Source organism: Onychomys torridus, chromosome 8, assembly GCF_903995425.1.
Source record: "Onychomys torridus chromosome 8, mOncTor1.1, whole genome shotgun sequence".
NCBI lineage: Eukaryota > Metazoa > Chordata > Mammalia > Rodentia > Cricetidae > Onychomys > Onychomys torridus.
Genome location: NC_050450.1, coordinates 6,472,684 through 6,719,525, shown reverse-complemented (window position 1 = coordinate 6,719,525; position 246,842 = coordinate 6,472,684). Strand labels below are relative to the sequence as shown.

At 43.2% G+C, this 246,842-nt stretch overlaps 1 protein-coding gene and 1 non-coding gene across 4 annotated transcripts; one reads left to right on the top strand and one right to left on the bottom strand.

Annotated features, from left to right (window-relative positions):
• The first annotated feature begins 534 nt into the window (after positions 1-534).
• Positions 535-637, top strand: LOC118590453. The gene has a single exon (XR_004945755.1). It is a non-coding gene; the product is annotated as a U6 spliceosomal RNA (small nuclear RNA).
• Positions 638-64,130: 63,493 nt separating this feature from the next.
• Positions 64,131-236,039, bottom strand: Parn (poly(A)-specific ribonuclease). Of its 3 annotated transcripts, none has more exons than XM_036197933.1 (24): positions 235,885-236,039; positions 235,407-235,484; positions 233,923-234,002; positions 233,260-233,327; positions 232,926-233,007; positions 228,843-228,903; positions 226,943-227,087; positions 225,417-225,479; positions 224,515-224,553; positions 223,729-223,771; positions 222,002-222,079; positions 219,665-219,721; positions 214,901-214,978; positions 208,833-208,876; positions 207,335-207,377; positions 205,479-205,554; positions 203,256-203,366; positions 202,631-202,700; positions 181,503-181,558; positions 180,437-180,523; positions 174,383-174,457; positions 105,278-105,446; positions 71,328-71,521; positions 64,131-66,087 (listed from the first exon to the last, which is right to left on the bottom strand). In XM_036197933.1, exons 1-24 carry the CDS (start codon positions 235,901-235,903, stop codon positions 66,035-66,037), a joined length of 1,869 nt encoding a protein of 622 aa, XP_036053826.1. In that variant the 5' UTR covers positions 235,904-236,039; the 3' UTR covers positions 64,131-66,034. The 3 variants fall into 3 exon arrangements, with proteins under 3 accessions (XP_036053826.1, XP_036053827.1, XP_036053825.1); XM_036197932.1 differs by having other exon boundaries at positions 64,132-66,087; positions 222,002-222,082; XM_036197934.1 differs by lacking the exons at positions 232,926-233,007; positions 233,260-233,327 and having other exon boundaries at positions 222,002-222,082.
• Between the last annotated feature and the right edge of the window lie 10,803 nt (positions 236,040-246,842).

Genomic DNA, 246,842 nt, shown 5'->3' with positions numbered 1-246,842 from the left:
AGCTAAAAATATTTTTAAAATAATTTCAAAACATCCACAGCAGGCATTTTGCAAGGGCAGGCCTGTGGTGGTTTGAAATTTAACGGCCCCCAAAAGAAGTGGCACTATTACGAGGTGTGGCTTTCTTGGAGGAAGTGTGTCACTGTGGAGGTGGCCTTTGAGGTCTCTTATGCTCAAGTCATACCCAGTGTGGCACAGAATTGCTTCTTCTGCCTGCAGATAAAGATGTAGAGCTTTTGGCGGGGCAGTGGTGGTGCACACCTTTAATCCCAGCACTCAGGAGGCAGAGGCAGGTGGATCTCTGTGAGTTCGAGGCCAGCCTGGTCTACAGAGAGAGTTCCCAGACACCAGCACTACACACAGAGAAACCCTGTCTCAAAAAAAACAAAACAAAACAAAAAAAATGATGCTCCTCCAGCACCATGTCTGCCTGAATGTCACCATGCTCCCTGCTATGAAGATAATGGATAATGGACTAAACCTCTAAAACTGTAAGCCAACCCCTTTAAATATCTTCCTTTATAAGAGTTACCAATGCTCACTTCGGCAGCACATATACTAACATTGGAACGATACAGAGAAGATTAGCATGGCCCCTGTGCAAGGATGACAATAAAAAGAAAAGAAAAAGAGTTGCCATGGCCATGGTGGCTCTTCACAGCAATAGAAACCCTAACTAGACAGGGCCCTTTTGGGCACACAGCCAAGTACAGCTGCACAAGTTGCAAACCCATCAAATTGACCCTGAATCCCACCAAGATCAGCTGGATACAGCCATCTCTACTTAAAGGAAGAAGCAGAGCCATAGGGGCCTCAGAGAGTGCATGAGGATAACGTCATCCAGTCTAGGGTGAGGAACACTCCTGGAGGAGGGGTGTGCTTGTGACATTACTGGGTCCAGACGAGTGGGCACGGAGGAGAGGGGAAGACACTTCTGGAAGGAGTGTCTTTTTCTCCTATGAGCCTCTTTCTCCACTCCCTGTAGTAAGACTTGCAAAATTTTCCTGATCTGGCTTCCCACCTTCCTTCTCTGATGGTGATACCACCTTCTGGATGTGTCTCAGTCTTCTCCATTTTCCCATCAATGTTCTTGCTTCATTCTAAGAGCAACCCATCACTCCACCCCTTCCTGAACACCTGGGTTCTGCAGTGCTCTGGGCCCTGGCCCAGCATTTGACTTTTAACCACCAACCCTCACTGTCAGCTCATTCCCATCTTACGGATTTGGAGATTGAGGCTCAGAGATATTAAGTAACTATGATCATCAAGTACTGCTCCACAAATGTTGGCATCCTACGATGCTGGCCCCAAAGTCCCTCTACACCCGCTATCCAGACTTCAATCCCCACCACATCCCAGGGGCTCCTGACTGGAGTCATGTGGAAACCCATTTTCAGGTTCCTCGTGGCTTTACCCAGCAGATCTGCATAGAGAGGATGTGCAGGTGTCTGAGATGGTCTGTACTTGGCTGTGCTGGGGGGGCGGGGAGGAGGTCTTTTGCTCCACCCCTTGGCATCTCTATAAATACCCTGGGGCAGAGACAGTTGGGGCTCATTGGAATAGGTTCCAGGCCCTCTCGAGGCTCTCCTTTATTTTCTGTTTATCTCTGCACTATAAATCCTTCTAGCTAATATTTCCTGCTGCTCACACTCAAGGGGAACTGTGGGGTTGGTCGGTAAACGCCTGCAGTCAGTGTGACTTTCCTCCTGCATGCTTTCTCTGCAAACTGACTTCAACGAAAACCATGGTAATAATCACTGTTATTGCTGTTGGTGCTAATTTGGACAGGGTCTTGCTGTGTACAGGCTGGTCTTGAACTCTGTGTCCTCCTGTGTTGGTCGTCTCAGTACAGGGATGACAAGTATGTGACACTATGTCCGACCAACAAAATCTTCTGAATGGACTTTATTTTTTATTTATTTATTTACTTATTTATTTACTTGTATGTACGTATGTATGTATGTATGTATGTATGTATGTATGTATGTATGTATACAGCATGTATGACCAGAAGAGGGCACCAGATCTCATTACAGATGGTTGTGAGCCACCATGTGGTTGCTGGGAATTGAACTCAGGACCTCTGGAAGAGCAGCCAGTGCTCTTAACCTCTGAGCCATTTCTCCAGCCCCTGAATGGACTTCTTATAGAGGCCTTTTCTGTAACCATAGGAGAAAGTAATTGCAGGGACCAGGAAGATGAAATGATGTTACAGATTCCTACAGTGGTGTCTGCTGTCAATCCAGCACTTAGGAGACTGAGGCAGGAGGATTACAAGTTCAAGGAAACCTAGGTCATACAGTGGGTTCAAGGCTAACTAGCCTACACTACATAATACATACATCTATACATACATACATACATACATACATACATACATACATACATATATATGTTTTTAAAACCTTATCACAAAAATGACCCCTTAAAAAGCTGGGTGTAGTAGCATACACACATAATCCCAATATTTGAGAAGTGGAGACGGGGGTATGAGGAGTTTAGGGTCAGCCTTGACTATGTAAAGAGTTTGAGGCTAGCCTAGACTATATTTGACTCTGTCTCAAAACGAAAATAAAAATGAAAAGCGTGGAACAGAACACACCAGCAATGAAGGCGGTCCAATGACAGTTGCACTTGGAGAACTACTTAGACCCAGATGGAGTACCCAACAAAGTCACCTCCTTTGAGTCTGCTGGCTTGCAAAGAAGGCAGCACAGAGGTGGGGGGTATTGTCCAAGGTTTTATACAGGCTGAGAGTGAGACCACCACTCCAGTCTAGTCCCTGAACAAGAGGCCTTAGCACTGTGGGGCAGAGTAACTCAAGCCACTGAAGAACTTCTGACCTGAGGCATCTGGAGTAAGTTGTAGGCAAATCAACATAGGAAAATGTGTCTTCCCTCCAAAGGAAAATCAGGAGTGACATTTGACTTTCAAAAGCATTTGTGTAGCCAGGCTGGTGAAGTGACTACTGGATTTTCTCTTTGTTGCTCTGGCTCTTCCCTCTTTTTTGGCAGCAGGGGGGTGGGGGGGTGGTTCATGACAGGATTTCTCTGTGCTCTGGCTGTACTGGAACTTGTTCTACATGGTGAGACCCTGTCTCAAAAACATAAAGTCAGGCATGGTGTGATCCATGCCTGTAATCTCAGAATTGGGGAAGTAGAGGCAGGATAATCAGGAGTTCAAGGTCATCATCAGTTCATAACTCAGTGAGTTAGAGGCCAACCTGAGATACATAGAATTTGATCTCAAAAAATAAAAATAAAATAAAAGAGAGGGAGTTTTCAGGACAATAGATGATTATGGTTTGGATGAACTATCAATGTTACTTCTATTAGGGCCACTGTGCCAACTATCTTTTATGTTATAAATATTTGTATTTGCACAGTGCATGTTTCTGCCCATCCTTGGTTTGTCTTTTGTAACCACCATTCTGACAGGGGTCAGAGAAGTCCCACTGTGGCTTGATTGTGCATTTCCCTGATAAATGACATGGGACAGATTTTCATGAGTCTGGTCACTGTGTCTCTTTGTCTACTCTGCTGCCACTGTTATTATTGTTGTTAGCTGGTGTGATGTAGGAGTTACTGATATGTTTTTAATATTACCCTTTGGAGTAGTTACCTGTGACCATTAACTTGACGAAGCCTAGAGTCATTTGATGAGGGATTGCTCAGATTAGATTGACCTATGGCTTGTCTGTGGGGGTCATCTGTATTGTCATTTGATATAGGAGAGTCTATCCCACTATGGCCAGCACCATTCCCTAGACAGGAGGTCCTCGGCTGTATAAGAAAGCTAGCTAACCGTGATCTATCTGGCAAGGCAGCAAGCAGTGTTCCTTCATGGTTTCTGCCTCAAATTTCTGCTTGAGTTCCTGCTTTGACTGCCCTCAGTGATGGACTGTGACCCAAAGTGTAAGCCAAATAAACCCTTGCCTTCCTATGTTGCTTTTGGTTCCGGTGGTTTATCACACAACAGAAAAGGAAAGGAACAGCCTCTTATTAGACATGAGGTTTGTGATCATTTTCTCCCACTCTGGAGGTTGTTTTTTACTTTCAGCATTTCCTTTATTGTGTTTATTGGTAAATAAAGTTTTATTGGGACAGACCTGATTACCCATGCATGTCCAAGATCACTTCTGACCTATATCAGCTACTTTACTAGCACAGACATGGCGCAAACAGTCTGTCCCTCTGCTACACAGAAAGCTTACCAGCTCTAGCCATCCCCGCTGGGGCAGCAGGGAACTGAGGTCAGGCATTGCAGTTGGTGGCAGAAGCAACAGGGTAAAGGTGACACTGAGCCATGTATAGTGTTGCACATTTACATTCCTGATGCCCAGGAGGTTCGAGATCAGGAGTTTAAGACCAGCCTGGGCTATGGAGTGAGAACCCTGTTTCAAGACCCCATGAATGGGAAACAGCTCAGTGGTAGAGCACTCCCCAAACGTGAGGCCCTGGGTTCATCTACAGTACCACAAGAAGAAAGAAAATTATAGTGGTAGAAGAGGAGAAGGAAGGAGAGAAAGGGAGGGGATCTGTCCAACCATTAAGAGGGCCTCCACTGGCACCAGTGATGGTCCTGCCTGTGGGTTCCTGTCCTGTGGTAACCAGACTTCCATGGCACCAGGCCCTTGACATGACACACACCTGATAGAATCTAATGTCAGCACTAGAGTTCCTACACAGCTGAACCTGGGGCTGCATTCCCTTCTAGTCATGAGACCCATCAGAGGATCTGAAGTAGAAGCAGACACACACACACACCATAAGTCTGTTCCTCAGTCCCGGCTCCTCTCAGTGACTGTGAGCTGCATCTTGTCTGCAGGGAGAAAAGGCAACAGAGTTACTGCCCATGAGAGGGTACTGAGCAACTCCAAAGCCACAATGCATGGAAGCCTCTAGAAAAGGCCTCCTAGTCAAGAAGTAGGTCAGCCTCTGAGCCAAGAGCTATGACCTGGCACCCTCTTCATTTGCTGCCAAACCATGGACCTGGTGCTCTTTCAGCTGGAGTCCCGAAGGCTGGGTGGAGACAGGAGATAAGAGGTGGGTCAACAAGGGAATGGCCATTATGTAACCTCAGATATTACCACAGCAATATGAGTGATAGCTACGTGCTTTAACTAGAGTATTCAGGACTACCGAGTCTCAGGCTGGAGAGATGGCTCAGCAGTTAAGAGTGTTGGCTGCTCTTCCTGAGGTCCTGAGTTCAATTCCCAGCACCCACATGGTGACTCACAATCATCTATAATTATGGTCTCATGGGATCTGATGCCCTCTTCTGGTGTGCAGACATACATGTTGACAAACACTCATATACATATAAATAAATAAATCTTAAGAAAGAAAAAGACTACTGAGTCTCCTCATATTACTTGCATGGAGTCGGGAAACCTACCCCATCAGCTCCTTTTCATTGCCCACCTCCTGCACACAGGCACTGGATAGAGTTGATCTCCCTGGAGTGTGTGTGCAGCTCAAGGCTGGAATTGTTCTTACCTTCCTTCCCTCTCTGGAGGAATTGAAACAGAGAAGGAAGACTTATCTGCATTAACACAGCTAGCAGGGGCCTCAAGCACCATCCTGTATGATGCTCTGTTTAAAACAGGATTTCCTTTAGAAAAGAGCACATTTTTTTTATTGAATATAGATTCTTTTCAACATAGTCCTGGGTTTGGTTTCCCCTCCCTCTGCTCTTCTTATCCTCCCTCCTATCCAGACCAACTCTCTTTCTGTCTCTCATTAGAAAAGAACAGGCTTCTAAGAGATAATAAAATATAATAAAGTAAAACAAAGACTGTCACATTGAAGTTGGACAAGACAAACCAACAGAAGGAAAAGAGCCCAGAAGGATGGGCAAAATCACACTCACACTCAGGAGTGCCATGAAAGTACTAAACTGGAAGTCATGATATATACACAGAGGATCTGGTGCAGACCCGAGTCAGCTCTGTGCATGCTGTCTCAGTTTATGAGTGCATATGAGCTTTGCTCATGCTGATTTAGTGGGCCTTGCTCTCTTGGTGTCCTCTGTCCCCACTGGCTCTTACACTCCTTTTGCCTCCTTTTCCACAGGATTCCCTGACCTCTGAGGGGAGGAACTTGATGGAAATATCCCATTTAGAGCTGTGTGTTCCAAGGTCTGTCTGTCTGTCTCTCTCTCTCTCTCTCTCTCTCTCTCTCTCTCTCTCTCTCTCTCACACACACACACACACACACACACACACACACTCTCTCTCTCTCTTGTGTGTGTGTGTGTGTGTGTGTGTGTGTGTGTGAGAGAGAGAGAGAGAGAGAGAGAGAGAGAGAGAGAGTAATGTCTGACTGTGGGTCTCTGTATTTGTTCCCATCTGCTGCAGAAAGAAGCTTCTCTGATGATGGCTGAGCAAGGCATCCATGAGTATAACAGAATGTCATTAGGAATCATTTTAATGCTACATTCTTTCAGTAGAATAGTAGTATTTGGTTTTACTCTAGGTCTCTGGGCTGTGTAGTTTCAGGTTCTTAATCACCCAAGCAGTGTCAGGTATGGGTTCCATTTTCGTGGAGTGGGTCTTTAGTCAAATCCAGAATTGGTTGGTTACTCTCATAAGCACTATTTGTTACACCATTGCACTATTATATCCTGCAGGCAGGCCACCATTGAAGAGCAAAGCGTTTGTGGCTGGTTGGTGTTCATGCTTCTCCTTTGGTAGCATACAGAGTACCTTTCTGTACCAAGACACTAGAACATGGGGTGAAGGCTCTGTGTAGGCACCATCTTGACATCTCCATGTTCAGTGAGTTGTGTGGGTGTTGTCTTCAGCGATTGAGCTTGCAGTCAGTTTGTGGAGAACAACCTATTGTCTTAGCAACAGCCTGGGTGGTTTGGGGCTCCCATGATATCCCTCTGGCCAACAACTCAATTGGATGTAGCCCAATCCCAGTATTGGAAGCTTCATTTAGTGATAAGAGATGTCCACTTGGGGATCTGCTCCCCCACTATTTGGCAATTTCATTTGGATCACCATCATGTATCAAACCTCATAAAAACGTGTGTATATATATATATATACATACACACACACACACATACATATTTGGAAGTTTCTATTGTATAAGTTTCCATACTATCCCTCAAATTCTTCTTAATTTTAGCTATCTCTCCCCATATTCCCTACCTCAGCCTCCTCTCCTCAACCCCTCCCCACTTAACCCTTCCATTCCAGCCACTCCTCATCCATTCATAATTATCGATTCCACTTCCCCTTTAAAAAGGCATATTTTTTGAATTTGAAGGTTTGGAAAGCAGAAACTTTGCTTGTCCCTCCAAAGGCTATGAACAAATTTGTGTCCCTGTTGTAGGTTTCACCTCCACTTTCACAAGTGAAATGTAAATGTAGTCATTCAGTGGCCAGGCAATCCAGTCAAACGCATGCCAACGGGGAGATCTATTCACACCTCCTCGTTCTTCCATACAATGTGTGCTTCTGAGACATGCTTTTCTCGTCTAATGAAGCTCTGGGATTAGTCCTTGCTGTCTTTGCACCACTGTGTAGAGTTCCATTATATAAAGAACATGCCACTTATTGAAGCAACACGCTATCGAGGGGGTCTAGGTTATTCTCAGTCTTTTAGTTGCCGAGGGCTGGGGTGTAACTCAGATGAGAATGTTTGCCTTTCACCTGTAAGGTCCTGGCTTTCACTCCCGTCCCTTCACACTGATGCACAGAATAACACTGCACATAAATACTTGCAAGCTCCATTTGATTGACAGGGATCTAGGGCTGGGCAGCAGACCAGCTAGAACACAGTCTCGACATTTGTCATTTGGGCAAAAGAGACTGGGTACCCAGCCCAGCCCAGACCCCCAAACCCCACTTCCTGAAAGGACTGATCCAATGAATCCAGCCAGGAAAAAGAGACCCCACTCCTCTCTAGCTGTCTCTGGCCCCCAGCTGAATTATTGTGACAATCATTGTCTTAGGCACACATTGGGGGTGGGAGCTGGAGTTAAGAACATGAATTGCTCTTACTGAAGACCTAAGTTCAGTTCCCAGCATCCAGGTGGTTCATAACCTCCTGTAACTCCAGGTACAAGAGATGCAGCACATTCTTCTGACTTCATTGTGAACACCTGCACATACCCACATATATGCACATAAATAAAGATTTAAAACTTAAATACACACACACACACACACACACACACACACACACACACACACACACACACTGTGAAATAATTTGCATCCCAGAAAGGCAGGGAAAGACCTTGATTTGTTAAGGGGGCAAAATGGAAAAGCATGCCTGAGAAGGGAAGCCCTCAACCCCTGTCAGCCTCCAGGAATGATGATCAAACTAGGGAGGAGATCATTCTCAGGACACCCAACCCCTAAGCTGAGCCCCTGAAAGAAGATATGAGTTGCCCGTCTGCCTCCTTTCAGGGCACCTCATGAAGAGGGTCTTCCTCCCTCACACAGGATTTCATGTGCATAGTTCAGGTAAACTTTCCCAGCTGCCTATGAGGTCAGTATTATTCTTAACAACTATGTTGTCTAAGAGAGGACACAGGTGAGCTAATGCCCAGCTATGCCACATATGGGATGAGCAGAGCCACAGATCACCCATGGAGTATTTAAAAGGTACTGGTACTAAAAGTATTTGGAAAGAATTCTCAGGACAGCCAAGTTCCCAACAGATCTCCACCTCCTGTGGGAGACAGAAGAACCAGAAGCTTTTCCTCAGCATCTCATTTGTCATGTCGAAAAGTCTGTTATTCATTGACTTAATGCCCCTAACAGCAGACAAAATGAAACATTTGGAGGAGAAATTAATCCATAAACCCAGGACCCAGGAAGACACTGTAACGAGTCTGTCAGCTGCCAGACTGTGCCCGCCCGCACAGGTGTGTCTGCTTTCTCATCTGTTCACTGAGCCAGGATGGACACAAGAGTGCCCGGAAAGCCCATAGCTTGGAAGGTGCGGAGCCAGACACGTGATGAAAACGTGTGCACTTCTGATTCTTGTTTATATTTCTGTCAGTCACACGTGTGGAGGTGCCCACAAAAGCTGGAGGAGGGCATTGGATCCCCTGGAGCTGGAGTTACAGGGGATGTGAGCAGCCCAAAATGGATGCTGGGAACAGAACTTGGGTCCTCCTCACCTAGAGGTAGCACTCCATAAAAACCTGAAGGAAGGAGAGGAAGAAAGAGGAATATTCCAGGAGGGACTGGGATGGCTCCTAACCAGGAGGGTCCTAAGGCAAGGGGAGGTGACAGCTCTTCTGTTTGGTGGAGAGAGGCTGTCCTGCTTTAGACAGTCTCATGTCACCCAGGATGTCCCTAAACTTCTGATCCTCCTCCCTCTACTTCCCAAGTGCTGAGAAAAGAGGCATGTGCCATTATGCATGGTGTATGCAATGCTGGAGATCAAGTCCAGGCTAAAATCAAATACTTTAGCCACTGAGCTACATCACTAGCCAGAACTTTTTAATTAAAAAGGGGGAGTAGTATAGCCCAAGCTGGCCTCCACTTCAAGGCAATCTTTCTGCCTTAGCTTACAGAGAGGATTACAAGCCTGTGTCACCATGCCCAAGTATGACAGGGTTTCATTTTGATTTCTTATTTTTTAAAAATATGTGTATGTGGGGGTGGGGGATGTGCACACCAGAGAGGATGCTGGATCCCCTGAAGTTGGAACTGTAAACTGCCCAAGGTGGGTGCTGGGAAAGGAACTCCAGTTTTCTGGAAGAGGAACATGCTCTTAACTTCTGAGTGATCTCTCTAGCCCTATGTCAGGACTTTTAAATGATGGCTTGATCTTAGTAAAGTAGAAGTCACATCCTGCACACTAACAAACGGGCTAGATGACAACACAATTGTCCCAGGGTGCCATGAAGGCCAGATGGCTGCAGTGCAAAGGCTCCAGGCCTATGAAATCCTTCCATACACTTTCTATTTACCAATGCCATCAGCTGGATGATGAGCTATCATGACCAAGGCAACTTCAAGACAACATTTAATTGGGGGCTGGCTTACAGTTTCAGAGGGTGGGAGTCCATGACCATCATGACAGGGAGCGTGGCAGCAGCAGGCAGGCAGGAAACCGAAGCAGTGACTAAGAGCTTACACCAGATCCACAAGCATGAGGCAGGGCTAACGGGAATGGCATGGGCTTCAAGTTCAAAGCCCAACACTAGTGACACACCTCCTCCAAGAAGACCACACCCACTAATCTTTCCCAGACAAATCCACTTACTAGAGACCAACCATCCAAACATGAGCCTATGGGGCCATTTTTCACAGTTTTTGTTCAAACCACCATTTGTCTCGGGTCACAGACAGCTGCTCCTCTCTGAAGAGTCCCATTCAAGCCCCCTGGGGAAAGTGCTGAGGTCAAGGCCTTTGCAAGTGGCATTATCTTGGTTTGTTTTGAGACAGGGCTTTCCTATGTAGCCCCAGCTGTCCTGGAACCCACTGTATAGACAGTCTAGTTTCAAAACACCTACATCTGCGCCCCCCCCCCCCCCAGTGCTGGGAATGCACGCACACTTTGTCATGCTTGGCTCGTTACTTTTATTATTTTAAAATTTAAAGCAGGTTCATAATTTGAGCACTTGCTGGGTAGGAAATACAGGGTCAAAACATCCATTTGTTCATAATTGCTCCCAGTTTGGCCATGCCAACTCCTGATCCTCAGCCCACACCAGAGATATCTGCCCCACTAGAAAGGGGCAATCAGATCCTTAGGGCAAGCGGGGGCTTGGGATGGAGTCACATCTGAGCCAAGCTGGGAGCCCCAGACAAGTGGCCAAAGACTCTGACTTCCAGCACTCAAATAGTCCTGTTTAAGAGACCTCCAGGGCCTTCAGGCAGAGGGGCAGACTTCTGCAGCCAAGCTAAGCTGCAGAGCCCAGCTGCTCATCAACACACATTAAGGTTTAGTTTCCCTCTGTACAGTGTGGTTGGGCAGGCCCAACACCCAGGGGTCTGTGAGGAATGGCTTGTACTCCCAGGGCCTCACCTGTCCCTCTTCCCTGAAGCACTTTCCTCACAAAAAGGAAAAGACTTCCCTTACTAGAATGACAGGGAGGTGACGGAGGAAGAGCAGCAATTGTAAGTGGTGTCTCCTGCCAGCCTTCAGGTCAGGGAGGTCTGTGCTTGGGGTAGCCTCATATATGTTGTTGTGGGCCCCACCTTACTCAGCTCCTTCCTGTGCCTGCTCCACCCAGGGCTGGGCACATTCTGGGGTGGACATCATATCTTAGCCTTACACTGTGCACATGGGGTACCAAGTCACTGAGAGCCTTGATGGAGGGATCACGACTAAAGGAAACAGATTCAAGTAGGTGTGGGCAGGCAAGGAGGCTAATGTCCTGGAATGGAGCTCTTCCATCCCCCATACATCCAAGATGGAAGGTTCCAGAGCAGGAGTGTCCCAGGGTGGGGTGGGAGGCCTTTAATTACCACTGATGACAGCTTAAGCTGCTTTGATGGTACATTTTATTCAAAATCTCACTCCGACATGAAGAGGGTCCTTGAAAAGCAAAACATCGGTGCAGAGGGAACGGCAAAGGTCGAAGATGCTTAGGAAAAGGTAGCTCATCTGTAAGAGCTCATCACGGGAAATCCAGCAGGTGGGTGGGCATAGAAGCTATACATCCTTTCTTAGTCTTGTAGCCTCTGTGAAGGGTCAAGATGTTGACACTGCAGGCTTTGGTACACCTCTAAGTCCCTACCTCAGCCTAATGCTGCCTGTGTCCCTCTGATAGGACTCCTAGCAGGAAATGTAGAGTGCACACATCAACATGAGCCAGGCAAGCACTCTACAATCTCCAACCCACAGTGCAGCCCTTTAAAAGCAGCTTCATCACCGTCTGGCCAACTGCTCCAGACTGGATCCTGTGCAGTTTCCTGTAGCAGAATGGTTAGAAGTTCTTAATAAAATCAAACCCGAGGCCAGTTATTGGGGTGAACGCTGGGAGATCAGAGACACAGAACAAACCACAGCTTCCTCACCTCACCAGTTCCTCAGCTGGTCTTGTTTCCTCAGACTGCAAGCTTCTGAGTCCTCATCCAGAATGGATCTCCGCTGAACTGCTGCTCCAAAGCCTAAAAGCCTAACCAGCCAAAATGCTTAACTAACTCTGGTGCCTGTTTTTCATGCCTTATATATCTTTCTACTTTCTGTGTCACTCCCTGGGATTAAAGGCTGGATTTCTGGGATTAAAGGCTATGTCACCATGCCTAGTTGTTTCTAAAGTGGCCTTGAACGCAGAGATCCGGCTAGCTCTGCCTCCCAAGTGCTGGGATTAAAGGCGTGCACCACCACCGCCCAACTTCTGCTATGGCTTGCTCTGACCCATTTTCTAGCCACCATTTTTGGCTTTGTTCTAGTGGCTGTCTGTTCTCTGACCCCAGTTAAGTTTATTAGGGTACACAATATTGTGGGGAACACAATACCACCACAGTTTCCCTCAGGAATGGTCTGGTAATGAAAGGCACATAAAAGGGATCAGCTCGGTCTAGCATCTGTACAGCTAGACCCTAGTGTCAGCATCCAGGGGTGGGAACTTCTTTCCTGGACTTATGGAAGGAGCTACCATTCTGTTGGACTCCAAACATGGGAAGCACAGAGAAATGTGGTCCTGTCCTCTTCAGACCCCAAATGATGAGATTCCTTAAAGATAAAAGTGTGGGAGGTCATTATTGCCCAGCTGTTAAAAAAAGAGTGTGCCGGCGGTGGCGCACGCCTTTAGTCCCAGCACTTGGGAGGCAGAGCCAGGCAGATCTCTGTGAGTTCGAGGCCAGCCTGGGCTACCAAGTGAGTTCCAGGAAAGGCACAAAGCTACACAGAGAAACCCTGTCTTGAAAAACCCAAAAAAAAAAAAAAAAAAAAAAAGAAGAGTGTTTACTGGTCTTGCAGAGGACTAGAGTTCAGTTCTCAGCACTCATATCAGGTGGCTCACAACTGCCTGTAAGTCCAACTCCAGAGGATCCAACACTGTTTTCTGGCTTCTGGGATGAGGCAAGCATACCCATAAACCCCAGTGCTGTGGAGAGCAGAGACAGGAAGATCACTGGGGCTATGTCAGCCTAGGAAGCTCTGGCTCAGGGAAATAAGAGAGATAAAACAATATGTTTGACATCCTCCTCTAGCTTCACAACACACACACACACACACACACACACACACACACACACACAGGAAAAAAATAAAGAAAAGGGAAAGAACAAGATTAATGGGGTGCTGAGACTTCTGGGGAGACCCACAGTGACACAGGATGGGCAGCATACTAGGTCCCAGCAGCCCCCTGACTGTGAAGCAATTACTGCTAATGGCATCCAGCCACCCAAACTGGCTGCACCCCAGACTCTCCCTACCCCAGGACCCTTATACAGCCACTCCCTCCTCCTATAACACATTCCCTGCTTGTTACTGAATCAGTTCTCTGTGGACGTTTATTTTCCCAAACTTTCCAACTGCATAACAGTCCATAGCTTCCCTTCTCCCTGGCCAAATGAGCCCATCTGCACCCAGAGGCAGCTTTGTCAGTGACAGATACTATTTACCAGTGCACGTCTCTGCACCCTTTGGCCATGTTTCTGCCATGTAAAGGTGTCAAGGGTGTCTGTTACCAAGAAATGACAGAAGGGTGACAATTGTACTGGGTGACCTGACAGCAAACCACCTCTCATGCACACCAACCTCATGAGTCAGGTCACAGGAAGCCTCTCCCTCGTGCCCTATCCTTTTCTGGCTGTACCTGTCTCCTACAAGTGGCACTCTCCAGGGGGAAGCACTCCTGACCCCATGCTACAGCCAAGTTTCCTTTTAAGATACACTTAACCCAAATAGTCACATCCTTAGTTCTTGGACCATAGAGCCCTCGCTCTATGGCCCTGGCTTGGTACAAGCCAGAGTGAGGAAGGAGTAGAGGGTACAAGGATGCTTCACCTTTTTACCTGTTCGTGTCCTCTGTGGACAGCACCTGGCTCTTTTCACTCACCTGAAGCATGATACCCAAGGAAGCTGTCCATGAAAACAAGGAAGAGCAGCAGCTGGAGCGGAGTCTGAACCACCTGGGCGCTGCTCACACTGAGGAAGTGGCAGAGCTAGGCCCCCCTGCTTCTGGCCAACTGAGCCATGCTGAGGCCACTCAGTAGAGCTGAGGACAGAGCTCAGAGGAGAATCGGTGAAGACCTCCCTGAAGGTCTTGCATGGACAGAAGGAGCTGGCTTCATAGGGTGCTGGCCCAAAAGCCAAGTAGCCAACAGGGCAGGGATGGGGAGTGGTGCGCCCTGACCCCTGTGGAGGTCCCACCCACCCTGGAGACCATGGAAGCTGCTAGTTGTGGTAGGCATTGGGCCTGGTCAGCTGGAGGTCACCCTGATCTCTGAGACAGGCTGGCAGGAGTCATCATTTCCAACCCCCAGAGCAGGCTTGGCTGACATCTCTGCCAGGAGATTCATGTTGGAAGGGACTGTGTACTGCTGCTTCCAGCAGCTTCCATGGAAGCTACGTTTGCCAGGCTTCATCACTGTTCTACATCCAGTTTGGTGTGTTCCCATCGTCTCCACCCAGGCTTATACCAGAGCTCTATCAACAAGGCAGTCGGTATTTATACAAATGAAAACACTTATCATTACCTGGAGAGGTGTGTGTGTGTGTGTGTGTGTGTGTGTGTGTGTGTGTGTGTGTGTGGTGTGTGCACTCCTGTGTGTATATGTGAGTGTGTGTTTGTGTATGTGAGTATGCATATGTGTGCATGTATGTATGTGAGTGTGTGTGTGATTGAGGATTGTATCTAACATCTCACACATGTTAGGCTCTACTAGCCCTTTTTCTCAATACAAAGCTCTCTGTGAACTGCCTCTGTAGCCCGATCAATTCTTGAACTAGCAACCCTCCTGCCTCAGACTCCTGAGTAGCTAGGATTTTAGGCCTGTGCTGCCATGTCCAGTGAGATCATTATTTGGGGGCTACTCATTTCCTTCCTTCATGGCCATATGGCAATTAATTACCTAAGAAATAATGGCTCTCCTAAAACAACTGTGCACCTCACAAGGAGCCAAGTGTCCAAAGATCCAGAAGATCCTCTATACGGGTTTTAAAAGGAAGGTGAGGATGAGGGTGTGGCTCAGTGGGTAAAGTGCTTGCCTAGTTCAATCTACAGCACCACATAGTGGTGCATACCTCTAACCCCAGAAGGATCAGAAGTTCAAGGTCATTCTCAAGTCCATAGCAGGTTTGAGACCAACCTGGGCTACCTGAGATCCAGGCTTAAAAAGGTGGTGAAGGGGGACACAGCAAGATGGCTCAGTAGGTAAAGGAGCTTATTGCCAAGCTTGATAACCTGGGTTCAATTCTCAGATCCAACATGGTGGAAGGAAAGAACTCACTCGCACAAGCTGTGCTCTGACCTCCGCACAGTGCCATGGTGTATGCATATGTACACACACAAATAAAGACAAGAAAAGTTTTCAAGGAGAGTGTCACTATATACTCTTTCCACCCTGACCCTGAGTGGATCCAAACATCCTGCAAAGAGACCTGGTAATCTAAAATCAGCTGGCAGTAGGGAATTGAGGGGAATCTTGCTTGGGTGAGAAAGAAGCCAGAAGTCCTAGGCTGGACTGCAAACAAGCCTTGTTGCTAAGTCACCCAGTGGCTCTGAGATGGTCATATCCCCAGTGTGACCTAGTGTCAGTACTCACTGGGCCAACAAAAGACAACAACATCAAGTAGGATAGCAGGTGGTGTCAGCTTGACAGGGTCCAGAATCACCCAGCAGACAAACCTCTGAGGAAGTTTCTAGATCGAGTTAACATGGGCGGCCCCACTCCACAGGCTGGGCCAACTGAACATCGAAGGAAAGCAGGCTGAGCACCAGCGTGACTGTGGCCAGTGTGGTCAGGCACCCCACACTCCTGGAACCAGTCCCTCAAACTGAGCCAAAGCAAACCTTCCTGCTCAAGTCGCTGCTGTTGGGTATTTTGTTGCAGCTAAGGCCTCCTCACTCCCAAATGAAAGTGACAGGGTCCCTTCCCTCAGTTGCTGCCATTGTTGGGCTTGCTCAGGAGGAAGGGACACCTTCCTGCCACGGTCTCCCACCTGAGATGTGAGTGAGGCTCCTATCATTTAGGAACTGGATTACAGCTTACTATTGTGAGGGGCCAGGGTGACACAAGGGTCTGTCAGAATTCCCAAACATAAAGTCTGTCCAGTGAGCACTGAATTTTTCTTCCTCCTCCCTACCCCACACTCCATGGTGGTATGAACTGAACACAGGGCCTTGCCAATGCTAGACAAGTGTCCTACCCCAGCTTAACTCTGAATTTCAGATCAACAATTTGTGTGTATATGTGTATATATATATGTGTGTGTGTGTGTGTGTGTGTGTGTGTGTGTGTGTGTGTATTTACTTGTGTGTATTTAAGGATTTACATGTGTGTGTATGTGTGTGTGCCACATATGCTGGTGCCTGCTGAGGCTGGAAGAGGACATCAGGTCCTCCCTGGAGCTGAAGTAACTTGCAGTTAGGAGCTGCCCTTCTGTAGGTGTTGGGATCATACTTGGGTCCTCTGGAAGAGCAGCAAATGCTCTCAACCCCTGAGCCAGCACTCCAGTCCCAAGAAATCTGTTTTTTAACTGTGGCTCAAAGAGGCACAGCCAGGGCTAGGACACACACAACTCTTTCCCTTCTGAACTACACAGTATCATATAAGGCCATTTAATTGAAGTATACAACATTGAGCACGTCCCCTGTGGCCCATTGTGTCCCCATGTGTCCCCTCCCCCTTTCCCACTCCATCAATCCTCTTGTCTCCCTAGACATTTCCACTCCCTCTTTGGTGCCCACATTGCCCCTTTAGTTGCAACTTGGTGATAGAACCCCACTAGCAAGGAGGAAGCGAGGGCCACCAGTGCTGGGGTGGCTGGTGACAAGCAGGCTGGCAAGACAGGGGGAATATACAAAGGGCATTGACCAGCCTCACTGTGAGAAAATCCAAGAAGCCTGTGCTCAACGCTCTCGGCCAGGAGCCAGGCATGAGGCCTCTCCTGCCCACTCATGCTGAGTGACTCCCTCCTACCCCGAGCTGTTATCTCCAGCCACCTAAGACAAAATGAAATCTACCCCAAAGCTCAGTCTCTGAATCCTCCAACCCAGAAGTATCATGAGAAGAGAACTGCCTTGGCCATTCTATACATGCCCGCATCAAATGCTGGGACCTGGCCAGGCCAGGGCTGCCAAAATCAAGAGGCACATGTCCTCACCCCATCTAGAGGAGGTGAGTGTCCCAGATTTATATACAACACATAGAAAAGGGAGTCCTATAGAGACTAGTGGTGACCAGGGCAACAAAGGGGGGATGGGAATGCATGCACACCAAATTCCATCTAGAACAATACAAGTGTTGTGCAAGTGTCTTCTGCTCCTCCCAGTTCTGCCTTCAAAGGTTTCATATGACACCTGGTGACCCCAAAGTTGACCTATGCTTAGATCATGCATCCAAAAATATGAAATGGAAAATTCTAGAAACAACATAGAAATTTTTAGCTTTATGCTATGCTGTGTTCTGTGAGATCTTGTGCCTCCCACCTGACATTGGAATCTTCCTTGGTGTGGGGTATCCACATTGTATATGCCGCCCTTCCATTGCTCACTTGGAGAGGGGCAGTCATGAAAAGCAAGTGCTATGGTCAAATAACACTGTTGCAGCAAAGGGTGGCCCCAAGATATGGTCAGGTAACCCCAATTTCTAAGCCAATAATAGTCCCAAAGTTCAAGAGTCATGATACTGGAGGTTCAAAAGTGACAGAGAAGTCACAAGCCATAAAATTTTTCATTGAGTGAAGAGGTGGAAGTATGGTAAGTTGCTCTGACAGACAGAGAGGGACATCATTCACATAGTTACCACCCCTGTGTGTGTGCATTGCTTTGTATTGCTTGTATATGTTTGAAGGTGCATGTATGTGAGTCAGGATGCACATGCATGTGTGTGAAGGCCAGAGGACCATTCCTCAAGTGTCATCTACCTTGGCTTTTGAGGCAGGGTCTCTTACTGGCCTGGAGCTTGCCAAGTGGATAGGCCGACTGGCCAATGAGCCTGGGGATCCACTTGTCTCCTCCCTGAAGTGCTGGGGTGACAAGTTTGCACCATGTATCCAGCTTTGGGTGTGGAACTCAGGATCCAACTCATGAGTGTACAGCATGCACTCTACTACCTGAGCTATTTCCATAGTCCTCTATAATATATTTTGAGACAGGGTCTCACTATGTAGTTCTAGCTGTTCTCCAACACATAGCAATCCTCCTGCCTCAGTTTCTCAAGTTCAGGAATTGCAGGAGTGAGCCACTGTACCAGCTCTATTAAATGTATCACTATTAAATGTGACACTTTTACCATTAGTTACTGCTGTGTCTCTTACTCTACCTAACTTGTGAATGAAACATCATCATAGGCACACACTTACAGTAAAATATAGCATTCACATGACTCAGTACTACCCATGGTCTCAGGCTTCCAATGGGGTCTTGGGACATATCCCCATGGCACACTTGTAAAATATGAGTATGGTGAGAGTCATACTACTCTATACACTTACTAAGATTCAAACAAGTGCTTGGTGACTTTCGTGGTATGTATAGTGTATCTCATTAGAGCTGTTTAAAAGGCAGCTTCTTTTGGTGTTCAGAGAGGCAGCCGACAATGCCTGGGCACCCCAGCCTGAAATAACCATCCTAGCTATGAGATCTCCTAGGCCTCTTAGTGTTTAAGGCAACTTATGGTACCCTCCCTCTTGGGGAAGTCTGGAGTTGGACAGGCCCGACTGTCCTTCCCTTTGTAGAGGCCCTGTAGCCTGAGGACATGTCCCCAGGGGAGATGAGCTGAAGGTGCCAAGGAGGAAAAGGAGCCTTGTTTGGGTAATCTGCTCATTTTGTGGCAGCCTCTTGTGACAGCAGTTAATCAGCCAGATGACTTGGGCAGGGTGAACGGGTATCAGTGCCAACTGAGGTGAGGGACATGGGCTGAGAACTGGGCTCCTGGGTCATGCCCTTCCCATCACTCCACTCTTCTGGGGTCAGAAGTCTTTTGTCATTGCTATTGTCCTTGACCTGATGTTGTCCAGGAGAACAGGATCCTTCCATCCTTGAAGCACCAAAAGGCATGCTGGGCCACTCTCCCACTTGCTCAGAGACAAGAGGCATTGGCAGTAGTTGCTGGTGTTTATGGATATGACACTGCAGTCAGGACCTGGGTTCAAATCTCAGCAAGGTCAACTTTCATACTTTAAAAAATGGCCACCATAATGACAATGTCACTGGAAAGGACGATGCATGAAGCTGTGAGCATGGGACTGAAGACAAGATGGAGACTTCCAGAAAGTTCGAGCTGCCAGGAAACATGGAGTGTCTACCCAGAAAAGTAGACAGGAAGTGAGTAGAGCCACCCTGACAGAGGGGCTGTGTGGGCTGCTAACAGTGAGGCCTGCCTAAGCCCTATGGAATTCACATTTTGTAGTCACATGTCCCTGCTGGCTTTCAGACTTGCTATTGTCTCTTTCTCCCTTTCTGGGCTTCCATGGCCTACCATTTGGAACAGGAATGTTTACTGTTGGAAGTACATAACATGCTTTCTGAATTTATAGAGGTCCACAGAGTCTGTATGAGTCACAGAGATTGTGAACTTTGGTATGTAAATGGTGCTGGAGTGACTGCTAGGATGCTGGGGGCTCTGGAGAATGAACTAAATGCCTTTTGTGGAATGTCTGAGTTTAGCTATGTGCTGTCCTCCAAAAGGACTCAAGTGTGAAAGACTTGGTCTTCAGCTAGTATCAGTAATAGAAGAAGACTCCATGGAGGCTCAGACCTAATCAATGGACACAGCTGTTGATGGATCTGTGGTCAGGAGGAAAATTGGCAATAATTAAATACAGAGTGGAACATTTCTTTTCTATGGAAGAAACCTGTAAAATAAATATGTGTGTGTATCATATACATAACATCATATTATATATTATTTTATTTTATTTTATTTTATTTTATTTTATTTTATTTTATTTTATTTTATTTTATTTTATTTTATTTTATTTTATTTTTATTTTATTTTATTTTATTTTATTTTATTTTATTTTATTTTATTTTATTTTATTTTATTTTATTTTATTTTATTTTATTTTATTTTATTTTATTTTATTTTATTTTATTTTATTTTATTTTATTTATTTTATTTTATTTTATTTTATTTTATTTTATTTTATTTTATTTTATTTTATTTTATTTTATTTTATTTTATTTTATTTTATTTTATTTTATTTTATTTTATTTTATTTTATTTTATTATATATGGTAGGATGTAGTGGGTAGCCATTCCAGCCTTGGCCTGCAAGTTCCAATCCCCATTGAGGCTTTGATAATGGTCACGCCTATAAGGCGGGGCTCAGAGAGAATGCTGAAGACCCAGGATCAAGAGGAGAGGCTTCTCTTGGTTCCAGGACCCTAGATGCTGGAGGTAGACTGAGCAGAGTTCTCAAGAGAACACTGCTGAACTGCGCCATACCTTTCTCAGACCCTGCAACCTATCCCTTCATTTGTAAGTTACCCCACAAAATAAACCTCCCTTTTAACTACGTGGAGTGGCCTTAATAATTTCACCAATATCTGGCGCCCAATGTGGGGCAAATTCCAAAGGCCTGGGCGGCTCCCACCCTCAGCCTCCTCCCCAGCTGGCGGGTACCTAAACCTGCCTGCAAAGTTCCATTTAACCAAGGGATGCCTACACATTCCCGAAAAAGGAAGCAGTTAGTCCAGTTTCAGTTCCCTAGCTTAGCCCCCAGACCAGCGAAAACCACTGTGACTGAAGCGTTCCCACTCCTCCTTGAATGCCGGCTCCCCACCATCTTGGCTCCTGCCTTCAGCTGCAACCAGCCAAGGTCGCCAGCAGGCCCTGCTTTGGAGCTATACCAATGCCTCCTGCTGCCTGAAAAGTGCTACTGCACCCCCAAAAAACACGGAAAGGTAAGCTTCTTTTAAGTAAAAGTACTTGATAATTTTACACCTGGGCACCAGCCATCTCGGGAGGACCTGCTCAACTTGGCCCCAGTTTCCGGCCATTTGGCAGGCCCTGTGGGAAGGCTCCCCTTTTCCAAGACTGCAGGCAGACCCTGCAGTCTCCACACCCTGCCCCCACACCCATTTGCCCGAGACCCCAGCCACTTCCTGAGACTCAGAGACCAGCCCCCAGCTCCCATCTGCCCTGGAACTCCCATCTGGACCAGAGAGAGACCCTCTGGTGGACACTACAACCTCAACGCCTTGCCCCCACACCCATCTGCTGGAGACCCCAGCCACTTCTGGAGACTTAGAGACCAGTGTCCAGCATTCCATCCTCCCTGGAACTCCCATCTGGACCAGAGAGCCCCCAGCTCCCATCTGCCCCAGAACTCCCATCTGGACCAGAGCTTCCATCCTGTCCTGGAACTCCCATCTGGACAAGAGGAGCTCCCATCTGGACAAGATAAGGAGACCCCAGGGACTTCCTGAGACTCAGAGTCCAGCCCCCCAGCTCCTATCCGGCCAGCACTCTCATCTGGAGCAGCGCTCCCATCTGGCCCAGAGCTTCCATCTGGACCAGAGAGAGGCTCCCTAAATCTGTCAGCTCTGCCTGGACCAAGTACACTGATAAGACCTTAATGAATCCACAAGGAGATGGGCAGACGTCAAGGCAGAAGTACATACAACAAAATAAAGAGCAATGCAGCATCACCAGAACCTATCCCTTCTCCAACAGCTAGACCTGAACATCACGGAATGGAAGAAGAAGAAGAAAACAACCTTATAAGTAACATCATGAAGAGGCTAGAGCCTTATATAGAAGAAATCAAAAATAAAGTGGAGGAACAGACAAATAAAAAATGGGAAGAATGCTATAAAAAACTAGAGGAAAGGACAATTAAAGCAGAAGAAAACAATAAGTCCCTGAAAGAAAATCATGAAAAATCAAGGGAAACAGTCCAAGACATGAAGAGGGAAATAGAAAAAATGAAGACACTAGCAGAAGAAATCAAGACCAGATAAACAAATTACCCTGATTCCTAAACCAAACAAAGATGCAACAAAGAAAGAGAACTACAGACTGATCTCCCTCATGAACATTGATGCAAAAATACTCAATAAAATACTGGCAAACAGACTCCAAGAACACATCAAAACAATTATCCACCGTGATCAAGTAGGCTTCATCCCAGGGATGCAAGGGTGGTTCAACATACGAAAGTCCGTCAATGTAATACACCATATAAACAAACTCAAAGAAAAAAAACACATGATCATATCATTAGATGCAGAAAAGGCATTTGACAAAACCCAACACCCCTTCATGATAAAGGTCTTGGAGCGATCAGGAATACAGGGAACATACCTAAACATAATAAAGGCAATCTACAACAAGCCAACAGCCAACATCAAATTAAATGGAGAGAAACTCAAAGCAATACCACTAAAATCAGGAACAAGGCAAGGCTGTCCCCTCTCCCCATACTTATTCAATACAGTATTTGAAGTTCTAGCCAGAGCTATAAGACAACATAAGGAGATTAGGGGGATACAAATTGGAAAGGAAGAAGTTAAGTTTTCCCTATTTGCAGATGACATGATAGTATACATGAGTGACCCCAAAAATTCAACCAAGGAATTGATACAACTAATAAAAACCTTCAGCAACATATCAGGATACAAGATCAACTCAAAAAAATCAGTAGCCCTCCTATATACAATAGATAAACAGGCTGAGAAGGAAATCAGAGATACATCACCCTTTACAATAGCCACAAATGATATAAAATTCCCTGGGGTTACTCTAACTAAGCATGTGAAGGGCCTATATGACAAGAAATTTAAGTCCCTGAAAAAAGAAATTGAAGAAGATGTCAGAAAATGGAAAGACCTCCCATGCTCATGGATAGGCAGGATTAACATAGTAAAAATGGTGATCTTACCAAAAGCAATCTACAGATTCAATGCAATCCCCATCAAATTACCAACACAATTCTTCACAGATCTGGAAAGAATAATACTCAACTTCATATGGAAAAACAAAAAAACCCAGGATAGCCAAAAGAATCCTGTACAATAATACAACCTCTGGAGGTATCACAATCCCTGACCTCAAGCTCTACTATAGAGCTACCAAAATAAAAACAGCTTGGTACTGGCATAAAAACTTACATGTGGACCAATGGAATCGAATTGAAGACTCTGACATTAACCTGCACACCTATGAACATATAATTTTTGACAAAGGAGCCAAAAATGTACAATGGAAAAAAAGAAAGCATCTTCAACAAATGGTGCTGGCATAACTGGATGTCAATCTGTAAAAGGCTGCAAATAGATCCATATCTGTCACCGTGCACAAAGCTTAAGTCCAAGTGGATCAAAGACCTCAACATAAATCCAGTTACTCTGAACCTGATAGAAGAGAAAGTAGGAAGTACTCTTGAACGCATTGGCACCGGAGATCACTTTCTAAATATAACACCAGTAGCACAGACACTGAGAGAAACAATCAATCAATGGGACCTGCTGAAACTGAGAAGCTTTTGTAGAGCAAAGGACACAGTCAACAAGACAAAGCAACACCCTACAGAATGGGTAAAGGTCTTCACCAACCCCACATCTGACAGAGGGCTGATATCCAGAATATATAAAGAACTCAAGAAATTAGACATCAAAATGCCCAACAGTCCAATTAAGAAATGGGCTATAGAACTAAACAGAGAATTCTCCACAGAGGAAGTTCAAATGGCTGAAAGACATTTAAGGAATTGCTCAACATCCCTAATTATCCAGGAAATGTAAATCAAAATGACTCTGAGATACCACCTTACACCTGTCAGAGTGACTAAGATAAAAAACACAGAAGACAGCTTATGCTGGAGAGGATGTGGAGCAAGGGGAACTCTCCTCCACTGCTGGTGGGAATGCAAGCTTATACAGCCACTTTGGAAATCAATATGGCGCTTCTTTAGAAAATTGGGAATCCATCTCCCCCAAGACCCAGTTGTAGCACTCTTGGGCATATACCCAAGGAATGCTCAATCATACCACAAGGACATTTGCTCAGCTATGTTCATATCAGCATTGTTTATAATAGCCAGAACCTGGAAACAACGTAGATACCCTTCAACTGAAGAATGGATAAAGAAAATATGGTACATATACACAGTGGAGTACTACTCAGCAGAGAAAAACAATGACATCATGAGGTTTGCAGGCAAATGGATGGATCTAGAAAAAATCATCCTGAATGAGGTAACCCAGACTCAGAAGGACAAACATGGTATGTACTCATTCATAAGAGGATAGTAGATGTAAAACAAAGATGACTAGACTGCTACACAACTCCAGGGAGGCTACCTAGAAAACGGGACCCTAGGAAAGACCCAGGGATCACCCAATGACAGAGAAATGGATGAGATCTACATGAACAACCTGGACGACAGTGGGAGTAATGAAGGGCAAGGTTTGAAGGAAAGAAAGCTTAGAGGGAGCAGGAGATCCCAGCTGGATCAAGAACAGAAAGGGAGAACAAGGAATAACAGACCATAATAAATGAAGACCACATGAGAACAGGAATAGGCAGAGTGCTGGAGAGGTCCCCAGAAATCCACAATGATATATCCTCTGTAGACCGCTGGCAATGGTTGAGAGAAAGCCTGATCTGACATAGTCCGGTGATCAGATGGCCAAACACCCTAACAGTCGAGCTGGAACTCTCATCCAATAACTGATGGAAGTGGATGCAGAGATCCTCGGCCAGGCCCCAGGTGGAGCTCTAGGAGTCCAATTGTCAAGAAAGAGGAGGGACTGTAAGAGTGTGAATTGTTGAGCCCAAGATTGGAAAAAGCACAGGAAAAATATCCAAATGAATGGAAGCACACAAATTATGAACCAAAGGCTGTGGAGCCCCCAGCTGGATCAGGTCCTCTGGATAAGTGAGAAAATTGAATAGCTTGAACTGTTTGGGAGGCATCCAGGCTGTGGGACCGGGACCTGTCCTTAGTGCATGAGCTGGCTGTTTGGAACCTTGGGCTTACACAGGGACACATGCTCAGCCTGGAAGTAGGGGACAGGACCTGCCTGTACTGAATCCACCAGGTTTAAATAAATTCCCAGGGGAGTCTTGGCCCTGGAGGAGATGGGAATGGAGGGGAGGGGATAGGGGGAAGGTGGGGTGGGGTGGGAGGGGGAGGACAGGGGAACCCATGGCTGATGTGTAAAATTAAAACACAAATATAATAATAAAATAATAATAATAATAAACTGACTAACAAATTTTGAGTAATTATTATAATATGGCTGACAACATTACCTCACAAGAATTTTAAAACCTTTTTGCCTGTATGATAAATGACATTTTCCTGGAAATATACGACCTCCCTAAGGCATATCTGGCCTGTATCATTTTGGCATTCATCATAATAATTCACACAGTGTTCAAACACTGGTTTAATAGTAAGAACAAAGATGAGTCATTATTGGGACTGATACAGACTTTAAAAGATAGCAATGAAGGCTTACAGAAAAAGATTTTCTTTCTGGAATCTGCTAATCAGGATTTACAGGCTTTAAAAGATAGCAATGAAGGCTTACAGAAAAAGATTCTTTCTCTGGAATCTGCTGACCAGGACTTACATAAAAATATTCTCTCTCTGGAACCTGCTAACCAGAATTTACAAAACAGGCTTGTACCCAAAATTGATTTTATTGATAATAAATATGAATGTTTAATGGATAGAACACTAACTCTCCAGAGTGAAGTTGTAGCTACTCAGACACTATATAAGGAAGAAAAATTATCATTAATTGATAAGATAAGGTCCATGGAATTATGTGTTTCAGAAGAACATAAAAACTTCCATGATTCCATGAAAAATCTGGAATCCCTTACAAGAGAGGAGGTTTACTCCCTGGAACAGATCCTAGGTGCTCGTTTACAAGCCCTGGAGGAAACTCTCAATAAACATGACAAGGGACCTAATAAGCAGAAGAGCAAGACCATACAGGTTGTAACATCTCCAAATGGCTCTCATACAATGGCTTATCCTGTTATCATCCACGGGAAGCCAGCAGATGACACATACCCCAAGCCATATACGACATATATATTACAACCAATTTCAACAAGGGACTTTAAAAATACAAAGGAAGCAGTAGTTACATATGGGATACACACACTCCACATACGTAAAACAGATGTTAAAATCATGGTCTACCTCACATAGAATCATTCCAGATGACTGGCATCAGTTAATATCAGCTGTTCTAGAATATAGCCAGCAATTACAGTGGAAAAGCAGGTTGAGAGAAGAGGCAATAAATTTAGAACAAGGTAAACTCAGAGGTTTTGTGATCTCCCAAGATCAAATACTTGGTGAGGGATGTTTCACTGACAGGAATGTACAAGCCACTTATGATGAGCATACAATATCCCTATGCCGTAGAGCAGCTCTAAATGCTTGGGAAAAAAATTCCAGAACCTGGAAAAGCAACTGAGGTATACACAAAGATATTTCAGGGACCGCACAAACCCTTCACTGATTTTTTTTACAAAGGCTATATTTATATTGATATTGGTGAAATTATTAAGGCCACTCCACATAGTTAAAAGGGAGGTTTATTTTGTGGGGTAACTTACAAATGAAGGGATAGGTTGCAGGGTCTGGGAAAGGTATGGCGCAGTCCAGCAGTGTTCTCTTGAGAACTCTGCTCAGTCTACCTCCAGTGTCCAGGGTCCTGGAACCAAGAGAAGCCTCTCCTCTTGATCCTGGGTCTTCAGCATTCTCTCTGAGCCCCGCCTTATAGGCATGACCATTACCAAAGCCTCAGTGGGGGTTGGAACTTGCAGGCCAAGGCTGGAATGGCTACTCACTATAGTAGGAAGGGTGGAGCTAGAAAGGAAGAATTGGCATAACCAACTGGATCTGAATCTGGCAAGGTCATGACCAGAGCCAAGCATTGGGGTAAAGGTCATGAGGAACTACACCCCCAAGGATACTACAAAGAGGAGCAGCCTGATGATGAGGGCCACCAACATAGTCCCCACATCACATCCTAGTATCTTTCTGTGTCTCATCCAGGTCACAGCAAACACAAAGAGGAGAAGAATAGCAACCCATAAGCAAACAATTAGGTGATCACAGAACTTTATATTATTTCCTGAGACAAAAAAAAATCTAGATTCTTCTAAGGACAGTGTAGGTGGGTGAGGGTGTAAAAAAGATGACAGAGCAAAAATAAACCAAAAGATTGAAAAGATACAACCAAGTCAGGTGTGCGAGCACCTGCCACCATCCTACTCTCAGGAGCCTGGGGGCAGATCAGGGGTGAGAGGTCCCATTTCAAAAGCAAAAGAAAGCATATATTTGGTGACCTCATTTTGTGTGTATGTATGTGTGTGTGTTCATGTGTGTACACATGCATGTAGGGCCAGAGGTTGACACTGGCTACCTTCCTCTATCACTATTACCATATTTGCTGAGACAAGATCCTTCAATGGTTCAACTAGACTGTAGCAAATCCACAGAATCCCCCTGCCTCAGCCTTCACAGTTGCTTGGGTTTCAGGACCACACCACAACGTCTGGTTTTTACATGGGTGCTGGGAATGGAAGTCAGGTTTTCATGAGTGCACAAGCCATTTGCATCCTCTGGTGACTTTCCTTGTTGAAAAGCCACACCCACACCTTGCCTTGGGAATGTCCTACAGACTGCTGTCCTTTTTTAAATCCTCTCTGTCCTCTACTCACTTATGACTAAATTTAAGTACCTATTTTTTTTTTAAATGACCTACCCAAAAGTATGAAACCAAATGCAATGTGTGAACCACACCTGGTAGAGCCTGGTTGAAAAGGTAGCTATGAAATATATTTCAGTGCACCAGGAAAGCAGGACTCTTGACGGAGACAGGCATTCAAAGGGACAGAATTTAATTTTCTTAACTCTGTGTAGGGAGGGCATGCCCTAAAGTCCGAAAATTATCTCCGCTTCTTTTTCCCAGGGCCTCACATGTACTAAGCATGTTCTACAACTGAATTGCATCATGACCCCTTATATCTCAATACTGGTGGCTGCTGCTCTGAGCAGCAGGTGGTAGGTGCTCTCTGCACGACTGTTTAATGTTTTGTATGGATGAAACTGTTCATATAAATCAGAACATGACCTCTTTTGCAAATTTCAAATTTATCTTTATTTCATTTAACTTGATTTAATATAGAGGTGTTTAGGTCTGACATTTGTAGGGAAATGGATGGAACTGGAAATCATTAAGTTAAGCAAAATAGGCCAGACTCAGAATTACCAACACCATGGTTTCTCTCATATACAAATTTTGAACTCTCTCTCTCTCTCTCTCTCTCTCTCTCTCTCTCTCTCTCTCTCTCTCTCTCTCTCTGTCTGTGTGTGTGTGTGTGTGTGTGTGTGTGTGTGTGTGTGTGTGTTGTGGTCCTAGAAAGTGGATCATGAGAGGAGAAGAAGAGATCTTAGTGAAGGAAAAGGGGAATGGAGCACAAGCAAGCAGAAGGGGGACTATTTGGGGAAAGGAAAGAGCCAGCCAGAATGGGAGGGAAGGGGCATGGGACAAGGTGCTAGAGGAAAAATTAAAACAAACTCTCACATAGTGAAACCTCCACCATGTATGCTGACTTTGAAAGTTTAAGGCTGGTCAGATGGCTCTGGTGGATAAAGGTGCCTCACAAGCCGAGGGACCTGAGTTTGACCCCCCAGAACCCTTGTAAAAGGAAGGAGAGAGCAGGTGGTGGTGGCACACCCCTTTAATCCCAGCACTCAGGAGGCAGAGGCAGGCAGATCTTTTGAGTTCAAGGCTAGCCTGGTCTGCAGAGTTAGTTCCAGGACATCTAGGGATACAGAGAGGTCTTAAACAAACAAACAAACAAACAAATAAATAAATATAAAAAAGCAAAACAAAAGGAAAGAGAGAGCCAGCCCCACACAGCCACTCTCTGACCTCTACAGCATGTGTACCTCCTCACCCGCAAACAGTAAATGAAAATCTTTTGCCACGATTTGTGCTGGTCTCCCTCAGGCCCTGATTTAATCAGCCAGAGGCATAGACAGACTTTCATTTTTAAGCTCCGATGCAGTCAGAACCAGCATGCCTTACCAAGCTGAAACAATGGCTGCTTGACTGTGTTTGGGACGGAGAGATCTGCCTGAAGCTGAGACTCATCTTCTGGCTTCTGGCTTTACATGATTGCAAGCAGCTTCTTCTAACTGGACCAAGGCGTCCCCAGAAGGAGATATCAGAGATGAGGTGCTGAGGATACCACCTCAAAGTCTGTAAGATGTGAGACTTTCTCTAAAGTGGGGGAAAACTTGTTCTCTCATAAGCTGGGTCTCAACCTTGGGTGTTTCTGGATTATAATCCATTTCTGTCTCCCTCCTGATTAATTTTTGTCACCCTACAGTCTAGTGTACCATGTGATCAATGGACAGTTCTTGAACAGATGAGTTCAATATTAGGTAGACATGATATGCACACATTCCCAGCATTTGGAAGGCTGAAGCAGAAGGGTCCCATGTTCAAAGTAAACCTGGGCTATGTAGTGAGACCCTGTCTCAAGAAGGACACCAATGGGCTTTTAACTCAGGGCAATCTGGGAGGTCAGCTTAGCAGGACATTATGGTGGGGGTTGCTACACTGAAAGACTGAGGAGGTGGTATTGGGAGCCTGACCAACGTCCCTGCCCTCACCTGTGCAAACCAAGGCCACCTCCTCTGGACTCATTGGCAGACACCTTCCATCAGCTAATATTTAATGTTAGCAACTAAATGCAGCCTGGCGTGGCAGCACACACCTTTAATCCCAGCACTGGGGAGGCAGGCAGGTGGATATCTGTGAGTTCCAGGACAGCACAGCCAGGACACAGTAAAACAACACACACACACACACATACATACACACACACACACATACACACATACACACACACACACACACACACACACACACACACACACACACACCAACTATATGCATTCTAACCATGGACAGGAGGAAGAGGAGAAAGAAAATCCCACTATTCCCAGGCACTGAGCTGAGCATTTTACACACCTGCCATCTTGAAGATACAGTCTCTGTCAGGGACATTCTCTATCACACTCATGCCTGCCAGGATAGGACAGACATAAGCCAGTGTCTCTGGCTGAGCCAACACTCCCAGCCCCATCCTCACTCAGGAGAGACCCCTCTGGGACAAAGGGCAGCCTAAGATGGGAGGCAGACTGCTATGCTCTGAAGACAGAGGCTCCTCAGTTAGACTATGCCCGTCCTTTTTACATTAGACATGTACTTTATACATGCACAGATACAACATTAAATCAAATATAACTTGGATAGTGCCTAGAAAAACCACCAAGTGGTGATTACATACATCCTGCCAGAATACTTATTTACATGCATTTGGTTTTGCTTTTAGACAGTCTCACTATGTAGCTTGAGCTGGCTCGGAATTTGCTTTATAGTTGGGAATGTAGCTCAGTTTCTAGGATTCTTGTCTAGCATGCATGAGGCAATGGTTTCTAGCCCCAGTACTAGAGGAAGGGGAATAGAAAGTTGAATGTGTGATATAGCCTAGTTGGCCTCAAACTCACACCCCTGCTGTTTTAGCCCCTCAAATGCTGGGATTGCTGGCACACCAGCACACCTGGCAATGTATTCTTGGTTTTGATGTTCTTTATCCAGGAATCACAATGATGACAAGCTTGTGTGTGATCTTGTCTATTTCAGGCAGCAGGTTCCTGCTGAGCACTAACTACAAGCTAAACATTGCTTTAGCTCTTAAACGCCGTCACAATGAATTGACATTACAGTCCATGTTTCAGAAAAAGGACATGGGACATGGAACTGGTTTACCAGTGACACCAGTCTCTCACGAATGGTGGGGATGTAAGTCTCTTGTAAAGGAGCTCCCTGTCAGTGTAACTGATGGGGAGTTCAAGGAGGCAAAGGATGTGGAGTGGCTAAGGTTGGAGCCAAAATACACATGAGAGGACTCGCTTGCCAATCAGGGCATTAATTTGGTGGTAGCAATGGCCGCATGGTGACATGGGTGCAGAATCAGGTCCCAGCCATGCCAGGGCCTGGGCTTTAGGAGCAAGAGCAAATTCTGGATAGAGCCAAGTATGAAGGTGTGGTAGTTAGCTCTGACTTCTGGAGAAACGGCCTGCTCACCATGCCCAGGTCACAGAAAGTGGTCAGGGTCAGCACAGAGAGATCAGGTCTCAATGCCCCATACCCCTGCTCTTCCTGGCTGAGACCTCAAGCAGGTCACTCAGGGATCCAGGCTGTCTCTTGTCTAAGTAAGGCTAACCCTAGCCCTCTGCAGGGCCAAGAGACACATGGATGGTTCTTGAGTTCCAGAGACTCAGCTGGGTTTTTAATTCACTGGAGCATTTTTTAAACTTCTGAGAGAGATGCAGGTCTTTTCCCTACCTGTTTCACAAACGAGGGAGTAGGCATTCCATGCTGGGTGCCAGCTGGGGCTCCCACCAGAGCCAGTCCCATAGCCCTTCACCTCACCCCTAGACTTTCACAGAAACATGGCTGAGAGTAGGAAAGATCACGGGGAAGGCAGTCCTAGTCTGTTAACATTTTTTTTTCCAGTTTCTAACTAAAATAAAGATTGCATAGCCTGGAATGTTCACCCTGCAGCCACACATCCATCTACTGTGATGCCCTAACCCTGGACTAGACACAAAGCGATGGCTACATCCTGCTGTTGCAGAGTTAACACAGCCCAGGAAGAGCTAGCTCCCACACAGAGGGTTAGGGGTTTGTTTGTTTGTTTTTGTTTTGAGGGGGGGCAGATGGGGAAGGGTTTATGAGCCAACCTCAAAAACTAAGTCAGTGAAGGTGGAAGAATACCCAGGTGTTGTCCCCCTCTGTCACCAGTCAATGCCTGTTAACATGGGTTTCTGACATCCCTCAGTAGAGGACAGATGTGGAGACACAGTATGTGGGGAAAGGCATCTTCTAGAATGGGGCCAAGAAGTTAAAATCCATGGGTCAAAACTAGCCAGGCTCCTGTTGTTATAAATAAAGTTTTATTAGAATGCAGCCATTTCTCCTCATTTACAAGTTGCCCTTGGCTGCTTTCCTGTGGAATGGTTGCCATGGAGACTGTATGCACCACAAAGCTTGAAGCATTTACTCTCTGGCTCTTTATGGAGAAGGCTTGCAGCCACCTGTTCTAGAAGATCCATTGCACAGGATTGGGCTTCAGCAGTTTCCTCAGGAGTGTCAGCTTCCCTAACATCTAACACAACCCAGGACAGATGCATCACTTTCTAATCCTAGAGCTGTTTGCCAACGCGAGAAAGTGGGAGTTCCCTGTTTCCACCCCTCACATAATACAGAAGAAGCTGGTGGTCCTCTCTGTCCACTGGGGTCTTCTTGTCCCCTGTGTAATTGATCTCTTGCCTGCCCTTGGTGGCCTGGGGCTGCCCTATGAGCCTTGCCAGGCCTGTGAATCATCAGGCCTGACTCATGCCCTGTCTAAAAATATCAGTTGTCTCATACAGCCAGTGCAGCTTCGATGGCCGTTCACGTTCAGGTTCATCTCTTTCTGCAGAACTCTTTGTGGGCAAGGTACTGGAGCCACAGGACCAGGTCATGCCCACAGTTTTGAGCAGGAAAGAAATCTTAGAGGAGGAGGTTTGAAGTTCTGACCTGTAAGCTAATTTGCTGTGTGACTCTGAGCACCAGGCTTCTCAGCTTTCTGCTATGGATTATACAGGGTCCACCCAGCAGGGTAGATGCCAAAATGAAATCAAAGCAGGCAGCTGGAGTTGCTTATGCCCAGCATGCTGGTCCCCAGTGTTTAAGGTCCCTGGAGGCTCTGCTGATCACAAGTGTCCTTTTCATGCCTGTTTATAGGGGAGGGGCATAATGTGCCTACTGTGGCTGGGCTCTGCCAACAAAATCATCCAAAACCATCCAAGGAAACCTGGAACCTTACCCAGCAGGATCCTGAAGCCAGGCCTTAGGGGAGCTCACATTATAGAAAGCAAGTGGAAACCATAGGCCCAGGCTGAACTCCTAACTTGGGAGCAGCAGTAAGACACACAGCAGGCTCTGGGAAGGCCATCACCAAAGCAATCATCTATGTCCTGCAGAGCAAGGCCATGGAGTCCCACCTCCAGGGCTTCAAAGGAGCTGTTCAGAGGCCTATGAGTGGGCTTCAGGTTGGAGCAACTTCACTGAGGTGCTGTGTGACCTGTGGATTATTGCTTCCTGTCTCTGGGCTTCAGCTGCCATGTCTATAGCATGAGAACCTTCTTAGGGGACTCCTGACCACGCCTGGCCTCCAGAAAGTCACTCCACCTCAGGAACATTAAGATGTGGTGTGTGGATAAGAATTAGAGGCTGACTAGAGGTCAGCAGTGTCCCACCTTAAGTTTGATTTCTATTGCTGAGATAAAACTCTGACCAAAACCAGCATGGGAAAGAAAGAGTTGATTTTGGCTTACATCTCCCAGCCCATCATAAAAGTAAGTCATGGCAGGAACTCCAGGCAGAAACTGAAGCAGAGCCCTGGAGAACACTGCAGCCTAGACTGTCCAGGGAAGGCACTGCCCACAGTGGGCTGGGCCCTCCACATCAATTCTTAATCCAGAAATATCCTCACAGGCATGCGCACAGGGCCAATGATGGAGCATTTTCTCAAGTGAGGTTCTCTCTTCCTGGATGAATCTAGCTTGTGTTAAGTTGACAAAAATTAACCAACACCCTTCGTTATATATTTTTACAGAGCAGGAGTGTGAGGTGTGGAACAGCGTGGAGGAAGCCACACCTGCCCCTGCACTACCAAGGAAGGAATAAATAGCAAGCAGCTAACTATCAAACAACCCCAGGACAGAGAGTGAGAAATAGGAAGGGGCCCAGGAAGAGGGAAACAAGGAGCTTAGGCACTGAGGTGGGGGAGGCGGAGCTATGGAAATGAGGAGAAAATGGGGCCATGAGCCACTCAGGATGTCCACTGGCCTAGGAATGAAATGGGCTGGGGCCAGAGTGGTCAGCTCAGGATGGGAGACTTGAGCCACCTTTGGGATTCCCCCCAAAAGCAAGTCCATCCCACAGCTAAGGGGGGTAGAAAAGTTGCTTAAGGTGAACGACAGCTGAAGAGCTATCCTCACCCTTAAATTCATCCAGATTTGCTGAGCCCACAATGTGCCACACCCTATGATAAGCAGAGGGTGCAAGGCAGGTGAGGGGCAAGTCCTGGCACTTGTACTAAAGTTACCTACATTCCAGAGTCATTGACACATTGACAAACACCCACACCACACCCAGAACTGCCTACTCCCCAGATTCTCCACCTTTCAGCTATTTCCAATCACTTGCCCCACCCACTGTCCTACCCCCAGGTCTGCCAGTTGTTTGCAGCTTGAGCAAACTTCACCCAGATGCACAGGCTTTCCCCAGCTCTCCTGCCTTACCTTTGGGAATGAGGCTCAAAGGAAGGCCAGATGGAGGAGTGGGCTATGGGAGAAAATTATCATCCTTGGGCACAGGGACAGACGGCAGGATGGAGTCAGGCTGGGAGCTTCCAGGACCCACCCTACCGTATTTGCTTTCTCTGCCAGGGATGGCATTCAGCCAGTGAGAAGTCCTCACCACCCCAGCTATCTAGACAGTCTGATCTCAATTCACACACCATTGTCTCCTATGTAATACCATCTTGCACATGGAAGAGATCTCAAAAGGAGTTGCATTTAAGGTCCAAGGGGAGGTGGGAAGGCAGCAGAGTGATCACGGGCAGGTGTTCATTGTCTCCCACACTTCCATAAGTGTCTCCCTCAACTCTCAGTTGCTGGTCCTGCAATAGCCTAGAGGTAACGAGAGCCCTGGGCAGAAAAGCTCCCCTCAATGATATCAGCATGTACAGACACATCTGGGTCTGCTCCTCTTCCATTAGTGCAGAGGGGATCCCTTTCCCTGCTGCCTCTCTACCCTATGGTCTGAGTTCAGGGGCAGCAAGAGGTCCCAGGAGTAGACTAACCAGCCAGTCGGCTTGGGACTGGGGGATTTTTCTGGAGTGTGAGAATGTTTGTGCTAGAATAAGAGAGTCCTGGAAAAACTGAGCCTTCTGGTCAATCTAAAGCAGTTGAACCCAATAAGACAGATAGGAGTCTGTCTGGAAGGCTCTCAGTTTCCTGATTACCACCCATTGTCTGCCACAGGGGTCTCCTCAGCCACTACTTTCCCGTAGGGCAGGGTTCCGCACCCCTAACTCAAACCCTGACATGCAGCTCTGGTAGTAAGTCTTTTTCCCTCAGGGTACTGAGGCAGTGGAGCCTTCACGTTGCTGGCCCAGTACGCTGTGGCTGAGCTACACTCCCGCCTGTAGCATCTGTTTAATGTCTGCTAGTGCAGGTCTGGGTGCTATCATGCTTTTCATCAAGTAGGTGTTCAGGAAATGCTGCCACCTGTCTTCAGGACTCTAAGATCATGTATGTGACACCCAGGTCCTGGCCACCAGTACTTTCTGGAAACTGGGAGAGGCACCTCTAAGATGAATCCCCTGGGTGACAACACTGGGGACCTTTAGTGCCCTTGGTCATCATTCATGGGTCCAATATGCATATTCTGGGTTCCAGGCCTGTGCTGGGCACTAGAGGAGGTGAAGCGTTAAGCTGCCTTTCAGAGGCACCTTTTGAAGCCAGGGAACCCAGCCAGGACTCAGAGTAGCAAGGCCTGAAGAGCTGGGCCTGTGTGGGAGGCAGTGTCAATCAAAGGTCAGGCTCAGAAAGCTGGACACTCTCACAGAACACAGCAGGTATACCTCAAGCACAGTGAAAAGCCTACAGTTCTGAGGTCTGGCCAAGCTCAGAAGCCCCTTCCCTCCTGAGCCAGCATGAGCTCCTGGCCTTCTGAGTGCAGAAACCACTGGGGTCACCACACTCATATCTGGAGACAAAGAAGGGTTCAAGCGTTCACATCCGGGACAAACAGTAGTGTAAGGGTTAGGAACAATCTGAGCCCCTGCAAGCCTGCCAGTGCTGGGGTCTGGTATAGACACCTTAGAACACCTAGGAGGGCCTAGTGCCACTGGGACATCTCACTGGGATTTCCACATGGCCATAAGCACACCTGAATTTGTTAACAGGCCAGGCCTAGAATTAAGCTTGGAGCCTCACTTCAGCTTCATGGAAGTCTTTGGAGGTACTTCCGGTATGATCCTGCTTTACAAGTGGTAAAACTCAAGTTCAAAAGGTTCTGTAATTCATCCAAGGTCACACAGATCCAGCCTTTAGCTGCCACCTCCACCACCTCAACACGGGCACCAATGGGGTACCTAAGATTGGTTTTGTTTTAAGATAAGCCCAGGCTAGGCAGGAAGCCTCAGCCTCCCAAGCACTAGGATTACAGGTGCGTGCACCATGCCCAACTCTCAGGGCAGCTGACATTATGTGAAGCCACTTCACACATATCACACGGGAAGAAGTTATTACCTCATATTACTGAGCAGGAAAGTGAGGTAAAGACAGTCAGTAAGCTGCCTGAAGCATCTTCATGAGGATGTCAGAGCCAACACCCAACAGCAAAAACCACTAGAACAGATGGCAGCACATGGGCTTCTGGAGAAAGCAGACACACTGAACTTCCTGAGCAGCCTCAGGCATTGCCTGGAGCATGTAGTCCCACCTTACTTTTAAGCAACCAGAGGTCACCCACTGGATTCCCATCCCAAGCAGCCTGAGGCTCTGCCTCAGGATCAAGGGCTTCCCTAGCTCCTGCAGAGTTCTTGCGTCCAGGACCACCTCCCAAGCACTCACAGAGTGATGAAAGGCATCAGTAAATTCTGGGTTCTGTTTGCTGGGCATTGTAGATACCTCAGCCAGCCTGAGCAAACAAGCATAGGCTCCATGTCATGGGTGGAAGTTGGAGGTAAGGCTTCAAGAGCTTGGCAAGCAGAATCCCTTGGTGTGTGTGTGTGTTAACATCATTTGAACTGAGTGGAGCTGAAACCACAGACACCAAATTGCCCGCTCCTCCCTTTTCATGGCTTTTAAATGACCTTGGTGGACAAGACTCATCCAGAGACCCACGTGGTTTTAAGGCTTGACTTTACAAACTTTACAGAGGGACCCCAGGACCTCTGCCCATGCACGTGCATTGGGTGAGGGTGTAGGGTTATGTGAGGGATTTGTCTATCAATTAGTGATCTTCCTGTTTCAGCCACTTGAGTACTGAGATAACAGGCCTTTCAGCTTCATGTTGGACTTTGTAAACTCAGTGTTCCTAGGGACAGTTAGCCATGAGGATTTGTGTGGCTTCCCAACAGCCCAGCTGCCCTGCATTTAAAAACCCCTTCAACTTTACACTAAAAACTTCTAATATATTTTATTTTTACTCATTCATTCATTCATCCATTCACTCATAGACAGAGTCTCATGAAACCCAGGCTAGCTTCAAACTATGTAGCTGATGATGACCTTGAACTTTTGATCCTTCTGCCTCTACCTCCTGAGTGCTGGGATTACAGGCATGTGGCACAATATTGTGTTTATGTGGAGCTGGGAATCAAATCCAGCACGTCATGCACACCAGACAAACACTCTACAAAGCCCCTGAACGGCAGTTTTTAAAATATGCTAAAATATGTTAACACAGCATTGAATAAGCAAATAATATCTGGGACCCCTTTCTCCTGATATTTTCTGATTTTAGTGAAATTGCTGCTTTTACAAAGTTCAAATAACTGATGAAAGCTTAATGGTGCAGCTGAGATTTTTGTGAATTAAGTTCCCACATAGCCTCACTCATTAATATAGAACACAGAACATTTTGTCTTCCATATTTTAAAGATCAGTGGTTTAAAAAAACTGTTATTTATATGAGTGTTTTGCCTGCATGTATTGTGTGTACCATGTACAGGCCTGGTACCCTTGGAAGTCAGAAGATGCCATCAGATTCCTTGGATCTGGAGTTACAGACAGTGGTGAGCCACCATGTGGATGATGAAAATTGAACCAAGATCCTCTAAAAGAGTAGCCAGTGCTCGGGACCAGTGAACTGTCTCCATGGCCCCTTATCTTCTATATATCGTATGCATTTGTGTGTCTGAGAATGAACCCTAGGTCCCATGTGTGCTGAGCACATTGCCTGCTGAGCATGCCACCAAGATAACATCCTCCAACCTGTTCCTCCATTATTGAGAGCAATTAGAGGAAGAAGCCAATCTTAGGACTTAAATGTTCTCTCCTTAGAACATTTGTTTCCTCTGAAAGGCTTTGGTTTCCAGCTATTTTGAAAACCTGGGACTTCACTGTATGTAAGGTAACTCTAGATCCCACATCCTTCCAGGGAGAAGGTGAAAAACTGGACTCAACCTTGAAGTATATAGGCTGATTTAATTCTGTAGTTTTTTCTATTATCCAATGTCTCTCTACAGCTGTTGTTCCTTTCTCATTAGCATTGAGAAAATTCAAAGTTAATAGAGCATTGTGCAGTCTATTTCTGGGGGTTTTTGTTACCCCTTTCTGTTTATTTATCATGTCCTTTAGAGTTCTGTTGGATCTTTCTATAACTGCTTGGCCTGTAGGATTATGTGGTATACCTCTAATATGCTTTATAATAAGCAAAAAACTATTTCATTTTAACAGAGACATATGCTGGAGCATTGTCAGTTTTAATTTGTGCAGGTATATCCATGATGGCCATAACTTCTAGCAAATGAGTGATTACAGAATCAGCTTTTTCAGAACTCAAAGCAGTCACCCATTGAAATCCTGAATAAGTATCGATAGTATGGTGTACATATTTCAATTTTCCAAATACCGCAAAGTGAAACACGTCCATCTGCCAGATTTCATTCCTCTGAGTACCCTTTGGGTTACATCCTGCTGGTAAGGGCATCTGATTGAGAAGGAACAAGTAGGACATTTCTTTACAATTTCCTTGGCTTGTTGCCAGGTTATGGAAAAATCCTTTTTTAAACCTTTACTATTGACATGTTTCTTATGCAATTCTGAGGCCTCCAGCACATTTCCTATCAATAATTTATCAATCTCATCATTACCTTGTGCTAGAGGGCCTGGCAGACCAGTATGGGATCGGATGTGAGTTATATATAAAGGATGACTCCTTTCCCTGATTGTATCTTGTAATTGAATAAATAGTGAAGTTAATTCTGAAGCATCAGGGATAAATTCTGCAGTCTCAATATGTAATACCACTCTTTCAGCATACTGAGAGTCAGTAACTATGTTGAGAGGTTCTGAAAAATCCATTAATACCAACAGAATAGCATACAATTCTGATTTTTGAACTGAATTATAAAGACTTTGAACCACTTTACTTAAGTTTTCTGATTTGTAACCTGCCTTTCCTTGTTTGTTGGCATTGGTATAAAATGTCCAAACTCCAGATATGGGTTTTTCACGTACAATTTGAGGCAAGATCCAATCAGCTCTCTTTATAAGATCAATTCTATTGCTTTTGGGATATTTGCTGTTAATTTCTCCTAAAAAAATTACTGCAAGCTCTTTGCCAAGGTTCACTTTCTGCCCATAATTTCTCAATGTCCTCTTTAGTTAAAGGTACAACAATTTCTGCTGGGTTTATTCCTGCTAATTGATGAAGTCTCAATTTTACTTTCAAAATTAAGTCAGAGATTATTTTCCATATAAGTTTTAAATTTTTTATTTAGTTTATTTGGTAAAAATATCCGTTCCAATATAATATCTTCTCTCTGCATTAATATTCCTGTAGGAGAATGCCTAGAAGGTAAAATAACCAAAATGCAATCCAGCTTTGGATTAATACGATCTACATGTCCTTCATGTACTTTCTTTCCTACCAAGGCCAATTCTTTCTCAGCTTCAGGTGATAATTCTCTTGGACGATTTAAGTCCTTGTTTGTAGATGAGAAATGTCTCCAAATAACCTTTGAAAGTCATTAAGAGTCTGTAGTTAGGGGTTGGGGATTTAGCACAGTGGTAGAGTGCTTGCCTAGCAAGCACAAGGCCCTGGGTTCGATTTTCAGCTCCACACACACAAAAAAAGAGTCTGTAGTTGATCTCTCCTAATTTGCACCTTTTGAGGTCTAATTTTTTGTAGCTCTATTTTATATCCTAAATAATTAATAGAATCTCCTCTTTGTATCTTTTCAGGAGCAATTTGTAATCCCAAGCAAGGCAATATTTTCTTTACTTCTTCAAACATTCTTTCTAAAGTATCTGCATTTGAGTCAGCTAGTAAAATATCATCCATATAATGATAAATTATAGATTTAGGAAATTTTTTACGTATCACTTCCAAGGGCTGTTGTACAAAATATTGGCACAGGGTTGGACTATTCAACATTCCCTGTGGGAGGACTCTCCATTGAAATCTTTTAACCGGTTGGGAATTATTGTAAGTAGGCACCATGAAAGCAACTCTTTCTCTGTCTTTTTCTTGTAATGATATTGAAAAGAAACAATCTTTTAAATCGATAACTACGAGAGGCCATCCTTTAGGTAACAGAATAGGCAAAGGAATTCCAGACTGTAGAGAGCCCATTGGCTGAATTACTTTGTTAATTGCTCTAAGGTCTGTTACCATTCTCCATTTACCAGATTTCTTTTTAATAACAAATACAGGAGATCCATGGGCTAGTAGATTCTTCAATATGCCGAGCATTTAACTGTTCTTCTACCAGCTCTTCTAAAGCCTGGAGTTTCTCTGTTGTTAAAGGCCATTGCTGAACCCATACAGGCTTGTCTATTAACCATTTTAAAGGTAGAACTGTTGGTGTCTTTGGAAGATCATCAGTTTTTGTGCCCTGTTCTTGTATAATATGGATGGCTGGTGACCACTCATTACAATAATACCTTCTAATATTTCTCTCAGAAACATGTGCTAGTTTATGATTTATTTCTGAGGTTGGAGGGATGTTAATCTGAGTATTCCATTGTTGTAACAGGTCTCGACCCCACAGGTTCATGGCTATGTTAGCCACATATGGTTTTAATCTGCCTCTCTGTCCTTCTGGGCCTATACATTCAAGCCATCTTGCACTCTGTTTCACTTGAGATAATGTTCCAATTCCTAACAGTTGAACATTTACCTCCTGAAGAGGCCAAGATGGATGCCAAAATTCTGGTGCATTTATGGTCGCGTCAGCACCTGTGTCTACCAGACCAGACAACAAAACACCATTTATTTTTATTGTTAATTTTGGTCTTTGTTCATTTATAGAAGTTTGCCAAAAAATTTTCTTTACGGTTTCTCCTGAATTTTCTGTTCTCTCTGTCTCAGTTGTTCCATTACTCCAAGTAGCCTGGTTTATACCAATAGACATTTGGGTTATTTAACTGCTCTCAGTAGGGGTCTCCTCTATGATTGCAGGAAAGGGCCTGCCTGAGGCCCCTCTGGGAGTTTCCCAAAGAGTGAGGCAAAGTATTACCTTGTCTGTCCCTTGTTGATCTACATTCGTTGGTCCAGTGTCTTCCCTTACCACACCTTCTACGTACTCCAGAAGGAAGGGGCATTCTGTTGCCATTGTTCCTTGAAGAAACATTGTTTCTAGAAGTACCCTGTTTACAGTCCCTTTTCAAATTTCCTTACCTTCCACATCCAAAACATCTGACATTCCTCAAGCCCCTTGAAATTGCTTCTCCTACCCACATATTATCATGATCATGAGCCTCAACATTAACCGTGTCTCTAATCCAGTCTTCCAAGGGTGCAGATCTTGCCTTTAATGGCCTGATTATTCTCTTGCATGCTGCATTTGTGGTCTCAAAAGCCAAAGATTCAATTATTATCTGGCTAGCTTCTGAATTTGGGACCATTCTCTTTACTGCTGAAGTCAGTCTTTGTAAGAAATCTGTGAAAGATTCTTTTGGGCCCTGTATAACCTTTGTAAATGACTCAGTTTTCTTTCCTGGTTCCTCAGCTCTGTCCCATACATTCAAGGCTGCCATTCAACATTGAATTAGAGTTTGGATATCATATAAACATTGTGTTTGTGCTGCAGCATATTGGCCTTCTCCCACAAGCTGATCTTGGAAGACTTGTATACCTTTATCCCTACTTTGTTTTGCTATGTTTTTAGCTTCCTCTTGGAACCACATTTGCCACTGTAGCTGTTGTCCGGGTTCCAGAACAGCCTGTGCTAGCTCCCGCCAGTCCTGTGGTATAATCCTATTATAAGTTGACCAGGAGTTTAACATTTGCCTTACATATGGGGAATGCATGCCATAAGATACTATTGCCTCCTTAAACTTTCGTAAGTCTAACATTTCAACTGGAGTCCAAATATTTTGTGTATTCACTTGACCAGGTAGCTGTTGTATGGTTACTGGATAAATTAAGGGTGATTGTGTGAAAACAGGCTTTCTTTCTGTAACCTTATAATCCAATCCTGAAACAACTTCACTGTTAATTTCCTCTGTCTGAATCTGAGTTTCTCTATAATTCATTTTAACAGGTTTAACAAGTTTTTCTAAAATTTTTATCCTGGCACTTAAATTGACTATCTTTTTAAATTGTAAAATAAGGATAAGAATAATAATGTACATAATTTGATCAACATTAATCTTCTCATATAGTTGTTCCATTGTCAGACTGCCTAAAATTTCAAACAAAGCCCAATTTTCTTCCAATGTACACCTAAAATCCATTTTTTTTAAATGTGGGAAAAAATCTCTTTTAAATAGTTTCCTTTAAAATATCTGATATAATTGACTTACCAATTCTGCATAGAACAGTAGAAATCCAAGGGAAATTCAAAACAGCTACCTAGCATCCAAGGTGGGAATCCAGAGAGAGAGAGAGAGAGAGAGAGAGAGAGAGAGAGAAAGAGAGAGAGAGAGAGAAAGCGAAGCCATGTTCTGACTAAAAGCTTGAATTCAACCACTTGAGCTGAGCATTCCCACTTGAGCTGAGTCAAGCCTGGACTCTGGCTTCCTTAAGCTCCGACCGACCACGTGCGCTGGCGTTTCAGCCAAAAGCAGCCTATCTGCAGTTGCGTGTAGCTCCTGCAATTAGCGGTAGCTCCTGCAGGCCTGAGTTGTTCTTAGCACCGGCTTTTTAAGCAAGTAACTCCAGCTGTGGCAGTAACTGCTTGTAGCTAAGGTAGGTTGGACCTGAGTCCTAAGCTGAGCCAGGCCCGAGCTAGGCCTAAGCTAAGGAGCCGGGCCCGCCCAGGTGGGAAGCCAGACCCACTGCCAAGACAAGCGGTTTTTTAATTAATTCTTGCCACGTTGGGTGCCAAATGTAGATGTAACCGTCTTGTTAAATAAGAAACACAGCCAATTGCAGAATTAAAAGCCACAAGGTCAGAGCAAGAGCTGAAAACCTTACCCTTCACTGCTTCTGCTGTCTTTCCTCTCCACAAGAGACCTACTTCTGTGTGTCCTGTCTTTTATATAGATTTCCTGTTCTGCTTTCTCATTGGTTGTAACCCAGCCACATGACCTCCTCATCACTGCCTGTCTGTACAGACTTCCAGGTCTTCTATGGTTGGTATTGAGATTAAAGGCGTGTGTCACCATGCTGGCTGTGTCCTTGAACACACAGAGATCCACCTAGCTCTGCCTCCCAAGTGCTTGGATTAAAGGCGTGCACCACCACCACCACCACCACCACCACCACTGGCACCCAGCTTCTGCTATGGCTTGCTCTGACCCCAAGGCAACTTTATTAATGTACAAATAAAACCACATTTTACAAATACAGTATCACCACAGACTGCCAACAGCCAGAGGGGAAGGCTGAGGAGCTTCCTCATGCACTTAGCCTCGATTCCTAGCACGACATTCATTCATCTGAAACATGGTCTCACTAATACCCCAGCTGCTCTCATACTTTTGGGCTTAATTGACCCTCTTGCCTCAGTCTCCTAAAAAGCTGGGAATACAGTCACATTCACACACTGGGATCTCCCTCAGTCATATAAATGTGGGCAGGCCACAGAGCCACATTGTCTCCAAGCCAGTGCTTTGAGGCTTTGAAGCTGCCTGACCTGCAGCTGTTTCTGGTTCCTGTTTAAACATGGGCCAAGGGATCTAAGGGGCTGTCAACATGTCTCTCTGAGCATTCATATTCTGTGAACCTATCAGACAAACTTGGTGCATTATTCTTGTACTTGCACGGAGGACAGAGGGTCTGAACCTCTGTAAATTCAGGAAAATCACAGGAGACACAGCTCCACTGTGGCCCTGGCAGAACATGGCAGAATGGGACATCGATCCTCATCAAAAATCATTTCTCCCCAGGCACTTTCTGATATCAGATCCATTTCAGCAACATCTCACTTTATTTTCACCATAATCATATTAATAGATACATATGACAGCAGGTGTAGATCACTCTTCAATCACCCTCCCTTCCCTCTTAGAAACAGAAATCTGAAGTGGGTCTAGCTAGAAAATTGTACTAGTCAGCTAATGCCATGTGACAAATGAGCTCCAAATTTAGTAGCTCAAATAAACCAACAAAAATGTTTATTTTTCTCTAAATTTTGCAAGTTAGTTCCATGGGTTCCTCCAGCTTAGGTGTCTCTAGAGGCTGCAGTCACAAGGTCTACCAGGACACAGCCATCTGAAGGCTCACCTAGGGGAGGAACGTCCTCTGAGCTCACTCATGATGTTCTCAGGTGAGGCCTCTGGCTGTTCTGGCCTTGGCGCCTGCGTGAATCTCTCTGGAGAGCAGCTCAAATTATAGCAGCTGACTTTCCTCAGAGCAAAAGAAGGCACTCATCCAAGACAAATGCCACTGTCTCTCTGTAACCTACTCTCAACAGTGACATCCCACTGTGTTTGCTATACTCTACTGGTGAGAAGAAGGCTCATCATACTCAAGGGAAGGATGATACAAGGCAGTGAGAAGCAGGAGGCGAAGATTGTGGGGCCATCTTAGAGACTCCTAGTTGTTGTTGTTTTTCTTTATGTAGCCCTGGCTGTCCTGGAACTCACTCTGTAGACCAGGCTAGCCTTAAACTCCAGAGCTCTGCCTGCCTCTGCCTCCCATGTGCTGGGATTAAAGGTGTGAGCTACCACCACCCAGAGACTTCTGTGGAGATGGCTCAGGGGTACAGTGCTTGCTGGGGAATCAGGAAGAACTGAGTTCGAATCCCTAGCACCTATATAAATGCTGGGCATGGCCACTTACACCTGTAACCCCAGCACTAGGGGAGTAGAGAGGTAGATTCCAGGGGCTCGCTGGCCAGCCAGCCTAACTGAAACAGCAAGCGTCAGGTCCAGTGAGAGGCCTTGTCTCAAACAATAAAGTCTCCACACTGTGGTCCTCTGGCTTCCAAATGTGTGCTCACAGGTGCACACACCTGCACGCTCATGTGCACACATACAAATTTAAAAATAAGACGGAACAAGTGTTCTCTGCCTCTTCCTCTCCTGCCCTGTCACTCTTAATCCACTTTCTCTCTAAAGCCAGGGTGGCCTTGAACTAAGGAGCTTCCTGTCTCAGCCTCCTGACCATGAGGTAATGTGTGTAATGGAAGCCAGTGCCAGTAGATCGGCTGGATGTCATACTAGCTTTAGTCTACCTTAGTCTTGTGTGGTGTGTGTGTGTGCTGGTACATGTGTGTGCAAGTCCATGTTCTGTGGGCTCTTATACACAGGTGTATGTGTATATATGATGGCCAGAGGTCACCTCAGGTATTGTTCTTTGGGAGTCCACCTTTTTTTTGAGACAAGATGTCTCACTAACCTGGGACTCAAAGCAGACTGGCTGGTCAGTGAGCCCCAGGAATCTGTCTGTCTCTACCTTCCCAGGGCAGGGATTATAAGTGTGTGCACCAAGTCCAGCATTTTTGGCTTGGGTTCTGGACTCGAGTTCAAGTCCCCTGGCTTGCAGGGGGTCTCTTTATTGACTGTGCTGTCCCCTCAGCTTCTACATGAGTACCTTAAGCCAGTGTGTTCAGAGCTGTTCCTTATGAACCCAGCTGCATGCATGGCAGCATCAACATCCCTGTTTATAGAGAGGAAAACCAGGGTTCAACGGTTTGTAGGAGTCATCCAAAGTCAAGGGCAAGCTTGGGGCTGCCCTGACTCCTAATGTACCTTATTACAAACCATAGCGCCCCTTTCTTCTAGGGAGCGCTCTAGTGGGAGCTGGAACTTCTGTCCTATCTTTCCTTCTCTGCCAGTTGAGACCAAGTGACAGACCAAGTGTGGCAGTGGCAGAAACCACTGGTTTGTTTGCTCCATGCCACATGCCACATGCCATCAGTCCTGTGGGACACTCAGGGAGGAACACCGTGCAATTTCAGGGAGGAAATTGGTGGCTTGGGAAACATTCTCCGCTTTAAAATAAGTCATGGGGAAGACTGGTGTGAGCAGCAAAAAGAAAAAAATCTTGCCTAGTAGATGGCCCAGGAAAGAGCTGTGCTGTGTCAAAGGCAGGCAGGGCTCTCATGGCTGAAGACAGCTGGCCCAGACCAAGCCACCAGTGAGAATTTCCCAAAGGAGAGACTAGAAAGCCTCTAGAAATCTCCAAGGCACAGGGCCACCTCCTGGACAGGCTCCTGATCAGGTCCTTGTGAGAGACAAACCCTCCTCAGGGATTTCCAGTTCAGACTCCAGGATGTATCAGGTGATCTTGCTCCCATTAGTGGTGATGTAAGGTCCTCAGCTGAGCTTCTTAGCCTGATTCCCTCTAAATATGCCCTCCATCCACTTCCCTTACCTTGACAGTCCATGGCAGCAGAATAGGGCCCACTTGGCTAACAACCTACCAGGTAGATGGGGGAGGGGGCTTCTTATTCACTACTGTACGTGAAGCACACTTCAAGGGTCTGAAAAGACTCTGTGTAACTTGCCCTTCCTCCTTGCCTTTTTGCACCAGCCTCCCGAGGTCTGGAGTGCTGCATACATGGTACTTGCACTAGCAGGCTGCTCAAAGACCAAGGGCTTCCTATGTGGAGATGACGCCTGTAACATGCAGTGTCAGAATCACACTAGGATAAGCAAAGGGGGATGCTGTGCTGATTTACATAAACACAAATATGACTGCCATTCCTCTGTTCTTTCAAAATGGGGTACTCTCCTCACCTACTGCAAAGGAACCCCACTGATGTGACAGCATCCTGCCCAATTTTCAGCATTTCCAGATATTCTCAAACAGGGAAAGCCTTTATGGGCCATGTGCCCATCCTGGGTGAGGGCACACTGACTGGCTGGGCCTAGGCCATGTGTCCATCTCCCAGGGAAGGTAGAGAGTATGGAACTTCAGGCCCTAGCAGAATATCTTCACTGAAGAAGTTCAGCTCAGACAAATGGAGTGTTCCCTTCTAATACAATGGGACACAATGTGGCTGGTGGCTTCCCTCCTGGCCATCCTGAACCTTGGTGGAGACTCCTTACCTCCTCAAAGTCTCCCTGTTTTCCATGTTCCCAATGACCTCCTTCACCTTCCTACCTGTGTTACCTTGGATAATGTTTTTGTCTGTTTGTACTTTTGTTTTTGTGAGATGTTTTTGTTTGTTTGGTTGGTTGGTTTTGAGACAAGACTTCTCACTATGTAGCTCAGGCTACCTTCAAACTGATAGTACTTTTCCTCAGCCTCTGAGTGCTGGCAAGACAAACAGGTACCAAGATGCCTGGAGGACCTCAGCCACAGCAAATAAAAACCATGGGAATAGGCCCTTCCACTCACTCTGGTATGTATCCTACCAGGACAGGCTGGTTAGACGGGAGAGGGAGTCCCCTCACTGGTCCTTGCCAGAGCCTCTTACAGCTGCCCTGTGTGGCACCCTTCTGGTAGTCCAGCCTTCTTTCTCATCCAGGTGCCATAGGCCTTCCCACGCTGGCAGGCTGAATGACATCTGACTGTAAAGCTGCAGCTGGATGTAGACAGTTCTTGTCACCAAGAGGAAATGACATGAAGTGCAGACTTCATCCAACTTGAATGGGCAGAAAGGGCTGCTGGATCACCTGCTTGTCATTGCCCAGTTCCAGCTGAGACACACTTGGTACAGGCTCCTTGTTATTTGTTTAAATGTTTTCTCTCTTAGGTTGTTTCTTTATGATTATTATCTATTTGTGTGTGTGATATGTATGCCAAATGTATGTGATATGTGTATGTTTATGTGTGTGAGAGAGATGTGACATGTGGTGTGTGTGATGTGTATGTGTGTTATGTATTGATGTGAGTGTGTGTGTGCGTGCGCGCACGCACGTGTGCAGAGAACAACTGTGGGGAGTTGGTTCATTCACTTCACCTCTACAAGGATTCCAAGGATTAAACTCGGGTCCTTAGGCTCATACAGCAAGTGCGTTACCCACTGCACCATCTTGTAAGCCATATGATTTTTAAAACATGTATCTTATTCTTACTCAAAAAAAATCTTAGCCAGGCAGTGGTGGCACATGCCTTTAATCCCAGCACTGGGGAGGCAGAGGCAGGAGGATCTCTGTAAGTTCAAGGCCAGCCTGGTCTACAGAGGGAGTTCCAGGACAGCCAGGGCTACACAGAAAAACCCATCTCTAAAAACAACAACAACAAATCTGTGTGGGTATGATATGTGGATATGTGCCTGTATGTATATGATGTATGTATGTGTATATGTTTATGTGAGTACAGGTTACATTCAAGGCACATGTATGAAGGGCAGAGAACAATCTTGGGTTCAGTCTTCATCTTTCTCTGTGTTTGAAATAGAATCTCTTGTTCGTTCTGTGCGCCATGCTGGCTGGCCTGCATGGGCTCTGGAGGATTCTTCTGTCCCCACTGGCACTGCAGATGTATGCCACTCTACCAGGCTATATGTCGGTTCTGGGAATCCCGACTAGGTCCGAATGCTTGTGCAGCAGGAGCCTCACCCACTGAGCCACCTCCCCAGCCCTCTCACTTTTAACTGATGAGACTCCAGGTGACTTTTTTATGTTGGTGTATGTGTGAGTGCATGTGTGTTCATATGAGTGTGGAGGTCAGAGGATAACCTTGTGTGTCCTCCTTAGAAAAACTTTCTAGTTCCTTTAAGACCCGCCTTAAAGGGTCTCTTGTCGGTCTGGAGCTGACCCATTAGGCTAGGCTGGCTGGCCAGAGAGCTCCAAGCATCCTCTGCCATGTCTCTCCTGTGCTGGGTTTACAGGCTGGCATTTTCTCATGGGTTCTGGGGTGAACTTAGGTCTTGGTGCCTGTGAGGCAAGCACTTTCCTAGTATCCAGGGTGACATTTAAAACCTGTAAATAGTGTGTAATGACAAGAATGTCACCTCAACAGTAGCCATCCCTCTGTTAGGAGCCCTCTGAAGCCCCTTACTAGCTACTTTACAGGCACCTGCGGTCCACCGAGGTTTGCCCTTGTGTGGACACGGGGACTTGCCTGACTTCTTCAGCTGTTCTACGCCTGTGAACCATTTTTTTCTCCATACTTCCTCCTTGTGATTGCTTCCCCAGCCTGCTTGGGCTATAAAATAAAGACTCATCACAGGGATGGTGAGCCTGAAGATTGTGTGCACAGCGACCTTCAGGTGGCTGACAGCTGGGGTCAGGAGAGAGTGACGGAGTTGTTCAATGGCCACCCGGGGAATTTCCAGTCTGAGCCCCAGAGCGAAGCTATGAAGTTGATCAGTATTTCTGGCTGGGACCTGACACTCTCTGCTCAGGGCCCGGGCTCCACAGAGAGTGACTTTGTGTAAAGAGAAGAGCCCATTGAACCCCCTCAGCATCCAGACAGCATTACATCATGGTCCAGAATTGGGGTAGCCTCAGGATTTATTTTCTCTCATGGCTTTCCTCTACGGTAGTGTCACTGTTTATGAACCTGCTGCTCTAGAGGAGAGTCCCCAGACTGGCTCCCTAGGCCACTCTGCCTTTGATAACCTCGGAGTCAAGGTCATTGCTTTCTATATTGCCACATCGCTGCTGCTTCTGCTGCTGCACACTGGTCCCCTCCCATTGCCATCTCACCCTTGTAGAGGCCCAAAGGGACTGAACATCAGAGAGCAGAGCTGGTCCTCCACCATATCACCTCCGAGCTGGAGCAGGGTGGGCTGTGGGCCCCCAGGGTGTCCAGGCAGTGATCTGAAACCTTTATTTTGCTCAGTATTTCTTCCACTGACTGATTCTGATAGTAAAGTCATGACTATTCACAAGCTCCTGATTTTTCCTGAAAATGTTTATCTGGGGGCTGAGGAGCTGCCCCAGTGGGTAAAGAGTTTGCTATGAAAGCGTGAGGAGTTGGGTGTGATCCCAGCACTGACCCAGACAGAAGGATCCCTGAGGCTCACTGGCCAGCCAGCCTATCCAAGCTGTGGAGCTCCAGGTCTCAGTAGGAGACCCTGTCTCAAAACAAAACAAAACAAAACAAAAAACAAAAAGCCAAACAACAACAAAAACAAAACAAAACAAAACCCTAGATAGCACCTGAGGAAATTTACACCTAAGGTTGACTACATGCATGTGTGCCACCGCCCCCCCCCACACACACACACACTGCATACATGCAAATGTTTGTCCATCTTTCTGGCGAAAGTCCAGAAGGATCCAGAAGGGAGGAAGGGTCTCAGCCAAAGCTTTCTCCTGCACAGGGGCATTTGCTTCCAAATTGAGCTGTTTCCAGCACACTGGTCTATTTTTGCAGTAGAACCGGCTGTTGCATGCCAAGGTTTCTTACTGCAAATAGAAGTTCTGGAAGGGCCTTTGGTTTCCTCCAGGCTTCAGACACCTCTTCACATCTCATCTGGCTTACCCTCCCCATTTCCAAAAGGAAATATTTGTTTTTGTTCCTGCTAGGAGGCTTTCTCGCCCCAGGGTGGCCCTCTGGTGCAACTTCCACTACCCCAGGATGCTAACTAAGCCTAGCCACAGGGTAAGCAGTGTGCCAGACTAGATCCTAAACTGTAGGCCCAACCAAGAGTAAACAGAGTCCCAAAACCCAAACACCCCCAACCCCCACCCCTGCTCTCTCCCACTCCCTGTCTCTTCCAAATGCCTGATGTCACTTGTCCCTAGAGCCAGGGCTTGGGAGTTCTTCACACAAGTGTTTACAGGCAAGATGACATTCTACAAGGTGATGCCTGAAATCTGAATGTTCTAGAAACTATTCCTTAGAGTTGAATCAAAACAGGTGGAGGAAAAATAAAGACTAGTTCCCTGGTTAACTAGGGATTACCAGCCTCATAAGGACTTTATGTGGCCAAGACTGGCTTTAGTTTGTCAGAGTCCAAGGTCAGGGGATTCAGGGAGAAAGCCAGGCACTCAGACTGCTTTGGAAGCTTCCAGAAGAAAAACAAATGCAACCTTCTGCAAGACTCTGCCATTGAAAATTCAGTGTCTTTTCTCGGGTCACTCATAAGCTGGCAATGCATGATGCTTTGGACTGCTCTCAGCTTTCACATCCCTGGGGAACAGCGGTGATACCGATAATAATGTGCCTCTCATTGTGAATAACAAGTGCTTCTAAGGGTTGGACTCTTGTACATTTTCCACGTGGCCCAACTTGCTCAAACCAAGACACTATCCATTTCAGAACGCGGACTCCTAGTGTGAAGAAGTGGATGCAGATTTAGCCATGAACAGCTGTGGGGCTTGCAGTGGCTCCCAAACTCTGGTGGGCACCAGAATCCCCTGGAGGCTGTTGGCAGACTGCTGGGATGGCACTCTGATTCAGTCCTTCTGGATTGGGGCCCAAGAATGTGCCTTTCTGATTAGATCTCAGGTAACACTGACGTGTCTGGATCTGGGCCACATCCTGGGCACAAGGAGCTTGAAAGACAGCAAGCACCCTGGCTCCGCCTCCACCTCTTCCTCGGCAGTGGAGGTCTCAGTGAATTGTGTTATGCTGGTCTGTCCTGCCTGCTCCACAACTGTTTTTTTTTTTTTTTTTTAAAGATTTACTTATTTATTAAGTATACAGAAGAGGGTGCCAGATCTCATTACACATGGTTGTGAGCCACCATGTGGTTGCTGGGAATTGAACTCAGGACCTCTGGAAGAGCAGTCAGTGCTCTGAGCCATCTCTCCAGCCCTCCACAACTGTTCTTAACATCTTTAAATGATTTGGGACATGGAGGGGTATAGATGGGTGGAGGGGACTGTGTGTATGCTTGTGTGGACATATGCCCACCTGTGGAAGCCAGAGATCACTGTCAAGTGTCTTCCTCAGCTGGTCTTTTTGAGACAGAGTCTCACTGAACCAGAGTTTGCTGACTGCCTGACTTCCTAGTTGACCAGCTCTAGGATGCACCTGGACCTGCTTCCCAACACTGAGGGTGTTGGCTTCTGTGTGGATGCTGGGGACTGAACTCAAGTCCTCTTGCGTGTGTGGCAAGTACTTTAGTACTGAGCCATCTCCCCAGACTCTTGTTTTTCACACGAGTCCCACCATAGCCCAGGGTGCTGTTGTTCTCTTGCCTTCACCCTCCAGTGCTGAGATAACAAGCGTGTGCTTACACATCTGGTTGATGTTAATACAGTGTGATGATTCCTCCATGCAATTATACAGTGTCAACTCTGATAAAAGTTGGGTAAGGAGCAAAAGTGTCCATCATGACGGCTCTGGCTGCTTTCTCCTTATGTCTACAATAAATCTCCCCTTAACCACACCTTGGAGACGTCATGTCCTCATTTTCATTCATCTCATGCTTGAAACCCTGGAGAGGCACATGTGAGCCCCTTCCAAGGGACTCGGCCTCAGAACCAAGCTGCTGGTTTGACTCCTAATGTATGTGTGGATAATATGTTTCTTCTGGTTCTGTTACAACCAATTTGACTCCAAATTTCACCTCCTCAGCTGCTTCTCCCCTTCACCTGCTGTAACCGTTCGTTCCTCCTCGTCTACTTGGTGTCTCTCTGGCTTCTCCCTCTAGTGGAGCTCTTCCTTCCCCCTGCCTTCCCGTCAGCTGCTCTAACCACTCATCTGTCCTCCTTCACTGGGGAAGTGTCACCCGGAACTGGCTGCTTTGACTACTACAAAAGCCACACTGGTGTGCCAGAAAGTTCCTTCTGACCTCCGGGGCCCCATCTTGTGGAAAGTGACACTTCTCCTCTGTGACTTGGGACTTTTCTCTCTGGCAAGTCTCTCACTCCCTTAGGGTATAGTATTGTTGTATCCGCTCTTTTGATGGGCCCACTGCTCAGCTCCCAAATAATTCACACACGGAGGCTTATTCTTAATTATGAATGCCCAGCCTTAGCTTGGCTTGTTTCTAGTCAGCTTTTCTTAATTTAAATTAACCTGTCTGCCTTTTGCCTCTGGGCTTTTTCCTTTCTCTCACTTCTGTAAATCTCACTCTTACTCTGTTGTTAGCTGTGTAGCTGGGTGGCTGGCCCTTGATGTCCTCCTCCTTCTCTGGCTCCTTGTTTTTTCTCCCAGATTTCTCCTATTTATCCTCTCTGCCTGCCAGCCCCGGTCAGTTCATTTTCTATGTAAAATCTGGCCACACTTCTGTAGACCCACTAGATCTCCTGCTGAGAAAGGCAGACACAGACACAGTTCACTTACTGACTGACTTCACACTGAATGAGATAAACTCACAAAACAGGTTTTAATGTAACTTTTTAATATTTCTTTATCTCAGGAACTTAGTTTTTGATTATTGCTCTCAGTAATCAACATTTGTAAATAATGAAATGGATAAAGAAAAAGTTTAAAGTTTATGTAAGATGTGAGGGTCTAAGAAAGTAATTTAACTATGTAAATGCAAGTTGTAAAGGTCCAAGAGAGTGATTCAAGATGTGTAAAAGCAAGCTGTGATAATTGAAGGCTTGTCAGTGCTAGTTGTGAAGGTCTAAGGAAGTGGTTTAAAGTATATGAAAAATGAGAAATGTTTCAGATTTCTTTCCCTCTCCATACTATTGTTATATTAAGACTTCAAAAGTTCAGTCAACAGAGTTTGGATAAGCTATTCATCTAGCCCTGGCAAAGCACTGACTGCTAGTATCACAACTACAAGCTCAACTTAAAATTTCCTTCTAAGTATAGACTTAAAAGTGCTTCTCATTGTGCTGGAAACATCTGTCTTGTCTGTCTGTCTGTCTATTCTCTCTCTCCAACCCTATAGACAAAGGAAAGAGTGTTCATGGTTTTAACCCAAAACCACAGCTTTTGCTCTGACTGAAAGGCATGAGTCTACTCTGGCTGTTAGAGGCCTTTTCTACAGTGGTGATTTTCACTGACTACAGACAGTGGTAACGCTGATATAGCTAAAATTCATGTAAACTTCAGGGAGTCACTACTTGGATCCACCTGTCACAGGTCAAACAGACTCCAGACAAGTACTCCTGTCAATCAACAGCCTAAGTTTCCCCACCCCATCCTGAGAGTGGGATCTCTCTCTCTCTCTCTCTCCCTCTCCCCCTCCTCCCCCTCCCTCCCTCTCCTTGCCTTGGGACTACTTCTATACCTCCAACTAGGACCATGGGGGCCTGGAAGTTTCAAATATTCGCCCAAGATAATAATTTTCCCCTAAGCTCCTTCGCTTCACCTCCTGTCCTGGTTTATATCTGTCCCATCAGGTTTCCACTCAGTGGGAAAGTGTAAACTGCTCCAAAGCCGTCTGCAACTCTCCAGTCCCAGGTGGTCCAGCATCCCAGCCTGCTCCAAAGTGGCCTGCACTTCACCTGGACAGCAAATGGATGTCCCCAGCCTGACTCCTCTCTTCCCAGAGTTGAGTTCCAGCTTCCCTGCATCCTGACAATGACAAAATGATGCCCCAATTTCAACTAAGAAGCAGTTACAGAAGAGATTATGTCACCCCCATCAACAAAAGGCTGGAATGTCAGGTCCTGAGGCAACTCAGGACAAATGACTAACTGTGGCGCTTCTTTAACACACCAAAGCAAATGCTGGCCACCAGGCTCATGCGTACCTGTGGCTTCTCTCTGCTCTTCTCACCCCACCCCTCCCCTAAACCTCTCCATCCTAGGGGGTTCCCCTCCCTTCCCCATAGAACTCTGTCATTTCTATCATGCGCTCTTTTGGTTGGTTCTCTTGGTTCTTGGCTCTCTCTCGGTCCCTTCTATTTGTCCCTTCCCTCTTCTCTTCCTCTCTGGCCATGCCCCCCACCCCCACGGCCTGGTTCAGTCTACTGGTCATGTCTAGTCTGCCACTTCCTCTCCCTGCTCTGGACCCTTCCAGATGCCTCTGGCTGTTCTCTCCCTCATATCTACAATACCTTGGAATGGTCATGTCCTCATTTTCTTCATAACCCATTTTCAAAAAGCACATTTTAGCCGGGCAATGGTGGCGTACGCCTTTAATCCCAGCACTTGGGTGGCAGAGGCAGGTGGATCTCTGCGAGTTCAAGGCCAGGCTGGTTTACAAAGCGAGTTCCAGGAGAGGCGCAAAACTACACAGAGAAACCCTGTCTTGAAAAACCAAAAAAAAAAAAAAAAAAAAAAAAGCAAAGCACATTTTACATCCCAGAAGGTATGTTTAAAGCTAGAAAGCCAGGGCCATGTGTTTTCACATGAAATAAACCAAGGCAGGAACTGAGTGAAGGTATTGGGCAGCTTCCTGTTACCTTCTCAGTGAGGGGCTATGATGCTCCCACCACAGGACAGTCTCAGGTCACACAGCTGAGCAGGCCCTGAACTCAGGTGTGGGTATCCCAGCGTGCAACTGGCCAGCGAATGTGAATGAGCAAATGGAAAGGGAGACAAGCAGGGCTCCAAGGTTAGGAGGTGGGTACTCAAGACAGGAGGCTTGTGAAGACACCTTCTAGCCCTGCCATTTCCTCAGTTTAGACCCACCCCAAAGCAGGTGACTTCCCAGGTGTCACTGGGTAATCATCATTGATGAAGGGAATCTATAGCACTGAGATACTGAGCAATTTAAACAATTCATAAATGGGGTTAAACCTTCAGTTAGGAAGAGTCCTTATGCACATACAAAACCAGCTCTTAAACTGAAATTCTGGCTCTACGTTATCAGGTATAAGAGGATGCATGGAAGGGTGTGGGGAGGAGGCATGTCAATAGAGCATGGTTGGTGGGCTGCCCATTGTCCACTCAAGGCTCCAGTGATCAAGTAGCCACTGTTCCAGCTTTGGACATCTGCAGGGACACTCAGGGTGGTGGTGGGGACCTGGGTTCCCATCCTGCCTCTGAGAGATAAGTGCCAGAGGCAGTCACTGTTTCTGGCTGGTATTCGAAGCAGTAAAGTCCCACAGTCTTGACATCATTGGCTTCCTGGACATGGACACTGAGCAAGTCCACACTGGCAAATAGGCTGGCTTCTTTGGCTGAGCTTCATCTAGGACTTCCCTGGTCCTCACAAAAACCCAAAAACCAAAACAAAAATACCCATGAAGACCCACTCTTCTTTGTGTGTGTGTGTGTGTGTGTGTGTGTGTGTGTGTGTGTGTGTGTGTGTGTGTATGTTTGTCTTAGATGTCAATCCTTGCTTTCTACCTTCTTGAGTCAGGATCTCTGGATGTTAATCACCATGTATGCCAGGCTAGATAGCCTGTGAGCTTCCAGGGATCCTGTCTCCACCTCAAGTTACATACACATGCTGCCATATCCAGCTTTGTGTGGACCTGGGGATTGAACTCAGGCTCCCATGCTTACACAGCATGCGCTTTACCTACTGAACTACCTCCAGTTCAGTAGCCTCTGTTTTTATAAAACACAGCTTCAAAGTCCCCCCCCATCATTAACAAAGGGCCCTTTTTTGTTGCTTCCCTATTTTTTTGGACAAAAATTACCCTGACTAAAACATCCTCATTAGAAAAACTTACTAATATTTATTGTTATTATTATTTATATGTATGTACATCCATGCCATGGTGCACATGTGATGGTCTGAGGACAACTTTGTAAAGCTGGGTCACTTTTCCACTTTCATAAATTTCAAGGAACCAAACTTAGGTGGTCAGGGTTGCCTCTCATCAATTAATTAATTATTAATAAGAGGTAAGAGTCTCACTGTGTAGCCCTCAGCTTCTCCACATGTGGCACACATGTCCATTTAAAGGTCCCCTGCTAGTTGAATGCACAGTACTCACCAGACCTTGCCAGCCTCTAGTGTTTCTCAAGTTCATGTTTGCAGCTTGACAGATACAGACAAGTGGCTAACAAAAAGATGAGCTCTGGTAGTTGGAGAGATGGCTCAGAGGTTAAGAGCACCGACTGCTCTTCTAGAGGTCCTGAGTTCAATTCCCAGCACCCACATGGTGGCTCACAACCATCTGTCATGAGATCTGGTGCCCTCTTCTGGCCTGCAGGCATACATGCTGTATACATAATAAATAAATAAATCTTTAGAGAAAAAAAAAAAAAAAGCTGAGCTCCTGTTAGCAGACACCAGACAAGGTGGAGGGGAAGAGACTCCCACAGGAACAGGAAGCAGCTTTCTGCTCTTCTTCTATTCTTCATCCCCAACAAATTCCGACGCACCAATGCACTCTGAGTCACTAGAGAAAAGATGACCGTGAAATCACAGAAGTTTCAAAAAAGGTTCATTCAGTTGTGTTTTATGTTTATTGGTGTTTTGCTTGCACATATGTTTGAATACCATGAATGTACAGTACCCATGGAGGCCAGAAGATGGCATCAGAATTAGTTACAGACAGTCATGAACTGCCATTTGGATGCTGGGAATCAAACCTGGGTCCTCTGGGAGAGTAGGCAGTGCTCTTAACCTCTGACCCACCTCTCCAGCCTCATGAAATTTGTCATAAGATGAAAACCCAAGTCATCCACAAATATTAAACTGTTTCAAAGTCTCAGTGGTTCCCAGTTCAGGATAGATGTCTTATGGTGGCCTGAGTGACAGAGTGTTAGAGCCTCGTCTCCTCCAAGATCAAGGTAAGTGCAGAGGTTCTTTGCAGGTGTGAAGGGCATTCCATGGTGACCTGTTCAGCAATAAGATTGTAGATTCACACACACACACACTCAATATCCACAGATTCCCCATGAAGTACCAGAGCAGTAAGACAAGCTTCTGCAAATGGTGCTGGAATCACAAGACATCTATCTGTATAGAAGAAGGGAGCAGGATTACAGCCTCACTCTACACTGAAAAGTTACTTCAAGAATCATACACTTAAACACTATTGCATCCATGTTTCCAGAAAAAAATACTAAAGAACAGTTTTTTACCACTTTAGAATTTCTTATGACATAGAAAGAAACAAATACAAGGTAAAATATTTCATCAAAATAAAATAAGACTGGGGCAGCGGCTCAGTGGGTCAAGTGTTGCACAGAAGTGAGGACCAGAGTGGACCCCTCACACCCACATAAGAACCAGGCATGTGGTGGGCAGTGGTGAACACCTTTAATCCTCGAACTTGGGAGACAGAGGCAGGTAAATCTCTGTGAGTTCAAGGACAGCCTGGTCTACAGAGTGAGTTTCAGGACAGTTTGGGCTGTACAGAGAAACCCTGTCTCAAAAAGTAAAAACAAAAACAAACAAACAATAAAAGCAACCCCAAAACCAGGTGTGGTGTTGTGTGCCTGTCTGTAACCCACACACTGGCAGGGCAGAGTCAGGTGATCCCCAGAGATCACTGGCTAGCCAGTTTAGCCCAAATCATGAGCTCTTGACTGGGCTCCAAAAAGCCAGCTCATGCACCAGGGATGGGTCTCGATCTCACTGCCTGTGGGCTCCCTAAACAGTTCAAGTAAACAACTGTCTCATCTATCTAGAGGGCCTAGTCCAGTACCATGGGAACTCCACAGCTATTGGTCCACAGTTCATGCATTTCCACTAGTTTGGCTAGTCATCTCTGTACATTTTCCAACAGGATCTAGATGACCCTTGCTCATAGAATCCCTTCTCTCTCATTGATTGGACTCCTGGAGCTTGGCCTGGCACCCAGCCATGGATCTCTGCATCTGCTTCTATGTCATTGGATGAGAGCTCTATGATGACAGCTAGAATATTCAACCATCTGATCACCAGAGCAGGCCAGTTCAGGCATTCTCTTGACTATTGCCAGTAGTCTAAAGTGGGGTTATCCTTGTGGACTCCTGAGAACTTCCCTAGCACTCTGCTTCTTCCTATTCCCATGGTGTCTTCATTTATCATGGTATCTCTTTCCTTGCTCTCCCACTCTGTTCCTGTTCCAGCTTGAACCTCCCATTCCCCTATGTTCTCATTCCCTACCCCTTACCCTCCATTACCCCCACCCCCCCCCCAGTATGCTTATGTAGATCTTATCTATTTCTCCTTCACTGGGCAATCCATGAGTCCTTCCTAGGGTCCTCCCTACAGCTATGGTTTGAAGTCTGGTTATCCTTTGCTTTATATCTAGTATCCACTTATGAGTGAGTACATACCATGTTTGTCTTTCTGAGTCTGGGTTACCTCACTCAGGATGATATTTTCTAGTTCCATCCATTTGCCTGTAAATTTCTTGCTGTCATTGTTTTTCTCTGCTGAGTAGTACTCCATTGTGTATATGTACCACATTTTCTTAATCCATTCTTCAGTTGACGGGTATCTAGGTTGTTTCCAGGTTCTGGCTATTACAAATAATGATGCTATGAACAAAGCTGAGCATGTGTCCTTGTGATATGATTGAGCATTCCTTGGGTATATGCCCAAGAGTATAGCTGGGTCTTGTGGAAGATTGATGCCCAATTTTCTGAGAAACCACCATACTGGTTTCCACAGTGGTTATACAAGTTTGCACTCCCACCAACAGTGGAGGAGCATTCCCCTTGCTCCACATCCTCTCCAACATAAACTGTCTTCAGTGTTTTTGAAATTAGCCTTTCTGACAGGTGTAAGGTAGTATCTCAGAGTTGTTTTGATTTGCATCTCCCTGATGACTAAGGATGTTGAGCATTTCCTTAAATGTCTTTCAGCCATTTGAGATTCTTCTGTTGGGAATTCTGTTTGGCTCTGTAGCCCATTTTTTATTTTGATTGTTAGGTATTTTGATGTCTAGTTTCTTGACTTTTTGTTTGTTTGTTTGTTTGTTTGTTTTTCGAGACAGGGTTTCTCTGTAGCTTTGGAGCCTGTCCTGGACTAGCTCTGTAGACCAGGCTGGCCTCAAACTCACAGAGATCCACCTGCTTCTGCCTCCTGAGTGCTGGGATTACAGGCATGCGCCACCACTGCCCAGCTCTTGACCTCTTTATATATTCTGAATATCAGCCCTCTGTCAGATGTGGGGTTGGTGAAGATCTTTTCCCATTCTGTAGGCTGTCCTTTGTCTTATTGACTATGTCCTATGCCATACAAAAGCTTCTCAGTTTCAGGAGGTCCCATTTATTAATTGTTGCTGTCAGTGTCTGTGCTACTAGTGTTATATTTAGGAAGTGGTCTCCTGTGCCAATGTATTCAAGACTACTTCCTACTTTTTTTCTATCAAGTTCAGAGTAACTGGATCTTTGATCTTTTGGACTTGAATTTTATGCATGGTGACAGATATGGATCTATTTGCAGTCTTCTACATGTTGACATCCAATTATGCCAGCACCATTTTTCGAAGATGTTTTCTTTTTTTCATTGTACAGTTTTGGCTTCTTTGTCAAAAATCAGGTGTTCATACATGTGCAAATTAATATCAGCATCTTCAATTCGATTCCATTGACCCACATGTTGGTTTTTATGCCAGTACCAGGCTCTTTTTATTACTATAGCTCTATAGTAGAGCTTGAGGTCAGGGATGGTGATGCCTCCAGAAGTTGCTTTATTAGACAGGATTCTTTTAGCTATTCTAGGTTTTTTGTTTTTCCATATAAAGTTGACTATTGTTCTTTCCAAGTCTGTGAAGAATTGGCACACACTTTTTAAAGAGGGACCTGCAAGCCATACATTGGGATGAAACATTTGTAGAACATCTGACAAAGGATGGATATTGAGAATATGTAAGTTCCTACAAATTAACAACAGATATAGATTACCAGATAAAATACAGGCATGTGAACTGAACAAATACTTTGTTAAGGAAGACAGACACACAGCCAACAAACACACCGTCATTAGGCATCAGAGAAGAGAGGGACACAGTCATTGGTAACTACACACCTACCTGGAGGGCTAAATTAAAGTCCGATCCCAGCAAATGTTGACAAAGGGAACTCCTGGGATGTCCCAGGTTGTGACAGCACAGACAGGCTAGGGAGATGACTCAGGGGGTAATGCACTTGCCGTGTAAGCAACAAGGAAGTGAGCACAGCTCTCTAGCACCCACACAGATGCAGGCTGGCATGTAGGGGTGGCCAGCCTATAATCCTACAACCTGAGAGATGGAGATGGAACATCTTAGGGCAAACTGGCTAAACAGACCAGCAAAATTGGTGAGTTCTTAGCCAGGCAGTGGTGGCACACGCCTTTAATCCCAGCACTTGGGAGGCAGAGCCAGGTGCATCTCTGTGAGTTCGAGGCCAGCCTGGGCTACCAAGTGAGTTCCAGGAAAGAGGCACAAAGCTACACAGAGAAACTCTGTCTCAAAAAAAAAAAAAAATATTGGTGAGTTCTGGGTTCAACAAGGAATCCTACTTCAGTGAATAAGTTGGAGAGCAGTCGAGCAAAACACAAGACATCAATCTCTGGCCTCCACTCTTACATGTGTATGTGTACATATGCACCTGAACACATATATGCCCACACCCATGCAAACATGCATTCACACATGTATATATACAACAAACAAATAAATGGCATAGCCACTCTGGAAAAAGAACAGTTTCCTAGAAGATATACACATCTAACCTAACCCCCTCCTTGCTATATGCCCAACCCTTGCTACTTATTCCCCCCCAGTTAAAGATTATTACTTTGGGGAAAAAAATCAATGATTTGGACAAAATATTTACAAGAATTTTATTTACAAAAGTCTGCAACTGGGAATAGTGTAGGTGTTTGTGGAGAATGAATAAACTGTTGGTACAAGTAACTCAAACTTAAGAAGGGGTGCAGTTCTGGGGGGCACTCACCAACCTAAGACAGAGCGCCTGTGTGGCCTGGGCAGGTGTCTCCATGACATGTAAGGTGACCTGCTGACTTCTCATGCAACCTAAGTCAGAAGCTCATTTTTTAGTAAAAGGGGAGGGGGACCTGTAGGTCCCTGGCCCCCGTTTTGGGTAAACTGTTGCCCTGCTTGCTGACTTTGACCTTGATATCCTCCCTATGCTAATTTCCTGCAGGGTTCCACCCTCCTGAATGCTTAAGGGAAGTTCCTTGTCTGTGTATCCTACATATTGGGCATTAACAGCTTAGATGCAAGATTGTAAAAGTTGGTAGCAAACTTCTGCCCTCCGGGGTTCTCCCATTGTGCTGTAAGCCTGTATTTAAGGCCTCCTCCCTCCTTCAGTAAATGGCATTTGACATTCAAAAGAAGAAAGAAAGAAAGAAAGAAAGAAAGAAAGAAAGAAAGAAAGGAAGAAAGGAAGGAAGGAAGGAAGGAAGGAAGGAAGGAAGGAAGGAAGGAAGGAAGGAAGAAAGAAAGAAAGAAAGAAAGAAAGAAAGAAAGAAATTGAAGACAGCAATATCCTAAAACAGGAAGTGGTGATGGTGTCATGGGCCTATGAGGATGCTGGACTAAAGTCTATCTAATTGTGCAAACAGGTACCTAATGTCACAAGGTCCCGGGTTACATGCCCAGCACCTGTATGAATGAAGGAAGGAATAATAAAGAACTGTTGCACGTACAACACAAATAAGTCCCATAGATAAAATGTTATGCTGAGAGAAAGGAAACTCATCTATCTCCCTTGCTGTTTTCTTAGCTGGGATGGGATTCTGAGCTCAAACATGTTAATCAATCACTCTGCCATGGTACTACAGCCCCATTCCCCAGCTTATACCATCTTGAGTTAGACGTTCTCATTCAGGTCTCATAAAGGCCAAGAAGAGATCAATCTGTGGAGAAAAAGCTCAGTCCTGATTGCCTCTGAGGCTGGAGTGGAACAGGGGCAGACTGAGAAGAGGCCCAAGGGGCGATTCTGGGGCAGTAGTATTGGTAAATCATTCAGTGGTACCTTTAAGAGTCCAGTATTTCAATCAAGGGATGCTCCCCCAGGTCCCCAAATATAAACAACTACAAACTGGCCAATGACACACATGAAGTATGTAGGGTGGGGTGGTGAAGTATGTCGGGGTGGGTGGTATGTAGGGGTGGGGTGGTGAGTATGTAGGGTGGGGTGGTTAGTATGTAGGGGTGGTTCAGGCAGAGGGACAAGAGTGGCATCCCCACTGGCAGGCCGATCATGTGATCAGGAGCCCCTCCAGGTGGGCTCCCCTCAGCCATGCTAACAGGAGGCAGAACAGTGTTTCTTTAACAGATGCTGTAACCCCTCCCAGATGCTATCCCACTGCAAGGTCTGGCTTGAGGCAGAGGGTCCAAACCTCACTTCTGCCTCTGGAAGCCGTCGCTCCTGCTGGCACTCTGGACTCCTCTCTCCCTTGCCCTCCTGCCATGGGGCTCCTGTCAGCTACATGTCTGGCCTCATGAGGCTTGATTCTCTTTATTCTCTCCTGGACAGCTGCTGAAACAGCTGGCCTGCCCCAGGACTTTTGTGGTTTTTTTTTTAGTCTAATAAAATTCTCCTTGATCACCTGTTTGAGTCCATTCTTAAATTCTTTTATGAGACTAAGAACATCAAAAGGGGACCTCCAATTCCCCCTCCATCATCTGGTGACCCCAAATTCCTGAACATGTATGTTTACAACTGAGAAATTCATCAAAAACCGAGGTGACTGGATGGCCGTTAGGTGGGTGGATGGGTGGTGGGAGAATGGGTGGGTAGGCAGATGAATGGACAAATGGAAGACAGACAGACTAGGACGGCAACCATATACAGTTCAAGTGGTGAGTAAATGGAGCTCCCAACACTACTTCGTTCATTTTCCCAAGATGTTAGTGGGGACAGTCCAAGGACTTCAGAACAACACACAGAGCCACAGAAGTCCCTATTCCCACACCCATCAGAGCACTTGGTGAAAGCATTCAAGAAGCGCCCAACCACAGCCCACACCCACTAAGCCTCTGGGCATGAGGAAGCCAGAAACTTACTCTGAGGTTTTAAGGAGGTATTACCATGACCTGGAGGGCAGCTCAGGCAGGTGTAGGGAGAGTAACTTAACATCTCTACAACTGTGTCTCTGTCAGCTCCAGGGACAGAGACACAGTCTACCACCACCACCATCTCCTGTGTGCCTGGGAACATTTGGTATTTTAGTTCATTTATTCCACAACAACTCTGGAGGTAAGTTTTATTATCTTGATTTTATGAAAGAGAAGGCTGAGGCTCAGAAGGCATAGAAATGTACACAGCTGGAATTGGGATGCAGACACAGTTGCACAAGTTCTGTCTAGAAAGCACGTCTCACCCCCACCAACTGCTTTCCAGAACAATGGCAGGGTCTGTGCATATGGGCAGAGCTTGGGTACAATGTAGACAGTCATCAGCTTTGGATAAGGAAGCTGTCTCCCTTTCATGTAAGATTTACTTTCATACAGGTGGCCACAACCACAGAAGTACACACATTAGGCCTTGTGCATGTACATACATGTGCCAGCTCACAGTGTTTTGTGCTTCACCTTTTCCTTTTTTATAATTTTAAAAATTTATTTATACATGTATGTATGTGCACATGTGTGTCAGTGCCCATAAAGGCCAGAAGGAAGCACTGGATTGCCTGCAGCTGGAGTCACAGGTGTCTGAGAGCTGCCTGGCCATGGGTGCTGAGATCTAAATTCTGATCCTCTGGTAGAGCAGTAAGAGCAGGGTTAACCACTCATAAATCATGTATCCCCCCTTCCCCGTATGGAGGCCTGAACCTAAGGCCTCAAGCATGCCAGGAAAAAAGCCCTCTAGCACTGAACTACATCTCCAGTCTCCCTTTTCCTTTTTAAAAATTAGTGTCAGATGGGGATGTAGCTCAGTGATACAGTGCTGGACTAGTGCAAGTGAAGCCCTGGATCCCCTTTCCTACATTTCAAACCAAAGCAAAATCAAAGGCCCCCCTAATCTCAAGCCTTTAAGCCCATAGCTCTGGCTTGCTCCCTCCCTGTCTCCACTTTCCACTTAGTGGAGCCACAGACTGAGCTGGGGGAGAAGGAAGGGCTAGGAGCGTCGGAGTGGGGGAACGTCTTCCATACATGGAGGTATGCAGCTCCACCATGGGAGCTCGAGGCGAGGAACAGCTGGAGGGCAAATGCAGCAACTGCTCCAAGGAAAGCGTTAAAGGCGAGTTTCTATGAAATCTTCTTTAATTCCATCTTTTTGAAATTCATTTTTCATTTTTATTTTCATGGTACAAAAGCATTACATATCCAGAAGCATCTGCTGTGGAGTGTCCTGCAGGAGCATATGGTGCTTTGCCACTGTGGAACCTGTCTGAATAAAGGCTTTGAAGCATGCTACACACACACACACACACACACACACACACACACACACACACACACACACACACACACCACACCATGAATCTGGCACTGTGATAGGAACAGAAAATCCAGCTTCTCACTCTCATACCATCCATGCGAGACTCTGAGGGAAAGGAACTTGCAATAATGTGCTCTCAAAGCCCAGGTATCTGCTGAGATGACCCTGGGTCAGCACAGGAAGATCTCCATTGAAAAGATAAGCCTGAGAGCTGTTCCTAGGCAGTGATGGTGGGAAGCAGGGGACAGAATCACTTACTCATCAGGAGCCAGTGACCATGACCTGTGATGACACCACAGGCTGAATGGAGGGTTGTCCAGGCACATCTCCAGGCAGGGCAGAGCTCAGCACGAATATGACCAGAACACCCTGGAGGCTCGCTCACCTGGCATGGTTCACGGCTGACTTCCTCCCTGGGTGGACTTGCCAACACTCATCAGGGCAGGACAGGTTTTCCAGGAGCAGGAAGTAATTAGTTAATAACACACACACCTGCAACAGCCCTCAACTATGATGTATGTCAATGGTCAGTTTAGATGAAAAGGGAAAACAGAAACAGCCAAAAAAGGAAAGAGTAGCTTTTGGAGGAGATAAACTTGGTTCCAAAGCCCTCCCATGCCTCATTTGATTAAGTGAATACAGTATGGCTTCCAAACAGGCAGGCTGGGCTAGCTCTCTCTCAGCAGCAGCACGCTCAGTGTGCTCCACCCTGGTCTCTGTTACCACGTGTCGGGGACTTCAAAAAGCATGGCAGGGCTATCGGCAACGGTTCCTGGGGGGAAAGGAGAAGCAGATTAAGGACATGGACAGTCACTAGGGGAACACTGTTTGCTAGCACGGACAGCACCCTGTGCACAACTGCAGACAAGTAGGGGAGGACTGCTGCACAGGTAGGTCCTGGACTTGGGGACAGACCCAGCACATGAAGGGGAAGCCACAGGAACCTTTAGGGAGGTGGCATACCTGGCCTGCTTTGGCAGCCTGTTTGTGCACAGAAGGGAGCTTGGGTGTTAGCACTTCATGTACATGTGCATGCAGCATTCCCTGCTGGAAACCAAGCTGGGCATTTAATTCACATACTTCATAAAAGCCACCAGGGAGCCATCAATGTCCCCATGATAGTGGTGAAAAGACAGACATAGAAATGTAAGGGACTTAAAGCTCCCAAGTGCTTGAGTGAGTTTAGATTAGCACTAAGCTCCTCACTAGAGCAGCAACAGCCTCAGTTTCCATGAGAGGGGCGCAGCTGGTACCTGCAAGAGAAATACCAGGGGTAGCAGGCCAGTGAGGACCATGGGTCCCTAGGAAGCAAGAACAGCCATGGTTTTTGCAGAGGCAGTGATGCAGGCTGAGTCCCCCTCTAGGTCAGTTACAATCAGGTTTCCTATAGGTCTGAAACACTTCTACTTCTGACATTTGTGAGACAGTGGCAGGTGTGTGTGTGTGTGTGTGTGTGTGTGTGTGTGTGTGTGTGAGTGAGAGAGAGAGAGAGAGAGAGAGAGAGAGAGAGAGAGAGAAGAGAGAGAGAGAGAGAGAGAGAGAGACAGACAGACAGACAGACAGACAGACAGTGGCAACACAGCTGGACTGGTATGTGAACCACAGCATCTAGTCTGGCTTGGGTGTGGACTGAGCTGAGGAAAAGCATGTTCATAATGGAGAGCATCCAGGCCTGTCACTGAGGCGGACAGGGGAACAGGCAGAGCTGAGGCTCTGGGCTCCGACCACTCAAGAGTGAATCCACTAACCTGTCTCCTCTCTACCATGACAGCCTCTTGCCTTACTGTGTAGTGACAGAACCTGGCAAGATGCCCAAAGAGGTTGTGAGGACAGATACATCTGGATGCACCATGGCACAACAGAAACCCAACAAACGGCTATTTCTCCAGCTATTTAGGTATTCTGTCACATGTGAAGGCATCTAGGGTTTACCTCCTAGTGTATCTAGGGTAAGCAACTGACACCATTCTGTGTGGAATCTGTGGAACATCACACACTGCTTCTGCCACACACTCTTTGGAAAACAGAAAATCCCCCAGGCTGGCCCATCTCTTAGTATCAGCCTTGGTGCAGCACACAGGCTGAGGCTCACAAAGCTGAGTGCTAAAAGCTCTCAGGCGGACACTGGGCCCCACGGTTCCCAACACTCCACACAGCCCCCACCACCAGCAGAACCCATGTGGTTGATATATTGTGCACCCTAATAAACTTGTCTGGGGTCAGAGAACAGAACAGCCACTAGACAGACACAGAGACCAGAAAATGGTGGCATCACACTTTTAATCCTAGCATTCCAGAGGCAGAGATCCACCTGGATCTCTGTGAATTTAAAGCCACACTGGAAACAGCCAGGCGTAGTGACACATGCCTTTAATCCCAGGAAGTAATGGAAGGAGGCAGAAAGGTATATAAGGTGTGAGGATGAGGAACTATAGCCTGGTTAAGCTTTTAGGTTTTTGAGCAGCAATTCCGCTGAGAGGCATCCAGTCTGAGGAAACAGGATCAGCTGAAGAATTGGCAAGGTGAGGCAGCTGTGGCTTGTTCTGCTTCTCTGACCTTCCAGCATTCACCCCAATACCTTACTCCTGGGTTTGTTTTTATTAATAAGAACTTTTAAGATTCCTGCTATAAACCTGAAATCCCATTCTTGCTACTTTCAGAACCTCTGCAATCACTCACAACAGGTCTCACTCAAAGAAGAGAGCAACAAGACTGGTTGACTCAGTGTGTTCAGCCTCTGACGACCCTGGCCTGGCTTGCAGACACAAACAGGACTGAGTGCTTAAACCAAGATGGCCACGGGTCCAGCAAGTTCTGCCTTGCAGCCAGAGGCTTTACTTAGGAGGCTTCAGAAAAAAAAAAAACCCACTTCCCCCATGTCCTCCAACTCATCACCAAGGTGTCTCTCCTGTGGTGTCTTTTTTATGCAGTACTGACAAAGAAGTACAAAATCTACTTTGTTTTTGGTTCTCACTGTTCAGCACTGTTAGCACTGCTTCAGGGGAGGAAAGACAAGCCCATTTTATTAGAATATCCTATGTTTAAAACCCTAAAAAACCAATTTATTGTTTTCACTTAAAATGATGAAAACTACAGAAGAAATTAATCTATTAATGTATTCTATAATTATGTGTTTCACTTTTTCAGAGATTGGCCTCACTCCGTAGCCCAGACTGGCCCCAGACTCCTGTACAGACCAGACTGCCCCAGACCCCTATACAGACCAGACTGCCCCAGACTCCCTGTACAGACCAGACTGCCCCAGACTCCTATATAGACCAGACTGCCTCAGACTCCCTGTTCAGACCAGACTGCCCCAGACTCCCTGTACAGACCAGACTGCCCCAGACTCCCTATACAGACCAGACTGCCCCAGACTCCCTGTACAGACCAGACTGGCCGCTCCAGACTCCTATACAGACCAGACTGCCCCAGACTCCTATACAGACCAGACTGACCCCAGACTCCCTGTTCAGGCCAGACTGCCCCAGACTCCTATACAGACCAGACTGCCCCAGACTCCTATACAGACCAGACTGCCCCAGACTCCCTGTACAGACCAGACTGCCCCAGACTCCCTGTACAGACCAGACTGCCCCAGACTCCCTGTACAGACCAGACTGCCCCAGACTCCCTGTTCAGACCAGACTGCCCCAGACTCCCTGTACAGTCCAGACTGGCCCCAGACTCCCTGTACAGACCAGATTGCCCCAGACTCCTATACAGACCAGACTGCCCCAGACTCCTATACAGACCAGACTGCCCCAGACTCCTATACAGACCAGACTGCCCCAGACTCCCTGTACAGACCAGACTGCCCCAGACTCCCTGTACAGACCAGACTGCCCCAGACTCCCTGTACAGACCAGACTGCCCCAGACTCCCTGTTCAGACCAGACTGCCCCAGACTCCCTGTACAGACCAGACTGGCCCCAGACTCCCTGTACAGACCAGACTGCCCCAGACTCCTATACAGACCAGACTGCCCCAGACTCCCTGTACAGACCAGACTGCCCCAGACTCCCTGTACAGACCAGACTGGCCCAGACTCCCTGTACAGACCAGACTGCCCCAGACTCCTGTACAGACCAGACTGGCCCAGACTCCCTGTACAGACCAGACTGCCCCAGACTCCCTGTACAGACCAGACTGCCCCAGACTCCCTGTACAGACCAGACTGGCCCCAGACTCCCTGTACAGACCAGACTGGCCGCTCCAGACTCCTGTACAGACCAGACTGCCCCAGACTCCCTGTACAGACCAGACTGGCCCAGACTCCCTGTACAGACCAGACTGGCCGCTCCAGACCAGACTGGCCTTAAAGTCACAGGGATCCTTCAGCCTCAGCCCTCCAAATGCTGTGATTCTAGGCATGCACTGGCAAGCCTGGCCTTCTAATTTGAGTATTTTAGAGAGTGTGATGGTGATGGCTGGAGAGATGGTATGAGGAGCTACAAGCAGGACTTCAGTCTATATTAAAAGCTGCAGCACATGCAGACAATGTTCAGGCATATTTTTGACTGCTTGTGTGATTTTTGTTAATTTCATGAAATCCAGCAAGCTCTTTATAGATCAGGACACATGCAGAGTGGAAAAGGCCCTGACCCTGACTGGGCCCAGTCAGGCCTGCTGCCCAGCACTGCTCTGACCTCACTCTTGATTGTCAATCAGGGCCACTGTCCCCAAGTGACACACAAAAAAGAACTGTATAGTCCAGTGTCTCCTCCTCTTGAGCACACAAGCAGGACCTGGGTGAAGTACCAGGGCATATTTAAGGAGTCTAGGACCTTGGGCAGACTCTCAGAAGCCTCTGTGTTCCTAGCTATAAAGCAGACAGTGATGGATTTAGGGATGGAACTGCCAAGCATTCAGGCCTGTCCCTCATGTACCCAGCACATGGGGAGCAGCACTGTAGGTGCTGAAGTAACACCTGCTTCCTGGTGTCCCTCAGAGCAGGGACTGGCCTTTCTAGTGATGAGACGCCATCCAGACCTTGCTCTAGGGTTTGCATGCACTGGCTGCTTGAGGTATGTGTGAAGTGGAGAAGGCACAGCTGGGTCAGGCAGGCCTGGGCCCCTGGGCCCACTTCTCACACTCTTCCCTGAGTTCTCAGAGCTTGGATCCTAGGTCACTACAAGGGTGATGGTTCCCTCTTTCAAGGCTTTTGTAAAAACATAAAAATCAAGTAAAATAAGGCTCCCACTATGGAGTCTGGCACACACTAAGCTCTGAACACTTGCTAATTTCTCATTTCCTTGGCTTCTTATATAATTCTGCTTGTGAAGAAAATCAGGATGCCAGAGTGTCTCTGGGAACAGTGCCAAGTCTTCTACTGAAAATGAACACACAGAGTTGCTTCTGTATAAGTCGAAATGCATGTCCTAGACACTGAGGCTATAAGAAATATACATGCAATACCTTGATATTATAGTGGAGAGGGGAATTATGAAAATGGCCTGACCACCTCTCACAAAGAGACCTCAGCAGGCTTTGTGTGCCAGAACCAGGGCTTGTTACAGCCTCTCCAATTAAAATACAGTATTGCTTGTCTCTTAAAGGCTGTGTTTGAACACTCAGCCCCAGCATGTGGTGCTACTTTGAAGGCTGTGGAGCCTTTAGAGGGTGGGGTCTGGCTAGTGGAATCAGGTCTTTGAAGGTTAAACCCACCCTGGCTCCCTCCACTTCCTATCTGCCATCACCAGAACAAGCCCAGCCTGCTGCATAACTGCCCCTGCTCTACCCACACAGACAGAAGCCCAGCTCCACTGTGCTGGACTGAAGCCTCCAGAAACCAGGAGCCCAAATAAGCCCTTCCTCCCTCCAGCTGCTGTGCCAAGTAATTGTCACCACAATGAAAGAGCTGCTGTTCATCACGCCTAGAGAAAACAGCTCTGGGGATTACCACATGGGGTCTGCCCTCAAGTGAAGCCCTGCTATCATTTTGCTCCCAAAATATGAGCCTGCTGAAGCCTGAAGCAGCCCATGATCAGAGTTAGTCAGATCAATACCAACCTGCCAAGGAAAGCTCTTTCTTCATTCTTTTTAACTTCTTGGCCTTTTCCCGTCCCTCTGGGAGGAGGTCTGCACAGGAATCTATCTGTTCAAGCTCAGAGTCAGACATCCCCTCCAATTCTCTGTCCTCCGAGCCAGATTCCCCTGGGTCAGGACTCAGATTTCTCTTTCCAATCATGCCAGTTGCTGCAAAGCTGCAATGTACAAGGTGAACAACATGAGTGGTGTTAGGAGCAGGAGGAGGGACCAATGAATATGGCTCAATGATAAAAGTCCTATGAATATGTCACTGGGGGGCAGCATCTGAACGGAGACCCAGCTTTCATCTTGGGGACAAAATGGTCAGATGCAGGCTCTACCACATGCTGTGTACACAGTGCAGAGCTGAGCTGTTTCAGCATTAACAGCTCTTTACAGAAAACCCTGGCTACATCTTGATAAAGATACAGCAACAATGGAGTGAGGAAGAGAGCTGCTCTGAGAGAGTCAGAATTTTGATGGCACTGAACCAGAAGAGAGCAGAGTGCCTTCAGGACCTGCTGATGACAGCGCAGGACAGAAGGACTGCTGATCCAGCTGCTGTTGCACATTCACAACTCGAATAGCACCGGAACACATTCCGCCTTCGTGTAATTCTCCTCTGTTCTAGAAAGGTAAACTGTTAAGCTTATAATGAAACCTGTGTTTGTTTTTAAGGCTTTATAGGATTTGACATAGTGAATTAAACTAGAAAACAGGTCTGATTTTTCCTTAAGAAAATACATTCCTTGAAATGAAACTTGATGAAAACTACATCATATGGCCAACAAGTCCTGTCTCCTGGAATTGGTCTTGTAAATAGATCTTTTTAAATGATGAAAAGCATTAAAAAAAAAAAAAAAAAAAACCAAAGCATTCCATTTAAGGGAAGCAGAGACAGCAAGATGAGCAGAGAGAAGAGAACTAACCTCACTCCTATGAGCTAGGAAGTGTTACCAACAGGTACTCGAGTCAAAACTCTGGCCCATTATTTTCATCTGTAGTCCTCCCATCTCCTCTGCATCTCACAGCCCTCTAGACAGCCCCCGTGAGGAGGGGTCATGCCAGCCCTTGCCTCTGATGGCTGGCCTCCTGCTTCACCTCTACTGTAGGAATGGTTTGGTTTTGTTCTTAACTTTTTGTTGTTTTCAGGCAGTGTCTTACTCTAGCCCAGGCTGGCCTTGAACTCATGATCCTCTTGCCTCAACCTCTCGAGTGCCAGAAATGCAAGCATGTGCCACCATGCCTCACTAAATACAGCTGAATGTCTGTGAAGAAAAAGGAAGATGCCAATAGCATCATCTGTGGGAAGGAGGTCATTGTTAAAACTTCATCCTGTTCATGGCTTTAAAGCTGGTAACAGTGGCAGGGAGAGAGTGCAGCAGGTACCTGCCGCAAGGCCTGCCAGCTGGAGCTCCATCCCCAGGCTCCTGACAGAATGAAAAAGCTAATAACCCATACCCTCATGCTGTTGATGCAGCCTCTATAAGACTCTAGATGTCTGTGAGTACTTGGTTTTGTTTCTGGACTTTGTGTTTTATTATTTTTTTGGTTTTGATAGGATTTCTCTGTGTAGCTCTGGCTATCTTGGAACTTGCTTTGTTAGACCAAGCTGGCCTCAAACTCAGAAATCTGTCTGCCTATGCCCCCTGAGTGCTGGGATTAAAGGTGTGTGCCTTTAGTAGAGCAGCTAAATTTTTGTTAACCATTATGTCCTAGAGGCCATCAGACCCCAGAACTCAGAGCCCAGAGAAAATGTGCAGGTCTCTTCCCTTTGCAGCATGGGGTGGTCCTGTGGTGATATTTTGTTTGTACTCTAACAAATAAAATTTGCCTGAAGATCAGAGAACAGAGCCAGCCACTAGATTAAACACAGAGGCCAGGCAGTGGTGGCATACACCTTCAATCCCAGCACTAGGAAGGTTGAAACAGGAAGTGATATGGTTGGCAGAGATAGGAATATAAGGCAGGAGGAGACAGGAGCTCAGCGCTCTTTCTGCTAAGGACTTGGGCATTCAGTCTGACGATTTGTGGAGAGAGGATCTTCCCCTTTCGGCTGAGGAATTGGTGAAAGGGGACGTGGCTGTGGCTTGTTTCCTCTAATCTTTCAGCATTTACTCCAATATCTGGCTCTGGGTTATATTATAAGATCAATTAGGATTCGTGCAACAAGATTTAGTAACTTATAAGTTTCTGAATTGCCTAAATTTTCTGAAACTATCTAATCTTTTTTTTTTTAAAAGATTTATTTATTTATTATGTATACAGTGTTCTGTCTGCCTGTATGCTTGGACATCAGAAGAGGGCACCAGATCTCATGACAGATGGTTGTGAGCCACCATGTGGTTGCTGGGAATTGAACTCAGGACCTCTGGAAGAGTAGTCAGTGCTCTTAACCTCTGAGCCATCTCTCCAGCCCCGAAACTATCTAATCTTTAAAACAACAACAACAAACGACCCTAAGGTATTATCTCTTTGTTTTCTGAGACAGTCTCTTAATGTGTAGGCCAAGATGGCCTTGCACTCTGATTCCCTGTAACTCACCCTTCTGAGTGCTGGAATCATGCTCAGTCTACCACCAGGTTTGTGTGTATCTGTTATTTTACGTGTGTGAGTGGACACAAATTATGTCAGCAAAGATGGACTTTCTCAAATTGCTGTTACTACAAGTGGGAAAGGACACACAGAAGGTATTATTCACACTATCCACATAAGTGCCTGGCGGACAAATACTAAAGTGTGAACATGTAAGGACAGAAGTACTAAAAGAAGACCTGGCGAATTTCAACAGCCTGGGTAGGAAGATGCTTTCCTTGTATGATCTGCCACCCACATACAGTCAGGTTTATAAGTTTGACTTCATGAATATAAAAATTTTTTGTATGGCAGTCATGTGAGCAAAGCAAAAAAGAAAAATGATAAAGCAGCATAAAATGCTGACCACATATACCACAGACAAAGGGTGATGTTCCTAACATATAAATTACTCAAAATGAAGAAACTAAATGTAAAAGGAGAAAGCTGTAATACACACATATGCACATACTCTCTAAATATGTCCATAATGCAAAAGTACAATGCTGAAATGTGCTCTCACCACTATATTAGCAAAAATATCCACACACTTGTGATCTGCTCTGTGAGAAGATTGGGATGGGCACTTTGGTGCATGAGAATGAGAATATAGCCTTCTGCCAGGGAGACGGGGACACCTAACAAAAAAAACATTTGGATACCCTTCAAAACAAAAAGCCTGCTTCTAAGAGTTCAGAAGATAAACATCCAACAATGCAAAAATAGAAAATGCAAAAAATGTATGTGAGTCATTCATTACCAAGTCATTTCTAACTGCAGAATACAGCAAAGGTCTAAGTACAGAAAACTGAGTAGCTACACTATAAAACATAAAAACTAAACAAAGTTCAGAGCATTTTCAAGAAAAGACTGAAAACACCAAACAACTAAGAATGTCTATGCAGCTGTTTCCAGTAACAAAAGTGCAAAAACGTAAGGTGTGAAAGAACACCTAATATGGCTGTTACCTGCAGTCACGTGTGGTGAAGAATTAGAAAGGCCCTAAGTACATCAGCAATGGGTGAGTGAGCAGTAACAAAGAACACAGGCTGATGATGGACAAGCCAGGAGTGTGCTGCTGTGGTGTACATGAGCACACACTGGGGGGATGATGAGCGTGGGATGGGCTGGGAGGTGCCAGGGGTGAAGAGCTCTCTGTGCAAAAAGGGAGATGGAAGTACACAGGAGAACCCCACAAGCTCCAAGTGCCAGGTCCAGTAAATAAGTGCCACTACATAATTCCATAGAGCCACTTAATACTCAAACGCAGGAGAGCTTTAAAGAGAAGAGAGTGTATACTTAAACATGATTCAGAAATACCTTATCAGCCTAAGAACACAAGGAAAAAGCTATCTTGGCCATGTAACAATGTCTCATTTGAGGGAACATCCTTTCTCCAGGCTCCCAGCTCTGAGATAAGGTAAGTTTTTTTTTCATTCTTCAGTGTCCCTGCTCACCAGTAGCCCCTCAATTACCAAATTATCTTAGGAGCTGCCATACACAAAATGTTTATATTTATGAAGTCAAACTTACAAATCTTGACTGTATGCCATGTGAGCAAAGCAAAAAAAAAAGGCTCTGAGTCCTATTCAAAAACTCCTGTTGTCCCTCTCCCCACAGGTTGTCACCACGGGCACAGACAACAGGGTCCTGAGTGACCAATCTCAGCCTTTCTACTTCTCTCCAGTCTCTGTCCCTTTACAGATTTACTCCTTCTAATGCTGCCAATGTTCCCACAAATTGGAAATATGAGTAAGGACTCCCAGCTCAAGGGCATCTTTGGTTTTCCACTACAAACCTCAACAGAACCCATCTGCACAGCCTCTAGGATCACCTCTTTCTCACCTCCTCCTTTGCTGGCTAAGACACAGGCTTACTTATGCATCTATCAAATGCTATCTCCACAGTCCAAGGACATTCCGCGCTTCCTGTCTTAGTGTTCCTGTTCATGCAAAGTGCCTGCTTCCTTGGCACTTCCTGTTTAAACTACACAGTTTCTGTTTAGTGTTCCCTGTCCTCCATGCCCCAGGGCTCTGCCAGGCTTTCTCAAATTATCTTCCTTCTTATTTAGACTAAACAGAAAAAGTACCCACCAATGGAAAAACTGCTAACCACCTAAGATAGAAGATAGTGATACATTTATAAGGTGAATCACAAAAAAGTTCCAAGCAGATGATGAGAACTTCATATAATACTAGGGGAACTTCACATTGTCATTTATTATGAAATTCCAGAAAAGACAAAACTGACAATATATGGAGAAAAATTCCAGAGGGATGATGGGGGTGGGAGGGCACCAGGGTTTGGTGGAACCTGGAGCCAGCCTGAAGCCAGCCTGAGCTACACAGTGAGTTCAATAACAGACTGGGTAACACACAGAAACCAACCAAGACAAGATTGTCCACTTTCTCTGTACTGTGGTGATATTGTGTTCCCCAATATATTCTGCACCTTAATAAACTTATCTGGGGTCAGAGAACAGAACAGCTGCTAGATAGACATACAGGTCAGAAAATGGTGGCACACACACCTTTAATCCTAGCATTCTGGGGGCAGAGATCCATTCCAATCTCTGTGAGTTCAAAGCCACACTGGAAACAGCCAGGCATGTTGACACACGCCTTTAATTGTAGGAAGTGATGGCAGGAAGCAGAAAGGTATAAAAGGCATGAAAACCAGGAACTATAGCCTGGTTAAGCTTTTAGGCTTTTGAGCAGCAGTTCAGCTGAGATCCATTTGGATGAGGACACAGAGGCTTTCAGTCTGAGGAAACAGGATCAGCTGAGGAATTGGCGAGGTGAAACTGTGGCTTGTTCTGTTTCTCTGATCTTCCAGCATTCACCCCAATAACTAGTTTTGGGTTTGATTTTATTAATAAGACCTTTTAAGATTCATGCTACACTGTACCTATTCAATACAGTACTTGAAATCTTAGCTAGAGCAATGAGACAACTGAAGGAGATCAAGGGGACCCTGGAAAGGAAGAAGTCAAAGTATCTTTATTTGTAGATGATAAAATAGTACACATAAGTGAGCCAAAAAATTCCACCAGGAAACTCCTATAGCTGATAAACACTTTCAGCAAAGTACCTGGATACAAATTTAACTCATAAAATCAGCAGCCGTCCTATATAAGTGACAAATGGACCAAGAAAGAAATCAGGGAAACAGTACCTTTCACAATAGCCTCAAATAATATGAAATATCTTGGGGTAACTCTAAACAAGAAAGTGAAAGAACTTGTATGATAAACCCCTTTAAGACACCAAAGAAAGAAACTGAAGAAGATACCAGAAGATGGAAAGATCTCCTATACTCATACAACAGTAAGATTAATGGCCATCTTACCAAAAGCAATCTACAGATACAGTTCTGAATAGTAAAAGAGCTGCTGGAGCTATCACCATCCCCAACCTCAAACTCTACTACAGAGCTATAGTAATAAAAACAGCATGGTGTTGGCACAAAAACATGTTGATCAATGGAATCAAACTGAAGACCCAGACATAAATCCACACATCTATGGACACCTGATTTTTTTTTTTATAAGGAGGCCAGAAATACATAATGGAAAAAAGACAGCCCCTTCAATAAATGGTACTTGTCAAACTGGATGGCTGCATGCAGGAGAATGCCAATAGATCTACATTTATCACTCTGCACAAAACGCAAGTCCAATGATCAAAGACCTCAACATAAAACCAGTTACACCAAACCTGGCAGAAGAGAATGGGGAATAGCCTTGAATGCACTGTCACAGGAGACAACTTCCTGAACAGAACACCAATCGTGCAGGAACTGATAATTAATAAATGGGACCTAATGAAACTAAAAAGCTTCTGTAAGACAAGGGACACCATCAATAGGACAAAATGGCAGCCTATGGATGGGGAAAGACTTTCACCACTCCATATCTAACAGAGGGTTAATATCCAAAATATATAAAGAACTCAATAAACGAGACATCAACAAACCAAATAATCCATTTTTTAAATGGGGTACAGACTAACAGAGGAATCTCAAGTGGCCAATAAACACTTAAAGAAATGTTCAATATCTTTAGCCATCAGGGAAATGCAAATCAAAATGACGCTGAAATTCCATTTTACACCTGTCAGAATGGCTAAAATCAGTCGCACAAATGACTGGTCATGATGGCGAGGATGCAGACCAAGGTGAATGAACACTCCTCCATTGCTGGTGGGAGTGTAGACTTGTATAGCCACTGTGAAAATCAGTGTGGTGGTTCCTCCTAAGACAGAAATCAATCTATCTCAGGACCTAGCTATAAAACTTTGGGGCATATACATGAAGAATGCCTCATCCTACCACAATGACGTTTGCTCCACCATGCTCATTGCTACTCTATTTATAACAATCAGAAACTGGAAATGAACTAGATGCTCCTCAACAGAATAGTGGATAATGAAAACTGATACATTTACACAATGGAGTATTACTCAGTCTTTTAGAAAATGGCATCATGAAATTTTCAGGCAAATGGATAGAACTAGAAAAAAAATCCTGAGTGAGATATTCCATACAAATATGATATATATTTGCTTATATGTGGGTATTAGGAACAAGGGCAATGATAATCACGCTATAATACACAGAACCTCAGAGGGTGAGTACAGAGTAAGGGGTTAGAGCATCAGTTCTCAACCTGTGGGTTGCGACCCCCCACAGGGTTGCATATTGGATATCCTGCATATCAGATACTTACATCATTATTCATAATAGTAGCAAAATTAGTTATGAAGTGGCAAAAAATTGATTTTATAGTTGGGGGTCACGACAACATGAGGAATTGTATTAAAGGGTCGCAGCAACAGACAGCTCTCGTTAGGAAAGGGAAACAGAATAGACAGACATGGACAGAAAGGGGGTTGGTTGGAATGGGAGAATCAATTTGAGAGGAGAAGGAAGAGGGGGATAAAGGAGGGAATATGGTGAGAATCAACTAAAATTAATGGCCAATTGATGGGGAGTATGGAAACCTAACACAGTGAAAGCTTCCTAAAATATATACATATACAAAGGTGATCTTAAAAAATTACCAAATAATGGGGAGACAGAACCTTAACTGAATATCTTTTGTCACCAAATGAAGCTTCCAGTATAAGGAATGAGTTACATCCAATTGAGTTGTTGGCCAGAGGGATATCGTGGGAGCCCCAAACCACCCAGGCTGTTGCTAAGACAATAGGTTGTTCTCCACAAACTGACTGCAAGCTCAATCGCTGAAGACAACACCCACACAACTCACTGAACATGGAGATGTCAAGATGGTGCCTACACAGAGCCTTCACCCCATGTTCTAGTGTCTTGGTACAGAAAGGTACTCTGTATGCTACCAAAGGAGAAGCATGAACACCAACCAGCCACAAACGCTTTGCTCTTCAATGGTGGCCTGCCTGCAGGATATAATAGTGCAATGGTGTAACAAATAGTGCTTATGAGAGTAACCAACCAATTCTGGATTTGACTAAAGACCCACTCCATGAAATGGAACCCATACCTGACACTGCTTGGGTGATTAAGAACCTGAAACTACACAGCCCAGAGACCTAGAGTAAAACCAAATACTACTATTCTACTGAAAGAATGTAGCATTAAAATGATTCCTAATGACATTCTGTTATACTCATGGATGCCTTGCTCAGCCATCATCAGAGAAGCTTCTTTCTGCAGCAGATGGGAACAAATACAGAGACCCACAGTCAGACAATATGTAGATAGTGAGGGACCTTGGAACACTCAGCCCTAAATGGAATGTCTCCATCATATCCTTCCTCTCAGGAATCTGGGAACCTTGTGAAAGAGGAGGCAGAAAGAGTATAAGAATCAGAGCAGATGGAGGACACTAAGAAAACACAGCCTTCTAAACACAAGACCAAGACACATATGAACCCACAGATACTGAGGTATCAAGCACAGGGCCTACAGTGGTCTGCACCAGATGGGGTCTAAGGCTAAGAAGAGAAGTGGACACATGTCCCTATCCTTAACTCAGAAGCAATCTCCAATTGACAGGCACTGGCAAATGAAAATTTAGTTTCCTCCAAGGGACACTCAGTGGGGAAACAAACTACTCTTAAAGGTAGGCTGCATGCCCAGCAGCGATGAACAACAGAAAACAATTTCAATGGCATCTTTGGAGGCTCCTTGTCTCATAATGTCATGTCAACCCCACCCCAATTTTGTATTATTTTTAAATTTTATGTGATTTATTTATTTTTCTCTTTTTACCCTTCAAGTCCTTTGTGTATATATTATGGCTTCCAGTTTAGTGTTTTTATGGGATGTCTCTATGTCTGTGCCTTTTTTGGGGCTTTTTTCATTTAGTTAGTTTTGTCCTATTCTGATGTGTTAGCTTTTATCTTATTTTATTTTATTATTATTATCCCTTAGAAGCCTGTTTGTTTTCTAATGAGAGACAGAAGGGAGTGGATCCAGATGGGAGGGATAGTGGGGAGGAAATGGGAGGGAGGAGTGGAAAACGTAATCAGGATATATAATGTGAGAGAAAAAAAATCTATTTTCAATAAAAATAAATAAATTGGACAAGCAAGAGCAACAACAAAACCCTCAGAGATTTCCTCTCTGTACTCAGTCCACCTCCCAGGACCCTCCCACAGTCCTTAGTGTGCCTTTCTAGAGGTTCCTATGAATGAAAGCACCATCCCTGGTCCCTTGTATCTGGTTCTTTGAAAATGGCTGCATGGGGACTGCTGGGATTCCACTGCAGCTTGCATCACCATTTGCTGACGTTGCTTCCAAAGTCTGAAAATTATAAATAACACTGCTATAGATGTTAATGTAAAAGTTTTGTTGTGACTATGTTTTAGGAAAAATATCTAGAAGTAGGATTCCAGAGTGATGTGAGAACACAGTCTTAGGCTGTTCGCTTCAGTGTCCAGGAAGCTGCCAGCTACTTGCCGGCCACTTGCTGAAGTAGAAGCATCTGCTGCTCCACCCTTTCTAAAAATGTCTTTCTTTTTTCCTTCCTGGCAGTGCAAGACTGAACCTAGTGCGTCTTGAATGCTATCCATGGACTATTCTTCCCCCACTCAAACTGGCTTTTCTTGTTACGAGGTATAAGTTCTTTATATTTAGAAATAAGGACAATTACTTTATTAAACACAGACTTAGCAAATATTTTCTGTTAGATTATAGCTTCTTTTATAATTTCTAAGTGTGTCTGTGTGTGTGTGTGCATCCATGTGTATGAACACATATGGAGGTCAGGGGTTGACTACAAGTGTCCTTCCTTAGACACAATCTATTCTTTCTTACTCTCTGATTTAGAGACCCCTGTCTCAACTATATAGCCCTGGCTGGCCGGACACTCTATATAAACCAGGCTGGCACTGAGCTCACAATGATGTGAGTGTTGGGATTAAGGGCCTAGCCATCATGCCCAGCCCTCGATTACTTTTTAGCAGAAGTAGGTTGAATCCATGGAAGCAAAACCAACAGATAAGGAAGATGGGGTGTATCATCCTTTGAAGAAATGTATTATTTAATATAAACTTGGTTTATTAATATTTTTTCTTTGATGGAACATGTTGTGGTATTTAAGAAACTTTTGCCAACAGGGATGAAGAGATAGCTCAGCAGGTAAGAATACTGGCTGCTGGACCAGTGACATCATGGATTTTTTTTTCTCCCAAGACAGGGTTTTACTGTGTAGCTTTGGAGCCTGTCCTGGAACTTGCCCTGTAGACCAAGCTGGCCTTGAACTCACAGAGATCCACCTGGCTCTGCCTCCTGAGTTCTGGGATCAAAGGTGTGTGTAACCACCACCCAGCAACATCATGGATCTTAGAGGAGAACCTATAATCACTACTTAACTAAACCAGCATCATTTCTGACTATAGTCTAAACATTTGTCCCTACCCGCACAGATAATGCAGTCCTCACCCCTCATCAGGGAAACTTCTCTTTGCAATAGATAGAAGCCATTATAGAAAAACACAACCAATCAAAATGCAGAGTTGTGGCTCTCAGTCCCAATGGGTACATGAAGTAAGCTTTCTTGTTGGACTATCTTGGACCATCAGCCCACAAATAATGAAATGGAGACTTATTATTAATTATGAAAGCTTGGCCCCAGCTGAGGCTTTTTCCCAATTAGCTCTTAACTTAATTAACCCATTTTTATTAATCTACATTCTGCCATGTGGCTTGGTTACTTCTCCTCTGTTACTTTATGTCCGACTTGTTTTGCACCTCGCTGAAGTCTCCCTGCCTCTCTTCTTTCCAGAGTTCCTCTCTCTCCCTGGAAATCCCCCCTATTCTCTCCCGACTAGCTATTGGCCATTCAGCTCTTTATTAAACCAATCACAGTGATACATCTTCACACAGTGTAAACAAATATTCTTCAACAGATACATCTAAAAAATTCCTGCACCTAAGGCTCAGGGAATATCAGGGAAGAGGGGATAGAGAAATTGTAAGAGCTAGAGAATCAGGGAGTTTGCTGTGAGACTGTGATGCCAGAAGCAACACCCAGAAAACCCCACCAACATGGCTGCCTAAACATATTCATGAATGAACAAGGAAGATGCCAACAGGCATGCCAAAGTGGATAAGGAAAAACGACAAGCCTTCAACCCTACAAAAGTACTACAAGCAACTAAGGAATGCTGAGAACCAGAGAAACAGTCTACAGGGAAAAGAATGCCAATTGGTTTGTATTACAGGATATTTCATCACACTGTGAACTCTGAGACTGTGTTATTTACTAGAAAAACCAGCTTCGAGTTGTGGTGTGGCTCAGCCTTAGCACACACCTTTTTTTTTTTTTTAACTTTTATTGATTCTTTGTGGATTTCATATTATGCATTCTGACCCCACTTATCTCACTATCCCCTTGCATCTGCCCTTTGCCCTTCCAACCTTCTCCCAAAACAAAACCAAATTTAAAAGAAAAACCAAAACCCAAACAAAAAACAAGAAGAATCTCATTGTGGAAGCTGAAGTGTGGCCAGTTGAGACACATAGTCTACCCTTTAGTCTGCTCATCTTTACTTGCAAATATTCATAGCCACAAGACATTGGTCTATACTGAGGCCTCTGGTTTCTGCTACACCACTGATAATGGGCTCTCACTGGGGCTCCTCTTGGATATCCTGTTGTTGTCCTGTGTCATAGAGATTCCACTGTTTTGGATCTGTAGGTTTGTCCCTTTCACATGTTCCAACAGTTCATAGATTTGGTGGATGCTAGGGTGGAACAATTCTGAGTATAGGTGGAAGCTGGGTTGGTCAGCTTGATGGCTTTCCCTCATCATCACTACCCAGATGAACTCTCCAGCATTGCCTCAGCAAGCTTATCCAATGAAGCCTGCAGCAAGGAGCAGGGCCAGTTCTCCTGCTGTCAGGCCCTCAAATCCGCATCCTCCTCACTCATATCACCAGGGCCAGCTCTACTTTAATACAAGAGCTTTCTGATTAATGTAAACAGGATTAAATAAAGTCAACCATGGGTCAAGAGGCAGAGCAAGCAAGCCGTTAACAGGGAAAAAAAACCTATAGAGAGTAAGGGAGTCAGGAGGACAGATAGACACACACAGGAAGTAGAAGGGAGGAACACTGAGTTTGAGGAGTTTTTGTTTGAGATGGCATAGGAGAAAGCTTTTTCTGGGATGATGGTGGATGAGGAAACAGCTGGGTGCTTTATCTGCCTCTGAGTTAGCAGGTTTTTACCCCAATATCTGGCTCCTGAGTCTTTATTGTTAAAAATCAAATGACTGAGATTTAGATAAAAACAACAGGTTTGGTTATCTAATTCTAAATGGTCAGCCCTGAAAAGATACAAGATTACACACACACACACACACACACACACACACACACACACACACACACACGTTAATGAAAAAAGGGGCCATGAATTTGAAAGAGTAAAGAGGGGTGCATTGGAGGGTTAGAAGGGAGGAAAGGTCGGGAGGAAATGATGTAATTACATTATAATCTTTAAAAAAAGAGAAAGAACACTAGTTGCTCTTCCCAGAAGACCTGGGTTCAACTTTCAGCATGGTGGCTCACAACAATATTTAACAACAGTTTCAGGGTATCCAATGCCCTCTCTGACTCCTGAGGGGACCAAGCATGCACATAAACATGCCACACACATAAAATAAAAACAAAATGTTTTTAAAGGAAAGAAAGAGCAGAAAGCTTTACCCCAGGGACTCCCAGCAGGGTACAGTTTAACTTTAAAATATCATTACTATTTTATGTAGATTGGTGTTTTACCTGTATGTATGTCCATGTGAGGGAGCCAGATCCTCTAGAACTCTAGTTCAGACAGTTGTGAGCTGCCATGTGGGTGCTAAGAATTGAACCTGGGTCCTTCTGGAAGAGCAGTCAGTGCTCTTAACCTCTAAGTCACTATGGTCTATGAGTCACTACAAGGTCATTTTGTTTGTGGAGTAATGCATTTTGTTCATTCTTTTGCCCACCATCATGAGGCTGTTTCCACTCTATTTGTTGACAAAACGTTTTTTCCCCCAATTGGGTTGTCAGCATTGTTCTTACAAATCTTTAATTTTTCTTTTTGAAAACGATTTAACAATTTCTTCAGGTCTATCTGTATGCCACATGCGTGCAAATGCCCTCAGATGCCAGAAAAGGGCATTATGTGTTCTGGAGCTGGAGTTACAGGTAGTTACTGGATGCTGGAACCAAATCTAGGTCCTCTGAAATAGCAGCAGGTCATCTTGCCTCTCTCTATCCCCTGAGAAGTCTTTAGTTTTTCTAAGCCTTTAACAACTAACTTCAAGATTCAAGACTGAGGAGAAGGAATCCCCCAATCCTGAGTTGTGCTGAGCTTTTCACAGAATTTCCTGGCATGGTTGTGAATAGCAGGTCACCATCACCATAACAGGCACAGTCTCTGTGACAGGGCTCTTACTAAGAATGTTAAGGGGTCAATTCACAAGATACAACAATGTACAAGCTGAGTATTGTTATGAGCACACTGACAAGATTATGTTTCAATACTATGTAAGAACAGCCCTATGAGTTAGAAGGTAGAGACAGAGGAATCTCTGTGAGTTCAAGGTCAGCCTGGTCTACATGGTAAGCTCTAGTACAGTGAGAGCTAAACAGAGAAACCTTGTCTTCAAAAGAAGAAAAAAAAAATAACCCTACAGACAGATATTCTGCAACCCAAAATATTAAAAGAAGAAAATATTAGCACTGAATGGATACTAGATAAATACTGTCTAAACACTGAAAGACATGGCAGACATTCTAAGTTTTTCTAACCATTTATTGTTCTAAAGTTATTCCTTGGTGATATTAAAACACACAAGCACAAACTGCTACACTGTTTTAGGTTTAGAAGTGTTCCTTCGTGTTATGTTGATATTGGTCAAACTATCCCAACAAACTAAAGCCACAAGTTAGATGACTTACTGCTCCCTACACACTCTGTACCCCTGGCCCATCCCACGGTGAAGAGCTGCTACCTGATTGCTTGTTTTTCTGTTAAAACTGATAGCACTTTCCTAACTCAGACTTTCCACCAGCTAGTATCCCATGATGCTTTTCACCCATCTTCCCCTGCACTTCTGCTGCTGCTTCTGTTGATGTTTACACGAAGTCCAGTAGCTGATACCGAACATTCAACCCTGGCAAGCACAGCCAGCACTCCCAGTCTACAGCATAACACCCAATATGTCAGTGAGGCCAGCAGCACAGCTCAGAGCCAGGTTTCCAAATTGCCAATTTCAAGACTGCTTCTAAAACTAATCATTTATCAAAACAAGAGTCCTGGGATTTTTACAATCTTTTTCTGAATGTAAAACCTGATGTGAATGAGTCACTGTTGATGGTAGACAGGATGACAAATATACTTCACAAGGTGTCTGTGACTGTGAGGAGCAAGGCCTTTCTCCAGGTTCTGGCCCTGGCTCTGGCAGAGCTCATCTGGCTTCCAGTGTCAACTGGTTTTGCCTGTGGTCTGAAGACTTCCTGAATCTAAATGCCTTTGAACTAGCAGTGTGTATGTTTACTGTTCACATTGTAGCTCTTGGAGAATCTTTCCTTTTCCTCACCTCTCAACTGACTTTTATCATGATTTGGAATAACGTACAACGTCCCTAAAATGTCAGGATGGAATTCCTGCATGGAAACAGCACTGGAGATGAGCTGAACACACGCATGCACTTCTGTGGGCCCTCTCTTCTGTTTCCAATCAGTGTGTCTTGACTTAGCTGAGCCCCACACTGTCTCCACCACTGCAGACAGGTGGAGGGAGACTAGGAGGTGCATGCTACAGGATAGTTACAGCTGCCATTCAGTTTACAGAATGTTCCCACATCATATGCTGTCTTTGTGAACAAGAGCTTGAGGATGTGGCTTCTCAACTGCAAAGCTGAACACAACCGTGGTTGTACTCCCATCCCAGTGCTCTGGGCCACTCTATAATCCCCTCCTTCTCATCCCCTCAGAGTTCTGCAAGTCTCCACTAAAGGAAGCTCCCCTGCCCCCAGGCCCAAGACCCATAGCCTGTAGGACTCATCTCTTTATACTGCTATGTTGTTCTACATCCTATAGTTCTTGTGCTTGTTCTCTCTCTCTCTCTCTCTCTCTCTCTCTCTCTCTCTCTCTCTCTCTCTCAGTTCTAGGATCTTACATTCAAGTCTTCAACACTGGCACAGGGCCCCCAAAGTGAGTCTTCTGCCACTTTGTTGAGTGGATGAAACAAATGAGTGGAGCCCCCCCCCCCAAAAGCAAGAAAGCAAGTGACAGATACATGTTCACATTCCGTACAAAGGCAACCAGCTGGATAAAAGTGTATTCTAGGAAGAGGCAGTTTAGGGAATGAAGAACAAATGAGGAATGTCTCATTGTTCAAACCAACTCTCAGAGTGAAATGAATTAGAAAAATGTGAGCAAGTGGGAGCTAGAATTTGCTTTCTTAGTGTGTTCCTGACTCGCAGCCAGAGCCACATCCCACCAGAATGACTGCTTCTGTGTTTAGATAAGATCTGGGTGATCTGGGTGGGAGGAGGGGCTTTACTTCACTTAAAAGCCAACAAACCAACAAACTAACACCTCTCCTCTCCTCCCCATTCCCAACCTGTTCTCCTTATGTGTGTGCACCAATATTCATGTGTGAGGGCAAGAAGAAATCAAGTGTACTGTTCCGTCAGTCTATGCCTTATCTCCTTGATATAGGATCTCTCACTGAACCCAGAGTTTGCTGTTTCTTCTGCTAGGCTACCTGACTAGGAAGCTTCAGCTATCCTCCCATCCCTGACCCTTCACGGTGCTAAAGTTATAGGTACACGCACAGACATGCATGGCTTCTTACATAGATGCTGGGGATCAAACTCAGGTCATGCTTGTGCACAAGTGCTCTTACCCAGCCCCAAGATTGCTATTTCTAATAAAAAAAAAATTGATTTTGAAAAGCAAAATTAACACTAAGAAATTTCTGTATGAGAGCTGCACAGTAGCGAAAAGGCATCTCTTATGGGATAGGAGCACACATCTCTGTGCCTGAGTCAGGGAGGGACAGATAGAGGTTGTATGAGCACACACTCAATCCTTAGCATGAAGCATACTTGTGAACATGAAATTGGCTTCAGTAAAAGAAAAACAATGGGTTACAAAGAATTTTTGTTATTCAATTAGAAATATTTTTACAATAGTGCAGTTTGATTATTTTGAACAACTCCCATTGTTAACTCCTTTTAATTCAACATAGAAGAGATTAATTGATGATGAACAGAAAAGACAACGGCTTTAATACTAACTTCTAAATGAAGAACATACACTCAACATTCAATTAGCTGAAGCTGAATTCAAAACATCTGGAATATTCAGAAGGAACAATGAAATTTACTTTTGCACTAAAATTTACCTCTGACTTCAATAGAAGGATGTGCTAATCAGTAATAAAACCACAGCCACAGGAGGGAAACTAAAACAATATACCCTGTGTACCCAAAACTAAATATTTCAAAAAACAAACCACTTAAAACTTCCAGTGGGGCTGGGAGATATCGCTCTCTGGAAGAACACTTCAGTAGATGCCCTCTCAAGGCTCAATCCCCCAGTTCTGAAGGAAAAAAAAAATCAGGGCTGGAAATAAGACCAAATGAGGCCAATGAACACATCCATCTGTCTGTGGAGAGAGGCTCACACCTGAAGGGAGGAGACTAGGCCAGGCAGCAGAGGAATGATGTCAGCTGCAGGTTCTCTTGAAAAGGAAAAGCAGAGAGTATGCCTGGAGGGGCTGATCTGAACTAATGTTCAATCAAAGACTAGTTTGAGGGAGAGCACTACAGTCTCTACAGAGAATTAATTAGGCCCAGATTCCTGGAAGAAGAAGGTGGCAGGAGCTGAAGTCTCTTCTGGAGTCTGCCCTCACCCTAGTGAAGGAGCAACTGACAGGCCAGCAGCAGCCAGACAGGCTTAGTCTCTGGGACCATGGTCCTTCTGCAGAAGCCCCAGACTCAGGATACCAGATAGTGTGGAAACAGCGCAAACAGCCATCCCCACATCCTGAAGGCTGGTAAGGCCACCAACTTCCATTTACTGGTGTGCCCTGAACTTACACCCCCAAATGACATGTCAGAAAAAGACAATGAAAACTGAAAACCTAAAAGCCTTCCCTTAAGATCAGCAATAGGAAAAAGACAAAAAGGCTCAGGACTTCTATTCAACACTACACTGAAGACCCTAGCCAACAGAGCATAGCATGGGAGGGGACAATCGCTAAGTCCATTAATTTGTAGATATGACTGTCAAAACAAAAATGTCAGGCAATCTACAAAAACTTAATAGAATAAATGAACTTATAATGTAAGACCCAAAGACAAATAATCAAAATATAAAAATTAGTTGCACGGGATAAGCTCAGGGTACATTATGAAAGATGAGGCAGTAAGACTGTGAGAGCTGGAGGAAGTGGGTGGGTAGAATGGTGTGGAATGCTGACTTGTGGGCATGATATGGCTACTGCACACTTGAGCTCAGAGCCCCTGTGATTATCAATAGAGGATCTCCACAAGATTGTGTCCATCAACACCTCTACCACCCTTGGAGTAGGGGGTGGCTCATGGGGTCCCACCCCTCCCTGAGGAGTTAATGGTTGATGGGGGAGGGAGAAACATTTTCTTCAGTGGTACAGCCATTGGTGAGGTGCCTATGCACCCATAAACAGACATCCACGCTACTATAAGTAATACTACTAAAACTAAGCAGTCACACAAAAACAGCAGCAGCAACAAGGAAAGGTCCCCAAAGCAGGAGGAGGGAAAATTGGGAATGTAGAAGGCTAGTAAGGGGCAAAGGAGACAAAGGGGTGAATATGACTGAAATGCATTATAGACATTCATGACATTGTCATCATGAAACTCTTTATTATGTACACTTAATATATGTTAATAACAACATTAAAAAGAAAAAATCAGTTTTTTAACCTATACAAAAAAGAAAACTTACCATAGCAATACAAAGCATGTGAACTCTAATAAGGTACATACAAAATCCTAGGCTGAGAATGCGGGACACCACTGTGAGAAGACATGCCATCTTCATGGGGCACTTGACAATGTGGCTGAGGTGTCTACTCTTCCCACAATCACCCATGGACTTAACCCAACTTCAGTAAAAGGGCTGGTGGGTTCTTGTGGGAGCCCACCAGCTAACTAACATAATACTACTCGGGGAAATGAAGGCCTAAGAATGTAACATCTGATCTCAGGCTCACAATAAAGCTTCAGCAATTAAGACAGAGAGACCTTATGAAGAGACACAACACAAAAAGCAATGGAGCACAGCAGAGCTGGAGAACAGCCTCACTCTATATACATGGCTAAATGGCTCTGATGAAGGAATCGAGGCAGTCTTTTCACAAATGCAGTGCCAGGATAGCTGGGTGTTCTATGAACATAACATCTATAAACACTACCCATACATACTTAAACATAAAACTGAAACTATGAAACCGCTAGAAAAAGTATGAAAAGGTCTTGATGACCTTAGTCTAGGCCCAGATTGTATGTGTGCATGTGTGCATGTGTGTGTGTGTGTGTGTGTGTGTGTGTGTGTGTGTGTGTGTGTGTTTGAGACAGGGTTTCTCTGTGTAGTACTGGTTGTCCTAGAACTCAGATCACCTGCCTCTGCCTCCCAAGTGCCAGGACTAAAGGTGTGTGCCACCACAGTCTGGCAAGGCCAAGATTTACACAGACGCAAAAACTCAAGCCTGAAAGAAGATTGGTAATCTCGGGGCAATGATGCATTTCAAAGAGAGCGTCTCATGCCACCACTCTCTCACGCACAAGAAAAACATCAGTTAGCTCCGCCTCCATCAGGATGGCGATACCAGGAGGCTCTTCCCTCAGGGAGGTAAGACATAAATGCCCCTTGGTACCCAGGAGGCTAGTCCCAAGACCCTAAAGAGCACCAAACACTAAGGATGCTGAACCTCTCATATAAATGTGACCCTACTGCATATAACTGACAATCTCCTGTATCCTTTAAATCATCTCTATATTATCTATGACAGCTAACGTGATAGAATGCTAGCCAAGCAGTCATTACACTGTACCTTAGGCAACGGTAACAAGCAACAAAAGTCTACACCTCTTAGCACAGACGCAATTATCTACTCCATAAATTCTAACTGCCACTTGGCTGAACCTGCAGACACAGTCCCTGAGACATGGAAGGCTCACGAGAGTGACTTCCTCTCAAAGAGTAGAGTATGGAACTGGAGAAGACAGTATTCAGCTGGTGGTGGTGGTGCACGCCATAATCCCAGCACTTGGGAGGCAGAGCCAGGCAGATTTCTGTGAGTTCAAGGCCTGGTCTACAGAGCAAGATCCAGGACAGGCTCCAAAGCTACAGAGAAACCCTGTCTCACCCCCTCCCTGCACCAAAAAAAAAAAGACAGTACTTCAGGGAGGAGAAACCTGACATCACTTCATCCAGGAGCCTAAGGTGAGCATCAACAGTGCAGAGTCACGGTGGATAGGTTTTCTAAGTGTCACTCACAGTACTGTCTGATAGACTCAAATGAGAGATATTCTATAAAGCTGGTGACTTGTGCTATTCAAAACTGTCAAGGTCATTGAGGTCAAAAGCAAGGAAAATCCAAGCAGTCTAAAGGACCCTGAGGAGTCACCACACAAAACCAAGCATGTATCTAGAAGTCTCAACAGTGCTTCTTCCTAAACATACAACTGAGGGTTTGGTGTGAGCGTCATTCTATGCCCTGCAGTGGCTTCACTGCAGCTCATTAGTCTGTATGCCATGACTGGTTGCCAATCACACCACAGCTCCCAGGGCTTGTCTGTCAACACAATGATTCAATTCTTGCTTAGAAAGAAAAGCACAGCTCCTTGTTTCTAGTGACAAACCCATGCAATATTTAAAAAGACTAAATGGAAAGAGGAAATGGATGGAAGAGATAAAAGTGTAACAAAGAATCAACCCAACAATACCAGTTACACAAGCAGTATACAGAAGGTAAGGCTGCAACACACTGCTGCCACCGGGCAGTTGCAAATGTAGGCCAGAGGAGCTCATGAAAGCAACTGGCAGACAAGAGGACAGAAGTTGAGATGCAAGAAAGATGCCTAAGGAAAGGCAAACAAACAAACAAAAATCACACTAAAGGAACTCTCAGAGATTTCTGGATTGCTCAAAGCACAAAAGTCAGCATGGGACACAACCCAAATATATGGGAGCACTGGCCAGCACTCACTCCATATCCTAACTTACTTAGAACCAGGAAGACAAGCACCAAAATGTTTCCATATTTTCCTAGGTAAATATTCGGGTTTCTTATTACTCAATGCTTTCAGGAGGATCATTGACTATCCAAATAAGAACACAACAGTGTTGTGTGTGTTTGTAAAGTGTGAAAGTACCAAGCTTGACTCTGAGAACATACAAGCCAGGAAAAGAGAAACACATTCCTGTAAAGTTCTTGTACAGCCACAAAGTGGCATAATATCATGTGAAAGAATACTATGAACCACCCCAATCAAAACCTGAGCATTTATGTATAAGGCAGAGGCCCTGGGAATGCAAAAGATTTGGAACAGTTCAAGGGGGCAGAGGACACAGAACTAAGCTGGAGATGTGGGGTCCAGATAGAGAAGGCAACTGAGGGGGTCTAGGGGGACAGGGTGGAAATAGCAGGTTGGATGCTGCCTTTTTAAAGTGTTTTTAAAGCCAGGCGGTGGTGGTGCATGCCTTTAATCCCAGCATTTGGGAGGCAGAGACAGGCAGATTTCAGCCTGGTCTACAGAGCAAGTTCTAGGACAGCCAGGGCTACACAATGAAACCCTGTCTCAAATCCCCACCCCGCCAAAAGCATTTGTTTTTATTTTAGATAAAGGAGAGAGGGAACTCCTACAAGTCAATTCCTTTTTAATTTGAAAATACTGAATAATAACCATTTAAGACTCCTATTTTTTATTATAAAAAATTAAATCTTCCTTGGCTTTCAAAAGCAATGTTTACATACATCATTGAAAATATCTTTAAAGCAGCTGGTGAGGTGGTCAGCAGGTCTGGCACTTGCTGTACAAGCCTGACAACCTAGTTTGATTCCCAGAACCCATAAAAGGAGAGACCTGCATTCCCAAAGTTACCCTCGGACCTCCACATAGTCATGGTACCTGCTCTCTCTCACACACAATAAATAAAAATAACAAAGAAAATATTCTAATAGAAAGAATGTAAAGGACTCCACACTTAAGACTGACTTAAGTGAGAACCCCAACAGAAAGTCAGCACTTGTCTCTAAAAACAGACTCAGCTCTCATACAAACTGCTACGTCACAGGTCCCTTTTGTAAAGTGGCCCAGGAAAGACAAGATCCTCTCCAAGTCCACATTAGGTTGCACTTTGGCTCACAAAGTTGAGATACTAACCATTCCCCGAAAGAAAACATCCCATTTCTTGAAAGACTCCTGTCACTAGTCTGGATGTTACTACTTCCATTCACTGGATCACCACAGTATTGGGACAGCCACATACTAACACTTACAGTTAGGAATAGAAAGGACTCAACGAAAAGACTCAAAGCTTTTCTTTTCCCTGAAGAAAATCAACACAACACCAGATCTCATTCTACTGTGCTTCTCAAGACAGTCATTCATTCTATCTCTCCAGAAATTGTCATTTTGGTTCCTTTGGCTTTTCTTTCAATCCCATTGATTAATTGAGCAGGGTCAGGCTGGAAGTGAGTTAATCTGCACAAACAATGGTCAGGAAGGGGAGGTGCCTGGAAGGACCCTACTCTGTGTGTCTTTATCTGATGCCCTTTGCAGACAAATAGAGCAAACAGAGAAATCGAGAGATGGAAAAGGGCTGCCAACCACATGAAGAATGCTGCTTTAAATGTTAATGGTCTCACCATGCATTGCCAACTCAGCCATCGTAAATGGGTAGTAGGTATGTTTGGCACAGTCCAAGTAAGGTGATGGTGTTTGCACTATGGATTTGCTCTGAAGAGCCTACAGGATGTGGTGGCTTCACACCTGGTACTCACTAAATCTAGTCCAGATTCTCCCTGAATCTTGGGTAGGTTTGTAAAGTCTCTTCTGAGGTTACAACTACAGAAGATTAGAAAACAATTCCTGGGTTGGGGATTTAGCTCAGTGGTAGAGTGCTTGCCTAGCAAGCATAAGGCCCTGGGTTCTGTCCTCAGCTCAAAAAAAAAAAACCGAAAACAATTCCTTTCAAGCATCTAGAGTCAATTAAGAAGATGAAAGAATGAATGTACCACTATCTTTTACCACATCTCCTAATTTTTAGATCACATAGACCTCTGTGTAACTCAGAGCACAGCAGCCTCAGCACTGACTTCCCTTTTGCTTACCCTTGAGAACTATGGCATGGCATGGCACGGAGGAAAGGTCTTTGACCTGACATTCCAAGGCACTCTCATTTTTACATGGCTTTAGGTGGAAGTAACAGGCAAGATGTTAAGATGAGGGAGATACTGGTATTAGTAGAGACAGAAGGTCATTCCTCTGTTACAACTTTAGCAATGTAGTTGAAAGCATTCTTGGCATTTTATTAAATTTTTTAATTTATTTATTTTGTGTACACAAGTGTTTTGCCAGCATATATGTATGTGTAGCACGCATGTGCCTACAAATAGTTGTGAACCACTATGTGGGAGCTAGAAATCAAGCCCTGGCCCACTGCAAGAACAACAAGTGCTCTTAACTCCCAAGCCACCCTTCAGTCCCTCACCATGACCTTATGGCATTACAAAGAGAAAAGGCAACCTCTGTGGCCTTAAGTAAGAAAGGAGAAGGAAGATGTGTTCTGAGTGCCACAGTCTCTGGTCCATTCATTCACGTATGTTCTGGAACAGCACATGCAGCAGGGGTAAGTGCTGGAAGGATAATATGAGTAAGTAACAGCACCAGCACTTCCTCTTTTGACTTTCTCCAGGAGACACAAGGGAAAGAACAGGTAGCATGGGAGACACCTGAGAAGATGGGTGCATCATAAACCTATTGATACCTGAGGAGAGCGAGCACGCTTTCCGGCTTCCCCAGTGAATGGGATAGGCTGTGAATGGACCAGAGGCAAGAGTAAAGGCTCGAGTCTTTCACTGGTTGTGTGACTCTGAGCAAGTTCCTCTTTTAGAAAATGTATTATTGTTGGACTGGAGAGATGGCTCAGTGGTTAAGGGCACTGGCTGCTCTTCCAGAGGGCTCGAGGTCAATAGTCACATGTTAGCTCCCCACCTGTAACTCCAGTTTAGGGGATCCAATATCCTCATCTGGCTTCTGTAGGTACCAAGCATGTACACAATGCACAGACATGCAGGCAAAACACTTGTGTGTGGTGATATACTGTGTACCCTAATAAACTTGCCTGAGGATCAGAGGTCAGAGAGCCAGCCACTAGATTAGACATAGAGGTCAGGCAGCAGTGGCACACACCCTTAATTCCAGCACTTGGAAGGCAGAGATCCATCTGGATCTCTGTCAGTTCAAAGCCACCCTGGACTACATGAGATTGACTCAGTCTAGGAGAGAAACAGAGACAGACAGTGGTGGCACACACCTTTAATCCCAGCACTTGAGATCTCATGTCTTTGCTTGAGAAGCACACATGCCTTTAATCCCAAGAAGTAATATGGCAGGGTGAAGAAAGGTATGTAAGGCATGAGGAGACAGGAACTAAAGGCTCTTTTTTGGCTGAGGCCTTCTGGGTGAGCACTCAGAGGCTTTCAGGATCGGCTGAGGAGTTGGCGAGGTGAGGTTGGCTGTAACTTACTCTGCTTCTCTGATCTTTCAGCTTTTACCCCAGTATCTGGCTCAGGGTTTTCTATGAATAAGAATAAAATTCAAAACAACACTTATGTAAAACACAAAAACAAAAAAAAGGAAATAAAATGGATTGTTGCCAGGATTAATTTAGCACATGCAATGATGCTTGGCACATGGCATACTCCAGGACAACAAGTGTCCTGTCCGCCCCCCCCCCCCCCCCCCGTGTTGCATCCCTGCTCTATGCTGAGAAAGGAAGATGGTCAAGTAGTCAGAGCTGACACTGATCTGAATGTTGAGACAACCATCCAAATCTTCAAAAAGCAGCAATTTTGATTAGTTTTGCTTTGGTCCAATATTCCTTCACTGCCCTTTCCTCCCTTTTGGAATAGTAATGTATATTCTGTTTATGCTGGAAGTATATAATTTGCTTTTTGATTTTAAAGAGGATTGCATTTAAGGGATTGCCTTAAATCTCAGAAATGATTTTGGACTTTAAAATGTTAAGACTGGGAGACATCATGGCCTTTTGAAGTTAGTCTAGATACATTTTGTATTATCCTATGGCCATGAGCCAAGGGGGCAAGAGGGTAGAATATGGTGGTCTGAAGGAGAATGGTCCCATGGCTCAGGTGTTTGAATGCTTGTCCCCAGTAGGCGGTGCTATTTGGAAAGGATTAGGAGGTGTGACCTTGTTTGGAGGTGTGTCACTGGGTTGAGCTTTGACTTTTAAAAATCCTCCAGCCACTGAACCTGCATTTTGTTTGCAGTTCAAGATGTGAGCTCTCAGCATCTAGATCCTGCTGCCTTGCCTGCTGCTTGCTGCCATACTTCCTTACCATGACAGACTGACTAATCTTACCCCACTGGAACCATAGCCAAATAAGCCCTCCATATGTATGTGAAAAATGAAAAGCAACAAGATGTGGGGAGTGAGAAAGAAGTGAGGCAGCTAAGTGCAGGCAGCAAGAATAGCCATAGTCCTGATGGCTGGGCAGTGAGAAGGCCAGCAATCAGCCCAGGAGCTCCAGGAGAGCTGCCCACCATCTGCTGGATGGCTATTTGTTAACTCAGGGATGCTTGGGGATCATTGCTAGACCAGGGTCACCACACTGCCCTGCCTTACTGAAGCACACAGTTCCTATGATACAAAGTTCTACCCTTTCCATATCTCATTCTGGAAACTTCAAACATACAGAAATGCTGTTTAAATGCTTGAACAGCAACCATCCATTGGCCCACCATGGATTTTACATTTGAAAAGAAGGGTACAAACAGGGTAGATGTGGCAAATTCCCAGATGGTAGACATGTGGTGCAATTTCTGGAGATGAAAGCTCTCTGCTTTAGGGATTTGTTTGTTTGTGAGAAGGTCTTGATATGTAGCCTTGGCTGGCCTGATAGTCACTGTGTAGCCCAGGATAGCCTAAAACTTGCAGCAAACCTCCTGCCTCAGCATCCCAAGTACTGGGATTACAAATATGTATTCCATGCACGGCTTCACGGATTCTTGAATGGACCAAGGGTCACATCTCAGATCTAAGATGAATGACAAGCCTGGTGTTGGGCCACTGCCACGAAGTCCCTATGCCTGTCCCCAAAGAAATATGAACACCCTGCAGCTCCTGCTGGCTGGGGGTGGACAGGCTGAATTGTAACTAAGCATGAAGTATCCAGAGAGCTGCCAGAGAAATTTTAAGGATTTTTACATCTGGCAAATTAAAATCCAACATTTCATATTTTATTTTAGCAACATGATTATCAAAATAGAAAAATACGTTCAAATATATGTCATCTTGGAAATTCAAATAAGAAACTTGTTCTTAATTTAGTCACCAGCCATGGAGTCACAGCATCACAGGGACGTAATGAGGACAAACTGTGTCACAGGTCAGCAGCACTCCTTACACAACTGTAAAAAGTCGCACTTATATGAAGGTAAGTGTGAGTAACTGAGCACATCTTTAGAGGCACAGTTGGTTAGCATTTTAAATTATGGTTAATCAAGCAAATATGATGAAGATATGGGAAGAAAACACTAATTTTCAAAAAACTACTGCTACCAGGAACCACAAAAGCACAACACACATCGGAAGTAACTCACATGCAAGATATCAGACCTAGTTTCACATCATTTAAAATAAAATCCCCAGATGGCATGCTGCTTTAAAGTATTAAGGTGAAAATTAGCATTCAGTGCCAAATTCCAGATTCTGCACATTGGAAACTTCTAGTAAAGATACTGACAAACCTTTCCATGTCTTCACATTTAAAAAAAACTAAGTCAATGCAAAAATATTCTAAATTTTAATGAAACAACTGCAAATTCTTTTTTAAAAATCAAATTAAAACCAATAACACCAACAGCAGCAGTGACTGGGTCAGGACCTATGGGAGGCCTGCTCCTTTCTGAACAGAAACAGAGGAGTGGATGGGGTGCAGATGAGGCGTGTAGAGGGGAGAGAATAGGAGAGGAGGGAGGAGAAACTAGTAGGAATATAAAATAAATAAATTTAATTAATAATAAATACATGGATAATTTTAAAGAAATCTAATTGTGCTATTACCACTGACTACAGAGATGACGCTAGATCCTAGCAAGATTAAATCAGACTTTCATCTGAAAAACAACTCAGTGAGCTGTCAAATATATGACACCCTATATCACAGACGAAGGAGAAAGCCCAGGTATAAGAAGATGTTAAGGACTGAGGATGTGGCCTTGTGGTAAGTGTGCTTCTCTGGCATGCATGAAGCCCTGGGCTCAGTCCCAGCATCACAAGGGGGAAGCAGGCACCGGGTGAACAGGAGGAATACAGCACAGTTCTCTTGAGCTCTTGTCCTAGGTCTCCAAGGATTCCTTCTTCTCCCTGTCCTCACGAGAAAGGCTTCAAGTCAAATCTTACTGTAAAACTCTGTCCTAGGTTGCCGAGATCTCTTCTTTAAAAATTTTAAAGATGATATAACATGGCTCTGCCAACTGCAACCCCAAGGAACACGATGGAGAAACGCACCCAAATGGCACCCAGACAGAGAAGACCCGTTTCATCTCCACAACGGCCTATGGACATCCTAGAAAGCAGCTGCCAGGGCAGGAAGGAGAAAAGATATGAAACATGATAAAGACTATGATTCAATGGAACAAAAAGACTGGATTCTCTTGTAAAGGCAGAAATCCCAAAGCTGCCAGGAACTACAAGGGGGCTGGCGAGACGGCTCAGCAGTGAGCATCTACAGGGAGTGTCACTGTGGGAGGAGCCCCATGTAGATGCTCTGCAGCTTCCCCAGTTTCTCAGAGGTAGACATGGAGAGGCCTCTGCAGGAGCTGAGGCTTGTGTTTTCTACACTGTGGCCAAGAATGTCCTAGCTGAGGGGCCTTTACCTACTACCCTTTATGACGACTTCACCTTTATAAAGCACTGGCATCTCATTCCTAATAAATACAGGTCCTGAAAATAGATAGACAGATAGACAGATAGACAGACAGACAGACAGACAGATAGACAGATAAACAAACAAACAAGTAAGTAAGTAAGTCAATCTTCTAAAAATTTTAAAGAACTATTGGGGTTGAGTCAGGAAAACTCTGACCTAAGATAAACAAAACATGTACATAAATAGAAACATCAGAACAAATATGGAAACATAAGGAGGCTGCATGGTATAAGGTCAGTCTACAACCACGGATTATATTTCTCTACAGAAGCAGAAAGCAATTTGAAAATGAAGATTTAGGAAACAAGACCAGACATAATAGTATTAAGCCAGGTGATGGTGGCTCACGCCTTTAATCCAAGCACTCAGGAGGCAGAGGCAGGCAGATCTCTGTGAGTTCAAGGCCAGCCTGGGTCTACAGAGCAAATTCTAAGATAGCCAGGGCTGTACAAGAAATCCTGTACTGAAAACAAAGCAAAACAACCAAACCAACCCCAAAATAAGGTATCGAAAAATATAAAAAGTTAAAGTATTAAAAATGCAAAACACAAAAAATGAAAAATATCTAGAAAGCCACTGTAAAAATTGAAAATATCAGTATAAACTTGTTTAAAGGAAGAAACAAAGGAAGACAATCTTCCTGCTTGACAAAGGACAAAGGTAAAGCCTGGGTGTTGGCTGAAGTTAAGACTTGAGGAGTCCCAGAAACAAGGCAGCTTGGGATCTGTGTAAGAAAAGAAACAATGGAGCCGAGCCGCAAAGAGGGAGGACGGGCAGGCCTGTGGATTGTCACAAAGGTCACAGCAGAACACTCACTGAGTCAGGAAGAGTTTAGTGGTGTCTACACTTTGACTGGGGTTCATTTCAATTGTTATTTACATATACTTGTTTATGTCTGCTTGTCTGGATGTGCATTCAATGCCCATGAAGGCCAGAAGATGGCATTTGAGCCCCAGCACTGGAGTTAGAGATGTTTGTGAACCACCATGTGGGTGCTGGGAACTCAAACTGGGTCCTCTGCACATAGTAGCAAGGGCTCTGAACCACTGAGCCTCTTTCCAGCCTCCCAACTTTATTTTGTATTTTTTTAAACAAATATTATTAGAATAACAACCAGGCAGCCATATGGGAAACCCTAAACCTTAACCTCCATACATTAGTCAGCTTTTTGGTATGACAAAGTCCCAAAGATAATTAAAGAAAGAAATCACAATATCAGGAGTTTCAGCTGCTGGCTACCTGGCCCATTGCTTGGACTCTGTCTCTCTCTTCCCTTCATCTCTCTACTATAATAAACTCTCCACATGGATGCAGGTTGTGAATCACTGGTCACTGCTGTCATGCCCACATGCTGTGCATCTGTTCAGCCCACTGCTGTATCTGCCCAGCACATTTCCCTACACATGGGGGATACCCTCTGGGGACCTTCCATCCAAGTCCCATCACCTCCCCCATCCCCTGCTCAGGCACAATAATTCCTAATACTGGTGCCCAACATCGTCGCCAGGCAATTCCACTGCTTTCTCTTGCCCGCTGGCAGTCTGAGGAGCTCTGGAATCCTGTACCAACCACCATTTTTTCAGGCTGGAGCACCACCAGGGACTCTTCACCCAGGAAGAGTAATAGTAGGATTCCTCCCTTCCCTTCTGTCATTTTCCCACAAGTGAGGATTCGTCTCATTTTGCTCACTGTTACCACATGTCTTTCAGGCTCTAAGTCCCTCGACCCCCACCTCCATGCAATGGCATATGGAGATGACTTGTGCCCACTCAATTCCACAGCCTTTGTTACAACAGTCCATTGGCTATCTTGTGCCATTCATTAGTCCTCAATCTGTCTGGGACGCTGGAAGTCAGATCAGATCTGTCTCATTTCACTTGCTGGTACCATGTGTCGTCTTTTTGGCTCATAGCCCTTTGGCCCCCATTCCTTTGCAATGGCATATGGCGATGGCCTTGCCCTCTCAATTATGCCCAAGAGTGGTATGCTGGGTCTTGAGGTAGATCGATTCCCAATTTTCTGAGAAACTGCCATACTGATTTCCACAGTGGTTGTACAAGTTTGCATTCCAACCAACAGTGGAGGAGTGTTCCCTTTGCTCCACATCCTCTCCAACATTAACTGTCTTAAGTGGTTTTGATCATAGCCATTCTGACAGGTGTAAGGTGGTATCTCAGAGTCGTTTTGATTTGCATTTCTCTGATGATTAAGGATGTTGAGCATTTCTTTAAATGTCTTTCAGCCATTTGTGATCTTCACCCATTTGAGAATTCTCTGTTTAGCTCTTTAGCCCATTTTTTAATTGGATTGTTCAGTATTTTGATGTCTAGTTTCTTGAGTTCTTTATATACTTTGGAGATCAGTCCTCTGTCAGATATGTGGTTGGTGAAGGTCTTTTCCCATTCTGTAGGCTGTCTTTTTGGCTTATTGACCATGTCTTTCGCCCTACAAAAGCTTCTCAGTTTCAAGAGGTCCCATTTATTAATTGTTGTGCTCAGTGTCTGTGCTGTTGATGTTATATTTAGGAAGTGATCTCCTGTGCCAATGCGTTCAAGAATACTTCCTACTTTTAAGTTTAGTGTAACTGGATTTATGTTGAGGTCTTTGATCCACTTGGACTTGAGTTTTGTGCATGGTGACAGATATGGGTCTATTTGTAGTCTTTTACATGTTGACATCCAGTTATGCCAGCACCGTTTGTTAAAGATACTTTCTTTTTTCCATTGTATTGTTTGGCTTCTTCAAAAATCAGGTGTTCATATGTGTGTGGATTAATGTCAGGGTCTTCATTTCGATTCCATTGGTCTGTATGTCGGTTTTTATGCCAGTATCAAGCTGTTTTTGTTACTACAGCTCTATAGTAGAGGCATGGTGATGCCTCCAGAGGTTGGTTGCTTTATCATACAGGATTCTTTTAGCTATCCTGGATCTTATGTTTTTCCATATGAAGTTGAGTATTGTTCTTTCCAAGTCTGTGAAGAATTGTGTTGGGATTTTGATGGGGATTGAATTGAATCTGTAGATTGCTTTTGGTAAAATTGCCATTTTTACTATGTTAATCCTACCTATCCACAAGCATGGGAAATCCTTCCATTTTCTGATATCTTCTTCAATTTCTTTCTTTAGAGATTTAAAGTTCTTATCAAAAAAGTCCTTCACTTGTTTAGTTAGTGTTATGCCAAAGTATTTTATATTATTTGTAGCTATTGTAAAGGCTGATGCTTCTCTGACTTCTTTCTCGGCCCTTTTATCATTTGTGATTAGGAGGGCTACTGATTTTTTTGAGTTGATCTTGTATCCTGCCACTTTACTGAAGGAGTTTATCAGCTGTAGGAGTTCCCTAATAGAATTTTTTTTGTCATTTATTTATACTATCATATCATCTGCAAATAGTAAAAGTTTGACTTCTTCCTTTCCAATTTGTATTTCCCCTTGATCTCCTTTTGTTGTCTTATAGCTCTGGCTAGAACTTCAAGTATTATATTGAATAAATATGGGGAGAGTCTTGTTCCTGATTTTAGTGGAATCGCTTTGAGTTTCTCTCCATTTAATTTGATGTAACTCACCTCTTTTTATAATAATCAAAACAGAGGAATGTTAATATTCTGATCCACCCCTAGAAATCCCACCCCTGAAGTAAAGCCTCATTCTAAAGAAAAACTCCCCCTTCCTCTCTTTATTCAGCTTTTCCTCCCATGAGATGTGCGCTCTCGCGCGCGCTCTCTCTCTCTCTCTCTCTCTCTCTCTCTCTCTCTCTCTCCTCTTTCCTTCATCTCTCTATTATAATAAGCTCCACATGGATGCAGCATCTGGGTTGTGAATTACTGGTTGCTATGGCTGCCACAGCCACCACCCAGACCACCACTGCATCCATCTGCCCAGCATGTTTCCCTAACTCTCAGGATACCCTGGGGAGTCCCCCTGCACAATAATTCATAACAGTGAGAACAAACCTTCAAAATATGAGCTCTTAGAAGGCATTTCAGAACCCCAAAATTTCATGACATAATCAAAATTCATTTGAAATGGATTACAACCCAAGGAGAAAAACAAAAAGCCCAAATCCTCCCAAAGAAAACATGAACAAAATTATTAGGGCAAGCAAGCATTTTTTAAGGAAAAAAAAAAATCTGCTATGTGTGGAGGGGGGTGGGGCAAAACAGCTTGACCACACAACTGCCATGATGACAGGCTTAGAGGCCCAGACACAGCTTCTGTGACAGTCTTACTGGCAGGCAAAACCTGGATCAAGGAGAAGCCATGCAGGGAGGGCTGGCATCTAAGTGGAAACATCTGACATTCCAAACACTCCCTATATCCCTAGACAAATGTCAGCCAATCAGGGTCCTGAACCCTGGAAATCGCCTTACCCCATCCTCTGCTATGATAAAACCTGCCTGGGTTCTGGGCTCTCCGCTCTCACTGCTGCGTCAGGTAGAGAGTCCAAGCTCCCAGTTTGAAATAAAGGCTCTTTGCTTTTACATATGGGATTCAGTTTCCATGGTGGTCTTTTGGGGGTTCCCACAATCTGGGCATAATGCTACTAACGATAAAAGAAAAAAAAAGGCATAAGCAGATCATCACAGTAATAAAACACCAGGACCAAGACAACTGATACAAAAAAGGGTTTGTTTATTTATGGGTCCAGAGGGATCAGAGTCGACCACCTTTGTAGTAGTAAGGAAATGGAGGTTGAGGAGCTGGGCAGCAATGCTGAGAGGCCAGGATCAGAGCTACTCCTGGTGGCATCTTCTTTGCCCCAGGTGCCAAGTACCTTCTGCCCCCCCCCCCTCTAAATCCCGGACAGACACTCACACTACTGGGCGCTCACACATGGAGAAGTGTGGCAGCAGGCAGGCAAAGTGGCTGGAGCAGCAAGCTGAGAGCACACATCTTAAACCTCAAGCAAGAAGCAGAGAGCAAACTGGGAAGGTGCAAGTCTTTGACACCACAAAGCCTCCCAAAATGTCACACTTCCTCCAGCAAGGTCACACCTCTTACCTCCCCAGACAGCACTATCAACTGAGTACTAAGCACTCAAATGGCAGAGCCTACGAGGAACATTGTCATTCAAACTACCACAATCACCAAAACTAAAAAATATCTGCTCATTAACAGATATCATCAAATAGCCAGGTTATGGTGGTGCACTTTTAATCCCAGCACTCAGGAGACAGAGGCAGACAGATCTCTCAGTTTGAGGCCAGCCTGCTCTACAGAGTGAGTTCCAAGACAGCCAGGGCAACAGAGAAACCTTGTCTCAAAAAGACAAAAAGAAAAAAAGAGAGCACTAAAAAATGAATAAGCAAACCAATCCTCAAGTATAAGTGATTAGCACACATTTCTGATCCAAAATACTTGGAATCAACAGAAAGAAACAGCGAACACAATTTTCAAGGGGGCATGACGGAAACCTGAAGAGCCAATAAGTATAGTAAGAAGGTAGCCAAGAGCTGGAGGTGCAGCCAAACACAGAGCTGACTAGATTCCTACCACTGCAAAAACAAGATGTAGGCCACTTCATTAGTCCTGAGAGATAAAAATTAGAAACATGATAGGATGCTGGTTCATATGCTCTAGAATAGCTAAAACACAAACTGAGAGCATTAAATGTTGGCAAGTACATGAAGCACTGGAAGTCACACCTACTGGTGGACTATAAAATGGTACAGCCACTTTAGAGACTGCTTTTTCTACAAAGCTTAAAGCTTCACAAACACATAAATGTCACACACCTCTATTCCATAATCCTACTCCTACGCAATTACTCAAGAGGAATGAAAACATGCTGTCACATACATATTCACAACAAATAGTCCCAAACTAGAAACCATCCAATTATCAACCAAAAATAATAAATGCTGTAAGTCACACAATAGAATAGTATTCAACAATACAAATTTTTAAAAATTCAATACACATTAGAGCAAATCCCAGAAATAAGGTTTGTCTTTTTTTTTAATTAAAAGCAAAAACAATATTACACAATCCCATTTTCAAAGATAAACCAAATAAGATAAGCTAATCTTTTTCTATGAATAGCTCTATCTATTTATTCTGTAGTGCTGGAGAATGAACTCAGGGCTTATGCATGTTAGGTCAAGGCTCTACTGCCTAAGCCACACATGCATCAGTATGACTATCTACCTGGGATCTCGAGGGAGGCAGAAGAAGTACTTGGCATTTCAGGAAAGGAAGTGGCTAGATGCCACCAGGTGTAGCTCTGATCCTGGCCTCTCACTGTATTGTGGGCCAGCTCCTGAACCTCCAATTCCTTACTCCTAAAATGGGAACAGAATATATCTGTTTGCCTTGATGGTGTTGTTGGAGAGTTAATGAAAAAATCTGGGGTTTATATATAACCTCTCAAGTGTAAGGAACTGGAACACTCATAAGCCAGTGCAAAAAATATAACACTGAAGAGGTCTGTGAATTCAAGGGAAACCAAGATTGTCTCAATAAACAAACAAACAAACAAATAAATAAAATTTAAAAAAAGAAGAAAAGGAAAACACAACTCATAAAAAATTAAGCAGTAATCAGTTACTTCAACATTATGTGAAAAGCTATTTTCCTCCTAAGGCATAAAGAAGGCACCAAGAGAACCACTGCTGGGACAGCTCAAGCCCCTAGCCCAGCCATGTGCTCACCTGTTGGTGTGGGAACAGGGGCCTGGCACATTGGGCTGCTTTCTGTCCACCTCCTTCCAGCTGTCTTCTGTCCACTTCCTCTTGACCTGCTTGTCTTCCTGTTTACTTCCCACATACTCAGCATAGGTCTGGATCCGATAACTTTCAGCATATTTGCTGGTGTTAACAGCTACAAGGCAGAAAGAGAAGTCCTTACAAAAGATGAAGAAAGCACTTAGGGACAGTGTCCTGGCCCAGGAGCTGCTGGAGCTCCTCACATGGTGACAAGTCACTGTGTCCCCAGTGTGAAAGAAAGCACACATCCATACACAATAAAAAACAAGGTCACAGAGGTCAAGGGTTTGCCTACAGGTTCCTCTACAAAGACTCAAAACCAGGTTACCCAAATGCCAGGGCATTTGCCTACTCTGCCCCCTTCTTTATTTTGATTTTTGGCTTTTTGAGATAAGGTTTCTCTGTGCAGTCTTGGTTGTCCTGGAACTCACTTTGTAGAGCAGGCTGTCCTCAAACTGAGAGATCTGCCTCCTGAGTGCTGGGATTAAAGGTGTGCCCTTCTTGGGAGAACACATTTATCTGGGATCGATCATGTTATTGTACTCACCCGCACATTAAACATCTGGCTATAACTTGCAGGTGCGGGGGGGGGGGGGGGGGGGGGGATATGGGACACATCAGTTATTTTTTGTTTGTTTCTTGGTTTGCAATGCTGAGCACAGAATCCTTCGAGGCCAGTTGCTAGAACAAGTAGCATTAAGAAAGTAAGGATGATGGAAGGCTTGTCCTGGTGAATGGCTCCATAATGATTGTTGGCTCATACAGTTTAGTCATGTGTTTTCCTTGCTGTGAGAGTCCAGCTCCCACATTTACAAGGGTTCTGAGATGGAGGAGAGAGGGATAAGAAAATATCAGACAGAAAGATAGGTCTAGATGATGAGAACAGACAGAAACTCAGGATAGCTTTGGGAGAGCCTGGGTCAATACCCAACAGACTCATGCTTTATTCAAAGGGGCTTTTTTTTTTTTTTTTTTTTTTTTTTGGTTTTTTGAGACAGGGTTTCTCTGTATAGTTTTGGAGCCTTTCCTGGAACTCACTCTGTAGCCCAAGCTGGCCTCGAACTCACAGAGATCTGCCTGGCTCTGCCTCCCAGGTGCTGGGATTAAAGGCATGCACCACCACTGCCTTGCTCAAAAGGGCTTTTTATAATATGCCAAAGGGAGGGGCAAAAGATCTCCCCCTTGCAAGATCAAAGCACACGTTACAGCCAAGTGTAGAGCCTTCCAAATACCTGGTAAACACACCCATGGCCCAATCATCTCCTTATGTAGCCCTGCTGGGTAAAGCAAGCTCAGATTCTCTGACCCTTGAGTAAGTTCTCACTAGGAAGCCTCTGTGGGCTCCACAGGTCCCCCTTCTTAATAATATAAAGGGCCCCTCAGATCCCTCAGATGGACTGTGCCTGTCTTAGGTTGCCTTCTTCACTAGTCTTACCCGTCTTTGAAGTACACTTTCCGCCAATTGTACTATGTCTTAGGTTGACAGCTAGCAAGAAGGACTTCCGTGTCTGACTACCAGCCTCTGGCAGGGAAGGGTGCAGAGCTTAACTCTATGCAGCTCTGAAGCCGCCTTTCCACTAAGAGCTTGCAAATAACTGGAATGATTATAGCAATACTCCTGCCCCTTATGGTTGCTATGCTCCCCAGTAAAGGAGTAGAAGATGTTAAAGATGGAATGGCCTTTTTGAATAGGTCTAAGATGTCTATAGTGGTCTTAGCTGCACCAAGCCCATTTTTAAATCAGTAAACTCTTGATGCAACCACATCAAATAAATGAATAAACTCCTGACACAACTGCAACAAATCTAAAGATGCAGAATCACCATTAACATTAACAAGTTAACATCATAATTCTAGCATGAATATTACTATAAACAATTACAATTCTTACAAACTTACATCCAAAAGCAAACTCTTAATAGAACTATTTACACTTTACAAACTTTAGCAAGCATCCAAAAGCAATTTCTTAATAGAACTTACAAAACATAGTGTACATTAACACAAGTTAACATTAACCCACTTAAGGGACAGAAAAATATTTTTTTTAGAAACATTAAGGAGACTGAGGAATATTAACTCTCCTTTTGCTTTAAAATTTTTTAAGCTTCATTTTTGAGCCTGGGTAGAAAAAATAAATTTCTCTATTCCTACACCAAACAATTCCATTTTTTACACAAACAGTTCCACTTCTACACAAACAGTTCGGGAGTCACCAGTTAATAAAGTATATATGTATATATAAAACAGTTCCACAAAACAGTTCATAAGTCATCACAGTTAAATAAAATTGTACGTGAGATCACCATTGTCCCACTTCTGAGGTTTGTAAAAGTTCAAAAAGTTAGTTCTGATACCACTCTTAAAGTTCCACTGAAAGCTTTCTGATTACGGCCTGGCTCATCACCTGCCCTGAAGTCTTTGCATAACTGTCCAAGTCCTAATGACTCTGAAGCAAATAGATCGAAATATGAGGAGTCCCATTACCAAAACTTTTTGCAGTTCTCCTTGCCTGCAACCCAGTTCAAACCAGCATCTCTGAAGCCTCACTCTCAGCTACAGAGGCACTTTCAGTTAGCCTAACCCCCTAGACCATTTGCTCAGGGCAAAAGCTACTAGATGGCTGGGAAAGACTTCTTCATACAGCCAGCATGAATTGACAGCAAACAAACTGTGCAGCTTTTGCTGCTGGCTCCATTAAGCTTCCACAGTCCCATGCTGTCTGTGCCTCCTGTAACACACCAGTCTGCCCAAGACCCCAGTGTCCTGAGGTCCTGAGGGCTCTCTTGAGCCTCGTGGTATATGGCTGAATGCCACACCATTGCTTTGAGCTATGGCTCTCAACATTGGGTCTGGTAGGAAACCCAACCTTGGCCAGTAGGGGCAGCTACACCCCAGCTCTGTTACCTGCTTTGCTGTGGATCTTCTGTATGCTACCTACTTGCATGGCCAAATGCTGCCCCCAGGGTGGCCACATGGATCTAGCCACACCCTGTCTCTGGGAGCTAAGTCTGCTCTTGGCTTTCAGTGCTTCTCTGCCATTCAGCCTGGAGTGCTGCTGCCTCACCTCAGCAGTTCCCATGTCTGCATTTCCACATAGGGGCATGTCTCAGTTACTCGTCCGGCTGCTGTCTCTCTGCTCCAGTTGCCAATGCCACTTCTCTACCTGAGACAGCAGCCTAGCCTCTATAGGGCTTCCACTGCTCACCGCTGCTGCCTCTCTTGTGGTGTTTCCACTGGGCTCTGGCGACCAGGGACTCCAGCCACTGGGGTCCAAAGTCTCTACTGCACTCCAAGCTGCTGCTTCTGACTGCCATTCATCTCTCTTGTGGTGTGGTGTCTTGGATTGTCAAGGCAGTGCACAGCCTGAAGCCATGTCCTTCAGCTGGTTGACATTTCCCTCACCATGGCTCTGCCATGAAAGAAAACATGCAGAACCCCTTGGCCTGTGCTGGCTCTTGGCCTCTGCCACCTCTGTGATGATGCCCCAAGGGTCTCAGCAACTGATGCCTGGCTGCAACAGTTGCTCACACTATGCACCTGCTGCTTTCTGAAGTAAGCAGTCTCTGAAGTGTTTTTTGTTTTGTTTTTTTTTTTTGTTTTGTTCTCAGACTGCCAGGTTTGCAGTATCTACTTAGTTCTAGACACTGATTTCTACGTCCCGGGTCCCAGATGTGCTTGGGGATTAAAAACTACTCTATCCTAGGTCTTCACAATATCCTTATACCTAAAGCCTATTCTACCCTAATACACCTAAGCCTACATTTCTCAAACTAAACTTCACAAAACTTCTATGACTTACTTTAAGAGAGAGAGAAACACAAACACAGAGAGATACTTGCTGCAGCCTAGCTTTAACTACTTTGCTTTATATTTACAGTTTTACTCCTGAAGAATGGAATATCACCACCTCAACTTAATTCGTTATTGGGCATGGCCCCTTAACCCTCGGTGCTCCTTCTCTTCTATCCTTTGTACCTAAGCCCCATGTTGGGTGCCATCTTTGAGAGTCCAGCTCCTACCTTTAGAAGGGTTCTTAGGTTGAAGAGAGAGAGATAAGAAAATAGAAAGATAGACTTAGGTGACGAGAAGACAGAACCACAGGATAGCTTTGGGAGGGCCTGGGTCAATACTCAACAGCCTCACCCTTTATTCAAAATGGCTTTTTATAATATGCCGAGGAGAGACACAAAAGACCTCACTCTTGCAAGATCAAATCACATCATACAGCCAAGTGTAGACCTTTCCAAATACCTGGTAAACATGCAAATCATCTCCTTAAGCAGCCCTGCTGGGTAAAGCAAGCTTAGATTCCCTGACCCTGAGTGATTTCTCACTAGGAAGCCTTGGTGGGTTCCCACATTTTGCCCACTATCAACACCAGTAGTTATCTCTAATATTTGTAGGGAGTTGATAAGAGCCTAGTCATGTTGTCAGGGCAGTCTTGGTACCTAAGTAGCTGCACCAGCACCATGATGGCCATGATTTGTACACCTGTACCTGGCAGAGTTCATAGTAGATACAGGAATGGATGCATGAAGGTAGAAGGCAGCTGGGAGAGATGAACATGTAGTCTCAGGGAACACAGAATTAGACAATGGGCCAGGCTTGATGGGACAGACTTTTAATCCCCGTGTTCAGGAGGCTAAGACAGAGAGGTGACAGCCTAAGACCAGCCACAATGAGTTCCAGGATAATTTGTCCTACAGTACAAGATGCTGTCTGGAAAAAAGAAGAAGGAGGAGGAGGAGAAGGAGTAGAGGTAGTGGTAGTAGTAGTAGTAGTAGTAGTAGTAGTAGTAGTAGTAAAAGAGACTGGTGTAACCAGGAGCCTTAATTCCAAGGAAAGAAAATCGAAGTGCAAGAGGCAGCTGCTATACGTGTCCAAGAGCCAACATTTTTAAATCTTAAAACAAATCAGATTTCACTAATCTCAGCACAACTGTTTCATGTCACACCTGAAATACTTAGACATCCAATATTAAAATAAAAAAGGGGGATGGAGAGGTGTCTCAGGTAGTGTCGTGGTTAGAAAGAAAATGGCATCCCCAAAGGGGGGTGACACTATTAGGAGGTGTGGCCTTGCTGGAAGAAGTGTGTCACTGTGGGTTTGGGCTTTGAGGTCTCTTTTGTTCAAGTTTCCCTCTGCTGTGGAATGTTCTTTATGCTGTGAATATGTGTTGCTCTGACTGTTTGATAAATAAAATGCTGATTGGCCAGTAGACAAGCAGGAAGTATAGGTGAAATAAATAGACAAGGAGAATTCTGGGAAGAAGAAGGCTGTGTTAGGAGCCACCAGCCAGACAGAGGAAGCAAGATGACAAGGCAGAACTGAGAAAAGGTACCAAATCACGTGGCTGAACATAAATAAGAATTATGAGTTAATTTAAGTGTAAGAGCTAGTCAGTAATAAGCCTGAGCTAATGGTTGAGCAGTTATGATTAATATTAAGCCTCTGTATGATTATTTTATAAAAGGTTGTGGGAATGTGGGTGAGAGATTTGTCCTCACCACCTGCCAGGAGGGACACAGAGAAACTTCCAACTACAAATGGTGCCCAACATTGAGCAAGAGTTTCCACCTAAAACCTGAGAAAGCTTTTTTTTTTTTTTTAAGTTCTAGAACAGAGCTAAAAACAGCTTCCTAGTTGTGTCTCTCAGGCAAGCCATGAGCTACAGTATGGCAAGTTCTCAGTGGCGTGTGGGCATGACCTGCAGCATGGTGGATTCCCGCCACAGTACACAGAGGCATCTCCAAGCCATGCAGTATGCTGCCTGGTGGAATTAGTTTTTGCTAATACGGGGCGGGGGGGAAAAAGTTCTCTGGGTTACACTCTGCTGGGTAGAGGCATGGACCCACTGCCTCCCAGAGTCAGCTGCCGCTTCAGTCCTAAAAAAAATGCAGTTTAGCAGTTTAAAATCTCTCCTGGTCAGAGAAGGATTACAGATTCACAATAATAAGTCAGATTCAGATGGAATAAGACTTCAAATGGTTTACAGTGTGTGCAAAAATGTATGTAGGTTTGGAAGAGAGAGGAAAGTGAATATAGACAGTTACATAAAGCAATAGTTTCAAAAGAAGAGTCTTTAAAGAGACAATAAAAATAATATAGAAAATAAGCCACGTAAAGATGGAAATCCCACACAGAGTCTGGATTATATTGTCTTTTGGATTTTTTAACTGCAGAAAGACATTTGATTGTAAAGACTGATCAGTTAAACCAAATTTATTTTAAAGGTATCTTGACTTCAAAATTTGTGTTTAAGAATATGTTGCTTTGGAAAAGAGGTTCTGCTTTTGCTTCCACAGAAGATGAGAACCTGTGGATTGATTCCAAGCTAATATGGTTTGATCAGGGAAGACTCCCTGAGAGGTCTCCAGATGTTCCAACATCCAAAACAGCTTCAAGGTAACTGGCTCAGACAATGCAGCCCCACAGACTATTCCAGTCAGGACTTGACCATAATTCTTAATTTTCTCAGGATCTCCATAAGATTGCCAGTGCCCCCATCCAGCAGGAAGTAGTATGAGAAGCTATGCCCAAATTCCCAAAATATTATTTATAAATGTTTATTTTTATTTAAAGGGGGTTGGTTATAAATGTAATCTCTTTCTAAAGAAGAAAAGGGAATACAGATAAGATAAAAGGGTCGATTATTGAATCTATTTTTAAAGAACAACAACTTGTTTGAAATATTTTACATTGCTATGGATTTTAGTTTATCAATACAAATTTAAAGTTAATTTTGTTATACTTTAATGTATATTTCTACTTTTGTTTAAAGTATTTTGTTTGTGCAATTCATTTGAAATTGTAATGTATAGTTGAGAAATACAGATTAATAATTAGTCATCTATGATAATCAAACTTATAGTCATGTCAGTTAAGTTTTTTAGGTATACATAGATATATTTCAGTTAGATAGGCAATCTTCAAACACTGTGAAGACCTACAGAATATGGCATTTAAAATGTTTTAAAAACTTAGACTTTCTGGACAGTGAGACAAATCTGCTCCTGCCAGCACTTTACTCCTGCTGATTTACTTCAACAAGAGATGGTCGTTGAAGATACTCCATATGGAATTTATTCTTGGCACAAAATGGCCTGCTGGTTAAAGAACTGCTCTTGTCTGGACTCCTTGACAGTATGTTATAGAAACTGGACATGCAGGACCCACCACAAAATGACCACAAATTTTGCAAGGCAAGATCGTCCTTCTAGTTCCTGCTTCTCAGAGGAGACTGCCAGATATTGAACAGGACACAGGAGAAATGACTGAAAAACTCTAGACCTATAGGTTGAAGGTGGATGCCCCAATGTTGCAGAGGAACTCTGAGTGTCTGTCTAGGCATCCAGCTATCTGTCATTCTAGATTTTTGGAAGTTACTTATAATGTACTTCCTGTTTACTTAGGTAATATTATATCCTTCTGAGGTCTTTGGTGTAGTTGAAGACTAGAAAGTTTTAAATATAATTTTCCTTGGTTATGATAAAAGATAAATTAGATATGAAACATTAGACCCATAAATATAGGATAGAATACTTTCTTTAATTTTGTCAAATACAAATAGATTAGATATTATAACTATAATTCTTGCTTGATAACTGTTCTATTATATGTAATTTTACTATGTTAAACTTAAAACCTTCCTTTTTGATTAGACAGAAAAGGGGAGATGCCATGGGGTGTTCTGTATGCTGTGAATATGTGTTGCTCTGATTGGTTGACAAATAACATGCTGGTTGGCCAGTAGCCAAGCAGGAAATATAGGTGGGATAATTAGATAAGGAGAATTCTGGGAAGAGGAAGGCTGTGTCAGGAGCCTCCAGCCAGACACAGAGGAAGCAAGATAACAAGGCAAAACTGAGAAAAGGTACCAAGCCACATGGCTAAACATAAATAAGAATATGGGTTAATTTAAGTGTAAGAGCTAGTCAGTAATAAGCCTGAGCTAATGGTTGAGCAGTTGTGATTAATATAAGCCTCTTTGTGTTTATTTGGGTCTGAGCAGCTGCGGACCTGGTGGGACATAGAAGAACTTCCAGCTATATCCCTCAGTGTGACATTCAGCTGACTACTTACTGCCTCTGGTCAAGATGCAGCCAGCACCACATCTGCCTGCATGCCACCATGCAACCCGTCATGATGATAATGGACTGAATCTACAGAACTGTAAGCTGCCACCTCAAATGTTTTCTTTGTAAGAGCTGGTGTCTCTTTATAGTAATAAAAAAAGCCTAAGACAGTAAAGTGCCTGCCACATAAGCACAAGGACACAAACCCATGGGTGGTAGTGTATGCCTATAACTACAGCACTGGGTATGGGCCAGCCAACTTAGCCTGATCAATGAGTTTCAGGTTCACAAGGAGATGCTGTCTCAAAAGCATAAAGGTGGAGGCAATATCCTTGTTGATATCCAGCTTCCACATACATCAGTACCTGTGTGCACATGTGGACACATACTAACAAGTACTCCATCCACACTCTATGCATACCACCCACAAAGACATATTTAATATTAAAAAAGGGGGAAATTCTCAATTTCTTTAAGACATACAGAAGTTTAACTAAAAGGTTTATTGTACTTTTCTACAGTGAAAGAGGAAATACACTAAGGTATCAGGAAATTTCATATTATGCAACATCTCCCAAAGAAGTGTCAGGGATTGTCAGCAAACCATGAGCTCACAACCACAAACTCCAAGTCACAGCAGTCCAGTCTGCAGAGAGCTGTGGCGGAAGTCATCATTGGTGTGATGGACCAGCACCATCTCCCTGAAATTCCCTCTTTGGTTGTAAGGTCTACTACACAACACTCGAAATAACTCCTCTCTGAGTGGAATGCACATTCCTGAGAAGTGAGGACACAGATCAGTATTTCCCACAGCAGCCGAGGCCATGACAGGGCCAGAGGACAGAGAGATGGTGTGTTTAATGGTACATCCACTGATCCCAGTCACTCTGCCCCAGCCCCACAGATGAATGCCTCCAACAGTTCCCTGAGCACATTGAGATCAGGATCACTTGAAAGGGAGAATAAGCAACAGTCTTTCACTGTGGGCCTTGCCTGGCAACAATTTACCAGCATTCCTTAAATGCTAGCCTTTGCAACTCTGGGCCTTTAATCTAGAAGCCAAGGTGTCTGGCTCAGAGCCACGCTTCTGATGGATGAATCAGCAAAATGAATTGGCTGTCACCCAGTCCTTCAGAGGCCAGCTTTCCTGGTAGAAGCAGCATGAAGCAGGCTGCTTGGTGACACTAGCCTTCTCCAGATTAGTCAGGGAAATGACTTGAGGCCCCCTTTTGCTCCCACCACTTTGTTAAAGCCAAAGGGAGACCAAACACACCGGGAGTCGACCCTGTCTCCTTACAGGCAAATGAGGTGGTTCACAATCTCGTGCCTGGTCTACTGTCTCTTCACTTAGCACACAACATTGAATCTCTACAACTCCTGGAGGAATGGATGCTCTAGTGGCCACAGATAAAGCTTCCCAGCTGCCTAAGGCTGTGCAGAAAGAGGCAGATCTGGTATGAAACCAACACATCAGAAATATGTAGACATATTTAAAGTGACATTCTGTCTATTGTGTATTTACAGGCATTAAGTTTACTGAAGTTGACAACCACTGTATAAAATCCTGTATTAGGAGTTTTAATGAATTACACAAAAAGTTGAATAATTCATTTTTAATTAACTTTTTTAGTTGGTGTGCTGGCTAGTTTGATGTCCACTTGACACAAGCTAAAGTCATCTGAGAGGAGGGGCCTCAGCTGGGAAAGTGCTCCATAAGTAGGCAGACCTGTAAGGTATTTTCCTAATTAGTGACTAATGGGAGGAGGGCGCAGCTCCTTGTGGGCAGTGCCACCCCTGGGCTGGTGGTCCTGGGTTCTAAAAGAAAACAGGCTGAGCAAGTCATGGGAAGCAGCCAGTAAGCAGTACCCCTTGTGGGGTTGCTTCTACATCAGCTCCTGCTTCCAGGTTCCTGCTCTGCTTGAGTGCCTGGGATGCTCCCTTCAATGATAGACTACAGGATGGAAGTGTAAGCCAAATAAACTCTTTCATCACCAATTTGCTTTTGGTCATGGTGTGTCATTGCAACAACAGAAACCCAAACTAATGCAGTTGGCATACAAAATGTCAGGAGTCCTTATGAGTTCCTAGTAGACTTTTTTTTATTTTAGTTAAGAACTTTGGGGCTAGAGAGGTGGCTCAGGAGGTAAAACCCTGACACATAAGCACGAGGGTCTGAGTTTGAATTCCAGAACCCATTCAAGTGGAGCATCTGCAATCTCAGTGCTTCTCCATCCTGACTGGAGGTGGAAACAGTATCCTCAGAAAGTCACTGCTCAGCTAGCCTGCTGACATAAGCTGTACCGATGAGACCTTGAGCTCCACAGGTATGCACCTGCATGCCCCCGCACGCACACACAATCCTATTGTCTCTCCAGTGTCGTGGTGTATGTCTCTAATGCTAGCACTTCAGGCACAGAGGCAGGAAGATCACTGAAAGTTCAAAGCCAGCCTGATCTACACAGAGAGTTTCAGGTCAGCCAGGATCGCACAGAAAACAAGTAACAATAAAAGCAGAAAAACAACTTTATTGTTCATCAAAAAAATCTCTCTAGTTGACGAATACCTTGTATTTTAATAGATTTCTTCTGAAATTGATCTACAGATTGTCTGCAACTCTAGGAGGGAAGAACTATTTTAATAAACACTGCAGGAATTGAAAATAAAAACAGTCCACCCCACACACACATACACACAAAACAAAACAAAACAACAAAATAAACAAACCTCTGCCAGGCTGCTTTACACACATGTTGTACTAAAAAGAACAAGGCAAGAATGTCATGAGTTTGAGGTCTTGAGGAACTCCTTACCTGCTGGAAAAGCCTGCTCTAAAACTTGTATTTAAAGGAATTAAGCTAGGTTCATGCCTATAATGCAGCACTTGGGGAGTCTGACACAAGACAGTAACACAAACTCAAGGTCAGCTAGGCTACAGCATGAGACCCTGTCTCAAAGCAAAAACAACAAACTCAGTGTGGTGGTGAGGCAGATATAAACAAATACACCAACATATAGAAGTAAGCCTAGAAATGAAATTATGAGTTTGTAAAATGTTGATTTTTTTTTTTTGACAGAACAGCCTAGAAAAACACAAGTCAGGCATGGTGATACAAGTCTCTAATCCCAGCACTTGGGAGGCAGAAGCAAGAAGATCAGGAGTTCAAAGCCAGGTTCAGCTACATACCAAGTTCAAAACCAGACTACTTGAGGAGCCTATAAATATCAGACAGACAGAAGGAACAGAAAAATAAAACAAGCAAGAAGATGACCAACATGAACTTAAGATATAGGCTGCCAAAGCAGGAAATGGGGGGGGGGAAGGCAGACATGGCTTCTTGACAATAACTTGATGTTTAGATGTTTAGCTGGGAACTCTACTTGGCCCCAGTCCTCCCTCTCCAAACCCTACCCCTCAGGAAGCCTGCCAAGTAGTGGCTCCTCTGCCCACCTCCCAGCTCCTCAAGACCATGCCTACAGGGTATTTAAGGTCCGGCCCATAGACCTCCCACGTGATTTCTCTCCTGTTTCCCTTCCCCAAGATCACCCAGGGACTTTGCTGGCATTAAACCTGGTCTTATTAATTCAGTCTGATTTGGCTTATTGCATTGGCAGAGAAACACTACCAAGTGCTTTTCAAAATACTTATCACTTCATTCTTTGATGGAAAGCTTGTTTCACAGATGTCCATTTCATCTTATATATACAGAATGAATGACCTGTTTGCAGTCCACCCTGTCTGTCCACCTTAGCCATGTTCACCACATGTCATTTACATCAGAAAGTAACTTTAAGACCAACCAAGTAATTCCTGTTTCAATGCTCTCAGTGATATGAAGGAAGCTTCCTATCTAGCTCATGGGTGTCAGTGTGGGACCACTTCCTTGAGCAGCTCAGAAAGCAAGCAGCCTGCTTCTCACATGCTGCAGTCAGTGCACAGTGGTGTGAGCTGGAAGGTAGGCACATTAGCCCACTGTGAGCCCTGTGTTGTTTTAACAGCTAAATTATGCCAAAGTTCTCAAGGCCTGGGGCCACACCATGCTCACAAGAAAAACTGTGTACTGAGTACTTCTCTAAGCGCGGAACAGCCTGCAGGTGCCGTTCCTATTCTACAAGGAAGGACACTGGCTCACAAATGCCTGCTCCAAGGTGCCAGAGATGACCAGTGTTTAGGGTAAATTCCAAACTGAAGCCCATAGCGAGTTTAAAAATAAATATTTATTCTTTGTATATTAACCAATCAAACATAATTAGAGAGACCCCCAGCCAAGATACAAATTATGTCTCTTGCAAAATAGAATATCAGCCCATACAGCAGATATAAATGACCATTCCCTATTAAGGATTTGAAAGGGACACATAAGATAAGGGGGCAATGATAGAGCAGCCTAAATCTATTTTAAGATTAAATATCATCTTATTACAAGTTGATTCCTGTTTTCTGTAAAACCTGGATTTAACCATGTCTTTTTTTTTTTTAACCTATTTTATGGAATCTGACATGTTCTAAACTGTATACCCTGATCTCCACCCTTTTGAAGTGTTCAGTCAATGCCTACATAACCAAAATTCTCCTGGAAATCCCCCAACCCTTCAAAAGCCCTTCAAAAGTCTTGGGGTTTTTTTTTAGACTACATAAACCCCACTTTAGGGAGATAGCCCTGTCTTTGACGGGAAACAAAGCTTGTTTAATTTGACCAAAGAATTCGGATGTGGTGGTCTGAATAAAAAGAGAATGGCACTATTAGGAGGTGTGGCTTTGCTGGAGGAGGTGTGGCTTTGCTGGAGGAGGTGTGGCTTTGCTGGAGGAGGTGTGGTTTTGTTGGAGGAACTGTGTCACTGTGAGGGTTGGCTTTGAGGTCTCAGAAGCTCAAGCCTGGACAGTGTATCACTGTCTCTTCCTGCTGCCTTTGGATCCAGATGTAGAACTCTCAGTTACCTCTCCAGCACCAGTTCTGCCTGCATGTCACCATGCCTCCCATTATGACAACAATGGACTAAACTTCTGAATTGTAAGCCAGCCCCAATTAAATGTTTTCCTTTCTAAGAGTAGCTGAGGTCATGGTGTTTCTTCACAGCAGTAAAACTATAACTAAGACACTGGGTCTTAACTCTTACTCAATGGGATTAACAATAGTCTTCATGGAAACAGAACTCTAGGTTGTCAGTGTTAAGAAGGAGCCTTTTCCTTGGACTGGTTCTAGGGCTGAGCATTGTAACTCAGGGGTAGAGTATCTGGGTAGCATGGAGAAGGCCATGGATTCAATCCCTATTACCTCAAGGAGAAAAAATAGGCCTCAAATTAACATAGTGTTTTACAAGTTACAAAGGGACTAGATCTTTAAAAATTGCTTATTTACATAATATATACCATACTGTGTAAAACACAGTGATCATGTTTGTAGTCCTTTACACTACTTTCAGCTTCTGTTCTTGATGCAAGGTACAGACTAACCAAATATAAAAATGTACCACATGCACAAAGATAACACTTTGGGACTTGTGGAGTTGCTTACAGTCATGAGCCTATCACAATATTAGCAATGTTTTGACAAAGGATATGTATCACCACTTTTCAGTTCGTATAGCTGTGAATACAAAACAATCTGGGAAGCAGTCACCTGTGAAGACCCAAGGCTTCAGTAGCTAGAAGACCGTTCATCCACTGGTGGAGACTCACTGCATGTCTCTCTGCTGAGGCTGAGATGCACCTTTCATTTGATAAAAGAATGTATTCATACTTCATGACTCAGCTTAGTTGTCATCAAAGAGACCTAAGAAACCAAGTGTGGTGGCACACGCCTTTAATCCCAACACTTGGGAGGCAGAAGCCAGCCTGGTCTACAGAGGGAGTTTTAGGCCAGCCAGGGATACACAGAAAACAAAAACCAAAAACCAAACAAATAATAGCAATAACAACAAGGAAAGAAAAAGGCAAGGGTGGGGTGGGGCAGGAAGGAAGGAAGGAAGGAGAAAAGGAAAGAAGAAAGGAAGGAAGGAAGGAAGGAACGAACGAAGGAAAAAAGGAAGGAAGGGAAGATAAATAATAAAACCTAAGAAGAAAGAGGGAACTGGAAGGAGAATGGGAGGGGAGCTAAGGAGGCAAATTGCAAACAGGATAGTTTTTACTCCGTGGTTCCCATTAGTAAGGCCTATCCAGCCACCACCATGCAGCACTCAATGCTTCCTGGTGGCCCAAGTCATTCTACTATGAACAAGAACCTAGCCTTGCAGTTCTCCACACATGAAATCCAGATGCAGGTGCAGAAGCCCTGGCTACACAGCAAGCACCCAATATGCTGTGTGATACTTTGATTGCATTCTGACGCTCCTGAGATTGACAATAAAATTTGCTTTGACCAAAAATAAACATAAAGGTTTTGGAGGACTGAAGACAAATAGAGACAGGAAGTAGAAGGATGGAACTTAGGGTCTCATAACAAAGAGGTCCAGCCCCTGACAGTCTTTTCCCAGAGTTCCAGAAGAGACTCTGCCAGCTGTGAATGAATCTAAGAGATGTTGAATGAATATACGCACACGAATTTCTTTAGTCCATTTATTTTATCTTGTGAGTCAGTTCTTTTTCTACACAGCTTCTTTTATGCTCTCATATTTAGCTCCTTTCTTGACTGATTCTCTCTACATCTTTCTGCTGTTCTCTCTAAGTTCTATCTTAATTCTCCCACTTTCATTCTTCCCCTCTAGTTCTTCCCCTCTAGTTCTTCCCCGTCTAGTTCTTCCCATCTTAGTTCTTTCCATCTAGTTCTTCCTATTTTAATTCTTCCTCATATTAATACTCCTTCAAGTCTCTGACGTTTTCAGTTATATACTCATGCAATCAGCAATACTCTGGCCAAGGCAAGGTCACCAGGCTTGAATTCTTTCAAGGTCAAAAGGAAGGGTGATAAAATCCACACAAAGACCAGTACTTTTCAGCTATCATTAGCAACCCAAAAGGGAAGTGACTAAGGGCTTAATTTGATTAACAGATCAAAAAAGGAAATTTACGTGCTCAAACTACATTCTTAGAAGTGTTTAGGTAAAATGTTAGGACTCTATATGTCACGAGTGAAAATAAAACTGCCTTTTTTCCCCCTTGGCACCAAAATCTGTCCAAGCTGTGCCAATTTCTGGCAGGGCGGGGGAAGTATAGCTAAGTAACCTGTGTCTGAGTTAATTGTTAAAGGGAGACCCAGAACTACATATAGCTCTTCGAAAAAAGTGGGTTAAGCTTAATTAGCACATCTACCTGGCCTGGGGAGTTGTCTCATTGTAAATTTTTACCTTCTCTCAGGAACTAACAAATAGTCTGGATACTTATCTATTTGCAGTCTGTTCTTAGAAAGTCTGGGAAGTATCTTATATAAGATACATTTATCCAGAGATGGTCCTGGCCAGATGTTGCTAATGACGACAATTTTAGAAAGGTCTTAAGTTAGGGGGTCTTGGTTGTGTGGCTACTGTCAAAACAGTTGGGAAGTGTTATTAAAAATCCCAATAGTATATGGGAAGTTATGCCCAATGAATGATCAACCACACTGTTAGAAGTTCTTTGGAAAAGAATCAAATGGGAAAGCTACAATAGCACCCAAGAAATTCGCTAAAGGAAACAGCTAATACATTCAAAAGCCAGTATCACCAAGACTCCTTGAGTCTTGGCTTTATCCTCTGGAAGAATTCTTAACTCTTCAACTGAGTTCCTACTTCCTATTTCTGATACTCACAGTAGTCTCAGCCCCTTATGAATGGAGAAACAAAAGAGATAGAAGGTCACTGGTCACTACTCCGACACTTCTGTGATCATGCAGGTTCTTACTCCAATATCTGACTCCTGAGTTTTTATTGATAAGGAATAATTAGATAAACACATCACCAGTACACTTCTGCAGAGCCTCAGAGTACCTATGAATGATGCCACATCCCCATGAAAATTTGAGAAATGTCAGCATTCCTGCCTAAACATTGCTGGGGTACCGGAGAAGTCACACAAAAAACCACCATCCATGCATGCAATTGGCAAGAGTGTTTTTTATTATTCTCGTTTACTGGGGCCATCCATTCCACACAAAGGCAAGATGGCAATAACCTTGAAAAGAAAGTGAGAAGTCCTTTTAAGCCTAAGTGGAGTGTCTAAGGCACTTAGCTCATCTTAGATATAACTGGCTCATGTTGGTGGTAATCTTGTTAGTAACTTCTAATTGGCTAAGGTTAGTTGAGGGGATTGGTCAGGGCTATGATCTTCCACTTTGGGGCAAGACTGAGTAAATCCAAGGCATTGTCCTTATTTGGTCATTATCTTAAACTGGTCCAGGCCTGTTACTTGCTGCCCCCTTGTCCCTGCCATCAGGAGGTGTCAGTGATTAATGTTTCTTTGTTCTCAGCCTTGAGCAATAGACATGAGGCCTAGTGAGGCCTAGTTCTGAAGTGACCCTGTGTATCTAATATTTGCCTGGCCTTCTCAAACACATATGCATTATCATGGAACACATTTCAGAAGGAAAGCAATGTGGCTGGGTATGTCAGCACATGCCTTTAATTCTGGCACTTGGAAGGCAGAGGTGTTGCAGGACATTTGACTGCACTGTAACACTCCAAGACAGTTAATAAATTTAACCTTGAATCAGGGAATGGATTCCACAACTAGTTGACCAGAATTAGCCACAGAGATTTGGGAGGACCCAGGTGACGATAAGATAGAGAGGCACAGGAAAGAGTAGGGAAGGACTTAAAAAATTTGCAGGTCTTTTTGATCTGGGAATGTGGAAAGACAGGGTCAGCTGGTCGTTCCTCTGCTGCTTTCTTGATCCATCAGGTTTTACTCCAATATCTGACTCCCAAATTTTTATTAATAATAGAACAATTTAGGTAAATACTCTACCTAGCATTCAACTCACAGTATGAGATCACGCTTCTACTGCCTCTAAGGGACACACCATTCCAGCAAGTTTCTATAGCCTAAGCTGTAGCAGCCACAAGCCACTGAGCACCCCAGCTTCAAGCACCACTAGCCACTGTGCACACTGGCCCCACCTCCCATTGCCTACCTCAGTCCCAAATTGCACAGTTGCAGCCACCAGCTGCTGGCTCTGACATTCAGGTGACTCTATGCCCTTGAAAGCTAAAATCAAGTCTCCTACCATGCAGGCTTCTCTTGCCCATCCCCCTGCCTCCACTTCTAAGGCGGCTTGCTTCATCTCCCCAGCTCGGCCACTTCAACACCCACTCATGCCAGCTTGGGCTTCTTCTTCTGCTGCTGCTGCTATTGCAGCAAACCCATAGGCCATACCCTCAGCCTGGTCTGTGCAGCATAGCGGAAGTCCATAGTACCTTGCTAGCCCAGCTGCATGGGAACCCTGACATACCCCCTCCCACACACACATATACAGCAGAATGCCATTACTGAAGCTGGCCACCTATGCAGAGCTTTGTGGTTGCCACTGTTGTGGACAAACTGAAAATTCAGCAGATCTGGTGAGACACCTGGGAATTCTTAAGGAGGCAATTAGATATTATTAAAAAAATCTTTCCTATGTTATGAATGAGAAATATTATCACACTAGAGAGTTACGACTCTGTACAGTTCTACAGTGAATGGCTACCACACCATTACATGATGAAACTGAAGCGAAGCGGCTCAAGGATTTTAGATAAAAGCCTTAGTTTATCCAGTTACCATACAAGAATGGTAGGCCAGGTGATAGGCACCCCTCAGGCTATGCAGAAGTTTAGTGGAATCCTGTAAAAATGTTAGATTTGGGATTTAAGGAAGCAGTTATTTCATATGGTATGCATTCACCCTATGTGAAGAAGTGGTTAAGTTCATGGGCCACTAGGAATGGAATTATACCCCAAGAATGGAAAGATTTAATTACAGCAATATTGGAAGCTGGTCCTCAGTTGCAATGGAGAACCTGGTGGAAAGCAGAAGCTAGGGCTTCTTGTTATTCCCCAAGACCAGTTTCTCAGTGAAGCCAAGATTTCTGATTTGCAAAGACAGTTTAGATTTGAAAATCACACTTGGCCCTATGTCATCTAGCAGCTTTGAAAGCTTGGGACAAGGCTGAAGAATCAGAAAAGAGGACTGAGTCATTTACTAAAATTATACAAGACCTAAAAGAAGCCTTCACTGATTTTTTGCAAAGACTGGCTTCAGCTGTAAATAGAATAATATAAGATCCACAAGTCCAAAAAATATTAATTGAATCTTTGGCTTTTGAAAATGCTAATTCTGAATGTAAAACAGTGATTAGGCCTTCAAAGGCAAGATAGATGAATGGATTAGAAATACAGCTGACACTGGACCTCACTCACATGATGCTGCTTTGATGGAAGAAGTGATTTCTAAAAATTTTAAGAAAATAAAAATGTCAGATGTTTTAATTGTGGTAAGCAAGGTCATATGAAAAGGGACTGTAGGCAAGGCATTCCTAGAAACAATGTTTTTTTCTAAAGATTATTCAAACAGAAAGTGCTGTGGGATGTTCTGTATGTTAAATGTGTTGCTCTGATTGGTTAATAAATAAAACACTGATTGTAGCCAGTAGCCAGGCAGGAAGTATAGGCGGGAGGAGAGAGGAGAATTCTGGGAAGTGGAAGGCTGAGGGAGAGAGACACTGCCAGCTACCACCATGACAAGGAAGATGTAAGGTACCAGTAAGCTATGTGGCAAATTATAGATGAATAGAAATGGGTTAATTTAAGATAAAAGAAGTAGATAACAAGAAGCCTGCCATGGCCATACAGTTTGTAAACAATATAAGTATCTGTGTGTTTATTGGGTCTGAGCAACTGTGGGACTGGCAGGTGAGAGAAATTTGTCCTGACCATGGGCCAGGCAGGACCAGAAAAATTATAGCTACAAATGGTGCCCAATGTGGGGCATGAACCCACAACCTGGAGATTAAGAGTCTCATGCTCTACCAACTGAGCTAGCTGGGCTCACTCCTTCTATAAACCCTTCTACAGTATACAGAAGGTGTAGTAAAGGCCAATATTGGACTAACGAATACAGATCAACACAAGGCAGGCAAGGTAGCCTTTTGTCATCAGGAAATGTCTTAAGGGGCCTCTTGCAGACCCCAATCATTCCCTGTCGGCATTAGGGAAACTTCCATAGAGCAATTAAAGGACCTTATGCCTGTTGTTAAAAACCATACTCCTATGGATGACAAAACAGCTTCAATAGATAAAACAAAATTTTCAGGAAGAGACCATATAACAAGTATTTTTGCAAACTTCTATAAATGATCAAAGAACAAAGCTAAAAACATGAATAAATAACACTGTAATTGAAGGTTTGGTTGACACAGGTAAATATGTAACAATAATCTCACCAAAATCTTGGCATCCAGAATGGCCTCTTTGGGAGGTAATAATTCAGCTTCTAGGGATTGGACTTTACCTCAGGTAAAGCAAAGAAGAGTCGAGTGTATAGGCCAAGGACAGAGAGGAAAATTAAAGCCATATATGGCTAACACAGTCAATGAATTTATAGGGATAAGATTTGTTGCAGCAATGGAAAACACAGATTAACATTCTTCTAATCTCAGAAGCAAACCATAAACTAACATATGTTTCTGGGGAAAATACTAAAAGTTATTATAATAAACAGTGACCAACCATCCAGGCTGTATAAAAACAGGGCACAACAGCTGTTCATCTTTTAGCCCTACCTTTAAAACGGTTAACTAACAAACCTGTCTAGGTGGAAAAAATGGCCTTTGACACCAGAAAAATTACAGGCACAATAACAGCTGGTACAGTAGCAGCTAAATGCTCAACATATTGAAGAATTGACCAGTCCTTGGAATTCTCCTATATTTATCATTTAAAAGAAATCTGGAAACTGGAGAATGGTAACAGACTGGAGAGCTATTAGTAAGGTGATCCAGCCAATGGGCTCTTTACAGCCTGTAATTCCCTTGTCTCCTTTATTACCTAAAGGATGTTGTATTATGGTGATTAATATAAAATATTGCTTTTTAATATACCTTTACAAGAACAGGATAGAGAAAATTTTTTGCCTTCATGATGCTGTTAAAAGGTGTCAGTGGAAAGTCCTTCCACAAAGGATGTTAAACAGCCCCACCTTGTGTCAATATTTTGTACAACAGCCATTGGAAACAATTCATCTTTAATTTACCATTATATGGATGATCTCTTATTGGCTGATTCAGACACAGAAACCTTATAAAAATATTTGATGAAGTAAAGAGAATTTTGCTTGCTGGGGATTACAAATATCTACTGAAAAAATGCAAAGAGGAGATTCTATTAATTATCTAGGATATGAAATGGGCTTACAGAAGAACTCAACCACAGAAAGTACAAATCAAGAGAGATCAATAACGAAATCTTAATGATTTGCAAAGACTGCTAGGTGATATTAACTATCTACAGCCCACAATCAGATTAACAACTCAAAAACTAAGTAATTTCTTTCAAACCTTAGGTGATAAAGACTTAAATAGTCCAAGAAAATTAGCAGCTGAGGCTGAGAGAGAATTGATTTTGGTAGAAAAGAAATTGCAGGATGCACATGTGGATCACTTGGATCTGGAGCTTGATTGTATTCTGGTTATTATGCATTTTCCCACATGAATTCTTATGCAAAGATAGTATTTTAGAATGGATATTTCTGCCATATAAACAGAGGAAAATTGAGACTTCATCAATTAACAGGAATAGACCCTGCAGAAATTGTGGTACCTTTTACTAATGCTGAAATTCCTCATTATGGACAGGAAAATAAGCATTGTCAAAGAACTTGCAGTAATTTCTTAGGAGAGATTAGCAATAAATATCCCAAAAGCAAGAGACTAAAATTTATAAAAAGAACTAACTGGATCCTCCCTCACATGGTATGAGGAACATCAATTTCTGGAGCCTCTACATTTATTACTGCAAATAAATCAGGAAAGGCAGGGTATAAATCAGGAAATATAAGTAAAGTGTCTCAAAGCCCTTATAGTTTCATTCAAAATTCAGAATTATATGTTTTTATCATCATATTATTAGCTTCTCCAGATATTTTTAATATAGGTTATTGACTCTCAATACACAGAAACTTTATATATTGAAACTGCTAAACTTATTCCAGATGGTTCAGAATTACCTTTGTTATTTATTCAACTACAACAAGTAATCAGAAATAGAAATTATCCCTTGCATACAACATACCAGATCCCATTCGGGTCTACCAGGCCATCTAGATACGGTAATGATGAAATTAATCAGCTACTGGTAGGAAATGTTCTATAAGCCTCAGAATTTCATAAGAAACACCATGTTAATAGTAAGAGTTTAAAGAAAGATTTTTCTATCACTTGGCAACAAGTGAAGGAAATCATAAGGAAACATCCTACTTGTTCTTTATACAACCAAACTACATTACGAGCAGGAAGTGACCCAAAGCGTACTTAAATGAAATTTGGCAAATGGATATGTTTCATTTTTGTGGAGTTTGGAAAATTAAAGTATGTGTACCTGTGGTAGTTTGAACATAAGTGGCCCCCATAATCTCTTAAGGAGTGACATGATTAGGAGGTATAGCTTTGTTGGAATAAGTTTTGAAAAGGCTGATTCTGTAATTACACATTTACTATAAGTTATGGCAATTATGGGAATACCTGTACAAATTAAAACTGACAATGTTCAAGCATATGTCTCTAGTAAAATGAATGTTTTTTGCATAGTACAATATAAGGCATTTTACAGGTATACGACATAATCCTACAGGACAAGCAGTTATAGAAAGATCTAATCACACTTTAAACGTTAATGAGAAAGGAACAACAGCTGCAGAGACATACTGGATAATAGAAAAAACTACAGAATTAAATCGGCCTGTATTTTTAAAGACATGTTGACTTCAGAATGGAAGATATATGTTATGTGTTATATTGGAGAGATAGGTGTTATGTTGAAGAAGAGGTTTTGTTTTTGTTTCCACAGGAAGAAGAAAAGCTATGGATACCATCAAGACTGATACAGATTACATGTGAATAGCAGAAACCTCATAATTAGGAGAGGCAATAGTTCATCAAATACTATAGCCATTCAACCAAAACTAACTTATAAGACTAACAAATGCCTTTTATTTTATCAGATATAACCTGCCAAAAGAGGGAACTCCCTAAAGATAGGGTTGGGGTAGGGCTTTGTATCTGTCTTTCCAGGAGAATAAAGGCATCCACCTAAGGAATCTGAAGACCACTGGACAAATGAGACATTGGAGGAAGAAGGATGACTCATCAATAGAAAATGTCACAAGAAAAAGAGCAAATTGGCCTGATGGCATAGTACGCTTCCAACAGGATAGAATTTCATAAGTCTTCCCAAATGTTTGTTATCTGCTGTTCTCTACAGACATTTAAGGCAATTGGTCTTTTTGTACTCTCAATTCCATTAAAAATTAAAGCTGGCTTTGGAGTTGGAGCATGGCTCTCTCCTTCTCTAAACTCAAGTATGCTTGTTAAAGGAAAATCCAAAATCTCTGTCTTTTGTCAGAAGAGTCACCTGGTATGGGACAGAAGAAAACCAAATTTAAAGGAATATTCTATTGTCACTGATCTCATAATCCTTTGGTTTTGACTCTTTAAAACTTCTTAAGGTATAAATATTATGTCAAAATTGATGCAGATCTCATCCATTTCTCTGTCATTGGGAGATCCCTGTGTCTTTCCTAGGGTCCCATTTTCTAGGTAGCCTCCCTGGAGTTGTGTAGCAGAAAACCTGGACGACAGTGGTCCAGGGCAAGATTTGAGGGAAAGAAAGCTTAGGGGAGCAGGAGATCCCAGCTGGATCAAGAACAGAAAGGGAGAACAAGGAATAGCAGACCATGATAAATGAAGACCACAGGAAGAGGCAGAGTGCTCAAGAGGTCCCCAAAAATCCACAATGATACATCCTCTGTAGACTGCTAGCAATGGTCGAGAGAAAGCCTGATCTGACCTAGTCTGGGGATCAGATGGCCAAACACCCTAACGGTCGGCCTGGAACTCTCATCCAATGACTGACTGAAGTGGACACAGAGATCCTCGGCCAGGCCCCAGGTGGAGCTCCAGGAGTCCAATTGTCAAGAAAGAGGAGGGACTATAAGAGCGTAAATTGTTGAGAACAAGATTGCAAAAAGCACAGGGACAAATAGCCAAACGAATGGAAGCACATGAATTATGAACCAAAGGCTGTGGAGCCCCCCGCTGGATCAGACCCTCTGGATAAGTGAGACAATTGAATAGCTTGATCTGTTTGGGAGGCACCCAGGCAGTGGGACCAGGACCTGTCCTTAGTGCATGAGCTGGCTGTTTGGAACCTTGGGCTTACACAGGGACACTTTGCTCAGCCTAGAAGGAGGGGACTGGACCTGCCTGTACTGAATCCACCAGGTTTAAATGAATCCCCAGGGGAGTCTTGGCCCTGGAGGACATGGGAATGGAGGGGAGGGGCTGGGGGGGGAAGGAGAGGGTGGGGGCGGGAGGGGGGAGGACAGGGGAACCCATGGCTGATGTATAAAATTAAAACACAAATATAATAATAATTTTAAAAAAGGAAAAAAAATTTATAAGATTTGCTGCATGGTGGTGGTGCATGGCTTTAATCCCAGCACTCAGGAGGCAGAGGCAGGTGGATCTCTGTGAGTTCGAGGCCAGCTTGGTCTACAGAGAAAGTTCCAGGAAAGGTGCAAAGCTACACAGAGAAACCCTGTCTCAAAAAACACACAAAACCAAACAAATATATATATATGATTTTATATACATACATATACATATAAGTACACATACAAACATATACAAACATATATACATACATACACATGATTTTAGACTTGAATCTGAAGCAAATAACTAGAAACTAAGTTTGTGTACCCCGGATGTCTTTAACAGACCGTGGTCCTTTAACTTCTTAGAGATATGTGGCATATGACATTAAGTTTTCTGCAGTGAACCTTGACCATTCCTGGCAGTGATGTTTGAGGTCTCCAAGAAGATGATGGGACTCTGCAATGATGATTCCACCTGGAGTGTAGTAACACTATTAAGCTAACAAACACCATCCAAAGATCAGTTTTGGACTACTAATTGCTCAGGACAACCTGGGTAAAGATTTTCCAGGTGTGGCCTTTTGGGGGAGGAACACTCACACCCCTGTAAGTGACCCTCCCCCCTTATGTTCTGTAAGGAAGCTCAGTAAACTAATTGGTTTACTAGAGTGAATTTAGGTAGAGCTGTTCCTAGTTTGTCATTGGGACCTTAGAAGGGACAGACATCTCCCCCTCAGAATTTCAGTAACAAGGTCACTGAGAAGCAAGTGACCTCTCAAGGCCTCTGTGAACTGCACAAATGGCACCTCCGAATTTAAAGACAGGAGATATAAAGGAGGCAACCACAGCTAAATTCTCAAACAAAGCAGCCACACAAAGGGCAGAGGAAGGTGTGCTTTCTGCTGTGATGAGCTGCATCCTCCATGCAGTGCTCCTTCAGAAAAGTGTGTCCTGAGACACACTGGCCAGAAGGGGAGATCATGAGTCAAATCCAAACCAAAAGACAGCAAACTATCTGAACCTTTCAAAACATTACTCTTGGGCTGAGGGCATAGCTAAAATTGAGTTTGAATAAATAAGCAACCAAATAGAGGGTTAAATTAAGCTTATTACATTCATTAAAAACTCAACTTTCAGCTGGACAGGCTGAGGCACACCTGTTACCAGAGTACTCAGAAGCAGGAGTATTATCTACAAAATAAAAATACACCTGGTGAGTAAACTGTAATGCATCAATTTGATGTCTTATTTAGTATAACTAAACAACATCAGAAAACTTCTGAAAGACTGATACAAAAAATGGAACATAAAGTTGTACCTCCCCATCATTACAGAGCAAGACCAAACATGAAAACAAAATGACGGCACCCTGAGTCCTTCTGGGTAGCCCATAGTCTTTGGTGCCTGAGTTGTGCTTCCCCAGCTTTCTGTCATGTATTCTGTTTGCTTCTATTGTTCATGTATTTGATGCTGGAGGTTCCAGGCACAATAGGCAGACATTACCCACTGAGCTGCACACCCAGGCTCACTTTCTTCATAAAAAGAATTTTTTTTAAAAAATTTAGATTAAAAAGGGTTTGATCCTCAGCTCAAAAAAAAAAATTAGATTAAAAAATGTATTTGGCTGGCTAGCTAGCTAGCTAGCTAGTCTCTAGTTATTAACTGATTTTGATTTTTGTTGTTGTTGTTGTTTCTTTTTAGACAAAAATCTCACTATGTAGACCAGGATGGCCTTGAATTCACAATGGTTCTCCTGTTTCAGTCTTCCCAGTGCTAGAACTACAGGAGTGAGTCACCACATTTGACATTAAAAATGTTTTTGTCTCAAAAACAACCAAAAACAAAAACAAAAAAAAAAATGGTGAACAAATTTTCATTCCCAGCCTTGAAAACTACATAAATTCTGTCATTCATTTAATCTAGTAAAAAAACAGGGATGTATTCTGTAATAATGAGGTAGAAAACTCACGGTTTTCATATTGACTGATTATGCTGCTGAGGGTTAAACCTAGGGGATTTGCTAAAGCTAGGCATGTACTCCACTGCTAGGTTATACATCCTTACCTTCAGAATGATTTTTTGTTTGTTTTGAAACAGTCTCATTTTGTACCCTAGACAGACAGGATCCTCCTGGGTGCTGGGAATACAATTGTGAGCCACCACATTTGGCTTAAAACATAATTTTAAAAAAATAACAATTCTAGCTAAGCAACATAAAATGATAAAATAAAGTTATGAATACCTTTGGGCATATTGTTATTATGTCAGTGCCATCTGGGACCAAGTAAATTTTCTATGACAAATAAGTTATGCCTGGTGGTGGCAGTGCACATCTTTAATCCCTGAATTTGGGAGTTTAATCAACACTCTCTGAGTTCAAGGCCAGCCTAGTCTAAAGAGTAAGTTCCAGGACAGCCAGAGTTACACAGAGAAACCCTATCTCAAAAAAGCCAAAAAAGACCCCCCCCAAAAAAGGAAAAGAACAGTTATGATATGTCATCTAATTAATTTGGTAGTTAACTGAGCTCATCACAAAGTTTCTAGGCTACAGGCTAGAGGTCAGAGGTGTAGCTCAGCTGGTAGAGTGTCTGAGGGTAAAGGGCTAGTCAAAGAAACCCACCCTGGCCCTGAAAGTAGAACCACTTAAAGAACACAACCTGACCCTGAAACCAGAGCAGAAAGGCTAAAAAAGGTCAGTGAAAGAAACACACTTTGACCCTGAAACCAGAGCCAAATCTGCCCCTGACCAACTGAACACAAAACAAAATAATCTCTGAGCAGGAAAATCAACCAATCTCTGAGCAGAAATCCCTGAGCACAAAATGTAGCCAATCTGAGCTTGTCCAACTTCAAGGGGCTCAAAATCTGACCAATTCCCAGAAAATCTTCTGCCTGGAAAAAACTCCACCCCTAAGAAGACCTATATAAGCCCTGTGCCTGTTCAGTTGGCAGGTGCCCTTCTCTACCCTGGCAGAGGCAGCCACTCTCCTGGATTCCTCCCTCCCACCTAAATCACTTGAAAGAGTTTGGGGTGAAGACCTTTCACCAGAGCGGAGCAGATTCTTTGCTGGGAAACTCCCTAGTGGAGCAGAGCAGAGAAAGCAACAGCCCTTAGGGGACCGAGCAGAAGTAACAACTCTTTGCCAGAGCTAGAACAGATTGCTACATTTCAGCAGGGAAACGTTTCCCCTTAGCAAAGTAAAGCTGAAAAAGTAACAACTTGGGACAGAGCTGAGAAGAAACAGACCTCTCTGCTGGGAAACTCTTAGCAGAGTGGAGCAAAGCTAAGCTGTAGTGGCTCTCTTTCAGACAAGAGCAGGACAGCCACATCCTGTGGGAGACCATCCCTCACTGGAACCCAGCTTCAGGATACCTTCTCCTCACAGCTATAGGTATTCAGGATACCTTCCCTTCACAGCTGTAGACTTCCAACAAGTCAGGATACCTTTCCCTCCAGAGCTGTAATACTTGCAGTGTCTGCCTGGCATACATGATGAAGCGGTGGGGTTGATTCTCAGCACTGTATAAATCAGGAGTGGTGGGTACAACCATGAGCCTAGATAGAACTCAGAAGGTAGAGGCAGAAAGATAAGGAATTCAAGGTTGCCCTCAGCTTGAACCTAGCCTGGGATACATAAAACCCTGCCTCAAAATAAACAAAGAAACATATAAATAAGCAAATAAATAAATAAATCCTAGTTTAGACTAAACTCAAACTCCAAAACTCCACTGGTAGTTTCATGTATTACTCATGTGTAAAAGTAACATGGTTATTACAAACTACACAAATTTTCACTTCCAACTGTGTAAAGGTCAGTATCAAACTGATAATTTCCAATCTCTTATAGCATTTAAAAATTATTGTTACAAGTGAATTGTTTTGAGAATAATTTATTATTCTGAGAATATATAATGTTAAAAAATAAGAACTAAGGTAAAATTTTAAAGAAGCTAATTATAAATAAATAACATTATTCAGAAAGAAGTAAGAAAAAGACAAAGCATAGTAATACTTAGAATTCCAGTTACCTGGGGGCCAAGACAGGAGAAAATCCCAGTTTAAGGCCAGTATGGGCTACAGAGTAATACTCTGTCTCAAAACAAGCCTCTGATGTATATACCACAATGCTATAAACAGGTCAGATCCCAGACACAAAGCTCAACCTGCTGGTCAGAAAGGAATATACAGTGTACTTACAAGCTACCACACTTCCAGCTGGCAAGATGGCCCAGCTGAGAAAGACATTTGCTCCCAGCCAGGGTGGAGGAAGCACACCCCTTTAATCCCAGCACTTGGGGGTGGGGAGATTTACTACCATGTCTGATGACCCAGCGTTGATCCCTGGGACCCACATGGGTGGAAGGAGAGAAAAGACCCTCCAAGTTGTTTTCTTCATGTGCACTGTAACACTTGGGGAGCCTCTTTATAAATAAATATGATTTTGAAAGAAGATTTATCAAATTAGAGCTGCAGTTGTCCCTCAGTACTAAATATTTGCCTATTATGTACAGTCCCTAGGTTGGAGTCCTAGCACCCTCATTAAAAACAAAAATAATACCTATACTGGAGATAGAGAAAAGATTTTATTTATTGTAAATGTGGCTTACTACTTGATAATTTAATACTGGTTCCCTTGGCATGAATAAGTTTATTATCTTTAAATGCTATGACAAACAATTCACAATTCAATCCCATTTTAAATCTAAACTCTATCCAACACATAAGATAGAAAATAGAAAGCATGTTGTGGCACTAATTCTCACCACGATTAGCATTTCAAACCTACAAGGTGTATCACTAGCCACAGGGAGAAAATGTGGACCCCAACACTGCGAACTACAACGCTGACGGGCAGAGAAGGTGCCTCTGTAACCAGGGCAGGTCAACAGTGGCAGATTGTGTAAGGAGTTTCACCAAACAAATTAAACTATGCTGCACCAAAAGAAAAAAAAAATGAGACTAAGCTTTATGATTAAAATGAAAGAAAAGAAATCAGAGATGCAAAGAGAAAGACTACTGGTGAAGACAATAGAGAAACCCAGAGCCAGCTGTTTTCCTTCCTTTTATCTGAGATAAAGGCTAGCTCTGACTCCTCAACTCTGCCGCCAAGTGCTGGCATACAGGCATCACAGTCCTGTGGCCACCATGTTTGGCTGTACCTGGCTTTCCAAAGCCCACAGAAACACTGCTATGAACCAACAGCCTGGTTTGGTGGGTACAACTGGAATCCTAGAACTTTGGAGGTGAAAGAAGGAGGGTCAGAAGCTCAAGGCCAGTCTTGGCTTTGCAGTGAGTTCTAGGGTAGCCTGGGCTACATGAGACCCTATCTCAAAAAAATCAACACCAAAACAAACTAGGGTATGGGATGGATCACCAATGCCAAAGGTGATTCTGAATACCACCTAAACCATAGGACTGCCCAATAAAAGTAGTTTCTGAATCATTACCCTTTAAAGAATCACTGATCACAGTTCCCATTCTCCTATTATCTCTAATCAGCGTGTTTATTTTAAAACTTAAATTAAAACATCACTGCTGGCCCATACCCTAAAGATTAGGTTATTTATGTTATGAACTAACAGAAGATATATGCAAGGTCTGGCTGTGTTTGAAAGGTCAAAGATAAGATAGACTGGTCTACTCTATGGACCCTTTGCACTCCAGCACCCTTAATAACATGCTGTTCAGATAGCAAAGGTGGTTCCACAAAGGACAAGGACAGACTGACATGAACCTTACCCCACTGCAGAAAAACCTAAGACACTTTCTATGTGACATGTTTGTTTAAAAAAAAAAAAAAAAAAAAGAGAGAGAGAGAGAGAGAGAGAGAGAGAGAGAAGAAAAAGAAAGCCTGAGAGAACAATTCAGAGGAAGAGCCATTATCTGTCTAGTGTGCATGAGGCCTTTGGTCTGATCCCTAGGATAGGCCAATAAAAGAAAAAATTACTTGGAAAGCATTCAAGCAGTCCATGGATTCCTGCACTTGTCAGAGAATGGAAAATAAACAATACATCACACACAATGGAAGCTTGAGTCACTGAGCTGAAATCATGACAAAAGTATGAGATAAAATAGAGCCAAAAAATGACTCAAAAGTATCTTTGGCTCTCTTCTGCCTGCTGAATTATGTGGGTTAGCAGATTCAAGTGGAAATCCATGTGCCTAAAAGGTTCAATGCAGTTAAAATACAGTATAAATAATTCTGAAAGTCTTCAGGGTTGAAAAGTAGGTGATGTTGCCCTGTTTGTGAAAGCTGTCCATTAAAAAGCTATTAATCATATACAACAACAAGACAGCTTGAGGGTAGGAACTGTCATTGGTGGAACACTCAAATGCCAGGCCTCTGCCAAGCATGAGATGCAATTACATCCTGCGCATTCTCAGGTGGCACAGCTAGAATTCTAGCCTGTTTTAAAAAGGGATACACTCTAAGAGACACCCACAGAAATGTCACCAGTCAATATGGTATAGTTCTAAGATATGCTTAAAAAATAAGGGAGGGAAAGTGAGAGTATAGGAAATGTCCAGGCTAGCTCGGCAGTAGGCCAAGAAGGAATGAGCATAGGAAACATTAAATCCTTTTCAGTGGAGCTTTAAAATTCAGCCACAATAGGGATGACCAGATAGCTTAGCTGGTAAAGTGTCTGCCTCAAGTCTTAGTCAGTGTTCTATTGCTGTGAAGAGACATCATAACCACAGCAACTCTTACAAAGAAAAACACTGAACTGGGGTGGCTTACAGGTTCAGAGGTTTAGTACATCATGGTGGGGAGCATAGCAGCAGGCAGGCAGGCATGGTGCTGGAGGAGGCTCTAGGAGTTCTACATCTTGATCCACAGGCAGCAGGAAGAGAGAGAGACGGGGCCTGGGTTGAGCATGTCACCCCCAGTGACACTTCTTCCAACAAGGCACAAGGCCTAGCCCTCTCGAATAGGGCCACGCCCTGTGAGGGTATAGGCTATTTTCATTCAAACCACCACATCTCTTAAGCAGGAAGACTTGAGTTCAATCCCCAAAACCCACTATAATGTTTTCAGATTTGTTTTTATTTTATGTGTATGGGTATTTTCCATATGTATGTCTAGACATTGCAGGCATGCAGTGCCTTGTGGAGGTCAGAAGAAGATGTTGGATCCTCTGTAACTGGAGTTACAGTGGGTTATAACCTCCTACACAGGTACTGGGAACTGAACCCAGGTCCTCTACAAGAGCAACAAGTACTCTTATATGTGGAATCATCTCGGCTGGAGATATGGCTCAGAGGTTAAGCACACTGGCTGTTCTTCTATACGTCATGAATTCAATTTGCAGCAACTACATGGTGGCTCATAACCATCTTTAATGAGATCTGGCGCCTTCTTCTGGCCTGCAGGCATACACATTGGCAGAATATTATATATATAATAGATAAATATGTGGGATCATCCCTCTAGCTCCCAAAACCCACTATAAAAAAGCTGGGTGTGAGCCGGGTGGTGGCGGTACACACCTGTAATCCCAGCACTCAGGAGGCAGAGGCCGGCAGATCTCTGTGAGTTCGAAGCCAGCCTGGTCTATAAAGCAAGTTCCTGGACAGCCAGGGCTACAAAGAGAAATCCTGTCTCAAAAAACCAAAACAAAACAAAAAGCTGGGTAGTGGGTATTTATAATGCCAGCACTGGTAAGGCAGACAGACGGATCCTTGAAGCTCGCTGGCCAGTCAGTCATCCTAGCCTATACAGTGAGTTCCACTCTTAAAAAACAAGGTGATACATGATCGAGGAGTGACATCTGATATTGTCTTCTGGACTACACATGTACAAGGACACACACAACCACATATAAGAAGAAAACTTGCCTACAATAGAACATTTGGACAAATCATCCACCCAGAAGCAGCAGGTCCTTCTTTGGTCTCTCCCATGCCTGACACAAGGCTCCTGGTTTCTGCTGACAGCACCATCCTTCATCTGTGGAGAATACTTCACCTTCAGTCTTCTCGGCTGTCAGGTGCTATTACAGCCAGGTGGGATGGCAACTGTGACCCCGGGACATGGGAGGCAGAAGACTGCTGCAGATTTGAGTCTAGCCTAGACTACACAGTTATAGGTCAGCTTCCATTCCACAGCAAGACCCTTTCTCAACACACACACATGCACGCACGCACATGTGCACGAGCAGTTACAACGTACCTCTCACAAACCTATCATACCTCCTTTTCTTCCTCACACAGAAGAACAAAGTTAAGGGTATCTGACAGAACACAGAGGAAGTCCCTCGGCCTCCCCAACCTCACTCTAAGTCTTGGCTTAGAGATGGACAGGATGTGGCTCCCTGGGAACATTGAAACTCAGAAAATGCAGAGTTCCCACAGACACATCCCCAGACTCATTCCACAGCTGGGTCTCTGAAGTAACCAAACTCTGGGTTACAAATCCCCTGTAATCAGTCCTCCAGCCTGACAGGTATGTGACATGTAGTAAGAGTCACATCCCTGAATAAATGTGTACGTGGAACCACTGGACATGAGTTCGCACCAACACAGGAGGAGTGGCACCTTGCACTGGAGTATCCACTAAACATACAAAAGAGCTAAGCACAAGGTGAAGAAATCTGAACAAGTGAAAACAAGGAAAAACAACACAAATACTATAAACAGATAGTTCTCCAGCCCGGATGTCATGTGGACCATGTCAAGAATCAAACAGAGGGCTAGGGAACATAGGTCAGTAGCTAAGCACTTGCCTAGCATATGAAAGGCCAGGAATTCAAAGCCCAGGACTGGAAAGAAAGAAAGAAAAGAAGGAAGAGAGAGAGAGAAAGAAAGAGAGAGACAGAGACAGAGACAGAGAGACAGAGAGAGAGAGAGAGAGAGAGAGAGAGAGAGAGAGAGAAAGAGACAGAAAGAAAGAGAAAGAAAGGGAAAGAAAAGAAAAGAAGTCAAACAGAACTGGGGTGCAGGAGGACCTCAGGTGTCCAAAATAAGAGAGAGCCTAATGGGCAGTGGGCTGGACCCCCATTAAGGTCTCAGAAATCCCTCCAGCCTGTTCCACAGAAGGTGTTAAACTACTAAAACTTTGGTAAAAAGTAAAGATAAGCTAAATCACCAATTACTACTACACATTGTCATTCAGATTGAGGAAAATCACATTTGCATTTGATGGAGATTAAATGGAATGTCTATACAGGTGTCTGTGTTTGACCACCTATTCTCAGCTGGTGCTGGTGTCTGGAGAGATTGTGGATCCTTTAGCAGATGGAGCTTTGCTGAAGGAAGTGGATCACTGGGGGTGGACCTTGAAGATCTCTAACTTAGTTCCACTTCCTGATCGCTTTCTGCTTCCGACTCTGGATGCAATGTCGGCAGCTGATGTCTCCACAAGGAAAACACCCTCCATCTGGGAGCCAGAATAAAGCCCTTTCCCCTGAGCTGCTGTTGTTAGGGCATTTGTCATAGCACCAGGAAAGCAGCAGCATCCTTGTGCTTGTCACTTTTCAAAAGATACATCTAAAGCAAGGGGGGTGGGGTGAAATTATGCCTCAAATCGTAGCACTTGAGAGATTGAGGCAGAAATATTGCTTCAAGCCTGATGCTAGGCTGGACTACATGATGAGTTCTAGGCAGGCCTGAGTTAGGATTACTTCTGCTGTGATGAAACACCATGACCATGGCAACTTTTATAAAGGAAAACATTTCATTAGGACTGACTTACAGTTTCAGAAGTTTTGTCCATTATCGTCATGGTGGGAAGTAGGGCAGCACACACACAGACATGGTACTGTTGGAGCTGAGAGTTCTACATCTGGATCTGAAGGCAGCAGGCAGAGAACTGACATGCTTCTGAAGACTCAATGCCCACCCAGCAGTGACACACTTCCTTCAACAAAGCCATACCTACTCTAACAAGGCCAAACCTCTTAATAGTGCCACTCCCTATGTGCCTATGAGGCCATTTTTATTCAAACCACCACATCAGGACAGGAATTAAAATGGGGCAGGAACCTGGAGGCAGGAGGCCATGGAGGAGTGCTATTTACTGGCTTGCTCCCCAAGGCTTGCTCAGTCTGCTTTATTATAGAACCCAGGACACCAGCTCAGGGATGGCACTACCCACAATGAGCTGGGTCCTTCCCCATCAATCACTAAGTAAGAAAATACCCCACAGCCAGATTTTCTGGAGGCATTTTCTCAGTTGAGGTTCCCTCTGTAGGGTAAAAGGGCCAGCCAAAGAAACTCACCCTGACCCTGAAACCAGAGCCAGTTAAAGAAACGCTTTGGTCTTGAAAATCAGAACCAAAGAAACACACACTGACCCTGAAACCAAAGCCAAAGAAACACACTTTGACCCTGAAACAAGAGCCAAAACTGCCTCTGACCAACAGAACACAAAACCAACCAATCCCTGAGCAGAAAATTAACCAATCCCTGAGCACAAAATCTAGCCAATCTGAACTTGTCCAACCTCAAGGGGCTTAAAAACTGACCAATTCCCTCCCTGAAAATCTTCTTCCTGCAAAAACTCTGCCCTAAGAAGCCCTATATAAGCCCTGTGCCTGTTCAATTGGAAGCTGTCACCCCACCCCCCCTTCCTCACTCTCCTGGATTCCTCCTTCCCAGATAAATCTCTTCTCTGCTGGGAAGCACTCTTGGGGGGGATGCAGAGCAGAAGCAACCAACACCTCTGCTCAAAAAATGCCCTTAGGGGAAGCTGAACAGAAGTAACAACTTGGGTTGGGGATTTAGCTCAGTGTCTTACTCCTGTACAAACATGAATTATTTTTAAAAAAGCTCTTTGCTTCCAGGGCAGTGTTCACTGCTGCAGCTGCCTGGCGCTGTTGCAGGATACTTGATTACACTGTGTAAAGATATGTCGCTGTGATTGGTTTAATTTAAAAAAAGAAAAAAAAAACCTAAATGGCCAATAGCTAGGCAGGAGGTATAAGCAAGCCTTCTGGACAGAGAGAACTCTGGGAAGAAGAAAGGCAGAGTCGCCAGGAAGCAGAACATGCAGGAGAAGAGGTAAAAGCCACAAGCCATGTGGCAGCAAATAGATTAATAGAAATGGGTTGATTTAAGTTATAAGAACTAGTTAGAAACAAGCCCAAGCTAAGGCTAAGCTTTCATAATAAGAAGCCTCCATGTCATTATTTGAGAGCTGGCTGGTGGGACTGAGAGAGACTTGTTACAGGTAGCATTCAGTATATTCATGTCATTAAGATAAATGACAAGATCAAGCTGCAGCACAATATCTTTTCAAACTGCTCACAAGTATTTTCCCTGACAGAAGTAAAAAGTCTAAGAGGAAACAATTTACTGAACAGTGTTTACCTCTGCTTACATGGCTCCCAAATAGTATTCAGCTGAAACATCTCTGAAACAGTATTATAATGAGAGTTACTGGGCTGGAGGGACAAGAAGAGAACCTCTCTCTCAGAAGACACCAGTTCAGTTCCCAGCACCCACATTCCAGTTCCAGCAGACACAACATCCTCAAACAGACATACATGCAGGCAATGCACATAAAATAAAAATAAATAATTAAAAAAAACATTAACCAAAAACAAAGCAAACAAAAACCCTGAAGTTATCAAAGGGCATGTGACAACTGATCATAGAACAAAATACAACCAGTAGTGCCACCAGATACTAACTACTTATTTGAATTTCTTCCTCATCCATGTCCATTACATGTCTATTTGCATGTTATTTGTATGTAAAACGAGCTGAGAACATAGGTCAGTAGTAAAGGGCTTGCCTAGCATGCATGAAGCCATGGGTTCAATTCCAAGCACTTGGACCATGCAAGAAAGAAAGGGGAGGGGTAAAATGAAATTACTTGGTCAGTGTGTGTGTGTGAGAGAGAGAGAGAGACAGAGAGAGAGAGAGAGATCGAGCTGCATGTGCTTTTAAGATTGTGGGTGCATGTTGAGAGACCAGAGCTTGACATTGGGCATGTTCCTCAATAATTCTCTACTTAACGTTTCCCAGACAGGGTCTCTTACCAAACCCACAGTTCACATATTCCACTAGGCTTGCTAGTTAGGGAGCTCCACAGATTCTGTGGCAGGATATGAGGATACCCTGCCACATTTTTATAAAGTTAGTAAGGAGGATCCATTCAGACCCTCACGGTGCACTGAACCATCCTCATAGCTCCACACCCTTTACACATCACAGCACACATGAGGAAAGCAGGTCTTACTTCATGAGTAAGAAGGATTTACACAATGATGGATTCTTAAAATCTACGATAACTTTTTTAAAGCAATGGGGTGGAAGGCATTAAATTATTTTCTTGTTTCTGCTCATCTGAAGGTATTTGGAACATCTGCAGTGACATTCAAGTCTGAGATCTCTGGGAGAAGCTTCCACACTGCAACTCTACCTATGCATTCCACTGACAACAAGGGTTAAAGGCTGTGGGCAGCAAAATGAAACAAGTGACCCTTCATGCCTATAGGATAAAAGTGTAAGGAAGACTCAGCAAAAGATCTGGACTATAAGACACACTGATCCCAGCACTTTTATAACACAGCAGCACTCAGATGCGAGAGGTGGGGCAAACAGCTGGTAACTGACGAAGACTGCTACATAGACTGGTGAATGGAAGAATGATAAGCGGCAATGGTTACCGGTGCTGCTTACCATGCAGAAAGGTCACAAGCCACAACAAAACCCAGTATCAGAGCTTTTTGGGGGGGTGGGAAAGAAGAAGCAGGCCTGGGAAAGGAGCACGTGCAGAGAGGAGAGAGAGGGAGAAAGAGGTAGTAGGGGCAGAGAACAGAGAAGGGAAGGAGGGGGTTTGTGTCCAGCTTTTTAAGGCGCAGGTGGGCTTATGGAGCTATGCCAGGCATGCGCCGATTATGTGACCACACCTCACATGTGCACAGAGTCTCCAACATACTCTGAGACGCAAGACCCACTGCTTAGCTCTTGAACTGCGCATGTGCGGTCATGCAGCTGGAACATGGCAGAATCCCAACAGTGAAGGCAGCACCTTCCCAGCCATGCCATGTGATGCACACAGGAGACAGCCCTGCTTCACATGCCTAGCATGGGTATGGCAACCCCTGTGGTGGTATTGTGTTCCCCGAAATATTGTGCACTCTAATAAACCTATCTGGGGTCAGAGACAGAACAGCCACAATATTAAACATAGAGGATAGGCAGTGGTAGCACACACCTTTAATCCTAGCATCCCAGAGACAGAAATCCATCTGTTCAAGGATACAGCCAATCATGGTGACTCACACCTTTAATCCCAAGAAGTGAGCCAATAATCCCAGGGAGTGATGGCAGAAAGTAGAAAGATACATAAGGCGTGAAGACCAGAAACAAGAAGCATTTGGCTGGTTAAGCTTTTAGGCTTTGGAGCAGCAGTTCAGCTGGGACCCATTTGGATAAGAACTCAGAGGCTTCCAGTCTGAGAAAACAGGATCAGCTGAGGAACTGGCGAGGTGAGGAAGCTGTGGCTTGTTCTGCTTCTCTGATCTTCCAGCATTCACCCCAATAACTGGCCTCAGGTTTGATTTAATTAATAAGACTTTTTAAGATTCATGATACAAACCCCTCTTCATGATCACCTCTCTGCAAGGAGGTTCACTTGCCAACAATATGGCAGAGCACACTATGTGTCAGATAGACAGAAATAAAAGGAAAGAGGACAAGAGGTGAGCATTCTTTGCTTGTTTTCAAGCAAATTTGCACACGATACTTCTTTAACTTTTTTCTCAAAAGAACCAAGCAAACTATCCACTATTCTTTACTTTCCTCCAACCTCAAATTCCATGGACTGTTGTGGTGATGTATTTTGTTCCCCAAAATACTGTGTCTCCCAATAAAATTTGCCTGGAGATCAGAGGGAAAAAGCCAGGAACTATATAGAAGTCATGCCTTTAATCCTATCACTTGGCAGGCCCAGAACTGTCTGGATCTCTGTGAGTTCAAGGCAACACTGGGAATAGAGCCAGGGGTGGTGGCACGTGCCTTAAATTCCAACATTAGTTAATCATGGAGGTCTTGAGTTCTGTACAGACAGACAGGAAGTGACAGAGCTGGGCAGGAAGAGGAAGTGATAAAACTGGGCTGAGCCAATGAGAGAACAGAACAGAAAGGCATATAGGTGTGGGTAGACAGGAAGTAGCTCTACTTTGGAAGCTGTGGAGTTGGTGAACTGAGGTTAACTGTGACTTTCCCTATTTCCCTGATCTCTCAGGTTTTCACCCCTATATCTGGCTCCATGTTTTTTATTAAATAAGACTGTTTGGAAATTCATCTACAAGACTGTAAAGAAAAAAGCCCAAAGTCAAAATGTGGCAGAAATGAAGATGCTGACAAAGGAGTCACACACACACATCTCATTCCCTAAGAGTGAAGGTGGAGGAAGAGGGAGGACTGAATGATGGATCGTCAAGAAAAGAGAAAGGTCCTAATTTTCTATTAAAGTCACATTCATTAGCCACAACCAATGCCTCCCTCAATCCCTGTATTAGATAGAGTTCTGTAGAGTAACAAATCTTACAGAATGAATCTCTCTCTTCACTCACACTCACACTCACACACACACACAGAGAGAGAGAGAGAGAGAGAGAGAGAGAGAGAGAATTTATAGAATCTCTCTCACACACACACATACACACAGAGTAACAGAATTTATAGAATAAATCTCTCTCTCCCCCTCTTTCTGCTGTGGGATGTCTTTCTGTATGCTGTGCATATATGTTGCTCTGATTGGTTGATAAATAAAGCACTGGCCTATGGCAAGGCACCTTAGAGGCAGGCAGGAAATCCAAGCAGATATATGGAGTGAAGAAAGGAGAGAGAAAGAGGAGCCAGGTGCCGCCTAAGGAGCAGCAAGATGCCAGCAGATCGGCAATGCCACGGCCATGTGGCAACTTGCAGATTAATAGAAATGGGTTAAGTTATAAGAGCTAGCTAGCAAGAATCCTGCCATAAGCCATGCAAGTGGTAATTAATATAAGCCTCTGAGTGATTATTTTATAAGCAGCTGAGGGACTGTAGGGCTAGGCAGGACTGTGGGCACAGGCCAACCTGAGAAAACTTACCACTGCATCTTTTCACACACACAGTGTGACAAAACTTATAGAATGAATATATACATATACATATACATATACATATACATATACATATACTCATACACATACACATACACATACACATACACATACACATACACATATACATATACATATACACACAAATGGGATTCACTAGAATGGTTTACAGGCTGTGGTCCAGCTAGTCCAACAATGGCTGTCTACCAATGGAAGGTCCAAGAATCCAGTAGTTGTTCAGACCATGAGGCTGGATGTCTCAGCTGATCTTCAATATCTGCTGAAATCCTGAAGAAGGAGGAGGCTCTAGCACCAGTGACGGAATGGACTTGCAAGGGTAGGAGGAAGCAGGCAGAAAGAGAGAGAGAGCGTTCCTCTTCCATGTCCTTATATAGGCTGCCAGCAAAAGGTGTGGTCCAGATTAGAGGTGGGTCTTCCCACCTTAAAAGACCTGGTTTAAAGGTGAGTCCTCACACTTCAAAGACCCAGATTAGAAGTCAACCTATCTACTTCAAATTAAGCAAAAATCCCTCATAGGTGTGCCATCCATTTTTAACTCTAATACAGTCAAGTTGACAACCAAGAATAGTCATCAAGTCCACTTCTTGTCAACTTAAGAACAATGATATCTTCTTTTGTCATGATTAATTTTCAAGTGAAAACAATAACCAGGTCATTTTAACAACTAACCATGATATAACTATCACACATACAACCACAAAGACAATATATTTTAACCAGTCATAATTACACCTAAACATGATAGTAACTATCACTTGTACAACTACAAATCCATTGTAAATGTAGAATAGGTAGCAATGTTCTAAAGAGGCATTCTTTTTGTATTTCAAATATGAAATATGATAAGTCTTGATATTCTCTTAATTGATGTTACATATGATAAAAAAATTGAGGAAAGAAAACATAAATATCTATACAAATCCATTCTAAAAAAATACAACAGAAGCATTCATGTCAATTATAATCCTCTTTTCTGTAACTGTTCACCTGGATTTAAATGGTATTTATAACTACCCTCCTCTACTATCCATTCTGTCTTCCTCCACCTACCTACTTGATTACTGAACTCCTTCTTAGATGAAGTCACCTTTTAATGAGCATTTACATGAGACACAAGGATCTTCACATCCTCTGCCTATCTAGAGAGATCTATCCACATCTTCCTTCCCAGATGTCTTTCTCACCAATTTCCCACTCGTGCTCTTTCCAAGTTCCCAACCATCCAGCCAATTCATTGGCCACAGCCCATGAATTAGTGAACAATTGCACATCTGGCCAATTATCCTTCCAAACAAAATGTATGACCAAGTGTACTGCCCAATGTTCTGCACACTGTGAGGATTTCCATTCATAGGTGTCTTTCAGGGTTGTCCCAGGAAGGGGTTGTAATATTGTAGTTCTGCCCTTCTGGGTGGTGCTTACATAACATGCAGAAAGAACCATCAGCAAACCAGGTCCTAGTCTTCTTTTCTCCAGTAAATAAATCATAAGGCACACTCCATAAGGCTATAGGTGCATGCTTAGCAGCAGATGTCACTGAAACAGGAGTAGAAAGCATAAGCATTTGGACAACTTCTTCATGTAACTTGTTTGTGCCTTTAAGACATGCTCAGGCATGATCACAGATATACCACTTGATAATAGATTGCTGCTGTGCATATTCTAATTCATGACTTGGTGGGTCACATACCGCCCAGTTCATGATGGTCACATGGTTAACTTGGTGGCCCATTGTCCAATGTTCAGTTTCCATAAAAGCCCAATAGCTAACCAAGAGCTGTCTTTAAAAGGGAGAATAACTACAGATGATGGTGGAGCCTTGCTCCAAAATCCCAAAGGCCTCTTCTGTGATTTACCAATAGGCTCCTGCCAAAGGCTCCAAACAACATCTCTATCTGCCAATGATATGTCAAGTTTCATCAGGTCTGCTGGATCATATAGTCCAAGTAGTAGAGCAGCCAGTATAGCAGCCTGGATCTGTTGAAGAGCCTTCTCTTGTTCCAGGCCCCACACAAAGCTAGCAACTTTCATAACACATCCAAATGTGGAATGGGCTGTCTCAAGAATCCAAACAAGAACACTAAAGGTTATGCTTCGTTCTTGGGGGGGGGGGTCAGGTGCAATAACTTATCCTTGACCTTAGAAGCAATATCACTGCATGCCCCACACCACTAGACTCCTAAGAATTTCTCTGAGGTAGAAGGCCCTTGAAGTTTGGTTGGATTTGTTTCCCATCCTCTGATACGCATATGTGTTCACAATCAGTTCAAAGTGGTTGCTATATGTCACGAGCCACAAGAATATAAAACAGGAGTCCAGCTGTATATAATAAGGTATACCTCGATCAACCAAGGAATCCTTCAAGAGGGAAGTCGTTTATCAAGGAATATTTGGTGTTATTTAGCTTTTAGTATTAAGCTATTCCTTAATATGAATTTCTTGTGTGTTCATTTATTACTATGCCATAAGGCAAAAAGTATAAACTCAGACCTACTGCTGATCTACTAGGTAACACCCCTACAGAGCCTAGGAGACAGGCAGACCATAGATGCACAGCTTTGTTTCTTCTGCAAATGAAGCTCAGACTATCTTTCCTTCAGGCATAATAGCACTGCAGAGCTATTGACTCAAGACAATAGGGCTTGTTGCATAACCAGGTGCAGTAAAGACTGGAGCAGAATTCCTGGTCTGGGCAGAGTTGCATGGCCAGAGAGAAAGGAATAAGGCAGATCTCTGTTGAGAATAAGGATTAGGTTAGGTGAGGAGAGTTGGAAAAGGAAAAATGAGCATGGATGGAGAAACTAAAGACGAAGATGAGAAAGAACACATAAGGGCTTAGTTAGGGCTATGAGAAGACAGGAAAAGTAGGTACAGAGAGAGGAGCTGAATGTGAGGACGGAACTGAAGCTGTAGAGTTAGAAGTTTGTTATAGACAAATAAAGCAAACAGATGTAAGAGCATGGTGTACATAGATTCTTTTCCCTCAGATAACCCCATGCCAGACGTAGCATCTTCCCCAGGACTCAGGGAGGGATTTTCTCAGGGCAAGCCCCTGGAAAAATTCTGATAGCTACCTCCTGCTCACTTGGTCCAATCAGCATAATGTCGTCAACATTGTGCACCGGTGTCATATTTAGTGGAAGAGACAGATGATCGAGATACCTTCTAATTTATAGTATAGAGCTAGAGAGTTAATATATTATTGGGATAAAACTATAAAGGTAAACTGCTGACCTTGCCAACTGAAAGCAAATTCCTTTTGGTGATTCTTATGGACAGACATACAGAAAAAGGTATTTGCTAGATCAGTATGTACCAGGAGATGTGTTAATCTGCTCAAGTAAGGACATCACATCTGGTACAGCAACTGCAATCAGAGTCGCTACTTGATTGAGTTTTCAATAGTTAACTATCATTCTTCACAATCCATCTGTCTTCTGCACTGGCCAGATAACAGAGTTAAAGAGTGATGTGGTGGGAACCACCATCCCTGCATTTTTCAAGTCCTTGATGGTGGCACTAATTTTCTAAAATCCTTTCAGGAAGGGGTATTATTTTTGATTCACTGTTTTCCCTAGTAGAGGCAACTCCAATGGCTTGGATTTGTTCTTTCCAACCATAGTAGCCCTCACTCTATGGGTCAGGCAAACAATGTGAGAATTTGGCCAATTCTAAGTATATCTATTCCAATTATACATTCTGGGACTGATGAAATAACCACAAGATGAGTTCAGGGACCCACTGGACCTGCTGTCAGTCAGATTTCAGCCAAAACTCCATTAATCAAAGATCTCTGTAAGTCTCTATTTTAACTAGAGGGTACAATTTTTCTTGGGCTCTTCCAAAATCAACATTAATTCAGAACCAGCATCCAACAGTCCATAAAAAGGCTGATTGTTTCCTTTCCTCCAGTGTACAGTTACCCTTGTAAAAAGCCATAAGTCCTTCTAGGGAAGGACTGGAATAAGGCTAACAGTAAAACTTTTAGTTATTTTATCAAAGTCCTCCCTCGGGAGACTCTGTCCACCCCCTCACTCAAGGGGTTCAGGGTCTGCAAACTGGCTCAAGTCTAGAAATTGACTCACAAGCTGAGACTACCTTTTGCTACATCCAGTTTAGCTTTTCCGTCATTTGAGAATTTTTCTGCTTATACAGATCAAACAGTAAGCTTCCTATACACTTCATGCCTGGAAACACCATGATTGATCAGTACCAAAAATTCAGTTTGCCTATATTGACCATTAAGGGTCAGGCCATTATGGACACTGCTCTGTCTGTGCTGCCCAGCATAACTATGATCACCTTGCCTTTAGCAATTCAGTGCTGCCACCTGTCCCTGCTACCTTGGGCCTAAATAAACCTATTACATTTAATTCATCCAACAGAGCAGCAGTGTCTCCAACCCTATGGTCTGGCACAAGGAAAGGGACGACAACAAGGCTCTTCAAATGCACGGCTTTCAACAGTTTGTGTCTTATAGGATTAGTGAAGGGCATGTCTTCTCAGACACCAGTCTAACACCGCAATTTCCCTGAGCCTTAAAACCCTTCATCAACCCTAAACCAAAGGATGTCAGGATCTCTGACTCCTTTTCGGTAGGCCACCTTCTGACAAATGTTTCAGCCAATCATTCAAACACATTTTGGACACCTTTTGTAACTACGCTACCTTCTGAGAACCTCCACTCAGAGTGCATGTATCAACAAACTGAGCCTGATCCAGTTTCATGTTCCTTCCACCATTATCCCACAACCTTAAAATCCATTCCCACATATATTCCTTAGTCTTCTGCTTGAATAAATTAGCAAACTCATTAAGCCTTTTAGTAGTGTTGCATACCACTCATGGACTGACTACAGTTTCTACTTCCTTCTAGGTATTTGCTTTGCCTTTGGTCTGGTCATAGGTCTAGAGCAGTGGTTCTTGAACTTCCTAATGCTGCAACCCTTTAATACAGTTCCTCATGTTGTAGTGACCTCCAACCATAAAATTATTTTAGTTGCTACTCCTTAACTAATTTTGCTACTGTTATGAATCATATCATAAATGTCTATGCTTTCCTATGGTCTTAGGTGATCTCTGTGAAAGGGTCACTCAACTTCCAAAGGGGTAGTGACCCACAGATTGAGAGCCACTGATCTAGAGGCAACTATTGGCGGACCCTGAAGAACATCAGTATTGTCTTACATGGCATTTCCTTCATAGAAAGTCACTGCCGGTTGAGCAGACAATGAAGAATTTTCAGGGAATGGAGCTGTGAGGGTGGAGAAACTATATTTTAAGGTAAGCTAAACCCTTGAGAATCTGAGAGTTCAAAATTCTCAGCTTCAATAGGGTCCTCCTACATAACCCCATCCCAAGATAAAAGGTACCCCCCCTTTTTTTAAATTCAAAATAACGCCCTTGCTTTAACTGCTGACACCCTCTGAGACCTAGGACATGAATTTTTGCTGTCATTCAGCCAACCTTATAATGAGAGCTTTAGTTTGATTTTCTTGATCTCTGTGGCTGCTCGAGAGATGATTCTCTTTCAGGGCACATTTAGAAACCTTTAGACTGTTTATGCAAATCTAGAGTCATTTTTATCATTGAGTTTATTGTTGTCCTTCATTGTATTCTGGGATGCTAGAAGTTGGTTAATTTTATCACAGAGCAATTTTATCCCTATCCTTTGTCAATTTACCCAGAGATACTAGGAGCAATTGACCAGCAACATCACTTCCTTATTTTTCCACAAATTGCCAAAAGCTTCATGTACAGGACCACCAAATCAACACTCACAACTGGTGAATCAGGAAAATCTAATATATTTATCTCCTTAAGTATGTAATACAGTTCACAACATGGGCTTTTAGTACTCTCTGAGTTCCCAGGAAAGGCTTCAGCAACTGGAGTGGCTTTGGTAGCTGTAGGTGTTGGTAAATTGAAAGCCTGTTCCAGATACTTAAAGGTTCATCCTTATACTTCTGTTGTTCTAGAACCACGTCTGGTACCAAAATCTGTATTAGTTAGGATTCTCTGGAAGAACAGAACTTACAGAATAAATCTGTGTGTGTGTGTGTGTGTGTGTGTGTGTGTGTGTGTGTGTGTGTTATAAATATATATAAAGGGTTTTATTAGAATGATTTATAGGCTATGGTCCAGCTAATCCAACATTGGCAGTCTATTTAAGGAAGATCCAAAACTCCAGTAGTTGCTCAGGCTGGGTGTGTAAGCTGGTCTTCAGTATACACCAGAATTCTAAAGAACTATGTTCTAATGCCAGTGAATGGACTTCCCAATAAGAGTGAGAGTAAGCAGGCAAAGAGAGAGTGTCCCTCTTCTGTGTCCTTATATAGGCTGCCAACAGAAGGTGAGGCCTAGATTAGAGCTGGGTCTTTCACCTCAAAAGACCTGGATTAAAGGTGTGTCCTCTCACCTCAATGATCTGGATTAGAAGTGGATCTTCCTACTGCAAATGATCTACTTAAGGAAAAAAAAAGTCACTTTGAGGTTTTAGTTCATTCCAGATGTAGTCAAGTTAGCAACTAAGACTAGCCATTACAGTCACCCTAATTACTTAGCAATCTCAGCTTCCTGAACAAGAGCTGAGGGAAGGGTACCTACTCGCCAGTCCTGAAGGAAATTCAAATTTGCAGCTCTGCTCCAAAGGGCAAACAGCAGAGTGACCCAAAGTTCCCTAAGTTCCCTAAGTTCCCCCGCCTTCAGAAAGGAGGCAGGGTAGGCCCTCATGAGCAGCATAGGTGGCAGAGTGCTCTCTAGCGTGTAAGTGCCTGAGTTCCATCCCCAGGATTCAAAAATGCAACCCCAAACACAACATACAAAGAGAAGGCAAGTAGTTCAGACAGCCCTTTTCACAGACGGTTCAGTTAATATCCAGGAGGAGAAAGAAGGCAGTGAGGAATAAACATTAAAGAAAGAAAAAAGAAAAGGTTAAATTTTGTTTCTATTACATTCTTTGGAGTCTTGCAAGCCCTGCATTTCACTCCCAGAGCCACTGCTGGGGGAGGGGACAGCCAGGTTCAAGGTCACCCTCCCTTTTGTCTTCTGTCAGCCCTGTTTAAAAGCATCTTATTTCATGCATGTTGTTGATTGACTCACACCTGAATGCAGCTTGTCTAGTGGGTGTATTTTCCTCTTCAAAAGCCTTCTTCCACTTAGGAACTCTAGACAGCACTTCAATGCTATGCTTTGAGGCCATATTAAGCAGCAAAGCCATAGACAAGAAGACAATGTAGATAAGATGGGAGTTTACAGTCTGGTTCAAGCTCAGCTGAGAGCATGTGCAACAGAGCATCTCATACACCTTAACTCTACACAGGTCTGAGGGCAACAGATCCTGAAGCTACAAAAATGTGGTAAATTAGCAAGTACAGAATGTGTGAATTGTGAAGGCAAACTGTTTTAACACCATGTTCAAACCAGTTTTCCAAACTGTGTCTGAGAATGAACCTACAGACCCAAGGAACCCAGCCTTAACGGCTAGCTCATGCTGTATCTCCTATCAGGTTTTTGTTTTGATTTTGCAATACTGGAGATGAAGCCAGGAAGACACATGATCGGTAGGCTATGCCCCTTGATCCTTCTATTACTTCTGAGACTTTCCACCATAGAAAGCTGCTCTAGTTAGCAGTGAGCTGGGACTCCCACCTGCATTGGTAAGAGGTTAATTAACATGGGAGCCCAGTTGCAGGGAGTGGGGGTGGGCGAGCTAATACAAGTAGTCATTTTGACAGGGAGTTTTGTTTCTTTCATTTGAAAGGCCCAGAAGTGTCACTCTACACACACATACACACACACACACACACACACACACACACACACACACAAAACAAAACAAAACAAAACAAAACAAAACAAACAAAAACCAAACAAAACCAGGGGCCATGCCAAGCTTCTCCTGGTCTAAACTTGGAAGGTCTGGTCCCACCAGTATGTGTTGTCTGTCTGCTGCCACAGGCCCCAAATGCTAAGTTTGACCACATTACTGAGCATGGAGAAGCATTTAGATGACAAGTTTTACTGAACTGTTGACAGGCAGGTGGCTGCCTGCATGGCCTTCCACCTTCTGGTTGGTGAGATGGAATCAGGATGTAGGAAGCTACGTCTGGAGTGACAGACAGCTGTGGTTTGACAACACAGAGCGACAGCGAACTAAGATTTTTAGTTTCCATAACAAGAATGTCTTCAGTAAAAAATCAGCTTCCAAGACCAATTATGAAACCAAAAAGAGCTTCTAAGTCACCACAACTTTCTACTGGCTTTTGATAACACCAGGCCACACTTCACCCCTAACCCTCCCACATCTGACACACCCTATGAAGGGATTCCACCCAAGGTCACTGGAGCCATGCCCACACCCTAGTGTGCAAAATATTCTCTGCTGTTCACATGCACAGTCCACATCTGATAGGAGCAGTAATCCAGGACAGTCTCTCCGGAGCCTTGTCAGCACTGGGTACTGTTTTCTCTCGGTGAAGGAGGTTACATAAAGGAGGAGAGCAGCAGTGGTGGCAGCAGCGGCCTGGATGTGGCTCAGTGGTAGAGTGCTTGCCACAAAGTATGAGGACCTTGGTTCCATCCCCAGTGACAGAAAAAAGGACAAGCTGAGCCCGGTGACACAGCCTCAGGAGACTGAGGCTGCTTTAAAACAACAGTGACACTTCCCCTCGGCATAGGAGACACACTGACATTCTCAGCGTCTTCCTTTCTGACAACACTGCACACTGGGGAAGAGCAGAGCACTTTCCCAGTGTGTGGAGGGCCCGGGTCAACCTTCAACACTGGGAAAACAAAGCTGGCCACCCACTCACTCAGTAACTTCACAGCTGTGATCAGCTGACCTACAGCTTGCAGACACCAGGCAAGCATCACCATGCTGTCCTCTCTCTGCTAACCAAGGCTGCCCCTCATAAGCCTTACAGAAAGGCTTTTCCCTCAAGATTTCAGAAGTGCTTCAAGCACCATTCCACAGTTCCCACTTCAAGGGGCCAAGTCTCCTGGGGTGGGGAAGGTGAGCATTATTTGACATGTGTTAGTTCAGCATCTCCTGCTCTGAACAAAGATACTCACTGGCTGCACCCATATCCAATCGGGGCCACTCTACCTTGGCTTGCCCCCAGTGCCACATGTGTAAACAGCATGTCAACATCTGTCAAAAGGTGAATCCTCCTAGTAGGGTTTCTCTTTTTTGCAGGCTTGTTTGTCATAAACCCTAAATAAAGAACTGAAGTACACTGTCACCAATTCTTGGAAGCCATGACCACTTATCACACTGTGCAGCATTTATAGATGTGGCAGCCTCCCAGAGAAATTCAATTTGGCCTCAGTCTAAAGTTATGAACCAGAGTAAATGTAAAGACCAGCTTCCAGACATTTCAAAATAAACAGAGGTATCTTAGAACACCCTCTACTTGGTCTGCTCTGTGTTATGGAGCACCCTAGTTGTCCAAGGCCTATTCCTCCATCCAAATGATCCACCTGATACCCAATGTCTGGGCGAAGCTCCCCTTTCAACAAATGCTTTAAAGGTGATCATTTATTTAAAAACCTGTTGTAGCAAAAAAAGAGAAAAATGAAATTCCATAATGGCAAGACTTGTAGAACAGACAAGATTCACATTCTGCTCACACACCAAATACATGTGTGCACCATCTGCCTTTCTTTCCTACCTCATGTATCTCTATGATGGAGGCTGAGCTCAGGCTCTGCCTATTCCAAGAAACCTTCCCTCCGACCCTCCTGTGCTCCTGAGCCACTTTCTATCACAGTGCTGTGTGGTGGTATTATTGTGTTCCCCAAAATATTGTGCACCCTAATAAATTTATCTGGGGTCAGAGAACAGAACAGCCACTAGATATAGAGGCCAGAAAAGAGTGTCACACTCTAGCATTCCAGAGGCAGACATCCGCCTGGATCTCTGTGAGTTCAAGGCCACACTGGAAACAGCCAGGCATGGTAACAAGAGCCTTTAATCCCAGGAAGTGATGGCAAGAAGCTGAAGGTATTTAAGGAGTGAGGATGAGAAATTAGAGCTGGTTAGGCTTTTAGGGTTTGAGCAACAGTTCAGCTGAGATTCATTCCGACTGAGGACTGAGAGGCTTCCAGTCTGAGGAAATAGGATCAGCTGAGGAATTGGGGAAGTGAGGTAGCTGTGGCTTGTTTGCTTCTCTGATCTTCCAGCATTCACCCCAATACCTGGCTCTGGGTTTGTTTTTATTAATAAGACTCTTTAAGATTCCTGCTACAGTGCTGGGTTTCTGTGACTGCAGGTTTCAAGAAACCATCATCATCTTAAGAACTTTGCAAGCATCTTAATTCTTCTCCTCTTGTCACTAAAGTACACCGGGCATAAAGACCTATGATGTCTAGCATCACACATACTAAAGAAGGGGCCCACACTCATCTGAAAATCTAATTGCAAGATGCATGCCTATACTTGTAATCCCAGCACTAGGGAGGCTATGGCCACCAAGGATGCTCTAAGTTTGACGCCAACCTAGGCTATGCAGTGAGTACTAGCTAGCCTAGGCTACAGAATAGGGCCCTGTGTCAGAAGGAAAGAGAGGAAGAAAGAAAAGTATGCCTAGATTTATTTATTTTTAATTGTGTGTGCAGGCATGCATTCATGTGCGTGTATGTAGGTATGTGCACTTAGGCCAGAAAGAGGTGTCAGAGCCCCTGGAGCTAGAGTTACAGGAACTATCTGCAGGTCCTCTGTAAGAGCTGCCAGCACTCTTAACAACTGAGTTGTCTCTCCAGCCCCAGTAAGCATGTCTAAACATGACCAGTTCGTGATCTAAGTGATTGATTTAGAGTATTAGTAGGTAATTAAAATTAAGCAAAAAATTAAAATAAGCCACAGAATACCCTATAATAATTTCTAACTTACCCATATAGTAAAAACAAGAAAAAGAGGCCAGGCGGTGGTGGCGCACGCCTTTAATCCCAGCACTCGGGAGACAAAGGCACGAGGATCTCTGTGAGTTTAAGGCCAGCATGGACTACAGAGTAAGTTCCAGGAAAGGCGCAAAGCTACACAGAGAAACCCTGTCTCAAAAAACAAAAACAAAAACAAAACAAGAAAAAGAATATATCAGGAGAAAATAAATCTGTTTCAAAGTTTTAGTATCGCATTGCTGTTTCTCCATTCCTTTCTCTAAAACAGTGGCTACTTCCCTGTATCTGATACAATCTACAAAAATGTATGAAGCCCCCACGTTGCTCCAGTCCACACAGAGAAGAGAAAGAGGCATTCCTGCCAGTTGAACAAAATGACTGGAAGTTTTAATAGGCTCAACAGTTATTTGAAGTCTCCCATGCTCCAGGGAAAAAGAAGACCTCAGAGTAGCAAGGGTTTAGGAAAAATTCTTATTTGAGGGCTAGATGTTTTCTATCTGAGGGATAAATAATAAAGAAACACACACCCTTCCTGATGATAACTTTCTCTTTTACTTCAACTTAAGAAATCCTCTCTGAAAAACCTATCTCCACAATTACATCTCTTTACATACAGCTACATTTTCCACACACACAAGTCCCCTCTTCTCTATGAATCTCTCTCTTGCTCTCTCCTGCTCAGCACACACAGACTCACACTCCTACACATACACACTCACTGACTGCCCAACTCTTCCCACAGCTCCTTCACATAACTCTTCCTTTACGGCACAGATCTTTCAGCCCAATCTACACCGCGGTCTCTCTCCACACCACTGCTGCTGACCCTCAGCCAAACTCTGGACAATTATAAATTACATTTTCAGGGTCCTACCCATTCTCACAACACAAGGTAAGTCACTTAGTTTCTCTTAGGCTGGGGATGTCACATTGACCCATGCACGTAGCTGGAAGTTGGTGAGGGATTCCAGACAGTAAACAATTGGCTGAACCTTGTGCAGTCAGGCTATGTGCAGACAGGGAGCTATATCTCAATGTAAACAGCCTGGCCTTGATTTAGCAATAAACAATGCCTTAGTCTTTGTGCATTTTCTGCAGGGGCAGTTTAGTCTGTTTTGAATTTGTTCTGAAGTCCAAAATTAGCTGTGTAAAAGGCTGTCTTTGTGACTGAGAATCCTATATCAGTCAGAGTATGTAAAATATCTTAGTATCGCTTCTATACATCAAGATTATACAGCCTAAACAGAAATCATCTTCCAGAATATCCACAGCTATATGTGTACCCAATAAGTGTAAAACACCCGACCAAAGGGCTGTGGAAAAGAACCCCACAGCTGTTAGGGAAGCATAGGAGTGGCACCTGAGAAAGTTACAGACAGAAAACAACCATTTGTTTACAGTCAATAACCCCACAGATTTGCTAAGTGACGCCCGCACAACAGGGAGTCATGTGTCTGGTGATTCAACCTGGTATACACTAGATGTCACTGCTGTACATTCCAAAGGCCCCCTGCAGAAGTCACTGTTGCTTTTTAGTAACACCAGCTAAAAGCTACGCATTAATGCATAGACAGGAAGACAGGGTATAGAGTTAGGGTAAATCCCACTCTCAAGGCTGGGAAGGTAGCTCAGTTGGTAAAGTGCCTGTCACACAAACATGAGGCCCTGAGTGTGGGGCCCTAGCACTCACATAAAAATCACAGCATGGCACTTTCACACTTTGGTCACTGTTCTATTGCTATGAAGAGACACTATGACCAAGGCAACCCTTATAAAAAACAGCATCTAGTTGGGAGCTAGTTTGTTTAATGTTTCAGAGAGGAAGTCCATGAACGTGGTGCTGAAGCAGTAGCTGAGAGGTTAATATCCTGATCCACAGGCAGCACAGAGAGACGCACCCTGTAGTGAACTTTTGAAACTGCAAAACCCACTCCTACAGTGACACATCTCTTACAACAAGGCTGCACCTCCTAATCTTTCCCAAATATTTCAATAACTGTTGAACAGCAGTAAAACATATGAGCCTTATGGGCCATTTTCATCCAAACCACCACAATACCTATCATCCCAGTGCTGGGGAGGCAGAGACAGGTAGGCCCCGGCAGCTCACTGACCAGCCAGTCTAGATAAATCACCAAATTTTAGGTTCTGTGACAGACTCAAAAATATAATGGAGAGCAAATGAGAAAGATACCAGATGTCAACTTCTGGCTTTCATATGCACTAGCACGTTCTCTCTCTTCTCTCTGTCTCTCTGTGTCTCTCTATCTCTGTCTCTGTCTCTCTCTCCCCTCTCCCTTTTCTCAAGGAACTGGGACACCATCACTATCAGTCACCATCAACTCCATCATTGTTGGGCTTATGCTGCACATGACAAGGTGACGACCATGTTGCTACAAAAGTGAGGTTGGGGCTTTGTAAACAAATATATCTTTTCAAAGAAGACAGCTTGCTTAAAGATTCAACAGAGAAAATGCTATCCAGAGCTTTTTAGAATAGGATTGTACCTAAAAGCTAAAAAAATTTCAGCAAAACAAATCCACAAATTGAACAATGAGAATGCCACATGGTAGTTAGACTCAGTTTCACAAATCACACAATGCTGTAAGAAGTGGTGCTCTGCTGCCCCACACTGCTCTCAGAGCCTCTCTGCAGCATGAGGTACCATTCTCATTTCCCACTTAGAGGACTCATAGGTAATGCCTGTTCCATCTGAAAACACCAGAATCTAGAGAAGCACACACACTTGGAAACCACTTACAACTCCAAATATGCTGGTTCCAAAACAAAAACAACTGAGCTATATTTAGCTCAGTGGTAGAGCACTTGCCTAGCAAGCGCAAGGCCTGGGTGGGGTTCAATCCTCAGCTCCACAAAAAAAAAAAAAAAAAAAAAAAAAAAAAAAAAAAGCCCCTCGCCACATAATAAACCACTAAACATACAGAATAAAGAAAAAATATTAAGAGCAGCAAAGGAAAAAGGCCAAGTAACATTAAAGACAGACCCATCAGAATAACACCAGATTATTCAATAGAGACTATGAAAGCTAGATAGTCCTGAACAAACATTATGCAGACACTAAGAGACCATGGATGCCAACCCAGACTATCATACCCAGCAAAACTCTCGATCACCATAGGCAGAATAAACAAAATATTCCATGACAAAACCAGATTTAAACAAATACCTACCCACAAATCCAGCCCTACAAAAAGCACTAGAAGGAAAAATCCAACCTAAGGAAATTAGACACACCCATGAAAACTCAGGGAATAGATAATCCCACACCAACAAATACCAAAGAAGGGAAACACAACACTACCACCAAAGAACAACAGGAATCACTGGACATTAATATCCATCAATATCAACAGTCTAAACACACCTATAAAAAGATACAGGCTATGGTCTCTATTGCAAGTTCCTAAACAGCTAGTGCTTCACACTGAGAACCTGTCAACACACACACACACACACACACACACACACACACACACACACACACTTTACTAAATATTATACAGTAAATGAAAATAATTTATCATAAAAAAAGACACAGGCTAACAGAATGAATATGAAAACAGGATCCATCCTTCTGCTGCATACAAGAAATACACTTCAACTTCAAAGACAGACACTACCTCAGATCAAAACGGCTGGGAAAAGGCTTTCTAATAAAATGGACTTAAGGAAGCTGCTGTAGCTATCCTAACATCTAATAAAATAGACTTCAAACTAAAATCAATCAAGAGATCAGGAAAGACATTACGAATATTTATCGCAGGGAAAATCCACCAAGATGAAGTCTCAATTCTGAACATTTATACCCCCAATACAAAGAAATATTACTAAAGATTAAATCGCACATCAAACCACACACACTAGTAGTGGGAGATTTCAACACACCACTCTCACCAATGGACAGATCTACCAGACTGAAACTTAACAGAGAAATAAAGGACCTAACAGATATTATGACTCAAATGGACTTAATAGATGTCTACAGAACATTCCACCCTAACACAAAAGAATATACCTTCTTCTCAGCACTCCATGGAACTTTCTTGAAAATTGACCAAATGCTTGGTCACAAAGCAAATCTGAACAGATACAAAAACATTGTATTGTATCAGACCACCATGCCTTAAGTTAGATTTCAACAGCAACAAAAACTATAGGAAGCCTACAATCTTATGGAAACTGAATAATGCCCATCTGATGCACCAATGGGTCAAGGAAGAAATAAAGAAAGAAATAAAGATTTCCTAGAACTCAATGAAAATCAAAGTACAACATACCTAAACTTATGGGACACTATGAAAACTGTGCTAAGAGGGAAATTCATAGCACTAAATGCCCACATAAAGAAGTTGAAGAAATCTCACACTAATGACTTAACAGCACACCTGAAAGCTCTAGAACAAAAAGAAACAAACTCACCCAGGAGGAATAGAAGCCAAGAAATAATCAAATTGAAGGCTGAAATCAATGAAATAGAAACAAAGAGAATACAAAGAATCAATGAAACAAAGAGTTGGTTCTTTGAAAAAAAAAAAAAAAATCAACAAGATAGACAAACCTCTATCCAAATTAACCAAAAAGCAGAGAGAGAGAGCATCCAAATTCACAAAAATAAAAAGGGAAACATAACAACAGACAATGAGGAAATCCAGAGAATCATTAGGTCATGCTTCAAAAACCTGTACTCCACAAAATTGGAAAATCTGAAAGAAATGAACAATTTTCTGGATAGGTACCCCACATACCAAAGGTAAATCAAGACCAGATAAACTATTTAAATAGACCAATAACCTCTAAGCAAATAGAAACAATCATTAAAAGCCTCCCAACCAAAAAAAGCTCAGGATCAGATGGTTTCAGCGCAGAATTCTACCAGATCTTCACAGAAGAGTTAATACCAATACTCTTTAAATTGTTCCACACAATAGAAATAGAAGGAACATTACCAAACTCCTTCTATGAGGCTACAATTACCCTGATTCCCAAGCCAAACAAAGATGCAACAAAGAAAGAGAACTACAGACCAATCTCCCTCATGAACATTGATGCAAAATACTCAATAAAATACTGGCAAACAGACTCAAAGAACACATCAAAACAATTATCCACCATGACCAAGTAGGCTTCATCCCAGGGATTCAAGGATGGTTCAACATACAAAAATCTATCAATGTAATCCACCATATAAACAAACTGAAAGAAAAAAAATACACAATGGAAAGATCAAGAATACAAGAAACATACCTAGCCATAATAAAAGGCAATTTACAGCAAGCCAACAGCCACCATCAAATTAAATGAAGAGAAACTCAAAGCAATTCCACTAAAATCAGAAACAAGACAAGGCTGCCCACTCTCCCCATATTTATTCAGTATAGTACTTGAAATTCTAGCTAGAGCAATAAGACAATTAAAGGAGAACAAAATTACACTATTTGCAGATGATATGAAAGCATACATAAGTGACCCGAAAAATTCTACCAGGGAACTCCTATAATTGATAAACACCTTCAGTAATGTGGCAGGATGCAAGATTAACTCAATAAAATCAGTATCCCTCCTACATACAAATGATAAAAGGGCTGAGAAAGAAATCAGAGAAACATCACCCTTTACAATAGCCACAAATAATATAAGATACCTTGGGATAACACTAACTAAACAAGTGAAGGACCTGTATGATAAGAACTTTAAATCTCTAAAGAAAGAAATTGAAGAAGATATCAGAAAATGGAAGAATCTCCCATGCTCATAGATTGGTAGGATTAACACAGTAAAAATGGCAATCTTACCAAAAGCAATCTACAGATTCAATGCAATCTCCATCAAAATCCCAACACAATTCTTCACAGACATGGAAAGAACAATACTCAACTTCATATGGAAAAACAAAAAACCCAGGATAGCTAAAACAATAAATCAACGTCTGGAGGCATCACCATCCCTGACCTCAAGCTCTACTATGGAGCTATAATAATAAAAATTACTTGGTACTGGTAAAAAAAAACCAACATATGGACCAATGGAATCAAATTATCCACACACATATGGACATCTGATTTTTGGCAAAGAAGCCAAAACTATACAATGGAAAAAAGAAAAGTTATGCTGGCATAACTGGATGTCAACATGCAGAAGATTGCAAATAGATCCATATCTGTTACCATGCACAAAACTCAAGTCCAAGTGGATCAAAGACCTTAACATAAATCCAGTTACACTGAAGAAGTAGGAAGTACTTCTTGATAGAAGAGAAAGTAGGAAGTACTCTTGAACGCATTGGCACAGGAGATCACTTCCTAAATATAACATCAGTGCAAACTTGTACAACCAACCACTGTGGAAATCAGTATGGCAGTTTCTCAGAAAATTGGGAATCGATCTATCTCAAGACCCAACTATACCACTCTTGGGCATATACCCAAGGAATGCTTAATCCTACCACAAAGACACATGCTCAACTATGTTCATAGCAGCACTATTTGTAATAGCCAGAACCTGGAAACAACCTAGAAGCCCATCAACTGAAGAATGGATTAAGAAAATGTGGTACGTATACACAATGGAGTACTACTCAGCACAGAAAAACAGTGACATTATGTAATTTGCAGAAAATATCATCCTGAGTGAGGTGACCCAGACTCAGAAAGACAAACATGGTATGTACTCACTCATAAGTGGATACTAGATATAAAGCCAAAGGACAATCAGACTGCAACCCACAGACCCAGGGAGGCTACCTAGCAAAGAGGACCCTAGGATGACTATGGCTTGTAATAAGTTTTGGTTTTGCCCAATCATGGGCATGCTTTAGTAAAACATTTCACTATTAGGATAAGAATTTGTACTGTATCAAGCTGATAAAAGGATATGCTGGCTGTACTTTCAGGAGGGGAGGCTAAAATCTTTTTAGATTATGGGTTATCCTATAGAAAAATGTCTATTATAAATCAAACAGTGAATGGGGAAGATGAATAGGAATCTCACTTATACAACTTATATAAAACATAGCTCTCAGCCAGGCGGTGATGGCGTATGCCTTTAATCCCAGCACTCAGGAGGCAGAGCCAGGTGGATCTTTGTGAGTTCGAGGCCAGGGCTACAAAGTGCGTTCCAGGAAAGTCACAAAGCTACACAGAGAAACTCTGTCAAAAAAAAAAAAAAAAAAAAAAAAAAAAAGCTCTCTGAACAGATGAAGATAGGTTTCTTCTGTATCCCAGAATTTAATCAATATTTATATGTATAAATCAGCTGTTATTTGGCTTTAAAGGGTTCATTGGGAAAAATCTTTACTATTTTCTACAGAGAAAATATTTTTCCAGTTTCAAATAACTATGGACTTTGGAATTTATGTTAAAAAAAAATTTAGGGACTGGAGAGGTGGCTCAGAGGTTAAAAGCACTGACTGCTCTTCCAGAGGTCCTTTTCAATTCCCAGCAACCACATGGTGGCTCACAACCATCTGTAATGAGATCTGACACATAAATAAAAACTCTTTAAAAAAAAAATTTAAGTGGAAAATGCTGAAGGACCACTGAACTTGATGTTACATTTACATATCTGTATCTGTATAAAATAATGATTATGTTTGTTTAAAAAGGTGAAGTGATTTTCTTCACTGTACACAAACTCCTTTATTACAAACAAATATTTGTGCTTCTTTAAAAAAATAAAAGCAAAAGGAGAAAGTAAACTAAGTGTTTAGTAAGAAATTATCAACAGCCAGGCACACTGGCCCAGACTTTTAATACCTGAGGCAGGTATATCTGTATGAGTTCCAGGCCAGCCAAGGTAACATAGTTAGATTCTGTCTCAACAACAAAACAAAACAACAAAAAGTAAATTATTCAACTAAACACAGTGATAATGTCAAGTCTTATTTACAAACATGAAACACTGCTGAATACAAAGAACATTTAAAAAATATACATCCATCTAATTATTACAGTTAGAATTTGTCGATTGCAGGGCTGGGATGTAGCTTCATCAGTAGAGTACTTGCTAACACAAACAAGGCTCTGTGTCTATCCCTAGTACACAACCACGAGACACAGTGGCATTTGCTGAGATAGAGGTAGAAGATCACAAGTTATAGAGTCATCCTTGACTCCATTCCAAGTTTGAGGACAACCTTAGATCCATAAGACTATGTCTCACAATACAAATAAGTAAAATTACATAATAAATAAGCAAAGGGTAAGATATTATACACATAACCCTTATTTAGATATCACATGCAGTGACTGAAGGGAAACTCGCTATCTGATACCATGTTTCTAACTGAGGGGAACTGGGCAGCTTTGGCTTTGCTTTTTTATGTAGTCTTAACTGTTTCCATGAATAAATAAACAATGACATTTTGTGAGGACAAGGATCTGAAGGTGTTATTTGGACAGATCATCCATTCAACACAAGCAAAGCCCAGGGACCACAAAGGATATGGGAAGCAAATATGCTGCTTTGTTTCAGATCATCACCACAAACTTAGAGACTACATTTCTTCAGAATGAAAATGATCAAAGATCTAGACAAAGACTGAGGTACAGATGCTTACTAAAGTGCTAATTTAATATAGAATAACTTAAGCATCCAAGAGAGAGTGGCTAAGTAAATTATTTCCATATATAATGAAACAAATATAACACACCCATCCAAAGAAATTTCTATGAAAACAAAAACAGCAACAGCATAAGAAATGCCTATGACACATTAGAAAAGTAAATTCAAGGGCTGGTGAGATGGTTCCAAAAGTAAAGGAACTTGCCACACAAACCTGGCAACCTAAGTTTGAACTCCAGAACCTACTCAAGACTACAGTAAACAGAGAATTTGTTCCATGAACTTGTCCTCTGACCTACACATGCACATGTACACATCTAAAGATCATGCACATACACGATGCATACAATAAATGCCATGTGTGGTGATAGTTTATTTGTACTGAAATGTGGTAATATTTTATTTGTATGTTAATAAATGAAGTTTGCCTGGAGATCAGAGGAAATAGCAAGCCATTTTAAGTAAACACAAAAGTCAGGCAGTGGTAGCACACGCCCTTAATCCTATCACTTAGGAGTGTGTGTGTGTGTGTGTGTGTGTGTGTGTGTGTGTGTGTGTGTGTGTTTCAAGGCCATACTAGGGAACAGAGCCAATCATGGTGACACACACCTTTAATCCCAGTACCAACCATAGAGACCTGGAGGTCTGTACAGAGAGACAGTGACAAGGAAGTGAAGTAGCTGGGCTAAGACAGCCAATGAGAGGACAGAACAGCAAGGCAATAAAGGCATGGGTAAGACAGGAAGTAGCTCACATTTGGAAGCTGCAGAGCTGGTGAGGTAAGGTTGGCTGGTGACTATTCCTATTTCCCCGATCTCTAGGGCTTTTTTACTCCCATATTTGGCTCTGTGTTTTTTATTTAATAAGACCATTGAGAAATTCATCTATACCGTGGCATAATGCAGCAGATGGCAATTAATATTCAAGATGTCAGCCAGGTGGCAGTGGCACATGCCTTTAATCCCAGCACTGGGGAGGCAGAGCCAGGCGGATCTCTGTGAGTTCCAGGCCAACCTGGACTACAGAGTGAGTTCCAGGAAAGGCGCAAAGCTACACAGAGAAACCCTGTCTCGAAAAGCCAATATATATATATATATATATATATATATATATATATATATATATATATATATATATATATATTTTTTTTTTTTTTCCCCCAAGGTGTCAACCCACCAGATGAATAATTCTCTGATGGGAGAAATTTGTTCAAGCAAGTCTTACAAGGCCACAGACTCTGGTATATTGTTTGCTTCTATCTGTAATTTCTCATGTGCTATTACCATTTTCTCCTAAACAGCTGTGGGAACTCCCCACTACCTGTACTGTAATGTGTCTATCCCATGATTACATCTCAATCCTATGGGCATTTATTGCTGTGGACTGTCTAGAAGATGCCTCCTCATCAAACTATACAGTCCATTTGATATATATAATGTTAACTTACACAGAGTTGGATGAATAAATATGAATACAAAGAATTACTACATGAGTCAGAAACTGTAAGTCTGGTTGACATAAGAAAACAGTTGCATCCCCCTAGCTCTAAGATATCTGTATACCATTAGCTCATTTAATGCTTCAAAGTAACTTTAGATTAGGACCAAGTGCCTTGCTAATTTTTTTTTTAATAAACAGTTCATCTCTTAGTTCACAAGGACATACTGAGCTGTCTGGCTAGGTCATAAATACAAAAAAAGCACAATTATTACTAGCTGGTAAATGATTTAATCCTTGCACACATTTCTGACCTCAATTTGTGAAAATATATTCTGACTGTCTAGGCTACAGACAGTAACTTGACTCTGTAGCCCCTAATGAGGGCTGCAGGTATTCTTAGACAATCAGAAGTTACACAGAGGATAGGAAAATATATTTCAAGATTTAAAATGCTTTTTATGTCACTGTGCCTTGGAAAAAATGTCAAGTGGGCCTATATTAGGAGATTTAAGGTAAACTGAGTTCCAACCAAAGCATTTAAGACACAGCTCTCTTTCTGTAAAAAACCTGGCATTTCTGTTAATCACAAAATGCTAGTTTAAAAATGTTACTACACTTAGAAATATAGAATGCATGCACAAATTCCTTCTTTTTCTCAGACTCCTCAATAGCTTAGTTTTATAAAGCTATCTCTCTAAATAGATGACAACTGGTTCTTTTTTGCAGCTGCAGCTGTGAGATGACAGCTCCAGCAACTAGAGAACTAAGATTTATTACATGTGTATTGTCAGGATGGCTCTGTTTCTTATTATTTTCTGAAATGTGGCCTTACAGTGTAACTCCTATGTTCAACATGAAAGTTTCTGTTGGGTATATACAGCTATAAGAACAAAGGAGGGAAGCCACCATGAGAAAAGGGAGACACATGAGACAATAAAGAAAGACACCATCAGAATGCCTCTGAGTTTCTCCCTAGTCACTAAAAATTCCTCAGATAGAAAAAGTTTATAATTTTGCAACTCTGGGCATTCTCTTTAAGCCCTGGTGCAGCCTGGGGCTGGTTCCCTGTGACTGCAATAAATAATAATACATAAAATCTAAAAATACATAAAATAACAAAGTGAGTTTAGGCTGAGGGTGAGGTTCAGTGCTGAGGGCCCAGGTGTCATCCCCACCATCATCAGAACAAACACCACCAAAAAGACTCAAAACCCACACTCAAAGTCAAAATCCAGTTAGTATTTAAAGTGCTATGAAAACGCTGAGCCAGGTATAGCAGCACGTCCCTGCAATCAAGGCATTCTGAGGGTAAGGCAGGAGGGGAATCTCTGAGTTCTGGGATAGCCTGGGCTACATTGACTGTCTCAAAAAAGAAAGATGCTGTTTACAGTGGGTGACAGCCAATGCAGAGACTCATAGCTAGTCAAAGTGCTTCTTGAGGGCACATCTCTGATGATGAGGTCAAAAGAAAGAAAGGGCCAGAGAATGGGGGGCTGCTGTGAAGTGTTTTCTAGAGGTGGCATGGCATTGCGCTCATGAACTCTCAGAAGCTGTGGCTGTGAGGAGAGAGAGGACAGGGAGGGGAATGATGACCGGGGACAACACCAACTCCTGAACTGAGTTCAGTCAACATTCTAAAACCAATCAAGAAAAGCCTTGGGAGGCAACTAGCAGTGAATGGCAGCTGGGAGATGGGAAGCCATTTTCTTCAGGTGTGACCACTGGCAAGGTGCCCAAGTACCAGTAAGTAAGCCCCCACCCAGGCTCATGAAAGCAACCCTAACACACACACAGAATAAAATGAGAGGAGAGGTTCGACAGGAGCGAGAAGACAATGTCAGAGGGCAGTAGAGGTGCAAACAACATATAAAAAAGAAGAAGAAGAAGAAGAAGAAGAAGAAGAAGAAGAAGAAGAAGAAGAAGAAGAAGAAGAAGAAGAAGAAGGAGAAGAAGAAGAAGAAGAAGGAGAAGAAGAAGAAGAAGAAGAAAAAAAGAAATGGTCAAAGAATAATAAAGTATATTTAACAAAAATTTAAAATAAATATTTATTTAAAAGCAGGAAGAGGCTGGATATGGTGGCACATGCCTTTAAAGAAAAGGAAAGGGGCTGAAGATGGCTGAGGTTAAAAGCACTAGCTGTTCTTCTGGAGGTCCCAAGTCCAATTCCCAGGAACCACAAGGTGGCTTACAACTACCTATACTGAGATCTGGTGGCCTCTTCTGGAGTGCACACAGAACACTGTATACATAATAAATAAATCTTAAAAAGAAAGGAAGGAAGGAAGGAAGGAAGGAAGGAAGGAAGGAAGGAAGGAAGGAAGGAGGAGCTGTGGCTGGTTAAGATTTACTTATTTTAAAACAGCCTGGTACTGGTATAAAAACCGACATACGGACCGATGGAATCGAAATGAAGACCCTGACATTAATCCACACACATATGAACACCTGATTTTTGACAAAGAAGCCAAAACTATACAATAGAAAAAAGAAAGTATCTTCAACAAATGGTGCTGGCATAACTGGATGTCAATAATTACAAATAGGTCCATATCTGTCACCATTCACAAAACTCAAGTCCAAGTGGATCAAAGAACTCAACATAAATCCTGTTACACTAAACTTAATAGAAGAGAAAGTAGGAAGTACTCTTGAACGCATTGGCACCGGAGATCACTTCCTAAATATAACACCAATAGCACAAACACTGAGCACAACAATTAATAAATGGGACCTTTTGAAACTGAGAAGTTTTTGTAGGGCAAAAGACATGGTCAATAAGCCAAAAAGACAACCTACAGAATGGGAAAAGACCTTCACTAACCACACATCTGACGGAGGACTGATCTCCAAAGTATATAAAGAACTCAAGAAACTAGACATCAAAATACCAAACAATGTCCAGAACTTGAGGCCAGACATGACAGACATTCTGTGGCCAGATGCTAAGGTAGTTTATATCACAGATGGGAGCAGCTCCCTGCAGAACAGAATCAGGAATGCAGGTGCTGCAGTGGTAAGCCTTGACTCCAACAAAAGGGCCTCAGAAAAGAGAGTTACAGAAAAAGGGTTACTCATGACAAGAAAAAAAATAAATAAAAATAAATCATTCACTGCCCAGGGGACTTTTATGGGATGTTTTTCTGTATGCTGTGAATATGTGTTGCTCTGATTGGTTGATAAATAAAGCTGTTTGGCCTATGGCAAGGTGACTTAGAGGCAGACAGGAAATCCAGGAGAGAGATGGAGAAAAAAGGTAGAGGCAGAGGAAACACCATCCCACCATCCAGGAAGCAGCATGTAATGGCACACAGGTAAAGCCACGGAACACATGGTGACATATAGATTAATAGAAATGGGCTGAGTAATGGGTTGGGGATTTAGCTCAGTGGTAGAGCACTTGCCTAGCAAGGCCCTGGGTTCGGTCCTTAGCTCCAGACCAAAAAAAAAAAGGGCTGAGTAGTTATAAGAGATAGCTAGCAAGAAAATTGAGCCATAGGCCATGGCCATGCAATTCAGAATTGATATAAGCCTCTATGTGTTTACTTGGGTCTGAGCAGCTATAGGACCGGGCAGGACACAGGAAAACTTCCAGCTACAGGGAACCAAAAAGGGTCAGCTGACAGGGCCCAGGGACTGGCTGACAAGGCTGCTAAGGAGGCCGCACTGGGTACAAACACTACTGCCCTGTAAGCCATGGTCCTGCCAGAACTTCCTCTGGCCCCTCATTATAGCTCAGAAGATAGCAGGGACCAGGGAAGAATGTCAAGGACTTTATTGAAAGGATGGGTGGCTTCACACATCAGATGGTTGCATAGCCCTTCCCTCAGATTTTGTCAAACAACTTATTCATTAGATATACCAGAATACCCACTTAGGACACAGGAAGCCTAAAGAACGGTTGAGAAATCTACCTGGGACCCCTACTGGATGAAATGATTTCTCACTGTCCCACTTGTAAGGGCAGTAAATCTCTTAACTATGGGACAAATGACCCCAGGGACCAGGCTACATGGACGAAGGCCAGGTGCCAAATGGGAGATAGACTATACAGAAGTCAAACCGGATCTGTACAGGTATAAATATCTCCTAATCTGTGTAGATACATTTTCAGGTTGGGAAAAAGCATTTCCCACCAAGAAAGAAATAACATAGTAGCCAAGAAGTTGTTGGAGATCATTTCCAGATATGGACTGCCTACACTATTAGGATCTGACAATGGACCTGCCTTCATCTCTCAGGTAACACAGTCACTTGTTAAAACTGTAGGGACAGATTAGAAACTCCATTGTGCATACCATTCCCAGAGTTCAGGATAGACAGATCGAATGAATTAGACTTTAAAAGAGACCTTAACTAAATTAACACTAGAAACTGGTGGTGACTGGGTGGCCCTCCTTCCCTATGCCTTATATAGGCAAGAAATACCCCCTATACCCAGGGCATCACTTCCTTCAAGATAAGTTATGGGAGGCTCCCTCCCCTTCTGCCTAACTTCCCATCTGAGATTCTTGCAGAATTCAACCACCAAACATTTCTGCAATCCCTGCAGGCCCTACATAGGGTCTAGAAGCAGATCTTCCCAGATATATGCGACCTCTATGAATTGGCTCCCCATCCTAATCCTTATTGCTTTGAACCAGATGATGAAGTCTGGATTAAGAGACATAAACACAAGACCATTAAGTCTCACTGGAAAGGTTTGCACACGGTAATCCTGACCATGCCCACACTGTGAAAGTCAACAGAATAAACCTGGCTACATCACTCCACATCAAGCCTGCAGAACAAGAGATGACCCAGCAGCTGCACCAATGTCGAGACAGACTACCCAATGAACCCTAGATGAGGAAAATATAAAGTTCAACAATACCCAAGAGATCCACTAAAGCTTAGGTTCCACAAACTTTCACTCTATTAACTCTTATAACTTTAACTCTGGCCAAGGTACTTTGTTTCCTGATCTGGTCTTTGACTCATGAACACTAGCTGATGGGACTTGGGACCCCATGGGCCATATAAGGAGATGCCAATACCCAGCCCAATGCAGTGTATTGAGAGAAACTCCCTTCTATATCTGCTCTGGAGGAAGGAGATCCAGGTCACAACAGACTATGTGTGGAGGGTCAGGGTCATACTTCTGTGCAAACTGGGGCTGTAAGCCAACAGGAACTGTCTCCTGGACACCACCAATAAGAGATGACCTTACACAGTCAAAAAGGAGCATGAATTAAACTCACAAGTACAGAGATACGACTACAGCCTAAACTCTATGCAAATAGTCTTTAGCAACTATGGTCCTTTTTGACTGTAACCCCATTACAGTCCACCTCACCCTCAAGGAAAGAAAAACCTGGAATGGGGAACAGGAAAGGCCTGGGGACTATGGCTTTATGTACCTGGATATGATTATGGGGTATGATTCACAATTCAACTCATCACCAGGCAGGTCCAGTTCATACAGGGGGTGCCACTGGGCCCAAACTCAGCCTTGTCACCCATTAAGGTACCCTCCCAGAAATTTGAGCCCACTGCAAAGATTACCCAAACCCTGGGGCCCAAGACAATTTGGTCACAGCCTATGACTATAGACGAGGAGCTACAGCCTAGGATGGGCCCTTGGGACCTCCACTGGGCCACATATCAGGTACTAAATGGTTCTGGGCCCAAGCTCACCATGAATGTCAGCTCTGCTTAGATATAAAGCCACCCTACTCTGAAGGTATAGCCACTCCTGGAAACTATACTTCTACTCAGAGCAAGGCTTGCTGCTGGCAACACCCAGGTAATGGCAGGTTAACCCTTGGACTAGTTAAAGAAAATGGGTTTTGTGTTGCAAAAGAAACATGGTCAGGTCCATACGCTCATAGGCACTTATGTAATATCACCCAGGAGGTCCCAAATGAAGAAACTTACGTTGTACACCCCTCTCCCACAACAACACCTGGTGGGCATGCTCTAACCCTGTGCATCCACATCCAAGCTCTCAGCCGCACTGATGGGTTCTGTGTGCTGGTCCAACTTGTCCCCAAAATCTTTTACTAATCAGATGAAGAAATAAAACAGCAAACTGTCCCTGCTCCCAGTCACTCAAACTAAATGAGCTGCCACTGCTGTGGTCCTGGTGCCAACCTTGTTAGGACTCGGCATTGCTGGTATGGCAGAGGATACGGCAATCATAAAGCTTTTTTTGTTTTGTTTTGTTTTGTTTTGTTTCGTTTTGTTTTTTGAGACAAGATTTCTCTGTGTAGCTTTGGAGCCTGTCCTGGAACGAGCTTTGTAGTCCAGGCTGGCCTTGAACTCACAGAGATCTGCCTGCCTCTGCCTCCCAAGTGCTGGGATTAAAGGCGTACGCTACCACCACCCAGCAATTATAAAGCTTTAAGTATGGCTATTGATGCCGACATAAATGAGTTAGAAAAGTTCATGTCACACTTAGAAGCTTCCCTAATGTCCTTGGCCAAAGTTAGCCTCCAAACCGAGCGAGGATTAGATCTCTTGTTCCCACAACAAGGGCGACTATGCCTAGCATTGGAAAAACAATGTTTTTATGCTAACCACTTGGGAGTCATAAAAGAATCTCTGTCTCTCAGTAGAAAAAATTATACAAAAGAGAAAAACAAAAGACTCAAGATAAAAATTGGTTCCAATCCTTATTCTCTTGGTCACCATGGGCCATCACCCTCATCTCAGCCCTAATGGGACCCCTAATTCTCTTCCTGCTTGCATTAATTTGTGGTCCTTGTATAACCAATGCTCTGGTATGGTTTGTTAATGGTAGAATTTCCACCATACAACTCATGGTTCTCAAGTCCCAGTAATCTCCATGGACCAATGTGATATGCAGCTAACTCAAAGATTAGAGTAATTATCTACTCAAGGAGGAGGAAATGAAGGGACCAGAATGTGATTCTATCTTAGACACAGAACAACTCTATTGTAGAAAATTACCTAAGCCTGAGTCTAGGAAGTCCCTCAGCCAAGTTTAGCCAATCAGCTAAACAGTTCCAAACCTGGCCTTATAAGGCTGAGAGACCCAAAGTCACAGACTATGGTTGTTACTGACCATATATGACTAAAAAGCTCACAATGGTGAAATGGTTACCAGCCCCATCCAATCAACATGTGCCCCCATGTAACTGCTCCTTGACTGCCCAATTAGAACAGAGATTAGCTCAACATACTTAGAATTCCCCCAGTTCACTTTAAAAGGGGCTACATGCCTTTGTCCTGGGTCGACACTTCTGCATGCTCACTATTTCTGAAGAATAAACACTGTGTTTGCATACTCTTTGAGTCTGGGGTCTTCAGTAATTCTTGAACCCTTACAATTCAAAAAACTTTTCACCTTAAGACTGTATTTTTAGAAGCTGAAGATATGATGGCTCCATGGTTAAAAGAACAAGCTGCTCTTGCAGAGGACCCAGGGTCAAGTCTCAACACATACACTGTGGCTCACTAATACCTGAAACTCCATTCTCAGGGAACCCGATGCCCTCTTCTGGCCTCCAAAGGCACTAGGCCCATATGTGGTGCAGAGACTCACAAACAGGCAAAACACTCATATACATAAAAAGAAAGAAAAGAAAGAAATTGAATAAACAAATGCTAAATAAAAAAGGTAGTAGATTTTTTTAAGGGTCAATAAAAGATGTGGTGATCCATCTTTTCAGAATCCTATTTAAAGGCAAATGAAGTATCATTCACTTCACTTGTAAAAAGAACATTTGATAGGCAGGCGGTAGTGATGGCACTCCCTTTACCCAGCACTCAAGAGTCAGAGGCAGGCAGATCTCTGTGAGTTCAAGGCCAGGCTGGTCTACACAACGAATTCCAGGACAGCCAGGACTGTTTCACAGAGAAAACCTGTCTCAAAAAACAAAAAACCAAACAAACAAAAAGGTTTAGTGGCTGGAGACACCACAGCTAGCTAATCACAGACAAACAGGAAAAGTCAGTACAGGATGAACAGGCCAATGAGGATTCAGAGGCACTGCCCTCACCTCCCCTCTTCAATTTGTTTCAAAAAAACTCTCAAAGTTAGGTTGGGGATTTAGCCCTGGGTTTGATCCTAAACTTAAAAAAAAACAAAAAAACAAAAAAACTCAAAGTCTGTCTGCAACTTATTTTAGAAAAAGCACATCAGGAAAGGACTAGAATGGAGGCACGTGAGGAAACAGACCGAGTGCTTCGTCTAACACAGGGTTCTTAAATGCCTCACAGTGCAATCCCGTCTGCCTGAGAAACTATACGTAAGTATATAAAACAGATGAGCTGCAGAGATGGCTAAATGGTGAAAATTACTGCTGCTTTTCCAGGTTCCATTCCATGGTGGCTCACACAGGGACAGCCAGGACTACATTGAGAAACCCTATCTCAAAACCAAACAACACAAAAAGCTACTGCTTCACAGGATCCAACTTCAGTTCCATGGGATCCAATGTCCTCTTCTGGCCTCCACAGACATTAGGCACACATGTGGTGAACAGAAATACATGCCAGCAAAACACCCATACAAATAAAATAAAATAATAAAAATTTTAAATAGGTAGACTAATCAAGCATTTGCTAATAAGTCTTTAAGAAACTAAATTAAAACAATTCTTTGGTAGCCAGATGTGGTGGCACATCTTTAATCCCAGCACTTGAGAAGCAGAGGCAGGCAAATCTCCATAAATCCAAGGCCAGCCTGGTCCACATACTGAGACTCTGTATTTTAAAAAACAAAATAAAACAACAACAAAAAATGTAACAACATAACTCATTTTGGTATACATATAATTTTGTTATTTGTTAAGACAAAAGCAATTTATGTACTAATGAGATGAATGTGCTTATCTAATACAATACAACCTAAAGTTGTATTAATTAATTTGACAGGTGCTGAGGAATGACAACATGTGACCTCTTTTACTCCCATAATTAAACCATTGTGCTTCTGCATAGCAGAAAACTGTAAGTACATGAAAACACTGCAATTGGAACCTATGCTAATCTGGAATTTGAGGTGTTCCAGGCAGTTGACGAGGGTGGTGCATCACAGAGGGCATGTGCAGCATCAAACACACATGCTGTGTACTCAGAATGAAGGCTGGAGTGAAGCCATGGACAACATGGACAAGCACTCTCTCCAGTTCACTAGCATTTGATTTTACATTGTTTGGTCCTTGCATGCTCAGAAACCTTGCTCTAGTATCAAATTTCCAAACCCCACATTCAGTCACATGATACAACATGAGATCTTAAGCCACAGTTTAAGTATCTTTAGAATACTGAATCAAAAACACTTCTCTGTATGACATACTTACTAATTTTACTGACAAGCTCAAAAATTAACTGAGCAGCAATGCCAAGTGAACCAGCTGCTTGAAACCACAGCTTTCAAACTGAAGGTGAACCCCCACCTCATTCACACACAAAACAGATATCTGGGACACTAACCGATCTGTACTTGTTCAGGCTGGCTGAGAGAAACGAAGGCTGACGTGTCATCAATCCAGGATATCTGAATGTTACCTGTTAACAGAGAATTAAAAACAAAGTGAGCATCTGAGCATTTAGAGAATCACACAATAGACTCAGTCCAGCATATTCCAGTAGAGTCCAGACAGATGAAGTATTACTATAAGATTGGAAACCTCAGCACTGGTCAGCTTACTGAAAACTCTAGTCCACTACTTACTTCTGAGATGGCTTAATGCCTAAGAGCACTTGCTGTGCTAGCATGAAGTCCTAACTTCAAACCCCTAGCACCCACATAAAAAAAGCCAGGCCTGAGGGTTTGGGGATTTAGCTCAGTGGTAAAGCACTTGCCTAGCAAGCTCAAAGCCCTGGGTTCGATCCTCAGCTCAAAAAAAAAAGCCAGGCCTGTAACTCCAGCCCTTGGGGCGGGAAACAGCAGGATCTCAGAAGCCCATTGGCCAGCCTAGGACAGTTTCAGGTTCAGTGAGAGATCCTGTGCCACAGCAGGACACTCAACCTCCTCCACTGGACTCTCTAATGGTATATGAGGAGCATGTACCTCTGTGTGTGTGTGTGTGTGTGTGTGTGTGCGCGCGCGCGTGCCATAAAAACCTCAGTTTGATTCTAGCAGCCATGTAAAAAGGTAAGGACAGTTGAGTGTGCCTGTATGCCCAGAGCTAGAGAGGCAGAGACAGGTAAATCCCTGGAACTCTTGGGCCAGTAAGCATAGCAAAATCGGTGAGGTTTGGGTTCAGCGATAGACCATGCTTCAAAACACTAAGGTAGAGAGAGGGCCAGTGAGGTGACTTAGTGGGTAAATGCACTTGCTGCCAAGACCTGAGTTGGATCTCCCGGACCCAACTCTTATAAGTTATAAGAGAACCAACTCTTATAAGTTGTCCGCTGGCCTTCACATACATGCTATGGTATATGTTTGTCCATACACAATAAATATAATGTTTTAAATCTTAGAAAAATAGTAAAGTAGAGATTTAATTGAGGAAGATATCTGACATCAAGCTCTGGACTTTACACACGCGCGCACACACACACACACACACACACACACACACACACACGCATAAAACAGTGATAATAAATTTTAAAACTAAAAAAGAAAGAAGCGCCGGGCAGTGGTGGCGCATGCCTGTAATCCCAGCACTTGGGAGGCAGAGGCAGGCGGATCTCTGTGAGTTTGAGGCCAGCCTGGTCTACCAAGTGAGTTCCAGGAAAGGCGCAAAGCTACACAGAGAAACCCTGTCTCAAAAAAACAAACAAAAAAAAAGAAAGAAAGAAAGAAAGAAAGAAAGAAAGAAAGAAAGAAAGAAAGAAAGAAAGAAGCTTGGCTGCAAGGGCATGCCACAATTCTGTCCAGTCTTATGCCAGGATCAGAAGTTATCTTTGAAGGTCACTAACAAGACTCAAAGAACATATACAATCAAACTGTTATAACTACTTCATTTTACAGACTGCTAGTGTTTGGACATTTTGTCCCTGCCCCATGTTAACACTCAATCTCCATTATCAGGTATTCAGACATTGGAAACATAAAGGGAGAGAGTAAATGGAAGCATAATTGACTCAGAATACTTAGCAGTGTGCTGTGGATATCGCTCTGTGTAAATAAAGTTCTGATTGGCCAGTGGCCAGGCAGGAAGTATAGATGGGACAAGATAGAAGAGAATTCTGGGAAGTAGAAGACTGGAGAGAGACACTGCCAGCTGCCGCCATGAGAAGCAACGTGTAAAGACACCGGTAAGCCACAAGCCACGTGGCAAAGAATAGATTAACAGAAATGGGTTAATTTAAGATAGAAGAAGCAGATAACAAGAAGCCTGCCACAGCCATACAGTTTCTAAACAATGTAAGTTTCTGTGTGCTTACTTGGTTGGGTCTGAGAGACTGTGGGACTGGCGGGTGAGAGAGATTTGTCCTGACTGGGCCAGGCAGGAAAACTCTAACTACAGCAGTGGGGCCTTGAGGTGGCAGGATAAGTTAGCTCATCCAGGGCGGTGCCTCACAAGAACACTGCTGGCTGTACAAGAAGAGGGGTGCTTGTCAGATGCACACACAAGGACCTGTGCTCCTCTCTCATTCCAAGATGCTCTGTGCTGCCCGGGGATCCTAACAGCAAGAAGGCTGATGGACCCTTTTTCCTAATACACTAGCTGTGGTGAGCTTCCAACAGCAACCAAAGACTCAGACTGAATACGAATGTTGAACTTGAAGTTGAAGGGAATGTGATAAATAAACACTACAGACAAAAGTGAAATTCAGTGTTGAAATCAGGCCAGGAAACAAGCGTGGAGGACAAGGAAAAGAAGGATGCAGACAGGGAAAACTGCTGAGACAGCTCAGTGGATAAAGGAGCTTGCAGCCAAGCTTGACCTTTTCCAAAATCCATATGGTGGGAGGAGTGAGCTGATTCCTACAAGTTGTCTTCTGACTTCCACATGCAATCCATCACTGCATGCACGCACACATGCCTGTAATTTGAAAATTAAGAATTTGGAGAGAGAAAAACCAAGACAGGATGATAGGGAGGAACAGTAGGAAAAGTACCACACTGAAGCAAACAGTAAGTGAGCACAGAGAGGAACCCAGGGCCCGGAGTCTGCAGAGGAGAACCTGCACTTTGCATCACTGTCTTTGGGAATAGACAGAGCACCAGACTTCAAAAATGGGTTTACAGCACTGGAATTTAGCAATAATAATTCATTCCACTAAGACTTTCAAAGGCTGGGAATTTTAAAAAACCATTTAGTTCCACTATCAAAGTGAAAAACAAAACAGTACAAAATCTCTCACTTTGCAGCTTCTCAGTAAGACCACACACTGACTTCCCTGCCAGTAGGCTGGCCACCTCTCTGCCCAGTGGGTGCAGCTGCCTCTTTAAATAAGGAGTGCTGCCACACTGCTGAGCACCTTCCAGGGCCAGCCCCTTCCACCCTAGTATCATACCAAAGCCACAAAGATATTGATATCACTAGCACAATTACTGTTGTTTCTGATGAGAGAATGCTTGCCCAAGGTCGGTCACACAGTTAATGTTTGTTTTACTTACTAAAAACCATTGTAAAGAATTTGAAACACACACACACACACACACCAAGACTAACTAGATCCAAAGTCCATACCTCTCTATGATCTTTTTTTAAAACGGGGTTTCTCCATCTAGTCATGGCAGCTCTGGAGCTTGCTCTGTAGACTAGGCTGGCTTAGAACTCACAGAGATCCTCCTGTCTCTGCTCCACCACACCCACCCAGCTCAATGAATTTTTAGACATTTAGAAAAGCCATTGTAAAGCTGTGGTGCATCACACTGGGCTTTACATTTTTACCATCAAATATATTTTTATGGAATTATCCACCACCAAAAAACGAAAAATTCACGACAGAGATGGTTTTTTGTTTGTTTGTTTGTTTGTTTTCCTTTTTTCATTTTTGGTTTTTCGAGACAGGCTAGCCTCGAACTCACAAAGATCTGCCTGCCTCTGCCTCCTGAGTGCTGGGATTAAAGGCGTGCGCCACCACCGCCTGGCAGAGTTGTTTTATTTAACTAAACTGAAAAAAAAAAAAAAAAAAAAGCCTAGCTGCAGTGTTGTACTTAATTGCTTCCAGCCTGACTACATAAGATCAGAATTTAAATATATGAAAACAGCAGGCACTTCCAGAAGAGATGAGCCTGGGGCCACTGCCTTTCTCTATCTGCAGGTAAACTAAAAAGTGGAATAGGATTTCAAAGGTCAGAGACCATCAGCAAAGGAACTTTCTAGACACATGCCTGCTTTCACATAAAGTGTTCTGGGTTGTTTTAACTTAAGAGGTAATGTGTAGCATGAATTCTAATTGGTCTTAATAATAAAAATCCAGATGTGCTCATCATTTTGAAAAGTCAGGAAAGCTTAGAAAACAAAAAGACGGGGCTGGAGAGACGGTTAAGAGCACTGGCTGTTCTTCCAGAGGTCAATTCCCAGCAACCACATGGTGGCTCACAGCCATCTACAATAAGAGATCTGGTGCCCTCTTCTGGCCTGCAGGCTGAACACTCACTGTATACATAATAAATAAATAAATCTTTTAAAAAAAAAGAAAAGAAAAGAAAAAGACCATATGTAAAATACTCCGTGGCATGGTTGGAGAGATGGCTCTGCCATTAAGAGCACTGACTGTTCTTTCAAAGGACCTTGGTTCAATTCCCAGTACCCACATGGAGGCTCACAACTGTCTGTAACTGCAGTATCAGGGGATCCGATGCTCTCTTCTGACCTCCAGGGCACTGCATACACACGGTGCTAATACAGAAATGCAGACAAAAAAAACCATACAGATTTTTTAAATGAATAATAATAAAATACTCAGTGGTGAATGTTGAAGGCATCTTCCTTCACTTCCATCTGCTTTCTCTATGCTGTTTTTAAAAATAGTGTTAATTACGCAAGATCGTATTCCATATCCTCTTTTTAATCTAAGTATTAAAATACAGTTTGAAGCTGGGCAGTGATGGCACATGCCTTTAATCCCAACACTCAGGAGGCAGAGGCAGGTGGATCTCTGTGAGTTTGAGGCCAGCCTGGTCTACAGAGCGAGATCCAAAACAGGCAGCAAAACTACACAGAGAAATCCTGCCTTGAAAAAAATAAAAATAAATAGTTTAAATAATTTTTTTTATGTTTATACTTCTCCATATACACTTCAAGTATATTGTTTTTATTCATTACTGTGCCGAATGGTTTTATGCCAACATAAGCTAAAGTCATCTGAGGGAAGGGACCTCAATTAAGAAAAATGCCTTCATAAAACAGGGTTATACATAATCCTGTAGGGCATTTTCTTAATTAGTGATTGATGAGGAAGCAACAGCCTATTGTGTGTATGGCCATCCCTACGCTGGTGGTCCTAGGTTCTTATAAGAAGGCAGACTGAACAAGCCATGGGAGTTGAGCCAGTAAGCAACACTCTTCCATGGCCTCTGCATCAGCTCCTGCCTTCAGGTTCCTGCCCTGATTGAGATCCTATCCTGACTTCCTTCAGGGATGGACTACAATGTGGAAGTGTAAGCCAAATCAACTCTGTCCTCCCCAATATGCTTTCCAGTCATGGTGTTTCATTGTAGCAACAGAAACACTAACCAAGACAATTGCTATTATGTCTATGACAGAATATATACATGTGAAGGTCAGAGACAACTTGTGGAGTGGAGTCCACTTTAACATGGGTTCCAGGTATTAAACTCCCATCACCAAGCTTGCACAGCAAACACCAAGCCATCTCATCAGCCTGTGAATATTCTCTTAAATGTCTGCACAGTTAAATCTTCTGAGGATATACAAGTATTACTAGGCATCCTACTACTGGCCAGTTTTCTGCTTTCACTTTATTCCACAAAATAGAATTTACAGCTTCAATACTTCTTGTTAAAATAACAAACCTGTACATTTACAAACCCTGAGAGGTCTAACCACATGATCTGTGACCTAAGAATTAGGTTATCAAAGATTTAATCTGGATCTTAATATTGTCAATTTTTCGAAGTCTTTATTATTTATCACTTAGTAGTAAATGTTAACTGAGGTTTTGTTCACTTTCCTTATGGCAATGCTAGGGAAGGAATCCAGGGTCCTCTACCACTGAGTGCCATCTTTGCCCTTCAATGATACATACATAAATATTTTATTTTAATATACCTTACACACATATGGAGTCTTGGTCTGCTCACACATCTGTGTTTGTTGCTTCCAGTATTAATCTCATATAGAGACTGCTTATCAGTATAAAACAGACAGTCTCTCTGAATTTAATCTTAAAAATCATGTACCCAGATTTAGGTTTGTTTCCCTCATCAGCAGTAAGGCAGTCATAGTGATGATCTACCTAACTGTCAGCAAGGGTTACACATTGCACCTCAGATCACACTAGAACAAGGCCATGACTGGACTTAGAAACCCTTTACACCATCATCTCCTCCTGAGCATCTCTACAATAGCACAAAGGCAAACCTTCCAACACTTGTCACAGCCTTTCTCTACTCACCAAAGGCACTGAAGAGCTGGTAAAGGTCGCTAGTTTTCCACTCTTTGGGGAATGTCACGTGGAGAACATGATCACGTTTAGGCTGCACTACAAAAGTGGTAAAAGGACAACAGATGAGACATGATCTGAGCACTGGCGAGGAACCAGCTCAGTCACCAAGACACTTGCCACACAGGCATGAGGCCTGTGCCTGACCTCCAGGCCCCATAAAAAGGTAAACATGGAGGAGTATGCTCCAAGTGCCAGTACTGGGGAGGGGTAGACAGGAGTATCTGTCCCTGGGACTCTGGCCAATAGTCTATCCTAATCAGTGAGCTCCAGGTGGACACTGGGTCTCAAAGAACAAGGCAAACAGCTCCTGAGGAACAATAGCCAAGGCTGGCTTCCAGCAAGGGACCAGGAAAGTCAGTGATTTTCTGATTGCCTAAGCCCACAGAATGTAAGAATTCTAAGCATGCACTACCACACTTGGCAAGCATGGATTCTTTAATTAAACTAGCCTATACTACCTTGAAGAATTATCACAGATGTTTCATGGCTACCAAACAACTCCTAAGAGGATCAATATAAGTCTTACTACTATGTAGACACAGCTGACACAGACACAGTAATCCTGCCTCTTCTCCCAAGTGCTGGGATTCCAGATGTACATTTCCACACCCAGGCAAGAGCAGGCTGTTTTTACATGTCAGGTAACCCACAACAATTTCATTTTAAAAATTAACTTGCTAAATTTAAATATATGCGTAAATAACTAGAAAAAATAAATTTTAACAAATTACTGATATAGATAGCATTTAAATATGTATTGGAAATTATTCCACTTTGTGGAGGATGAAACTATGAACACATATTTTCCCAGGCTATGAGATATATTTATATAGCCTAGAAAAATGTAATGAAGGCCCAAGGGTCCCCTGAACTTTAAGTATGCAATCCCAACCAACCACAAACCACTACCCATGTTTAAGCAAAAAAGCTCTTTTGTCAGCACGTTTTTCCAGGTAACCCTTCCAGATCGCACTCTGACAACAAAGATGCAATGGGGAAATCAAAGTATACTCACAGTCTGGCCCTTCCAAGTTCAGATAGGGAATGTCCATGACCCTCATAAGAAATAACCTACCAAAAGAAAAACAAACAAACAAGCAGGTAACAAACTAATTTATTTAAAAAAAAAAAAAAAAAAGCATCTATTAAAATGTTAGCAGAAGCTACTTGTCACTGTGGCTTGGATAAGATGGCTTCCGTGGACTCCTGTTTAATTACATAGTCCTCTGCTGGTAGAAATGTTTGAGGAGTAAGAGCCATGGTCTTGTGGGAAGAAAGACTTATGCCATTACCCACGCATTCTCTCTGCTCCCTAAGTGCACATTCCCACCACTACGCCTCCTTTGTTCCGCCATCATGGACTCCAACACTCTGAAACCATCAGCCCAATTAAGTGCTTTCTTCTATAAGCTGCCTAGGTCATGGTGTTATTTTCTCACAGCAATAGAGAAATAACAAATGTGCTTATTCTATTTCTAAAAAAAAAAAAAAAAAAAAAAAAATTAGGCTTTGGGGATTTAGCTCAGTGGTAGAGTGCTTGCATAGCAAGCACAAGGCCCTAAGTTCAGTCCCCAGCTCTGGGGAAAATAAATAAATAAATAAAAAATAAAAATAAAAACATCTGTTTTGCTGGGCAGTGGTGGCGCACGCCTGTAATCCCAGCACTCAGGAGGCAGAAGCAGGTAGATCTCTGTGAGTTCGAGACCAGGCTGGTCTACACAGCTAGTCCAGGACAGCCTCCAAAGCTACAGAGAAACCCTGTCTCCAAAAAAACAAAAACAAACAAACAAAAAAAAAAATTAGGATTCTTAAAATTCCCTTCAGAGATTTTTTTTTCCTCTTGAGCTAAATATTTATAATAAAGATAAAAATACAAATTGTGGTATCTCCAACACCTACAACCATTCCAGGTACTCAGTAGTTCCTCAAAAAATACCAACTAGAATAATGAAATTTTTAATGAAAAGTTGAAAGAAAACCCTGTGTGGAACACTGTCCTACTAGTTAGTCCAAAGAAACAATGAGAAAATAAATACCAACATATGAAAAGGTTCCTACACAGTCATATTTGTGAGAAGAGGATAGCATTCTTTTCTTTTTTTGGTTTTTCTAGACAGCATTTCTCTGTGTAGTTTTGCGCCTTTCCTGGAACTCACTTGGTAGCCCAGGCTGGCCTCGAACTCAGAGTGCTGGGATTAAAGGCATGCGCCACCACCACCTCCACCTCCCGGATCATTTATTTATTTATTTATTTTTTAATGAAATACAAAGTCACTGGGTGTAGGGTAAATCCCACAGACTGAAGTAAGTGATTGTCTTCAAATGTTCACATTATTATTCTCATGTAAAACATATCTGAAGCACAAAACAAAACAATCCTTGATAAAGAAAGTCATCATAGGGCTAGGGAGATGGCTCAATGGGTAAAAATATTTGCTATGCAAGCCTGAGAACCTGAGTTCAAATCCCCAGCATCCATAGATAAAGCCAGGTGTGGCTGCAACACCAGCACTATGGGGAATAGGGGATCACTGGGGCTTGCTGGTTGCCAGCAAGAGATACCCAATATCGTCCTCTGGCCTCCACACATACACAGGTACACTCACCCACCTGGCCACACAGCCCATCTCTTGTATACAAGTGTGCATAGACCCCACACACATGGCTATCACACAAATATAAAGCATAGCAAGCATTTTATGTATAGTTTCTGAAATGGATACAAAGGTGCACTTAAAAAACAGTATTCATTAATTATATCACTCTGAAATGTCTTTCCATTTTCTTTCAGGAGCTAAATCATGAACAAAATCAGGCTTTCTGTTGTGTCTAGGATGATACTAATGGTTCTACTTGGATAACAATGTTGTGTGCTTCTGTTAGAAGAGCTATTATGAAGCGAATTTAAAAAGACAATCTAAGTGCCCAACAAGCAATTAGTTTGGCTTCAATGACCTGCAATTAAGGCACATTATTACCAGGCATCAAAAGCAAAGTGGGTATGATTAGCTCACAGATGAACCACAGTAGAACAGCTCTGTGCTGCACTGTCAAAAACTGAGCTCATAGTAGTTGGTGGCTGGAGAACTTGTATGGCCTCCAACACAATAAACCAGGTCCTACAGCTAAGAAATCAAATTTCTATTTAGCTCACAAATATAGTATAGACCTACTATCTGCGTATATAAACTATGTCACCCAATACCGGGCGGTGGTGGTGCACGCCCTTAATCCCAGCACTCGGGAGGCAGAACTCTGTGAGTTCAAGGCCAGTCTGGGCTATCAAGTGAGTTCCAGTTCCAGGAAAGGCGCAAAGCTACACAGACAGACCCTGTCTCGAAAAAAAAAAAAAAAAAAAAAAAAAAAAAACTACGTCACCCAAATGACTCGACTTCCTTGCAGTGTCAAGAGGTGACAACACAAGCACACAGCACAGCAGAACTGACTGGGCAGCCGTGACAACCTCTGCCACCCAGAGCACTGTTATACTTTGAATAATTTCCAATTCTGTTCTTAGTAGAATTAGGTAGTCGCCCAAAATCTCAAAATAAAATTAAATATAAACAAAAACAATCACTTCAGGCCAACAAGATGGCTCCACAGGTAAAGGTGTTTGCCATACAAGCCTGGCGGCCTGAGTCTGATTCTCCAAAATCATATAAAGGCAGAAGGGGAGAAACGACACCCCAAAGATGACCTTAACAACATGCTGTTTGTTTGCTGTTTGTGTGGCAAAACACTCACACTTATAGCATGGACACATGTACAATAATAATAAATGTTTGAAAATTACAAATTGGGCCTGGGGAGCAGCTCAGAGATTAAGAGCACTGGCTGCTCATGCAGAGGACCTGAGTTTGATTCCTAGAAGCCACATGGCAGCTAACAACTGTTGGAATCTCTAGTTCAAGGGAATCCAATGTCCTCTTTTGAACCCCGAGTACCACGCACAAATGGTACATAAATAGAAATGTAGACAAAACAACCATACCCAGATAATAAAACTTTTAAAATTCTGTGGGGAAAAAAAGGAGGCTTCTGAAAAATATATAACAGAGCTGGAGAGATGGATGGAATGCTTGTAGCTCCTGTAGAGGACACAGGTTCAGTACCCAGAACCCAAACAGCGGTTCACAACTATCTATAACTATAGGTCCAGAGGATTAAAGGCCTTCTTCAGGCATCTGAGAGCACCAGGCATGCCCATGATGTATAGATATATATTCATACTTTCATGCACATAAAATAAATTGTAAAAAGAAGTTTTAAATTATCATTTATTATCCTTTTGCTAAGATCAAGATATAGAAGTTAATGAACGGCAGGACTGTAGAGATTAATTGTAGATCACTTGCCTAATATATGTGAAGTCCTGAGTTCAATCTCTAGTACCATAAAATAAAAAAATTTAAAGGCAAGGATAATACATATGGTAATTTAAAATTTTAATCTAAATTTCAAGAATAAAAGTTGAGCTGGGTAGGGTGGCCCACATATGTAATCTCAACACTCATGAAGCAAAGGCAGGTAGATAAAAGTAAGTTCAAGGCCAGCCAGGGTTTTACAAAGTAAAAACCTCAGACCCTGAGACTCTGTCTCAAAAAAATATATAAACAAAGCAATAATCAAAGTTAACTGGCTATTTGGAGAGTAAAGGTTATCAACAGTCTTTTGTTTGTTTTTGCTTTTTGAGACAGGGCTTCTCTGTGTAGTCCTGGCTGTCCTAGAACTCACTTTGTAGACCAGGCTGGCCTCAAATTCATAAAGATCCACCTGCCTCTGCCTCCCTAATGCTGGATTAAAAGAGTGCACCACCCAGCCATATCAACAGTATTATACACACACACACACACACACACACACACACACACACACACACACACACACCATCCCCCGCCACCCCACTGTGAACTACAGCATCAATCACCAGGTAAGACGTGCCCAGCAGTGCAACAGTGGCAGAGCTGTTATGAGTGCCGGAGCACATTCTCTGATTGGGTGTGGGCTACTTCACAAGAAGACAGCCCTGCCTAGTACAGCAAACCTGGGCAAAACCTCTGACTGAGGAGGTCTGGAGCTCTGAGAGTAACCAACTACTGCTGCTTAGCTAAACTGGAAAGCATCAAATTGCCTTTTAAATACTTATATTTACACCCATAGACAAAGGCTACTCTTGACACTGTCTAGGGTCCACTATGATTAAAGAATTAAAAGGCAGGAAAGAAGTATCACCAGAAATCTTGGGAAAGCCCAATGGAGCCATCGCAATACAAGGGAAATCAGGGTCCCCTCTTGGGGTTCTTCATCTAATTAATAAAAGAACTTAAGAAAGGACACAAAGGGAAGCTCAAGGGCAAAGAACAGACTCAGACAGAAGCTTGAGGACAAGTAACTACAGTTTAAAAAGAAAATCCCCCAAGCCAGGCAGTGGTGGCACACACCTGTAATCCCAGCACTCGGGAGGCAGAGGCAAGTGGATCTCTGTGGGTTCGAGGCCAGCCTGGTTTACAGAGCTAGTCTAGGACAGGCTCCAAAGCTACAGAGAAACCCTGTCTCGAAAAACAAAAAAAAAAAAGAAAGAAAAGAAAACCCCCAGAGCAGAGCAGGCAAGCTCTAAGTCTTGCAGCTGCTAGGAAAGGAGGGGAATGGAGAAGAGGAAGAACAAAAGCCGTGTGTCTGAGATAGGGACACATGGAGGTCAGCCACCTGGCAGCAGGCAGTCGCACAACAGGAAAGAGAGCTTTAGAAAGAGCAAGGAGGCCCAAAGCATTAGTTTGAGTTTAAAAGCATACTTGGGCTCTGGCCAGCATCTGAAAGGAAAAAGAAGAGGAAACAGTTATGCCTTTCTAAGGACAGGCTGGCAGACTCACCCAGCCAAAGATCATGGCAGCTCATGAGAAGTGTACTAAGGGGCAGAAAGTCTAGAAAAGTACATTTTCTTGAGATGAACCTGCCTTCCTGGGCATGGTCCCTGGCTTGTCCTACTGGATTAAACTTCAATGGCTTAGACAAAGGCAACTCTCCACCTGGAGGTGATCCCATTCTTTACACTCTCATACTTAAATCTCTTTGTAGCAAACAGAGGTAAATACAGAGACTAGGAATGAAGAACATTTGAATAGTCAGCTCTAAACAAGACATTTGTACAAAATCTTAAGGCTCAGAGAACATTTTGGAAGAGGGAATAGAAAAGAATATACAAAGAACCAGAGGATAGGGTAAAGAGCCGAAGAACTTAACTTCTAAACAGGACACAAGATAACGATGATCACTAATTCACAGAAACTGCATCTACTGGCACTGGGCCCATACACGTCAGGACTGCTTTACAGTCAAGTATGGATAGGGAATAGACTCAGAAGCCCTACCACTTACTTCTAAACTAGCAGCAACTAAAGGGGGAAGTGTAAACCCCAGCTGGAGAGCCACTGGTGAGCCCACCAGGCTTTAATGGATAGCTCCAAACATAAGGTCACTGGGAATGTGCTAGTTAAACTCTGTGGAGCACAAAACAAAACAAAAAGTCACAGATAAGAGAAGAAAATTGTAAGAAAGAAGAGAAACTGGCAGGGGAGGGAAGGAGTTAAGAGAGGGCAAAGGGACAGCAACCAGAATGCACTACACACATGCACACAACTGTCAAAGAACAAGTTTACTAATAAAAGAGTAAGGAAACTGTGGTTTGAAAGAAAATGGCCCCCAAAGGGAGGGGCACTATTAGGAGGTGTGGCTCTGTGGGAGTAGGTGTGGTCTCGTTGGAGGAAGTGTGTCACAGTGGAGGTGGACTCTGAGGTCTCATATATTCTCAAGATACCATCTAGTGCCTCAGTTCACTTCCTATATCCTGTAAGATACAGGACTCTCAGCTACTTCTCCAGCACCATGTCTGCCTGCACACCGCCATATCCCACCATGATGATATGGACTGAACCTCTGAAACTGTGAGCTGTCATCTCAATTAAATGTTTCCAGGACAGGATCAAAACCTACAGAGAAACCCTGTCTCGGAAAAAAAAAAGAGTTGCTGTGATCATGCTGTCTCTTCACAGCAATAGAAACCCTAAGACGGAAGTTGGTACCAGAAACTGAGGTATTGCTGTGATAGGCCTGACCATGTTTTTGTTAAGAGGAATTTGGGCTTTGGTACTTTGGGTTAGGAAAGCAGTATAATGCTTTAAGCACTGCTTAATAGGCCATCCTAGTAGGAGCGTGGAAGGCAGCGGTGCTGAGAGGTTCCAGTGGAGAAGAGTTTTAGTATGTTGCCCAGAAATCAATCTTGTGATATTTTGGTGAAGAATATGGCTGCTTTTTGCCCTTGTCCAAAAAGTTTGCCTAAGGCTAAAGTAAAGAGCTTTGGATTAATTCTTTTGGCAGAGGAAATCTCAAAACAGCCTAGAATAGATTCTGTCATGTGGTTACAAAGATTTATAATGAAAAGGAGCACGCTGAGCAAGGAAAAATACAGAATGTACAATCTGAGAAGAAAAGGAGCACCAGGAAGTAGAATGGAGCTGAGTCCTGTGTTCTAGGACATAAACAGATTAAGAAATGGAATAAAGGGAGTGGTGACCTCAGGGCAAGATCCTACCCATCTAAGTTTCCAACTTGTGAAAAGGAACTAAAGAAAAGTTTAGAGGCAAATGTGGTGGGGCATAACTTCAATCGCAGCACTCAGAAGACAGAGGCTGGCAGATCTCTGAGTTTGAGATGGGCCTGGTCTACAGTGCAAGTACAAGTACAACCAAGTTTAGGGAGTTATGGAAAACAGAGAGCAAGTAAAGATGTAAATGAATGAGGGGCCAAGTTCCAGCCCCAGCAAGCAGCAGAAACTTGGCAGTTTCAGCCACATGGTTCTAGAATTAAGAATAGAGGGGGTTTTGGAATTTGCCTCTGAGTCTAAGGAAAGCTGCTGAGATCAGGCATGTATCAGGGGGGTCCCTGAATGGAGGCCTGGAGGGGCCATTGTGTGAAACTGTAAAGGTGAAGCCTGGATTGCCTTGTAGACCCCAAGATGTTGGAGATGCCAAAGCCGTGGGATATCTGCTGAGGAAAGCTGCTAACGGTGTGGAACCAGCCCAAGAGAAAGAAATGTGTTGCAGTCAACAAAGCTGAAAGGAGTTGGCGATCTGAAGATCACTTTGACATCAGACATAGAGGTGCAGAGTTTGTGGAGTTTGCCCAGCTGGTTTTCAGGCTTGTTGTGGTCCAGCATTTTCTCATTATGCTTCCTTCTCTACGTTTTGGAATGGTAATTATATCCTGTGCCATATATGTTGGAAGTCTGTACTCTGGGTTTTTATTTTAATTTTACAAGGGGATTACAGTTAAAAGATTGCCATGAATCTCAGAAGAGATTCTGGAATTTGGACTTTGAAACATGTTTGAGACTATTATAGACTATGGGGTCCTTTCAAGTTGGACTTAATGCATTTGTGCATATGATATGGCTACAAGCCTTTGGGGGCCAGGGAGTGGAATGTGGTGGTTTGAAAGAAAATGGCCCCCAAAAGTTAGAGCACTACCAGGAGGTATGGCTTTGTTGGAGTAGGTATAGCCCTGTTGGAGGAAATGTGTCACTATGGAAGTGAGCTTTGAGGTCTCATATATGCTCAAGATACTGCCCAGTGACTCATTTTACTTCCAGTTGCCTGCCTATCAAGATGTAGAACTCTCAGCTACTTCTCCATCAATGTCTGTCTGCACACTACCACAACCCACCAAGATGATGATGGACTGAACCTCTGAACTATAAGCGAGCCATCCCAATTAAATGTTTTCCTTTAGAATTGTTGTGGTCACTGGGTGGTGGTGGTGCACGCCTTTAATCCCAGCATTTGGGAGGCAAAGGCAAACGGATTTCTGTGAACTCGAAGCTAGCCTGGCCTACAAAGTGAGTTCCAGGACACCCAGGGCTACACAGAAAAACCCTTCTAAAAATACCAAAAACAGGCAGGCGGTGGGGGCGCACGCCTTTAACCCCAGCACTTGGGAGGCAGAGCCAGGTGGATCTCTGTGAGTTCGAGGCCAGCCTGGTCTACAGAGATAGTCCAGGACAGGCTCCAAAGTACAGAGAAACCCTGTCTCACAAAAACAAACAAACAAACAAACAGTCACCATGGTCATGGTGTCTTTTCACAACAATAGAAACCCTAACTAAGACAAAAATGTTTATCCCCAGGTAAAACACCCAAATGTCCTAAAAATGTCAAGTTAATCTTGACTATCGGATCTTCTTTCTTTGCACTTTAATAGAAGTCACTTTATAATGAATTATTAACAGCACTTCTCACCTTTCCCACTGCCTCCACCTTCGTCTCTGGGCTGGAGAGAACTGAACAGCCCCACAAGCAGGAAGAAAACAGAAACCAGATCTGTGTGTGACTTGGCACAAGGGCTGTAGAAAGCCTCACAACTGTGAAAGCAAATCTAATGCTGTAGCTGAGTGGCTGCGGAGCCAAACCAAAGGAAACTTTCCCAGCAGCTTCCCACCTCCTTAAACCACTGTATGCAACTGCTACTACCCTATACTTCTGAAGGAGAATTAAACACTTAGTGCCTCATGCAAACCAACTGCCAGAGAGCTTAGGCCACCTTCCTGGAGAACTTGGTAAGCTGCTTTGCATATGGATTGGCTGGCTTGACAGTTTTTATCCTAACACGTGATACACTAGGCAAGCAGAAAGGCTGAGGAACACGAGAGGGTGCTCCTTGGCTGTGAACTGAGCTGAAGAACAAACTCTCCTTCATCTGAAGGCTTCCAAAAGACATGGAGTAAGGGGTTGGGTGTGACGGGGAGGGGAGGCACAACACACACACACACACACACACACACACACACACACACACACACACAACTAACACATGTATGAAAGACTGTGCCTGTCAAGACACTCAATTGAGATATGTGTGGGAATCTTGCTACATTCCTGAAAGCCTTACAATGAAACTGTATTTTCCCACTTAACCTCTAAAGGATTGACATTAACAAGATTCCAACTTGAACAGTGACAAATTCTGTCTTAATAAACTAACTATATGATTCAAATTCACATTCTAGATGCCACAAAACAACTGCTATGCTTTGTCAAACGTGTTAGTTTTTCCTATTCTATGAACAGGGTACTGGTGACATTCAAGTCCTGTGACTTTCCAACAAGTCCAGATTCACAGAAGCAAAGTACTTCAGAGACTTCTCACAAGGCTGGGTAGCTTCAGCTCAACCTTTTATGGGACTCACATGACATCTTTATTTTGCTAAGATATCTCACCAGCTTTACCAACATGTTAGATGATCCCACAAAAAGCAGCCTTCAAAACTCCTCTGTAACCAAGGTGGTACAGCACTGCATCCTAAACTACCTAAGAAGCCACACTGTGAAGAATTTCATTTCAGATATAAAACTTCGCAGGAACACCGCCTATAATGTAAGCAGTCAGCAGGCAAAGGCAAGAAGATTACACATTCAAGGTCACTGTGGACTACATAACCATACCCTGTCTAAATAAACAGTTTCTCAGGAACATAAAACCTAGAGCCTTTATCAAAATGTGGCTTCCCACTGGCAGCAAAAGCAGTGTCCTCTGGGAATGTGTTAGAGATGAGTCAGAAACAAGGAGCTGCCCACCACTGTGTCACAACAAAGTGTTCAATGATGTTGACTACCATCATCAGCCTTGCTGACATCTCCAGGAAGAATGAGTTGTGATGGTTTGTTTATATTAAAAGATTCTGAGTTAGAATAAACACAAAACTAGTACATTTCAAGGCCTATCTCAAAATGCAGGAAGCAGTAACATAGGCCTTTGCTTCTCCCTGAAGCCAGGAGGTCAAAGTGTGATAAGCAACTGCAACTAGGCTCCCTGAAAGAGACAATTCAGGGACTATTGCTTACTTCGTAACTGTCGATGGTCTTTTGTTTGTTTATTCTCTGTTATTTTGTAGCTGAGATAAAGTAATGCCATATAGCCCAAGCTGGCCTTGAACTCATGATCCTCCGGCCTCAGCCTCCCAAGTGCTGGGAGATTACAGGTTAAACCACCATTATCTGGCTTCATTCTCATTTTGAGAGAGAAACAGCTGAACATATTTCTATGAGTTGGCCACAAATTAAGCTTTAGTCACTAAGGCACACTAAAGAAAATCTCTAATCCACACAACACAAGAATTGACATCCATAACCTTCATCAAAATTCTCCAATCAACAAACTTCAGACACGATTTCTTCCTCTCATTCCCATCCAGAGCAGGGCACAAAGGTCAAAGGTTATTCTAGGATGACACAGTAGCTTGCCTTGAACTATGGCTTATCTGAACTCCAAAAAAGATTACAAAATAATGCCAGTATTAACCCACTATATGCAGCAATGTCCACAAAACCAGAAATAAATGTAATAGTAAAAGATACATGGAAGGTCCAGTGAGACAGTTAAGCAAGTAAAAGTTTTGCTGCCAAGCCTGCAGACTGGAGTTCAATCCTCAGGACTCACACAGCAGAAGGCAGAAACAAGACACCATCAAGCTGTCTCCGGCCTCCACATGAACACTGTGGCACACACACTGAGACTATCTCTGGCCTCCACATGAACACTGTGGCACACACACACACACTGAGGCTGTCTCTGGCCTACACATGAACACTGTGGCACACACACACACTGAGGCTGTCTCTGGCCTTCACACACACACTGTGGCACACACACACACACACTGAGGCTGTCTCTGGCCTCCACATACACACTGTCACACACACACTGAGGCTGTCTCTGGCCTCCACATACACACTGTCACACACACACTGAGGCTGTCTCTGGCCTCCACATACACACTGTTGCACACACACTGAGGCTGTCTCTGGCTTCCACACACACTGTGGCACACACACACACTGAGGCCTTCACACACACACACTGAGGCTGTCTCTGGCCTACACACACACACACACACACACACACACACACACACACACACAGTGGCAAACATACACACTGAGGCTGTCTCTGGCCTTCACACACACTGTGGCACACACACTGAGGCTGGAGGGTTGAAAACTTAGGCAAGACTAACAAGACCCAGCAGCAGACAGGAAGTTCTGCAGGTAAGCTTTTATACAGTTGGTATGGAAACAGATAACTGCAAAATTCTGCATTACTAAATTAGAAGGAAGATTGATTTTGATTAGAAAAGAAAGAAAATAGTTCTCTATTTTCTGCTAAATAGGAGACCTCGCAATATGGTACAGGGTGAAAGAGAGTAAGACATTGAAATCACTGAAAGAACTAGTTAGGGGCTGGAGAGAGGATGGCTCAGTGGTTAACAGCATTTGCTGCTCTTGCAGAGGATGAAAGTTAGGTTCCCAGTGCCCACTTTAGGCAGCTCATAATCATCACTTCTAACTCTAGATCCAGGAAATCCCACACCCTCTTCTAGTCTCTACAGGTACACGTACAGAGAGAGAGAAAATAAATCTTAAAAAAAGAGGAAGAACAAGTAAACAAACAAACTAGGTATGGTGCTGTGCACCTTTAAGGCAAGCAGAGCTCTGACAGTTAAAGGACCTGTTCTACACAGAGTTCCAGGACAGCCAGTACATAGTGAAAACCTGTCTAAAAAGAGGAGGAAAAGGCAGAGAAGGAGCAGGAGGTAATGACAGTTGGCAAGCAGGGCAGAATGACAAGAGTCTACAACCTTTGTTCTTTGTGAAGCCAAAGAACTATTAGAGGTCAGGAATTTGAGTTTAACTGGACAACACAGTAAGACTCCTCCCTTTCTTTAACATCATGAGAGAAACCAGCTGCTCAGCTCTGGAAAGAAAACACAGTACAGTAGAGGTAGATGCTGACAAGACACTTAGGTCCAAAGGGAAGATTTCCACAAGACCCACCTGACAGGGCAGCAAAGGCTCACTACACAATGCTGACCACTAGGCTTAACATAATTGTGTATATATGTGTGTATATATATATATATATGTGTGTGTGTGTGTGTGTGTGTGTGTGTGTGTGTGTGTGTGTATACATATATATATAGTGTGTGTGTGTGTGTGTGTATACATATATATATAGTGTGTGTGTGTGTGTGTGTGTGTGTGCGTGTGTGTGTGTTTCTAAGGCTCTGTGTGTAAGATACATGTGAAAGTCAGAGGACAACTTTTACACTCTTCCTCTTCTTCCTCATAGGTTCTCATGGTTTCACATACATATGTATATGTATACATATATGATTTTATGTGTATGTATGAGTGCCTGCATGTCATGCATGGTTCCTAAGAAGGCCAAAAGAGGGCTTTCTGCATGGGTGATGGGAACCAAAGCTGGATCTTCTGCGAGAGTAGCCGGTACTTTCAACCACTGAGCCACCTCTGCAATATATAGTTTGTTTGTTTGCTCGTTTTGCTTGTCGAGACAGGCTTTCTCTGTCTAACCACCCTGGCTGTCCTGGAACTCGCTCTGCAGACCAGCCTGGCCTCGAACTTGGAGATCCACCTGCCTCTGCCTCCCAAGTACTGGGATTAAAGGCGTGTGCCACCACCACCATCCAGCTTAAATTTTTTAACTTTTAAACTTACATAGTAGTATCATCAATTGAAAAATGGGAAATATTGATCTCAATTAGTAAATGCAAAAGACATTAAGAACAAAACAGATATATTGGAAATTCAGGAAAACAACAGTGGTTTTTATTTTCATCTAAGAAACTGAGGGTTTTTTGTCTGTTTTTTCTTTAATCTGAAAAAAAAATCTGAGCATCAACTTCCTGACTAAAATAACACTTACCATTTAGTTTCCTGAGAGTCTCTGAGGCCTAGAGGACAAGTAGAGAATTAGCAGTAGTTCCCTTATATGAAAAGGGGGGCAGGGTAAGGTTTTTCATGTTCAGTGATGACCATTGGCTACTACGGGGACAGAGAAGAGACTAGAAGCAAAGCTTCCAGGGCTAACCAAGCCTTCTCTCTTCTGCAAGCCCCTCTCTTGGCCCTCTCCCAACAAATGTATAACAAAAACTACTTCAAAAACGTCTATGGAGCTGGTGAGCTCTGAGTCCAGGACAGTCACTCTAAATCAACATCCAACCCCATAAGTAAGATCCCAGACACTTGTATGGGTGGAAGTAACGCTCCAAGGACTGGTTAAAGTATAACTGTCTCTGAGTAAATGAATTTGCAAGACAATTAGAACAACAGGACAATGAAGAAAGCCATGTGACCACAGATCAGAGGACTACCACCCCATGTCAGCAAAACATAACAATCTAGCTGGCAGCAGTGGTGCACACCTTTAATCCCAGCATTCTGGAGATCTCTGAGTTCAAGACCAGCCTGGTCTACACAGAGAGTTCCAGGCGGTTGGGGATTTAGCTCAGTGGTAGAGCGCTTGCCTAGCAAGTGCAAGGCCCTGGGTTCTGTAGTGGGCAGCCATCCCAGCCTTGGCCTGGAAGTTCCAACCACCATTGAGGCTTCTGTAATGGTCACACCCACAAGGCAGGGCTGAGGGAGGAAGCTGAAGACCCAGGATCAAGAGGAGAGGCTTCTCTTGGACCCTGGACGCAGGAGTAGACCTAGCAGAGTTCTCCAGAGAACACCGCTGGACTGCGCCATACCTTTCCCAGACCCTGCAAACTATCCCTTCATTTGTAAGTTACCCCACAAAATAAACCTCCCTTTCAACTATGTGGAGTGGCCTTAATAATTTCACCAGTAGGGTTTGATCCTCAGCTCAAAAAAAAAAAAAAGAGTTCCAGGACAGCTAGGACTTCACACAGAGAAACCCTGTCTCAAAAAAACAAAAATAAATTCATACAAAGCAAGAGACCCTGAGGGTCTAACTTTTTACACCATCAAACAGGTCTGATTGACCTGGAAAGAGTTCTAGTGCCAAGATATATCTTAATATGTGACAGTGTCTGTTCTGGTCTTGCTCCCTAGCAAAAGAAAAAAGCTCACATCCCCAAACTATTTATTTTCCTAAAAACTAAATATTTCACTTGTTGCCAAGTAAAGCTGCCCTGTTCTCTATCACTAAGCCTGGGGTACCAAATTGTTGGATGCTATCTGACTCAACACAGAGAAAGAATCCCCAAATTCCCAATGGGAAATTCAAACTTTTTAGCAGCCACCAGCTCTACTGTACTTGCAAATAGGGCATAGCAGTAACAGTACTGCATAGGAAACACATATCTACATGTATGTGCTATTAAAAAAAAATCTTGACATGGGATGAGAAGCATGCAGACATCTCTCACATTTAAATAAACATGTTTACTAGGTTTCCTGGCCCTACCGTACGAGTTCTAACCAGAAGGGACTTACTGCTGTGGCTTACTTTAATTTCATTCAGGTAGGGGGTACAATTTTCAATCCAAATACAGCAATGCCCATATTTGACAAGAAGCCAAGGCACGTCCTTCTGAAACATAACTGACACTAAAATTTAGATTTAAAAAAAAAAGAAAGACAAAAACCAACAGCTCATTGGACAGCTCCAGCTAATGAACCATATCAAATTACATCAAATAAAAATGTTAAACTAAGCATTATACAATAGCATTCTGCAAAGCCTCTGAATCACTGATGTCAGAGGAAGTCGGTTCTCATGCTACCTAATAGCGAAAGAGACATCTTTCAGAACCAATGCTCAGGTCAAATGCTGAAAGAAAACGATACCTCCCAGAGAAACACAACCCCCAATCTGCATGGTTCAGATTCTGTGCTGTGAAGGAAAGAACTGAACCTTCAGCCCAGGACACATCCACTGTCCCTGACTCTGCTACCCTGGGAAAAATGTCTCAGCTTTAAAACGCAGAGATTATCACCCACCTGTAAAAGTTGCTGTCTGAAGGGCAGTGAATTTTGGTAACATTCTCAATGGTAGAAGGTGTTCAATGGGTATGCCATCTGCTAGCTGGGTTACATTAATCTTTTGTTTTCATATATGCATATATATGTAGAGTGTGTGTGTGTGTGTGTGTGTGTGTGTGTGTGTGTGTGTGTGTGTGTGTTTACACATGCATGTGGAGGCCCAAGGTTGATATCTGGTATATTCTTGGATTGCTTTCCACAGTATTCATTGAGGTCAAGTCTATTGCTGAACCTGGAACTCACCATTTCAGCTAGCCCACTTGCTCTAAGGGTTCCCTACCTGCTTCCTGAACAGTGGGATTACAGGTGGTCCACCAAGCCCAGCCATCTTTTACATGGCCTCTGGCTCTCAGCTTGAACAGCAAGCACTTTACCATCTGAGCCATCTCCTCAGTCCCCTCAGCTTCATTTCTGAGAGAACATAGCCCTCTGTTGAGCAAGCACAAACTACGTAAGTCTTGAAAATAAGTATTGATCACTTGCTGTAAGAAAGCGTTCGCCATGCATGGTGTGGCATGCTTTAATCTCAACACCTGAGAGACAGCAGCCGGCAGATCTCTATGAGTTAAGAAGCCAGCCTGGTCTACATAGAGAACACCAGGCCAGGCAGGGATTCACAGTGAGACCCAGACTAATAATAATAATAATAATAATAATAATAATAATAATAATAAATAATGCTGACTTCACTATTAGTGGGATGAAAAATAATAGGCTCAAAAAAAAGGCCACCATTAATCCCTAGGACTTGTGAATGTCACCTTATTTGAGGGAAAAGGTCTTAGTAATTGTTATTCACAGCCCTGGCTGGTAAGATGGCTCAGTGAGTCAAAGTGTTTGCCATACAGGCCTGATGACTTGAGTTGGATCCCCAGAACACACATAATGGCAGCAGAGAACTGACTCACAAAAGCTGTCCATTTCCCACACACATCTGTATACAGTGCATACCTCCACACAGACACACACACACACAATGAATTTTTAAAGATTAACTTTACATGACAAGAACATTAAATTATGTATTCTGAATGGATGGATGAAGCATGTTATGCTGAATTTCTACCTCAGTAAAGCAGGTAAACAAGAAAAAGGAAAGTCTGTGCTCAATCACTTAACAAGATGTCACTTCCTTAGCACTCTTGCCCTCAAAAACACCACTGCAACGCAGCAGCAGGAGATGACATAGCCACCTGCCACAAAAGGGGAAAACAAACACAAATGAAAGATGACCCATTCAAGTCTTCTTCCTACGCATCAATAGTTACAAGCAGGGTTTTTCTTCACCTGCTTTCTGGTCAAAGGTCATAATTTAATACAAAGTCCTATTTAAAGACTTGGACCGTGCAAGGGGTATGCCTCTACAGTGCCTCCCACAAGGACCAAATGGCCCTCCTTTCACTCTTGGCATCTGTTTAGAGGACCAGTGACAGCAGTAACGAGCTGTCTGTGGCCTGTAGTGTGCCGGCACTGACGTGCTATCCTGTGCCATCCCACCTCAGTCTCTCATCACCAAACACTAACAGGCACAATTCTAGCAGTGCCAGGAGCTTGGCTCCAGTCCTTAGTATTTTGTTTCCTGTAATCCTTCAAGTTAAAAATCACTTCAATGAAGTGGGACACAGTGGCACGTGCCTTTAATCCCAGCACTCGGGAGGCAGAAGAAAAAGGATCTATGTGAGTAAAAGGCCACCCTGGTCTACATAGTGAGTTCCAGACAGACAGGGCTTTATGGAGAGACACTGTCTCAAAAAAAATTTACTTTGATGGTAAATTTTTAGCCATATATATATTGTAAGAAAAACCCAGGGACAGCAAGATGACCCAGCCTGACAACCTAAGTTTGATCCCCAGAACCCACACTCACAGTACCCACCCCTACACATGGAAGTATTAGTAAGTTTAAAAAAAAAAAAAAAAAGTTAAAGAAAGGCCCAGTCTATCACCATAACATGGTCACTTTCCATAGATGAAAGGAACAAAACACAAGTGTGCTTTATTTGGGGGACTCAACTACTAAGGAGTCTTCACCCTCTCTCCTTGTGGCTCTTCAATAGGCTGCCACTACCTGCCATACCTGTAGCATTACAGTCATCTAAGCAACAGGACTTCTTTAACTGCCCCAATTCAAAGTGCTTGTGCTTCCAAGAGCCAGGCTGACCCCATCTTCCCCTGAGTATTCTTTCATAAGCCTGTAACACTTGGAAGTAGAACGTGCAAAAGGAGACACTTCATTCCCACTTGCAGCCTCTGTACTCCAATCTATGTTCAAAGGGTAACAAACATGTCACTGCTACCATTAAAACCTTATCTACCTATCTTCTTACCACAGTAGCATGTCTCTTAGGGGGCTAGGCAGGGAAGCAGTGAGTAGAGGTGGAAACTCCTTTCACAAACCTTTGTAAAAGGTTATCTGCAGGAGATTTCAAAGTGCCTTGCAGAGACAGACAGCTATTAATAAAATATAAGGCAAAGTCAGGCTTCGCTTTCTATGGCTCAATAAAAGTAAAAACAAGAGCCGGGTGGTGGTGTCTCACGCCTTTAATCCCAGCACTCGGGAGGCAGAGCCAGGTGGATCTCTGAGTTTGAGGCCCGCCTGGGCTACCAAGTTGAGTTCCAGGAAAGGCACAAAGCTACACAGAGAAACCCTGTCTCAGGGAAAAAAAAAAAAAGTAAAAATGGAGTATTTTTTCTCTCTTTCCAGCCTAAAAAGGTTGAGCCAAAGTATCTTCTCTTGTCTGACTTTCTACGCATTGATTAAAATAGACCAAGATTATAAAAGAAAGTAAATCATTTCCTGACCAAAGAGTCCCCCACATAAACAAGCAGGCCACCGTCAGTGGCAGGTCAAGAGCAGCCCGATTCTCACTGCCACGCTTCAATTCTCTTTGACTCTTTGTAACACATGTACACATGCATACCAGACTTTATAAGCTGGAAGTGTAGCTCAGTAGTAAGGATTAGCATACGTGAGACACAGTGTTCAATCTCCAGTATGAGTGGGCACAGGCAGACACACACACAGACACAGACACACACACACACACACACACTGCACACAAAATTTTAAATGGAAATATGAATTTATTTCTGCTCAAGGTTTATCTTTTTCTTCTTTTCAAAAGGTTCTATGTATAGTTATCACCATATGTATGCATGTGTGTAAATGGGTGCACATGTCACAGCATGTGTGTGGAAGTCAGAGAACAACTTTGTGCATGGGTTTTCTCATTCCACCTTTACATGGGCTCCAAGAAGCAAACTCAAGTTGCCAGGCTTGTGTGCCAACTGCTTTACCTACTGACCCATCTTGCCAACAACCTGCCTTGAACTTTACTTTTAAAACAGAAATCTAACAAAAGCAAAACAAAATACTGTTTGTGGTGTGTGTTTGAGGTCAGTTTGAAGTTCATCAGATTTTATGCCAGTGTGGTAAAGCTGCATTTAGAAAAACTGCTATAAAAATTAACTGCCCTGGGAGAAGAAGACAAGAGGATTAGAAGTTCAAGGTCTTCTTTAGCTACACAGAGTTTGAGGGCAGAGGCTACACGAGACAGTGTTTCAAAAGAAAAACAAAAAATAAGATAATAATGAAGTAAGTTGACCTTCAGAAAAGTCATATTTTTCTGACACCATTAATTGAAATAATGTTGGAGGCCAATGTTGGATGTTTATCACAGGGTAACTTGAAAAATGACAAGACTCAAGGTCCAGTGTGATAAATCAGACCTGTAAGAGCCAGGTCAGGGCTATAAGGAAGACACGTCAGGAGCGGCAGTTCCCACTGCAGAGGCCTCAGAAAACACAGCTGTGTGGACCAAGATGATGCACAGAACAGAACAGGAAAACCACAGTGTTTCTCTTCAAAGACAAGAAAAATATCTTTTTCTTTTACAAATAAGAAAAAATAGAGCAAAAGTAAAATTTTGAGAAGATCCTAGCAGGATTCCTGACCTTATGCCCTTATGCACTGTTTTGATCTGCACTTAGATTTTAGCTCCTCAAAAAGAAAAACTCTAAATGGACAGATGTTCTCATGTTAAATGGCGCCTTAGGTATTTACTGTCCAGCTCTTTCCTTTTTCTGTTTTGTTGGAGAAGGTTTTACACTGTGGCTTAGACAGGCTTAGAGCTTACTATGCAGCCCAGATCCAGCTTCAGACTCATTCTCCCGAGCACTGGAATACCAGTGTGAACCACAGCTAGCTCTGTCAGGTTCTTCTAAGTCAGAAAGCTGCACAGCATTTGCAATACATTCCCGCAGAAAAGCTCTTGAGCAGACTGTTCAGCGCTATGCTTTCAGGCACACTTGTGACTCAGAAGCTAGATGCCATCTCCATCTGACCCAGTCTGTACCCATCACATCTGACTTTGTAAGGAATCACAGAACTGCTACTTCAAATATCTGCAGGAGCTAAACATTTACAATTTGAAAAATACTGTAGAACAGTGAATGTAATATCATGTATATAAAAATGTAAGGAATGATCAAAACGTAAACCACATTTATTGTCACCAGTGGCACAGATTTCAGAAGAATTACAAAGATAAACCTGCTCTAAAATAAGAGGTAAAAGATAAGAAAATGGTTTTTCACTCTCTTCCCACTCTTAGTGAACTGGACAGACATAAAAGACTTGGACACCACAACTCATTTTCCATGCAAAAAATTTCAACTTAATTTCCAATATACATCACACTGTGACCTAGTCCACTTTTGAAAAGGCTGTCAACTTCATACGTATTTCCTCTGAACTTCCAAATAAAATAACAACAAAAACAGAAGAAAGAGGACTGGAGAGAGCACGGGCTGCTTTTCCAGAAGACCTAGGTTCAGTTCCCAGCATCTACAATGGCAGCTCACAACCATCTGTACCTTCAGTTCCAGGGTATCCGACTACTTCTCCTGGTCTCTGTAGGCACCAGGCAACACACAGTGCAAACATTCATGCAAGCAAAACACTCACACATTAAATTAATAATAACAGAAGAAAGAGAGTGAAAAAAGAAGATGATAAAGGAAACCACAATGTAATGAAGTTCACTAACTCAGAGAATAACAGTTCAGAGCCTGTAACAGTCCAGATGTTGGAATAGCAGCTGTCTCTACGGCCTACTAAGTATAGAACTATGGAACTATCATTTATATAGATACCCTAAGGAAACAGTATCTTACCTAGTAAAGCCACAATATGATTGTAATGGGCATCACATAATGTAAGAAAATGATGTAGCCACCAACACTGGAACAGCTATTTCTTACAGTGGTAGAAGTGGGCTGCCTCATTCTGTCTAGCTCACACAGAATCTAGTATCAACTCTTAAGAGAGCTGAGGCCAAGACAAAGGCTGAGGACTGTGGCATACAATCAGACTTGGCTGCCTAAGCATCATATCAAAACTTTAGTCACAACCTTGCCAAGCAAGCACAACCCACACTCTGAAATAACAATCTTTGAGATTCTTGAAAAATGCTCTAAACTTAATTAAGACTTCTTCAGAAATTGCAATGACTCCTTATGACAATGCAGAATGTAGGAACAAGCTTTTCCTTCACTAGATGAGATCAACAGTAGCGCATTGCCTAGCATGTATGAGACCATGGTTCAATCCCCAGCATCACAGAAAGAAAGAGATGAGCAGAGAGCCAATGAGCATGCAATGACAGTCCAGACTTATGGATTAGTGCACTCATTCATCAAACATTGCCTTAGAAATAACATGTAGTCAGTTAGTAAGACAAATACAATAAATAATAATGTCACATGTAAAGTTCACTAGGGGGTGCGTTTAGCTATAAACACAAACATCCCTTGAAGGTAATTTAAATGCCAAAACCATCACATTTTTCTTGGAAGAGATACACTACCATTAGCTATGTTTTCTTTAATTTTTTTTTTTTTTGTGTGTGTGTGTGTGTGTGTGTGTGTGTGTGTGTGTGTGTGTGTGGTTTTTGTTTGCTTTTGTTTTTGTTTTTTGAGACAAGGTTTCTCTATGTAGCCCTGGAACTTGCTCTGTAGACCAGGCTGGCTTTGAACTCAGAGATCTGCCTGTCCCTGTCTCCCAAGTGCTGGGATTAAAGGTATGCCATGCCCAGCCTCTTTAGTTTCTTTTTTCAGCCAGTACATTTGAGAAATGATTTCCCAAAAAGTCAATTTCTACTTTCAAAAAAATCTGAGCTACTAAAGATGAGATGTACTTAATAAAAATGTACCCTAGTTCCCTATCTCCCAAGATACGGAGCCTGTTCACAGTGTGAGAAACCAGGACTGTAACCCTCTGATTACTTACTTGTTAAAAAAGGGTTCAATGAGTTTTGATCTGGTGGACTCACACACTTTTGGAGGACCAAGTAAAGAACCTAATGAAGAGAAGCAGGTGTTACACACAACACGTGGTCAAAGTGCAGAACCTCAGACACAAGTGTGTTACATTCAACGAGAGTCCACACACGTCCATGGGCAAGTGTCAGCAGTTCCTTCCTGTGTATCCCCTCCTCATCCCCTCCAGCTCCCCTCTCAAAACCCTCCTGCTTCTCTCAGGGTGGTCAGATCCTAGGACAGTGGTTGTGATGCACAGACTGTCGTCCCTTCCCCACTCCCACATGGAAACTGAATCCCAAACAATGGTATCCATAAATGAGCTATTTGGGAGGTAAGGAGGGGAACTTGTTCCTTCACAAGAAGCATGGGTGCTTCCTCTCTCTAGAACTCTACTATGTGAGGGTATATGAGTGACAGCTGTCTGAAAGTTGGTGCCTGGGGATGGGTCCTCGATCTGGACTTCCTACTCCCCAGAGCCATGGGAAACATGGGTCTGTTATCTACGCCTGGTCTTTGGAAATTAGTCATACCAGGCTGAGCAAAGAGGAAACAGGTGAGACCCACTCTGTTCAACAGAAACATAGCTCAAGTACCTAGGTAATTTGCCATGGAGAGGAAGCAGAGTCCTGTGATGTAAGCGTCGTACCCCGCCTCGTGGAGCTGCTCAGAAGCTGTGTCATAGCTTGGAAAACCTTCTGCACTTTCTAAAGAGAGACAAAAGGAACCGTCAACTTTCCCCAGAGCATTACCAAACACAACAACTAGTAAGCACGGTGTCCTGCCCAACCCAAGCTGCATTCTGGTGTATTGCAGATGCAGATATGGCTAGAAGACACAGGAAACATGTTTTACTTCTGTTCTGTCCACACAAGACCTTACAATATTAGATAACAGAGTCCCTGAAAATAAGAATTTCAGTTCAGACCAGAGAAAGGTCTGTTTCCTTGCCAAGGCTCAGCTATTGGCTTCCTTAGCTCCACTGGTTGGAGCCACTTGCAATCTTGTGTTTCCCATCCTATGACATTTCTACTGTGCTGTTCTTATCATACATGTAGGACACAGCAGATTAAGCAAGACTCCAAGCTGGGCATGGTGGCCACACCTGCAGTCTCTGCACTTGAGAAGCTGAGGCAGAAGAACCACAGCAAGTTTGAGGCTATCCTAGGCTAAATACCGAATTCTAGCCCAGCTTTGGCTACAAAGACAGACCCTATCTTTACAAATAATTAAATAAACAATAAACTAATAAAAATCCAGTAGGACCTAGAGGTCATACAGTGTCCATATGAATCTCTACTCCATCACTCACATGCAATGTGACTCTGGGCAAGGCACTTTACCTCTGAGCCCCAAGTTTTATAAAAAGGAGATAATAAACAACTTTCCCTCATAAGGCTTTTGGGGAACATCAAATGGCATGGCATTGCTAAAGGTTTCATCTAGTGCTTGGCGCAGGTCATATGTTCATAACCATTAGTATCACAAATAGTTCCCATAAAACTAAATAGTCCAACTCACTACTGGCATGGTCCTCAACTGTTCCCAAGCTTAGCAATTTGAAGACAACAGCATACTCCACCCCCAAGAGAGATGAGAACTTGCTGTAACACTGCCCTTAGTCCACAGGGCCACTGCACTCCAAAAATCACTTTATAAGATAATGCTTAGTCACTCTGATACACACAGGTATTGAGAGAATGTGAGAGTAATCCGCTTTTGAATAAATTCTCTACCAGAGAAATATGAAAATAATGGGACAGGATACAGCTATTACTCAAAAGTAATTATTTCCTAGAATCAATCTGAAAATAAATGTTAGAAAGGCCATCGCTTCGTCAGAAGAATGGGCAGAAAATACTGAAGGAATGACTGGAAGCTGTTTTTATACCAATACAATGCTCTTTGTGCAAGAACGTTTTAACTTTCTTATGAACTAAAAATTGGTTTCAACACTTCCTAAGAAAGTCTTTTAACACTGTAGCACTTAAGTAAAATCCTCAACACCTGCTGAAGCTCACCACTCCACAAATCAATTATTCCATTGCACTGTTATACACAGGGCATGGGTTTCCTTCCCTCTATCTACCCTGCATCTTTGTACTTTCTTTCTTGGACTATTACCCAAAAGGGAAGCAAATACCTATGACTCTGCCTGCCCTTGTACCTCCCATCACCAATTCTGAATCATTAGTGCTGCTTTCAGTGTCTGGAGCAGTTTTCTAGCCACAGCTAATGGAATGCTAACTACAGGTCAGCAGCACAATGTGAGTAACAGGACCAAGGACATAGTGTCCCAAAACACAGGGGTGGGAGCCACACATAACCACACAACCCATCTGATACCAAGTGTTCCTCCTGACCTCTGGCTTTCCTCAATGATATTGTTTCTCTGGCCCAAACTAGCTCCGAGGACACAGAGGTGTGCTCTTTTCTCAGCAGCATCCCAGCTCTTGGGTTTTCTGAGACAGGAGATGTTTTTGTTGCATTTCTGACAATTAGTCACTGACTCTGTCTCTGCTCAAACAACACACCATATGAAAGGACACATCACATTTTGAAAGAACTCGAAGCATTAGGAAATAAAGTCTTGAAACTTCTCAGTGAATCCCTACCCAATTCTATTAATATGATGTTGATATAGCTAGATATGGAATTAGGGTACCATCTTTACTCAGAAAACAGCAATCCAGCACAGGCACAAGCCAGCCACCGTCTACAAAGAACACAATACAGTTCACAGTCTTTCTACAGAACATATCGGTAATTTCCAGAGTTTGAAGGTCTTCAAGGTTAATATTGAAGGTTAATATTCTTACCAACTTTAGGAGGGTCAAAAGGTGTCTCTTTTAACCGCTTTTCCAACTCTGCAAGTGATGTGTTGTTAATGATATCCTGCAAGGCAGGAGGTGGAGAATTAGGACATTTCATCTGAGAGCAAAAGATTAAGGAAGGCCACTGGGTATACAGAAAGGAAAAAGCATCCCATACTGCCCTCTTGTGTCCTTCAAAGGAACAGAAGCCACCGTTTACATGGAAAAACAAAAGCACACCAGCGAGTTCAAGGGTCATTGTACGGACAGGAATAAGGACACCTGTTAAAACCTACAAACATAGGCAGGCATGGTGGTGCTCATCTGTAATCAGCTACTTGGGAGGCTGAGGCAGCAGGATGGAAAGTGGAAAGCCAACCTGGTTACTAGAGAGAACCAGGGGAAAGAACTGTGGAGCGGGGGAAAAAACAAACTTCCAGGACTGCTGGGGTGTGGGAGCCTGGGGGATACTGCTTTGGAGGAACTGTCCCAGTGCACTGCTCAAAGGCTAGAGAAAATCCTTCATGTCCAGGACTGCTGGGGTGTGGGAGCCTGGGGGACACTGCTTTGGAGGAACTGTCCCAGTGCACTGCTCAAAGGCTAGAGAAAATCCTTCATGTCCAGGACTGCTGGCAGGGACCGAGCTGGAGGCACTGTCCCAGCATGTTGCTCTGGAGGGTGCAGAAAGTCCTTCACAAGGATGTAAATGATCATATGTCGTCTTTATTAGAAAGCATGTCCAAATATGTAAAATAAAGAGGCAGGTAGAGAAAGGACAAATTGGTTGCATGTATAACCTATTCAAAAACATAAAATATAGACCAGGTGTGATGGTGCACACCTTTAATCCCAGCACTCGGGAGGCAGAGGCAGGCAGATCTCTGTGAGTTTGAGGCTAGCCTGGTCTACAAAGTGCGTTCCAGAACAGCCAAGACTGTGTGTGTGAGTGTGAGTGTGTGTGTGTGTGTGTGTGTGTGTGTGTGTGTGTGTGTGTGTTATTACAGCAGGCGTGGTGGTACACACGTGTCATCCCAGCCCTGGGGAAGCTGACAGAGGGAGGACCATAGAGTTATGCTAAAATGTAAGCCTGTACCTAAAAAATAAAAATAAGTAAAATAAAAAATGCATATATTTTAACATTTAAAAACTTACATTCAAAAAGAGGAAAAATAGGGCTGGAGGGATGGCTCAGAGGTTAAGAGCACTGACTGCTCTTCCAGAGGTCCTGAGTTCAGTTCCCAGTGCACACATGGTGGCTCACAATTGCCTGTAACTCCAAGATCTGATACCCTCAACACAGACATACATGCAGGCAAAGCATCAATGCACATAAAATAAAAATAAATAATTTTTTAAAAAAGAGGAAAAATAAAGATTCACATTTTGGTATACTTATTTCTGGACTTTTCCAATTTCTCTCTTTTTCCTTTCTTATATTTGTTCGTTTGTTTAGTTTTTTTTCGAGACAGGGTTTCTCCGCATTCCTGGAACTCACTGTAGACCAGGCTGGCCTCGAACTCACAGAGATCCACCTGCCTCTGCCTCCCGAGTGCTGGGATTAAAGGTTTGCGCTACCACCACCAGGCTCCTTTCTTATTTTTTAATGTGTTCGAAATAACATTTAAATAGACCAGAATTCCAAAGTTATTAGTGGTAATGCAAAAAAAGTTTCAAATAGAGCATAGTGGCACATGCTTGCATCCCAGCATATGGGAGACAGAGGCAGGAGGATCAGGAATTCAAGGTTACTACTTTCAGGTATAAGGTGAGTTCAAGGCCAGCCTGGGCATACCAAGACTGTCTCAAACAAACAAAAATTTCAAATTATATCTTATGAATGATAATTCAGATTTAAATAATACCTTAAAAGGCTGTGTGCTGGCCATCAACTTAGTATCCAAAAGTCTAGAAGCAAAATAAATTTTAGTAAGGTAAATAAAATATATCAATATTTAAAATGTAATTTGTTAAAATATAAAAATACTTAAAATGTCTCATAAATAAAATATATAGGTAACATACACTTCATATATGATATACTTAAAAAACACCTAGAAGTGGACAGATGAGACACACACTGGCCAGTGTGAACCTAGTGGCAATGTGGTTAATGAGCTAAGGACAGAGTCCCATGTGCTGGCTTCACTCATCAGACTGCTGTAGGTATTCCATATACTTGCCAAAGGAACAGGTGCCATGCCTGTACCGAGAAGAATGAGGTTGGCATCCATCTTGAAGGTGAGGCACATGCTGCATGTTTTCCCATTCTCAGAGTCAGCCCCTCCCAACAGCCACACCCCACTGCTACCACCACCTAGTTTACACAATCTGAATTCTTATGGAGCCGAAGTCTGCATCGGGAAGTTTCCTGCTATTTCTTACTGTGCCAGCTAAGCTCCACTGTCAAACTGACTGGATTTGGAATTACCTACGAGCCTATGAGGAAGTTTCCAGAGTTTAACTGAGGAAGACATCCCCGCCCCCAGAAAGCACCACACACACACACACACACACACACACACACACACACACACACACACACACAGTGAGTAAAGTAGGAGAGAAAGCCAGGTAAGTACCGGGGTCTTCCTTGCCTGTAGGTATGAGGAGCGTGACCCCATCAGCCCACTATCCCTTCCCATCAGGACAGACTATATCCTCAAACTATAAGCTACACTAAACTTTTCCTCCCATGAGCTGTGAGAAGTAGTAGAACACATAACTACTCTAATACACGACCAGAAATACTAAGGAACAGAGTAAGCATGGGAGAATTCTGTCTAAATCTAGTTCCACATAAATATAAACACTGTAGCTAGGGCAGCAACAGCCCAGATGAAAGTATGACTAGTTGGCTACCCTCACTTGCCCTCTTCAAAAGACCTGAAAGTGTCTTACTGTATAGGCTCCATGCATTGGACATGCGGTTGATCACACATGTGACACTTGACATAGCCAAACTAGCATGCAATGCAATGCTGACTGTGGAAACCACTAACAACATGGGCACTGATGAACTCACAGGGAGTGGGTGGGGTTGTCTCTAGCCATACAGTTCTTAACTGAGGAGCGAGCAGTCTCAGTCTGGACACATCAATAATTAAAAAGCTATGTTCCACATGTGTGAATGGCCAGACCTGTGCCAGGGCCCTTCACCAGTCCTTCAGATGGCGGGATGCAGGACAGGAAAAAGGGAAGTATCAGCTACTTTCTACTTTCACTCTAAGTTAGAATCTGATCTTTAATGGATGATCACACTATTCCATTAAATCCCTTCCCAGCATGTAGGAACTGCCTACTTGTGTTGCATACACTTCAGTGAGTATCTCAAATACCAGGGAACTCTTGAAGAAAGCTTACCTGGGGAAGACACATGTTGTCATCTCCTTAAACTCGTTCAGATCCTAAAAAGCAAAAGGATAGCCTGTTACTGTCTTTCAGGCAGACCAGAGTATTGTTAAAAACACACATAAGCAGCTCCAGCTCTCAACTGTTTTCTCAACTATTAACTGTCATGCCTCACTTGGGCCTCAAGCTAAAGAGCAAAATCCACTTCTAATTAAGAATTATTTCTTAGGAGCTGGAGAGATGACTCTGAGGTAAAGAGCACTTGTTGCTCTTGCAGAGGACCCAGGTTAGATTCCCAGACCCCACATGGTGGCTTACAGCCACCATAACTCTAGTCCAGGAGATCTAATGCCCTATTCTGAACTCCTCAGGCACTAGGCACACATGCACACATACATACATATATGTAAGCAAGACATTCATACACATAAAAATAAATAAACCTTAGAGCAAATGAATTACTTTAAAATAAAATCTGAGCCAATCAGTCTTGGCACCTGCTGCTAAAACTGACAGCATGAGTTCACCAGCAGGACTCACATGTCACAAGACTTTTCTAAGTTGTCTTCTGACCACCACATGCACAAGTGCAGACACACACACACATTTTTTTAATTAAGAAAAACAAGGACAGTAAGATGGCTTGGCGGGTTAAAGGCACCAGATGCCAAGCCTGACAACCTAAATTTGATCAAAGACCCATATGGTGGGAAGAGGGAACGGACTCACAGTTATGTCTGACTTCCACAGGCACACATCAGAAACACACTATCTACATGAGAGAATAAACAAAATTAAAATTTTAATGTAATAAAAAATAAATAATGAATTTAGGAATATTTCCTATTTCTCACTAGGAATTATGTGGCTTGCATAAGTAATTTTATAACCAAAAGATTCCATAGCTGAACTAAAGAAAGAGTGGTCTCGTCACATGTAAAGTACTGCTGACTTGATTAAGTACAGACTTAATTCTACTAGTGACACTAGCTGGTGTCACTACAATGACTGATATGGGAATGGTTACACGTAAAGCAACTTCTATCTCTGAGGCCATCTCCGGTTGTTAGTTAAAATGGCCATAAAAACACAGACCTTACAACATATATATTGCTCCTGCTCTAAGTATTCATAAAATTGTTAATGTGGCACTAACTGCAAGTGCCTAAATTAGACTATTCATTTCAAAGGTTTACTTGATCAAGAATTCTAGAACAAAAATTAAGAGTACTTTAGTTTTGAATTAGCTTATTTGCATACATAATTGCCATGCTAGCCTGGGTAGTAACACTCCTGACCCTTTGTAAAGCACTCTTCTTTTCAAAGTCACTCATGCTTCTCAGCAAGCTGCCATTTCCAATTAGCTTTTCAAGCCAATAGCCAGACTGTATTTAGCTACACCAGTTTCTCAATGGCTGTCATTTAATCAATGGACAAAATATGAAGAAGAGGTTCTAAGGCTAAGTCAAACAAAAAATGCCCTATGACCATTTTTAATAATTTATTTAACTTTATTTTATGTGCATTTATGTGAAGATGTCAGATCCCCTAGTAGTGGAGTTACAGACAGTTGTGAGCTGCCATATGGGTGCTGGGAATTGAACCTGGGTCCTCTGGAAAAACAGTGCTCTTAACCACTGAGCCATCTCTCCAACCCTCCTAATAATCATTGTTAACCTTTCAACACTGCAAGAGCAAAGTAAAATTATGACCACCTCCAGGGCAAACACAGAGTTCTGGGCTGACACCTACAAGGTCATGTTCAAGCAGCAAAAGGCCCCATAAAAAACTCACCCCTAAATACCAAGACATGCATTCTTTCTTTTTATTTTTATCTTGGCATGTGCATATGCATAATATGTGTATATACAGTGTGAGCACAAGCCTGCATATGTAGAAGTCAAAGACAATCTGATATCAGCCTTCTCCCTCTAACATGTCTGTGCCAGGGTCTCTTGTTCACTATATTCCAGGCTGTCTCACCCACAAGCTTCTGGGGATTCACCTGTCTCCACCTCCTATCTTGTAGTAGGAATTCTGGATTACAGATGAGCTATGACTAGCTTTACATTTACATTTTAAAAAATATGGTGCCAGGAAATGGAGAGACTGCTCAATTAAGAACACTAGCTACAGGGGTTCAATTTCCAGAACCCACATGGAAGCTCAGAACTGTCTGAACCTCCAGTCCCAGGGGATCCAATACCCTCCTCTGGCTTCCATGGGTACCAGGCATTCAAGGGGTACACAGACATACATACATGCAGGCTGTATATGTGAATGAGAATGACCCTCAAAGGCTCATATATTTGAACATTTGGTCCACAGTTAGTGGAACTGTTTGGGAAGGAATAGAAGGTGTGGACTTGGAGGAGGTATCACTGGGGTTTGAGGTTTCAAAAGCCCACTCCAGTCCTACCCCACTGCCTGCTGCCTGCAGACTGGATGTAAAGTTCTCAAACTACAGTGCCATGCCTGTTTGTTTCTCACCATGATGATTACGAACTCACTCTGAAACTGTTAATCAAACCCCTAATTATATGCTTTCTTATCTAAGTGTTGCCTTGGTCATAGTGTCTCTTCACAGCAATAGAACAGAGGCAAAACACCTGTGCTGGCTAGTCTTATATCAACTTGACACAAGCTAGAGTTATCTGAAAGGAGGAAACCTCAATTGAGAAGATGCCTCCATAAGATCTCACTGCAAGACATTTTGTTAATTAGTAATTGATGGGGGAGGGCCCAGCCCATGGTAGGTTCTAAAAGAGAGCTGGCTGAGCAAGCCATGGGGAGCAAGCCAGTAAGCAGCGTGCCTCCATGGCCTCTGCATCAGCTCCTTCCTCCAAGTTATTGCTGTGTTTGAGTTTCTGCTCTGACTTCCTTTGATGATGAGCAACAATATGCAAGTGTAAGCTGAATAGAACCATTCCTCCCCAAGTCGCTTTTTGGTCATGGTGTTTCATCAAAGCAACAGAAACCCTAACTATGACAACGCCCATACACAAAAAATAAAATGAAATGTTTTTTAACTTAAGTATGGTGCCAGAAAATGTAAATGTTCTATCGCCTTCGATAGATTGTCTCCTATTACTCTCATCTTTTCCATACCTAAATAAAAGAACAATTTCCTCTCTGATTTTGTGTGTGTGTGTGTGTGTGTGTGTGTGTGTGTGTGTGTAAAATCATCTAGAATTGGTTGCACCATGTAACCTACAGCAAAATGTAGGCACCCTGGAGGCACCAAAGCCTGGAGGGGTTGGCCACAGAACAGCCAGAACTAGCACGGCAGTATGCAGAGAAGAACTGTGTGGCAGGAAAAGGTGAGTGTAGCTGTAGACTGAAAACATGCAGCAAAGCCACAGTAAAGCAGGCAGAAGTAATCATGCACCCAAACCACAGGCCTACCAGAACACATAGCGTTTACGAAACGTGTCAACTAGCTGGGGACATGGAGCCTAACAAAGGCTGGCTTACATAGGCAATCAGATACGACCTGACAGGCTGAAAAACAAGGAATGTGAGATTACTTGGGAATTTTAGGCAGGGTCTGTAATGTGAAGAGAGCCATACATCAGTCATAGACATTCATTTGTTAATTCAATATTTAATGCCTTCCATATGCCTGCCTCTGTTCAGTATTTATAACACCCAGACATACAACATTAAATATGCTCCCCTGCTCCTTTTGGTAACTTCACCGCTTTATGGTCAGGAAAGGAGCTGCTCCATTGGTCTCCCTGGCCAGTGAGAAATGAATGACTGAAAACAACCATAAGCTCTTTAGATAGAAAATGCAAATATCTGGTCATCACTCTCGTTGGAACCCTTGCATCCTAGGGGATGGTGGGTCTGTCATGGAAGTGGTGGCAACCTTAAAAGCAAAGCCCTAGAGCAAGGGACCAGCAGACCCACTATGCAAGTGGTCAAGTGCACTGCTCTCCTCCTCGTTGCCTCTGAAAGGGCAACAAGACCTAGGAAACATAAAGAGAGAATGCAGATATGTAAAAGAAGCCAAATTCTTATCCAAGAGCCAAAACTTCCAAGAAGCAATAAAAACAGGAGTCCAACCTCCAGCAGTTTAAAGCAGGGGCTGGGCCAGAAGACAGGGAGCAGGTTGTAATCCTAGCACTTGGGCCTAAGAATTCACAACCAATCTGGGCCACATAAGTAGGGGCTGGAGAGATGGCTCCTGTTTAAGAATACTTGCTGCTTTTCCAGAGGACAGGGTCAATTCTCAGCACCCACAGGGTGGCTCACAAGTATCTGTAACTCCAGCTTCAGGGGAACTGACAACCTTCTCTGGCCTCTGTGACATCAGGCAAGCAAACTGTGTACATACACATATGCAGGGAAAACACTCACACATTTTAAAAATTATTTATATTTATTTATGTGTATGTGGGTGAGTTTTGGGGCACCACATTTTTGCAGGTGTCCTTGGAGGTCAGAAGGCATCAGATCCCCTGGAGCTAGACTTATAAGCAGCTATGGGCCACCCAGTGTGGGTGCTGGGAACCAAACCTAGGTCCACTGAAAAAGCAAGGGCACTTAACCACTGAGACACCTTGACAGTCCTAAAATAAAGTTTTTTAAGTAAATAAAAATAAAGCATGGTGTGATGACTATTCTTGGTTGTCAACTTGACTACATCTGGAATTAACTAAAACCCAAATGGCTGGGCACACCTGTGAGGGATTTTTTTGTTTGTTTGTTTCCTTAAGTAAGTCACTGGAAGTTGAGAGACCCACTTCTAATCTGGATTTTTTTGTTTGTTTGTTTGTTTTGAGACAGGGTTTCTCTGTGTGACAGCCCTTAGCTGCTCTAGAACTCACAGATATCTGCCTGCCTCTGCCTCCTAAGTGCTGGGGCTAAAGGCAATGTGCCACCTCACCCAGAAAATATGGATTTTTGAGGTGAGAAGATATACCTTTAATCCAGATTTTCTGAGGTGAAAGACCCACCTTTGATCTGGGCCATACTTTCTGCTGGCAGCCTACATAAAGAACATGGAAGAAGGGGGTTTTACTCTCTCTGCCTGTTACTCTCAATCTCATGGGCATGAGGACCAACTTCTTCAGGACTCCTGTGTCCACTGACGACCAGCTGAGACATCTAGCCTCGCGGACTGAACAACTACTGGGTTCTAGGGCTTTCCATTGATAGACAGACATTGTACCAGCTGGACCACAGGCTATAAGCCATTCTAATAAATTCCCTTTATATATATATATAAATTTATCCTGTCAGTTTTGTTTCTCTAGAGAACCCTGACTAATACACATGGCTTGGCAAACTACAGCCATACAACCCAAATTTGGGCCATCACCTAATTCTTTTCATAAATCAGGTATTATCCAACATAGCTGTCTGAGTTACAAAGGCAGACTGGAGACATGGGATAATGGCTCAAATGACCTGATTCCAAGCACAGAAATGCCATCCAAGTCCCCAGGGAGTCTCAGGGTGCTCAGCAGGAGGCAATCATGTGGCACCAATTTCCTTCCAGCTCTCCTAAATCTAATTTCAGAGGTGCCTACGGCCCATCCTCTGTGCAGTAGTAAATGAGCAAACCCATCAGTATCAATCAAGGAAATAAATATTTAGCTTTGCTCTGGCAATAGCTGACAGCTATCAAACTGCTAAAACAGCTCATATACACATCCTATCAAAACAGCACAGGCAAGGCTAGAAACTTGCATCAACAGTTAACTTTTGAACTACCTTCCCAGGTCCCTAGAAAATGTTTTTAAGATGATAGCTGAGGGGCTAGAGATGGTTCAACAATTAACAGCATGTGCTGCTCTTTCAGAAGACCCAGGACACCTCACAGCTCAGAATCTTCTCTCACTTCAGTCCAAAAGTGCCCTCTTCTGGGCCTCCTTGGGCACCAGGCATGAACATGACACACATACATGAGGGCAAAACACTTATACACATAAAATAATAAAATAAATCTTTAAAAAAGAAGAGTAAGGTAGTTCCTTGGGACATGCCACATATGAGGAACTGAGGAACTGCAACCCAGGCAGAGAGCGCAGTCACAGTTGAAAGGCAGGGGGTGTCACACTGGAGCCACTTACTGCAGGCAGAGGGCAGTAGAACTGGTGAATTGTATGCATGACATCCAAGAGCATATTGTGTCCAACAACCAGCTTCCCCTGGGAAAAGACAAGGTTAGGAAAAGCATGTCAAAATTACATCAGGGCTTAAGAGTAAGACGGATGATTCATATAAGACAAGAGTCTCACAACAAAGACAGACAAGCCCACTGCTCACTAGGTAATCTGCACTGGCCTCAAACTCATGCCCTTCCTGCCTCAGCATCTCAAGTGCTGAGATTACAGGCATACACCCTGTGATTTTTCTTAGTGATTTTTCTGTTTTTCTTATCAGGAATTTGATGTAGTTCTTTGTTGTTGGTTTTGTTTTTTAAGATAAGTCTTACTGTACTACCCAGGCTGCTCCTGATCTTCTGAGCTATAGCAATCCTCCTGCCTCAGACTCCCTGAGAGGGTGGGGATATAGCACACATGGTATCTGGCTGGGAGTAGTAAGTTTGACTGAACCACTTTTAAACAATGAAATCTGAAATCCTGAGAACTAGACTTGCCAAAAGCTGTGAACAAAACTTCAAGTATATATTTTTAAAACGTTTAAAACAGCCTACCTATTTTTAAAGATATATTTATAACAATGCTATAAAATATAAAAATAACTAATTCCTAATTTTATTAAACTCAACAAACTTTCATTTCCTACATTATCATGTCACAGTTCAAGGGACATGGCATGTCACTGCTCTTCTTTTTTAAAGTTTATTATTTTTAGCCTGTGTGTGTACACATACTTGAGAGGGGGCAGCAAGCACACATGCCACAGCATGCCTGTGGAGAAGGTCAGGGTACAGATTTGTGGGGTAGGTTTGCTCTTTTCACCTTTCCATGGATTTGGGAAGTCAGACTCAGGTCCCCAGGCTTGCATGGCAAGTGCCTTACCCACTGAGCCATCCTGGTGACCTTCATTTCTTCTCAATTAACTGAATACAGTACATGGACAATAAATTGCTGCATTTTCATAAAAACTTAACTACTAAAATAGAATGTCCTGGCCTTGTGATTCTTCAGGGGATAGGGAGAAGATATTGATGCTGGTTTAGTTTTGGGGATTAGAGGAAGAGTTGAGACAGGTCCTCATGTAGCCAGGCTGGCTCTGACTGGACATTGTTAATATATATAATGGAGTTTTTATCTGAATTTGTCAAATGTTAATGGACTAGACATTGTTAATGTAATTCTTGACTGTATATATTGTATATACTTATTGGATAGTTTTTCTTGTATGTTATAACATTTTTTAATTTTAGACAAAAGCAGGGGAAACGTGGTGGGAATTGTGTTCCCTGAAATATTGTGTGTTCCCCGAAATAAACATATCTGGGGTAGCTGAGGATAACCTTGAACGCCTGATCCTTGTGCCTCTGTTCCTCAAGTGCTGGGATTAGGCATGCGCCACCATATTCTGCTTTGTTTTCAAATTTTGTTTGTTTCTTTGTTTTCGTCACTTATTTGTGGGTTAAAAAGGGTGTTTTGTTTTGTTTGACACAGGGTCTCCTCTGTAGGTTGTGCGGAACTCACTGTGTGGTCCTGGCTAGATGACTCCATTTTGAACATAAAGCATGAAGCACTACAGTGAGGCTTTTTACAAAGTTCCAATGGTTCTCCATTGAACATGTCAAACTCAGAGCTCAACTTAATTCTTTGACATAATTAATCTTATATAAAATATCCTAAATCTAACAAGCTGTGCTGTTTTTGGATCAGTATCTATATGCGTCTTGAGTCTATATGCATTGTTAAAATGCCAAGCACTGTGTGACAGACATTCTAATGAATGAACCTAATTGAACCCAGGTGAGAAGCTGGGAAGACAAGACATGAAGGAAAGCATCGTGACTAGACACTATGAAGTCAAAGACTACAATAGTTGCACAAAAAGCAGGAGTCTGGTCCGTTTTACACTTCTCACAGGCCTGGAACTAGGCTCAGGAGAGGGCTCAGCCAGTAAAGCAGTTAGTCTCATAAGTAGGAGGGCCTGAGTGTGGATTCCCAGCACAGTGGCACACATTTCTATAATGCAAACACTTGGGAGGGACCACTGGTCAGCCAGACTAGCTGACTCAATGAAGACCATGACAAGTGAAAGAACTGGGGGTCAGGGAAACAAGTGAAGAAGGAAGATGCCAGATGTCAACAGCTGTCTTAGTCAGTGTTCTATTGCTGTGAGAAACACCATGGCCAAGACAACTCTTCTTATAAAGGAAAGCATTTAATTGGGGCTTGCTTCCAGTTCCAGAGGCTTAGTCCATTGTCATGATGGCAGGAAACATGGCAGCATGCATAGCACTGGAGTGGTAGCTGAGAGCTACATCCTGATCTGCAGAAAGAGACTCTGGGCTTGGCATGGGCTTCTGAAACCTCAAAGCTGACCCTCAGTGACACACTTCCTAATCCTTTGAAATAGTGTCACGCCCTCCTCACCAAGCACTCAGATCTATGAGCCTAGGGTGGCCATTCTCATTTAACCCCATAGCAGCCATACTTGCACTTACTGCTGTATGTACACATGTGACATCTAGAGCCAGGACAGCAAACACATGGCGGCTCATAACCATCTAGAATGAGATCTGATGCCCTCTTCTGGTGTGCAGGAATACATGTAGGCAGAACACTGTATACATAATAAATAAATAAATCTTAAAAACAAAGGTTCAGTTCCCAGTAACTACACTGGGCACTTAAAACCACCTGTAAATCCAGCTCCAGGGGACCTGACACACTCTTCTGGATTCTGTAGGCAGCTTCACTCACAAGTCCACACATATACATTCAGGCAAAACATCCATACACATAAATAAATTTTTAATTAAAAATAAATAAATAAATAAAAAGATAAGATAGATACATGTGTTTACTATCTGCTGGCTTCATAGACCTTATTAAAGCCAGGCTGTGGTGGCACAGTCCTTTAAACCCAGCACTCAGGAGGCAGAGGCAGGCAGATCTCTGTGAGTTCCAGGCCAGTCTGGACTACAAAGTGAGTTCCAGGACAGACGGGGCTACATAGAGAAACCCTGTCTCAGAAAAAAGAAAGAAAGAAAGAAAGAAATTAATATAATAAATATTTTAATTTCTAAGATCTGTGACAACTTTTTTTCTACTTTGTTTCCTCTAGATCCTAGGAAACATAGTTTTATTTAGATCCTTCTATTTAAACTCAGTGTTTTGAAGAGATCTCTATCATTTTCCAGTTCTCAGATCTGCCCAGGCAACATAGATATTCAAAGGTACTATTAATGTCTTTGTATTTTTTTTCGGAGTACATACAGTTTAGCAAATAGACATTTATCCATGTACCAGGAGAACAAATGCCTCAAATTTGGAAAGTCAGCCAAATCATTGTGCTAGTTAATGGGCTCCCTTGCTTCTCAAGCATACTGGCTCAAGCATCTAGTATCAAGTGCAACCAGAACCTGTTTTTCTGGGGACCTGTGATTTTTTTTTTTTTTAAGCTGAGGATTGAACCCAGGGCTAAACCACTGAGCTAAATCCCCAACCTAGGACCTGTGATCTTAGCAGCTGCTGAAGGGACTCACCCCTCTCTCTTCCCATGATCACACAATTCTGTGTTCAGAACAGTTTATCTGTCTACTTCAGTAACAAGTTCCTTGTGGCTAATGATCTTTTAGGAGGCTCTATCATATACGTTATCCCCAAATGAGGTCATGGTGTGCCTCCTCCCATGTTGACAGACCTGCACTGAACTCTGAGAGGGTCTCAATGGCCAATCATCTAAGGAACAAGACAACTCCATTTCCCAGATGCAACTGCCCAAAAAGAAAGTCTTAGACCTAGGTGATCTACTTACTGTCCAAGCAAGAGCACTACTTCGCTTACCCATGCAAAGGTGGATGCCTTTCAGAAAGGGCCAAGGAAAGATGTCTACCATAGAATTCTCTAGCACATTTACACAAACAGCCAGTACATTTTTAGAGCTTTAATATTACTAAGATTGTGGATGTATTTCAGGATTGAACTAGAGTTCTGTGGAGGAAGTCAACTTGTAATTATTTATCCTGTGGACTCCTCGACTTGCTCCTTGACTTATGTCTCAATTTCAGACTAACGATGTCAGTTTCACATAGCTATACATGGACATCTCAGAGTAGGGTTAAACTCCATTGTACTTTAGCAACAAAGGATTTCTGAAAACTGGTTTGGATACAATTCAGCAATGATGGCTTCTGACCTGGTGCATTGCACAGCAGTAGCCTACCCTATGTCAGTAACTTCTTCCTTAAGACTAGATAAACATTCCAAGGGTAACTGTGGTAGTCTAAATGTAATCGGCCCCATAAGCTCATAGGGAATGGCACTATTAGGAGGTGTGGCTTTGTTAGAGTAGGTGTGGCCTTGTTGGAGGAAGTGTATCACTGTGGGGGCAGGCTTTGAGGTCTCCTATAATCAAGATATGCCCAGTTGTCTCAGTTCACTTCCTATCAAAATGTAGCTTCTCTTACATTCTCAGCTCCTTCTCCAGCACACTCTCTGCCTGCACGCTGCCATGTCCGCCATGAAGATAATGGACTGAACCTCTAAACTATAAGCCAGCCCCAAATAAATGTTCTCCTTCATAAGAGCTGCCATGGTCATGGTGTCTCTTCACAGCAATAGACACCCTAACTAAGACAGCAACCAAGTGAGCAATTTCCAATAGCAGTTAGACACATCATTTTAAATATTGTGCTTAGCCATTCTAGAAACAAAACCAAAACGTAGATGACTTACCGAATTAGCAATGGCATGGATGACTCTTGAAAATCCCACAGCATCATTCAGTTCCTCCTAAGTAAAAGAAACTAAATTAAAAACAAATGGAAGCTGGGTGGCAGTGGCGTATGCCTTTAGTCCCAGCACTTGGGAGGTAGAGCCGGTGGATCTCTATGAGTTTGAGGCTAGCCTGGTCTACAGGGTAAACAGGACAGGCACCAAAACTACACAGAGAAATCCTGTCTCGAAAAAACAAAAAACAAGAAAACAAAAAACAAACAAAACAAAAAACAAATAGAGCCAGCAAGAGGGCTCAGTAGGTAAAGGCACTTGCCACACAGGCCTCAAAACCTGTAAGGAAAAGAACCATCTCCTCAAAGCTTTCTATTGACCTTCACATGCATGTCCTTCGACACATGAGCTCCTCTCTTCCTCTCTCTCTTCCCGTCTCTCTCTACTTCCCTCCCTCCCTCTGTCTCTTCCTCCCTGTCTCTCTCTGTCTCTCTCTGTCTGTCTCTGTCTCTGTCTCTGTTTCTCTCTCTCTCTCTCTCTCTCTCTCTCTCTCTCTCTCTCACACACACACACACACACACACACATACACACTGTAACAAATGAGAAATAGTTTTTAAAAGGCACATTACATTCCTTACTTAAATGAACTAAAGCCTGAACCTCCAACAAAATGAAATTTTACATCAAGTGAGATAGCTTTAGTGTCACAGGATTTGTAGCAATAATCCCTAATAGCATATAAAATGAGGAACCTAGAGAGATACCACCATAGTTAAGAGTGTTACTCCTCTTTCCAGGAACCTGGGTTCCATTCTTGCACCAATAACCACCTGTAACTCCTGTTCTAGGGGATATCACAGGCTCTTCTAATTTTCGGGGGGGAGGGAGTACACACACACACACACACACACACACACACACACAAGTTTAAAAAAATAAATTTTTTGATCTGAAAAAATGGCTCAGATGTTAAGAGCACTGTTTACTTTTCCAGAGGAGCCAAGTCCAGTTGCCAGCACTCACATTAGGTAGCTCACTAATGCATTTAACTCCAGCATTCACATTAGGCAGCTCACTAATGCATTTAACTCCAGCACTCACATTAGGCAGCTCACTAAGGCATTTAACTCCAGCATTCACATTAGGCAGCTCACTAATGCATTTAACTCCAGCATTCACATTAGGCAGCTCACTAATGCATTTAACTCCAGCACTCACATTAGGCAGCTCACTAAGGCATTTAACTCCAGCATTCACATTAGGCAGCTCACTAAGGCATTTAACTCCAGCATTCACATTAGGTAGCTCACTAATGCATTTAACTCCAGCACTCACATTAGGTAGCTCACTAAGGCATTTAACTCCAGCATTCACATTAGGCAGCTCACTAATGCATTTAACTCCAGCATTCACATTAGGTAGCTCACTAATGCATTTAACTCCAGCATTCACATTAGGCAGCTCACTAATGCATTTAACTCCAGCACTCACATTAGGTAGCTCACTAAGGCATTTAACTCCAGCTTCAGGGACTCCCATGCCCACTTGTGCAGATGTAGCATTCACTTTCAAAGACACACACATACACATAAATAAAAATAATAAAAGTAACTCTTCACTGGGTGGTGGTGGCGAACATCTTTAATCCCAGCACTCAGGAGGCAGAGGCAGGAGGATCTCTAAGTCTGAGGCCAGCCTGGTCTACAGAGTGAGTTCCAGGACAGCCAGGGCTACACAGAGAAAGCCTGTCTCAAAAGAAAAAACAAGTATATCTTTAAAAAATAATAAAATTAATTTAAGAAAATATAGATAAATAGGATAATCTACACACTTTTCTGTTTTAGAGAAAAATAAGCTATTGTTAAATTACTCATTAATTACTTAATTAATAGCACTCAGAGTTAACATCACTTCAAATATTTGGGGAGGGGGTTATTTATTTCTTTTCTGAATCAGGATTTCATGTACCTTATGCTGGCCTTGAACTCCTGACCTTCCTCCCTCCTCCTTCCAAGTGCTAGGATTAGAGGCATGCACCACCATACCTAGCTATAGGACGTGTTAGAATTTCCAAGTCAATCAAGGTGACTTAGGAAAAAATAACAAGGCAGACAAGGCAGCACATGGCTATAATCCCAGCAATTGGAACACTGAGACAAGAAAATTAGGAACTGCAGCCTAAGACCCTACTGGGCTTCAAAAGCAAACCAAAATTACCTTTAACAAGTGGCCATCTGCTGGCCAAACTGATCCAACAACTGTGATCCAGAAATACATAGAAAGAAATGAATCCTATCTGTATTTTCATTTCTTACTCAAAAGAAATAGAAAGCGCACTTACCTGCTCCTTTGCATACTTCTCCTGCTCTCTTCTCTTACGTTCTTCTTCATCCACTTTGCTGATAACTATGTGTCTCTCCTTCTAAAAGACAAAGCAAATGTGCAGTAGTAGTCTGGAAACATCTTGAGCTCCCCTTAGCCTCCAAAGGCTAAGAATTTAAGAATTCAAACTAGGGGTTGGGGATTTAGCTCAGTGGTAGAGCACTTGCCTACCAAGCACAAGGCCCTGGGTTCGGTCCTCAGCTCTGGGGGGAAAAAAAAAAAAGAATCCAAACTAACAAACGTCAGTTGAAATCAGCCACAGAATGTGCAAATAAGACTTTGTATAGGAACCATAGAGGTTATGTAACTTTTGACCATGAAGTTCTAAATAATTAGTTTTAAATAAAGTATGTACACATTTTATGAACACGAGAAAAAAACCTTGCATAAGTATAGTTTTATTTCTCATAAATTATATTTTATATTCATTAAGCACACTGCAAGGGACATGACTCATTAGGTAGAAGCACCTAATGACAACTCTGACAACCTGAGTTCTATCCCTGGAAAGAGAGAACTGACCCACAAGCTGTCTTCTGACCTCTACATGCCCCAACTCCCAACACACAGCCACAGACAAGCAAGTGCGTATGTGTGTGTATGTAAATTTTAAGAGAAAAAGAGGAGCTGGAGAGATGGCTCCACAGTTAAGGGCACTGACTGCTCTTCTAGAGGACCCAAGTTTGATTTGATTATCAGAACCACATGACAGCTAACAACTGTCTATCCAGTCCTGTGAGATCCAATTCCCTTTTCAGCATTGTACATACATGGTACACAGACATACATGTAGACAAAACACCCATGCACATAAAATAAAAATCACTGGTAGCTGTGGCGCACGCCTTTAATCTCAGCAGAGCAAGGTGGATCTCTGTGAGTTCAAGGCCAGCCTGGTCTACAGAGCAAGCTCCAGGATAGGCACCAAAACTACACAAAGAAACCCTGTCCCGGAAAATAAATAAATAAATAAATAAACAAATAAATAAATAAATAAATAAATCTTTAATTAAAGAAAGAAAAAATATTACAATGTATGTATATATTACAGATGGAAAAAAGTTCTCTTCCACTTATCCACTGAATAATTTGGTTGGTTTTGTTGGTTTTTTGATTGTTTTGTTTTGTTTGAAACAGGATCTCTCTACATAGCCCCGGCTGTCCTGGAAATCACTATGTAGACCAGGCTGGCCTGCAACTCACAGGGCACTATCTGCCTCTAAGTGCTGGAATTAAAGGAGTACACAACCAATCCTGGCCTGAATCATAATTTAAAAAAAAAAAAAAAAAAAAAGCTCTAAGTGGCACTGGGGAGATGATTCAGTAATTAAGATCACTGACTGCTCTTGCAGAGAACCTGAGTTCATTCAATTCCTGCACCTACTGGTGGCTCACAAACACCTGTAACTCCAATTCTTCTTCTAGCTTCCATGGGCACATGGTACACATCCCACATGTAGGCAAAACATTTATACACATAAAATAAACCTTCTGAATTTTAATTTTTTTATTTTAACAGCTGTAAGCTACATTAGCTTAAGATCATCATGCTTAGTCCCGATATACAAATGAAAAGCAGGTTCAGAGAGGACAGTCACAGATCATGGGAGCCAGGGAAAAGGGAAACCTATCAACACCTCAGTGCATCACTGTGTTAGCTGTCAGCATAGAATAACTTTTAGTTACCTTTTCAGTCTCTAGTGTCTCAACATGAATGCCTTTGGGATACCTAAACAAACAAACAAACAAACAATCAGTGCAGACTCAAAAAAAAAAGACAAAGAAACTAAAGTTTTACTGAAATAGGGCAATCATCACTGCACTTCACAGGAAGACTTTACAATAAGCCTACTTCAACATTGCAGCCGCTGTTCTCTGCCTCTTCTCTTAAATGCACTGGAATGTTATCAATTTCATGTGAAATTTTTAGGATTTTTAGCACTTTCTAAAATGCTTGGTATTTCATAATATAGTCAACTCATTGCCACAGAGGACATTTTGCTTCCTAATGCCTACTTTGTAACTGAAGTGGTGACAATGTCTGCAGAAATCATGGGGTACACAAGGGGGGTGCTGGGTTGCAGTTTGCCTTGGTGTTTGCAGCAGCCGAAGAGGACAGGGATGTGAGAGCGCAGAGAGTTAGATGTGTGGAAAGGACAAGAAAGGAGGTTGGACAAGCCAGCCAACAGCTCCCTCTGTCCTGCTTCAGATTATTCCCATGCACACATCACTGTAGATTATTTTTTAGTTTGGAGGGGCAAAGACACGGAGAACAGAGGGAGTTACATGTGCCTTAAGACAGATAAGTTATATGTGGTAACAGAAAAAGGGCAGACAATTTAAGAACTGACTAGGGACATGATAGGGTCAAATCACTCATAACTGAAAATTTCAAGAGCAATGGGACCAAAGATTATATTTTATTAAATCTCTGTCCTTGAGAGCTCTCTCACATCTAATTCAAATACTTACTTCCAACTCAAAGTCTGATAAATAAGTTTTCTTTGGAACCTATAAAACAAAAAAAGGAATTAACTTGGATTATTAAGAGTGAACCCTTACTGATCAGTTGATGCTTGGAAAAGATTGAACTTAGTGTCCTCATTAGAAAATGGTATGGACAACAAATATAGGCACATTTCTGAGGTGGAAGGACTCATCTTTTGCCTTTATCAAAATTTTAAAGTTACTATATTGCTTTTAGAGACTAGGTAGAAATTATGGTCAAATATATTGTTTCCTATTTGCTTCCTACAGCTGCATTCCAACACCTTTGTGAAGTGTGTCATAAAGTAAGGGGGAAAGATGCTGAGATACTCTCACATGCTGATTTGGTTTTTCTCTGTAGAGAGAAATTAAAAGAACAGAGGTGGCCTGACAGTGAATCCTTCTCTTCTGAGGTCCTCATGTGTTTAGCACTCCTCCAGACCAATGATGCTGCTCCTGGGCACAACCTAAAGGCTAAGTGCTGTCCAAGGATGGGAAAAAGTATTCATTCTGAGTCTCAGCAGACAAACATTCCCATTGTGTTAGCACTACAAGTCTCAGGAGCACACCTATGACAGACTATTGATAAGGATGTTGTAAAATGACCATACATGCTGGGCATGGTGGCACATGCCTTTGATCCCAGCACTCAGGAGGCAGAGGCAGGGGATCTCTGAGTTCAAGGCCAGCCTGGCCTACAGAGTGAGTTCCAGGACAGCCAGAGCTGTTATACAGAGAAAGCCTGTCTCAAAAAACCAAACAGAAAAAGAATTTAAAGAAAGGAAGAAAGGAAAGAAGGAAGGAAGAAAGAAGGGGGGAGGGAGGGAAGGAGGGAGGGAGGGAGGGAGGAAGGAAGGAAGGAATGCATGCAACAAACAGCAACTGACCCAGTGCACGGCTCTAGATCCAAGCTCTCCTCTTCATTTTGTAGGAAGTCCTCTATCTTCTCTCTAATGAGTAAGAATCAGACAATGACCATCAGTACCTTGAAGAAATGAAGTGGTCAGAAGTCATTGTACTCAAAACCCATACTCAAAGTCACCAGCAATAGTTACACTCAAAAGCAATGTAAATACTGGGCACAGTGAAGCCAGTGGCACAGCACTTGTCTACATGAACAAAAGCCTGAATTCTATTTCTGGAACATGCCCACACACACACACAAAAGCAGTCTTGTTTTTTCCCTTTTTTCTTTTTTGAGACAGTCTCATGTATCCCAAGCTGACCTCGAACTTGCTATGTACTGAAGACAGCTTGACCTTCTGCTTCTCCTGGTCCTGCCTCCCAGGATTCACCACTACACTCAATTGACGCAGTGCTGGAAACCAAACCCTAGGCTCTGTGCATTACAGGCAAGCAATCTACCAACTAAGTTACATTACCAGCCCCAAGAACATATTTCTTATGCTTATAGGTCTCCTTTCCATACATTCTGAGCAAACCAAAAAGATAATCAAAACCAAAGAAAACAGGTGTGTTTTTACATATGCTTTGGGTAAAATTCTTAATATTATAATAATTTCTCAAACAATTAATCCGTGTTAAAGCTACAGAGACAAGTTAAGAGTACTTGCTCTGCAACCATGAGGACAAGTGCAGACCCTCACACCAGTAAGTCAGCAGGGCTTAACACATAGCCATGACCACAATGATGAGAAGGGGCATTGCAGAGACAGAAGGATCACTGAGCCATGCCGATGGCCAGCCTAGCTCCAAGGTTCAGGGAGAAACCCCACCTCAAAGTAATAAAGCAAAGAGTGATGCAGGATACCCAACCCCCTTCTCTGACTTCCTCATCCAGACACTCAATATATGTGTATATATACCACTTACACGTGCACAAAACTTGTATTTTAAGAAAGAATTCATCAATACTAGTAATATATTTTTGACTTTTCTAATAAAGCTATTACATTGTTAACTAACCTATACAAGACTAGATACTCCTCCCAGGGCATATCTGCCTGTTAAAAACTTCACTGTAAGAAACAAAAAGTGTATACACAAGGCAATGTTCTAAGAAAGCTTGGTCCAGGCACCTGCACACCTGCTGAGGCCCCACAGTAGCATGGAACAGGTCCAAACATGATGCAATTTGCTGTTATTGCCCATATTTAGATATGCCACAATTAAAGCCTACAACTCACATTCATACTTGTGTGAACAGTTGTGCATCTGAAGCACAAGTTGGTGTGGAAGACAGAAGTCCTGCCACAATCAAGAGACAGGCTCTCGTATCAACTTGTGCACACCTGTGCATGTGAAACACAAGTAGGTGTGAGAGACAGACATCCTCCAATAAGCCACAATTAAAGCCTGTCTCTCACATCACACCTACATAGGTACCCTGCAGGTGCTGGAGTGTGAGACAGCCCCGAGGCCCATGCTGTACAATGTCTGACTAGGAACTTACATTACTTGGTCAATAAATTTCCTCTGATCCTCAGGAATTGTCACAGGACATTTTGTCAGAACTCCTGCCCCATTGGCCTGAGAACGTTTTTCATCCAATTGCTCTCTCAGTTGTCTTTCTTCTTCTTGATTCAGATATGGAATTCCTACACATAATTGTTTAAAGAATAAATTAGAAGAAATCATGATTTCACACAGAAAACTCTTCTTATACATTTATTTTTATTTATACGTATGTGATGTGTCTTGTGCAGGTGCCTGCTGAGATCAGAAAAGGGCCTTGGATCCCCTAGAACTGGAGTTACAGGCAATTGTGAGGTGCCAAATGTGGGTGGTAGGAACTGAACTCCAGCCCCGTAGAAGAAAAGCTACCACTCCTAACTTCTGAGCCATGTGTCCAGCCCTCACACAAACTATGTGTATTTGTTTGTCTTTGTTTTTTGAGTCAAGGTCCCACCATGTAGCCCTGGCTTTCCTGGAACTCACTATGTTAATTGACAACAAAATCAATCCAAGTTAGGATTTCCTCAAGAAATGCACAAAACTGGGCACTTGTGATCATCCTGTTGTATGCTGCAGTCACCCTGAGCAAGAGAAGGGCTAGGCATGCAACAATGCCAAGCCAGAGCTCAAGCGCCTGGAGAATGGCTGCAAGTCACAGAGCCTGTGACACAGCCCTGGGAAGAACTTTCAGCAGCAGAGTTATTCCAGGCCTTCTGGTTTTGAGACTAGGTCTCTTGCTATGTAGCCAAGGCTGGCACTGAACTTGCAATACTCCTGCCTCAGCTTCTAAATACTAGGATTGCAGGCAGCCATCCCACATCTGACTCCCAAATATTACTTTTTCCTTCTTCCTTGTCCTTTTGCAGTACTAAGGATGAGACTGGGTCTCACCTATGCTAGCAAGTGCTCTTCCACTGACTTACCCCTGGCCTGCCACCTTCACTCTCAGACATTTACGGGAAGGAAGGTCATTCTACTATGTGCTACTATCCAATATTCCAGCACTACTATTCTATAAATAGTTAATAGTCACCTCCCTGATAAAGAGGCCTCATATTCTTCAGTGAGGATGGGACATGAGGAAGCCACTGTCCCTCCTCAGCATGCTATCCAGACCCACATCCTTACAGGTGAGCCCTTAGAATCGTGCCAACTATATAGACCACACCTCTCCTCATGAGATATCTCCAATTATAAGATATACAGTAATGGATAAGGAAATATTGTGACTAAAAGACCAGAATATGGTACTAAGTATTACATGCACCTGTCACACTGGCAGAAACTAGAAACTATTCCTACATTTGGACATAGATGTAACTAAGTCCTAAATGGTATGATGAACTATTCTCTACCAAGTAAGAGTTTAAGAGGCCTCATTACAATTTAAGGAAATACTCTCCTGCTCACCTCAGAATTAACCAGGTTTACAAAGACAGAGGGTGGAGCTGAAGCAGTTAAAAGCATTTGCTGCTCTTCCAGAGGACCTGAGTTCAGTTCCCAGCACCCACTCAGACAGCTCACAAACACCTTTACCTCTAGCTGCAAAGTATACAAAATCCTCTTCTGAGCTCTGTGGTACAGGGGTAATACATAAATGTAAAAATTTCTTTAATAAAAAATTAAATACAGAGGTTCAGGATATAACTCAGTCAGTTAAACCCTTGCTATGAAGCCACAAGGAGCAGAGTTTGGAGTCCCAGCACTCATGGACAAGCTAGATGAGGCAGCACACATCTGTAGCCCCAGTACTGCACATGAAACCTAGCACTATCTACATGATGAACTCTAAATTGATAAAATAAAAAGTCTTTTAAGCGATGATGATGATTCTTAAGCGAAATGAGATTTACTTCTGAAGGATTTCAAAGACTTATCAACTACAAAGCCAGTCTTACCACTGCAAAACACTTTATTAAAGTCAAATCCTTGGCTTGCTAGGAAGTCAATGCTGGAGCTCTGAAACAAACAACACACATGTCAGTGAGATTCAAGGCCAGTGTCAAAACCACAGAGAGGTGATACAGACAAGTAACCATGACAAGAAAGAAGAAGGCCAAAGGTCAAAAGTCTTTAGCCATAGCTGCCATGACTACTCATTCATTTAAAACACCATGGCTCTTCACTTTAGTAGCTTTGTAAAACATTCTCTGTTTCTCTGTTTTATAATGTTAAAATCCACTGAGTAGACAGATAACTCCACAATGGAGAAGGATCCTGCCCTCTGCTACTATACTGACTGTGAGACTGTAAACAGAAATAAAGTATATTCACACAACCTAGAGTATAAACTGAAGGAATGTAAGGCAGTATTTACACTGAGTCGGATACAGAAGGCCCACATCATATCATTAGTAAAATTGTGTGTGTGTGTGTGTGTGTGTGTGTGTATGTGTGTGTGTGTGTGTGTATAAGAGGGGTGGTGGTGGAATGGCAGAGGACAACCTGTAGAATTCAAGGCACTGAACTCAAAGCAAGCACTTTTACCCCCTTGGCCATCTTACCAGTCTTGAAGGTTCAAAATCTTAATTGAATGTTTTCTTTTGTCTCATGCTGGTTTGTGTTGTTTTTTTGAGACATGGCTTCATGTAGCCAGGCTAGCTAGAACTCACCATATAGCTGAAAATGATAACCCTGAACTTCCTTATCCTGAAGCTTCCTGAGGGCTGAGACTGCAGCTATGCACAACCACTCCCAGTCTCTGGGTCCTAGGGATGAACTCCAAAGCCTCATTCATGCTGGGCCAACACTGCACCAAATGAGCTAGCTGCATTCACAGCCCTAAATATTCTTTCTTTGTGGGCTCTTGTTTTTGTTTCTAAGAAGTGGGGACTAAACCTACAGCTTCATACATGCTATGCAAGTGCTCTACCATGGAGCTGTATCCTAAGCACTCTGCTTTTTGTTTTTACAGACAAGGTCTCACTGAGTTGTCAAAGATAGCTTTGTACTCACTCTGTAGCCCACTGACAGTTGGAGCTCTGTTGCTCCCTGCCTCAGTCTCTTAAGTAGCTGGGATTACAGGCCTGTGCCACCAGACGTGGCAAGTTGGATAGTTTTTCCTTCTTATTTTTTTTTTTCCTTTTGGTTTTTCAAGACAGGGTTTCTCTATATAACTGCTCTGGCTGTCCTGAAATTCACTTCATAGACCAGGCTGGCCTCAAACTCACAGAAATCCACCTGACTCTGCCTCCTGAGTTCTGGGATTAAATGCATGTGTCACCACCACCTAGTCAATTAGATGATTTTAACGTTCAATATCCAGAGAACAAAATCCTTGAGAAAACCTAACTAAACAAACATATCCTATACCTAGAAGATAAAAGATGTGAATAGATTCATTAAAGCTGAGTAAATAATTTTCAAGACTATATGAATTTTGCCAAATCATGAAGCCCTTCCTCAAAGCAACTAAAGAGGAGAATAATACTGTAGCTACTGCAATTTCCTCTGTTCTCCTGAAGTCTTATATACCCATGCAAACACTCCGTGTCTGACAGACACACTAAGAAGGGCCTGGATAGGCATTTTGTCTACTAAGTGCCCAACCAGGGCTGCTTGAACTTTTTCCACTAGAAACTCCTTTTCACCCAAGAAATTTCACACAACCCTAGATACAGATGTATAAAATAAGTAGACAAATCAACCATTTGCTGATAAATTAATCACAATGACATTTATTCTTGGAAAATTCTTTGGTATACATACAATTATTTCACCATTTATTAAAGACAAAGGCGGACCTGTGACACACATCGAGCAGGAGAACCAGAAGTTCAAGGTAATCCTTCGCTACTTAGTAAGTTTGAAACAGCCTGACCCTCATGGGACCAAGTCTCAGACAACGAAGAGAAGGTGTGGAAATAGGAAAAGAAGACAAAAAGCATATAAATGCCATTTTGCAACCCCATTTGCTTCACTCCACCTCCAGCCCTGGGTTAGGCAGCACTTCGCAGCCCATTCCTCCGCCTTACCTAGCAGCTCAATGCTAAACACATTTAATTTTCAAGGACATGGTAAGCTATTTTGCCTTTAGGTCCCAGATAACTTAAGGATAGGAATTCTTTGAGAACAACTGTGACATAATTTTAATCTATTCAGACTCTAGCACCTAACTCCTTTGTAAAATGTAGCTCTGCAGATGTGGGTGTGTGTCTATGTGTATGTAGTATGTGGGAGGGGGTACATGTGCTTATCTTCACATCATTCTCTACTTTGCTTTGTGTATATATGCATTTGACTGTATGTGATACACACACACACACACACACACACACACACACACACATATATATACATATATGCACAGGTGCACTCAACTCACCCATACCCAGCCATATGTGGAGGCCTGAGGTCAACACTGAGTATTTTTCTCAATCAGTCTCCACTTTAATTTTTGAGACATAGTCTCTCATTGAACCTGGTGCTTGCCTTTTCAGCCAGACTAGCTAGCCATCAGGCACCTCCCCTCAGAATCCACCAGTCTCAACATGCAGCCCTGGGACTACAGGTTCTGACTGTAGGGAATCCGAGCTGAGATTCCCCCACTCAGCCATATCCCCAGCTCCTGCAGTTGTACTTTTAAATAAAACAAGCAAACAACAACAGCGAAACAGCTTTAGGGCCAGGGAGGTAGCTCAGTTTATAAAATGTTTACCTATCATACATGAGACCCTAGAATTACAGGTATGTGCCACTTGCCCAGTTTATGCAAGTGCTGGGAATCAAATTCAAAGACTTGTGCATAGAAGGCAAACACTCTACCTACTAAGCTACATTGCCAGCCCTTATCTTGTTACTTAGAAAGAAAGTACCCAGTAGTCTGTCCTCTAGATGTCCACAGCTACATTACTACCTCTATGGTAAAAAAGGAAAAGACAAAGATGAACTCATCAGGCTAGGCAGTGGTGGCACACGCCTTTACTCCCAGCACTCAGGAGGCAGAGGCAGGCGGATCTCTGTGAGTTCAAGGCTACAGAGTGAGTTCCAGGAAAGGCTCCAAAGCTACACAGAGAAACCCTGTCTTGAAAAACAAAAAAAACAAAAAACAAAACAAAACAAAACACAAGAAAAGATGAACTCATGTTCCTAGGGAGAGACCCTAAGCTGCAGGCTTTACAGAGCAGAGGCAGCCCCACATTCACTCTCCTTTTCCATGATAACAAACGACAAGCAGAAGGAAACCACTTATCCAGTGTCTGCCAAGCCAGCTACCCCAAGTCTCAAGTCTCCTTGCATCTCTACTTGGTGCAAAAGGAAAACAGAGTCTTTTCCACCTTTTGTTTCCAAATTAGTGAGTTAAGGTAAAGGACTCAGGTTTAAGAAGTTTGACTCTTTCAGAAAATAAAGCTCCACCCTTGAGGCAAGATAAAGACAACAAGGTAAGGAGAAGTCTGTGGATCCTACTATAGGATAAATCCAGAGGAAGACAGCAGAAGTCCCAAATAGAGACCCACTGCAATATCATGACCCCCAACTCAGCTTTATTATAATAAAGTTCATGATCTAATTTCCATCTGCTTATCTTTAAGCCTATTCCTTATAATATTCTGAAATGAAGAGGCGATAACATTGTCATTAATTTAAAAATCTAAGAATAAAAGTCAGAAAAGTGAGAGGTGAGATAACTTACCCAAAGCTTGGTTTGCTTTTTCTGGGGTGGGGGTGGGGGGTATTAGTTTTGTTTTTTGTTTTTGAAACAGAGTCTCACATAGTCCAGACTGCCCTCAAACTCATTATGTAGTCAAGGATGACTTCTAATTAATGACCCCTCTACCTCCACCTCCCTCCCAAGGCCAAATCACAGGCATATACCACAACGTGGTACTGGAGCTGGAACCCAGGGCATCATTCATGCTGGGCAAGCACTCTACTAACTGGCCTACAGCTCCAGCCCCTAGAGCTAAATCTAAAAGAATTCTACATTTCCACTCCATCCCAACAGCACTTCATAAACGGAGAAATGCAGTTCCCCTACTGACCTGGCAAACAAACTTGACATCTGGTGAGGACCTACTGAAAGGCTTGGGGAAAACATAGAAGTTAAATGACTTCGTTATGTGCCTGGAAAAACAAGAGAGAGGACACTTAGGGGTGATACCAGCAGACAGCTTAGGAATTCCCAACCAATGAGACAACCTACGCTGGGCAGTGGTGGCGCACGCCTTTAATCCCAGCACTCGGGAGGCAGAGCCTGGCAGATCTCTGTGAGTTCGAGGCCAGCCTGAGCTACAGAGTGAGTTCCAGGAAAGGCTCCAAAGCTACACAGAGAAACCCTGTCTCAAAAAAACCAAAAAAAAAAAAAAGACAACCTACTTGGAATCTATGTGGTCATACTTAAAAGTGCAAAGGCCAAACTGAAACAGTAAGAAGTCCATAGAATGCTGGAAAAGGAAAATAAAACATCAGTCACAAGAGAACCACATATCTAACATGAGTAAGCATTCTCAATCTGGTGGTTTTCTGAATCACTCAATATAACTTCAACAGAACAGACCAGTGGGAATAGACTGCAGGCTATACATCAGAAGTCATATTCATTTATACACAATTCTTAATTTGTTCCCAACTAAGAAGCCATCTATCATCCTCAGAGCATAGCATTAGGCCTATTTCCAAATTATTATAATAATTACATCATATTTATTTCCTATATATCAAATTAATTTTAGGAAATAATAGCCCTGAGCTGGGGATTTAGCTCAATGGTAGAGCGCTTGCCTAGCAAGCACAAGGCCCTGGGTTCAGTCCTCAGCTCCGACAAAAAAAAGAAATAATAACCCTTCCTCAGAATGTTTTCCAGAAAGCAACATTTTTTGCTAATTTAAACATCACAAAAGTATTATTTTGTGGCTGGTGTTAAGAAGACACACCTCACTTAGAAAACATGGAAGTGTAAGTTTAATGATTCCACCTCTTCATAATTCAACAGTAGGACCCACATGACAGAGAAAAAGACTTTTAAGCATATCCACTTGCCTTTTTAAGCTTCTGATATCTCTCTTCTGGGGTGTCAAAACCACTTGTCAATGCAGTGACTGAGGGTCCATCACTGATTCCTAAATCACAAAAAATAAGGATTGGGCTCATTAATAAATGTGAGTGTAAAACTGTCATATGCCAGAGTGTCAGTCTCCAAGTGCCTATTCACATTCCCATTAGTTAAAATTAATTCAGTGTCTATATCACACTTTTTCAAAATTAACATTAATGTGTGCAGTGGGTACAGTTCACTGGTAGAAGTGCTTGCTTGCCTTGCACATGAGAGGACCCAGGTTGGATTCCTACATTCATAGAAAAATAATAATTAGGGGTTGGAGATGGATCAGTCAGCAAAACACTTGCTGTGTAAGCATGAGGACCTGAGTTGGAATCCCCAGAACTGATGCAAACAGCTACGTGCAACACTGGGGAGACCGGATCCCTGGAGCACACTGGCCAGACAGACAATCAGGTAAAATTCTAGGTTCAGTAAGAGATGTTGTCTCAAAAAAAAGAAAGAAAAGTAGAGTTTGATTGAGGAAAGCATCCAATATTGAACTCTAGCCTCCATTCATGCATATGTATGTGCACACACTTATGCAAACACACACAAACACACATAAATGCACACATATATCTACTGAGATAAGCAATAAAGATTTCCACTAAAGCATTAAGTAATATCCTTATTTGCCATCCAAGTGTGGCCCTGGCAAGTCACAAAATACTACAGGATTTCATTTACATGATGTGTCTAGAGTGGCCACAATCAAAGACAAATGATGGCTGAGAGAGGCTAAAGGGAGTAATGAATACACCCATGAGTAGTGTGTCTGTTTAACATTTTTAAAAATTCCAGAAATGTACGGTGCTGGCTGCATAGCAACATGTGTGTAATTAATGCCACCAAATTGCAAAACTACTTAAGAACAACTGAAACAAGGCTGGGGAAATGGCTCTAAGGATAAAGTGTTTGCCATGCAAACAAAAGGACCTGAGTTTGGACCTTCACTGTATAAAAACTAAGCGTGGCAACGCACACCTGTAACCCCACAGCACTGGAGGGCTTGTGGGGAGATGGCCACCATCTAACTGAAATGGCCAGCTCTAGATTCAACAAGTGAATGTATTTTTAAAATTAGATGGAGAGGGCCTGAGGCGTGCAAACCTTTGATCACAAAGAGAGTTCCAGGACTACCAGGGCTGTTACAGAGGAAACTCCCCTGGGGGAGGGGAGGGGGGCGGGGAGGGCGGGGGAGGGGGGAGACAACAATAAAAGAACTAAATCCCCTGGTTTTTAACCATATACACCTCAATTGTTTTAAGCAGCACCAGAACCATAATCTGTATCCACAAACCTCCCAGCCTGACCAATCTGAGAACCACTGCATCTTTCTCACGCTTCTGCCATAACCAGCAAGATTACGAAAGGAGTCTTAGCTATACAAGGTGTAAGCCCAGAGCTTTCAAGGGAGTGATACCTGAAAACTCCCCATCGATGGCGAAGAAGTCAGCCTCCTCTATGGCCTGGTACACTTTGTGAAGATTAATCTTAAAATCTGTAGAGAAACCAAGAAGCAGCTCAGAACCAGTGGCCAGCCTTCCTGCCCACCAACTAAAAGATGGGAGAAGGGCCACGGAAGAGACAGACAAGTCCCTAAGGTGTGCAAGGACCACAGGGAGACAACTTCTTCAGGGGTGGCTAGGCAGAGGAGTCAAGACCCGAAGTGTGCACGACTTAAAAAGGCTAGGCCAGAGGAGATGCACGGGGAAGGGAAAAGCAAAGGTCCCAAAGGTGTCAGTTTCGCAGAGGGACAGTCCCTCCAACAGCACCGGCTTCAGAGGATGCAAAGCCTAGCAGGACTGACTTGGCCCAGGGCCCTGCCAAGCACACGAGGTCTAGGCCCAGCACGCTGGGTGGACTTGGAGACAAGGGGGGGTTACGCGGCAGACACGCACTGCTCCGGATTATCTCCATTCTGCTGCTCAGACGGAACCCTGGCCCCGCCCAGGTCGACACCGGTCCACGCGCAGAGTTCCGCAGCGAAGAGCAGCGACCTGAATGTTGGAGGCAGCCACGGAACAGAAGGCGGTGGACACTTCCGGAAACAGCGCGCGCCGCTGCGCCTGCGTCAAAGCTGCGTCACCGTAGGGGCGGGGCGGAGGCTGAGGGCCTTCCAGCTTCCTGGAAAGGGAGCTGTGGCTAAGAGAGTCCCAAGCCCTGGCCAAATTGCTGAAGAAGTTCCTGTTCTGACACCTAGTTGATCAAGAAATTTGTTGTTGTTGTTGTTGTTTTTGTTTTTTCTAGACAAGGTTCCTCTTTGTAACAGCTCTGGCAGTCCTGGAACTTGCTTTGTAGACCAGGCTGGCCTCAAACTCACAGAGATCTGCCTGCCTCTGCCTCCAGAGTGCTGGAATTAAGGGGTGCACCTTCACTGCCTGGCTTGATCTAGAGATTTTTGAACCGTTCTCCCTGGACCTGGAATTCCGGACCTGAGGAAGATGAGGCAAGAGAATTGCAAATTTGAGGCCACTTAGGTGACATAACGAAAATCTGTCTAAAAATACACACACACACACATATACACATGTAATATTATTTGCTTAATTTGTGTGTGTGTGTGTGTTGGTGTTTAGTGCTCCTCAGTGGTAGGCAAAGGAGGACCTCAGTGTCTTCTCTTGTTCTCCACCTTCCTTGAGACAAGGTCTCCCACTGAAGCTGTTTCAGCTGGAATGGCTGGCCAGAGAGCTTCTAAGATGCCAGTCTCTGCCTCCCAAGGCTGGAGTTACAGGCCTTCAGGGCTATGCCTGGCTTTTTACATGGGTGCTGGGAATCTGTACATGCAAGTGCTGTCATGTAAACGTAACTGTCTCTCAGCTCCTGTGTACTGAGTTCCTGTTCCGTTGCCACTCTGGTAGGATACGGATAGATAGCATGATGAGAAAGCATGATGATTTTCCCATTGGAGCTGCAAACTTGGGGGAGGAGGGGAAAAAACAGGGAGAAATCAGACTTGCCCTTTGGAAACTTGACAGTTGCTATGGAGATGAAGAGCAAGGTGCTGCAACAGAGTGATGGGGATGCAGGGCTTCTTAGCTAATCAGAGAGGGCAAAGCTGGAGCCTTTATAGCTGGATTGTGTTGGCTAGAGATTGTTGTTGGTCCCCCAAAGCCTGTTGCTTGCTGGACTGATACATTACTATTAAACTGGTCGAGTGAATAAATCTAACCTGGTCTTTCAAAAAAATCTCATGGGTGTGTGTGTGTGTGTGTGTGTGTGTGTGTGTGTGTGTGTGTATGTATACGCATACGCCTTTAATCCCAGCACTTGGGAGGCAGAGACAAGCAGATCTCCATGTTCCAGGCCAGCCTGGTCTACATAGTAAGTTCCAAGACAGCCAGGGCTACATAATGAAACTCTGGAGGGGGCGGGGGAAATTATATACAAGTGGATCTGTATATGTAAGTAATTGGTTTGTTATTGAGCAGGTGAGCAGGGGTGGGGAGTAGGGAGGTTTGAAACGGGGCCTTGCTATGTATTAACTGTAATAATAAGAGTAGCAATACAATAGAAATAAAGGTCAGTCCAGGAAAGGAAGTTGACATATAATTATTACACATCATGAATGAGATTTATTAGGAGAAAGAGTAAGAGACCATGATCAGACCTCCTGGTGGGAGGGAGAGCATTAGATATGACAGGGGTCCTAAAGAAAAGGGGATCCTTGCCTATAAACCTGGAAAGGAGGGACTAGAAAGATTGTTTAGTGGTATGCTCTGCTCCTGCAGGGTTCCCAGCACCCACATCAAGAAACTCATAATTGTCTGTCACTCCAGTTCCAGGCCTCTGACCTTCATGGCACCTGCACTCACTTGCACAGTGCCCACTCAGTCACAGACACACACATACACATAATTAAAAATAATAAAAATGTTTGGAAAGACCTGGATAGGATCCCCATTAAGAGTGAATAAAAGCTGAGTGGTGGTGGCACACACCTTTAATCCCAGCACACAGGAGGCAGAGGCAGGCAGATCTCTGTGAGTTTGAGGCCAGCTTGGTCTATAGAACAAGTTCCAGGACAGCCAGGAGTACACAGAGAAACCTTGTCTCAAAAAAAAAAAAAAAAAAAAAAAAGGGAATAAAAAGCTGCCTATGGGAAAGAGTGAAATAAAAAAAAAAAAATTTAAAAAGCTGGGTGTGTTGGTACACATGCCTTTAATCCCTGTCTCTGAGTTCCAGGCTGGTCAGTTACACAGTGAGATTCTGTGTCAAAGGAAAAGAGTGGAAATAAAAGATATAGGGAGAGAGAACAAGAAAGCATTCATGACATCCTAAAAGGTATGGCAATGGAGACAAGGGACTTCTCAGAAAGAATCCCCAGAACAACCCAAAAAACAGAATGGATATCAGACTTTCACAAAATTTTAAGGAGGGATGGGGGGGAGGGTACTGAAAGAGGTGGCTGCAGGGGGGCGGTATTTTGGGGTCAGGTAGAAACCTGGTGCAAGGGAAACTCCCAGGAATATACAAGGATGACCCCAGCTATGACCCTAGCAATAGGACATATGTAGCCTGAACTGGCCATCTCCCTTGATCAAGCAAGACTTCCAATAGAGGGATTGAGACAACCCAGCCACACATAACCTTTGAACTACAGTCTGTCCTCCCTATGGGATGTGCTGTGTTAAGGGTGTCCCAGAGATTGTGGTAGTGGCCAACCAATGACTGGTCCAGCCTGAGACCCATGCCATGATAATGGCCCACCCCTGACACTGCCTGGAGTGCCAGGAACCAGAGGCTGGATGACCCAGAGACCTAGAATAGAACCAAACATGACTGGAGAAAAAGTCAATATAATGATGCCCAACAATATTCTGTTATATTCATAGATTGGTGTCGACTCCAATTGTCACCAGAGAGGCTTCATCCAGCAACCCACAATCAAACATTACACAAAGCTTCAGGAATCTTGCTGAAGAGAGGAAGGATTGTACAAGTCATAGGGGTCAGGAACATCACAAGAAAACTCATAGAATCAATTAACCTGAGCTCATAGAGCTCACAGAGTCTGAACCCGCAACCAGAGAGCTTGCATGAGACTGACCTAGACCCTCTATATATATGTGACAGGGTCTCCTAACAGTGTCCCCACTGCTTTGGATGGTTTTTGGGAACCTATTCCTACTGGGTTTTCTTATCCAGCATTACTACAAGGGGAAGAGCTTAGTCCTACCAAAACTTGACATGCACGATTTGTTGATATCCATGGGAGACTTGCCCTATTCTGAACAAAAACCGAGGAGGAATGGTTTGGGGGGCAAAGAGGAGGTGGGGTAGGGAATGGGAGGAGAGGAGGTAGGGAAAACTGTGGTCAGCATGTAACATAAATTAATTAATTTAATTTAAAAAGTTTAGAGGGTGGCAGGAAGTTTTATTTTATATGATTCAGTTCAACACAGAGAACTCATCAAACAGAACTTGAGAGGACAGGCAATGACTTCCTTTTTATGGGGTGGGGGTTAATCATACAGACTTTTTTTTAAAACATAAAAACAGGTTATGATTCAAAAGTCCAGAGTTATTTGAAACTGTAAAATATTTTCTCTGTAGAAAATAGTAAAAATGATATTTTCCAATAAACCCTTTTAAGCCAAATGATAGCTGAATTATATATATTAGATTTGGGATACAGAAGAGACCTATCTTCATCTGTTCAGAAAGCTATGTTTTATTTAAGTTGTGCAAGTGAGATTCCTATTCATGTTCCCCTTCAATGTTTGATTTACAGAAGACATTTTTCTATAGGCTAATCCATAGCCTAAGAGGATTTTAGTGTCCCTCCTGAAAGAAAGTACAGCCAGAATATCCTTTCATCAGCTTGATACGGTACAAATTCTTATCTTAATAGTGAAATGTTTCACTAAAGCTCGCCCAGTGATTGGGTAAAACCAAAACTTATTACAAGCCACAGTCATCCTGGGGTCCTCCCAGCTTGGTAGCCTCCCTGGATCTGTGGGTTGCAGTCCTTTGCTTAATATCTAGTCCTTTGCTTAATATCTAGTATCCACTTATGAGTGAGTACATACCATGTTTGTCCTTCTGGGTTTGGGTTACCTCACTCAGGATGACTTTTTATAGTTCCATCCATTTGCCTGCAAATTTCTTGCTGTCATTGTTTTTCTCTGCTGAGTAGTACTCCATTGTGTATATGTACCACATTTTCTTAATCCATTCTTCAGTTGATGGGCATCTAGGTTGTTTCCAGATTCTGGCTATTACAAATAGTGCTGCTATGAACATAGGTGAGCATGTATCTTTGTGGTTTGATTGAGCATTCCTTGGGTATATGCCCAAGAGTGGTATGGCTGGGTCTTGTAGTTCTATTCCCAGTTTTTTGAGAAACCGCCATACTGACTTCCACAGTGGTTGTACAAGTTTGCATTCCCACCAACAGTAGAGGAGTGTTCCCTTTACTCCACATCCTCTCCAACATTGGCTTGTCATTAGTGTTTTTGATCATAGCCATTCTGACAGGTGTAAGGTGGTATCTCAGAGTCGTTTTGATTTGCATTTCTCTGATGGTTAAGGATGTTGAGCATTTCTTTAAATGTCTTTCAGCCATTTGTGATTCTTCTCTTGAGAATTCTCTGTTTAGCTCTTTAGCCCATTTTTTAATTGGATTGTTTGGTATTTTGACATCTAGTTTCTTGAGTTCTTTATATACTTTGGAGATCAGTCCTCTGTCAGATGTGGGGTTGGTGAAGATCTTTTCCCATTCTGTAGGCTGTCTTTTTGGCTTATTGACCATGTCTTTTGCCCTACAAAAGCTCAGTTGAAGAGGTCCCATTTATTAAATGTTGTGCTCAGTGTCTGTGCTGGTGGTGTTATATTTAGGAAGTGACCTCCTGTGTCAATGAGTTCAAAACTACTTCCTACTTTCTCTTCTATCAAGTTCAGTGTAACTGGATTTATGTTGAGGTCTTTGATCCACTTGGACTTGAGTTTTGTGCATGGTGACAGATATGAATCTATTTGCATTCTTTTACATGTTGACATCCAGTTATGCCAGCACCATTTGTTGAAGATATTTTCTTTTTTCCATTGTATTGTTTTGGCTTCTTTTCAAAAATCAGGTGTTCATATGTGTGTGGATTAATGTCAGGATCCTCTATTCAATTACATGGTCCGTTTATTGGTTTTTATACAAGTACCAAGCTGTTTTTATTACTATAGCTCTATAGTAGAGCTTGAGGTCAGGGATGGTGATGCCTCCAGACATTGATTTATTTTTTTAGCTATCCTGGGGTTTTTGTTTTTCCATATGAAGTTGAGTATTGTTCTTTCCATGTCTGTGAAGAATTGTGTTGAGATTTTGATGGGGATTGCATTGAATCTGTAGATTGCTTTTGCCATTTTTACTATGTTAATCCTGCCTATACATGAGCATGGGAGATCTTTCCATTTTCTGATATCTTCTTGAATTTCTTTCTTTAGAGGCTTAAAGTTCTTATCATACAGGTCCTTCACTTGTTTAGTTAGTGTTACCCCCAAGGTATTTTATATTATTTTTGGCTATTGTAAAGGGTTATGTTTCTTTGATTTCTTTCTCAGTCCTTTTATCATTTCTGTATAGGACAGCTACTGACTTTTTTGACTTAATCTTGTATCATGCCACTTTAATGAAGGAGTTTATCAGCTGTAGGAGTTCCCTGGTAGAATTTTTGGAGTCACTTATGTATACTATCATATCGTCTGCAAATAGTATAAGTTTGACTTCTTCCTTTCCAATTTGTATCCCTTTGATCTCCTTTTATTGTCTTATTACTCTAGCTAGAACTTCAAGTACTATATTGAATAAGTATGGGGAGAGTGGACAGTCTTGTCTTATTTCTGATTTTAGTGGAATTGCTTTGCGTTTCTCTCCATTTAATTTGATGGTGGCTGTTGGCTTGCTGTAATTGCTTTTATTATGTTTAGGTATGTTCCTTGTATTCCTGATCTCTCCAAGACCTTTATCATGAAGGGGTGTTGAATTTTGTCAAAGGCTTTTTCAGCATCTAATGAGATAATCATGTGGGGTTTTTTTCTTTCAATTTGATTATATGGTGTATTACATTGACAGATTTTTGTATGTTGAACCATCCTAGCATCCCAGGGATGAAGCCTACTTGGTCATGGTGGATAATTTTTTTGATGTGTTCTTGGATTTGGTTTGCCAATATTTTGTTGAGTATTTTTGCATCAATGTTCACAAGGGAGATTTGTCTGTAATTCTCTTTCTTTGTTGCATCTTTGTGTGGTTTGAGTATCAGGGTAACTGTAGCCTCATAAAAAGAGTTTGGTAATGTTCCTTCTGTTTCTTTTGTGTGAAACAATTTAAAGAGTATTGGAATTAGCTCCTCTTTCAAAATCTGATAGAATTCTACACTGAAACCATCTGGTCCTGGGCTTTTTTTTATTGATGTTTCTATTTCCTTAGGGGTTATTGGTCTATTTAAATAGTTTATCTGGTCTTGATTTAACTTTGGTATGTAGTACCTATCCAGAAAATTGTCCATTTCTTTCAGATTTTCCAATTTTGTGGAGTACAGGTTTTTGAAGTATGACCTGACAATTCTCTGGATTTCCTTGTTGTCTGTTCTTATATCTCCCTTTTCATTTCTGATTTTGTTAATTTGGATGCTCTCTCTCTGCCTTTTGGTAAATTTGTATAGGGGTTTGTCTATCTTGTTGATTTTTCAAAGAACCAACTCTGTTTCATTGATTCTTTGTATTGTTCTCTTTGTTTCTATTTCATTGATTTCAGCCTTCAATTTACTTCCTGGCATCTATTTCTCCTGGGTGAGTTTGTTTCTTTTTGTTCTAGAGCTTTCAGGTGTGCTGTTAAGTCACTAGTGTGAGATTTCTTCAACCTCTGTATGTGTGCATTCAGTGCTATAAATTTTCTTCTTAGCACTGTTTTCATGGTGTCCCATAAGTTTGGGTATATTGTACTTTCATTTTCATTGAATTCTAGAAAATCTATAATGTCTTTCTTCATTTCTTCCTTGACCATCAGGTGCATCAGATGGGCATTATTCAGTTTCCATGAGATTGTAGGCTTTCTATAATTTTTGTTGTTGTTGAAGTTTAACTTTAAGGCATGGTGGTCTGATAAAATACAGGAGGTTATTCCAATGTTTTTGTATCTGTTGAGATTTGCTTCATGACCGAGCATGTGGTCAATTTTTGAAAAGGTTCTATGGGTTGCTGAGAAGAAGGTATATTCTTTTGTGTTAGAATGGAATGTTCTGTAGACATCTATTAAGTTCATTTGAGTCATAACATCTGTTAGGTACTTTATTTCTCTGTTAAGTTTCAGTCTGGTAGATCTGTCCATTGGTGAGAGTGGTGTATTGAAATCTCCCGCTACTAGTGTGTGGGGTTTGATGTGCGATTTAAGCTTTAGTAATGTTTCTTTTACAAGTGTGGGTGCCTTTGTATTTGAGGTATAAATGTTCAGAATTGAGACTTCATCTTGGTGGATTTTCCCTGTGATAAATATGTAATGTCCATCCTGATCTCTTTCGATTGATTTTAGTTTGAAGTCTATTTTATTAGATATTAGGACAGCTACAGCAGCTTGCTTCTTAAGTCCATTTGACTAGAAAGCCTTTTCCCAACCTTTTGCTCTGAGGTAGTGTCTTTCTTTGAAGTTGAGGTGTGTTTCTTGTATGCAGCAGAAGGATGGATCCTGTTTTTGTATCCATTCTGTTAACCTGTATCTTTTTATGATAAATTATTTTCATTTACTGTATAATAAAGTGTGTGTGTGTGTGTGTGTGTGTGTGTGTGTGTGTGTGTGTGTTGACAAGGTCTCATTGTAGAGCACTAGCTGTTTAGGAACTTGCAATAGAGACCATAGCCTGTATCTTTTTATAGATGAGTTGAGACCATTGATATTGATGGATATTAATGACCAATGATTGCTAATTCCTGTTATTTTTTGGTGGTAGTGTTGTGTTTCCCTTCTTTGGTATTTGTTGGTGTGGGATTATCTATTCCCTGAGTTTTCATGGGTGAGTCTAATTTTCTTAGGTTGGATTTTTCCTTCTAGTGCTTTCTGTAGGGCTGGATTTGTGAATAGGTATTGTTTAAATCTGGTTTTATCATAGTTTATTTTGTTTACTCCACCTATGGTGATTGAGAGTTTTGCTGGGTATAATAGTCTGGGTTGATATCTGTGGTCTCTTAGTGCATAACATTTGTCCAGGACCTTCTAGCTTTCATAGTCTCTATTGAGAAGTCGTGTTACTCTGATGGGTCTGCCTTTAATGTTACTTGGCCTTTTTCCTTTGCAGCTCTTTATTCTGTATGTTTAGTGTTTTGATTATTATGTGGCTAGGGGCCTTTTTGGGGATCCAGTCTATTTGGTGTTCTGTAAGCTTCTTGTATCTTCATAGGTATTTCTTTCTTTAGATTGGGAAAGTTTTCTTCTATGATTTTGTTGAATATATTTTCTGTGCCTTTGAGTTGGTATTCGTCTCGTTCTATCCCTATTATTACTAGGTTTGGTCTTTTCATGGTGTCCCAAATTTCCTGAATGTTTTGTGTTCCAACTTTTTTGGCTTTATTGTTTTCTTTGACGAATTTATTTTTTCTATTGTGTCATCAACGTTAGAGATTTTCTCTTCCATCTCTTGCATTCTGTTGGTTATGCTTACATCTGTAGTTCCTATTCATTTAGTCAGATTTTCTGTTTCCAGCATTCCCTCAGTTTGTGTCTTCTTTATTGTCTCAATTTCAGTTTTTAATTGAATTGTTTCCTTCATCTGTTTAATTGCTGTTTCTTGGCTTTCTTTGATTTATTCCAATTTTTGTTTGTTTTTTCTTCCATTTCTTTAAGGGAATTTTTCATTTCCTCTTTAAGGGAGTTTTTCATTTCCTTTTAAGGGCCTCTATCATCTTCTCAAAGTCATTTTTAGGATTGATTTCTTCTGCTTCTTCTGCCTTGGTATGTTCAGGTCTTGCCCCACTAGGTTCTGGTGTTGTCATGTAGGTCTTTAAGTTGTTGCCTGTATCTTTGCACTTATGTACTCCTCTCTTCCTCCACTTGGTGCAGCCGGTGTCTGTGTCTGAAGGTGCCTCTCTTGTTCTAGTTGGTAGTCTTGGTCCATTGGGAATTCTTGGTCAGATTGGTGCTGATGGGCTGTTTCTCCAGGAGCATCTTAGTCCAATCGGTGTTAGTGGGTTCTGTCTCAGGGAGCAGCTGTTCCCAATCTGTGCAGGGTGGGCTTATGGCTCTGGTGGTTGTGGGTGTTGCATGGGATGGTTTTCTTGGTGAGGGAGCAGGGAAAGAGGCAACTGTCCAGTTACTGGGGCTTCAGTGGCTGTTCCTAGTCAGTGTAGGGTGGGCTTATGACTCCTGTGGTCGTTGGGGTCTCAGGGGCTGGATTTCTTGGTAAGAGAGGAGAGAGAGGCAGCTGCTGTGTCCCTCCAGCTCTAATGGCTGGGGGAGGGGCATGTAATGTGCCGCTGGGGCCTAGGGGCTAGAGACTTGGTCTGCTGGTCTGGAGATGGGGCCTTACCTAGTCTCGGGTCGCACTCTTCTTGCTCGCCAACTCCTCAGCTGATCTTGCTTCCTCAGACTGCAGGCTTCTGAGACCTCTCCTGAATGTATTTCAACTAAACAGGTTGATCAGTAGGGCAATCTCACCAATGCCTCCAAGTTGTTGGGCTTTGCACGATGAGCAGCTGGACCCCAGGCTGGCCTCAGGCAGAATACCTTAATTTTGTTTTTTTGAGACAGGGTTTCCTTGTGTAAATCTTACTCTTACTCCATGGCTTGCTGTGTAGCTGGGTGTCTGGCCCCTAATGTCCTCCTCTTTCTTTGGCTGACTCCTCTTTTCTTCTTAAAATTGCTGAGTGTGGTTGGGGTGATAGTGGCTCATTCTTTTAATTCCAGCACTCAAGAGGCAGAGGCAGGTGGATCTTTGTGAATCTGAGGCCAGCCTGGTATACAGAGTTAGTTCTGGGATAGTCAGAACTACACAGAGAAACCCTCTGTCAAAAACCCACACCAAAGAAGAAGAAGAAGAAGGAGGAGGAGGAGGAGGAGGAGGAGGAGGAGGAGGAGGAGAAGGAGAAGGAGAAGGAGAAGGAGAAGGAGAAGGAGAAGACAGATGAGTGTGGTAGGGCACACTGAAAGGACTCTGGCTGGCTTGAGCATGTCGAGCATGGCTCTGGCAGACGTCTCTCCCATTCCCTTTGTTGTTGTTGTTGTTTCCCCTGGAACTCACTCTGTAGCCCAGGCTGACCTAAAACTCACAAAGATCCACCTGGGTCTGCCTCCTGAATGCTGTGTTTAAAGGCATGCATGGTCACTGACGGGCCCATTCCCTCTTATTTGCTAATCATTCATTAGATTATAGTCCTATATAGTTAGCCACCAAGGTCTATTCCCTTATTTGTCGACTTCCTCCTTCTGTGGCTGATATCAAGTTCCAGCCACAAAGTATTAAAGTCTAGCGATTGAAAGCCCCCTTTGGTTTTTCTAATTAACATGCCCAAACAAAATATATCACCACATCCTAGCCCATTCTAACACACACCTGCCCTTTTTCTCTTCTTAAAAGTCACACCTGCAAAGTCAATTTGCTGCTGTTTTTCTGCCTGAGTCAGAAAGCAGCCACTTAACTTTTCTTCCACTATTGGTAAAGGATCTCTCTGTGAAAATAGTATTTTGGGTGTGGTTTGTGCCTAATCCAGGGTCCAGGAGGGAACCCCCATTCTGGGAGGGGTCTCCTTCATACACCTGTACTTCAAACATTTGGGGAGGTAGATTTTTAAGGGAATCTCAAATTCATGACTAACCTGGGCTACAAAGGTTGTGTATCAAAAAGGAAAAAAAATAATTAAAATGGTAAATTCTGTT

Coding starts and splice junctions, on each gene's coding strand:
- Parn (XM_036197932.1), bottom strand. Junction 233,328..233,922: donor GATATCAGAAGCTTAAAAAG/GCAAGTGGATAT, acceptor TTCCTTTTCCAG/CATTCTATGGACTTCTTACT. Junction 174,458..180,436: donor CCAGCTCTTCAGTGCCTTTG/GTGAGTAGAGAA, acceptor CTCTGTTAACAG/GTAACATTCAGATATCCTGG.